This window comes from Anolis sagrei, chromosome 6 (genome assembly GCF_037176765.1).
Source record: "Anolis sagrei isolate rAnoSag1 chromosome 6, rAnoSag1.mat, whole genome shotgun sequence".
NCBI classification, from domain to species: domain Eukaryota; kingdom Metazoa; phylum Chordata; class Lepidosauria; order Squamata; family Dactyloidae; genus Anolis; species Anolis sagrei.
Window position 1 is genome coordinate 130,584,816 of NC_090026.1, and position 230,580 is coordinate 130,815,395.

The window sequence follows — 230,580 nt, forward strand, 5'->3', positions numbered from 1 at the left end:
CTTTTGTTGAGAGGTGATTAGCTGTCCCTGATTGTTTCCTATCTGTTGTTTTGCTGTTGTAATTTTGCTGTTGTAACAAAATCTGGCTCCCAGTATTAAAAAACTCTAAAATTGACAACAACAAAACAACAGAGAGGAAACAATCTGGGACATCTAATCACCTCTCAACAAAAGATTGCCCCAGGCACTGCCAGGCCATCAAATGCTAATCAAGGTGGTCAGTTGAAACACTCACACCTAGCTCCAGCAGACAAGAGTCCTTTGTCCCACTCTGGTCATTCCAGAGATGTATAAACCCAATTTTCCTAGTTCCAACAGACCTCACTACCTCTGAGGATGCTTGCCATAGATGCAGGCGAAACGTCAGGAGGGAATGCCTCTAGAACATGGCCATATAGTCCCACCCTGGTCATTCCACAGATATATCAACCCCTTTTAGTAGTTGGTGGTCAGTACAAAGGACTCTTGTCTGCTGGAGCTAGGTGTGAGTGTTTGACCACCTTGATTAGCATTTGATGGCCTGGCAGTGCCTGGGGCAATCTTTTGTTGAGAGGTGATTAGATGTACTTGATTGTTTCCTCTCTTTTGTTTTGCTTCTTGTAATTTTAGGAAACAATCAAGGAAATCTAATCACCTCTCAACAAAAGATTGCCCCAGGAACTAACTAGCCACACCAAACAACTGCCCAGCCATCAAATGCTAATCACGGTGATCCATTGAAACATTCACACCTAGCTCCAACAGACAAGAGTTCTTTGTCCCACCTTGGACATAATTCCACAGATATATAAACCCATTTTCCTAGTACTAACAGGAATCCGAGTGGATTCCTGACGGCTCTTGGGGAGTTTCCCGCCACCGCGGTAGGTGATCATGTCGAGGCCTTGGTCGCTCTCTGGAATGGGGAGATGACCAGGGCTATTGACAAGATCGCTCCGGAACGTCCCCTCTCAAGTAACCGAGCTAAACCAGCCCCTTGGTTTACTGAGGAGCTGGCAGCGATGAAGCGAAGGAAGAGGGTTCTAGAGAGCGTGTGGCGCTCGGACCCAAGCGAGCCAAACCGAACACGGTTTGTGTCCTTTTTAAGGGCATATGCCGCGGCAATAAAAGCCGCAAAGAAAACTTTCTTTGCGGCCACTATTGCGTCTGCAAAAAACCGTCCGGCGGAGCTGTTTCGGATTGTCAGAGGTCTTTTAACTCCCCCTACTCCAGGTGGGAGCCCTGACAATCTGGCAACGCGCTGTGAAGCATTTGCTCGGTTCTTTGCAGACAAAGTCGCTTTGATCCGCTCTGGGCTGGACGCCACGTTAAATGCAGTCTCTGTGGATGTGACACAAGCACCTGCTTGTCCGATTTTGTTGGATTCTTTTCAGTTTGTGAAACCCGAGGATGTGGACAAGATACTTGGAGGAATGAGACCCACCACGTCCATCCTAGACCCCTGCCCATCCTGGCTTCTGAAGGAGGCCAGAGGGGGATTGGCCGAGTGGGTAACGGTGGTGGTTAATGCCTCCCTTCGGGAAGGCAAGATTCCAGCGAGCCTAAAACAGGCTGTTATAAAGCCGCTGTTGAAGAAACCATCACTTGACCCCACTAAATTGGACAACTTTCGGCCTGTTTCCAATCTTCCCTTCTTGGGCAAAGTCATGGAAAGCGTGGTGGCCTCACAACTCCAGGTATTCTTGAGAGACACGGATTATCTGGATTTGGCACAGTCTGGTTTCAGACCGGGGCATGGTACCGAGACGGTCTTGGTCGCCTTAGTGGATGATCTGCGCCGGGAGCTAGACAGGGGGAGTGTGTCCCTGTTGGTGCTCCTGGACCTCTCAGCGGCCTTCGATACCGTCGACCACGGTATCCTTCTGGGACGTCTTGCAGAGATGGGTCTTGGGGGCACTGCTTTGCAGTGGCTCCGGTCATTTCTGGAAGGTCGTACCCAGAAGATGTTATTGGGGGACTCCTGTTCAACTCCACAGCCTTTGACCTGTGGGGTTCCTCAGGGTTCTATTCTGTCCCCCATGCTGTTTAACATCTACATGAAGCCGCTGGGTGAGATCATCCGGAGTTTCGGGGTGCGGTGTCATCTGTACGCAGATGACATCCAACTCTGTCACTCCTTCCCACCTGCTACTAAGGAGGCCGTCGAAGTCCTGAACCGGTGCCTGGCCGCTGTAACGGTCTGGATGAGGGCGAACAAACTGAAACTAAATCCAGACAAGACAGAGGTACTCCTGGTCAGTCGCAAGGCCGAGCAGGGTATAGGGTTACAGCCTGTGCTGGACGGGGTCGCACTCCCCTTGAAGGCGCAGGTTCGCAGCTTGGGTGTGACCCTGGATTCATCGCTGAGCCTGGATCCCCAGGTTTCAGCGGTGACCAGGGGAGCATTTGCACAGCTTCGGCTCGTGCGCCAGCTGCGCCCGTATCTTGGGAAGTCTGACTTGGCCACGGTGGTACACGCTTTGGTCACATCCCGCCTCGACTACTGCAACGCTCTCTACGTGGGGCTGCCCTTGAAGACGGCCCGGAAGCTTCAGCTAGTCCAACGCGCGGCAGCCATGTTGTTAACAGGAGCAGGACGCAGGGAGCATACAACGCCCTTGCTGTTCCAGCTCCATTGGCTGCCGATCTGCTACCGGGCCCAATTTAAGGTGCTGGTGTTATCCTACAAAGCCCTAAACGGTTCCGGCCCAAAATACCTTGCAGACCGCATCTCGGCCTATGAGCCCACGAGGACCTTGAGATCATCCGGGGAGGCCCTTCTCTCGGTCCCGCCTGCCTCACAGGCACGCCTGGCGGGGACGAGGGAGCGGGCCTTCTCGGTGGTGGCCCCCCGGCTGTGGAACACCCTCCCTACTGAAGTTAGACAGGCGCCCTCCTTGATGGCCTTTCGTAGGGGCCTGAAAACATGGCTCTTCGAGCAGGCCTTCAACTGAATATCTTGGAACGACACTGGAATGGACTAGGACTATGAAATCGACTATGACCCCAGGTTTTTGACGAAGCGGATTTTTAGCATAAGTATATGTTATGTTGTAGTAGTCTGGTTTGTATTGTTGTGATTTACTGTACACTGTCTTTCTATGTTGCTGTTCACCGCCACGAGTCGCCCTAGGGCTGAGAGTGGCGGTCAATAAATGCAAAAAATAAATAAAATAAATAAATAACAGACCTCACTATCTCTGAGGATGCTTGCCATAGATGCAGGCGAAACGTCAGGAGAGAATGCCTCTAGAACATGGCCATATAGTCCGAAAAAACCTACAACAACCCATATTAACTTGGCTGAAGGCTATGTGGTTTGGGGATTTGTAGATTTGTGTCAGGGCGGTTGAAGTGGTATCAAAGTGCATCAACTCTCCAGCGTAAATAAGAAAAACACCGACAAGGAAGTCCCGACACTTTTACCATTCGGAGATAACACACACAGATAAAAATATACGTATATATAAACCGTGTTTTCAGTAAACATACAGAGAAGTCACAAAAGTGGATCTCCAGCAAAGACTGGCTTGATAGAGGAGTCGTTATTCGTGGGATAATTAATCGGAATCAGCAGGATGCTGGGATGTGTAGTCCGACACCGAGAGGCTGCTGCCATTGCACTGACTTCATAGAATCCTAGAGTTGGGAGGGACCCCCAAAGGCCATCCAGTCCAGCCCCCTTCTAACTAGGCAGGAAGGCACCATCAAAACCCTCCCAACAGATGGCCAGACTGACTCTGAAACCTCCTTACATCCATAAAAGACCCGAAGATGGTTGCCTCGACAGGGAAGCTCCTTTCTTTGGATTCCCAGAGTTATCTGGATGCTGGGACATGTAGTCCCAAACCCAAATGAGATCCTTCCTTTCCTTGAATGGCCAGAATGAGATGGATGCTGGGATATGTAGTTCAAAAAACATCTAGGCATTTATGGGAAAGATACCCAAAGGGGTTGCCTTGACATGGAAACACCTTTCTAGGATTCCCACAGTTAGGTGGATGCTGGGAAGTGTGGGATGTGTAGTCCAAACAGAGCCCTGATGGGAAAGACAACAGAGTTGCCTCGATGCAGAAGCACCTCCCTTGGAGTCCCAGAACAAAATGGGATGCTGGGAAATGCAGCTCAAAACACAAAAGTCTGCCCTGATTGAGATAGGTCCTTTCTGGGATTCCCAGTTAGCTGGATGATGGGAAGTGTGGTCCAAAACACAAGGGTATGCTTTTATCGGGATGGGATATTTCTGGGATCCCCAGAGTTAATGGGATGCTGGGATGTGCAATCCAAAACACAAAGGTCTGCCTTTATTGGGATAGGTCCCTTCTTGGATTCCCAGTTAGCTGGATGATGGGTATGGCAGTCCGAAACACAAAGGTCTGCCTTTATTGGGATTTGTCCTTTCTGGGATTCTCAGTTACCTGGATGATGGGATCTGCAATCCAAAACACAAAGGTCTGCCTTTATTGGGATAGGTCTTTTCTTGGATTCCCAGTTAGCTGGATGATGGGAAGTGCAGTCCGAAACACACATTCCTGCCTTTATTGGGATTCCCAGAATGAGCTGGATGATGGGAAGTGCAGTCAAAAAACACAAAGGTCAGCCTTTATTGGGATTCTCAGAGTTAGCTGGATGATGGGAAGTGCAGTCCGAAACACAAAGGTCTGCCTTTATTGAGATAGGTCCTTTCTTGGATTCCCAGTTAGCTGGATGATGGGAACTGCAGTCCGAAACACAAAGTCCTGCCTTTATTGGGATTCCCAGTTAGCTGGATGATAGGAAGTGCAGTCCAAAACACAAGGCCTGCCTTTATTGGGATAAGTCCTTTCTTGGATTTCCAGTTAGGTGGATGATGGGAAGTGCAGTCCAAAACACAAAGTCCTGCCTTTATTGGGATCCCTAGAGTTAGCTGGATGATGGGAATTGCAGTCCAAAACACAAAGTCCTGCCTTTATTAGGATTCCCAGAGTTAGCTGGATGATGGGAAGTGCAGTCCAAAACACACATTCCTGCCTTTATTGGGATCCCCAGAGTTAGCTGAATGATGGGAACTGCTGCCCGAAACACAAAGGTCTGCCTTTATTGGGATCCACAGTTAGCGGGATGATGGGAACTGCTGTCCGAAACGCAAAGTCCTGCCTTTATTGGGATCCCCAGAGTTAGCTGGATGATAGGAAGTGCAGTCCAAAACACAAGGCCTGCCTTTATTGGGGTAAGTCCTTTCTTGGATTTCCAGATACCTGGATGATGGGAAGTGCAGTCCAAAACACAAAGTCCTGCCTTTATTAGGATTCCCAGAGTTAGCTGGATGATGGGAAGTGCAGTCCAAATCACAAAGTCCTGCCTTTATTAGGATTCCCAGAGTTAGCTGGATGATGGGAAGTGCAGTCTGAAACGCTAAGTCCTGCCTTTATTGGGATTACCAGTGGTAGCTGGATGATGGGAACTGCAGTCCAAAACACAAAGGCCTGCCTTTATTGGGATTCCCATAATTAGCTGGATGATGGGAACTGCAGTCCGAAACACAAAGGTCTGCCTTTATTGGGATCCAGAGTTAGCTGGATGATGGGAACTGCAGTCCGAAACACAAAGGTCTGCCTTTATTGGGATCCAGAGTTAGCTGGATGATGGGAACTGCAGTCCGAAACAAAAAGTCCTGCCTTTATTGGGATTTGTCCTTTCTGGGATTCCCGATTACCTGGATGATGGGAACTGCGGTCCGAAACACAAAGTCCTGACTTTCTTGGGATTCCCAGAGTTAGCTGGATGATGGAAACTGCAGTCCGAAACACAAAGGTCTGCCTTTATTGTGATAGGTCCTTTCTTGGATTCCCAGTTAGCTGGATGATGGGAAGTGCAGTCTGAAACACAAATGGTTACCTTGTCCTTGGGGTTCCTTAGCCCAAGATGCCAAACGTGTCCTCCTGTTGCCGACACTGCAACTCCCAGAATCCCCATTCCAAAGGTGAGGAAAGCCAACTTGATAGGGAAACCCCTTCCTTCGAATCGGATGGACGCTGGGTCACGTAGTCCAAAATGGTCACTGTTGTTTCATCCGCCTCCAAACCAAACGCCAGTCTGTGTCCCGGCCATGCCGTGCCGATCTGGCCGACCTCCTTTACGTGGGGTACCTCTCTGGACCGAGGGAGGTCCCCACCATGCTGCCCTGACCGTGATCCTTGACCTGGCGATGGTGGGGTTGGTGTCCCTCTCCGTGGTTGTTGTGGTCGTTGCCGACCCACGGCACAAGCCCTTCGGCCTCGTGGAGGCGCTGGTGTCCGACCAGGTGCTGCTTCCGGGTGAAGCTCTTCTGGCACAAGGAGCAGCGGTAGGGACGCTCTCCGGTGTGGAGCCGGCGGTGCGTGGCCAGGTGCTCCTTGCGGATGAAGGTCTTCCCGCACTCCCCGCAGGAGTAGGGCCGCTCTCCCGTGTGGATCATCTGGTGCCGCAGGAAGTTGGAGTGGTGGTTGAAGCCGCGGCCGCACTCCCCGCAGATGTACGACCCGGCTTTGGCGACGGACGAGGAAGCGGCGTGGCTGCGCTGGTGCAAGTGGAGGTTGATCTTCAGCCGGAAGCTTTTCTGGCACTCGCCGCAGGTGTGCGGGCGCTCCCCGGAGTGCCAGAGGCGGTGCTTGCTGAGGCTCGACGGGTGCGGGAAGCAGCGCTCGCACTCCGGGCACGGGTACACCTTCGGCGTAGGCGGCAGGATCTCCGGCGGGATGGATCTCTCTTCGGCGGGGATTCTCGGGTGAGTCTGCCGGTGGAGCGCCCGCTGCTCCTCGTAAAGGAAGCTCTTCCCGCACTCGGGGCACACGAACGGGGCCTCGCCGGGTAGGGCCCCTTCCTGGACGATGATGGTGGTGAAGTCGCCAAAGTCGGGGCCCCGTTGGGAGGAATCCTCCTCCGCCGACGGACCCGCAACCGAGTCCTCACCCTCCTCCTCCTCCTCTTCCTCCGGCAGTGCGCTATAAATCACCACGTCTCCGGTCTCCGTATCCGCTTCCGGGGGCGAGCGGGAAAAAGGGGCGTCCTCTGCAACAGGAAATAGAAAGGAGTGAGACCAAAGTGAGACCAAAGTGGGGTGATAGTAAGAATATGAACTTCCTATTCATCTACAATAACGTAGACAGGGTGCATCTAATAATTATAATATTATTATGCTCCAAATAATACTAATACTAATAATAACTCCATGTTATTATATACCCTATACGCATATTATTTTATTAGATGCACCCTAAACTTCATATTATTATGCTCCAAATAATACTAATACTAATTACCTCTCAACAAAAGATTGCTCCAGGCACTGCCAGGCCATCAAATGCTAATCAAGGTGGTCAGTTGAAACATTCACACCTAGCTCCAACAGACAAGAGTCCTTCGTCCCACCCTGGACATCATTCCACAGATATATAAACCCTTTTTCCTAGTTCCAACAGACGTCACTACCTCTGAGGATGCTTGCCATAGATGCAGGCGAAACATCAGGAGAGAATGCCTCTAGAACATGACCATATAGCCCAAAAAAACCTACAACATCCCAATACTAATACTAATAATAACTCAATATTATTATATACCCTAAATCAGTGGTTCTCAACCTGTGGGTCCCCAGGTGTTTTGGCCTACAACTCCCAGAAATCCCAGCCAGTTTACCAGCTGTTTGGATTTCTGGGAGTTGAAGGCCAAAACATCTGGGGACACACAGGTTGAGAACCACTGCCCTAAATGCATATTATTTTTATTAGATGCACCCGAATTCCATATTATTATGCTCCCAAATAATACTAATACTAATAATAATCCATGTTATTATATACCCTATATGCATATTATTTTTATTAGATGCACCCTAACTCTATATTATTGTGCTCCAAATAATAATACTAATACTAATAATAACTCCATGTTAATATAGAATCATAGAATCATAGAATCCTAGAATCAAAGAGTTGGAAGAGACCTCATGGGCCATCCAGTCCAACCCCATTCTGCCAAGAAGCAGGAATATTGCATTCAAATCACCCCTGACAGATGGCCATCCAGCCCCTGTTTAAAAGCTTCCAAAGAAGGAGCCTCCACCACACTCCGGGGCAGAGAGTTCCACTGCTGAACGGCTCTCACAGTCAGGAAGTTCTTCCTCATGTTCAGATGGAATCTCCTTTCTTGTAGTTTGAAGCCATTGTTCCGTGTCCTAGTCTCCAAGGAAGCAGAAAACAAGCTCCCTCCCTCCTCCCTGTGGCTTCCTCTCACATATTTATACATGGCTATCATGTCTCCTCTCAGCCTTCTCTTCTTCAGGCTAAACATGCCCAGTTCCCTAAGCCGCTCCTCATAGGGCTTGTTCTCCAGACCCTTGATCATTTTAGTCGCCCTCCTCTGGACACTTTCCAGCTTGTCAATATCTCTCTTGAATTGTGGTGCCCAGAATTGGACAAAATATTCCAGATGTGGTCTAACCAAAGCAGAATAGAGGGGTAGCATTACTTCCTTAGATCTAGACACTAGGCTCCTCTTGATGCAGGCCAAAATCCCATTGGCTTTTTTTGCCGCCACATCACATTGTTGGCTCATGTTTAACTTGTTGTCCACGAGGACTCCAAGATCTTTTTCACACGTACTGCTCTCGAGCCAGGCATTGTCCCCCATTCTGTATCTTTGCATCTCATTTTTTCTGCCAAAGTGGAGTATCTTGCATTTGTCACTGTTGAACTTCATTTTGTTAGTTTTGGCCCATCTCTCTAATCTGTCAAGATCGTTTTGAATTCTGCTCCTGTCCTCTGGACTATTGGCTATCCCTCCCAATTTGGTGTCGTCTGCAAACTTGATGATCATGCCTTCTAGCCCTTCATCTAAGTCATTAATAAAGATGTTGAACAGGACCGGGCCCAGGACGGAACCCTGCTTGTGGCACTCCGCTCGTAACTTCTTTCCAAGATGAAGAGGAAGCATTAGTGAGCACTCTCTGTGTTCGTCCACTTAACCAATTACAGATCCACCTCACCATAGTTTTGCCTAGCCCACATTGGACTAGTTTCCTTGCCAGAAGGTCATGGGGGACCTTGTCAAAGAAGGCCTTACTGAAATCCAGGTACGCTACATCCACGGCATTCCCTGCATCTACCCAGCTTGTAGCTCTATCGAAGAAAGAGATCAGATGAGTCTGGCATGACTTGTTTTTGATAAATCCATGTTGACTATTAGCGATGACTGCATTTGTTTCTAAGTGTTTGCAGACCACTTCCTTAACAATCTTTTCCAGAATCTTGCCCGGTATCGACGTGAGGCTGACCGGACGGTAGTTGTTTGGGTCATCCTTTTTTCCCTTCTTGAAGATTGGGACCACATTGGCCCTCCTCCAATCTGCTGGAACTTCTCCCGTTCTCCAAGAACTCTCAAAGATGGTTGCCAATGGTTCCGAAATGACTTCCGCTAGTTCCTTCAATACTCTTGGGTGTAGTTGATCTGGCCCTGGGGACTTGAACTCATTAAGAGCAGCCAGGTATTCCTGGACGACTTCTTTCCCAATTTGGGGTTGGATGTCCTCCAATCCCTCATCCACTCCATCTTGCTGAGGTTGAAGACTCTCTTTTTGTGAGAAGACCGAGGCAAAGAAGGCATTAAGTAGTTCTGCCTTTTCCCTATCCCCTGTCTGCATTGCCCCATCTTCTCCTCGAAGAGGTCCTATCGCCTCCTTGTTTTTCCTTTTTCTACTGACATAAGAATAGAAGCCCTTTTTATTGTTTTTAATGTCCCTGGCAAGTCTGAGCTCGTTTTTTGCCTTAGCTTTGCGGACCTTTTCCCTACAGGTGTTGGGTATTTGTTTGAATTCTTCTTTGGTGATTTCTCCCTTTTTCCACTTCTTGTGCATGTCTCTTTTGTGTCTTAGCACAGTTAGAAGTTCTTTGGACATATATATCCTATATGCATATTATTTTTATTAGCTGCACCCTAACTCCATATTATTATGCTCCAAATAATACTAATACTAATAATAACTCCATATTATATACCCTATATGCATATTATTTTATTAGATGCACCCTAAACTTCATATTATTATGCTCCAAATAATACTAATACTAATTACCTCTCAGCAAAAGATTGCTCCAGGCACTGCCAGGCAATCGAATGCTAATCAAGGTGTTCAGTTGAAACATTCACACCTAGCTCCCACCCTGGTCATTCCAACAGACCTCACTACCTCTGAGGATGCTTGCCATAGATGCAGGCAAAACGTCAGGAGAGAATGACTCCAGAACATGGCCATATACCCCGAAAAAACCTACAACATCCCAATACAAATACTAATAATAACTCAATGTTATTATATACCCTAAATACATATTATTTTTATTAGATGCACCCTAACTCCATATTATTATGCTCCCAAATCATACTAATACTAATAATAACTCCATGTTATTATATACCCTAAATGCATATTATTTTATTAGATGCACCCTAACTCCATATTATTATGCTCCAAATCATACTAATACTAATAATAACTCCATGTTATTATATACCCTAAATGCATATTATTTTATTAGATGCACCCTAAACTTCATATTATTATGCTCCAAATAATACTAATACTAATCACCGTACCTCTCAACAAAAGATTGCTCCAGGCACTGCCAGGCAATCAAATGCTAATCAAGGTGTTCAGTTGAAACATTCACACCTAGCTCCAGCAGGCAAGAGTCCTTTGTCCCACCCTGGTCATTCCAACAGACCTCACTACCTCTGAGGATGCTTGCCATAGATGCAGGCAAAACGTCAGGAGAGAATGCCTCTAGAACATGGCCATATAGCCCAAAAAACCCTACAATAACCCAATAATACTAATACTAATAATAATCCATGTTATTATATACCCTATATGCATATTGTTTTTATTAGAGGCACCCTAACTCCATATTATTATGCTCCAAATAATACTAATACTAATAATAACTCCATATTATTATATACCCTATATGCATATTATTTTTATTAGATGCACCCTAACTCCATATTATTATACTCCAAATAATACTAATACTAATTACCTCTCAACAAAAGATATAAGGAAACAAAAAGTCTAAAATTGCAACAGCAAAACAACAGAGAGGAAACAATCAAGGACATCTAATCACCTCTCAACAAAAGTTTGCTCCAGGCACTGCCAGGCAATCAAATGCTAATCAAGGAGGTCAGTGGAAACATTCACACCTAGCTCCAACAGGCAAGAGTCCTTTGTCCCACCCTGGTCATTCCACAGATATATAAACCCATTTTCCTAGTTCCAACAGACCTCACTACCTCTGAGGATGCTTGCCATAGATGCAGGCGAAACGTCAGGAGAGAATGCCTCCAGAACATGGCCATATAGCCTGAAAAAAGCTACAACAACCCGATACAAATACTAATAATAACTCCATGTTATTATATACCCTAAATGCATATTGTTTTTATTAGAGGCACCCTAACTCCATATTGTTATGCTCCAAATAATACTAATACTAATAATAACTCCATGTTATTATATACCCTAAATGCATATTATTTTTATTAAATGCACCCTAACTCCATATTATTATGCTCCAAATAATACTAATACTAATTACCTCTCAACAAAAGAAATAAGGAAACAAAAAGTCTAAAATTGCAACAGCAAAACAACAGAGAGGAAACAATCAAGGACATCTAATCTAGAGAGATCTAATCACCTCTCAACAAAAGTTTGCTCCAGGCACTGCCAGGCCATCAAATGCTAATCAAGGTGGTCAGTTGAAACATTCCCACCTAGCTCCAGCAGACAAGAGTCCTTTGTCTCACCCTGGTCATTCCACAGAGATATAAACCCTTTTTCCTAGTTCCAACAGACCTCCCAACCTCTGAGGATGCTTGCCATAGATGCAGGCGAAACGTCAGGAGAGAATGCCTCCAGAACATGGCCATATAGCCTGAAAAAAGCTACAACAACCCAATAATACTAATACTAATAATAATTCCATGTTATTATATATCCTATATGCATATTTTTATTAGATGCACCCTAACTCCGTATTATTATGCTCCCAAATAATAATAATACGAATAATAACTCCATGTTATTATATACCCTAAATACATATTATTTTTATTAGATGCACCCTAACTCCATATTATTGTGCTCCAAATAATACTAATACTAAGTACCTCTCAACAAAAGATTGCTCCATGCACTTCCAGGCTATTATATGCTAATCAAGGTGGTCAGTTGAAACATTCACACCTAGCTCCAGCAGACAAGAGTCCTTTGTCCCACCCTGTTCATTCCACAGATATATAAACCCCTTTTCCTAGTTCCAACAGACCTCACTACCTCTGAGGATGCTTGCCATAGATGCAGGCGAAGCGTCAGGAGAGAATGCCTCTACAACATGGCCATATAGCCCGAAAATCCTACAACAACCCAATACTAATACTAATACTAACTCAATGTTATTATATACTTTATATGCATATTATTTTTATTAGATGCACCCTGACTTCATATTATTATGCTCCCAAATAATAATAATAATAATACTAACTCAATGTTATTATATACCCTATAGGCATATTATTTTTATTAGACGCACCCTATTATTATGCTCCAAATATTATGCTCCAAACCCTATTATTATGCTCCAAACCCTATTATTATGCTCCAAATAATACTAATACTAATAATAACTCAATGCTATTATATAATAATAGTTATATAATAGCATCGAGTTATTATTAGTATGATAGAATTATATATTATAGAATTATAATAATTTCAGGTACATAATAATGCAGACTTAGGGTGCATCAAATAATAATATGGTCTTAAGCGTACATAATAACATATCTGCAACTCCGGGCGCATCAAATAACAACAGCAGCAGCAGGAATTTAGGGTGCAGCAGGACTTTTTGGGCAGAGACGGTTGAAGATCTTACAAAACTACAACTCCCAAGATCTCCTTGCAAGGAGCCATAGCAATTCAAGTGACGTCAAACTGCATTAACTCTACAGTGTGGATGCACCCAAATATTTGCAGAAAGAGAAGGGAGACCTTACCGGGGTTGTTGTTGTCTGCCATGGTTCTCCTTTCGGCCGCATCCCACTTTTCCACCATCGAAGGAACAATTTCCCTTTGGATCAATGTGACCATGTTTTCGTTCACAGTTGCTGGGAATTCTGCCAATTCGTAAGGAAGCGGAGAATGCGTGCAGGTTTATTCTTTCTCCCTTGTTTTTAGAATTAAAATACTGACATCCCATCCCAATAACACAAAATCTTTGCAAAGCGTGTGTAGTGCAATTGCTACTCTATGTTAAAGTTTTGGTGTATAGCTCTATGTTTACATATGGCAGATAGGGGAGAATAGGCACAGACAGGGTAGCAACAGCAGAGATAGGATTCATTTGCATATGTGAAGCCGATTGGTCATATGCAGATTAGTGTAGGCCCAGGATTTGAAAAGGCTGCTAGGCCAAAATGACAGTTGGGGAGAGCAGAGCTGAACATTCCAAAGAGGCGGAGCCAAGGTTCTGAAAGAGGCAGTTAGAGAGTGAGGGAGTTTGAAAATGTCAGTTAGGAATCTGTGTGTGAAGAGGAGAGTTGGTTTTTGAGTGCCTGATAGAAATCAGCAGTTATGAAGATGTGTTAAAGACTTCTGATATAGAGAAGCAGTTAGTTAAATAGAGCTCGAGTTTTAAGGAACATAAAGAAGGCTAGTGTTGCCTTAGGTCAGAATATAATTCAGCCAAGAGTGTGTAAAGCAAGTAACATGTTTGTGAATGTGAAACATTGATAGTTTATTCAGAAAAGTCAACCAAGTAAATGATACTGACTGTAAGCCTCAAGATTGCAACAAAACACAAATGTAACCACAAGCGTTCGAGCCAGAAGTTATAAATAAACTGTGTTACTTTGTTATACACAAGAGTGTTTCATTGCCTGTGATATAAAGTACAAAGGTTTAACAGCATACAGAAAGTCCCAGCCAATATAAAAGAAGAAACTGAACTAATATAAGACAGCAAAGTGGTTTTTAAAAGAGGAAATAGTCCCTCTCCCTCGCCACAGCGTGCAATGCAAACCAGCTGGAAATAAAAAGTATCTGGCAAAAAAAACCAACCAGCGTGTTGTTTAATTTTTATTTAAATGTATTTAAAACCTGACATTTAAACACCCGAAGGGCTGAGGTTTGCCCAGGCCTGGTGTTGATGCGTCCTCTGCTATGACAGGTAGATGACGGTTTTGGAGGGTGAATCTACACTGCTGAATGAAATGCAGTTTGACACCACTTTAAAAGCGATGGCTCAATGCTATGAGATGGTGGGAGTTGTAGTTCTGTGAAACCTCGAGCCCCCTCTGGCAAAGAGTGCTGGGTGCCTTGCCAAACTACAACTCCTATGGTTCCAATGCACTGATCAATAAGTGGTTCAGTGGTATTATTATTATTAATAATAATTATTATTATTAGAATATTGTTGTTATTTATTAGATGTGACCTTGAACCTCCCTGACTCAATGCTATGGAACCCTGGGAATTATAGTTCAACAAGGTCTATCTAGCCTTCTGTACCTCGCCAAACTACAACTCCCATGGCTGCAATGCACTGAGCAAGTTCAAGTGGTTCCAAGTAGCATGATGATTATGATGACGATTATTATTATTTGAAACACAACAAGATTCATACACAGTAAACAAGGTCACTCTGCTGACTGTTGTACTGGATCACACGTTGGACACTTCCCAAGTGTCTAGGACTGTGTGCTGTATCAGCGAATAATGTGTGCAGATCCCAGTAGGGTGGCCTTCTACAGCTGGCAGATGGTAATTTTGTCAGCGCCGATTGTTTTTAAGTGCAGGCCAAGGTCTTTAGGCACTGCACCCAGTGTTCCAGTCACCACTGGGACCACCTTGACTGGTTTGTGCCAGAATCTTTGCAGTTCGATCTTTAAATCCTCATATCGTTGTTGTTGTTATTTCTAAGAATATTGTTGTTGTTGTTGTTGTTAATTAGATATGACCGATGCCTCCACGGCTCAATGCTATGGAACCCTGGGAATGGTAGTTCTACAAGGTCTATGTAACCTTCTCTGCCTCGGCGAACTACAACTCCCACGACTGAGTTGCATGAAGTGGAATCAAACTGCCTTCGTTCCAAAGCACAGGGGAGGCTAGAGACCTTGGGAAACTACAACTCCCAGGGTTTATTTATTTATTTATTTATTTATTTATTGCATTTATTGACCGCCCCTCTCAGCCCGGAGGCGACTCGGGGCGGTGAACAACAACAAGAAGACAGTGTACAGTAAACATAACGATACAAACCAGACAAACACAACATCTACTTATACTAAAAATCCGCTTCGCCAAGTCCTGGGGTCATAGCTAAAAATTCATAGTCCTAGTTCGTTCCATTGTCATTCAACACTCAGCCGAAGGCCTGCTCGAAGAGCCATGTTTTCAGGCCCCTACGAAAGGCCATCAGTGAGGACGCCTGTCTAACTTCAGCAGGGAGGGCGTTCCACAGCCGGGGGGCCACCACCGAGAAGGCCCGCTCTCTCGTCCCCGCCAGACGAGCCTGTGAGGCAGGCGGGACCGAGAGGAGGGCCTCCCCGGATGATCTCAAGGCCCTCGTGGGCTCATAGGCCGAGATGCGGTCTGCAAGGTATTTTGGGCCGGAACCGTTTAGGGCTTTGTAGGATAACACCAGCACCTTAAATTGGGCCCGGTAGCAGATCGGCAGCCAGTGGAGCTGAGACAGCAGGGGCGTTGTATGCTCTCTGCGTCCAGCTCCCGTTAATAACATGGCTGCCGCGCGCTGGACTAGCTGTAGCTTCCGGACCGTCTTCAAGGGCAGCCCCACGTAGAGAGCGTTGCAGTAGTCGAGGCGGGATGTGACCAAAGCGTGTACCACCGTGGCCAAGTCAGACTTCCCAAGATACGGGCGCAGCTGGCGCACGAGCCGAAGCTGTGCAAATGCTCCCCTGGTCACCGCTGAAACCTGGGGCTCCAGGCTCAGCGATGAGTCCAGGGTCACACCCAAGCTGCGAACCTGTGCCTTCAAGGGGAGTGCGACCCCGTCTAGCACAGGCTGTAACCCTATACCCTGTTCGGCCTTGCGACTGACCAGGAGTACCTCTGTCTTGTCTGGATTTAATTTCAGTTTGTTGGCCCTCATCCAGACCATTACAGCGGCCAGGCACCGGTTCAGGACTTCGACGGCCTCCTTAGTAGCAGGTGGGAAGGAGTGACAGAGTTGGACGTCATCTGCGTACAGGTGACACCGCACCCCGAAACTCCGGATGATCTCACCCAGCGGCTTCATGTAGATGTTAAACAGCAAGGGGGACAAGATGGAACCCTGAGGAACGCCACAGGTCAATGGCTGTGGCGCTGAACAGGAGTCCCCCAGTAACACCTTCTGGGTACGACCCTCCAGGAATGACCGGAGCCACTGCAATGCAGTGCCCCCAAGGCCCATCCCTGCAAGGCGCCCCAGAAGAATACCGTGGTCGACGGTATCGAAGGCCGCTGAGAGGTCCAGGAGCACCAACAGGGACACACTCCCCCTGTCTAGCTCCCGGCGCAGATCATCCACTAAGGCGACCAAGACCGTCTCAGTACCATGTCCCGGTCTGAAACCAGACTGTGCCGGATCCAGATAATCCGTGTCTCTCAAGAATACCTGGAGTTGTGAGGCCACCACGCTTTCCATGACTTTGCCCAAAAAGGGAAGATTGGAAACAGGCCGAAAGTTGTCCAATTTAGTGGGGTCAAGTGATGGTTTCTTCAACAGCGGCTTTATAACAGCCTGTTTTAGGCTCGCTGGAATCTTGCCTTCCCGAAGGGAGGCATTAACCACCACCGTTACCCACTCGGCCAATCCCCCTCTGGCCTCCTTAAGAAGCCAGGATGGGCAGGGGTCTAGGATGGACGTGGTGGGTCTCATTCCTCCAAGTACCTTGTCCACATCCTCGGGTTTCACAAACTGAAAAGAATCCAACAAAATCTGACAAGCAGGTGCTTGTGTCACATCCACAGAGACTGCATCTAATGTGGCGTCCAGCCCAGAACGGATCAAAGCGACTTTGTCTGCAAAGAACCGAGCAAATGCTTCACAGCGCGTTGTCAAGTTGTCAGGGCTCCCACCAGTGGGGGGAGTTAAAAGACCTCTGACAACCCGAAACAACTCCGCCGGACGGTTCTTTGCAGACGCAATAGTGGCCGCAAAGAAAGTTTTCTTTGCGGCTTTTATTGCCGCGGCATATGCCCTCAGAAAGGACACAAACCGTGCTCGGTTTGACTCGCTTGGGTCCGATCGCCACACACTCTCTAGAACCCTCTTCTTTCGCTTCATCGCTGCCAGCTCCTCGGTGAACCAAGGGGCTGGTTTAGCTCGGTTACTTGAGAGGGGACGTTCCGGAGCGATCATGTCAATAGCCCTGGTCATCTCCCCATTCCAGAGAGCGACCAAGGCCTCGACATTGTCGCCTACCGCGGTGGCGGGAAACTCCCCAAGAGCCGTCAGGAATCCATTCGGATCCATTAGCCTCCTGGGGCGGACCATCTTAATGGGTCCTCCACCCTTGCAGAGGTTAGGGGGCGCAGTGAGCCTGAATCTAACCAGGAAGTGGTCGGTCCATGGCAACGGAGAGATGGACAACTCCTCCACACCGCCACCCTGCTCCCATCCCTGGCAGAAAACCAAGTCCAATGTGTGTCCAGCACAGTGGGTGGGGCCAGTTATTTGTTGGGACAGCCCCATGGTTGCCATGGCGGACATGAAGTCCTGAGCCGCACCTGTGAGGGTTGTCTCGGCGTGGATGTTGAAGTCCCCCAGCACAAGAAGCCGTTGGGACTCCACCGCCAGGCTCGAGACCACCCCCGCTAGCTCAGGTAGGGAGACTGTAGTGCAGCGGGGTGGACGGTACACTAACAGAATCCCTATTCTGTCCCGGTCACCCACCCTCAGGTGGACGCATTCGAAATTTGTGGTCTGCGGGATGGGGCTCCTAGTTAGATGAATGGTATCTCTATAGACCACTGCGACCCCGCCTCCCCGTCCTCCGGCTCTTGGTTGGTGTTGCACGGAGAAACCTGGAGGACAAAGCTGGGAGAGGTTTACGCCCCCCGCCTCGTCCAGCCAGGTCTCCGTGATGCACGCCAGGTCTGCCCGCTCCTCCAGGATTAAGTCCTGAATCCAAGTTGTTTTCCCGTTGACAGACCTGGCGTTCAGCAACACCACCTTCAAGCCAGAGGGCCCGCTCACCTGGTTACACCAAATTACCTTAGGAGACCTATTGGGAGTGATTAATTTGGAAAAGCGTTCCGAATCAGGCCGAATTCGAGGTCTCCTTCTCCCGCATCTCCTCCTTCCCACCACGACCTCTATGGGGGCCCTTAGCATTGAGCCTTGTCAGTTCAGGGTTCCTTAGCATTGAGCCTTGTCAGTTCAAGTGGGGTCAAACTGCATTCATTCTATAGTATAGCTGCATCTCTCTCTCTCTCTCTCTCCATACACACACAAACTAATCATCATCATCATCATCATCATATACATCACACAGTCCTAGATGCTTGGAAAGGGTTCAACTTGTGATTTTGTGATACGAAATCCAGCATATAGATCTCGTTTGCTGTGACATACTCTGCCTTTGTGTCAATAATAATAGTAGTAGTAGTAATAATAATAATAATAATAATAATAATATCTTATTTATATTCCGCCCTTCTCACCCCGAAGGGGACTCAGGGTGGATCAAAATACACATACACGGAAAACACTCAATGCCGCTTTGTATAGACAATACACAGACAGACAGAACAGAAAGGAGGTGTGTTGTTTTCGACTCAGTGCCCTGGAAGGTGAGCCCAGCCACAGGGGGCGCTGTCGCTCCATCCTCTACAACAGTGTTTCTCAACCTTCCTAATGCCGTGACCCCTAAATACCGTTCCTCATGTTATGGTGACCCCCAACCATAAAATTATTTTTGTTGCTATTTCATAACTGAAATTTTGCTACTGCTATGAATCGCCACGTAAATATCCGATATGCAGGATGTCATAAATTTCATTGTCATATATTGAACAAAATCAATGCATAGTGATTAATCACAAAAACAATATGTTTGGGATAGTATGGACAACAGATGATGGTATTTGCAGTACCTTCGACCAATTCAGCTCTGACTTCCACAGCCGAGACCCCCATGAATGACAGATCTGGACCAAATTTGGCCCTATGATCAACAGAAAATACTGGAGCGGGTTGGGAGGAATTGAAAGTGAGTTAGGGGAGATGTAGTTTACCTACATTTGGAGAGCACTCTGAACCCAAACAACCCTGGATCTGAACCAAATTTGGCACAAATACTCAATATACTCAAAGTTGAGCACTGGTGGAGTTGCGGGGGATTGATTTTGTCATTTGGGAGTTGTAGCTGCTTAGATTTATAGTTCACCTACAATCAAAGAAAATTTTGAACTCCACCAACAATGCATTTTTACTAAAACTCCCATGACTAACAGAAAATACTGGAGAGGTTTGGGGGAGTATGGACAACAGATGATGCTGTTGAAGGTATTACAAATCCCATCATCTGTTATACTTAACAATTGATATATAGTAGTGTTAAGCACTTACTTTAAAGTTGAAATATCTTGGATGATGCTCTGTGCTCCCCCCGGCCTGCATGCATGGTGTGGGGGAGCGGCAGAGGGCCCTTCACGCACCCCATGCGTGTTGTTATTCACGCCACTTGGGGAGACCGCAGGGATGGTCGCACCGAGGACCCCTCGCCCGCCTCGTGCCCACGTCGTATGGTGAGAGTGCGCGGCAGGCGAGGCGGGCTTTGCGCAAGGCCAGGCCTCACACCAAGGACCCCTCACCTGCCTCGTGCCCTCGCCGGATGGTGAGAGTGCGCGGCAGGTGAGGCGGGCTTTGTGCGAGGCCAGGCCTCACACGAAGGAGTCCTCGCCTGACCCATGCCCTTGGAGCGGGGCCAAAGGAGGGGCCCTCGTGACCCCTCCGAAATGGCCAGGCGACCCCCCTGGGGGCTGCGACCCCCAGGTTGAGAACCGCTGCTCTACAACGAAGAGCTGTTAGGACTTCCTCCTTCCTATTGGTCACCAAGCATTTTCTGATCTTCTTTGTTTATGGTGTTGTAAAACACCTCCCCGGCTTTTAGCGGTACCTAATTTCTCTAATTACAACTAAAGCTGTTTTTGACTGCTTAGGTAAACAGTGAGCAGGGCTGACAGTCGGCCGCTCACGCTGACCTGGACCTTCGAACTTGCAACCTTTCGGTTGACACATGTTATAGCTGCTGGTGATTTACCAGCTGTGCTAAACCTCCAGCCCCATACATATATACATACACACACGCACATATATCCCCAGTGTAGATGTGCCTCACTCAGGGTCCCATCATCCCCAAACTCACCGGTGCTGACTTCCCTGGCGCCCTCTTCTTCCTCCGTAGGACCCCGATCCTCGACACACGGCTCCTCCCCGCGTTCGATGCGTGACAACAGCTCTGGCTTGGCAATGGCGTAATCTGGGAACGAGTCAGAGAGAGACATTGCATGCATCAAACCACAAATCCCAGCATTCTCTATAGCAGGTGTGGGCAAACCTTAGCCTTCCAGGTGTTTTGGACTCCAACTCCCATCATTCCTAACAGCCTACCTCAGGCCCCTTCCTTTTGCCCCTCAGCCGCTTAAGCGGCTGAGGGACAAAAGGAAAGGGCCTGAGGTAGGCTGTTAGGAATGATGGGAGTTGGAGTCCAAAACACCTGGAAGGCCAAGGTTTGCCCACGCCTGCTCTATAGCAAAGCCAATCTGTGTTCCTTCCAAGATATTGAGACTTCCGAATGTCCTGGGCCATATAGCTTAGCAAGACTATTTCCAGGCAAACTACAAATCCCAGCATCCTGTACAGCAAAGCCGAGATATCTGGGACTTTCAGATACTGATGGAAGCTGAGATCTCAAACATTTGGATGACCAAAGTTTCAGAACCAGTGGATTTGAACCCGAATGCAAGGAAACTCTAACTCACTGGGTCGGGTTCGTCCTGCTTACCCATGGAGACCAGAGATTCGTAGTTCCCCTTCATGACGTTCTTGTAGAGCTCCCTTTGCCATTCCTCCAGTTTGTCCCATTCCGGCTTGGAGAAGTAGACCGAGACCTCGTCGAACGTCACCTGGAACCGAGGCAAAGAGACCTTGGGAACCGTAAACATATACACACATACAGGGTGGCATCTACACTCAAAGCTATAGAATCATGGGAATTGTAGTCTGGGACTGCCTTTTGTCTTCTCCGTCCGAAAGTCAGACTACAACTCCCAGCATTCCATGAGCCATGGATGCTCAAGCGTTGCCAAACTGTGTTAATTCTACAGTGTAGATGCACCCAAGGTCTTTCCTCCTTCGCTGCCCGAGAAGGCTGAGGCCTCACCAAACTACAACTCCCAGGACCTCATAGACTTGAGTTGAAGTGGTATCAAGTGGCATTCATTCTGCAGCACAGAATTCTGCAGGCCATATCCGTTCCCACAATGTCATCTAATGTGGCCCTCCTCCAGATTCTGGACTACAACTCCCATATTCCCCATAGAGATGATGGGAGTTGTGATACAGCAACCTGGAAGGCTGCAATTGCTTCTCTTTAGTGAGAATGGGGTTTGCATTGAGGTACAAAGCTTGTGGATAGGATAGGAAACCCCGGAGTTTAGGGGTGCGGTGTTATCTGTACGCAGATGACGTCCAACTCTGTCACTCCTTCCCACCTACTACTAAGGAGGCTGTCGAGGTCCTGAACCGCTGCTTGGCCGCTGTGTCGGACTGGATGAGGGCGAACAAATTGAAACTGAATCCAGATAAGACAGAGGTCCTCCTGGTCAGTCGTAAGGCCGAACAGGGTATAGGGTTACAGCCTGTGTTAGACGGGGTTACACTCCCCCTGAAGACGCAGGTTCGCAGCTTGGGTGTCATCCCGGACTCTTCGCTAAGCTTGGAACCCCAAGTTTCGGCGGTGTCCAGGGGAGCATTTGCACAACTCAAACTTGTGCGCCAGTTGCACCCGTACCTTGGGAAGTCTGACTTGGCCACGGTAATCCACGCTCTGGTTACATCCCGGATTGATTACTGCAACGCGCTCTACGTGGGGTTGCCCTTGAAGACTGCCCGGAAGCTTCAGATGGTCCAGAGCTCGGCAGCCAGGTTGCTAACGGGAGCGGCACTCAGGGAGCATACCACTCCTCTGCTGAGCCAGCTCCACTGGCTGCCAATCCGCTACAGGGCACAATTCAAGGTGCTGGCTTTAGCCTATAAAGCCCTAAACGGTTCTGGCCTCGCTTACCTCTCCGAACGCATCTCCACCTATGAACCGACTAGAACATTAAAATCGTCTGGGGAGGCCCTGCTCTCGATCCCGCCTGCGTCACAGGCGCGCTTGGCGGGGACGAGAGACAGGGCCTTCTCAGTGGTGGCCCCCTCGGCTATGGAATGCCCTACCGGCAGACATCAGACAAGCACCTTCGCTGCTGACGTTTCGGAGAATGGTTAAGACCTGGCTTTATGAATAAGCGTTTGGTTAAGCAATGCAACCAATCAAGGAAGACGGTAAATGGAACATAGGAACGGCACAAGGACTATGAGAACGGATCTGATTTCAATTGAGGCGTTATGTTATGTTTGTTTTGTTGATTTGTCTTGTTTGATTGTTAACTGTTGTGGATTGATGCTGTTGATCCTGTTTGTTGCATTGTTATGTTTTAATTGCACTGACACTGTTTGATAATTGTACCATGTAAACCGCATTGAGTCGCCTGTCAAGGGCTGAAAAATGCGGTATAGAAATAAAGCAAATAAATAAATACCTGACTGCAGAATATACTTTAACCTTTCCTCTTAACCTCAGAGCCAAAAGCGCAGTTGGGGTTGCAATTCCCATCATCCCCAGTCTACACTTTCCTGCTCCCCTTCCTCTTCTGAAGATGAGGAATCCCTAACACATCAACAAGGGACAAATGAACAATGCAACCCTTGGTCATGACTGTCACATGATCATGACTCAAACATTCTGCAGGTGTGTTATCACATGTCCATTAGAACGGTATTTCACACAATAGGCTCCTGGCCAATGCACTTCTATCCAGCCAAGAGAAAAAAGGAGCCTTTCCTGCCTTCTTTTATACCCACCCGCTGGCCTGTCATCAGCCAGGGACAAATGAACAATGCAACCCAGGTTGTGGCGCAATGACCAGGTTGTGGCGCAACTGGTTGGGAATCGGCTGCATTAAAATCACTACATGAGTTCAAAGCCAGCCCCAACCATTTGTCTAGCTTGCTGTCAACCTTTGCAGCCCAAAAGACAGTTGCATCTGTCAAGTAAGAAATTTAGGTACTGCTTATGCGGGGAGGCTAATTGAATTAATTTATGATGCCATAAAAATTTCCAGCAGCATGCAAAAGAATGAGGAAGTACTCCATCAGTGTCACAAGTGGACAGTGAAGCAACAGCTCCCCCGGTGGCAAGAATTCAAGCATATCCTTACTAAGCTGGAAAGTTCAATAGCCTCTGTGTGTCTGTCTATATATGTTGTGCATCTATGGCAATGAATGTTTGCCATGTATATGTGCATCGTGATCCGCCACGAGTCCCCTGCAGGGTGAGAAGGACGAAATACAAATACTGTAAATAATAAATAAATAGAGTAAACAATCAGGCACATCAAATCACCTCTCAAAGAAAGATTCCCCCAGGCACTTCCAAGCCATTATATGCTAATCAAGGTGGTCAGTTGAAACATTCACACCTACCTCCAGCAGACAAAAGTCCTTTGTCCCACCCTGGTCATTCCACAGATATATAATTTTATTTATTTATTTATTTATTATTTATTTATTGCATTTATTGACCGCCCCTCTCAGCCCGAAGGCGACTCGGGGCGGTGAACAACACAAAGAAGACAGTGTACAGCGGGTCTATACATACAAAACGGACAGATACAGCACAACATACACTTATACTAAAAATCCGCTTCGTCAAGTCCTGGGGTCATAGCCAAAAATCGCAGTCCTAATTCATTCCAGTGTCAATTAACTATACTTAGTTGAAGGCCTGCTCAAAGAGCCATGTTTTTAGGCCCCTACGGAAGGCCATCAAGGAGGGCGCCTGTCTAACCTCAATCGGGAGAGTGTTCCACAGCCGGGGAGCCACCACCGAGAAGGCCCGCTCCCTCGTCCCCGCCAGACGTGCCTGTGAGGCAGGCGGGACCGAGAGAAGGGCCTCCCCGGATGATCTCAAGGCCCTCGTGGGCTCGTAGGCCGAGATGCGGTCTGCAAGGTATTTTGGGCCGGAACCGTTTAGGGCTTTTCCTAGTTCCTAAACCCTTTTCCTAAACCCCTTTTCCTAGTTCCAACAGACCTCACTACCTCTGAGGATGCTTGTCATAGATGTAGGCAAAACGTCAGGAGAAAAGGCCTCTAGAACATGGCCATATAGCCCGAAAAACCTACAACAACCCAGTGATTCCAGCCATGAAAGCCTTTTACAATAAATAAATAAATAAATAAATAAACCCTTTGTCATGACTGTCACATGATCATGATTCACTTAATCATTCTGCAGGTGTGTGATCACATGTCCATTAGAACGGTATTTCACACAATACGTTCCCGGCCAATGCACTTCTATCCAACAGTGCATTTTCTCCCAAACAGTCCCAAAACTAGGAAAGTGGGGATGTCGTCGTTCTGGCTCACCTTGGGGTCAGCGGTCTTGGCGCCGGGCGGGAGGCGCAGGATCCAGAGGTCCCGGTTCTTGAGCAGGTTCTCCATGTTCTCCATGCGCCGCCGGAGCAGCACGTACTCCTGGGCCAGGGTGCGCAGAGCGGCCAGGTGGTGCCCGCACTCGGCCAGGGCCTTCTCCGAGCCCGAGAGCCTCTTCTCGGCCGAGCCGGCCCTCCGCTCCAGTCCCAGCAGCCGCCCCGCCTGCAGGTCCACCTTGCGCTCCACCGCCTGTAGCGCACCCACCACCGTCCACAGCGAGGAGGGGGGTGGCGGCCCCCCGTCCTCCTCCCCTTCCTCCCCTCCGCAGCGGGGCCGGAAGCAGGGGGCCGGCCGGAGGAGGGGACCCATGCGCCACTCCACGCCCTGCAAGCAACAAAAGGGACAGGGGTCAAAGGCAGGATGGCCCAACCAACAGCATCAGAGACAATATGCTCACACTTCACTCGCTGTAGCACAACCTGGCATTCTGCACATGCTCTATGGAAGATCACTCTGCACATGTTCTATGGAAAAGTACCCTGCTAGTGCTCTTTGGAAAACCACACTACACATGCTCTATAGGGGAGCACTTGGCAATGCTCTAAAGAAGAGCACTCTGCACATGCTCTATAGAATGGCACTCTGCACATGTTCTATAGAAGAGCGCACTGTGCATGCTCAATGGAAGGGCACTCTGCAATGTTCTATGGAACAGCACTCTGCACATGCTCTATGGAAGGGCACTCTGCAATGTTCTATGGAACAGCACTCTGCACATGCTCTATGGAAGGGCACTCTGCAATGTTCTATGGAACAGCACTCTGCACATGCTCTATGGAAGGGCACTCTGCAATGTTGTACAGAACACCACTCTGCACATATTCTATAGAAGAGCATTCTGCAATGTTATACGAAAGAGCACTCTGCACACGCTCTACAGCAGAGCACACTGCACACGCTCTACAGGATAGCACTCTGCAATGTTCTATGGAAGCACACTGCACATGTTCTATGGAAGGGCATTCTGCAATGCTCTAAAGAGCACTCTGCACATGTTCTACTGCATGGCACTCTGCACATGCTCTACGGCAGAGGATGCTCTATAGAAGAGCACTCTGCCTATGTTCTATGGAAGCACACTCTGCAATCGTCTATGGGAGCACACTGCACATGTATGGAAAAGCACTCTGCACATGCTCAATGGAAAGGCATTCTGCAATGCACTAAAGAAGAACACTCCACATATGTTCTATTGAATGGCATTCTGCACATGCTCTATGGAAGCACACTCTGCAATGTTCGATGGAAGAATGCTCTACAGAAGAGCACTCTGCACATGCTCTGAGGAAGGGCATTGTGCAATGTTCTATGGAAGGGCACTCTGCACATGTTCTATAGAAGCACACTGCAAAGGTCTATGGAAGAGCACTCTGCACATGCTCTGAGGAAGGGCATTGTGCAATGTTCTATGGAAGGGCACTCTGCACATGTTTTATAGAAGCACACTGCAAAGGTCTATGGAAGAGCACTCTGCACATGCTCTGAGGAAGGGCATTGTGCAATGTTCTATGGAAGGGCACTCTGCACATGTTTTATAGAAGCACACTGCAATGGTCTATGGAAGAGCACTCTGCACAGGCTCTATGGAAGGGCATTCTGCACATGCTCTATAGAAGTGTACTCTTGCAACTTTCTATGGAAGCGCACTCTGCAAGGTTCAATGGAAGAATACTCTACAGAAGAGCACTCTGCACATGCTCTGTAGAAGGGCACTCTGCAATGTTCTTTGGAAGCACACTGCACATGCTCTATGGAAGAGCATTCTGCAATGTTTTGTGAAAGAGCACTCTGCACATGCTTTACGGCAGAGCACACTACACATGCTCGACAGGAGAGCACTCTGCTGTGTTCTATGGAAGCACACTCTGCAATGGTCTACAGGAGGGCACTCTGCACATGCTCTGTGGAAGGGCATTCTGCAATGCTCTAAAGAAGAACACTCCACACATGCTCTACTGAATGGCACTCTGCACATGTTGTATGGGAGAATACTCTAGAGAAGTGCACTCTGCACATGCTCTGTGGAAGGTCAATCTATGTTCTATGGAAGGGCACTCTGCACATGCTCTACGACAGAGCAGAGTACGCATGCTCTATAGGGGAGCACTCTGCAATGGTCTGTGGAAGCACACTGCACATGTTCTATGGAAGAGCACTCTGCACATGTTCAATGGAAGGGCATTCTGCAATGCTCTAAAGGACACTCTGTACATGCTCTACTGAATGGCACTCTGCACATGTTCTATAGACGTGCACTCTGCAAGGTTCTATGGAAGAACACCCTAGAGAAGAGCACTCTGCACATGCTCTGAGGAAGGGCATTGTGCAATGTTTTACGGAAAGGGCACTCTGCACATGTTCTATCGAAGCGCACTCTGCAATGGTCTATGGAAGAGCACTCTGCACATGCTCTATGGAAGAGAATTCTGCACATGCTCTATAGGGGAGCACTCTGCAATTCTATGGAAGCGCACTCTACACGTGTTCTACAGAAGAGCACTCTGCACATGCTCAATGGAAGGGCATTCTGCAATGTTCGATGGAAGCACACTCTGCATATGCTTTACGGAAGGGCATTCTGCACATGCTCTAGGGGGAGCTCTCTGCACGTGTTCTACAGAAGAGCACTCTGCACATGCTCAATAGAAGGGCATTCTGCAATGTTTTATGGAAACACACTCTGCACATGTTCTATGGAAGGGCACTCTGCACATGCTCAATGGAAGGGCATTCTGCAATGCTCTAAAGAAGCGCACTCTGCACATGCTCTACCGAATGGCACTCCGCACATGCTCTATGAAAGGGCATTCTGCAATGTTCTATGGAAGCACACTCTGCACATGTTCTATGGAAGGGCACTCTGCACATGCTCAATGGAAGGGCATTCTGCAATGCTCTAAAGAAGCGCACTCTGCACATGCTCTACCGAATGGCACTCCGCACATGCTCTATGGAAGGGCATTCTGCAATGTGCTATGGAAGCACACTCTGCACATGCTCAATGGAAGGGCATTCTGCAATGCTCTAAAGAAGCGCACTCTGCACATGCTCTACCGAATGGCACTCCGCACATGCTCTATGGAAGGGCATTCTGCAATGTGCTATGGAAGCACACTCTGCACATGCTCAATGGAAGGGCATTCTGCAATGCTCTAAAGAAGCGCACTCTGCACATGCTCTACCGAATGGCACTCCGCACATGCTCTATGAAAGGGCATTCTGCAATGTTCTATGGAAGCACACTCTGCACATGCTCAGTGAAAGGGCATTTTGCATGCTCTAAAGAAGTGCACTCTGCACATGCTGTACCAAATGGCACTCTGCACATGCTCTATGGAAGAGCATTCAGCAATATTCTTTGGAAGGGCGCTCTGCACATGTTCTATATAGAAGGGCACTCTGCACATGCTCAATGGAAGGGCATTCTGCAATGCTGTAAAGAAGAACACTCCGCACATCCTCTACTGAATGGCACTCTGCACATGCTCTATGGAAGAGCATTCAGCAATATTCTACAGAAAGGTGCTCTGCACATGTTCTATATAGAAGGTCACCCTGCACACGTTCTACGAAAGAGCACTCTGCACACGCTCTACGACAGCGCACACTACACACGCTTTACAGGATAGCACTCTGCAATGCTCTATGGAAATGCAATGATGAGCAGCCTTTTTAGGAAACAATGAAAGACTACCCACAGAGGTGCATGGGCCAACTTGGCATGGGCCAACTTGGGCCCTCCCTCCAGGTGTTTTGGACTCCAACTCCCACCATTCCTAACAGCCTACCGGCTGTTAGGAATGGTGGGAGTTGGAGTCCAAAACACCTGGAGGGAGGGCCCAAGTTGGCCCATGCCTGTCACAGAAGGAGGTGGGTTTGCTGGTAGTGCAGTGCACTCTGCACATGCTCAGAGGCACACTGATCCCTCCCTAGAGAAATGGAGGCAGGCCCCTTCTTCTCCCTCTTCCTAAGCCCACTCCCCTTTTTCCTTCCTGCTTTGCTCCCCCTTACCTGGGTGGAAGAAGACCCCCAATCCGCTGCTGCTGCCATGGCCACTCCAAAGAGGAAGAGGAAGGGGAAGAGGAAGGAGGATTGGGAGCAAAGGAGGAAGAGGAGGAGGAAGAAGAGGAAGGCCAGGCTCTGCTCTTAAAGGAACAGGAGGAGGAAAGAGGGAAGGAGAAAGGGAAGGAAGGAGGGATGGAAGGAGGGAGGAGGAGCCGCGCACCCGCAGCAAAGACAGCCTCAAGCCCCGCCCCCCAGCCAGGCCCCCAATTCGCCTTGCACTACATATCCCATCATCCACCCAAAAGAACAGTTTTGCAGCCCCCTTTCAAGCTTTTTGCAGTGCTTTTCCAATCAATCCTAATGATCATGATAAGATTTCATTATCAGCCTTTCTTCTTAGCTTGGAGTGTGTTTTCACAGCTGTACAGCACTACATATCCCATCATCCCCCCAAAAGAGCAGTTTTGTAGTCCCCTTCCAAGCTTTGCAGTGCTCTTCCAATCAATCCTAATGGTCATGATAAGATTTCATTATCAGCCTTTTTCTTCTTGGCCTGGAGTGTGTTTTCCCAGCTGTACACCACTACATATCCCATCACCCCCCCCCCCCCCCCCCAATTTTGCAGTCCTTTTCCAAGCTTTGCAGTGGGATAAGTAAATTAGTCCTAATGGTCATGATAAGATTTCATTATCAGCCCTTTTCTTCTTGGCCTGAAGTGTGTTTCCCAGCTGTAAAGTACTACCTATCCCATCATTCCCCCCCCAAAAAACCAGTTTTTCAGTCCCCCTTCTAAGCTTTGCAGTGCTCTTCCAATCAATCCTAATGGTCATGATAAGATTTCATCATTAGCCTTTTCCTTCTTGGCCTGAAGTGTGTTTTCCCATAACTACCTATCCCATCATCCCCAGCCCCTCCAAGCAGGCAAAGGGTCTTTTCAGTGATCTTTAAAAGGATTAGGAAATCAATCCTAATGATCATGATAGGATTTCATTATCAGCCTTCCTTCTTAGCTTGGAGTGTGTTTTCCCAGCTGTACAGCACTACATATCCCATCAACCCCAGTCCCTCCAAGCAGGCAAAGGGGCTTCCAATGATCTTCCAGTAGGATAAGAAAATCAGTCCTAATTGTCAAGATAAGATTTCATAATCAGCCTTCCTTCTTGGCCTGAAGTGTGTTTCCCAGCTGTAAAGTACTACATATCTCATCATTCCCCCCCCCCCCCCCAAAGAGCAGTTTTGTAGTCCCCTTTCAAGCTTTTTGCAGTGCTTTTCCAATCAATCCTAATGATCATGATAAGATTTCATTATCAGCCTTCCTTCTTAGCTTGGAGTGTGTTTTCACAGCTGTACAGCACTACATATCCCATCATCCCCCAAAAGAACAGTTTTGCAGCCCCCTTTCAAGCTTTGCAGGGCTCTTCCAATCAGTCCTAATGGTCATGATAAGATTTCATTATCAGCCTTCCTTCTTAGCTTGGAGTGTGTTTCCCAGCTGTAAAGTACTACCTATCCCATCATCCCCCCCCCCCAAAGAGATTTCATCATTAGCCTTTTTCTTCTTGGCCTGGAGTGTGTTTTCCCAGCTGTACACCACTACATATCCCATCATCCCCCCCCCCCCCCAAAAGAGCAGTTTGGCAGCCCCCTTGCAAGCTTTGCAGGGCTCTTCCAATCAATCCTAATGGTCATGGTAAGATTTCATTATCAGCCTTCCTTCTTGGCCTGGAGTGTGTTTTCCCAGAACTACCTATCCCATCATCCCTAGCCCCTCCAAGCAGGCAAAGGGGCTTTTCAATGATCTTTAAAATTAGGAAATCAATCCTAATTGTCATGATAGGATTTCATTATCAGCCTTCCTTCTTATCTTGGAGTGTGTTTTCCCAGCTGTACAGCACTACATATCCCATCAACCCCAGTCCCTCCAAGCAGGCAAAGGGGCTTCCAATGATCTTCTAGTGGGATAAGGAAATCAGTCCTAATGGTCATGATAAGATATCATCAGCCTTCCTTCTTAGCTTGGAATGTATTTTCCCAGCTGTACAGCACTACCTATCCCATCATCCCCAGCCCCTCCAAGCAGACAAAGGGGCTTCCAATGATCTTCCAGTGGGATAAGGAAATCAGTCCTAATGGTCAAGATAAGATTTCATCATCAGCCTTTCTTCTTGACCTGAAGTGTGTTTCCCAGCTGTAAAGTACTACCTATCCCATCATCCCCCCCCCCCAAACAGTTTTTCAGTCCCCTTCCAAGCTTTGCAGTGCTCTTCCAATCAATCCTAATGGTCATGATAATATTTCATTATCAGCCTTCCTTCTTAGCTTGGAGTATGTTTTCCCAGCTGCACAGCACTATATATCCCATTATTTCCAGCCCTTCCAAGCAGGCAAAGGGTCTTTCAGTGATGTTTCAGTGGGATAAGGAGGCTTTGCGGTGATTTTTAAAGGGATAGGAACAATCAATCCTAAAGGTCAAGATAAGATTTCATTATCAGCCTTCCTTCTTTGCTTGGAGTGTTTTCCCAGCTGCACAGCACTACATATCCTATCATCTCAGCCCCTCCAAGCAGGCAAAGGGGCTTTGCAATGATCTTCCAGTGAGATAAAGAACTCAGTCCTAATGGTCAAGATAAGATTTCATCATCAGCCTTCCTTCTTGGTCTGGAGTGTGTTTTCCCAGCACTACCTATCCCATCATCCACTGTCCCTCCAAACAGGCAAAGGGGTTTTTCAGTGATCTTCCAATGGGATAAGGAAATTGATCCTAATTGTCATGATAGGATTTCGGTATCAGCCTTCCTTCTTGGCCTGGAGTATGTTTTCCCAGCTGTAAAGCACTACATATCCCATCACACACACCCCCAAACAATTTTATAGTCCTCTTCCAAGCTTTTCAGTGGGATAAGAAAATCAATCCTAATGGCCTTGAAAAGATTTCATTATCAGCCTTCCTTCTTAGATTGGTGTGTGTTTTCCCAGCTGCACAGCACTACATATCCCATCATCCCCAGCCCCTCCAAGCAGGCAAAGGGGCTTTGCAGTGATCTTTAAGGGGATGAGGAAATCAATCCTAATTGTAGTGATAGGATTTCATTATCAGCCTTCCTTCTTAGCTTGGAGTGTTTCCCAGCTGCATAGTACTACATATCCCATTATTTCCAGCCCTTCCAAGCAGGCAAAGGGGCTTTCAGCGATGTTTCAGTGGGACAAGGGGGCTTTGCAGTGATTTTCAAAGGGATGGGAACAATCAATCCTAAAGGTCAAGGTAAGATTTCATTATCAGCCTTCCTTCTTAGCTTGGAGTGTGTTTTCTCATCTGTACAGCACTACATATCCCATCAACCCCAGCCCCTCCAAGCAGGCAAAGTAGCTTTCAATGATCTTCTAGTGGGACAAGGAAATCAGTCCTAATGGTCAAGATAAGATTTCATCATCAGCCTTCCTTCTTGGTCTGGAGTGTGTTTTCCCAGCACTACATACCCCACCATCCCCAGCCCCTCCAAGCAGGTAGGGAGGCTTTAGAGTGGATTTCCAAGGGATGTGGAAAGAAAGCAATGCTCAAGTTGCAGCCTTCCTTTTCCTGCCTAGGGGTGCACTACACATCCCATCATCTACCAGAACCCCCAGCTTGGGGGGGAGGGAGGGATTTGCAGTGCCTCCTCCAAGGGAGAAGGAATCAAATAATGGCTCTGATAAGGTGGTATCACAAGCATGGGGAAGCTTCGGCCCTCTGGGTGTTTTGAACCGGCGTTGTCCGTAGACATCCCTAAGGTCACTTGGCCAGCATGACTGCATGGCACGCCGTTACCTTCTATCTTGAGTGGTACCTATTGATAGACTAACATTTGCATGTTTTCGAACTGATAGGTTAGCAGAAGCTGGGGCTAACAGCAGGAGCTCACCCCACTCCCCGAATTAGAATTGATAACCTTTCGGTCAGCAAGTTCAGCAGCTCAGCGGTTTAACGCACTGCGCTACCAGGGGCTCCAGAGGGAGAAAATATTTGGATTAGTAATATTTGGATGCATGGTGATGGGTGCATGTGCATGTGTGTGAATGCTGAGTAAACATGTGTTTGTTTGTTTGTTTGTTAACTTCCTACTGGCCATTGTGGCCATACTTCTCTGGTGTTTTCCATCTCCTTCTTGAAATGCTTTGTCCAGAACTGGACGCAGGGTGACCATTCCAGGTGTCCAAAGCAGCAGAAGAGACCGAGAGGGGCTATGACATCTCACGATGTAAACAATGCTCCTAATGCAGCCTTAAATCCCATTGCACAGCGGCAGATAGGAAGGCCCAGAGAGTTATGGGTTGCCCTCTTTCTCCCCTCTTAGGAAGAACTTTACAATTCCCGCTGGCTTAAGAAAGCTCAGAATAGTCTTAAGGATCCATCTCACCCTGGATAGTGTTTTGGACTTCAACTCCCATCATTCCTAACAACCTTAGGCCCCTTCCTTTTCCCCCTCAGCTGCTTCGAAAACAGAAGTACGGCCTGCCTTGGGGAGCATGCATGCTCCATCAATATTTAACATTTACACAATCAGCCACTGCCAGAAGGGAAAGAGGGTTTTATCTATGCTGACGATCATGCCATCACCACTCAAGTAGGGAGATTTGAAACAGCATTAGAGGCTGTGCAAGAGTGATTAGAATGTGGAAGGATGGGTGTTGTGTTTTGCAATTCTACATGTATAATGTGTATTGGGGGATAGCATGTGCTATTCTAATAATAAAATATAATATATATAATATATTGTATATACATATAATATTTATAATATTATAATGAGCTTAGAGAAGACAATGATGCTGGGGAAAATGGAAAGAAAAAGGAAGAGGGGCCGACCAAGGGCAAGGATGGTATCCTTGTAGTGACTGGATTGACCTTGAAGGAGCTGGGGGTGGTGACGGCCTACAGGGAGCTCTGGCGTGGACTGGTCCATGAGGTTACGAAGAGTTGGAAACGACTGAACGAATGAACAACAACAATGCAATATAATACTACTACCAATAATAATATGATATTGTAATTATATATTCATATTACATGTAATATTGCTAATAATATTACAATATAATTGGTATAGTACAATATAGCAATGTTTAATGCTGATATTGTACTAGGCTAATAATATAATATATTGTATGTATATATACCTTGTAAGCTGCTCTGAGTCCCCTTCGGGGTGAGAAGGGCGGCACATCAATGTCGTAAATAAATAAATAAATAAATAAATAAATAATCAATCAATAAAAATAGCATTGCATTTTGTTGTACAATGCACAACAAACTCATTAGTATTCTACTCTATTGCCCAAGTTTGCCCACGTCTGATCTAATGCCAGAAAGGCTCGTTTGCGTAGATGATGTTGCTTGTTGTTTATGTTTTGGTTTTATTTTTTGCTGTAATATGTTGTCCGGCCTTGGCCCCATGTAAGCCGCTCCGAATCCCCATCGGTGGCAAGGTACAAATAAGGTTTATTATTATTGTTATAGATTTCTAGACTCGGAAGAGACTTCCAAAGGTCATCCAGTCCAACCTTCTGCTAGGCAGGAAGACACAATGAAAGCCTTCCCAACAGATGACCAACTAGCCTCTAGAGAAGCCAAGTCCAGTGGACTCTCAGGAAGAAGCAAGTTCCACTGACGAACCGCTCTTGAGTGTCTGGAAGTCTTTCCTAATGTTTGTTTTGTAATGCTGCATGTATATAGGAAGGAGTCTCACTTATCTGACATAAACAGGTCGGCAGAACGTCGGATAAACGAAAATGTCGGATAATACGGAGTCTCTTGCTCTTACCTGTCCAAGGCGGTGCTAGACACCTAGAATACTAACAACAGAGACTCAAAGGGTTAATGCAACAGGAAGTGCCCAGATGTGGAAGAGGAGCATGGAAATCACAAAGGGAAGGAAGGAGGACGCTTCCACTTCCGGACCTGCCTCTTTTTCCCCTTTCCTCCCTCCTCCTTGCATTGCTTTTTTCACTTATTGGGAATGGAGAGAGAGTTGGGGAGCGCTCCTTTAACTGAAGGGGAAATGCTGGAGGAAAAGGGGGACATCGGATAAGAGTGTCGGATAAGGCGGAATGTCGGATAAGGAAAATTGGATAAGCGAGACTCTAATGTGAATTTCTTTTTGTTGTACAATCTATATAAATAAAAATGTAATGTTCGTTTGTGGGATTAACAGAACTCAAAAACCACTGGATGAATTGGCACCAAATTTGGACACAAGACACCTAACAGGCCAATGTATGTCCTTCACTCAAAAAATTGATTTTGTCATTTGGGAGTTGTAGTTGCTGGGATTTATAGTTCACTTACAATCAAAGAGCATTCTGAACCCCACCAACGATAGAATTGAACCAAACTTGGCACACAGTTCTCCCGTGACCAACAGAAAATACAGGAAGAGTTTGGTGGGCAATGTCCTTTGGTTTTGGAGTTGTAGTTCACCTACATCTAGGGAGCATTGTGGACTTAAACAATGATGGATCTGGCCCAGACTTGGCATAAATACTCAGTATGCCCAAATGTGAACAATGGTGGAGTTTGGGGAAAATAGAATCTTGACGTTTGGGAGTTGTTGTTGCTGGGATTTATAGTTCACCTAAAATCACAGAGCATTTTGAACCTCATCAATGATAGAATTGAACCAAACTTGGCACACAGTTCTCCCGTGACCAACGGAAAATACTGGAAGGGTTTGGTGGGCAGTGTCCTTTCGTTTTGGAGTTGTAGTTCACCTACATCCAGGGAGCAATGTGGACTTAAACAATGATGGATCTGGCCCAGACTTGGCACGAATACTCAGTATGCCCAAATGTGAACACTGGTGGAGTTTGGGGAAAATAGAATCTTGACATTTGGGAGTTGTAGTTGCTGGGATTTATAGTTCACCTACAATCAAAGAGCATTCTGAACCCCAACAACGACAGAATTGGACCAAACCCACACAGAACCCCCATGTGGGCCACAGCAACGCGTGGCAAGGAGCAGCTAGTGATTCTATAATTCTATGTTCTACTTGTGGTCTCCTAGATCCTTTTTTCATGGACTGTTTCCAAGCCATTCTAGATCTGTGCATTTCTCTCTGTTGCAATTTCACCTCCCACCATGGTTCAGGCCTCCCACTCCTCTCCCAGGGAGCCGTGTTTCCCACACAGACGACAAGGACTTCAGAAGAGACACACTTGTATTGACAGGTTTTGCAAAATAAAGTGCGACCGAAAGAATACGGAAACCAAAGCCGAAGGCGGCGGCAGACCGAACACCCGACGTCAACACGGAGGAGGAGGAGGAGGAGGAAAGCGGGTTCATCACAGTCACCTCAGCTGACATTTAGCTCAACGACACCAGAATTCATAAGACAGTTCAACCCATATTTACAAGGATGCCTCTTTGCAAATCATAAAAAAGAACGAACACACGTATTGCAACGACAGCAACGTTAGCAGCAGCAAACAACAACAATAACATCAACAACAAGACGACAGCAGCGAAGGGACCCAGTTCCTGGATGCTTTGGAGTGCATTGGGGTGCGCAAAGTCCGGCTGGGACATCATACGACGGAAACAACACGACAACGGGGTTCTTGGCATTGTTTTGGAAGCAGCCCACGAGGGAGTCTCACCTGGGCGTACCGAGGAGTGCAGCCAAAGGCTTATTCGAACTCAAGGAACCAAAGGTAAGAAGGAAGCCACTCACACGGACACAACGTTACTAACAACAATTAGCGGGGAAAGGATGGGTTTGATTTCCGCTCGTGGAAGAGGTGCTTCTCAGGGCGAGGGGCAGCTCAGCCCTTTCAGGAGAGGGTCAGAAGTGGAAGAGAGAGAGAGAGAGAGAAGGAAGGGGGGACTAGTGTATCTGATGCCATAACACCACCTCGTGTGCTCGCTTCCCCCATTCCTGGCCCACTGCTCTGTGCGCATGCATGCTTGTCCTTCTCGGTGTGTTTGCATCTCTGTGTGTGCACATCCACCTCGAGGAGGGCTCAAGGGACAACTGACCGAGGCAGAAGCGTGGAAGTGTGATGCTGAGGCCTACGAGTCCATGCCTAAAGTGGAAAAAGCAGTGACTTATCGCTGCCTCCCTCGAGAAAGTCCGCCAAAGAACAACACAACTCAGTTCTCTTTCCGAGTAGAACAAACTCCGGTGCGGCAGGCCCCCCGGAACACCACGAAGGCCCATCTAAGTGCAAACTGGGCATCGCTTATGTCTAGGCCCGATCCTGGCCCCTCTGTGCGGTGCGGGGGTAAACCGGTGCCGAAGCGTCGCCAAGTCGGAGCCTTCCTTCCTCGTCTTCCTGGCAGGACCAGGGAGGCAAACGGGGTCCACTTTTCCGCGCTCGGCCAACCATGGGCCCGAGGGGACGCTACGGCTGCTCCTGCTTCAAGCCCAGGAGGCCGGCGGGGCTGCCCAGGGCCAGGTGGTGGTGGTGCGTGGCCGCCATGGGGTTGCGGGTGTGGATTTTCTGGTGGCAGTTCAGGGACTCCTTGTAGCGGAAGTTCTTCCCGCAAGTGGCGCACTGGTAGGGCGTCTCCCCGGTGTGGACGCGCCAGTGCTTGAGGAGGTGGTCCCGCCGGATGAAGCTCTTCCCGCACTCGGTGCACTGGTAAGGCCGCTCGCCCGTGTGGATGCGCTGGTGCCGCACGGCCTTGGAGAGGTCCCGGAAGTCCTTGCCGCAGTAGGTGCAGGTCAGGGGACCCTCGCCTTTCCCCGTGTGCAGCTTCTGGTGCAGGAGCAGGCTCACCTCCAGCTTGAAGCTCTCCTTGCACTGGCTGCAGGTGTACGGGCGCTCCACCATGTGGTTTCCCGGGCGTTTCCCGGTCCCTGGGCGCACAGCAGGACCCCTCTGGGGATCAGGGCGCTTTGGAAGCCGGGCACGGGAGGGAGTCGGGGCCCGCGGGAGGAGCGAGGGGGCAGGCCGGGCCTTGGAGCCCCCTCCTGGGTCCAGGGCTGGGTAGCCGCCCCCTCCGCCGTGGCTCTTTTGGTGGCTGGAGAAAAGCTGCTTGTCCAGGAAGCCCTCCCCACACTCGCAGCAGATGTAGGGTCCGGTGTGGGCTTCCGCTGCTAACGTTGAGGTCTCCGCCTTCCTCCCGTCACCCACACAGCGAGCAGAACGTCGCAGGCTACTTCCTGGAGGCTTCCTTGGAGGAGACACCAAGATGGGCTGGCTCTCGCAAAGCAGCTCCTCGCCTGGGCCTTGGAAAACCTCTGTCCATTTCCTGGGGATCATGCCAGGCAGCTCTAAGCCCTCTGGTTCTTCCTCCAAGAGCTGCGGAGCGCCTGGGAAGAGGAAAGAGGGCAGGAAGGAAAAGAGAGGTCAGTGTTGTACAGCCTGTCTAGCAGTCCCCTATGCTTGACAAGCTGGAATGCGTCCATAGGGGCCTAAGTTAGAAGGGCCAGGCTATAACACAGCTGGTTAATCACCAGAAGCAATATATGACTGCCTGTTGGGACTCAGCCTGTGTTCGTGTTTCAGGATCCTGATGTGGGAAGTGATGGTGCTGAGGCTGTGGGAAATGATGAGGGATATGATGTTGCCGAGGCTGAGGTACAAGATGGAGATGGTTTGGTCAATGATTTTCATACAGACAGTGACAGAGATGCCCCAGTGCAAAGGGCAGTTTCTCATGAGAATATCCCTTGTGGGCCTAGCAATGATAGTTCACTCCCTCTCTCTGTGAGCTCTCAAGATTTGGGTTTGGAAAACAATCTGACACCTGGGAATTTTAACGAGCAGCCAGATAAGGAGCTGAAGAATAGGCAGCTGGAGATTAGCCAGGATCGGCAACAATCTCAGTATTTATGTCGTTCCCAAAGGCTGCGTCTGATAGAGGGAAAATGTGGAGGGAAACGAAACCAATTTCTGAGTTTTGGGATATAAAGTTTGCTTCAAGGGAAAACCTGTCAGATTAGGCATAGTTTGGAAACCAATTTCTTGTGCCATGGAAGTCTTGTTCAAAGGGTCTAGTTTCTGTGAACTTTTTTAGCCTTTTGGATTGTCTTTGCATCCTGCTTGATTCCTATCTGGATTAATGCTGTCTTGGATTGCTTGTATTTCTTGTGTGGACATTGCTTTGGGTTACTACTGTTCATGGATTTTTTGGACCCTTCTGATTTTCTTACAAGCATTTATTTCTTCTAGCTATTTACTAAGCTTCAGTAAAAGAAGATTTGATTATTTATTTATTTATTTATTTACAGTATTTATTTATATTCCGCCCTTCTCACCCCACAGGGGACTCAGGGCGGATTACAATGTACACATATATGCGACACTAATGAAGTACTTCCGCATTCCCCGCATGCTTTTGCTGGAGTGCTTTGCTGGAGTCTTTTTTTATGGCCTCACAAATTAGTTAATTTAGCCTCCCCACACAAGGTGGTACCTAATTTTCCTGCTTGACAGATGCAACTGTCTTTCGGGTTGCAAAGGTTGACAACAGGCTACACAACTGGTTGGAAGCCCACTCCAACCCCGGCTGGCTTCGAACTCATGACCTTTTGGTCAGAGTGATCTTAATGCAGCTGACACTCAGCCAGCTGCGCCACAATCCTGGTTCTTCACTCTTCGTGTGGTGTGTTTTAAGTCAGAGGGCTTCTTCTGGACCTGGGGTGCAACACTGCCAACTGGAAGGTGACAAGTTTGAAGTCCAAGTCAGATTGAGCACAAGAAGTGGAAAAAGGGAGAAATCACCAAAGAAGAATTCAAACAAATAGCCAACACCTGTAGGGAAAAGGTCCGCAAGGCTAAAGCAAAAAACGAGCTCAGACTTGCCAGGGACATTAAAAACAATAAAAAGGGCTTCTATTCTTATGTCAGTAGAAAAAGGAAAAACAAGGAGGCGATAGGACCTCTTCGAGGAGAAGATGGGGCAATGCTGACAGGGGATAGGGAAAAGGCAGAACTACTTAATGCCTTCTTTGCCTCGGTCTTCTCACAAAAAGAGAGTCTTCAACCTCAGCAAGATGGAGTGGATGAGGGTTTGGAGGACATCCAACCCCAAATTGGGAAAGAAGTCGTCCAGGAATACCTGGCCGCTCTTAATGAGTCCAAGTCCCTTTTCAGGGCCAGATCAACTACACCCCAGAGTATTGAAGGAACTAGCGGAAGTCATTTCGGAACCATTGGCAACCATCTTTGAGAGTTCTTGGAGAACGGGAGAAGTTCCAGCAGATTGGAGGAGGGCCAATGTGGTCCCAATCTTCAAGAAGGGAAAAAAGGATGACCCAAACAACTACCGTCCGGTCAGCCTCACGTCGATACCGGGCAAGATTCTGGAAAAGATTGTTAAGGAAGTGGTCTGCAAACACTTAGAAACAAATGCAGTCATCGCTAATAGTCAACATGGATTTATCAAAAACAAGTCATGCCAGACTAATCTGATCTCTTTCTTCGATAGAGCTACAAGCTGGGTAGATGCAGGGAATGCCGTGGATGTAGCGTACCTGGATTTCAGTAAGGCCTTCGACAAGGTCCCCCATGACCTTCTGGCAAGGAAACTAGTCCAATGTGGGCTAGGCAAAACTACGGTGAGGTGGATCTGTAATTGGTTAAGTGGACGAACACAGAGAGTGCTCACTAATGCTTCCTCTTCATCTTGGAAAGAAGTGACAAGTGGAGTGCCATCCACAGGGTTCCGTCCTGGGCCCGGTCCTGTTCAACATCTTTATTAATGACTTAGATGAAGGGCTAGAAGGCAGGATCATCAAGTTTGCAGACGACACCAAATTGGGAGGGATAGCCAATAGTCCAGAGGACAGGAGCAGAATTCAAAACGATCTTGACAGATTAGAGAGATGGGCCAAAACTAACAAAATGAAGTTCAACAGTGACAAATGCAAGATACTCCACTTTGGCAGAAAAAACGAAATGCAAAGATACAGAATGGGTGACGCCTGGCTCGAGAGCAGTACGTGTGAAAAAGATCTTGGAGTCCTCGTGGACAACAAGTTAAACATGAGCCAACAATGTGACGTGGCGGCAAAAAAAGCCAATGGGATTTTGGCCTGCATCAAGAGGAGCATAGTGTCTAGATCTAAGGAAGTAATGCTACCCCTCTATTCTGCTTTGGTTAGACCACACCTGGAATATTGTGTCCAATTCTGGGCGCCACAATTCAAGAGAGATATTGACAAGCTGGAATGTGTCCAGAGGAGGGCGACTAAAATGATCAAGGGTCTGGAGAACAAGCCCTATGAGGAGCGGCTTAGGGAACTGGGCATGTTTAGCCTGAAGAAGAGAAGGCTGAGAGGAGATATGATAGCCATGTATAAATATGTGAGAGGAAGCCACAGGGAGGAGGGAGCAAGCTTGTTTTCTGCTTCCTTGGAGACTAGGACGCGGAACAATGGCTTCAAACTACAAGAGAGGAGATTCCATCTGAACATGAGGAAGACTGTGAGAGCCGTTCAGCAGTGGAACTCTCTGCCCCGGAATGTGGTGGAGGCTCCTTCTTTGGAAGCTTTTAAACAGAGGCTGGATGGCCATTTGTCAGGGGTGATTTGAATGCAATATTCCTGCTTCTTGGCAGGGGGTTGGACTGGATGGCCCATGAGGTCTCTTCCAACTCTTTGATTCTATGATTCTATGATTCTATGACTGTTAAGCCTCGCTTATTGTCCAGTGAATCAACTTTATTAAACAACCTGATTTCGACTGCTGTTCCGGTCCTTGGGATTGAATATCAGAACAGCTGGAAATGGCTGTGATCAGTATATTACTGTTATTGATTATTGTTTATTTTTTGTTTATGTGATTTATATTAATTGTTTTGTATTGATTGTTTTTGTTATTGCCTTTGTTTACTGATGTACTGTGGGCTTGGCCTCATGTAAGCCGCAATGAGTCCCTTAGGGAGATGGTAGCGGGGTATAAATAAAATATTATTATTATTATTATTATTATTATTATTATTATATCATATGTTGGAGTCTAATTTCCAAATGACTGGAAGAATGACAACTTCTGAATGCCCCCTTTCAGTCAACAATTGTCTTTTCCCCCCACCTGCTCCCTGTTCCTTCCCCCCGCCCCACGTACCTACGGTGGAGTCACCTGGCATCTCTTTTTCCTCCAGGTCCCCCATGCCTTTGACAAGGGACATCTCCTCCTGATCCATCCAGGAACTGTCATTGAGGGCAGAGATTGGAGAGCCTGTTCCAAGGGAAAAGAAGAAAGCAGCTGTGAGTCACCACCCCCATGTTATCAGACAGGTTTTCCAATGGCCAAATACGAGGGTTGAATGAAAAGTAATGCCTCCACCTGCGTTACTTGGGTTTGGATGGGAATATTTTAATAAATCAAATGCAAAATGTGCTCTGTTTGCCTTCCTTGTTCCTTTTGGTGGTATTTCCCTTTTTATATGTAACTTTCTTCAATAAACTGTTTTACTACTACTTTTAGATTTCTGGTTGGTGCTAAGGGCAAGGTGCAACACACCCCGACATGGAGAACCACAGCTCTCCTGGCCACCTCTGTCCCATCACAAGACTGTACATATTCAGCCAGAAGGGAATATGTTTTGGGTGAAGCATTTACCAATCTGGGCGCCTCTGTTTTTACTTGAATGCCCAGATTCTACTCCCAATAAACCAACCAACCTTCTCCCCGATACACATGCACCACTCCAGCATTCCCAGCGTGGTTCCTCACCCAGAGCAGAGTCTTTGAGGGGTTCTCTCTCCTCGTGATCTCCAGCGTCGCCTTGTTCAAACCGGGAGAGCAAGTCAGGCTTGGAAATGGCAGCATCTGGGGACGGGCAAAGATCATGCTGATTGGATATCAAAAGACTGTTTTATTTGTCAAAAATATTAAAAATTAAATAGGTATTTTTAATTACAAAAATATGAGTCAAGCACTGAAAGAGTTTGTAGGCCAAAGCCTGTTAGTGGGCCATAGCTAGCATTGCCCAGAGGAGAGTGAGTAGGCTGAAGCCTGTTAGTGTTTGTACAGGAGTTGATTATAAATTGTATGATTTTAACTGTATTTGTGTTTAGATTGGCTGCAGTAATGCTGGAGCGGCCTAAGTCAGAGGAGTCCTCCATGTGTGTTGCCATGGAGACCGATGCAGGCGAGAGAGAAGTGGGAGGAGCTTAGAGGGGAGAGTTTGAAAAAAATGACAGTTAAAAATCAGTTAGGGGTTTAGGTTTAGAGGAGTGAGCAGTCTGGAGTTAGGAGTTGAGGGTGAGGAGTTGGTAGAGGAAAGGATTAGGAGGTTGTAGCTGAAAGAGAGTGAATTGGGAAGCAAAGTTTCGAGGCTTTGGAAAGCCAGATTAAGCTACTGGGAGTTTCTTAGGCTAGAGAGGCTGATAAGGGAAACATAGCCAGTATTCTTTTAGTCTAAGGAAAGGCTAAAGAATAAGCTTATTAAGTATCTGATCAAGGGAGGATCAGATAAGGGAGATATCCCTGTATTGAAACCTTGTTTTGTAATAAGTGCTTCACCTCAGGAAGATACTGTGTAACCTGAAAGAGTGTAACATTCAACTAACCAAGCATTGTTCTAAGTTCTACAACAAAAGTTACGTCTTGCAAGCACACGCTGTGTACTTAATAAAATTGTTAAATTTTATTTGAAGACTGCCTCAGCTCCGTCTATTCTGTGTCCAGAGTGCCATTTCTCACAATAAAGTATTACAACTTACCTCACGTGGTGGCAGAAACGCAGGGAAAAGTAACCAAATGAAACTACATTCTTCTTTCCAGTCACGCTACAGTATATACAGTGTAATTACTACTAAGTTATTACTTTCTTAATAAAGGAGGAGGTGCAATCGAACAGCCTCCCTTACAACTTGATGGTAAATTTGGTTCCTAATCGGCAACCTCCATTATAAATCGGCTAGTTCTTTTTAAAATTGGGAACTGGGGTAAAATCTCCTGAATACTGGATCCTTTCAAATTGGAGGCAACAATAAATCATCCCTCAGCTCCCTTGCTTCTTTTCAGTGTTAGTTTGCCTCAGTGAGGGAACGCCTCAGTGTGTGTGAGGAGGCTTCTCTGTGACGTAGGCCTCACAGTGTGAAGTAGGCCTTAGGCTGTGAGAAGGCCAAGTATGAGAGAAGCCTTGTATGAGAGAAGCTCCAGGTTGAAGGCCTCATGTGTAAAGCTGTGTGTAAAACTCCTGTGTAAGCTCGATGTGAGACGAAGCTCTATCAGAACGAAGCTGTTTATTTGCATGAGGAAGAAGCCCAGCATGGAAGCAAAGAAGGAAGTATAAAGAACTTTGTTCGTGTTATGTAAACCTTGTTCTTGTAAATAGTTTTTTTTCTTGTCATGTCAGGAGTGACTTGAGAAACTGCAAGTCGCTTTTGGTGTGAGAGAATTGGCCGTCTGCAAGGACGTTGCCCAGGAGACACCCGGATGTTTTTGATGTTTTATCATCCTTGTGGGAGGCTTCTCTCACGTCCCCGCATGAGGAGCTGGAGCTGATAGAGGGAGCTCATCCACGCTCTCTCTGGATTCGAACCTGCGACCTGTCGGTCTTCAGTCCTGCCGGCACAGGGGTTTAACCCACTGTGCCACCGAGGGCTGCTTTTGTAAATAGTGCAACCATATTATTTTGCTTTAAGGTACAATTACGAGTGTCAATCGATGTATATGGCATGTTTACTCTGTGTGCAAACACACAAGATGTGGGTGTTTGCAGACTACGGTTTAGCAGTGAAGCAGCCACCAGAAATAATAATAATAATAATCATCATCATCATCATCATCTTTATTTATACCCTGCCACCATGGGGACTCGGAGCGGCTTACATGAGGCCAAGCCCAAACAACAATTACAATAAAGAAAAAAAAAACCCAAAACACAAACCGAAAATGCGAACAATAAACAATAACATCATATTTACATAAAACATATACATACATAACAATGTAAAAATTACAATAAGCACAGGCACAATAACAATGGCCGGGCTACATGTAATGATTAAAAGACAAACGGATTAAAACTAATTAAAAACTCGGGCGAGATAAAAAAGAGAAGCAGGTAGTTTGTGGAGGAGAGCTCATTATAGGGGGGGGGGGGGGGTTGTGGAAGCAGGTTTTCCCATACTCCAATGACAGAACTTGAGCTGAGCAATAATGTGCAAATTGTATACCTACTCATCAAGAAAAGCCTCCTAAGGAAGAGATTAAAGGTAAAGGTTGTCCCCTGACATTAAGTCCAGTCATGTCTGACTCTGGGGTGTGGTGCTCATCTCCATTTCTAAGCCGAAGAGCCAGCGTTGTCCATAGACACCTCCAAGGTCATGTGGCCGGCATGACTGCATGGAGCGCCGTTACCTTCCCGCCGGAGCGGTACCTATTGATCTACTCACATTTGCATGTTTTCGAACTGCTAGGTTGGCAGAAGCTAGGGCTGACAGCGGAAGCTCACGCCGCTCCCCGGAATCGAACCTGCGACCTTTCAATCAACAAGCTCAGCAGCTCAGTGCTTTAACCCACTGCGCCACCGGGGGCTCCAAGGAAGAGATTACATTGGTGTTTTTGTTCTTTTTTATCACTTTTGGCTCCTGGTGCTGGGTCATGCTGCTGCTGCTAAGTTACTCTGCTGTGCATTTATGAGGAGGGTCTTTAGTTAATAAGCCCACTCGCCCAACATTATTCTTGGTCTTCGGTTTAATCTCAGTCTCCGCATTATTTGCTCAGCCTCCACTTCCTGTGGTGCATTTCTGAATCTCTGAGGGGCTGAAGAAGATGAAGCAGAGACTCCAACCTGAGACCCCAGAGACTAGTTGCCAATCAAAGCTGAGCAAATGTTGGGCCCAGGTCTGTGTCAATACGTGGCAGCCTTGTATTTCTGATGTGTGCTTTGGAAGTTCAAGAGCCTCAGAGACCAAACGAAGAAGCAGGTGCTAACTGTCCTGACATACACACTCTTTGAACCCGGGTCATGCAAAGCTCTGCTCTTACCCATGGAGACCACGGCCTTGTAGTTGCACTTCATGATATGCCGGTAGAGGTCCTTCTGCCCTTCGTCCAAACTCCGCCACTCTTGCTCAGAGAAGCTGCAGGAGGTGTCGTCAAACAGCAGAGGAACCTGCAATCACAACAGACAGGGAGAGAAGTCATGGCCGTGCTGCAGTCCAGGCAAAACAGATCTGGGAGTCTCAGTAGACAACAATCAACAAATTCATTAAAACAAAACATTAAATAAACAGTAGTTAAAAAACGGCAATTAAAATCTGGGTCTGGGTCAGGTCATTGTCACTTCAAAATTGCTTATGTCTCCTTCATACAAGCTGCTGTTCAATGGTCAAATGCAAGGTCCCACAGCCAAGTCTTGAGTTTCCTTCTAAAGGAGGGAGGTGGCCAGTCTGATGTCTTTGGGAATTCCACAGATGGGGAGCTACTGTTGAGAAAGCCCTGTCTCTCATCTCCACCCGTTTGTGACAGCGGTGGGATTGAGAGCATGGCCTCTCCAGATGATCTTAATCTTCGTGATAATTAGTAGTAGGAGATATGTTTGGACATGTCATCTGGGCCAGAACCGTTTACAGCTTTAAATATTGACTCAGGAAGGTGTCCAGAGGAGGGCCACTAAAAGAATCAAAGATGTGGAGACCATAAATCCCTCAGAGGAGTGGCTTAAAGAACCAGGTCTGTTTAGCTTGGAAAAAAGAAGGCTGAGAGAAGGAGAGATGTTTGAATATTTGAGAGGATAAGGAAGAGGGAGGAGGCTTCCTTTCTGCTGCTGATTGTGCTTTCCTGCCTGGCATATTGGGGCTGGACTACATGGCTCTTGCAGTCTCTTCAAACTCTATGATTCTATGATCCTCCATAAGACTTGCAACCTGAGCCTGGAGTTGCTGATGGATTGTTACTAATACTACTATAGACTACCACCACCAGTATTATTACTGCCACAGGTGCCTCTCCACAACTAGAGTATTAAAAGAAGATGGTTCTGGTACTACTCCATCTTCTCTTCACCAAGAAGAAAATGCAGCCTTCTGTGGTCAGGGATAAGGCTCTCCAAAGCATGCAAGACCACCTGCCCTGCAATGCACACTCACCTTGGGAGTTTCCCCCTTGGAGCTTGGGGGCAGCCGCAGGATCCAGAAGTTCCGGTTCTTGAGCAGGTTCTCCATGTTCTCCAGCCGGCGCTGGAGCTGCCCATACTCCTGGATGAGGGTGCCCAGGGCGGCCCACTTGCTCTCCAGTTGGTTCCCAAACTCCACGGCCGTCTTCTCGCAGCCGTCCAGCTTGGTCTCGGCCATCCCCATCCGCCCCTCCAGGCTCATGAGCTGTGCCGCATAGGAGTCCACCTTGCTCTCCACGGCCTGGATTTCGGCCACCACCGTCAAGGAAAGCTCAGCTGTTTCGGGAAGTGCATCGGTCAAAGGAGGGGCTTCCGGGATGTCCAGGGGCTGCGAGGAGGAAGAGGAGGCCGCCATGGCTTCGGGTCCCACCTCCCACTGGAGAGCCTGTCAGCGCAGACAGAACAATGGAGATGGGGTCAAAGCTCAGCACACTTGCCAATCCTGCCACCTGAGGCTTAGAGAAGGTATGCATTATACAGATTATAACTCCTAGCATTCCCAAGTCCTTCCGTAAAAACTCACCTTTTCTGCGAAGGTTATTATGGTAGCCCCCAAATCTTTCCATACCTACATCTAAGCTCATACTGTTGAAATAGAGCAGTGTTTTCTCCCTCTTTGCTCTCTTTCTTGCCTTGCACCCCTTGAATTTTAAAATCAAAATGAAGTAAATAAATATAAATAAATACTGGGTTGTTGTAGGTTTTTTTGGGCTATATGGCTATGTTCTAGAAGCATTCTCTCCTGACGTTTCACCTGTATCTATGGCAGGCATCCTCAGAGGTTGTGGGGTCTGAGGTTGTGACCTCACAACCTCTGAGGATGCCTCACAACCTCTGAGAAGACCTCACAACCTCTGAGGAAGCCTCGGAACCTCTGAGGATGCATCAGAACTTCTGAGGAGACCTCACAACCTCCGAGGAGACCTCACAACCTCCGAGGAGGCCTCACAACCTCCGAGGAGACCTCACAACCTCCGAGGATGCTCGCAACCCCTGAGGAGACCTCACAATCTCTAAGGAGGCCTCAGAACCTCTGAGGATGCCTCACAACCTCTGAGGAGCCCTCACAACCTCTGAGGATGCCTCACAACCTCTGAGGAGACCTCACAACCTCTGAGGATGCCTTACAACCTCTGAGGATGACTCACAACCTCTGAGGAGACCTCACAACCTCTGAGGAGACCTCACAACCTCTGAGAAGGCCTCACAACCTCTGAGGAGCCCTCACAACCTCTGAGGAGACCTCACAACCTCTGAGGATGCCTGCCATAGATGCAGGTGAAACGTCAGGAGAGAATGCTTCTAGAACATGGCCATATAGCCCGAAAAATCTACAACAACCCAGTGATTTCGGCCATGAAAGCCTTCGTCAATACAAATAAATACTTCTTATAGCGACACCAGAGGCACTCAAGTGGCCAGCTTCTGGTCAAAGGACATTTAGTATCATGCAAAGTTTTTACCTTCAATTCGCTTCTCATATAATAAATAAATGTTGTGATTTTTAATGATGTGGTTCAAGTTTGTTGATGTGCTGCAACTCTCAGTATTCAAGGAAGCCAAGTAGGCTAAGACTGACACGCACTAAGAATAGCTCCTTATTAGCTTTGTTTCTTGCTTCTTTCGATCTAGAAGTGGGCCACGATTTATAGTTGGCCACCATCCTGGCTAAACAGATAAAACTCATACCTGAGATAGCGAATGCTATAATAATTCTTCCCTAGGTGACTTTTCAGCTCAAGAAACAGGCCAAGAGTCCAGGAATACTAAGAAGCTGCATCAGAAAGACATGGAAGGAGATCTGGATTTAGGTCTCGCTCCGTCTCATCAGGGAAAACATTTCAGAGAAATGAATCAAATCAGAATGTATTGACCTATTAACAATCCTGAGCTTTCTGCTGTTTTAAGGTCACCTCCTTCTTCAACTTTCAAGTCCAAAGGGATTCATGGAAAGCTAAGCTGCTGAAATATAACATTGTTTGTTTATTCCAAAACATTCCTGCTCAGAAATGGAGGCTTTCAAATGCCAGCATTGGAAGCTGGTGACTTCCCTGTCGTTGGGGACAGCAAATCTGCTCTGGGTTTTATTCCCAATCCAGTTCCCAAGGAGCTGAATGTGTTTCTGTGCACAAGGCTGCCCACCCATGTTGAGGCTTGACTATGTTATTGCTGTTGGTTTTGATGCTTCTTTTTCCCCCGTATAATGTTGTTTTATGTTGTTTTAAATTGATGTGACACACTCTAATGTGCTATGTTTTAACTCTGTTATCTGGGCTTGGCCCATGTAAGCCGCTCCGAGTCCCTTCAGGGAGATGGAGGCGGGGTATAAAAATAAAGTTGTTATTATTATTATTGACACAAAAGCACAGGATGTCACAGCAAACAAGAACTATATGCTGGATTTCGTATCACAAAATCACAAGTCGAACCCTTTCCAAGCGTCTAGGACTGTGTGATGTATTTTTGAATGATGCACGCAGATCCAAGTCAAGTCACCTTTTGCAGTTGACAGATTGTGATTTTGTCCATGTTTATTATTTCCAAATGCTGGCTGAGATCTTTTGGCACGGCACCCAGTGCCCCAATGACCACTGGGACCACCTGGACTGGTTGATGCCAGAGCCTTTGCAGTTCCATTTTGAGGTCTTGATAGCGGCTGAGTTTTTCCTGTTGTTTTTCCTCAATGCGACTGTCACCCAATATGGCGACATCAATAATCCAGACTTTTTTCTTTTCCACAATCATGATGTCTGGCATATATCTGAGGAGGCCCTGCTCTCGATTCCGTCTGCTTCGCAAGAACGCTTGGCGGGGACGAGGGACAGGGCTTTCTCTGTGGTGGCCCCTCGGCTGTGGAACTCCCTGCCTAGGGATATTAGATCAGCCCCCTCCCTCCTGACTTTTCGGAAGAGAGTAAAAACCTGGCTCTTTGAGCAAGCATTCGGAACCCCGGAATAAATAGTCAAGCTTGAGATAGAGAATGACCCAGGAATGTCCAAGACGATGAAACGGATGAGGATTGGAATGAGAGGATACTGCTCTTTTTTGTCTAAAGGCACTTAATTGTTTTTGCTTTTTGAATGTATGTATTGATGGCATCGAATTGTGCCGATATGTAGACCGCCCTGAGTAGCCTGCGGGCTGATATGGGCGGGATATAAATAATGTCAATAAATAAATAATAAATTGTGTTCCAAAACTTTTGTCAGTCTGGATTTGAAAGTCCTACAGTATTTTTGCATGTTCATTTTCCACTTCCTTTGCAGGTTTATGATCCCACCAATTCTTTGCTGCTGGCAGGTGGTACTTGTGACATAAGTTCCAGTGAATCATTTGGGACGCAGAGTTGTGCCTCTGTTTGTAGTCTGTCTGTGAAATTTTCTTGCAACAGCTGAGAAGATGGTCCATGGTTTCATCCGCTTCCTTGCACAGTCTGCATTTTGGGTCATCCGCTGATTTTTCAATCCTGAATTGCATTGGTTCTGATGGCTTGCTCCTGGGCTGCAAGAATCAGGCCTTCTTCTGTCTCCTTCTTCAGGGTTCCATTCGTGAGCCATCACCAGGCCTTCTCCTTGTCAACTTTTCCTTCAATCTTCTCAAGGAACTGCCCATGTAAGGCTTTGTTGTGCCAGCTGTCAGCTCTGGTTTGGAGTGCAGTTTTCTTGCACTGACTCTTTGTCTGCTGTGCTTTGAGAAGTTTCCGATTATTGACTTCAATTAAAGCAGGATCGTGGCTTTCCTTGACATATTCTGCCATGGCATCATGCTTTTCTTCTTCAACTGCTTGTTTGACTTGTAAGAGTCCTCTGACCCAGACTTTCTAGGCAGACAGAGCCGGTCAACATCACTCCGAGGATGTAATGAATTATGAATGGTCATGAGTTTTCTAGTTTTTCTGTCCAAATTGTCCAGGTCTGCCTGTTGTTGTTGTTATTGTTATTGTAGTCCATCACCCTGGATAGTGGTTTGGACTCAAATCCAGAGAAGATTCACAGAAGTAGAAGCAACCAGTGCTGTCAGACATGGCATTGTAAGAACTTAGGAATTATCACTGTTGTCAGAAATAACTCAGTCAAGGTACTCGTCTCTACTGCTTTCTTGTTTATGAAATTTGAGGATTTGCTCCATTACAGTTCAAAATCTCCTTCTGGCAACTTTGGGGATTAAAATCCTATCTTTTTGGTTACGGATTGAGGAAAAAGGGATGCAAACAGAAGAGAACGATAGCACAAACTCCCTGGAGATAGATCCAAGACATCCAGGCTTGCTGCAAAGAGTTCCGTAATGTGGAAACAGCCCAAGATTATTCATAGTTTCATGGTGGAAAATAAGACTGCGCTTTTGGCTTTGACAGACTGGAAAATGGAAGGCTTTGGAGTAAAGTCGCCCAGAAGATTATTGGTATTATTTCCACTGCGAAGCTCATGAACCACCAACTAAAGGCAACGCAATGAAGTGACGGCTGAAAGTTAAGCCAACACTTACATAAATTCCATACATTTGACTTTCACTGGGAATAGCAGTTAACTCATTAAGCTTGTATCAAGTTACACGACTTGTCCATCTCGGTCCATTTCAAGATGGCAAAGAGTGAACCCATCTTCCTAAATAATATGAGGCATAGGCCTCACCTATTTCTATTTTAACTAGTACAATGACAGTGGAGGAAGAGGCTGCAGGACTTGGAAAGAAGAATTTAGTCAATGTCCAATGAGGATGATTTAAAATATTTCTCCCCAAAATTCCTTGATTTTTCCGATTTATATAAGGGACGGCTGAATGAGCTGTCAAAATTTAAAATACAGCTCCATACCTTTATCTTCCAGTAGGCCTACCCAGTCAGTTTTTAACTACATGTTTTAATTTGTACAGAAATATGTTTTAAATATGTGTGTTTATGGGGAACAACATCTGTTATAGAACTCCAGTATGCTGATGACAACGTCGTCTGCGCACATTCAGAAGAAGACCTACAAGCCACTCTAAACACCTTCGTAGAAGCATACAAGAAGCTCAGCCTGTTATTGAACATCGAGAAAACCAAAGTCCTCTTCCAGCAGTCACCAGTCAATCCCACTCCAATGCCAGAGATACAGCTTAAAGGTGTAACATAAGAAAATATTGATCATTTCCGCTACCTTGGCAACCACCTCTCCACCAAAGTCAACACCGAAATACAACACCGCCTGAGCTCTGCGAATGCAGCATTTTTCTGAATGAAGCAGAGTATGTTTGTGACCGGGACATTCGTAGGGATACCAAGGTGCTTGTTTATAAAGCTATTGTCCTCCCAACCCTGCTATACGCCTGTGAAACGTGGACTGTCTACAGACGTCACATGCAACTCCTGGAATGATTCCATCAGCGCTGCCTCCGGAAAATCCTGCAAATCTCTTGGGAAAACAAGCGGACAAATGTCAGCGTGCTGGAAGAAGCAAAGACCACCAGCATTGAAGCGATGGTCCTCCACCATCAACTCCCCTGGACCGGCCACTTTGTCCGGATGCCTGACCACTGTCTCCCAAAGCAGTTGCTCTACTCCGAACTTAAGAATAGAAAACGGAATGTTGGAGGGCAGGAAAAGAGATTTAAAGATGGGCTCAAAGCCAACCTTAAAAACTCTGCATAGACACTGAGAACTGGGAAGCCCTGGCCCTTGAGCGCTCCAGCTGGAGGTCAGCTGTGACCAGCAGTGCTGCAGAATTTGAAGAGGCACGGATGGAGGGCGGAAGAGAGAAACGTGCCAAGAGGAAGGCGCGTCAAGCCAACCCCAACCGGGACTGCCTTCGACTTGGAAACCAATGCCCTCAATGGGGGAGAAGATGCAGATCAAGAATAGGGCTCCATGTTCACCTACGGACCCAATCTGGAAGATTATCCTACTCGGACAACGAGGGATCGCCTAAGTAAGTAAGTAAGTTATGGGATGTATTTTAGTATTATTATTATGTTTTAATTACCTTGTGCCTTGCCTTGAGCCATAAGGAGAGGCAGGCAATACATACATAAACGTATTATTATTATTATTATTATTATTATTATTATTATTAATTTACAACACTGTTGAATATAATGAGATTTGCGTATCCACGGATTGAGGTCTCCACAGGGGTCCTAGAATTAAACCGCTATGGACGTTGAGAGCCCATTGCTACTTATGGACTGCTGAACTGGAGCGATATTTTTTTTGTAAGGGAAGAAAAATAGCAGTTATATTATTAGTATTATAAATCAGAACATCCTATCATATCTCTAACATCCAAAGCTTTGGAAGGAGAAATTGCACATTGTGGGAGGAATACCTCCCTCTACTATGACGACGACGACGACGACGACGACGACGACGACGACGACAACAACAACAACAACAACAACAACAACAACAACAACAACAACAACAACAAAGGCCTGATATGAAGAACAATTTCTCAACATCGCAACTGTTCTTAGAATGCTGAGTTTGAAAAACAGAATGAAGGTGTCACACCTGATGAATCCCAATACTAATTGGATCTGGTAACATCTAACAACCTGAAAACATCAAAACCACTTCTGTGAGTGTGGGGAAAATAATTATAATAATAATGATATAATTGCATTTGTTACCAGGCTTGGGCCTGGGTTACAAAGAAGATAAAAACGTAAACCATTAAACCACTTTTCACAGATATAAACCTAAGATCAAAAGTCGCCTCTGGGCTGAGAGGGGTGGTATATAAATATAGTAAAATAAATAAATGAATAAATAAATTAAAATCATTTGTGCCAATAATGATCATAATAATGTAATTAATTATTTTCCTCTCCTCAAGGTTCAAGGCAGAACAATGTAGAGATAAAAACATAGAAGCATGAATAATAACAATAATAAGTCATAACACATAATAATAATACAATTAAAACCCATTTTATTATCATTATTATCACTCTCATTATTATCATTATCATATTTATCACTATCCCTATCTTATTATTATCAATATGGTAATTATCATCACCATCATTATCACTATTACCACTCTCACTATTATTATGATTATCACTATCATGATCATTATTATTATTATCACTCTCATTATTATCATTGTCATATTTATCATTATCCCTATCTCATTATTATCAATATGGTAATTATCATCACTATCATAATCACTATTATCACTCTCACTATTATTATGATTATCACTCTCATTATTACTATTATTATTATCATCTGTATAAATAAAAATGTAATGTTTGTTTGTGGGATTAACTTAACTCAAAAAACACCGGACGAATTGACACCAAATTTGGACAAAATGCATCAATCAGGCCAACGAGTGACCACTCATAAAAACACTGAAAAACACAGCAGAAGAGGCTTAAAAAGCAAAAAAACAAAAACAAAAACAAAACATTGCAACGCATATGCAAAACTACATATATACACACACAAAACATATATACAAAGACTGGGACACAGCAACGCATGGCAGGGGATGGCTAGAGATGATGATGATGGGGCCAATTCAGATGTCATTCCTGGGAAGAAGAGCCCCAATGTCCCTTCTATTATCATTATTACCATTACTATGTTTACTATTATTCTCATTCTCATTATTATCATTACTACTATTATTATCAAGATGATGATGATGATGATGATGATGGAGCTGAGATGTCATTCCTGGGTGGAAGAGGCCCAACGTCCCTATTATTATTATTATTATTATTCTCATTCTCATTCTTATCATTACTACTATTATCATAATGATGATGATGATGATGATGATGATGATGATGGAGCTGAGATGTCATTCCTGGATGGAAGAGGCCCAATGTCCCCTCTATTATCATCATCATCATCATCTTTATCATCATTACAATGTTTATCATGACTGTTATTCTCATTCTCATTCTTATCATTACTACTATTATTATCATGATGATAATAATAGTGATAATCATTAATGATGATAATAATATTAATAGAAGGGACATTGGGCCTCTCCCACCCAGGAATGACAGCTCAGTTGGCCCCATCATCCTCATCTTCATCCTCATAATAATAACAGTAGTAATGATAATAATGAGAATGAGAATAATAGTAATGATAAACATAGTAATGATAAGAATGACAATAATAATAATAATAATAATAATAATAATAGAAGGGACATTGGGCCTCTTCCACCCAGGAATGACATCTCAGCTCCATCATCATCATCATCATCATCATCTTTATCATCATTACTATGTTTATCATGTTTATCATGACTGTTATTCTCATTCTCATTATTATCATTACTACTACTAGTAATGGTAGTAGTAATGATAATAATGAGAATAGTAGTAGTAATGATAATAATGAGAATGAGAATAACAGTCATGATAAACATAGTAATGATGATAAAGATGATGATGATGATGATGATGATGATGATGATGATGATGGAGCTGAGATGTCATTCCTGGGTGGAAGAGGCCCAATGTCCCTTCTATTATTATTATTATTATTATTATTATTATTATTATTATTCTCATCCTTATCATTACTACTGTTATTATCATGAAGATGAGGATGAGGATGATGGGGCCAACTGAGCTGTCATTCCTGAACAGAGGAGGCCCGATGTCCCTGTTATTATGGCTATGATGATGATGGTGGTGGTGGTGGATGGTGCTGCTGTGGGGGCCAGTGGAGCTGTCATTCTCCTGAAGGGAGGCCTACCTCCTTGGGCGAGGCCTGGGCCTCTCCTGGCATCCCTCCCTCCCCCCCCGGGCACCCCCCCCCCCCGAGAAGCCCCTCACCTGGGCGGGGCTCCACTCCATGGCCGCCGGCAACGAGGCAGGGAGGGAATGGAGGCCGAGGAAGGAGGGGAGGCCGAGGGCGAGGAAGCAGCCACGGCCACAACACCTCCAACACCAGCAGCAGCCCTGTCACCAGCTGGAGAGGCAGCAGCAGCAGGAGAAGGGAGAAGCAATGGCTCTTCCGCTCTGCAGCGCCACCGCGCGGGCGGAGGGCGCCGCTGCAGCAGAGTTCCTCTCCGAAGGGGAGGGGCCCACCAGGAGGAGGGGGGGAGCAAGTGGGAGAAGGAGGAAAAGAAGAGGAGGAAGAAGAGGTGGTGGAGGAAGAAAGAGAAGAAGAAAAAAAAGAAGAAGAAGAGGAGGAGGAAGGAGAAGAAGGAGAAGAAGAAGGAGAAGTAAGAGGAAGAAGAGGAAGAGAAGAAGAAGAGGAAGAGGAAGAAGGAGAAGAAGAGCAGAAGGAAGAAAGAGAAGAAGAAAAAAGAAAAGGAGGAGGAGTAAGGAGAAGAAGAAGAAAAAGAAGGAGAAGTAAGAGGAAGAAGAGGAAGAGAAGAAGAAGAAGAAGAGGAAGAAGGAGAAGAAGAGCAGAAGGAAGAAAGAGAAGAAGAAAAAAGAAGAGGAGGAGGAAGGAGAAGAAGAAGAAAAAGAAGAAGTAAGAGGAAGAAGAGGAAGAGAAGGAAGAAAGACAAGAAAAAGAAGAGGAAGAGGAAGAAGGAGAAGAAGAAAAGGAGGAGGAAGGAGAAGAAAAAGAAGAAAAAGAGGAAGAGGAAGAATAAGCAGGAGGACTACGAATTAGAGGTAGAGGAGGAGGAGGAAGAGAAAAAGGAGGAGGAGGAGGAGGAAGGAGAAAAAAGAGGAAAAGTAAGAGGAAGAAGAGGAAGAGGAAAAGAAGAGGAGGAAGAAAGAGAAGAAGAAGAAAAGAAGAGGAAGGAGAAGGAGAAGAAGAAGAAAAGGAGGAGGAGGAGGAGGAAGAGGAGGAGGAGGAAGGAGAAGAAGAAGAAAAAGAAGAAAAGGAAGGGGAAGAAGAGGAAGAATAAGGAGGAGAAGAAGAAGAAGAGGAGGAAGGAGAAAAAGAAGAAGAGGAGGAGGAGGAAGAGAAGAAGAAGAAAAAGAGGAAGAAGTGGAAGAAAAGGAGGGGGAGGAAGAAGAAGAAGAGGAAGAAGACAAAAAGGAGGAGGAAAGAAGAAGAAGAAGAAGAAGAGGAAAAGGAAGAGGGGAAAGAGGAAAAGGAAGAAGAAGAAGAAGAAGAAGAGGAAGAATTGGAAGAAGATAAAAGGAAGAAGAGGAGGAGGAGGAGAAGAAGAAGAGTAATTATAATAGCAATAATAGTAATGATTATACACACACACACACACACACACACATATATATAAAATATGAGACCGGCCTGTGGTGCAACTAGTTAGTAGCCAGCTGCATTAAATCACTTCGGACCGAGAGGTCATGAGTTCAAAGCCAGCCCGACTCAAAGCCAGCTCCCTACCATTAATAGTCTAGCTTGCTGTTGACCTATGCACCGCAAAAGACAGTTGCATCCGTCAAGTTGGAAGTGTAGATACCGCTTTATGCAGGGAGGGTAATTTAACTAATTCACAACACCAAAAAATCCCCTTCCAGCTGCGTGCGTAAGAATAACGAAGAACTCCATCAAGGACTCGATGTCATAAGTGGACAGTGAAGCAGCAGCTCCCCCTGTGGCTGGAATCGAGCATACCCTCTTGAAGCCGGAAAGCTGGAATGTTAAATGGCCTCTGTGTCTGCCTATATATGTTCTATGTCTAATTGGCATTGAATGTTTGCGGTGTATATGTGCATTGCAATCCGCCCTGAGTCCCCTGCGAGGTGAGAAGGGCAGAATAGATATACTGTAAATCTGAGCCACTTCCAAGTGCCAATTAAGAAGGGTAAGTGGGGTCTACATAAATGTAACAACATAAATGTAACAACAGCAATAATAGTAGTATCTTCCTACATAATAATAGTGTCTTCCTGCATGAAAAGAATGGGGATAGACTGGATGGCCTTTGGGGGGGTCCCCTTCTAGTGGAATATAGATTCCCTGGGGGTCTGCTAGGAGTTGCCTTCCTTTGAGGTTTTCAAGCATAGACTGGATGGCCATCTGTCTGGGGGTCTTAGATCGTGTCTTCCTACATAAACAGAATGGGGATGGACTGGATGGCCTTTGGGGGTCCCCTTCTAGTGGAATATAGACTGCTGGAGAGTCAAGTACAGGCTCCTTCTCTGCAGGTTTTCAAGCAGAGGTTGGATGGCCATCTGTGGGGAGGGTTTGGATAGTGTCTTCCTGCATAAACAGAATGGGGGTGGACTGGATGGCCTTTGGGGACCCCTTCTAGAGGAATATATCCTGCCTGGGAGTCTGCTAGAAGTCACCTTTCCTGAATGTCTTAAAGCAGAGGCCGAATGACCATCTGTCGGGAGGGCTTGGATTGTGTCTTCCTGCATAAACAGAATGTTGTTGGACTGGATGGCTGTTGGGGGCCCCTTATAGCAGAATATATCCTGCTGGGAGTCTGCTAGGAATCACCTTCCCTGGAGACTTTATTGCAGAGACCGGATGACCATCTGTCAGGAGGGTTTGGGTTGTGTCTTCCTGCATAAACATAAGGGGGGAGGACTGGATGGCCTTTGGGGTCCCCTTCTAGTAGAATATATCCTGTCTGGGAGTCTGCTATGAGTCTAATTCCCTGGAGGCTTTAAAGCAGAGACCAGATGGCCGTCTGTCAGGAGTGTTTCGGTTGTGTTTTCCTATATAAACAGAAGGGGGAATGGAATGGATGGCCTTTGGGGGGCCCCTTGTAGTAGAATATAGACTCCATGGGAGTCTGCTAGGAGTCTCCTTCCCTGGAGGCTTTAAAGCAGAGACCGGATGGCCATCTGTCGGGAGGGCTTGGATGGTGTCTTCCTGCATAAACAGCCTTGGGAGCCCAGGGGTGGCTCATCCCTGTCCCATTGTCTCCCTCCTTCCCTGGCAGCCCAATGGAGGCCTGCTTGGCTGTCCAATCCTGGCAGAGAAAAGACCCGAAAGCGGGTGGCAGCGCCAATCAGAGAGGCGGACATAGAGCAGCCAGAGCAGAGGACCAGGAGGAAGGAAGGAGAGGGAGGGATGCTGATGCGGGATGCAGGAGGAGAGCATCCCTCCTTCACCTGGGACTGACCCCGGCCTCTTTCCCTGAGGTTTCCCACATTGAGGTTGCCAGGACAGAGGTCAAGAAGGGACAACGCTGGGCACATCCGAACCCGCGGCTTTGCGGCCGGGCAGAGCGAAGGAGATGAGCCCCAAAGGCAAAGCCCAAGGCCAGCCGGGCTCAGGTGAGGAAGGGTCCCCCAAAAGGGGATGGGATGTTGTTTACATATGCAGAAGTCACCTCTTGCTACAGAGATACTATTCAAAATAGGCCAAAGCCAGGCACCGACCAGCTTGGGCCCTCCAGGTGTTTTGGACTCCAACTCCCACAATTTCTAACAGCCAGTAGGCAGTAGATATATATATGTGTGTGTGTGTTTGTGTTTATATATGTGTGTGTGTATGTATGTGTATACGTAGTAAAGTAAGTATATATGTGTGTGTGTTTATGTATGTATATGTAGTAAAGGTAAAGGTTTTCCCCTATGTATGTATGTGTTTGTGTATGTATGTTTGTATGTGTTTCTGTATATGTGTGTGTGTGTGTATGTATGTATAGTAAAGGTAAAGGGTTCCCCCTATGTATGTATGTGTTTGTGTATATATGTGTGTGTATGTATGTATATATAGTAAAGGTAAAGGTTTCCCCCTATGTATGTATGTATGTATGTGTTTGTGTATATATATGTATAAGTGTGTGTATATATGTGTGTGCATGTATGTATGTATATATAGTAAAGGTAAAGGATTTCCCCTATGTATGTATGTGTTTGTGTATATATGTATGTATGTGTTTGTGTATATATGTGTGTGTATGTATGTATATATAGTAAGAGTAAAGGTTTTCCCCTATGTATGTATGTGTTTGTGTATATATGCATGTATGTGTTTGTGTATATATATGTGTGTATATATGTGTATGTATGTATGTGTGTATATATGTGTATATATGTGTGTGTGTATATATGTGTGTGTATGTATGTATGTATGTATGTATGTATAGTAAAGGTAAAGGTTTTCCCTATGTATGTGTTTCTGTATATATGTATGTATGTGTTTGTGTATATAATGTGTGTGTGTGTATGTATGTATGTATGTATGTATGTATATGTAGTAAAGGTAAAGGGTTTTTCCCCTATGTATGTATGTATGTATGTGTATGTGTGTATATATATGTGTGTGTATGTATGTATATATAGTAAAGGTAAAGGGTTTCCCCTAGTTATGTATGTGTATGTGTGTATATATGTGTGTTTGTGTATATATGTGTGTGTGTGTAAAGTGTAAAGGTAATGCTTTCCCCCTATATATGTATGTGTTTGTGTATATATGTATGTATGTGTTTTTGTGTATGTGTATGTGTGTGTGTGTATATATATATATAGAGAGAGAGAGAGAGAGTAAAGGTAAAGGTTTTCGCCTATGTATGTATGTGTTTGTGTATATATTTTGTATGTGTTTGTGTATATGTGTGTGCGTATATATATGTGTGTGTGTATGTATGTAGATATGTATGTATATAGTAAAGGTAAAGGTTTTCCCCTGACATAAACTCCAGTCTTGTCCAACTTGGAGACCTCCAAGTCAGGGAGGTAGTGAATACACTCAGGATTCTAGTCTGAACTATTATTGTTATTATTATTATTATTATTATTATTATTATTATTATTACTAGCCATCCCCTGCCACGTGTTGCTGTGGCCCACTCTGGTGGTCATGGGGGTTCTGTGTGGGAGGTTTTGCCCAATTCTATAGTTGGTGGGGTTCAGAATGCTCTGTGATTGTAGGTGAACTACAGATCCCAGCAACTACAACTCCCAAATGTCAAGATTCTATTTTCCCCAAACTCCATCAGTGTCCACATTTGGGCATATGGAGTATTCGTGTGGAGTTTGGTCCAGATCCATCATTGTTTGAGTCCACAGTGATCTCTGGATGTAGGTGAACTACAACTCCAAAACCAAAGGACACTGCCCACCAAACCCTTCCAGTATTTTGTTGGTCATGGGAGAACTGTGTGCCAAGTTTGGTTCAATTCCATCGTTGGTGGGGTTCAGAATGCTCTTTGATTGTAGGTGAACTATAAATCCCAGCAACTACAACTCCCAAATGACACAATCATTTTTTTTTTAATGAAGGACATACATTGGGTTGTTAGGTGTCTTGTGTCCAAATTTGGTGTCAATTCATCCAGTAGTTTTTGCATTCTGTTAATCCCATAAACAAACATTATATATTTATTTATATAGATTAATTGTTGTTGTTGTTTATTAATGCTTTGCTTTCACTCTCTGCAAAGACATTCAAAGTGTCTATTATGTGATTCAAGGCACCAAATCTGTAATTGGGTCTTAGTGTTTGGAACCGTGACCCTTTAAAGTTCTGACTACAACCCAGAGCGCATTTCTCACTGAATGCATGAACCATTAGATGTGACTGGTATATTTCTATTAATTATACAGTGTAGAGCAGACCCGGACCAACTTGAGTTCTCCCTCCAGGTGTTTTGGACTCCAACTCCCACAATTCCTAACAGCCGGTAGGCTGTTAGGAATTGTGGGAGTTGGAGTCCAAAACACCTGGAGAGAGAGCCCAAGTTGGCCTAGCCATGCTCCAAGGGGCCAGGTAAATAACTTTTTCCACGGCTTCCTTTTCCCTTAGGAGAGGACCAGCCTCCAAAAGGGATGAAGGAGGAAGAAGAAGGAGACGGAGAGGGATGCTTGGAGCTGCGCTCCCTCCAGGTGTTTTGGACTCCAACTCCCACAATTCCTAACAGCCTACCGGCTGTTAGGAATTGTGGGAGTTGGAGTCCAAAACACCTGGAGGGAGGACCCAAGATGGCCTAGCCATGCTCCAAGGGGCCAGGTAAATAACTCTTTCCATGGCTTCCTTTTTCCTTAGGAGAGGACCAGTCTCCAAAAAGGATGAAGGAGGAAGAAGAAGGAGACGGAGACGGATGCTTGGAGCCACGTCCGAAGACAGGTAAAGGCAGAGGGAACGGCCTCCTTCGTCAGAGTCCATCAGTTGGCGACGGAGCACAAAGGACAGGCTGCAAAGTGGGTGCTGGACCCCGAGGGCCCCCTTCTTTTGGCATCTGCAGGATTCCCGCGGCGGAAGAGGTGCCGCATTGGTGCTTGGAGTGCGGCAGGAACTTTGGCCAGAGAGCGGAGATGGAGAAGCACGCCTCGCATCATCACGCCGGTCGGCATTCGTACATCTGCGGCGACTGCGGACGGAGCTTTGTGGACCGTGCCTCGCACACCGGACGGGGCCCAGGGCCCTCGGCGTTGCATCACTCCGGGTGTCGCCGGAGAGTTCTTCCTAGCGAGGGTGCCGTGCCGCGCAAGGAGCGCAAGGAGCTCTCCCTGCAGGAGAAGGTCCGAGTGCTGGAGATGCTGGAAGGCCCCAAAGTCTCCCAGAGCGAGCTGGCGAAACGCTTTGGTGTCTCCCAGCCCCAGATCTGCCGCATCATCAAGAACAAGGAGCGCATCCTGGCCGAGTGGGGCAAGAACGGTGATCCCGGGCGCAAACGGAAGATGGAGGAGAGGCTCCCACAATGCAGTGACGGTGCAGCGCAGTGGTTCGGTGCATCGATCAACGGACTGCGTCTCCAAGAGAAAGCCCGGCGTTTGTCGGACGCCGTCGGGAGGCTGCCGTTGAGTTGGGCGAACGGCTCGAAAGCCAAGCCGAAAGCCAACCGGAAACAGGACACCGAGGTGACAGAGGAGCAGCATTGGGAAAACGCCGAGAAACAGAACAGTGAGCCGGCGGAGGACCGTAATTGGAAAAACACCGTCCTCCCCGACATCCTACGAAAATACGATCCGTCCGAAATATACGCCTGTGCCGAAGTCACCCTCTTGCTTCGGGCAACGCCAAGGAAGGAAGATGCTAAGGACCGGCTCACCGTCCTGCTTTGTGCCAACATGGATTCTTCTGATAAGCGGGACCCTCTGATCGTCGGCAAGGGATGCCCCACTTTCGGGGTCCCGCAGGAGCTGCCCCCCGCCATGTACAGAGCCGAAGGTCAAGCCCGGATGACCGCCGCCCTCTTTGCTGAATGGCTCTGGGCGTTCAACGAAGAGGCCAAAGCCGGGCAGAGGCACCTGGCACTTCTTGTCACACCTTGTGCTGCACACCCTCTGGTCGACCTCTCCAACGTGAAGATGGTTTTTGTGCCGCGTCATGAGAATCACCCGCTTGAACTCGGGACGAGCCGGGCCTTTCGGTGCCACTACCGGAGGAGGATGCTCACCCGCCTGGTCGTGGCGCTGGGTGGCCGGACCTCTGGGTCAAGAGGCCACTTGGCCCTTTCAGACGCCATACACCTGTCCATACAAGCGTGGTCAGAGGTGGGTCCGGAGACCATCAGGGGTGGCTTCCTGGCAGCCGGTTTTGTCCCGAATCCCGACATCTTCCCAACTCCGTCTACGGAAGTGGTCCAAGCGCTGGGATTCAAGAGCCAAGAACAATTCAAACAATTTATCTCAGTGGACGAAGGGTTGGGGTGCTCTGGGGACGAAGGAGGGATGGAGGGTCAAGGGCTGAGAGTGGAAGAGGAGGAAGAAGAGGATGAAGAGAAGACGGACGAATCCGCCTTGCTGCCCTGCCCCTCGCAGGCGGAGGTCGTGGAGAGCTTGGCCAAGCTCCGGCGCTGCTTTGAGTGCCATTCGGCGTCACCGGAGATGTTCCAGGTCTTCTACAAACTTGAAGACGCGGTGCATGGGATGTTCCTGTCCCAGATGCACACGCACAGCGCCGAAGCCCCCAACCAGGACTGATTCACGTCTGCAACACAATGCAGAAGAGTCTTTGTGCAAAGTCCCAGGGTGCATCTACACTGGAAGGTTAATGCAATGTTGCACCACTTTGCTCACACCAGAAGCGACTTGCAATTTCTCAGGTCGCTCCTGACACGACAAAAAAAAACCCCAACCACTTTGCTATCCATGGATCAAAGCTATGAAACCCAGGGAGTTGTAGTTTTGTAGCTCATACCCTTGTGCAGAGGTGAAAGATCTTGCAAAAGCACAACTATTGAGCCAAGGCTCTCTGAAGTGGTGTTAACCCGCATCAGTTCTAAATTGTAGATGCACTCACGCTCTAGAATGGAAGCAGTTTGACATTTTGTGGATCAATGCTATGGAATCCTGGGATTTGTAGTTTGGTGAGGCTCTAGCACAGTGATGGGCAACCCTTTGAGCTTGGTGTGTCAAAATTTGCCAAAAACCTGAGCATAAGTTGGGTGGGGTGTCAACTTTGAGAAAAAAAACAACAACATAATTTTGCAATATTTATAGTTTAAATAAGAAAAATGTATATTCCATGCTGAGTTGTGGAGTGAACAATGCTCAAACGTGCAGATGTTAAATTTGTAGAGCCTTTTGCAAATTTAAGGATGGAATTAGATTGGCTCTTATAAGGTGTACTTCTCTGTATGCGGCCACATGTGGCCGCGTGTCATCAAAAATAGCCATGGGTGTCAGTGCTGACACGCGTGTCATAGGTTCACCATCACGGATCTAGCATTATCTCAAGACCAGATAAAACTACACTTCCCAGGATTTCACAACACTGAGCCATGGCAGCTCAAGTGGTGTCGAACTGCATTAACCCTACGGTGTAGATGCGCCCTTAGGTAGGAATTGAAAGAGACTTTTAAGGGTTGTTGTAGGTTTTTTCAGGCTATATGGCCATGGTCTAGAGGCATTATCTCCTGACGTTTCGCCTGCATCTATGGCAAGCATCCTCAGAGGTAGTGAGGTCTGTTGGAAACACTACCTCTGAGGATGCTTGCCACAGATGCAGGCGAAACAGCACAACAACAGAGAGGAAACAAACAAGGACATCTAATCACCTCTCAACAAAAGTTTGCTCTAGGCACTGCCAGGCCATCAAATGCTAATCAAGGTGGTCAGTTGAAACATCCACACCTAGCTCCAGCAGACAAGAGTCCTTTGTCTCACCCTGGTCATTCCACAGATATATAGACCCTTTTTCCTAATTCCAACAGACCTCACTACCTCTGAAGATGCTTGCCATAGATGCAGGCGAAACGTCAGGAGAGAATGCCTCTAGTCCATGGCCATATAGCCCGAAAAAACCTACAACAACCCAGTGATTCCGGCCATGAAAGCCTTCGACAAGACTTTTAAGGCATTGTCGGCAAAGAGGTTGTTTTAGTTTATTTCTGTTTCATTATAGAACAAAAGATGTACGTGAACCAATAAGAGGCAACGCTGGGGAGAATGGGTGTTGTAATCTCCACCTCTCCATGCCTGCTTCAGATGCTCAAATCCCAGCTGTTTACAAATCTAACGCTTCCTTCCTCCGGTGCGAGGAACCCAAAACGCCTCCGAACAGACGAGTGTGTGTGGATAAGAGCGGGGATCCCACCCTTCCTATAGATAGCTCAGTAAGAAAGAATTCCTAAAAGTCACCCTATCTCTCCATTTTCAGTCTCTCTGAACTGAATTCATCAATGATTTCACAAATATGCAAGACCACAGAGAGCCAATAAACCGCTCAAATCACCATGTCTACAGAGTCTTTTATTTCTTTCTTACCTTCTTTTCTTTCTTCCCTCCTTTCTTTTTTATTCCTTTCCTATTTTCCTCCTTTTCTTATTTCCTTTCCTTCCATTCCCTTCCTTCCCTTCTTTTCTTTCTTTCCTTCCATCCATCCATCCATCCACCCACCCATTCTTCCTTCCTTTCCATCTTCCAACCCTTCCTTCTTATTCCTTTCCTCTCCTTTTGCCTCCTTTTATTTCCTTTCCTCCAATTCTTCCTTTTCTGTTCTTTCTTTCCTTCCTTCCTTCCATCCATTCTTCCTTCCTTCCATCCATTCTTCCTTCCTTTCCATCTTCCAACCCTTCCTTCTTATTCCTTTCCTTTCCTTTTGCCTCCTTTTATTTCCTTTCCTTCCATTCCTTCTTTTCTGTTCTTTCTTTCCTTCCTTCCTTCCACCCATTCTTCCTTCCCTTCTATCCTCCATCCCTTCCTTCCTTTTTATTCCTTTATTTGGCTCTTTTTTTATTTCCTTTCCTTCCAATCCATCTTTTCTTTCTCTTTCCTTTCTTTCACCCATTTTTCCTTCTTGTCCATCCATCCTTCCTTTTTATTACTTTCTTTTCCCCCCTCCTTTATTCCTTTCCTCTTTTCCTCCTTTTATTTCCTTTCCCTCCATTCCCTCCTTTCCCTCTTTTTCTTTCCTTTTTTCCACCTATTCTTCCTTCCCTTCCAGCCTTCCTTCCCTTTTAATCCTTTCTTTTCTTTTTTTCCATTCCCTTCCTTCCTTTCACTCTTTTCTTTTCTCTCTTCCTTCCTTCCATCCATCTTTCCTTTTTATTCCTTTTGTATTTTCCTCCTTTTATTTCCTTTCTTTCCATTCCCTCTTTTATTTATTTCTTTCCTTCCTTCCACCTATTCTTCCTTCCTTTCCATCCTTCCTTCCTTTCAGTTCCATTCCTTCCATTCAGTTCCATACTTCACACTTTAACAGCACAACCGTTCAATGCAAAGGCTTCCCGCTAAAATGGAACTGTAGAAGAGAGTCTACTGAACAAGCCAGTACCTGCCACATACCAGTACTGCCATCTGTCGAGGAGTTACGAAGGTAGAGGCATTATTTTTCATTCAACCCTCGTATACTATAAGTGGGTGAAAAGCCCTGTCCTCTAATTACTTGTTTTGTCCTTGAATATATGGCTTGATTAAAAAAATGCTTCAACACTCGTTTCGGATGTAGGGGTGCTAGTGGTTCAATTCTAAAGTCAATTCCGATTTTCACAGGAATTTTTTTGAGACTTCTGAGACTTCCGAATCCTTCCTTAATGGTTTGAAAGTGTTATTTCCTGTTTCATTGGGTGGTCTTTGCTTTGAAAGTAGTTGTTTTACTCCAGAAGTGGGGGGGGGGGGGGAGAGAGAGAGAGAAGCAAAGGGAGGAAATTCATCCACTCTGGTTTGAAACGGCTTCTCTGGCTTCAGCCAGGACCAGGAACCAGAAGTGGGGAAAAGCTGAATTATTTCCGACTCATTTACTGCTTCGTACCAGAAATGGCGGTAAAAGATTCGGAAGGGTAAAGGGACTGCCGGTTTCCTTAAAAACTTCAAAAAGCAATTTTCCCCAAATTTATTCCGAATTACGAAGACTGTGACCGAACCTAACCATGCCTATATATATATATACATACACACATACACATGATTATGTTTTCTTGCCCTGGTGAAGGGAATTGGACTGGGTGGCATTAAGGCAGCATTTCTCAACCTGGGAAGTCAAGGGGGGTCACCAGGGGGGTGTCAGAAGGGTCACCAAAGACCACCAGAAAACACAGTACACTATTTTCTGTTGGTCATGGGGGTTGTGTGTGGGAAGTTTGGCCCAATTCTGTCATTGGAGGGGGTCCGAATGTCAAGGTCTATTTCTGCCAAACTCCATCTGTGTTTATATTTGGGCATATTGAGTATTCATGCCAAATTTGGTCCAGAGCCATCATTGTTTGAATCCACTGTACTCTCTAGATGTAGGTGAACTACAACTCCAAAACTCAAGGCCAAACCCTTCTAGTGTTTTCTGTTGGTCAAGGGGAGTCCTGCGTGCCAAGTTTGGTTCAATTTCATCATTGGTGGAGTTCAGAATGCTCTTTGATTATAGGTGAACTATAAATCCCAGCAACTACAACTCACACATGACAAAATCATAATTTTTTGAGTGACGGTCACTCCTTGTGTTGTGAGATGTTTTGTTGGCAAATTTGGCATGATTTCGTTCATTGGTTCTTTTGTTTTTAAGGTACTCATTACGCACAGAGCATTATATATATATATATATATATATATATATATATATATATATATATATATATGAGAGAGGCTTGAGAGAGAGTGACTGGTATGAGAATTGTGATGAGAGAGGTTTGCCTCCCAATACCATAAACTGAATCCTGTTCCAAAGGATCTTCAGCTGTCTTCACTTCAGAAACGTGACACAATTCTTTGTTGTAAGAAATTGAACAAAGAAATATTTATTTAAGGATTCTCAGGCACACAAAGCATCGTGGTTACACAATGTTATCTTCTCAGTACTCATAGATATTGTTACAGTTGACTTTTAATATCATAAACACTTGAAACAAGTTTCTCTATAACTTCCAGAATGGCTTATCTTCTTGCCAATCTGACTTAGTCTTATTCCACTTTAAAATGGTATTCTTCCTCAGTCACCTGGCACAGTTTCACCTGGCACAATAAAGGGCATGGTTTCGCCCTTTGTGTACTTCAGCTCTCCCACTGAAGACACAAAATATTACTGGGAATTCCTTTTCCCCGAGCTGACGTGTAGCGGGAAGCCAGCTTCCTCCACCAGAAACACACCTGTACTTCAGAAACACACCTGTGGCTTCTTTGACTCCGTCGACGGAAGCAGATTTCCATGGATAGGAAGTTATATGTTTGCCACACTTGGAATGGACCGGCCCTTCTCTCGATGGGGTTCCAGGTGCGTCTGCATGATGTTCTTGCCCCCAGAGGGCTTCTCGCACCTGGGCCACAGGTAAGGCTTCTCCTGCACTGCCTCAGCCCTCTTCAGAGCCAAATCTTTGGCGGTTCAAATGGTGCCAAACTGCATTCATTCTCCAGTGTAAAAAAGGTAAAGGTTTCCCTTTGACATTAAGTCTAGTCGTGTCCGACTCTGGGTAGTGGTGCCCATCTCCATTTCTAAGCCAAAGAGCCGGTGTTATCCATAGACACCTTCAAGGTCATGACTGCATGGAGTAGTGTTACCTTCCCTATTGATCTACTTACATTTGCATGTTTTTGGACTGCTAGCTTGGCAGAAGCTGGGGCTAACAGTGGGAACTCCCCCCGCTCCCCAAATTCAAACCGCTGACCTTTTGATCAGCAAGTTCAGCAACTCAGCAGTTTAACCCCCACTGCCACCAGTGTAGATGCCTCCAAAGAGGGTAGCTGTATAACATGATAGGTAGCATCCTCTATTTAAGTGGGGGTGTTGCCTTTCATTACATCCCATCTGACACAAGCGTGGTCTTCTCACATGTGGCTCCTCTAATGCAGAGTGAGATACCTTGCCTGCATGACGGTCCTTTGGTGGCTCAAGTGGTGCCAAACTGCATCCATTCTACAGTGTAGATGCCTCCAAAGAGGGTAGATGTATAACATGACAGGTATCATCTTCTACGTAAGGGGGGGCGTTGGCTTTCATCGCATCCCATCCAATGAAAGCGGGGTCTTCTCACTTGTGGCTCCTCCGATGCAGAGATACTTTGTCTGCGTGAACGTTCTTCCAGAATTGGTGCAAGTGACTGATTGTTTACCTGCTTTCGAATCCCTTTGTGTTGTGGAGTTAACACTGAAGGATTCAGCAATGGATTTTAGCATTGACAATGGATCCAATTCTTCCAGGAGAGGGTCACACTTTCTCCCAATGGGTTTTCAAGTGCGTCTGCATGATGCTCTCATCCCTGTAGGGCTTCTCCCACCTGGGCCACAGGTAGGGCTTCTCCTTCACTGCCTCAGCCCTCTTCAGAGCTGAGATTTGATGGCTCAAGTGATACCAAACTGCATTCATTCTAGTGTAGATGCCTCCAAAGAGGAGAGCTGTATACCATGACAGGTATCATCTTCTACTGAAGGGGGGTCTTGGCTTTCGACGCATCCCATCCAACGCAAGCATGGTCTTGTCACCTGTGGCTCCTCTAATGCCTCAGTTCTCTTCAGAGCCAAGGCTTTGGTGACTCAAGTGGTGCCAAACTGCAGTCATTCTACACTGTAGATGCCTCCAAAGAGGAGAGCTGTATACCATGACAGGTATCATCTTCTACTTAAGGGAGGGTGTTGACTTTCAATGCATCTCTTCCAACGCAAGCATGGTCTTCTCACCTGTGGCTCCTCTAATGCCTCAGTTCTCTTCAGAGCCAAGGCTTTGGTGACTCAAGTGGTGACAAAATACATTCATTCCACAGTATAGATACCTCCAAAGAGGAGAGCTGTGCAACACAACGGGTAGTATCACCTTCTACTTAAGGGGGAGAGTGTTGACTTTCAATGCATCCCATTTGACGCAAGCGTGACCTTCTCACCTATGGCTCCTCCGATGCAGAGTGAGATACTTTGCTTGCGTGAACGTCCTTCCACAATCGGTGCAAGTGACCGATTGTTTACCTGTTTTCAGAGCCCTCTGTTCCGCGGGGTAAACACTGAAGGGTTCAGCAGTGGATTTCGGCACCGACAATGGAGCCAATTTTGCCTGGAGAGGGTCCCGCTTAGCATTTTCTCCACCGGCAACCGACCTGGGGTCTTCTGACTTGTGGCTCCTCCGATGCAGAGTGAGATACTTTGCTTGCATGAACGTCCTTCCGCAATCAGCGCAAGTGACCGATTGTTTACCTGTTTTCGGAGGCCTCTGTTCCGCGGGGTAAACACTGAAGGATTCAGCAGTGGATTTCGGCACCGACAATGGAGCCAATTTTGCCAGGAGAGGGTCCCGCTTAGCGCTTTCTCCGCCGGCAACCGACCTGGGGTCTTCTGACTTGTGGCTCCTCTGATGCAGAGTGAGATACTTTGCTTGCGTGAACGTACTTCCGCAATCGGCGCAAGTGACCAATTGTTTACCTGTTTTCGGACCCCTTTGTGTTGCAGGCTTAACTCTGGAGGATTCAGCAGTAGATTTTGGCACCGACAATGGAGCCAATTCTGCCAGGACAGGGTCCCACTGAGTGCTTTCTCCACCGGCAACCGACTTGCACTTCACCGGCTTCTTCAACTCCTGTGCCGGTTTTCCATGGGTAGGAAGAGTTGGGTTAGTTCTGGTGCTTTCTCCGCCGGCAACCGACTTGCACTTCACCGGCTTCTTCAACTCCTTTGATGGGGCCGGTTTTCCATGGGTAGGAAGAGTTTGGTTAGTCCTGGTGCTTTCTCCGCCGGCAACCGACTTGCACTTCACCGGCTTCTTCAACTCCTCGGCCAGTTTTCCATGGGTAGGAAGAGTTGGGTTAGTCCTGGTGCTTTCTCCGCCGGCAACCGACCTGCATTTGAGTGGCTTCTTCGACTCCATTCCGTGGAGAGGAAGTGATATGTTTGCAACGCTCAGGATGGAGCCGCCCTTCTCCTTTTCCCGGTGGGTCTCCAAGTGCGCCTGCATGATGCTCTCATCCCGGAAGCGCTTCTCGCAGCGCGGGCAGGGGAAGGGCTTCTCGCGCAGCTGCCGGTCTCTCTCCAGCGACAGTGCGCGGGCATCTCCAGAGGCCAGGAGGTGCTGCTCCGCGCGGTGGATGCGCTGGTGGCTCTTGAGGTGCTGGAGCTGGCTGCAGGCCTTTCCACAGAGGAGGCAACGGTAGGGCCGCTCACCGGTGTGGACGCGCCGGTGGATAGTGAGCGTAGCCTGGTTGCGGAATGCCTTCCCGCAGGTGGCGCAGTCGAAGGGCCGCTCGCCAGTGTGGATGCGCAGGTGGCTGATGAGGGGCTGCTTCTGGGCATAGCGCTTGCCGCAGGTGGTGCAGGCGAAGGGCTTCTCGCCGGTGTGGACACGCTGGTGGCTCTCGAGGTGGTGTTTCTGGCCGAACCGCTTCCCGCAGCGCCCGCAGGTGAAAGGCCGCTCGCCCAGGTGGACCTTCAGGTGCGCCACCAGAATCTGCTTCAGCCGGAAGCGGCGCCCGCACTCGGGGCAGGCGAAAGGCCGCTCGGCCGAGTGGGTGCCGCAGTGCTTGCGCAAGTCCTGCTTCTTGTTGAAGCCCTTCCCGCAACGCTCGCAAAGGTGAGGCTTCTTGGGTCCCGGTGAGACCCCCAACTGGCGCAGAAGCTGCAACTTAGCCGTCAGGCTTTTTTTGGGGACGGAAGCGGATGATGCCAACGTCGGGGGTTCCTTCTCTCGCTGGTGCGTCTTGAAGTGCCGCTTGAGGTCCCCCGAGGAAGGGAAGCCCTTGGGGCAGAGCGGGCAGACGAAGGGGCGCTCCCCCGTGTGCGTCCGGATGTGGATGGTCAAAGCCACGTTGCTGAGGAAGCTCTTCCCACACTCGGGGCATTGTGGTGGGCTGGACTTCAGGCGCACCACAGGCACAGCATCCTTCGGTTGCAGCTTTGGGTCTGCGTCCACGGCACGAGGGATGCGCTTTCCAGTCCCAGAATGAAGAGGATTCTTCTTTTGTTTGCGCCGCACTGGAGCCCGCTGTCTCTTCACCGCCCCTTCGCCGCCTGCCTCGTCTTCCAGCCTGATCCCATCTCCTGCTGGGGAAAGAAAGGACCCAAGGGAAAGAATTCCATCATCACGGATTGCGGAAGGCAACACAAAACCCATCACCTCTGGAAAATGTACTTTTTCAGACTATAAATCCCAGCATCCTTCCCTCAGGTGACATGGCTTGATAGCAGTCTTTTCAAGGAAGCTTTTAGCTCAAGAAAACCGATGCACAGCTTGGGAAACCCAACTTTTTGGACTACAAATCCCAGCATCCTCCTCTCAGCCAGCATATACACATACGTGTGTGTGCGCATACAATGCACATTTACTATATATACATTATATATATGATTTCAAATTATTATATATAATTTATATATTATATTATGTTTATATGTGTTTGTATGTTTAATGCACATTTGTTATATATCATATATACATTATAATATAGTCTATACATAGGTATATATGTGTGTGTAATGCATACACACACAACATAAGTAAAGGTACAGGTTTTTCCCTTGGCATTAAATCCAGTCGTGTCCGACTCTGGGGGTTGGTGCTCATCTCCATTTCTGAGCCAAAGAGCTGGCATTGTTCATAGACACCTCCACGGTCATGTGGCCAGCATGACTGCATGAAGCACCATTACCTTCCCACCGGAGTGGTACCTACTGATCTACTCATATTTGCATGTTTACGAACTGCAAGGTTGGCAGAAGCTGAAGCTAACAGCGGGAGCTCACCCCACTCCCCGGATTTGAACCACCAACCTTTTGGTCAGCAAGTTCAGCAGCTCAGCGGTTTAACCCACTGTACCACCAAGGGGCCCTTTATATATAACATAATATATATAAATATAAACACACACACACATACAATATAATATATCAACTCTATATAATAATTTGAAATCATCATAATTGCGAAAAAAATCTCAGCTCCCTACCCAAATACTTATTATTATTATTATTATTATTATTATTATTGATAGATCTATACATTATAAATACATACACTATATATATTGTATACATTATCATATACATATAAACTGTATATAATAATAATTTGAAACCATCACACTAGGGAAAAACATTGCAGTTCCCTGCCCAAATATTTGTTGCCAGAAGGTCATTTACGCAACTGAACAGCGCCAGAGTCGAGGGGACCATGGGTGGGTGGGGGGGGGTCTTCCCATGTCTCAAACTACTCACCCAATGAGGGGCTGGGGGGCCCCTTCCTCCACTTGTGGGTCTGGGGGGTCTCTTGCAGGCAGGGGTCTTCCTCCTGCTCGATCTTGCGGATGAGCTCCGGTTTGGCCGAGAGGCGCCCTGCCAGAGAAGAGAGCAGAAGAGAGCTTTGCACCCGTTTGGCCCCCCAGGTTGACCCCAACCCTTCCATACAGCAGGCCTGGGCCAACTTGGGCCCTCCCTCCAGGTGTTTGGGACTCCCTGGTCTACATACACTGCAGGATGGATGCGCTTTGACCCCAAGTGAAACCCCAGTTCCCACGATTCCATAGCAATGGGGTCCAAATGCATTCCTTCTGGGGGTCCAGGTGCACCTCCAGACTTTGGGATTCCCTTTGCTTCCCCTGGCAAAAGAATACACCTGCACTCTTGTAGGAATTGGCTGTAATGGGCTACTTTGAGATAGGTAGGTAGATAGATAGATAGGCAGACTGATAGATTATAGAATATATAAATATATTATAGAACAAGAAGAAGAAGAAGAAGAAGAAGAACAGGGGGAATCAGGGCAGCTTCCAACAAAGGTTGCAAACATCCAATGACAAGAAAGTAACCCAAACAACAAATCAAATCAAAAACAGTATATAGTAAAAACAATAGACAGGATAGATAGACAAAATAGATAGATGATAGAATTGAAAGGATGGATGGATGGATGGATGGATGGATGGATAGATAGACGTGGAACTGATAGGACATATATATATATATAGAGAGAGAGAGAGAGAGAGAGAGAGAGAGACTAGATAGATAGATAGATGGAATTGATAGGATAGATAGATAAATAGCTAGATAAAGAGAGAGAGAGAGAAAGATTAGATAGATAGATGATAGAATTGATTGGATGGATGGATAGATACAGATAGATAGATAGATAGATAGATAGATAGATAGATAGATAGATGATGGAATTGATAGGATATATAGATAATAGATAAAGACACACACACACAGAGAGAAAGACTAGATAGATAGAGAGATAGATAGATAGATATATGGAATTGATAGGATAGAGAGAGAGAGATAGAAAGACTAGATAGATAGATAGATAGATAGATAGATAGATAGATAGATAGATGAAATTGATAGGATAGATAGAGATAGAGAGATAGAGAAGAAATTGATAGGATAGATAGATAGATAGATAGATAGATAGATAGATAGATAGAAAGACTAGATAGCAAGATAGATAGATGATGGAATTGATAGGAGATAGATTATTGGATGGATGGATGGATGGATGGATAGATAGATAGCCAGATAAATTGGTAGGTAGGTTGATCAAAAGGAAAAAGATAGGTAGGTAGGTTGATAGATAGACAGATAGATAGATAGATAGATAGATAGATAGATAATTTTCTGATCTAGATAGCCTTTGGGGACCCTTTCTAAATCTAGGATTTGGAGTCCAGTAGAGTGTCTTTCTTTGGACGTTTTTAAGCAGAGGCTGGATGGCCATCTGTCAGGAGGACTTGGATGTGTCTTTCTGCTTGGCAAAAGGGGATGGACTAGATGACCGTTGGGGTTCTCTTCAAATTCTAGGATTTGGTGATTCCACGGATTCTCCGATATTCCTCTGGATTTTGGGATGAGCTGCTCACCTAAGGAGGCCAGGGCTTTGTAGTTCTCCACCATCACGGCTCCGTAGAGGTCCTTCTGCCACTCGGCCAGCTCTGCCCACTCCGCCGGCAAGAAGTAGACGGCCACGTCCTCAAACGTCACCTGCAAAAGACACACCTGGGACTGTATGCTATTTGGAGATTATACTTTCTCCTCACATAGGTTGCTTTGTGTTTGTTCTGACATCCAACATGTATTCTGGGACATTGTATAGTAGTACTCCGTCTTGAGCCTCACAGAGAAATAAACATTATTATTCGCATATTATTACTATTATTATTATTATTATTATTATTCATAGAATCATAGAATCATAGTATCCAAGAGTTGGAAGAGACCTCCTGGGCCATCCAGTCCAACCCCATTCTGCCAAGAAGCAGGAATATTGCATTCAAATCACCCCTGACAGATGGCCATCCAGCCTCTGCTTAAAAGCTTCCAAAGAAGGAGCCTCCACCACACTCCGGGGCAGAGAGTTCCACTGCTGAACGGCTCTCACAGTCAGGAAGTTCTTCCTCATGTTCAGATGGAATCTCCTCTCTTGTAGTTTGAAGCCATTGTTCCATTGCGTCCTAGTCTCCAAGGAAGCAGAAAAGAAGCTTGCTCCCTCCTCCCTGTGGCTTCCTCTCACATATTTATACATGGCTATCATATCTCCTCTCTGCCTTCTCTTCTTCAGGCTAAACATGCCCAGTTCCCTAAGCCGCTCCTCATAGGGCTTGTTCTCCAGACCCTTGATCATTTGAGTCGCCCTCCTCTGGACACATTCCAGCTTAGAGTCAATATCTCTCTTCAATTGTTGTGCCCAGAATTGGACACAATATTCCAGGTGTGGTCTAACCAAAGCGGAATAGAGCATGGGGAGCATGACTTCCCTACATCAAGACACTATGCTCCTATTGATGCAGGGCAAAATCCCATTGGCTTTTTTTGCTGCCACATCACATTCCTGGCTCATGTTTAACTTGTTGTTAAAACCTAACATCAGTACATTAAATCTGACATCAATAAATTCAACTATACTTAGTAGACACAATTCTAAAATAACATAAATTTAAACAAAGTATCCACATTAGTGTACAACAACCAGCAAGGGTTCACAAAACGCCGTGGGTTGGTTATGTAGCCAGATGAGGTCATTGGGCTGGTGTGGACCAAAAGAGCCCTAATACAAATATTCTCAGCCAGAGGCCTGGCAGTGATCTCTCGACCATCTAATCCTCCTCCTCTCCATATGCTTACTTACTTACTTACTTACTTACTTAGGCGATCCCTCGTTGGACGAGTAAGATGGTCTTCCATTATGGATTTCCTTGTGGGTCCGTATGTGGCTGTGGAGCCCTATTCTTGCTCTGCATCTTCTTCCGCAGTGAGGGCATTGGTTTTCAGGTGGAAGGCATTCCCGGTCGGGGTTGGCTTGATGCGCTTTCCTCCTGGCACGTTTCTCTCTTTCACCCTCCACTCGTGCCTCCTCGAATTCTGCAGCACTGCTGGTCACAACTGTCCTCCAGCTGGAGCGCTCAAGGGCCAGGGCTTCCCAGTTCTCAGTGTCTATGCCAGAGTTTTTAAGGTTGGCTTTCAGCCCATCTTTAAATCTCTTTTCCTGTCCACCAACGTTCCGTTTTCCGTTCTTAAGTTCGGAGTAGAGCAACTGCTTTGGGAGACGGTGGTCAGGCATCCGGACAACGTGGCCGGCCCAGCGGAGTTGATGTTGGAGGACCATCGCTTCAATGCTGGTGGTCTTTGCTTCTTCCAGCACACTGACGTTTGTCCGCTTGTCTTCCCAGGAGATTTGCAGGATTTTCCGGAGGCAGCGCTGATGGAATCGTTCCAGGAGTTGCATATGACGTCTGTAGACTGTCCACGTCTCACAGGCATATAGCAGGGTTGGGAGGACAATGGCTTTATAGACAAGCACCTTGGTCTCCCTACGGATGTCCCGGTCCTCAAACACTCTCTGCTTCATTCTGGAAAATGCTGCACTTGCAGAGCTCAGGCAGTGTTGTATTTCGGCGTCGATGTTGACTTTGGTGGAGAGGTGGCTGCCAAGGTAGCGGAAATGGTCCACATTTTCTCCATATGCTAATGAGAAAAAGTCCACAAGGACTCCAAGATCTTTTATTATTATTATTATTATTATTATTATTATTATTATTATTATTTTTTACCCACTGCTTCTGTGGCCTAACAACAAAAACAACAGGCCAAGTGACTAGCAAACAACAACAGGCTAAATGTCTAACAGAAAACAACAAGAACAGGCCATGCGTCTAGCAGACAGCAGGCTAAGTGTTTAGCAGACAACAACAACAACAACGACCACAACAACACAGGCTAAGTGTCTAGCAGACAACAACAACCACAGCAGGCCAAGCATCTAGCAGACAGCAGACAGCAGAACAGTCCAAGTGACTAGCAAACAACAACAACAGGCTAAACGTCTAGCAGAAAACAACAAAAACAGGCCAAGTGTCTAGCAGACAACAACAGATTAAATGTCTAGCAGACAACAGCAGCAACAATCACCATAACAACAACAGGCTAAGTGTCTAGCAGACAACAACAACAACAACAACAACCATAACAACAACAGGCTAAGTGTCTAGCAGACGACAACAACCATAACAACAGGCTAAGTGTCTAGCAGACAACAGCAGCAACAACAACCATAGCCACAACAGGCTACGTGCCTAGCAGACAACAACAACCACAACAGGCCAAGCATCTAGCAGACAGCAGCAGCAGCAACAACAGTCCAAGCGACTAGCAAACAACAACAACAGGCTAAATGTCTAGCAGAAAACAACAATAACCATAACAACAACAACAGGCTAAATGTCTAGCAGACAACAACAACCACAACAGGCCAAGCATCTAGCAGACAGCAGCAGCAGCAACAACAACAGTCCAAGCGACTAGCAAACAACAACAGGCTAAATGTCTAGCAGAAAACAACAATAACCATAACAACAACAACAGCCTAAATGTCTAGCAGACAACAACAACCACAACAGGCCAAGCATCTAGCAGACAGCAGCAGCAGCAGCAGCAACAACAGTCCAAGCGACTAGCAAACAACAACAACAGGCTAAACGTCTAGCAGACAACAACAAAAACAGGCCAAGCGTCTAGCAGACAACAACAGGCTAAATGTCTAGCAGACAACAACAACAACAACAACAACAACAGGCAAAGTGTCTAGCAGACAACAACAACCACAACAGGCCAAGCATTTAGCAGACGGATATCCCACGTCTCTAATAAACAAGTGCTTTCCCTGCTCAAAATATGAAGATCTTTGATTGACAGATGATGCAAAAACCCCAATTCTAATCCAATTTGTCATTACAGCTGGGAGAGGAAAGGGTCTGTTTTAATCTAGATGTGTCCCAGATTTTTATAAGACGGCGAAGAACAAGGGTGTTTCTTAATTGCGCTCGGCTAGTTTTCTTTCTGTTTTAATTATCTGGAACAGATTTGTGTTTGAAAAGAGATTTCTGGCTCATTGGTTGATCGCTTAGCCTTGCCATGGCATCTGCTCAGCATCCAGTTGTGAACTATCTCACCAAATGTACAACTTCCAGCATTGCATAGCACCGGGCCATTGAAATTCAAAGTGGTGCCAAACTGGTCTAATTCTTTTTTATTCAAGTAAAATTTTATTGAGATTATACATTTACAAAGGTGTGGGGGTCTGGGGAGGGAGAGCGGGGAGGAAAGGCAAGGATAGGGGGGATAGGGGGGGGGGGGTTTATGGGGATTGGGTAGGTTGGGGACGGGGTTTTGGGGGAAGGTGCAGAGGGAGAGAGGGAGAGAGGGGGGGCGGGGAAGTCCGAAGGTGTAGGGGGGGATGCTTCCCGTCAGTCTTCCGGGACCTACGTTTCCCGTCATGTCTTCTTTCTGTAGCCGTGCTGGTCTTCTTCCTATCTTTTATTCATATCCCAGACAAATCGATATCCATCGGGAGCTTCTTAGCTGTAGTATATTCTTTAAAACCAGACCAATCTGTACGATTGGGCATTCCTTTAAGTCTTGATGAAAGGCTATCCATTTGTATGACATCCAAGATTTTTAAGACCCATTCTTCTAAGGTTGGTACATCTTTCATCTTCCAAACCTTTGCGAGGAGCATTCTTGCAGCTGTGCTAAGGAGAAAGATTATTTTTTCTTGGTTCTGATCTAGTTTAGTGTTAATAATTCCTAATAAGTGTATTTCTGGTTTTAGGGGAAAGTTTGTTTTAATTATTTTTTGCATTGCCAAATGTATTTCCTTCCAGAATTTTTTAACTATTTTACAAGACCACCATTGATGGAACAGTGTTCCCTTCTCTTCTTGACATTTCCAACATAGATTCGATCCTGCCTTATTGAATTTCGATATTTTAACTGGGGTATAATGCCACCTAAAAAATGTCTTATACCAATTTTCTCTCATATCACTGGCTTCTACGTATTTTATTTTTCTAGTCCAAATGTCTTCCCATTGTTTTGTGGAAATGCTATGACCTATATCCCTGGCCCATTTTACCTGGCAGTCTTTAATTTCTTCTTCTTCTGTGGACCACGTGAGTATCTGCTGGTAAAGAATCTTGATTAGTTTCCTCTCTTTCTTCATCACGATATCCCATGTCCCCTGGTCTTCACTAAAACCCACCTTTTCGTCTTCTTTGAAGTCCTGGAGTAATTGGTAATATTTTAGCCATGTCATTTTATTGTTTAACAATTTTATTTCGTCCAACGATTTTAATATTAGTCTCCCTTTTCCCTCTATTTCACTTCTCTTTAGTAAATCTTTATATAATGGCCAATTTTTTTCCTCTAATTCTCTTTTATGTTTAGCTTCTGAGGGGGATATCCATAGTGGGGTTTTGGTATACAATCTGGGTTTATATTTTTCCCATGTTCTTAAAAGGGCCGTTCTTATGTAATGGTCGTTGAAGGCTTTTTCTGTCTTTTTTTTGTTGTACCAAAGGTACCCATGCCATCCTGACCTGAGATCGTGGCCCTCGAGCGCCAATAATGCTCTATTCTTCAGGGAGGCCCACTCTTTCACCGCTACCAAGTTACACGCTTCGTAATATGCTTTAAAGTCTGGTAGACCTAGTCCACCCCTTTTTTTTTCATCTGTTAGGATTTTGAAGCTGACTCTAGGTCTGCCATCCTTCCATATGAATTTAGTGATTTCCTTTTTCCATTTCCTAAATAAGATATCGTTTCTTAGTATCGGCAGGGTTTGGAAGAGAAACAACAATTGAGGTAAAATATTCATTTTGACAATTGAGATACGGCCTAGTAAAGAAAAATTCATGTATTTCCATTTATTTATGTCCTTTTGGATTTTAGACCATAATACTTCATAGTTATTTTTAATCAAGTGGGTGTTATTTTTGGTGATAGTCACCCCTAGATATTTCACCTTACTTTCGACTTTTATACCAGAAGTTTTTTGTAAGGTATCTTTTGCTTTTTGGTCTAGATTTTTAACTAGTAATTTCGTCTTTTGTTTGTTCAATTTGAAACCCGCTACTTTCCCGAAATCCTCTATCTTTTTTAGCCAGTTTTTTATGTTATTTGTCGGATCCTCCACTATACACGCCACGTCATCTGCATAAACCCTTAATTTAAAACTGTAATTGTTTATCTTTAATCCCTTAAGTGTTTTATCCTCATTTATCTTTCTAATTAGTGTTTCTATTACCAAAATGAACAGTAGCGGCGATAGAGGACAGCCTTGGCGGGTGCCCTGTGTTAATTTTATTGGTTCTTTTATTTCCTCTCCGTTAATTAGCAAGGTGGCCTCTTGATTCGAATATATCGCCTCGATCGCATTTTGAAAGTGGTATCCCATATCTAACTCCTTGATTAAAAGTTTTAGATAGTCCCAATTTACTCGATCAAAGGCCTTTTCGGCATCGATAAACATTAGAGCTAATTGTTTTTCATTATGTTTTTCATAATACTCAATTGAATCAATAATTATCCTAATATTGTCCTTTATTTGTCTATTGGGTAGAAACCCCACTTGTTCCCCAGATATCCAATTTTTTAAAAGATTTTTTAACCTTTCTGCCAATATTAATGCAAATATTTTATAATCTGTGTTTAGTAAGGATATTGGCCTATAATTCTTTACGTCAGTGGCATCCGTACCTTCTTTATGGATTAATGTTATATTTGTTTTTTCCCATGTTTGAGGGATTGTTTTGTTCTCTAGGGTGTAATTGAATATATCTTTTAATAATGGGCCTAATTCTGTTTTAAATTTCTTATAAAAGATGGCTGTGAAGCCATCTGGGCCCGGTGATTTGTTAAGCTTTAGTTTGTCAATTGCGTTGTCGATTTCCCACGGGGTTATATAGCCATTCAGGGCCTCTCTTTGTGGTTCTGTCAATTTTGGGATTTTTAGATTACCTATATATTCTGAGACGTTTTCTAATGGTATGTTTACTTTTTGGTATAGCTCCTTATAGAATTGTTGGAATTGGTCCACTATCTCCTGATTTTCCGTATGTATTTTCCCTTTCGTTATAATTTTTGTTATTGTTTGTTTTTGCCTCCGCCTTTTAATTTTATTAGCAAGCCACTTTCCAACTTTGTTCGCATTCTGAAAGTAATTTACCTTGTTAAGTTTCATTTGTCGATCTATATTTTCTGTTTGCAGTAAGTCTATTTGTTTCCTCAATATTTTGACCTCGTATGTGGACCTGCCGTCCTTCGGGTTCTCTTTCAATTTTTCCTCTGTTTTATTTAGCTTGTTCCATAATTCTACTTCCTCTTTATTTTTTTGTTTTCGCTTGTGTGTCGCTTGTTGAATTAGATACCCCCTCATAACTACTTTTAAGGCCTCCCATTGAATGATTTTCGATGTTTCCTCTCCTTTGTTAAATTCCAGATATTCCTTTAATAGTTTTCTATTTCTTTCTATGTCGGTTTCTTTTTTTAAGAGGTTTTCATTTAGTCTCCATCGGTACTGTGGCCTTTCTCCTTCCAATTCTAATTCTAACGCACCATGGTCCGAGAAGGTCCTGGGCATTATATTTATTTTTTTAAATTTAATACTTAAGGAATTTGTGGCCCAGGCCATATCAATTCGCGACCACGAGTCATGCCTGCCAGAATAGTATGTAAAATCCCTCATTGTGTTGTTGTGGTGCCTCCAAACATCTAATAGGTTAAGATCTTCTAGCCGCTGGATAAAATTTTTGGGTAGTAAGTTATTTCTGTTTGTGCCCTTAGCCTTTGTTCCACTTTTTAAAGACTTATCTAAACTGCCATCCACTATTCCGTTAAAGTCACCTATAATAAGTAACTCGTCATACTCCACTTTTCTTATCTCAGTTTCCAATTTTTTAATGAACTTCATCTTTGGGCCATTCGGGCAGTATATATTACACAGTAACATTTTTTGTGCTTTTCTTTCTATGGTGATCCCTAAAAATCTTCCTTGTGTGTCCTTGAACACTTGGGTTGGATTCATCCATTCTTTTGCGTAGGTCGCGACCCCTCTTTTCTTCTCACTATATGATGCTTGAAACACCTTCCCGAGTTTATTGTGTGTTAAATGCTTGGAATGTCTGTCACATATGTGGGTCTCTTGGATCATGATTACGTCATATTTTTTTTTCTCTAGGAACTTAAAGTATTTTCTCCTTTTATTAGGCGAATTTAAGCCATTAATATTGTTGGAGTAGATCTTGATAGGCTTTCTATTCATGATTGGTTACTTTCCGGCATTTCCCACTGTTGTATTTCTGGGGGTACCATCAACTGGTAATTTTCCGGAGAAAATTCCCTCAGTCTTTTTTGTTCTCTTTCATCTTCTTCCTCTTGTGTTGATCTAGGCCATTTGTGTATACCTTTTTCAGTCTTATCTTCCTCTTCTTCATCTTCTTCTTCCGTTTCCTTCTCTGTCCTTTTTTCCTTATTAATTCCACTGGGGTGTCCTGTGTTTCCATTGTTTTGAAATTTCCTCTGTGTTTGTTCCGCTGCATTTCCTTTTATATAGTCGTTGTAGAACATTTTTGCACTTTCTTCGGAATTTAGCCAAAATCTTTTACCGTTCATCGTGACCGTAATACCATCCGTTTTTTCCCACCTAAATTTTATTTTTTTTCTTATTAATTCTTGGGTGAGAAAGGTGAACTTTCTGCGTCTTGCCAGAGTCTGTTGCGGAATTTCTTTCATTATCGTTACCTTTTTGTCTTTGAAGAAGATTGATTTTTTTGCGTTCTCCTTTAGGATCTCATCCCTGGTGCTTTTGCGGCAGAAGCCGATGACTACGTCCCGGGATGTCTTATGTTTTTTCGCATATTCCGTGGGTACTCTGTAAACCCGGTCCACGTCTTGTCCCACGATATCCGCACCAGTGTCTAGTAGCTCTGCTAAAAGTTCTATCATAATTTGTTTAACATTTTCGCCATCCGTTTCTTGAAGATTCCGAATTCTAAGTTGGTATTCCGACTCTCTATATTCCAATCTCTCGGCTTGTTGTTGTATCTTTTGGGTGAGAGTTTCCAATTTGGTCATCTTCATTTCAGCTTTATCTTGAGTTTTGATAATTTTCTGGTTCTCTTTTTTAACTTTGTCAACATCTTCTTTTAATTTCAGAAATTCTTCCTTTATTTCTTTTTTCATGCCTTGTATTTCAGCTTGGAGTTCTTTGTGTTGTTTATCATGCTTCTCCGATAATTTTTTAATTTCTGCCAGTATATTCTCTAACACTGTCCCCTCAGGCGTGGGGTCTTTCCTAGCTTGCCCCTCTATTTGTAAATCAGGTTTACTTAGGGAGTCTCTCCTTGTTTGGCCTTTTGTTGTTTGTAAGTTTTTCCCTTTGACATTCTGTGTGGCCATGGTTGCAATTTTTCTCAATTTATTTGCCTCTTTTTTTTTTTTTTAAGTTCAATTTCAATTGGCCTACTGTTTGTTGTTATTTTATTATTTTATTTTATTTTATTTTAATATTTCTCCTCCCCTAGCCCTTTACCTTTCCGTCGGTTGAGTCTTCTTTCGGTTCGTTTATTGCGTGTCTTTCCTCTTCGTTCCTTCTATCTTCTTCGTTTGCCCGCCTATTTGGATCCCCTCCTCATCTGCTCGGCTGTAGCCGGGTTTTCTTCCTTCCTCCTCTTCTCGTGCTGCTTCCTCGTTTCTTATTTTAAAGCCCCAGATTCCTTTTTTTTTTTTTTCCTTTTGCACTACTTCCGCCACACTCTCTCAATCTCGCCGTTTACTTCCCTATCTCGCACTACTTCCGCCACTCTCTCAACATCTCGCGGGATTTCGGCGCCCTTACTGTGTCTCGCGGGATCTCGCGAGATCTCGCGAGGTTTGGCTCTCTCCCCGCGTGCCTTCCTGCTTATCGCCTTCTGCGTGGGTGTGGAGGGGATTGGCTTGCCGCTGCGCCTTACCAAGGTCTTTTTCTGGGGCTTATAGGTATGTCAGCATTACGCCTTATCAGCTATCTCCCCTTCAAGGTCGAAGTTTTGCTTATGTGGTGTCAGCCGAGGAGGGGGGGGGGGTAGGGAGGGAGTAGTCCTTCCCCGTACTTTCCAGCTTCTAAGTTTCTTTCCTTAGTAATATTCCAGTATTTTCCGTACTCTACCCTATCCTTCAGCGAGGTATTAGTGTATAGTTAGTGTCTAGTTGAACCCAGTCTTAAGTATCCTTGTCTTTGTCTTCGCTCAGCCCACAGTCCGCCGTGCCAATATCAGAGCCCTTTTTCCTCCAATTCCCGTCAGTCAGCCCCTTTAATGACTGGCCTTCGGGAGCGAGGGTTATCTGGTCTCAGTGGTTTGCTGTCCCTTTCGGGAGGGAGCGTCTCGCTCTACCCGACTGTGGCTGCGAGTTAGTTATTGATTGCTGGTTGGTTGATTGTGTGTTAGCTGGTTTATTCTTTTGGCTTTAATCTTCCTTCTTCCCTCTTTTGTCTTCCTTTCTTTCCCCTCTCTCCCCCCTTTCTCCTCCTTTCTCCTCCTTCACTCCCTCTTTCTCTGTTTCACTGCCTTCCTTTGTCTCTGCTTGGGTCTTTCTCTCGCCTCCTTATATATTCTCTGCGTTCTTCTTTCCCCGCTTACCTCTACAAGCGCCCGTTCCACATCCTTCTGGTAATTTTCCTGTCTTGAGGATAGAATGAAGTTTAGCTTGGCTTTTCTCCAGCTCGTATCTTGTCCCCGGGAGGCTGATCGCTTTCAGTTCTGGTTGCTTCTTACGTCCAGTTTTCCCTGTTCGTTGTGCCGGTGGCTGATGGCGGTTTGAGACCGAAGTCCCCTACCATGAGGTTGTGTTCTCCCTGTGTGCCCCGTTGCCGGGCGTCTCCGGGCGACCCCTTGAGGGGGATACCACTCGGACGCCGTCGGCCGATGGCACTAGGGTTTAGCCTCTCAGACCTTAGACCATCTGCAGAGGAGGGGGGAGATCCCCTAACTTACAAAGCCTGGTTGCTCTGAGTCCTTCACTCCGGGACTTAGAGCACGTCCGCCATCTTCCAGCCACCAACCGGAAGTCCCCCAAACTGGTCTAATTCTGCAGTGCGGACACAGCGTTTCCTGTCCCTGCTACTGGCCGTGAGTATGTCTACACTGTAGGGTTGAATGCACACTTTAGTGGGCCTGGCTCAATGCTATGGCATTGTGGGAGTTGTAGTTCGACAAGGCCCTGAGCCTGGGGCCTCCCCAAACTACAACTCCCAGGATCCCATTGCATTGAGGTCAGTGGCTTGGAAAGTGAAACTGTTTCAGAGCCAAGCGGTGATAGCTCTCCAGAGGAGTTAACACCTGGAGAGAAAAGGACAGATTTGGAAAAACAGGAGTGAATCGCAGAGTCTGCGAAGGTCAAGCAGATTAAGGGAAAAGGAAACACAGGCTTCAGAGCCTGGAGGCGTGTCACGAAATAGTTTCTTCAGTTTTAAGTGCCTCTCGCCGGGTTGTCTCATTAGATCAGGCATCGTTTAGACTGAGGCATTACCTTGGCAGATTTCCCTGTTTCCCGTGGCCTACATCCCAAGAGGCTTCTAGTGCTCCAAGTACGGTTAGTGGTTTGCTAACAGGTTCCAGGTTCTTACAGTGTTGCTTTTGGATGTTCATGGATATTCCTGACTGCTGAATTTCACAGTGGCTTTTTGACTTTGCATTTTTCTCTATTTTGTAACCATTTTTCATCAATAAAAAGGGATTGTTTTTCCCCACAGTCAAGTGTGGTGGATTGTTATCTTATGGTCTTGTTTCCTGCTCTGGGTTGCAACACTTGCAAAACTACAACTCCCAGGATACTCCGTTGCATGGAGCCACAGTGGTCATGAGAGTGATCCCAAACTGCTTTCTTTCTATGGTGTAAATTCACCCAGAGGACTTTGCAAAACTACAACTCCCAGGACTCAATTGCATTGAGCCATGGCAATTAAAGGGATATCAAACTGCATTCGTTCTACAGTGTAGAATGATGCAGTTGGAGAAGGCTAAGGGCCTTGCAAAACTACAACTCATAGTGAAAGGGTCTTTGAGTGAAATTAGCAACAAAGGAGAAATATACCCTTTCTCTGTAGAAAAGGAGTAAGACGGAAGAAAATGTTTTAAAAAAGCAAGAGGTGACATGTAGAGGTCATAGAAAATTCAAGCTTACATAGGAAGTTGGGTTGTGGTTAAGTGCAAAGGTTGTGGTTAAGCGCAGAGTCTGCAGGTACAAGAAGGTACTTTCCATCAAAAGGTCAAGGGAAGGGGGCAGGAAAGAGAGTACTTTCCATGACCAAAAAACCCTTGTATTACTTGAGTATAAAGGTCAGCAAAAACAGAGGAGGGGGCGGCAGTCTGTGGAAGCTCATACAAAAGTGCTGTCTGTCCGCCTCATGCTGATCAGCTTGAATAAACGGTGTCTTGCCTGAACCTATTGGAATCTGGGGATTTCTTCGAAAAGGAACCCCGCACCCTAAACCTATGATCCCTTACACTAGGACTTCATTGTATGTAGCCACGGTGGGCATGAAAGTGATCCCAAACTCCTTCCTTTCTACAGTGTAAATTCACCCAGGGAAGGCTTAAGAACCTTGCAAAACTACAACTCCCAGGATCCCACTGCATGGACCCATGGCTACTCAAAAGACACCAAACTGCATTCATTCTACAGTGTAGATTGATGCAGCCAGAGAAGGCTAGGGGAGGGGCCTTGCAAAACTACAGCTCCCAGGACTCCATTGCATTGAGCCACGGTGATCCCAAACTGCTTCCTTTTTAGGGTGTAAATTCACCCAGAGAAGGCTTAAAGACCTCGCAAAACTACAGCTCCCAGAACCCCATTGCATGGAGCCATGGCAGTTAAAGGGATATCAAACTGCTCTATTTCTAGATTTTGAAGGAAACCACAAAGGCCATCCAGTTGACACCCCCCCCCCCCTTCCTGCTAGGCGGGAAGACACAGCCAAAGCCCTCCAGACAGATGTCCACCCACCCAGCATACCCCTAATATTAGGAATTCCTTTATGTTTATGTCCACCCACCCAGCATAACCTTAGTGCCAATAATTCCCTTATGTAATTCCCTTCTAAATCTTAGATTTAGAAGGGAGCCCCAAAGGCCATCCAGTCCAGCCCCCTTTTTGCTAGGCAGGAAGACACAGCCAAAGCCCTCCAGACAGATGTCCACCCACCCAGCATACTCTTAGTGTTGGGAATTTCTTTATGTTTAAAGAATCTTAGCTTTGGAAGGAACCCCCAAAGGCCATCCAGTGGAGCCCCCCTTTCTGCTAGGCAGGAAGACACAAACAAACCCCCTCCAGACAGATGTCCACCCACCCAGCATACTCTTAGTGTTGGGAATTTCTTTATGTTTATAGAATCTTAGATTTGGAAGGAACCCTCAAAGGCCATCCAATCGAGCCCCCCTTTCTGCTAGGCAGGAAGACACAACCAAACCATTCTAGACAGATGTCCACCCACCCAGCATACTCTTAGTGTTTGGAATTTCTTTATGTTTTTAGAATCTTAGATTTGGAAGGACCCTCAAAGGCCATCCAGTCCAGCTTCCCTTTCTCCTAGGCAGGAAGACACTGCCAAACCCCTCCAGACAGATGTCCACCCAGTCAGCATATCCTTAGTGTCAATAATTCCCTTATGTTTATAGAATCTGAGATTTGGAAGGAACCCCCAAAGGCCATCCAGTCCAGCCTCCTTTCTGCTAGGCAGGAAGACACAGCCAAAGCCCTCCAGGCAGATGTCTACCCACCCAGCATGCCCTTAATATTAGGAATTCCTTTATGTTTATGTCCATCCACCCAGCATTGCTTTAGTGTCAATAATTCCCTTATGTTTATAGAATCTGAGATTTGGAAGGGACCCCCAAGGGCCATCCAGTCCAGTCCCCCTTTCTACTAGGCAGGAAGACACAACCAAACCCCTCCAGACAGATGTCCACCCACCCAGCATACCCTTAGTGTCAATAATTCCTTTATGTTTCTAGAGTCTTTAGCCCAGAGAAGGCTAAAAACCTTGCAAAACTACAACTTCCAGTCTTTGGCAGTTCAAAGTGGTATCAAATCGGGTTAATTCTACAGTCTAGACCAGGCCTGGTCTAGATGTAAACAATAACTCGATTTCTGCACTCTGCACATGCTCAGAATCCCCTTACCTGTGCAGGTGAGCCCTCCTCCTCCTCCTCCTCCATGGCTGCCAATGGGGTCAGGACAAAGGGACGGACCCGAAGGAGGACTCAGCCCCACCACAAGCCCTAAACTAAACAGCCAGACAGAAGCAGCAGATGCCGGAGAGATCGATCGATAAGGGGCGGGGCACAGGAGCAAGGCATGCCGGGAATTGTAGTCCCAATGAGCAAAGGCTAGGCAATGGCTGGAACTCCTGTAGAAGGGATGCAGTTTGAACAGCCAAGGCTCCAATGCTTTAAGGAATCATAGGATTGGAAAGGGGGAACCCCAGAGGCCATCCAGTCGAGCCCCCTCCTGCTGGGAAAAGGAAGTTATCACCTGCCTTTAAGACCTTTGCATCCTATGGGGACACCTATCTGGATGGACATCTGCCTGGAGGGCTTTGGCTGTGTCTTCCTGCCTAGCAGAAAGGGGGGCTCGACTGGATGGCCTTTGGGGGTCCCTTCCAAATCTAAGATTCTATAAACATTAGGGAATTATTGACACTAAGGGTATGCTTTGTGAGTGGACATCTGTCTGGAGGGCTTTGGTTGTGTCTTCTTGCCCAGCAGAAAGGGGGGCTCGATTAGATGGCATTTGGGGTTTTCTTCCAAATCTAAGATTCTATAAACATAAAGAAATTCCTGACACTAAGACTATGTTGTTTTAAAGAGGCTGGCTGGACATCTGTTTGGACTGATTTGGTTGTGTCTTCCTGCCTAGTAGGAAGGGGGGCTGGACTAGATGGCCTTTGGGTTTCCTGGAGGGCTTTGGCTGTGTCTTCCTGCCTAGGAGAAAGGGATTTGACTGGATGGCCTTTGGGGTTCCCTTCCAAATCTAAGATTCTATAAACAGAAGGGAATTATTGACATTAAGGGTATGCTGGGTGGGTGGACATCTGTCTGGAGGGGTTTGGTTGTGTCTTCCTGCCTAGCAGAAAGGGGGGTTCGACTGGATGGCCTTTGGGGGTCCCTTCCAGATCTAAGATCCTATAAACATAAGGGAATTATTGACCCTAAGGGTATGCTGGGTGGCTGGACATCTGTCAGGAGGGGTTTGGTTGTGCATTCCTGTCTAGCAGAAAGGGGGGCTTGACTGGATGGCCTTTGGGGTTCCCTTCCAAATCTAAGATTCTATAAACATAAGGAAATTATTGACACTAAGGGTATGCTGGGTGGGTGGACATCTGTCTGGAGGGCTTAGATTGTGCATTCTTAGCAGAAAGGGGGGCTCGACTGGATGGCCTTTGTGGGTTCCTCCCAAATCTAAGATTCTATAAAGGAATTACTGACACTAAGAGTATGCTGTTTTAAAGAGGCTGGCTGGACATCTGTCTGGAGGACTTAGGTTGTGCCTCCCTAGCAGAAAGGGGGGCTTGACTGGATGGCCTTTGGGGGTGCCTTCCAAATCTAAGATACTATAAACTTAAGGAAATTATTGACACTAAGGGTATGCTGGGTGGGTGGACATCTGTCTGGAAGGCTTTGGTTGGTTGTGTCTTCCTGCCTAGCAGAAAGGGGGGCTCAACTGGATGGCCTTTGGGGTTCCCTTCAAAATCTAAGATTCTATAAACATAAGGGAATTATTGACACTAAGGGTATGCTGGGTGGGTGGACATCTGTCTGGAAGGCTTTGGTTGGTTGTGTCTTCCTGCCTAGCAGAAAGGGGGGCTCAACTGGATGGCCTTTGGGGTTCCCTTCAAAATCTAAGATTCTATAAACATAAGGGAATTATTGACACTAAGGGTATGCTGGGTGGGTGGACATCTGTCTGGAGGGGTTTGGTTGTGTCACAGAGGCTGGATGGGCATCTGTTGGGAGGACTTGATTTTGCAATAGAAAGGGGTTGGACTAGATGCCCTTTGGGGATCTCTTCCATTATGATCCTGCTCCTTGCTGTTCAACTTTCTGACCTCCCTTGGCAATAATGGAGGAGGAGAGGCAGATCACCTTGGCTTTCATTAGTATGCGCACATATTTAAATCAGTAAACTGTGTAATTTCAACCAGACCTGGGCAAACTTGGGCCCTCCCTCCAGGTGTTTTGGACTTCAACTCTCACAATTCCTAGCAGCCTCAGGCCCTTTCCTTTCCCCCCTCGTCCACTTATTGCCCATGCCTGTTATATAAGGCGGATGCCTCCAGGCAACAAAGGCCAGGCGATCTCAGATACCTTCCCTGATTGACTTTGCAGCTGCAAGGATACTCAATGCTAATCAAGCTTGCTAATTGCAATATTTACACTTCCACGGGTAGGTAGATGTGCATGTGTATAGTAAGGTATTCCTTTTACATTAAGTCCAGTTGTGTCCGACTCTGGAGGTTGGTGCTTATCTCCATTTCCAAGCTGAAGAGCCGGCGTTGTCCTAAGGCATCTCCAGGGTCATGTGGCCAGCATGGCTGCATGGAGCACCGTTACCTTCCCGCCAATGTGGTATTTATTTATTTATTGTATTTGTATACAGGCCTTCTCAGGCCATTCCCGGGGAACTCCACCTATTGATCTACTCACATTTGCATGTTTTTGAACTGCTAGGTTGACAGAAGCTGGGGCTAACAGCAGGAGCTCGCACCGCTCCCTGTATTCAAACCTGCGACCTTTCAATCAGCAAGTTCAGCAGCTCAGTGCTTTAACCCACTGCGCCATGGGTGCTCTGTGTGTGTGTTTGTGTGTATCTATCTATATAAATAAAAATATGTTCATTTGTGGGATTAACATAACTAAACAACTCAAAAACCACTGGAAAAATGGACACCAAATTTGGACACAACACACCTATCAGGCCAACGAGTGACCATTACTCATAAAAACACTGAAAAACATAGAGGGACTTAAAAAGCCAAAAAATAAAATATATACTACAATACATGCACATAACCACATTCTTCCCCTTGACATTAAGTCCAGTCGTGTCCGACTCGGGGGTGTGGGTGGGGTGTTGGTGCTCATCTCCATTTCTAAGCTCAAGAGCCGGCGTTGCCCGTAGAAACGTCCAAAGTCATGTGGCTGGCATGAATGCATGGAGCACCATTACCTTCTCACTGGAGAGGTACCTATTGATCTACTCACATTGGCATGTTTTTGAATTGCTAGGTTGGCAGAAGCTGGGGCTAACAGCGGGAGCTCATGCCAATCCCTGGATTCGAACCTGCGACCTTTCAGTTAGCAAGTTTAACAGCTCAGCTGTATAACCCACAGCGCCACTGGGGGCTTTGGCATAAGCACATGTGTATTTATGCATAAACACATATACATAAATATATATACACACATATATACACACACAAAACACATATACACACACTGGGCCACAGCAATGCGTGGCAGGGGACGGCTTTATACACACACACACTCTCTCTCTCTCGCCTCATTTCCAACAGACCCCTGAACAAATCTCTGAGGATGCCTGACACAGATGCGAAACATCGGGAGAGAATGCTACTGGAATGTGGCCATACAGCCCAAAAAACTCAAAGCAACCCAGCAACTCTCCTATCTATATAAATAAAAATGTAATGTTCGTTTGTGGGATTAACAGAACTCAAAAACCACTGGACAAATCGACACCAAATTTGGACACAAGACACCTAACAACCCAATGTATGTCCTTCACTCAAAAAAATTGATTTTGTCATTTGGGAGTTGTAGTTGCTGGGATTTATAGTTAACCTACAATCAAAGAGCATTCTGAACCCCACCAACGATGGAATCGAACTAGACTTGGCAAACAGTTTTCCCATGACTAACAGAAAATACTGGAAGGGTTTGGTGGGCAGTGTCCTTTGGTTTTGGAGTTGTAGTTCACCTACATTCAAGGAGCACTGTAGACTCAAACAATGATGGATCTGGGCCAAATGTGGCACGAATACTCAATATGCCCAAATGTGAACACTGGTAGAGTTTGGGGAAAATAGAATTTTGACATTTGGGAGTTGTAGTTGCTGGGATTTGTAGTTCACCTACAATTGGAGCATTCTGAACCCCACCAACGATACTCAATATGTCCAAATGTGAACACTGGTAGAGTTTGGGGAAAATAGAATCTTGACATTTGGGAGTTGTACTTGCTGGGATTTGTAGTTCACCTACTATCAGAGCATTCTGAACCCCACCAATGTTAGAATTGGGCCAAACCTCCCACACAGAACCCCCATGACCACCAGAGTGGGCCACAGCAACACATGGCAGGGGACGGCTAGTGTATATAAATAAAAATGTAATGTTTGTTTGTTTAACAGAACTCAAAAACCACTGAGTGAATTTCACAGGGACCACATGGAAGATGTGTGCATTTCACAGGGACCACGTTGAAGAAGACTTTAAAAACAGATGGCCCAGACATGTTTGAGTCCTAGGCATGGGCCAACTTTGGCCCTCCGGGTGCTTTGGACTTCAACTCCCACAATTCCTAACAGCCTACCGGCTGTTAGGAATTGTGGGAGTTGAAGTCCAAAGCACCCGGAAGGCTACAACTGGCACTTATCTTGTCATAGAAGGATGCTTTTCATATCGCACATGGAGCGAAAACAATCATAGTCTCCTGCCCAAACGGCACGGCAACACAACAAACCTTGTGGGGCTGCAGCGCTGGCATCCAAACCCTTGAAGGTTGCTTCGAGCAGCGCTAGCTCTCTCTCATGCACCTGAAAAAAAAATCTGGCGACACATTCAGATGCAACTAGCAAGCTTTTCTCCTCCAGCTGGGTGTCCGGAAGTCCGTCCATTCTCCACGGAGAACCCACGAGGCCCTAATCGCGGCAAGGACACCGCATCCATTGCAGTGTCCTTTGGGGTGCTTGGGACGAATTCCACTGGAGACGGCGATTTCTCCCCCGAGGCAAGCCAAACGGCCGGCCGGCGGGAGCAGCGTTCTTCTGGGATGGAGAGAGATGATGTCACAAGGGATAAATAGAACTTTATTTAAATAAACATTTGTCAACAGCGTTTTGTACAAATTACACAAGTCCCCATGTCCAGGTGCTGCTGCTCCTCCTTCTACTCCACGGTGGTGGTGGTGCAATGCCCAAGTCTAGGCTCCGAAGCTGCCGGGCGGCCCTTTGAGAAGGTCCACCAGGATGTCCAGGAGCTGGCTGTGCTGGTGGTGGAGGTCCCCGGGAATGGCCGCCATCTCGTAGCAGAGGCAGGCCTCCACCATCCGGGAGAGCGCCACGCGGAAGTCGCGCAGGAGCCGGATGGTGTAGGAGTCCCCCTCCAGCACCAGGAGGTCGCTGTCCACGAGGGAGACGGTTGCGCGCCAGCCGTCATCTGCGGGGAAAGAGGTGGGCACACTTGTAGATTTTAAATGGCACTGAAATGCTTTGAATGTAAGCTGCGTTGAGTCTCCTTGTGGAGAGGAAGCCATTGAAATCCACAAGCCTGTGGACAATTTCAACTAAAAGGAGGAAACCATGAAAATGAACAAAATCTGGCTACCAGTATTAAAAACTCTAAAATTAGAACAGCACAACAACAGAGAGGAAACAAACAAGGACATCTAATCACCTCTCAACAAAAGATTGCTCCAGGCACTGTATGGCCATTATATGCCAATCAAGGTGGTCAGCTGAAACATTCCCACCTAGCTCCAGCAGACAAGAGTCCTTTGTCCCACCCTGGTCATTCCACAGATATATAAACCCTTTTTCTTACTTCCAACAGACCTCACTACCTCTGAGGATGCTTGCCATAGATGCAGGTGAAACATCAGGAGAGAATGCCTCTAGACCAGTGATGGGCAACTTTTTGAGCTTGGTGTGTCAAAATTTTCCAAACAACCTGAGCATACTCAGTTCTTGTGGGTTTTTTCGGGCTATATGGCCATGTTCTAGAGGCATTTCTCCTGACGTTTCGCCTGCATCTATGGCAAGCTTCCTCAGAGGGTGAGGTCTGAACCTGAGCATAACTTGGGTGGGGTGTCAACTTTGAGAAAAAAAACCCAGAATTTTGCAATATTGATAGTTTAAATAAGAAAAATGTATATTCCATGCTGAGTTATGGAGTGAACAATGCTCAAACGTGCAGATGTTAAATTTGTAGAGCCTTTTACAAATTTAAGGATGGAATTAGATTGGCTCTTATAAGGTGTACTTCTCTGTATGCGACCGCATGTGGTTGCGTGTCATCCAAAATAGCTATGCGTGTCAGTGCTGACACGCGTGCCATAGGTTTACCATCATGGCTCTAGACCATGGCCATATAGCCCGAAAAAACCTACAACAACCCAGTGATTCCAGCCATGAAAGCCTTCAACAATACATAAAACATATGTATACATAACAATGTAAAAATTACAATAAGCACAGACACCATAATAATGGTCGGGCTACATGTAATGATTAAAAGACAAACTGATTAAAACTAATTAAAAACAGGGCGATTCAGCCAAACCCTGAAATCCTTTGCAACTGAATGTGTGACTGGGACTAACAAGAGGAGACAGAGACTTGAATTCTGTTAGTCCAAACTAGAGTAGGCCTATTCAACCAAAGGGGATTCAACTGCTTGTTGAATCACCATTCAACAAGGGACTCGTTGGATCTCCTGTATTTGGGACTTCTTTCCCATAAAGGCAAACACCCTCAGGATCTTCAGAAGACAACTCTCTGTGCATATTCCAGACGTAAACAGACTTGCTGAACCTGTAAACCAGGCATGAGTCAACTTGGGCCCTCCAGGTGTTTTGGATTTCAACTCCCACAATTCCTAACAGTTAGGAATTGTGGGAGTTGAAGTCCAAAACACCCGGAGGGCCCAAGTTGGCCCATGCCTGGTTTAACGTGATCAGATGCAATCATAGAACCCTTGAGTTGGAAGAGACCTCGTATTTATTTATTTATTTACTCCATTGATATACCGCTTTTCTCAGCCCTTGGGCGATTCAAAGCGGTTAACAATAACAAAATTCAATGCTCAACATCATAAAAACAGTTAAAATAATAACATAATAAAAAGTTAAACATCAATACAATATCTCATTAGCGTCTCAAGCAGAATCAAGATCCAATCTCATGGGCCGTCCAATCCAATCCCCTGCCAAGAAGCAGGAAAATTGCATTCAAAGCACCCCGACAGATGGCCATCCAGCCTCTGTTTAAAAGCTTCCAAAGAAGGAGCCTCCACCACACTTCAGGGCAGAGAGTTCCACTGCTGAACAGCTCTCACAGTCAGGAAGTTTTCCCTAATAGTAAGTTATAAAGTGATTTGGAAGTAAGAGAAGGATTCTGGAGACTAAACTACCATTTTTTGCACCACATTGGAGTGTCTTTTTCCTTTTTTTTTTGGTGGTGGTGGTGGTGGGGGGGGAGGACTTCTTATCAGCCCACCAGGACCCTAAGATCTTCTGGGGAGGCCTTGCTCTCTATCCCGCCTGCTTCACAGGTGCGGCTGGCGGGGACGAGAGACAGGGCCTTTTCTGTGGTGGCCCCTCGGCTCTGGAACGCCCTTCCCATGGAGGTAAGATCAGCCTCCTCGCTGATGGTATTCCGAAGAAGACTAAAAACTTGGATGTTCAAGCAGGCATTTGGCTAATTCGGTGCAATGAATGTGTTGATTACGGATTGGTAATATGGATGATGCAATTGGACCACGATTTTAGTTAGGAGATGTATTGGATTGTGATTTCATGTGTTGTTGTTCATTCGTTCAGTCGTCTCCGACTCTTTGTGACCTCATGGACCAGCCCACGCCAGAGCTCCCTGTCAGCCGTTACCACCCCCAGCTCCCTCAAGGTCCACCACACTTCAGGGCAGATAGTTCCACTGCTGAACAGCTCTCACAGTCAGGAAGTTTTCCCTAATATTAAGTTATAAAGTGATTTGGAAGTAAGAGAAGGATTCTGGAGACTAAACTACCATTTTTTGCACCACATTGGAGTGTCTTTTTCCTTTTTTTTTGGTGGTGGTGGTGGTGGGGGGGGGGAGGACTTCTTATCAGCCCACCAGGACCCTAAGATCTTCTGGGGAGGCCTTGCTCTCTATCCCGCCTGCTTCACAGGTGCGGCTGGCGGGGACGAGAGACAGGGCCTTTGTAATATTGTGTATTATGTTTTTTATGGTTTTAATTGTATACTGTGCACTGTATATTTTGTTGTAAACCGCGTTGAGTCGCCAATTAGGCTGAGAAACGGCAGTATACAAGGACAGTAAATAAATAAATAAATAAATTATGGAAAAAAAGTAATGTTTTAAAAGATATAGATATCCAAGATCTTATTTCTGAGGAAGGCCACTCCTCCCAGTGCAGTTGTGCAGTCTATACTATGTATCCACAGATTCTGCACAATGTAGGACTGTGAATAATAATAATAATAATAATAATAATAATAATAATAATACTTTATTTATACCCCGCTCCATCTCCCGCAGGGGGACCCGGTGTGGTTTAGATGAGGCCAAGCCCATCAGTGCAGTGCATACATTGTAATACAAAAACATAACAATACCAGAAAATAAAATGCATAAAATGCAAAGAAATGTAATAAACGACACAGACAACATAAAACATGCAATTCAAAACAGAGGATTTCACTGGGCAGGGCCACATTCAAAGCTAAAATTTTAAAAACTCTGGGAGATAGGATGATGCAAATCATCAGGATGAGGATCCGAGAATGAGGGAGGGTTCCATTGCACGAACCGTAAATAAAGTGCTTCTAAGGACGTTTAGTCCAAATTTGGTCAGGGAGTGTCTTACATTGAATCACTGAAGGCACATTGGTATAGCCAGGTTTTCAGGTTCCTCCTGAAGATTGCTAGTGTGGGGGCTTGCTTAATATCTCTAGGGAGTGAGTTCCAGAAACAGGGGGCCAACACAGAGAAGGCCCTATCTCTCGTCCCTGCAAGTCGCACTTGCGATGTGGGTGGGAGCGAGAGAAGAGCCTCTCCGGAAGATCGAAGAGATCGCGTGGGTTCGTGAATGGACTAAATCAGAGCCGGCTTGATGGCAATGCTACTGGATATTTCCTGTCTCTTCTGGGTTTTTTTTTGGGGGGGGGGGGGGGGTTACCTCTTGATAGGCCAAAAGAGTGGGTCACTCACCCCGCACGTGGATGTCTGTGTCCGTCATGAGCAGCACAGCCAGCGGGTGCACCTGGGACGAGTCGCGCACAAAGACGCCTCCGTTGGATTTGACCGCCATGAAGTAGGTCAGCCAGCGGCTGTAGAGCTTCGAGGCCTCTCTGCAGGGAAAAGCGAGGAGCCATCTCACATCCAGGGTGGCTTCCCATGGCTCCCTCTCTGCCTGGAAAAGCCAGCAAAGCCTTCCCGGCCAAGCCGAACCAGCCCTGGGCTCACCTATTGATGGTGGACTTGTGCAGAAGGACGGTCCCAGCCTTAGTCCGGTATGTGTAGCTGTTGGGCTTGAACTTGCCTTGCCTGGTCACTTTGCCTTGCCTCACCTGGAAAGATGGGGGAGGAAAGGGGAAAAATGGGATGGTTACCAAGGCATTCTTGGAAGACCTCTCCCAACACTTGGAGGACCTCTCCCAACACTTGGGCCCTCCAGGTGTTTTGGACTTCAACTCCCACAATTCCTAACAGCCTACCGGCTGTTAGGAATTGTGGGAGTTGGAGTCCAAAACACCTGGAGGGAAGGTCGAAGTTATCCAATACCGGCTCAATGACTCTGGAGAAGGGAGGCACCCTTCGAAAAGGTATTCCATCACTGTGCCTGTCTCTCAGTATTACAGTATTACATCAACCGCTGCTATATAGGCCTTCCCTCTTATTTATTATTTACTTTATTATTTATTATTTACATTTTGGACTCATCAGCCACTACTATATAGGCCCTCTTATTATTTACTTCACTTGTATACCGCTTTTCTCACTCGGGGGGAGGGGGGATGGGGACGACTCAAAATGGTTTCCAACATATTTATGGCAAAATTTAATGCCTCACATACATATAAAACCTAATATAGAGCAACCAGAATATATAACTATCAATTAGACCTTTAAAAAGTAACAAAATTTTGACAAAACGTGGAACAGAAACATCTATATAAATAAAAAAGTAATGTTCGTTTGTGGGATAAACATAACTCAAAAATCATTGGATGAAATGACATGAAATTTGGACACTACACCCCGAACAGACCAATGAGTGACCATCAATCATAACCCCCTCCCCCCCCAAAAGTGGAAAGGATTTAAAAATCCCAAAATGCTAAATGATGAAAAGCTAAATGATGATACTGGGGGGAAAAGGAAGGAAGAGGGAGGAAAGGAAAGATAGAAAGGAGAGAAAGAAGGAAGAAAAGAAAGAAGAGAAAAGGAAGCATGGAAGTAAAGAGCAAAGGAAGGAAAGGAAGGTAGCGAAGAAAGGAGAAAAAGAGGGATGAAAAGAAAAAGGAGGGAAGGAAAGAAAGAGGCAGAGAAGGAAGGAAGAGAAAGGAAGAATAAAGGAAAGGAAGGAAAGAGGTAGAGAAGAAAGGAAGGAGAGAAAAAAAGGAGGGAAGGAAACAAGGAAAGACAGAAGTATGGATAGAAATAAAAAGCGAAGGAAGGAAAGAGAGAAGGAAGAAAGGAGAAAAAGAGGGATGAAAAGAAAAAAGGGGAAGGAAAGAGGTAGAGAAGAAAGGAAGGAGAGAAAAAAGGAGGGAAGGAAAGACAGAAGTATGGATACAAGCAAAAAGCGAGGGAAGGAAAGAGGTAGAGAAGGAAGAAAGGAGAAAAAGAGGGATGAAAAGAAAAAGGGGGGAAGGAAAGAAAGAGACAGAGAAGGAAGGAAGAGAAAGTAAGGAAAAAGGTAAGGAAGGAAAGAGGTAGAGAAGAAAGAAAGGAGAGAAAAGAGGAGGGAAGGAAAGACAGAAGTATGTATACAAGCAAAAAGCGAAGGAAGGAAGGAAAGAGGTAAAGAAGAAAGGAGAAAAAGAGGGATGAAAGCAAAAAGGGGGAAGGAAAGAAAGAAGTAGAGAAGGAAGGAAGTGAAAGTAAGGAAAAAGGAAAGGAAAGAGGCTGAGAAGAAAGAAAGGAGAGAAAAAAGGAGGGAAGGAAAGAAGGAAAGACAGAAGTGTGGATAGAAGCAAAAAAACAAAGGAAGGAAAGAGGTAGAGAAGAAAGGAGAAAAAGGGATGAAAAGAAAAAGGAGGGAAGGAAAGAAAGAGGCAGAGAAGGAAGAAAGAGAAAGTAAGAAAAAAGGAAAGGAAAAAGGTAGAGAAGAAAGAAAGGAGAGAAAAAAGGAGGGAAGGAAAGACAGAAGTATGGATACAAGCAAAAAGCAAAGGAAGGAAGGAAAGAGAAGGAAGAAAGGAGAAAAAGAGGGATGAAAAGAAAAAAAGGGAAGGAAAGAGGTAGAGAAGAAAAGAAGGAGAGAAAAAAGGAGGGAAGGAAAGACAGAAGTATGGATATAAGCAAAAAGCAAAAGAAGGAAGGAAAGAGAAGGAAGAAAGGAGAAAAAGAGGGATGAAAAGAAAAAAGGGGAAGGAAAGAGGTAGAGAAGAAAGGAAGGAGAGAAAAAAAAGGAGGGAAGGAAAAAAGGAAAGAGAAGTATGGATAGAAGCAAAAAGCAAAGGAATGAAAGAAGTAGAGAAGGAAGAAAGGAGAAAAAGAGGAATGAAAAGAAAAAAGGAAGGAAAGAGGTAGAGAAGGAAGGAAGGCGAGAAGGAAAGAAAAAAGGGAAGGAAGGAAGGAAAGAGGGAGCGAAGGAAGGAGGGAAAGAAGGAAAGAAAGAGGGAGGGAAGGTTGGCCACAGCAACGCGTGGCGGGTACAGCTAGTATTAATATAAACGTTAAAATCACATAATCCAGAAATCATGGTCCAAGCCCATTCCAAACCTCAAATATCAATTGCACAAGATCCCTGATCATTCCTTGTCTTGGTTACTGCCCAAAGGCTTAGTCCCAAAGCCAAGTTTTTACTTTGTTTCTGAAGACCAGGAGGAAGGGCGCTGATCTAATTTCATTGGGGAGGGAGTTCCACAGTTGAGAAGCCACCACTGAGAAGGCCTCATCTCTCATCCCCACCAGTCACACCTGCGAGGGAGGTGGGAACGAGAGCAGGGCCTCTCTGGATGATCTTAACCTCCGGGATCGTTCACAAAGGGAGGTATGTTTGGACAGGCACAACCCCGTCTTACCTGGATGAGGTTGGGATACAGCCCAGCCATCAGGACCCCCTTCACCAGTTCCTCCTCTTCGCTGTACTGGTTGCAGACGGACGACGGCAAGAGGCAGTCAGAGGGGGTGGGCACCAGGTAGGCCTCATAGAGGTTTTCAGAGAACTGTTTCACCAGACCTGAGGGCCAGAGAGAGGCTGAAAGGAAGGCCAACACAGGGAGAGGCAACGCTCTCCAGCAGTGTTTCTCAGTTGTCCTAATGCCGTGACTCCTTAACACAGTTCTTCATGTTGTGGTGACCCTTAACCATAACATTATTTTCATTGATACTTCATAACCGTAATCTTGCTACTATTATGAATCGTAATATAAATATCTGATATAGAGGATGTATTTTTATTCACTGGACCACATTTGGCACAAATGCCCAATATGCCCAAATTTGAATATGGGTGGTGTTGAGGCTCAGCGTCTTGGCAGTGAAGCTGCTACCGGTTGTAGGAGAAGGAGGAGTGATGCTGAGTCAGAGCTGGATCAGCGTCAGCTGAAGCGTATTTGAGATATTATTTTGGCACCTAGCGACACGGAAGATTTTGCAGGGTTTGGACACGAAGATCTGGAAGAATGGGATTACCGGGGAGTAAAGCAGGTTGCCAGTGAGTCTGAAAGTGATGAAGAAGCTTTGAGTAAACGGCTTAAAGATAACAGCTGACAATTCCAGTGCAGATGAACTGGAAGCCAGTAATGAGGAAATGGAGGAGGAATTGGACTGGACTCGGGTTAGGGAAATTCAGGACATATGTACACAGCCCACGTCCAGTGACGAGTTTGAGGGATTCCAAGATACATGGCAGGAAGGTACATCTTGGCAGGATCCTGGTTTAGACCAACGCTGGCAGAAATGGCGGAGTAACGAGCCAGCAGCTGAAAGAGATGACCCAGATGCTAGTGATGAGGATCAATCTGGCGATAACGATTGCTAATAAAATGGGGGTTCTGGGATGTCTAGCTTTGCAGAGGACAAAGCGTTGATCAGGTGTCTTGCTCTGCCTAACCTCCATTTGGGTCCTGGGAATCCAGCTATCTTGTCTTCGTGTACTTTGACTTCGGATTGGACTACGTAAGTGACTTCACCTTGCCCCTGATTTTTGGAATGTCTCTGAACCATGTCATCTGTCTGCCGGACTTTGTTTGTTGCCTGTCTCCGTGCTCGACCAAAGGACTGTTTTGACTCTGCTTCTGCCACCGTTTGTTTTTGCTCCAGTTTTCCTTTTTCCTGAGACTGAGTTCTGGGATAATCCGGTTTATCTCTGTTTTGTTTACCTGCACAGGTCCTTTTGTTTTGCTAAGCAGCATTGCTGTTTAAGTGCTGCTAGCTTGTTAAAGACTCATTAAAGACTTTTGTTTTGCTAAGTAGCATTGCTGTTTAAGTGCTGCTATCTTGTTAAAGACTCATTAAAGACTTTGTTTAACCCTTTATTTGCTGTGTTAGGCAATCTTTGGGACCTGAGTCACAACAGGTGGGGTTGGGAGGGGATTGATTTTGTCATTACCCATGAGCAAGAAATAGCTTAGCATGAAACTTCAAAGCAAGGTTTCCATAAAACAACGGTGAGAACTTGGCGTGATTCTAAATGATGCTTCATCTGACTACAAACCCCAAACTTGAGACTTTCATCTCCTCATTAGCTAGGCCACTAGTGGTCAGAAATTGGTTTCTCTTTAGTTGAGGCTTTGTTATTTTTTTTGTCGAAGCCTGGCAGAGCATCCAAGCCTTTGCACAGCTCTCCCGTTTTGACTGAATTTTTCTCATCTATCTCTTGGCTCGTTATCTACTTGCTCATTAATTTCTGCCGGTGCCGAGCTATTTTCATCATCATCCCCCCACACTCCTCAGGGGTATTCTCATGAGCAACTACAGGGATCTCCTGGTCATTCTCTGTACCACTTAAACTGACCAAACCATTACCATCTTGAAACTTATCTTGAACCTCATTAACATCATTCCCCACATCCAAAGCACTCTGATCCTGAAATAATCACAGGCTGAACTCCAACAAATTCCTAGCAGCCTCGGACCTTTTCCTTTTCCCCCTCAGCCGCTTAAGCTGCTGAGGTTGCTAGGAATTGTGGGAGTTGATGTCCAAAACACCTGGAGAGAAAGCCAAAGTTGGCCCATGCCTGCTCTAGACCATAGTAAACAGTAGGCCCATTCCCTTCAAGTAAGACTCACCATTAATAAAGCGCAGGCTGGGCGCATAGAGGAGATAATCCTGCAGGTAGTTGTCTCGGGCGCGGCTATCCCTGCGGCGGAGCACGTCCTCCCACCCGGCAACGGCTCGGACGAAGGCCAGGTGGTCACTGCCGCTCTCTCGGCTCAGAATGGCCTTGGCCTAGAGGAGAAGGGGAGAGCGGTTCCAACAAGCCAACGTGATTCTAGGCTGCATCAACAGGAGCATAACGTCCAGATCGTCATGGTCATGGTCCCACTCTCTCCTGTTTTGGTCCCCCTTGGATAAAGACTGTGTCCCATTCCAGGAAACATAATTCAAGGAGGAGACGGACAAGCTGGGAATGAGCCTAGAGACCAAAATGGTCAAAGGGCTTGAAACGATGGATCCCTATGAGGAGCAGAATAGGGAGCGGAGTATGTTTAGCTTGGAGAGGAGAAGTTTGCTAGGAGACATGACAGCCATATTTGGAAGGTTGTCCCAATGAGGAGGGGGAAGCTTGTTTTCTGTTGCTTCAGAGATAAGGACACAATGGAGCCTTGGATTCATTTTGGAGGAAAAGAGATTCCACCTCAAGATTAGGAGGAATTTCCTGAGTGTAAGAACTGGGCCGGTGGTTTAGCACAGCTGGTAAGTCATCAGCAACTATAAGATCTATCAACCAAAAGGTTGCAAGTTCAAAGCCTGGGTTGGTGTGTGCGGCCGACCGTCAGCCCTGCTCACTGTTTACCTAAGCAGCTTGAAAACAGATTAGCTGTAATTAGAGAAATTAGGTACCACTAAAAGCGGGGGAGGTATTTTACAATGCCATAAAGAAAAAGAAGATCAGAAAATGCTGGAATGAGGAAGTCCTGACAGCTCTTTGTCATAGAGGATGGAGTGACAGCATCCCCTGTGAGCTCGAGCCCAACCATCCATGGCATTGAAAGAACACCTCCTTCTGTGCTGTCTGTCTGTGTACTGTCTATACAAACGACATTGAGTGTTTGCCATGTATGTGTACTTGTGATCCACTCTGAGTCCCCTTCAGGGTGAGAAGGGCAGAATATAAATACAGGGTTGTTGTTATTGTTATTACTGTTCGAGAGTGAAATATGCTGCTACCTGGGAGTCTGCTAGAGTCTATTTCTCTGGAGATCTTTCAACAGAGATTGGATGGCCATCTATCAGGAGGGATTGAATTGTGTCTTCCTGACTGACACAGAAGGAGGTTGGGGTCTCTTCCAACCCTAGGATTCCCCAATCCAAAAAGAGGCTCTCTCTGTTGGTCGAGTGGGCTTATTAACAAAAGATCCTTCTCATAACTGTTTTTAATTTGCTTTAGGTGCTGTATTGTTATGTTGTGTTTTGAGGCCTTGGCCTTTGTAAGCCACATTGAGTCCTTTGGGAGATGCTAGCGGGGTACAAATAAAGATAATAATAATAATAATAATAATAATAATAATAATAATAATAAATGCACAACAAATTTATTAGCAGCAGCGTGACACAGCACCAATAGCCCAAAGCGAGGAGAGAAAAAAACCCCAAAACACACAGACCAATGTTGTCTCTCCCAAAGGAGGCTTTTCTTTGTAGTAAAATAATATGGTTGCACTGTTTACAACGACAAGGTTTCCAAAACAAAACTAAAGTTCTTTATACTTCCTTCTTTGCTTCCATGCTGGGCTTCTTTCTCATGCAGATAAATGGCTTTGCTCTCACTGAGCTTGCTCTCACACCGAACTTACACAGGGGCTTCACACAGTAGCTTTTTACACACAGCAGCCTTCACATTGGAGCTTCACACAGACGAGGTCTTCAACCTGGGGCTTCCTTTCATACTGAGGTGTTCTCTCACACTGAGGGCTCTCTCAGACTGACATCTCTCTCACACTGAGGCCTACCTCAGACTGATGGCTACTAAGTTACAGGAACACCTGCAGCTTTTGCTGAGTCACTTAATCCATTTAATATAATAATATAATATAATATAATATCTTTATTTTTGTACCCTGCCAATCATCTTCCCTAGGGGACTTGGGGCGGCTTACAAGGGACACGCCCAAGATTACAATTAAAACACATATGTAAAACATTTTAACCAATTAAAACATCAGATAAAACAACTAACAACTAACAATTTAACCCTTTCAGTGTTTGACTCACATTTTTGTAATTAAAAATACCTAGTTATTTTTTTTGATATTTCTGACACTCTCTTGTTCACTTCCCCGCTCCACCTCGTCCACAAGCCTTACCTTGTCGACCTCTGTGCGGTTCTGGAGGCTGCTGCTGAAGGGGTCCCTGGTTAGGCAGGAGACGATGACCAGGAGCGGGTGGATGCAGCGGTAGATGGAGGCCAGCACGATGGCTTTGGCCAGCCGGGGGTCCGTGGAGATCTGGGCCAGGCGCTTCCCGAGCGTGGTCAAGCCCTCTCTGTGGTCCAGCACACCTGCAAGGGCCTCAGGGTCAGCAAAGGGAGGCTTGGGAGGGAGAGTCTACAGTCAGGTGGCAGAGGAAAGCGGGTATCACTCTCCCCATCGGCCGCATCCCTTCCGTAGCCCCACGGGCCCACAGGTCACCCAGTCTGCCACCTGAGCCTGGCCTCTTCCCTTCACTCACCAATCTCTTGCAAAAGGATCACCGCTTCGTCCACAGCTTTGATGTCCGGACTGTCCAGGGCTTTGGAGAGGAATTCCACCGCCTGCGGGCCAAAACCACACACAGCACGACTCAAGGGAAACGTCCAGAAAAGTTTGAAGGAAAATAATGCTCTGTCACCCCAGTTTTTTCAGTGGAACAAGCAAACTTGGGAGATTGAGGGGGGAAAGTGATATGAGTACCCTTTACAGATTGAAAGTCACTTTATTATTCTGTTTCCTGCACTCCTTTCCTACTGTTGAGCAGGCATAATGCCCTCGTTTCTATAAAAAGAAATTAAAAAGCTATTCAGTATTTGGAACTGCAATAATGTGGTACATGAGAGTTAATGTAGTGGAGTTGTTTGAGTGTTGTGCTAGGATTCAAACCCTACCCAGTCATGGAAACTCCCTGGGTGACCTTATTTAGTTATTTATTTATTGGCTTTAGTAGTAATGATGTTTTTGATGATGATGTTTCTGTTTAATGCTGGATATGGATTTTATATTATGTCTTGAATTTTTGAATTTGTTCTTTCTATGTTGTACACCACTGTGAGTCACCCCTGGGCTGAGAACAGTGGTTTATAAGCAAAGTAAATAAATAAATAAAAAATAAATAAAAAAATAAATAATAAATACAACATTTATATCCTGCCCTTCTCACCCCAAAAGGGACTCAGGGTGGCTTACATATTTATTATTTATTTATTTATTTATTTATTTCTTGCACTTATTGACCGCCACTCTCAGCCCTAGGGCGACTCGTGGCGGTGAACAACAACATAGAAAAGACAGTTTACAATAAATCAAGACAGTACACAACAATCTACTACTACATAACATATACTTATACTAAAAATCCGCTTCGTCATATCCTGGGGTCATAGTCGATTTCATAGTCGTAGTCCATTCCGGTCATCATTTCCAATGATATGGCACTCAGTTGAAGGCCAACTCGAAGAGCCATGTTTTCAGGCTCCTACGAAAGGCCATAAGGGAGGGCGCCTGTCTAACTTCAGCAGGGAGGGTGTTCCACAGCCGGGGGGCCACCACCGAGAAGGCCCGTTCTCTCGTCCCCGCCAGACGTGCTTGTGAGGCAGGCGGGACCGAGAGAAGGGCCTCCCCGGATGATCTCAAGGTCCTCGTGGGCTCGTAGGCCAAGATGCGGTCTGCAAGGTATTTTGGGCCGGAACCGTTTAGGGCATTATTCCATGCCCTAACAACAATTAAAAGTAATTAAACAATAATTTTAAAACAGCATTATTAAATGTTTTTTATGGTGTTGTTGGGCATTGAATTGTTGCCTCTGTAAACCGCCTTGAGTCGCCTGAGGGCTGAGAAGGGCGGTATACAAATATTTATTATTTATTTATTTTTGCAGTAGTAGTAATTTTATTGATTAGCCCTTAGGCCATATCACAATAAGAAACAGAACAACAAGGCCTGACAAGACCTGATCACACTCCACATAGTAAGTTAAAATAAGACACTTATAACAATACAGTAAATAAATAAATATGATAAGACAGGATAAAACTAATAAACTGATCAAGCTGAGTATATACATCATATTTCATTATCACCCCTACAATTTACCCCAATCAGCCCTACATATGTGGTTCTCAGACGTATTGTTTTGCTTAAGTACAGGGCTATTTTATATGTTATTTTTGGGTCTTGGCCACACATAAAATACATTGTTCTGATGTGAGATTCCCAATACATTGTCCGTTTGATATATGGACCAAGGCGGAAGTCTCTCACCTTTTGATACAATTTGCAATCAAATAATATGTGTGCTATATCCTCAATTTCAGGTTATTTATTTACTGTATTTGTATACCGCCTTTCTCAGCCCTCAGGCGACTCAAGGCGATTTCCAACAAATCAGTATACATAGAACAGAATATAGATAAAAACATTAAACAATATAAAACATCACAAAAGCAATAAAAACAACAGCATCTCATTATTCTCAAGTATCGTCCAATTCCATTGTCAGGTCATTCGATTTCCTATATTAGCTACTCTGTATTTGTAAACGCTTGCTCAAACAGCCACGTTTTAACTTGCCTCCGAAATGTCAAGAGGAAGGGAGCAGATCTGATCTCCCTAGGGAGGACGTTCCATAGCCGAGGGGCCACCACTCAGAAGACCCTGTCTCTCGTCCCCGCCTCCCCAGATGATCTTAAAGACCTCAGTGGTTCGTAAGGGGAGATACGTTCGGACACGTAAGTTGGGCCAGAACCATTTATAGGCCAAAGCCAGCACTTTGAATTGGGCCCGGTAGCAAACTGGCAGCAAGTGGAGCTGGCGCAACAAGGGGGTTGTATGGTCCTTGAGCGCCACTCCTGGCTGCCGTTTGTTGGACTAGTTGAAGCTTCCGGACCGTTTTCAAAGGCAACCCCATGTAGAGAGCGTTGCAGTAGTCTATACGGGATGTAACCAGAGCGTGGACTACCGTGGCCAAGTCACAGTAAATAAATACAGTAAATAAACAAACAAAAATAAAATATGCAAACATTAGATGACTATTGTGCATATATCCAAAGCCAGATAATCATATTCATCAATCCAATGCCAATTCCAACTGTATTCCAAATGCTTGCTCCCAAAGCCAAGTTTTCACTTGTTTGCAAAATGACAGGAGGGAAGGGGTCGATCAAATCTCACTAGGGAGGGAGGTCCACAGCTGAGGGGCCACCACTAAGAGGGCCCCGTCTCTCGTCCTCACCAGTTGCACCTGTGAAGGTGGTGGGACTGAGAGCAAGGCCTCCCCAGGTCTTAACCTTCGTGATGGTTCATAGAGGGAGATGCGTTCGGGCAGGTAAGCCAGCCAGAGAGAGAGGCAATGGCAGGGGAAAGGAAACCAGCCACCTGGGAGCAAGGCGCATGCGTGTGTGTGTGTTACACCTACCGTCTTCTCTGGCATGTGGATCTTGGCCTGGACCACCAGGTTTTCTAGGGGAGTGCGGAGGATTTCCGGAACCTGGAAGGTGGGCATCCTGTCCAGGCGGCTGCGGGGGAAAAGGTGGTAGGCAAAGCCCGACTGGCAGCGGCCAGCGCGCCCTCGCCTCTGGATAACATTCGATTTGGAGACCCACACTGTCTCCAGGCAGGAAACCTGGGGAGAAAACAGGAGTTGCTCGTCTGGCATGTGGATTGGCTCGGCTAAGCCTCACTTCCTCTCTAGGGCCAACTGGCACCAAAAATCCTTTTGCGGAGAATGTCGCCCCAAAGTGGGATCAGAGCAAGAAGTGCCGTGTCCCCAGTTGCCCCAGAAGAGACCATGTTGCATATGGAGTGGAAGTCCTGCTTGGCCTCATACATAATGAAGTGCAATCCAGAACTCAAAAGGACAGTGCTCTGAAGGGGGGGGGGGGGGCATAACAAGAAACTGGAATTGAATGTTTTCCTCCCACCTCTTTCTCTGAAAAGACATCCAAGAAATGGGGAATACCCTGACCGCAGATAATTTTCCAACATGAAAACTTGATACATTACGAAAAGTTATGAATTGCATACAGTTCCCGATCACTGAGGAAGCTTTGTTGACTCTTACTAGTTTCCACATATTGAACAGAACTTGTGAATTAAAAGAAAAGCTTTGGAAATAGTGAGCATACTACTATCACCAGCAAGGGAAGTCTGCATTGGGTTGTTGTAGGTTTTTTGGGCTATATGGCCATGTTCTAGAGGCATTCTCTCCTGACATTTCGTCTGCATCTATGGCAGGCATCCTCAGAGGTTGTGAAGTCTGCATTATCTGTAATTGTGTTAAATGACCTGTTTAGGCAATTAATCCAGCCTGCAATTTTTGTGTTTCTGTGCCTTCTGGTTGTTGGGATTCAACACTGCCCAAGTCTCAAGTCCTCAATGAGGAGAAATTAGAATTAGAATAGTCTAAAGGTTTCCTTTCCCCCATGTCTCCTGTATGACAGTTGGGAGTATATCTTTTTCTTCTCTCTCCTCCCTTTCTGCTCTCATTCTGATCGGATGTGTAGAATGGAAACTTTTCTACTGCAAGCCTTTTTAAATCTGTCTTTTGCTTCTTACATTTGAGTATGTGCTGTGTGCTTTGAAATCTCTCTCTGCGTGTGTGTCAGAGAGATGTAGGGATTGGTGTTTTTTCTATCTTTTGAAACGGTAAAAGAGAGGAGTGTTAAGAGTAGCTCAGACCCAGTTATTTACCATTGAGAAATGTAGTTATTGTTTATTATCGATATAAATAAAAATGTAATGTTCGTTTGTGGGATTAACATAATTCAAAAACCACTGGGGGACTTGCTGCCAAATTTGGCCACAAGACACCTACTAACCCAAGGAGTGACCATCACTAAAAAAAAAAATGGATTTTATCATTTGGGAGTTGTAGTTGCTGGGATTTACAGTTAACCTACAATCAAAGAGCATTCTGAACCCCACCAATGATGGAATTGAACCAAATGTGGCACACAGGACTCCCATGACCAACAGAAAACACTAAAAGGGTTTGGTGGGCATTGACCTTGAGTTTGGGAGTTGTAGTTCACCTACATCCAGAGAGCACTGTGGACTCAAACAATGATAGATCTGGACCAAACTTGGGCATATTCGATATGCCCAAATATGAACACAGATGGAGTTTGGGGAAAATAGACATTCACATTTGGGAGTAGCAGGTATTGGGATTTATAGTTCACCTACAATCAAAGAGCATTCTGAACCCCACCAATGACAGAATTGGGGCAAACTTCCCACATAGAACCCCCATGACCAACCGAAAATACTTAAGGCCATCCAGTCCAATTCCCTTCACCAGGACAAGAAAAGGTAATCAAAACCCTCCTGACAAAGAGCCATCCAGCTCTAGATAGATATATATGATTCACACACAGAGAGATATAGTATCATAGATTTGAAAGGGACCCCTAAAGAAGGACAATTCTATGTTGCATATTCCAGAGTAGACACACCAGACACTCTCCACATCAACACTGATAAAGAAACAGCAAGAAATACTGTTTACCCACAAGCATCAAGACATTACATAGATTAGAAACCAACACTTTCCCATTACTTTATTTTCCAGATAACCAGGCTGGGCCACAGCAATGCATGGCAGGGGGTGGCTAGTTGTAAATTGTGATTTTTTAAAGACAGGACTCTGCATTTTTGCCTGTCTAAGCTCCAAATTCTTTTCAGTCACATCTCACGGCACTTTGTGCTTTGCTCACTAGTGAGCTGAATACTCAACTTTTGTATCCTGCTTGTTTTTGGATGCTCTGCTATATTTTGGGTAGTTTTCCCTAACACTGATTACAACCCTCCACCCACTAGTTCACCTGGAAGGCTGAATTCTATTTCCTGTTGTTGGATTGGGCAAAAGATACTCATCATACACAGGGCACTCTGCTTATCCCTGCTAGAAAGTCCTTCTCACTCTCCAACAAAGCTTTGTTAGATACTGTTCTGAACATCAATTTCCCATACCCCTTTCTCCCAGGTCAAAATATAAATACTTCCTGACTGTGAGAGCCGTTCAGCAGTGGAACGCTCTGCCCCAGAGTGTGGTGGAGGCTCCTTCTTTGGAAGCTTTTAAACAGAGGCTGGATGGCCATCTGTCAGGGATGATTTGAATGCAATATTCCTGCTTCTTGGCAGAATGGGGTTGGACTGGATGGCCCATGAGGTCTCTTCCAACTCTTTGATTCTATGAAATATGTATCTTTGAGCAGAAGCTAGCTTCCATACACCTGAAGAAGTGGACTGCAAACTGTGAAAGCTTATGTCAAATGAAACATTAAAGATGGCTACTTTCACTGCAATAGGCTAACAGGGCTGCTGCCCATCTGCTCCTGCCTCCAGGTTTCTGTCAGGCAACTCCTGGGGGCAAGAAAAAGCCTGAGAAGCCCCTCAGTTGAGCGCCAGGAGGTGGCCGCCCACCTTGGTCTTGAGGTCATAACGCTCCTCCTTGTGGGTCCCGCTGTCCACAACGTGCACAATGTCGTTGATGGTGATGGAGGTCTCCGCAATGTTAGTGGCCAGGACGATCTTCCGCACCCCGGGCGGCGGTCGTGGGAAGATGCTCTGTTGGTCCATCATGGGGATGTTGGAATGAACTAATGGGGGGAAAGGGGGTTGAAGGCGGTCAGCATCTTTCCCCATCCCCTTCAGGGGGAGCCTCAAGCGTTATTCCTTGAGTGAGGCCCTTTTTGAGGTTGTTGGGCCTTAACACTCCATTGCCTTGGCTTTGCAAGGGCGCAGGCGTATTCCCCGCCCCACAGAAAACAGGAGCAGCCCCCTGACCTGGTAAGACAAGGTAGCGGCTGTTGTGAGACCCCAGAGACTCCAAGAGGCGCTGCTGGACCCCTTTGATCTCCTGCCAGCCAGGAAGGAAGCAAAGGATGCCGCCTGCAACAAAGAGGAAGAGGAAGGAGCAGCATTAATCTAATATTCTTATCTTCCTTCTTATAGAAAACCTAGGGTGGCATGCAAAGGGTGCCCACAGAGTGCCCCAATATTATCTATCTATTTGTTTACTATACATATTTATATTCTGCCTTTCTCCATCCCAACGGGGACTCAAGGTAGCAACAATTAAATGATTTAGCAACAATGTACAGTTTAAATAAACATTTAAATTAAATTAAGATCAAAATTGAAATGCATTAAAACATTTCAAAACATAACAGTTACTATAATCCCATGGTATCTGCAAACATAAGCCAGGTAATTCTAGTAATCACTGCAGATAACTCCAATCTGTCTATTGCACTACAGGTCTTCTCCGAAGGCTTGACTCCCAGAGTCATGTTTTCACTCTCTTTCTGAAGGTCAGGAGGGAGGGGTCTGATATAGCATCCCTGGGGAGGGAATTCCACAGCTGAGGGGCCACCACTGAAAAGGCCCTGTCTCTCATTCCCACCAATTGTGGGTCCAGCCTCCCCGGACGATCTTAATCTCAGAGATGGTTTATAGGGGAAGATACCTTTGGACAGGCGGGCTGGGCTGGAACTATTTAGGGTTTTATAGGCCAAAACCAGAACTTTGAATTGTGCTTGGTAGTAGGCTGGCAGTCAGTGGAGCTGATGCAACAGGGGGTTGTATGCTCCCTGTATGTTGCTCCAGTGAGCAATCTGGCTGCTACCCATTGGACTAATTGAAGTTTCCAAACACTCTTGTAACGCATTGCAATAATCTATTCGGGATGTAAACAGACCATGGACCGCTGTGGCCAAGTCTGACTTCCCAAGGTACGGGTGCAAGTGGCGCACAAGATTTAATTGTGCAAAAACTCCCCTGGCCACTGCCAAGAGCTGGGGTTCCAGGCTCAGCAATGAGTCCAGGAGGACTCCCAAGCTGCGAATCTGCGTCTTCAGGGGGAGTGTAACACCATCCAACACAGGCTGTAACCCTATACCCTGTTGGCCTTACGACTGACCAGGAGGACCTCTGTCCTGTCTGGATTCAATTCCAATTTATTTGTCCTCATCCAGACCAGCACAGCTGCCAAGCGCCGGTTCAGAACCTGAACAGCCTCCTTAGCAGCAGGTGGAAAGGAGTTGAACGTCATCTATGTACAAATGACATCGATATGGGTCAGAGGAAATGGCACTAAGCTTCAGAAACTTTGCAGTTGCAAGGTTTCTAAGGTCTTTATCCTCACCTTCTGATTTAGGCTCAGGTCACAAGACCCTAGGTCTTCTTCTATTCCCCCTTCTCTTCTCCTGCTCAGGTGACAAACAGCACCAGCAGAACTTCAAAATCTGGCCCATTTCCTTTATGCCCCCAGGCTAGAGAGGTTTTTATCACACTCCTCTGTCTTAAGTGATTTTTTAAAAACTGGCTAACAACAACAACTTTATTTTTCTATCTCGTTGTCATTATTGGTTTTTAAATCTTACTGTGATATTGTCTATGTGTGAGTTATATTAATTGTATTATTTATGTTGCTTATTCCCTGTTGTTTTATTGATGTCTTGTTGGGCTTGGCCTCATGCAAGCCGCTCCGAGTCCCTTGGGGAGATGGTGGCGAGGTATAAATAAAATTGTTGTTGTTGCTATTATGATTATCTCCCCGAAGCGACTCGGGGCGGCTTACAGATGGCACAAAGTGCCTAAAAACAAACATAAAAGTGAACACAATATAAAATACAATAAAATAAAACACATATAAATCATCAATTCAGACTCAATCAAGCTGCGATCCTCTAATCATGACAGTAAATTACTGGCACCATGGCTGGGCTGTAAACATTGGAATCAAATAAGTGTCAGTTGCATTAACTGAGAGAAGGCATGGGATAAGTGTAGGATGTGTGACCACTACGCAGGAGAACTAGTGGCTACATATCCTCAAAGGCTTGATTGAAGAGTCACCACCACCCATGAGACATCTGAGGACGTTAGCGCCTACTTTTGGTAACTTGGTGAAGCCGACGGACCAGCCAAGAAAGAGGATGAGCAGAACTGGAGACAACATTGCTGGCACCTACCTGGTTCTCCATGGGTATCGATCTGAAGGATAAGGTCTGTGATCAGTTCCAGGTCGAGGACACACTCCTCGTCTGATTGCTGAAAAAAGGGGGAGCAAAGACTGTTGGGTGAGTTGGCTTATTAAGAGAAAACTCTCCCCATAAACATACAGCTGAATAGCTTAGCAACAGCAGCAATGTGACCCAGCATCAGTAACCCAAAGGGATAAAAAGAACAAAAACACACAGACCAATGTTATCTCTTCCATAGGAGGCTTTGCTCTGTAGCATAATAATATGGTTGCACTATTTACAAGAATCAAGTTTCTACAACACAAATAAACAAATATACAGTAGCTTTACACTCAGCAGCCTTCACACTGGAGCTTTCTAACATGAGGCTTCTCTCACACAGATTTACCTCACACTCCTCAGAACGACACTAGCTTTGGCCCACTAACTCTAACAGGCTTCGGCCTACTCACTCTCCTCAGGACAACACTAACTTTGGCCGACGAACTCTAACAGGCTTCAGCCTACTCACTCTCCTCAGGACGACACTAACTTTGGCCAAAAGACACCAATAGGCTTTGTCCTACTCACACTCCTCAGGACAACACTAGCTTTGGCCTACTGACTCTAACAGGTTTCAGCCTACACACTCTCCTCAGGACAACATTAGCTTTGGCCCACTCACTCTAACAGGTTTCAGCCTACACACTCTCCTCAGGACAACATTAGCTTTGGCCTACTGACTCTAACAGGTTTCAGCCTACACACACTCCTCAGGACGACACTAGCTTTGGCCCACTCACTCTAACAGGCTTCAGCCTACTTCCTCTCCTCAGGATGACACTAGCTTTGGCCCACTGACTTTAACAGGCTTTGTCCTACTCACACTCTTCAGGACGACATGAGCTTTGGCCTATAGACTCTAACAGGGTTTGGACTACTCACTCTCCTCAGGACAACACTAGCTTTGCCCAACTGACTCTAACAGGCTTCAGCCTACTCACACTCCTCAGGAGGACACGAGGTTTGGGCCACTAACTCTAACAGGCTTCGCCCTACTTGCTCTCCTCAGGACGACACTAGCTTTGGCCAACTGACACCAATAGGCTTTGTCCTACTCACACTCTTCAGGATGACACTAGCTTTGGCCCACTAACTCTAACAGCTTCGGCCTATTAACTCTCCTCTGGACAACCCTGGCTTTGGCCCACTAACTCTAACAGGCTTTGACCTACTCACTCTCCTCAGGACCACACTAGCTTTGGCCAACTGACTCTAATAGGCTTGTCCTACTCACATTCCTCAGGATGACCCTGGCTTTGGCCACTAACAGGTTTCAGCCTACTCACTCTCCTCAGGACAACACTAGCTTTAGCCCACTGACTCTAATAGGCTTTTGTCCTACTCACACTCTTCAGGACGACACGAGCTTTGGACTACAGACTCTAATAGGCTTTGGACTACTCACTGTCCTCAGGATGACACTAGCTTTGCCCAACTGACTCTACCAGGCTTCGGCCTACACCCTCTCCTCAGGACAACACTAGCTTTGGCCCACTGACTCTAACATACTTCGACCAACTAAATCTTTCAGTCCTTGACTCACACTTTTGTAATCAAAAATACCCAGGCAATATTTCTGACTAAGATTTGGTCTGACAACCAGGAACGGAGGACCCAGAGAAAGACTGAGCTTTCCTGGACAACCCCAGAAGGCCTGGTCTTGCTCTGTGTGGAGGAATTCGAGAAGGCACCTTTCTCAAAACAGTACAACAGGAAAGAGAGGGGGGTGACCAAGACAGACAGGTGTCACAAGCTCACCTTGATCTCATAGTGCCGGTGCCGGTAGCGCCCCAGCATGTTCATGATCTCCTCCAGGTAGTACTCCTTGACCGGGTACATGAAGCCCGGCACCTTGACCACAGGACAGTCCCCAAAGTACTGAGAGAAGCGCTGGTTGTCCCCCGTGGCGCTCATCAGCACCAGCCGGAGGTTGGGGTTCTGCTTCTGGACGCCCTTCAGCAGGATGAGCAGGAAGTCGGTGTTGACGTCCCGCTCGTGGACCTCGTCCACAATCACGTGGCTGACCCCCTCCAGCCGAGGGTTGCCTTGCAGCTTGCGCAGGAGGATGCCCACCGTGCAGAAGAGCAGGGCCCCTCCCCGGGCGGGGGGCTTGCTCTCCAGCCGCACCTGGTAGCCCACGTTCTTCCGCATGTTGGGGCCCAGCTCCTGGGCCACTCTTTGGGCCACGGAGATGGCGCTGATCCGCCGGGGCTGTGTGATGATCATGTTGCACTGGGCCCCCCGCCCGTCCAGGATGTAGTTCTCCAGCATGAGCTGGGGGATGCGGGTGGTCTTACCGCAGCCTGTGTCCCCGGCAATCACCACCACAGGGTTCTGCTCCACGGCCGAGAGGATAGTGTCCCGGTGGGAGTCCACGGGAAGTGCGTGGCTCTCCTGCCAGGAGGAGCCCCTCCGCTTCCAGAGAGCCAGGAGGTTCTGGCTGAGGCGCACCTCTTCCGACTCGGACATGGGGAAGTAGGTCTTGCCCGTGATGGCGTCGCTCAGGGAGCCCGACTCCTTGCTCAGGTTCATCATGTCATCCGCCAGCCGCGGCCGGGATTCTCGGGCATCCACAGGGAACTGGGAATGAGTAGAGAGTCAAGTGGGAATTTATTTTTGGTGTTACGCCCCTGTGGCATACTTCCATAGACCATAGGTATTATAATGGTTCTTAACACCAGGGACTTAAATCAAGAAATAGTTTTCTAAGATCTACAGAGACACTCACTGGAACACCTCAGCAAGTGAGAGTCCAAAAGTGGCAGGTTCAAACCCAGAACCTCAACCAATGGCTGATACCCAATGAGAGACTCCCCCTGGGCACACAGAAGACTGGGCGACTTGGAAGGCACTGAACAGACTGCGCTCTGGCCCCACGACATGCAGAGCCAATCTTAAAAAATGGGGCCACAAAGTGGAATCCACGACATGCGAGTGCGGAGAAGAGCAAACTACTGACCATCTGCTGCAATACAACCTGAGCCCTGCCACATGCACAATGGAGGACCTTCTTGCGGCAACACCAGAGGCACTCCAAGTGGCCAGATACTGGCCAAAGGACATTTAATCAACTACCAAGCTTGCAAATTTTGTGTTTTGTCTGTTTGTTTTGTTCTGTTAGAAATGTAATACAATTGTCTAGTTGCCTGACACGATAAATAAATAAATAACACCAGGGAGGTAAGCAGAGGGCAAAAGGGAGCATGCTCAAATCTCTGGTGGGAAAGACAAAGGAAAAGCAATGGCCTTCTTGTTGGTGGCCCCCTCAGCTCTGGAACTCTCCTCCTAGGGAGGCTCAAACATCCCGCTCCTTACTGTCCTTCCAGAAGGAGGTAAAGACAGCCAACAGCTTTTCCTTCTCCAAGAGATTGCAAAAATGTCTCTCCCATCCAGCATTTTGATTCAAAATACCATATATAAGCTGAGACACCTAATTTTACCACAAAAAACCTGGGAAAATATATTGACTTAAAAATGGAAAATGCAGCTTATACTGGTAAATTTCAAAATAAAAATAGATACCAATAAAATGAGACATACGTAAGTTAAATGGTTTTGAACATTTACATAAAAGTGTAATTTAAGAAAGGACTCTCCAACTCTGATTAAACCATTATTCTAACCTTCTTCAATGTAAATGTGCTTTTGTATCCTTCCAATAATAATACAGAGTAAATTAATAAATTTAATAATAATAATAGAATAAAATAATGGAAATATAATAATAACAGTAATAGAGTAAAATAAATATAATAAAAACAATAGAATAAAGTAATAAAGTTAATAAGAATAATAAAGTAAAATGATAAATGTAATAGAGTAAAACAATAAATGTAATAATAGAGTAAAATAATAAATGTAATAAGAATAATAGAGTAAAACAATAAATGTAATAATAATAAAGTAAAATAATAAATGTAATAATAGAGTAAAACAATAAATGTAATAAGAGTAAAACAATAAATGTAATAATAATACAGTAAAATAATAAATGTAATAACAATTATAAAGTAAAATAATAAATGTAATAATACAGTAAAATAATAAATGTAATAATAATTATAAAGTAAAATAATAAATGAAATAATAAATAGAGTAAAACAATAAATGTAATAATAATTACAATAATAATAAATAGAAAATAATGCATGTAATAATAAAAAACAGAGTAAAATAATAAATGTAATAAAACAATAATAATAAGAGAGTAAAATAATAAATAACTTTGACTAGAGTATAAGCCGAGGGAGGCTTTTTCAGCCTAGAACAAGGGCTGAAAAACTGGGCTTATACTCAAGGAGACATTTTTCTTCACTGACCAAAGCTGTGCTATTAATCAGCATTGTCAGTGAATTTATCCTGGGAAGTTTGTGGGTGTTTGTGAACATTTCATGGCATCACATCAGATCAGCCAAGTCAGGTTGGCCAAGTTTACAACCACTTGAAAACTTTTCCTAAGATGGTGAAAACTTTTCCTGGAACTACAAGAAACTGCTTCTCCCTGTAACCTATACACATTCATCCTTTGGATCGATGCATATGTACACAACCCGCTTGACTCTCCCAAGTTGGGAAGGCCACCAACACGACTTTTGATACGAGCAAGGCTTACGTGATTCAGGTAGTTCTCAATCTTGCGCAGCGTTGCCTCAGGGACTTTGATGTGGCAGGGTTTCCTCTGGTTCTCGCCCAGTTCCCGGAGGGAAGTCATGTTGTACATGGCATGGCTGAGAGGGTTGTTGTTCTTGTCCACTAAACCAAGACTCTATAAGGGAGAGAGCGCAGAGTGAGGTTGGAAGATGGACAGAAGCTGAAGTGATGGCACAACCCACTCTCGCCTGGAGGAAAGACACTTGGCAAATAATAAGCTGGCATTGAAATGCTACGTCTTCCTATACGACTACCTGAAATCATCAGCAGAAGCCCTATTACATGTCCCACTACCCAAGGGCACACAGGTGACAAAGCTTTCTGTGCAGTCAATCCACTCTCAGTGAACGCTTTCATCCCCTGTGACTTCCCAGAAAGCAGTGAAGACTGTATTGTTTTTCATAATCTCGTCCTTAAAATGAGAAGTGGCTGTTCCAGCTGTTTTAACTCTCTGATAAAAGTAAACATGAAGAGTCTGTGCATTTCTAGCTTTCTCACCTGTCACTCTGTAGATCGGGCATGGGCAAACTTTGGCCCTCCAGGTGTTTTGGACTCCAACTCTCACAATTCCTAGCAGCTTAAGCGGCTGAGGGGGTAAAGGAAAGGGTCTGAGTCTTGGAGATCAGCCTGTGATTGTGTTTCAGGATCAGGGTGCTTTGGATGTGGGGAATGATGTGAATGAGGTTCAAGATGAATTTCAATATGGCGATGGTTTGGTCAGGGATATTGATGCAGAGAATGACCGGGAGACCCTTGTAGTCTACCATGAGAATGTCCCTGAGGGGTGTGGGGATGCACCTGCAGAAATTAATGAGCAAATAGATAACGAACCAAGAGATCAAATAGATAACGAGCCAAGAGATAAACGAGAAGAGTTCCGTCAAAACAGGAGGGCTATGCAAAGGCTTAGGCGATCTGCCAGGCTTCGGCAGAAAACAGTAACAAAGCCTCAACTAAAGAGAAACCAATTTCCGACCACTAGTGACCTAGCTAACGAGGGGATAAAAGTCTCAAGTTTGGGATATGTAGTCAGATGAAGCATCATTTAGAATCACGCCAAGTTCTCATCCTTGTTTTATGGAAACCTTGCTTTAAAGTTTAATGCTAAGATATTTTACGTTCATGGTTTTGGATTCCTATAGTTCATGATTGTTTACCCAAGCCTTGGATCAATGTATTCCTGATTTTTTGGATTGTATTGGAGATGTGTGGACTTTGCTTTTATGGACGTTGCTGAACTCTACCTTGAACTAATTTGTTCCTGCTTATCTTCTTACCTAATTGGATTTACCTATTTCTTTAGAGTGCTTTTTTACTTTGCTGCTTTTTACTTATCTTCAATAAAAGGATTGTTTTTTTCCTATTCAACGTGTGGTGTTTAAAGTCAGAGGGTTATTCCTGTTCTGGAGTGCAACACTGAGACTGTTAGGAATTGTGGGAGTTGGAGTCCAAAACACCTGGAGTGCCAAAGTTTGCTCATGCCTGTTAGAGATCTTGTCAAAGTGTAATATTAAAGTGACAAGCAGAGAGGAGCATACAAAGGTTGCCCTTCATTGCTGAGTTACAGGATGGAGGTGCTCTCCCTGTTTAGGCCAAGCCAGCTCTTCACCTTCAGCTTCTGGCAGGCCAAAGCAGCTGCTTTGTTCTCCGCCTCCACCTTGCGGCGTCCCTTGGCGGCAAAGGTCATGGGACAGGGCCAGCGCAGCGTCAGCTTGCAGATCTTCGTCTTGGTGCCCACCGTCCGGAACTGCATGTACTCCTGGAGACAAAGGGACAGGTCAGCAGGAGGCCCTTGGAAGACAGGTCTTTCTGCTCTGCTAATCACATCTCATCAAACAACTGGGAATAGTGGAACTATTTATTTATTTACTGTATTTATTTACTTTCTCAGCCCATAGGCAACTCAATGCGGTTAACAGGATAAAATTCAATGCTTACAATATCATAAATGCAATTAAAAACATAACATATAATAAAAATTAAACATATCAATAAAATATAAATTAATAGTGTCGCCTTGTTAAATACTTTGTCTGGTCTCAGTGTCATCATTCCATTTTCCTATGTCAGTTACTCCTATGTCAGTCCCTCTAGAGCAGTGGTTCCCAACCTGTGGTTTCCCAGGTGTTTTGGCCTACAACTCCCAGAAATCCCAGTCAGTTTACCAGCTGTTGAAGTTGAAGGCCAAAACATCAGCCGGCCTGAGTCCCTCCCCGGAGGTGAGAAGACCGGGGTATAAAAACTCTAAATAAATCAATAAATCTGGGGACCCACAGGTTGAGAACCATTGCTCTAAAAGATTTATTTTATTATTTATTTTATTTACTACATTTATATACCGCCCCTCTCAGCCCACAGCAACTCGGAGCGGTTTACAGTCAATATCAAAGACATAAAATAGAATTTAAAAACAATCAATTTAAATAGAAAACCAAAATCAATAAATAACATATATCAGTTTGAGTCTCCTAGTTAAAAGCATTATTCAATAACATCGCCGAGTTGTTCCGTTTGTGTGTCTTTACCAGGTTGGTTAACAAGATGATTCAATGGTGAAGCAACTCACCTTGACTGTGGATGAGGAAGTGGCAATCTGAATCACTTGAGCCAGGAGGTTTTTGGGCAGGGGAAACTGGGACAAGGCCCGCAAGGCTGTGGTGTCATCTGTCATTTCAATAGAAAACCCATCTCTGCAGGAGAAGAGGGGGGAAAGCAGGTAAGTCAGTGTCGACAGAATTACATAGAGAATTATTACTGCTTACATCCCTTAAGGATAACCAAACAACTTATTCTCATGCACAACTGCATTAAGGGACTTACACCCTTGCTTAATTACTGGCAGCTCAGTTTGAGTTGGGGCCTGTATATATTTTTATTTATTTATTTCGAACACTTGTACCCTGCCCTTCTCAACCACCTGGAAGGGGCCTGAGGCTGTTAGGAATTGTGGGAGTTGAAGTCCAAAACACCCGGAGGGCCCAAGTTTGCCCATACCTCTTCCAAGGTCATATTTTTAGTCAACAACATTATGTCACAAATTCACTTCAAACCTGACTTGTGAAACTGCAAGTTGCTTCTGGTGTGAGAGAATCAGCCGTCTGCAAGGATGTTGCGTAGGGGATGTCCAGATGTGTTACCATCCTGTGGGAGGCTTCTCTCATGTCCCTGCATGGGAAGCTGGGGCTGACAAGTGGGAGCTCACTCCGTCTCGCAGATTCGAACCGCCTACCATTCAGGTCAGCAGTTCAGGCGGCACAAGGATTTAACCCATTGTGCCACCATGGCTACTTCCTTCATTGCTACCCTTCCAGGTTCTAGTTTCCTTACAATGTCTTTCTATACAGAAGGATATATTAAATTTCCCCATTTTTCTAAGTCATTTTTTATTCCTTTCCAGGCTTTTTTCACAGTTGTTCTGAATTAAGTAATTTTTCTTTGTGATTGTGACTCACAAATATTTAATCTCCTTTATTTCTACTTGGAATTTTGGAAAAGTAGTCAAATCATTGTCCTTCTGAGGCAGGCCTGGGCAAATGTGGGCCCTTCAGTTGTTTAGGACTTCAAATCCCACAATTCCTAACAGTCTCAGGCCCTTTCCTTTCCCCGCTGAGCCGCTTAAAAATACACAATAAAATACATAATAAACAAGAAATCAATTATAAATAGTTAAAACACTAAACAATACAATTAGAAACTACTAAGAAGTACCACTTTAGTGGCCATTATTAGCCAAAAACTAATTGACTGCTCCATCAAACTTATCCATAATCCATTTCCAAGCCATTGCCAATCTTGTTATTGTCGTTGTCCACTTAATTACCCGAAGGCCAGATCCCACATCCAGGTTTTTAACTTTTTTCTAAAGGTGAGGAGGGATGTAGATGACCTAATTTCCCCGGGGAGTGAGTTCCATAGACGGGGGGCTACCACCGAGAAGGCCCTGTCCTCGTCCCCGCTAAGCATGTTTGAGACAAAGGCAGGGCCAAAAGCAGGGCCTACCCAGAAGACCTTAAACTCCGAGGTGGGTTTGTAGAAGGAGATACGTTCGGGCAGGTACGCTGGACCGGAGCCGTATAGGGTTTTATAGGTGCAGACCAGCACTTTGAATTGTGCTCAGAATTGGATCGGCAGCCAATGGAGCTGACATAGCAGGGGGGTGGTCTGCTCCCTGTATGATGCTCCAGTTAGTAATCTGGCTGCAGCCCATTTGACTAATTGAAGTTTCCAAACAGTCTTCAAAGGCAACCCCACGTAGAGTGCATTGCAGTAATCTATTCAGGATGTGACAAGAGCATGGACCATTGTGGCCAGATCAGACTTCCCAAGGTACGGGCGCAACTGGTGCACAAGTTTTAATTGTGCAAAAGCTCTCCTGGCCACTGCCGAGACCTCGGGTTCCAGGCTCAGCAATGAGTCCAGGATCACTCCCATGCTGTGAAGCTGCGTCTTCAGGGAGAGTGTCACCCCGTCAAGCACAGGCTGTAACCTTATGACCTGTTTGGCCTTGCGACTGACCAGTAGGACCTCTGTCTTGTCTGGATTCAGTTTCAATTTATTAGCTCTCACCCAGTCCGACACAGCAGCCAAGCACCGGTTCTGGGACCAGGTAACGGGTGGAAAGGAGTGACAGATTTGGATGTCATCTGCATAGAGATAACATCTCATTCCAAAACTCCGGATGATCTCCCCCAGCGGCTTGTAGAGAGAATTGAACCCTGTGGGACTCCACAAAACAATGGTTGTGGGGTTGAACAGGTGTCACCCAGTAAGTTATTTCATTTTATTTATTTATTTATTTCGCGCATTTCTACCCCGCCCTTCTCAACCCCCTAGGGCAGTGGTTCTCAACCTGGGGGTCGGGACCCCCAGAGGGGTCATGAGGGAGTGTCAGAGGGGTCACTAAGGACCATCAGAAATCACAGTATTTTCTGTTGGTCATGGGGGTTCAGTGTGGGAAGTTTGGCCCAATTCTATCATTGGTGGAGTTCACAATGCTCTTTGATTGTAGGTGAACTATAAATCCCAGCAACTACAACTCCCAAAATGTCAAGGACTATTTTCCCCAGACTCCACCAGTGGTCACATTTGGTCATATTGAGTATTCGTGCCAAGTTTAGTCCAAATCAATCATTGTTTGAGTTCACAATGGTCTCTGAAGGAAGACAAACTACAACTCCAAAACTCAAGGTCAATATCCACCAAACCCCTCCAGTATTTTCTGTTGGTCATGGGAGTTCTGTGTACCAAGTTTGGCCCAATTCTATCATTGGTGGGGTTCAGAATGCTCTTTGATTGTAGGTGAACTATAAATCCCAGCAACTACAACTCCCAAATGGCAAAATCAACCCTGCCCCCCAACCCCACCAGTATTCAAATTTGGGCATATCAGTCCAGTGAATAAAAATACATCCTGCATATCAGATATTTACATTATGATTCATAACAGTAGCAAAATGACTGTTATGAAGTAGCAACTAAAATAATTTTATGGTTGGGAGTCACCACAACATGCGGAATTGTATTAAGGGGTCACAGCATGAGGAAGGTTGAGAACCACTGCCCTAGGGGGAACTCAGGGCGGCTTCCAGCCGGCACATATTCGATGCCTACAATTCAACACAACAAAATACACAACCACAGTAATTATAAAAAGTTAAAACATTAAATTAATACAATAAAATCTCATAGAAAAAGCCGGCCTGGTGGCCATCGTTTCGCCGAGTTCTGTAATTCGTAAGTCCATTCAGCTTATCATAATCTGTTTCCAAAACTCATGCCGTCATTGTCCTTGTCAGTCTGCCAGATTACCCAAAGGCCTGGTCCCATATCCATGTTTTTAATTTCCTCCTGAAAGAGAGGAGAGGGATGACGATAATCTAATTTCCCCGGGGAGTGAATTCCACAGGTGGGGAGCCACCACCGAGAAGGCCCTGTCCCTTGTCCCCACCAGCCTCGTTTGTGACAAGGCCAGGGCTGAGAGCAGGGCCTCTCCAGAAGATCTTAAACTCTGAGGTGAGACGTAGAAGGAGATAAGTTTGGACAGGTACACTGGGCCAGAGCCGTATAGGGTTTTATTGGTCAAGACCAGCACTTTGAATTGTGCTTGGAACTGGATCGGCAGCCAGTGGAGCTGACATAGCAGGAGAGTGGTATGCTCCCTGTATGACGCTCCGGTGAGTAGTCTGGCTGCCACCCATAACATCTGGGATCATTTCTCAAGGAAGGACTGGGGCCACTGCAGAACAGTGCCCCCAAGTCCCATATCTGCGTGGCGTCTCAGGAGGATATCTTGAGGACAGGTTCAAAAAGTGGGGTATCAGATGTAGGCTGAATGTAAACAGGGGAAAGGAAACTGCATAAGACGAGGTGCCGATTTCCCGTGCCCAGGCACACTTGCTCCTACCCAGTCTGCAAGACAGAAGTAGTCTTCTTGGTTTTTGTTTTTCTCTTGGCAGCCATCGGGTCTAACCCAGTCTTCGGCTGTTGGCTAAAAAGTGAGATGCAAGCTGACATTCTTAACATAGTGCTGCGTGAGAATACATGTTGGGCAACATGGGCGCCCAATGAAGTCAGACTGAGTGGGGGGCAACTCATCAGGTCTACTGAAGGAAAGGCAGTTAAAGGCTGTTACAAGTCACAGTTTGTGTCACAGTGACTTCCAGAATTTCTGGGATATTCTAGAACACAGCCAATATTATTCAGTCCCTGTGCATTGCATCAAGGTGAAGGTTGCATTTGTAAACAGTCACAGTGCCAACTCAAATCCTAGATTTCTGTTGCCCAGTACTAGAGTGTCAGTTCTAACTGCGAGTGGTAGCTTTCCTCAATTCCAGGCAAGATTATTTCCAAGCACTGAGATCCCTGGCATTACTTGGTGGATTCCCTCTGCTAAGATTCGCCAGTCAGATGAGACTGCTTGCTCAGGGTTGAGTGACCATGGAAACAGCTTTGATCCTCTGTGCTTCCATTTAGGGCAGTACTGTATATACTCGAGTATAAGCCTAGTTTTTCAGCCATTTTTTTAGGCTGAAAAACTCCCCCTCGGCTTAAACTCGAGTCAAGGTTATTTATTGTTTTACTCTATAATTATTATTATTATTATTATTGCATTTATCATTTTACTCTATTATTATACATTATTTTACTGTATAATTGTTGTTATTGCTACATTCTTTTATTTTACTTTTTTTTATTATTGTTACTTATACATTTATTATGTTTATTTATTTATTTATTTACTTCATTTTTATACCGCATTTTTCAGCCCTTAGCAGGCGACTCAATGCGGTTTACAGTGCAATTAAAACACGACAGTACAACAACAGGATCGGCGACGTTGATCCACAACAATTAACGATCAGACAGGACAAATCAACAAACAACATATATAGCGTCTTAATTGAAATCGGATCCGTTCTCATAGTCGTCGTGCCGTTCCTATGTTCCATTTACCGACTTCCTTAATTAGTTGCATTGCTTAGCCAAACGCTTGTTCGTACAGCCAGGTCTTGACCATTCTCTGAAACGTCAGCAACGAAGGTGCCTGTCTGATGTCTGCCGGCAAGGCATTCCATAGCCGAGGGGCCACCACTGAGAAGGCCCTGTCTCTCGTCCCCGCCAAGCGCGCCTGTGACGCAGGCGGGATCGAGAGCAGGGCCTCCCCAGACGATCTTAATGTTACTCTATTATTATTGGAAGGATACGTAAGCACATTTACATTGAAGAAGGTAAATAATCATTTAATCAGAGTTGGACAGTCTTATCTTAAAATACCATTTTTGTAAATATTCAAAAATATATAACCTACCGATTCCTCGATTAATGTAATTTAATTGGTATCTATTTCTATTTTGCAATTTAGCCGTAGCGGCTGCATTTCCCACCCTCGGCTTATACTCAAGTCAATCAGTCTTCTCAGTTTTTTGTGCTAAAATGAGGTGCCTCGGCTTATATTCGGGTCGGCTTATAATCGAGTATATACAGTAGTTCCCAACCTTATTTTGACCAGGGTCCACTCTCCAATTTATTATTTATTTATTTACGACGTTTATATGCCGCCCTTCTCACCCCGAAGGGGACTCAGAGTGGCTTACAAGTAAAAAAGTAAATACAATATATTATTATTATTATCATAACACAATATTAATATTATATATTACTTTGTACTTTAAGATTATAGTGTAATATTATTAGTACTATTACATTTAATATAGAATATATAATTATGATATCATTTTATTATTACTAGTAGTATATTTTATTACATTATAATATTATCAATATTATATGTATATACAATATAATATAATATAATCTATATATATAAAAATGTAATGTTCGTTTGTGGGAATAACAGAACTCAAAAACCAGTGGACCAATTGACACCAAATTTGGACAGCATACACCTAACAACCCAACGTATGTCCTTCACTCAAAAAAAATTGATTTTGTCATTTGGGAGTTGTAGTTGCTGGAATTTATAGTTCACCTACAATCAAAGAGCATTCTGAACTCCACCAATGATGGAATTGAACCAAACATGATACACAGGACTCCCATGACCAACAGAAAACACTAGAAGGGTTTGGTGGGCATTGACCTTGAGTTTGGGAGTTGTAGTTCACCTACATCCAGAGAGCACTGTTGACTCAACAAGGATGGATCTGGACCAAACTTGGCAGTAATATTCCATATGCCCAAATATGAACTCAGATGGGGTCTGGGGGAAATGGACCCTGACATTTGGGAGTTGTAGTTACTGGGATTTATAGTTCACCTACAATCAAAGAGCATTCTGAACCCCACCAACGACAAAATTGAGCCAAACTTCCCACACAGAACCCCCATGAGCAACAGAAAATACTTAAGGCCATCCAGTCCAACTCCCTTCACCAGGGAAAGAAAACGTAATCAAAGCCCTCCTGACAAAGAGTCATCCAGCCATAGATATAGATAGATAGATAGATAGATAGATAGATATGATTCACACCCACACAGATATAGTAGCATAGATTTGAAAGGGACCCCTACAGAAGGGCAATGTTCCAGAGTATGCAAACCAGATACTCTCCACATCAACACCGACAAAGAAACAGCAAGAAGTGCTGTTTACTCACAAGCATAAAGAAATTACATATATCAGAAACCAACACTTTTTGATTACTTTATTTTCCAGATCACCAGACTGGGCCACAGCAACGCCTGGCAGGGGATGGGTAGTATAATATAATATTATAATCACAGCGCAGGAGACAAGATGGGACTGCCTTTCTGGCCCCTCTCTTCATTCTGATCTCAGAGCAGGGGGGGGGGACTCCCAACAGATGATACTAAATACACAATAAAGCTTATTTTTTATGGATCATGCTAATTTTCCCCTATATCATTCCAGTTGGTTTTTTTTTACTCTGCATGTCTGCTACCCATCCCTCTACTGAGTCCAAGTCCATCCAGGGGAGGAAATAAGCATGAAAGGGATAAGCAGTGATTTCTGATGGGTACACAGAGATGATTCTGCAGAGTACATTCTCATGGAAGTGCCACTGTAGTAGCACGTGGCAGGGATTGTCTTGATCTTGCCTCCAAAAGCTCTGAAGTGTGGCTGGGTGATTCCAGAAGGGGTTGTGGAAAGGGGTCTTCCACCACCTTGAAACTAACTGAGAGAACAAAGTTGACAGCAAAAGCATTCATAGACTAAGTCTACTTCTTCACACTTAAGTTTACAAAATCTCATGCTCCCTGAACTTCGTTCTCTCTGTTAGTATCGCAGATGCTAAAAGATCCCTTTGCATACTGATATTCCAGATTAACACTGCTACATCTTTGATTTCTGCTCAGAAGGTGTAGTTCAAGAGAGGTTGCTCATGAGAGAAAAAATGTGGGCTGTAAGACTGTGTCCACACCGCCTACCAGCAGATTCCAACCCCAACATTAGAACCAAAGGGTTATGAATCAGTTTTAGGCCAACTTTAGATTCAGTTTGGTTATTTGGGGTACTGATACAGAAAATTGCATTGGATAGACCACATCAGCTCTAGTTTCTGATACAGAACATCTACCATCTGTTAGTCGCCATCTGCTTGCCCACAGAAACCATATTTAATAAGCCTCGGCACTATAAGAGGGTTTTGTGAGACCAGTTGCGCTCGTTGCAACGTTGTAGCAACGGTGAGACTGCGGACCATATTTTCGTTATTGCAGACCACTGGTGGTCTATGGACCATAGGTTGGGAACCACTGATTTAGGAAGAGAAAACAATATAGAGAGGGCTGGGTTGCGGGCTGGGTTGCAGGCTGAGAAGAAGTGCTAGAAAGCGCATACATTAAAGTAAAGACCTCCCATGACATTAAGTCTAGTCGTGTCCGACTCAGGGGGGGGGGGGGGGGTTGAAGAGCTGGCGTTGTATGTAGACACCTCCAAGGTCATGTTGGAGTGCCGTTACATTAAAGTACAGGTGAGGAAAATCAGGTAATTATGGTAAGAGAACACATGTATACATTTGGCACATTTTTGCTGCCCTCAAACCCTTTTAATTGACCTGGTCCCTTCCTTTTGAAAAAGAGGACTCTGTTGGGTCTAAAACAGCTGAGAGATGGTGAAAAATATACTCAATTGTCCCTCAACCACCCAATGAGGAATTGGGACCCCTTTGGTTTTCAAAATCTTTTTCAAGGGTTGCAGATGACTGTGGCCCTCCAAGGTCTCCTGGGGGAGAAATGCAACCCCCTAATAGTTGACAACTGCTCACCCCAACATTAAAGGCTGATGAACTTGAGGGTCATAGAATAATAAAAAGGACTCTTAAGTAAAGATGTAGTCATTTTGTGCTAAAGGGTTTACACTTATGCAATGATTTCTCAACTTACGTCCCTCTTCAATTCTATGTCCGTAACTCACTGAAAACGAAAGCGCCATGCAACACAACAGGCCCACTGAAATCAGCCACGCCTGGAAAATTGTCCCCTGCCTGCCCGCTTTCATGCTCATGCACCTACCTGACGTCTCTGGGCGGGGTGCGGGCCCCTGGACGCGTCATGGACAGGTAGTCGGAAACGTCGATGGTGTCCTCCTCCAGCTCCCCCTCCTCCAGCTCACCTTCCTCCAGTTCCCCCTCCTCCAGCTCTTCCTTCCTGATGGGTTTCGGCAGCCGGCTGTGCTCCAGCGGCTGGATGGGTTCGTCGGGCTCCATCCGCCTCCAGCAGGTGGACAAGTCGGCCAGGGAAGGGCCGGACTTGGAGCGCCAGCGGCCCTCAGGGCACCACCTCTCTTCAGGGCAGCCCAGCTGCTCAGCAAGGATGCGGTACCTGGCGGCATCAAAGAGCTCGTTCCTGGGCCCCAACAAACCCCAGCCCTGCAGGGAAAGCGAGCGGCAAATGGTCAAGATCCCCAAAGGGACATATGGGTTTGGGTGAGGGAGAAGGAGTGCGCATTGGAAACATTTAACAGCAGCCAGGTGAAATGGAAACATTTCTGTAGGCTTCTCTAAACCTCTGTGTGTCTGTAGGAACTCTTTAATGAAGAGTCCCCTAGCTACTGCCTTCATTGTATCTGTAGGGACACTCTAGAGAGGGGCACGCAATTCACTTGCTCTCATATGACATCACTAGTCACTGGTTCTTTCTGGGCACAATTCAAAGCTGTAAAACCTATGGCGCTTAGGTCCAGACTATTTAAAAGACCTCAGACCATGGCACTAATTAGTATTATAATACAAATTAAAAAACATTGTATATTAGCCTAAAGATGGAGAGTTGATAGTATTAGAAGATAAAATCAGGAAAAATAGTAAAAGAATTAGAGGAAATTTGGGAAATAAATGGGCTTATAAACAAAAGACCCTCCCCAGAAATGTACACCAGAGTAGACCTCTTGTCGTGGTGTAACCCAGCACCAGCAGCCACAAAATGATCAATAGAACAAAAATTCACAGACCTATTTCTTACTTCCTTTGGGAGCTTTTTTCTTGTAACAAAAACAATATAGTTTCAGCACTTACAAAATAAAGTCTCTTTTAACTCAAATAAATTCATTGCTCTTCATTCCTTGCTTCTTTGCTCATTGGGTTCTGTTCCCACACTGGCTTTTCTTGCACGCAGGGATGTCGCTTCAGCTTTGCTCTTTACACAGGATGCAAACACAGGATCCTTACCCAGAGGCTTAAACACATAGCCTCTAACTCACAGGCTTCTCACACAAGGGCTGATCACAGTCACACCTGCTTATATCACCACCTTACTGGTTTTGCTTAGTCACTGCAATTTAACTCTTTCAGTGCTTGACTAATATTTTTGTAATTAAAACTACATTGTTAAATTTCAATACTTCTGAGGAACAACACAATAAGAGTAACAATAACAAAAAAACACAAAAATGCTGATTCTTGTTGTATGGCTGGTTCTTTTCACAGATATGACTGCATTTCCTCCTCATAATACCTAATTGGTCCCTGGATGTCTACACCCTTACTACTTGCTAGACCAGGCCGAGAAGCTACTAAGAAAGGGAAATCAAGGCTATGCCACAAAAGCTAGGCACAATCAACCCATCAACAGGGCTGGGAAAGGAAGGACTGCCCCTGCTCACCTTGAAGAGCTGGCAAGCGGCTGCTGCAGCCTGCCGTTCGGCATCAATCTTCTTGGTCCCATAGCCTTCCACCTCCACATTCTTTGGCCACTTGATGAGCAGCGTGACTTTCTGTTAGAAGGAAGAAAAGAGTAAGGACTTAGCCTGACTGTTTTTACACCTGGGGTCAGTTTTCCTTTTGGTGGAAGGTTCAAGGGACAACACTAAGTCAGCAAGACCAAGGAGTCCCCCTCAAAAATATAAGTCCTGTGGTTTGTTTTGAAAGTGCATATATTTGTAGAGATAACTTTCAATTGAATACTGCCTATAACATTTTTATGATGGTTTGTAATAATTCAGTCCACACTCCCCTTTTTCTCTGTAAAGAGGGACTTCCAGTTATAAATCAACCACAATTTAAAATGATGCCTGGACTTGACAACTTAGGCTGTCTTCCAGTTCATGGCACTCATAAGCACGACTCAGAAGAGATGGAGTGGTTTGTGGCTCAGCTGGTTGGCAATCAGCTGCATTAAAATCCCTACTGACCAAGAGGTTATGAGTTTGAAGCCAGCCTGGGTCGGAGTGAGCTTCCGGCCATTTGTTTAGCTTGCTGTCGACCTTTGAGTGATCTTCCAGCCATTTGTCTAGCTTGCTGTTGACCTTTGCCGCCTGAAAGACAGTTGCATCTGTCAAGTAGGAAATTTAGGTACCGCTTATGCGGGGAGGTTAATTTAACTAATTTACGACGGCATAAAACTCTCCAACAGTGTTCAAAGAATGAGGAAGTACTCCATCAGTGTCACAAGTGGATGATGAAACGACAGCTCCCCCGGTGGCCGGAATTCAAAAAGCATACCCTCATGAAGCTGGAATATTAAATAGCCTCTGTGTGCCTGTCTATATATGTAGTGTGTCTATGGTATTGAATGTTTGCCATGTATGTGTGCATTGTGATCCACCCCGAGTCCCCTGCGGGGTGAGAAGGGCGGAATATAAATACTGCAAATAAATAAATAAATAAATAAATCAAAATGGGACACAAATAAGGATCAAAAAGCTTCTAAAATCTTATACAGGTTTGGCAAGCAATGTATTGTAGGTTAGCAGTCTTTTAAATTCGGCTACCTTTTTCCGTGGCCCATTGGTATGGATGTAGACCAGCTTCTCTCTTGCATGGGAGATACCAAGGGCTCTTCCAATGACGCTGTTGAGCAAATTTTTAGGCTGGGGAAATTCCTTCAACAAATCTCTTGATTCTGAAAGAAAAAAGGACAATGAACTCCCGTCAATTGCTGAGGCAGTCCACACCAAGAAACATGCAATACACCTGGCATCCATGACAGGTCAGCATTGCACCCAGTTTAGCAGATGGAAGAACATGATAACATTTAAGCAGTTCAACCTTGAATAACACAGACCCCAATTCAAGGAGGCAGCAAACAGGTGCCCTAGCATGATTTCCACAGCCAACTATCCCCACAATGGCAGATCAAGAAAAACTCTGGTTGCAGGGATGGACAACAAACAATAAGCATGTTTCTATGAACCAGTTTGCTAATTTATGAATCCTGTTCACTCAATTCATTCTACTGCGTACACCTGTTTAAGGAGCTTGAAGGTTTGAGCTCCGGCTCAACTCAAGCATCTTAAACATTTTCACATAAGAAAGCAACACGAAATCCTTTCCAGCTAACCAAGAGCCACTTCCTGGAGACACGCACAAGCACACCATTGTGACAATGGAACTCATAAACTGAGGAGGAAAGAAAATGAAAGTAACTCACCCACTTGCATTGTCCTATCTAGGAGGAAAGCAAGAAGGAAAAGACCCAGAATAAAAACAAAGATTTCTGCAAGAACAGCTGGAGCTTAAGGAGATGGGACACTTTCCTGGGGTGCCTTCAATATCTCATTGGACACACAAAGCCAACGTGTTGTTCATAGCTGTGTGCAGCAGCATGGTAACAGTAACGCTACAACTCAATTCACCTTAGGATATTCCAAAGAGACAAAGCATGCAAATAAACACAACAAAGAGCATTCATATTGTACAATAGGCGGTCAGATGTTTAAATCAAAGTGCATGTTCACACGTGTTTTCCCCCAATATGCCTACTTCTAATATGGGTCAATGGACCATCTTATAAAACTGTTGTAGAATTGGTGCATCTGCGAATATGCAAGTGAAATAGTTCTTCCTTGACAATAGTTACCAGGTGCAGGAGTTAATGAGGGTAATGAGACCTTGAATGGGAAAAGAAGTTTCAGTAAGCAGAGATGGTCCGTGCAGCAATTAAGACGCTCAGCTAGATTTCAACAGAATATAATAATAATAATAATACTTTATTTGTACCCTGCTACCATCTCCCCAAGGGACATGGTGCGGCTTACATGAGGCCAAGCCCGCAGTACATTAATAAAACAAAGGCAATAACAAAATAATCAATACAAAACAGTAAAATAAATCTCAAAAGAAAAATAAACAATAAACAGTAAGAAGCACCAGTTAGCAACCTGGCTGCCGCCCATTGTACCAACTGAAATTTCTGGGCCATTTTCAAGAGCAGCCCCACGTAGAGTGCATTACAGTAATCCAATCTGGAGGTGACTAAGGCATGGACCACCCTGGCCAGATCTGACTTCACGAGGTACGGTCGCAGCTGGCACACGAGTCTGGCGGCACCGCCGACCCCTGAGCTTCAAGCGTAAGTGATGAATCCAGGACACCCAGACTGCAGACCTGTGACTTCAGGGGGAGTGCAAACCCGTCCAGCACAGGTTGCCACCCTATACCCCGATCCGGATTACGATCGACCAGGAGGACCTCTGTCTTGTCGGGAGTGATCCTCAGCTTGTTCCTCCTCATCCAGATAGCCACAGTGGCCAGGCACTCGTCCAGCACCCTAGGGGCTTCCTTGAAGTTAGGTGGAAAAGAGTAGTAGAGTTGCGCGTCATCTGCATAGAGATGGCACCCAAGTCCAAAACTCGGGATGACCTCTCCCAGCAGTGTAATTTCTCCAGTGGTGTAGGGCGCAGACACCCTGTGATAATGTGGCATGTCTCATTCACAGCTACATCCACTGTTTTAGTGTGGTGAGATGTGTTCCACACTGGGCATGCGTACTCAGCAGCAGAGTAGCACAGCGCAAAGGCAGATGTCTTCACTGTGTCTGGTTGTGATTCCCCGGTTGTGCCAGTCAGCTTTCGTATATTGTTTCTGCCACCCACTTTTTGGTTCAGGCAGTGCTTCTTGTAGGTTATTATTATTATTATTATTATTATTATTATTATCACATACAAATTAAACATTAAAAACAATATAAAACCACAACCGAAACAATAAAACCAACATCATTAGCGTCTCCTAGTTAAAAACATTGTCCGATTCCATTGTCAGGTGATTCCATTTCCTATGTCAGTTACTCTACATTTGTAAACGCTTGCTGAAACAACCATGTCTTAGTGGGTTGTTGTAGGTTTTTTCGGGCTGTATGGCTATATGGAAGAAACATTAACAACCTCAGATATGCAGATGACACCACTCTGATGGCCGAAAGCGAGGAGGAGCTGAGGAACCTTCTAATCAAGGTGAAAGAAGAAAGCGCAAAAGCTGGGTTGCAGCTAAACATAAAAAAAACCAAGATTATGGCAACAAGAATGATTGACAACTGGAAAATAGAGGGAGAAAATGTGGAGGCCGTGACAGACTTTGTATTTCTAGGTGCAAAAATTACTTTAGACGCAGACTGTAGCCGGGAAGACGCTTACTTCTTGGGAGGAGAGCAATGTCCAGTCTCGATAAACTAGTGAAGAGTAGAGACATCAGACTGGCAACAAAGATCCGCCTAGTCAAAATTCATGCCTTTTAGTTAAGTGAATGATTGACAACTGGGAAATAGAGGGAGAAAACGTGGAGGGCGTGACAGACTTTGTATTTCTAGGTGCAAAGATGAGTGCAGATGCAGACTGTGGCCGGGAAATCAGAAGACACTTCCTTCTTGGGAGGAGAGCAATGTCCAATCTCGATAAAACAGTCAAGAGTAGAGACATCAGACAGGCAACAAGGATCCTTTGCCTAGTCAAAGCCATGGTCTTCCCTGTAGTCACCTACGGATGTGAGAGCTGGACCTTAGGGAAGGCTGAGCGAAGGAAGAGAGATGCTTTTGAGCTGTGGTGCTGGAGGAAAGTGCTGAGAGTGCCTTGGACTGCGAGAAGATCCAACCAGTCCATCCTCCAGGAAGTAAAGCCCGGCTGCTCACTGGAGGGATGGATACTACAGACAAAGCGGAAGTCCTTAGGCCACATCATGAGGAGACAGCAAAGCCTAGAGAAGACAATGATGCTGGGGAAAGTGGAAGGCCAAAGGAAGAGGGGCCGACCAAGGGCAAGATGGATGGATGGCATCCTTGAAGTGACTGGACTGACCTTGAAGGAGCTGGGGGTGGTGACGGCCGACAGGGAGCTCTGGCGTGGGCTGGTCCATGAGGTCACGAAGAGTCGGAGACGACTGAACGAATGAACAACAATGGCTATATGGTCTATACAGCATGCCCTTGATCTCTCTCTCTCTCTCTCTACGTGAGGCTCAATTCCGGGGCTTATTTCCAAGCAAGAGACGGAGAGGCCCTCCCCCCCCCCCCATCATGCACAAGGACAACTACAGGCCTGCGGCTCACCCACGCGCCCCATCTCGCCCTCGCTCTCCCCGTCGCTCTCATCCGCCGCTGTTGCCCCGGAGGCCTGCTCGCAGAGGCCCCTCCGCCACAAAGAAGCGGCAGCGGCAGAAGCGCTTCCCCCACCGAGGCCGGGCCTGGGCCACAGCGCGCCCGCCACAAACGCCTGCAGCAGCCGGCTGGGCGCCGCCATCTTTGAGAAAGAGAGCCGGGGCGCGCACGGCGACGACGTCACGCCCGGCGCGCCTGCGCTTTTGTGGCATCTTCACCTCCGCCCCTGCCGCGCCATCTAGCGGGCGGCTGCCTGGCACTGCAGGGGAGCATCCAGACAAAAACACAGAGGGGAGGAAAAAAGGACCAGGAGGCAGTGATATAGTAATAGATCAGGCATGGGCAAACTTGGGCCCTCCCTCCAGGTGTTTTGGACTCCAACTCCCACCATTCCTAATTTATTTATTTATTTATTTATTTACTGCATTTGTAGACCGCCGTTCTCAGCCCTAGGGCGACTCACGGCGGTGTACAACATATAAAAAACAATTTACAAAAAAGCAATATCATAAACAACAATAACAACATCGGTATCAATAATACAATTACACTAAGTCATTCGCGACGTCTCATCGTAGAATCACAATCCAATCTCGTTATCCATATTCCGTTCCAATCATCATTGCTAATTTGTTGTAGCACTTAGTCAAACGCCTTCTCAAACAACCACGTCTTTAGTCTCTTGCGGAATGTCATAAGGGAGGGCGCCTGTCTGATATCTACAGGGAGGGTGTTCCACAGCCGGGGGGCCACCACCGAGAAGGCCCTCTCCCTCGTCCCCGCCAGGCGTGCCTGTGAGGCGGGCGGGATCGAGAGGAGGGCCTCCCCAGACGATCTCAAGGTCCTCGTGGGCTCGTAGGCCGAGATGCGGTCAGACAGGTATTTTGGGCCGGAACCGTTTAGGGCTTTGTAGGCCAACACCAGCACCTTGAATTGGGCCAGGGAGCAGATCGGCAGCCAGTGGAGCTGGGACAACAAGGGCGTTGTGTGCTCCCTGCGTCCCGCTCCTGTTAGTAATATGGCTGCCGCGCGCTGGACTAGCTGAAGCTTCCGGGCCGTCTTTAATTCCAAATCAATTCTGCCTGAGTGGGGATTTGGACCCTTGGCTGCATCTAGAAGCAGATGGCAAAAACAGAAGAATGGCCTGCCCCAGGGGAGTGTGCTTGCTCCATCCATGTTCAACACCTTAAGAATAGACAAGCATCCCGAGCTCTGAGGATCCCACTGGAGCATTGCAGCACACCCACATACCTGCGAACCACTATGAACCATGCTCTGACCTACAAGAAGCACTGCTTGAACATCAAGCAAAAAGTGGGCGCTAGAAACAATATCATACAAAAGCTGACTGGCACAACCTGGGGATCACAACCAGACACAGTGAAGACATCTGCCCTCGCACTATGCTACTCTGCTGCTGAGTACGCATGCCCAGTGTGGAACGCATCTCACCATGCTAAAACAGTGGATGTGGCTCTTAATGAGACATGCCGCATTATCACGGGGTGTCTACGCCCTACACCACTGGAGAAATTACACTGTTTAGCTGGTATTGCACCACCTGACATCTGCCAGGAAGTAGCAGCCAATAATGAAAGAACCAAGGCAGAGACATCTCCAGCCCATCCCTGTTTGGGTATCACCCAGCACATCAACAACTTAAATCAAGAAATAGTTTTATAAGATCGACAGAGACACTTGCTGGAACACCTCAGCAAGCGAGAGTCCAAAAGTGGCAGGGTCAAACCCAGAACCTCAGCCAATGGCTGATACCATGAATGATTTGTCATATTGTTGTTTAATTGTTGTTATGCTATTGCTTTTAAATGTTCCCATGATTTTGTAATGTGTTTATTGAAACTGTTGTTGTTAATCGCTTTGAGTCACCTAAGGGCTGAGAAAAGCAGTATATAAATGAAGTAAATAATAAATAAATAAATAAATACCAAAGGAGAGACTCCCCCCTGGGCACACAGAAGACTGGGCGACTTGGAAGGCGCTGAACAGACTGCGCTCTGGCACCACGAGATGCAGAGCCAACCTTCAGAAATGGGGCCACAAAGTGGAATCCTCGACATGCGAGTGTGGAGAAGAGCAAACCACTGACCACCTGCTGCAATGCAATCTGAGCCCTGCCACATGCACAAGGGAGGACCTTCTTGCAGCAACACCAGAAGCACTCCAAGTGGACAGCTACTGGTCAAAGGACATTTAATCAACTACCAAACTCGCAAAGTTTGTATTTTGTCTGTCTGTTCGTTTTGTTCTGTTAGAAATGTAATACAATTGACTGGTTGCCCTGACACGACAAATAAATAAGCTGCCCTCCAACATCATCCCAACTCACCAGACAATAGCACCAAACATATACATGATACACATTTAGAAATGCCATGCAAGAATGTCAAAAGGCTTCAAGGGTGATTTAGCATTTTTTACTGAGCAGATGCAACAGTTCCTTCCTCCTCCTCTCTTTCCAGCCTCTACAAAGTAACTCTTTATTCCTGCACACATTTCTTGTTCTAAGATCAATGTTTGGAACTTAGAAGGCGCATTGAATATGGAAAACTAATAATGATTTAACTGCAGAGCTAGATAAAACAACAAGGGAAAGAAAACGGCAGAAGATGCAAACTTGTAAGGATTTCAGCACCAAGGACAGTAGCCTCCAAGGTGGCACAAACCCGTGCAACGAGGGACAAAATATAAACTGTGAAAAGAATCATTCTGACTGTTTCAAATTTGAGGAAAAACTAAATAAAAACTAAATTTGCAAAACCAGTAAAAGGGCAGCTGGGGCCAGGGAAGTCTTCAGTGTATCAAGATGCAGTATACAAGTCATGGCAACAGAATGCTCCCTAGACCTTTGGAAAGATGGCTCACGTCATCAAGAGAAAAATCTATGGTGTATATCTTCAACATAATGAACATGAGGGCAGATCCATGTTCCCAGAGGGCTTGGGTGATGCCCTTTTTAACCTTGCACAACAGAAATGTGAACTGAATGAACATCTAATAATAATAATAATAATGATCAGCACACTGGGTGGAGTACCTAAAGACCTTGGCCTGCACTTAAACACAATTGGTGCTGACAAAATTACCACCTGCCAGCTGCAGAAGGCCACCTTATTGGGATCTGCACACATTATTCGCCGATACATCACATAGTCCTAGACGCTTGGGAAGTGTCTGACGTGTGATCCAATACAACGGCCAGCAGAGTGTCTGCTGTGGACTCATCTTGTTGTGTTTCAAATAATAATAATAGGAGTTACAGATTGAACTGCAATAACTCTGGCACAAGCCAGTAATGGTGGTCCCAGTGGTGATCGGCACACTGGGTGCAGTGTCTAAAGACTCTGGCCTGCACTTAAAAACAATCGGAGCTGACAAAATTGCCACTTGTCACCTACTTGGACCTGCACGCATAATTCGCCAATATATCACACAGTTCTAGGACACTTTGGAAGTGTCCGACGTGTGATCAAATACATAAGCCAGCGTGATCTTGATTGCTGCATACTAATCTTATGTATCTAATGATAGTAATAATAAGTATGGATCATCGATGTCACAATCCCAGGTGACAGCAGGATTGCAGAGAAACAACTGGAAAATCTGACACAATATGAGGATTTAAAGATCGAACTGCAAAGACTCTGGCACATGCCAGTCAAGGGGGTCCCAGTGGTGATCGGCACACTGGGTGCAGTGCCTAAAGACCTTGGCCTGCACTTAAACACAATTGGTGCTGACAAGAGTACCATCTGCCAACTGCAAAAGGCCACCTTACTGGGATCAGCACACATTATTCGTCGATACATCACACAGTCCTAGACACTTGGGAAGTGTCCGACGTGTGATCCAACACAACAGCCAGCAGAGTGTCTGCTGTGGACTCACCTTATTGTGTTTCAAATAATAATAATAATAATAATAATAATAATTATAATTATTATTATTCAGGGTGGCTTCAAAAAAAAAAGCAAAAAAAATCAATGCCACGTGCAACAACAAATTAACCCAATTAAAATAAACAATAAACAGTTAAAAATAGAACAATTGAACAACCTAAGGTGTACAACCTAGCCAGTAGTAAAAACACTACTGGCCCATGTCTTCAGGCCACCTTCTTAAAAGGAGTGCTTTGTGGAGCACAACTGCTGACGGTGAACACATGAGCTGAAATATCAGGGTGGGAAAGGTTGTTAAATAATTTTCAGTTCAACAGGTGACACACTTTCCTTCCTTAACATATCTGCCACCTTCTCTATTTTTGCTCCCCCCCCCCCCCCCCGTCCCAAGGAAGCATATTTGCAGACCTAACAGGTCAGGTTTTCAAGCTCAAGTTGAGGCACTAAAATCAATGTTGGAAGAGCTTGCCTTGATGTTCATTCACTGTCAGAGTAAGAAAACTAAGGATGCAGCTGCCCTGTAAAATGAATGCAATTTGATATCACTTTAACTGCCATGGCTCTGTGCTATGGAACCTTGGGAATTATAGTTTTACAAGGCCTTTAATCTTCTCTGCTGGCATCCCACCAAATCAGAAATCCCACGAGTCCATAGTGCTGAGCCATGTCAGGTAAAGTGCTGTCAAATGGCTTTCATTTTACAATGTATAGATCAGGCAAGGGCAAACTTGAGCCTTCCAGGTGTTTTGGACTTCAACTCCCACAATTCCTAACAGCCTACTGGCTGTTAGGAATTGTGGGAGTTGGAGTCCAAAACACCTGGAGGGTCCAAGTTGGCTCAGGCCCGGTATAGATCCATTCAAAGTCTTATGAAAGGTTAGGCTTAGTGGCGAGACCTGCAAGATCTTGAGTTTGAGAATATGGCTTTTGGAGAGAAAAACAGAGCCAGCCCTTCATCCATCATGGGCCCTCGATCACTGCCCACTCCTAGAGCTCCTTCGTTTTGTTACACAACTCTCATCTTGGTCAAGAAATGAGAAATCCCCCTTCCAGTTGCTTGCTTCTTACCTCTTCTACATGAATTCAGGGAGAACATCTCTGGCAGAGGAAAAGAGTACAGTTCCTGGGGAAAAAAACAAAAGGTAAGGAGTGATAAAAATGAAAATAAATCAAAGGAGACATCACTCATTGTTGTTAATTCTGTTAATTTATCATCAAGTCAACGTCATGTAATGTGATGTGGCAGCTTAAGGAGCTGGGCATGTTTAGCCTGAAGAAGAGAAGGCTGAGAGGAGATATGATAGCCATGTATAAATATGTGAGAGGAAGCCACAGGGAGGAGGGAGCAAGCTTGTTTTCTGCTTCCCTGGAGACTTGGACACGTGACAATAGCTTCAAACTACAAGAGAGGAGATTCCATCTGAACATGAGGAAGAACTTCCTGACTGTGAGAGCCGTTCAGCAGTGGAACTCTCTGCCCTGGAGCGTGGTGGAGGCTCCTTCTTTGGAAGCTTTTAAACAGAGGGTGGATGGCCATCTGTCAGGGGTGATTTGAGTGCAATACACCTGCTTCTTGGCAGAATGGGGTTGGAATGGATGGCCCATGAGGTCTCTTCCAACTCTTTGATTCTATGATTCATCATATGGTGACCCTACGAATGAGAACCTCTCCAACTTGTTGAGGACAGAATCTAGGGCAGTGTTTCTCTACCTGGGGGTTGGGACCTCCTCACGACCCCACCCAGGGGAGGTTCCCTGAACTGGTGGTTGCCTGTACATAAGACCCCAGCATCACAGGTGTCTTGTACACCCAAACATGGCACTTCTTGGGTGGAGAGGACTAGTCCACCACAGATCTCTTTCCTACAAAGACACAGAATAGTGTTTCTCAACGCGGGGGTCGGGACCCCTGGGGGGGGGGCTCATGAGGGGGTGCCAAAGACCATCAGAAAATAGTATTTTCTGTTGGGCATGGGGTTCTGTGTGGGAAGTTTGGCCCAATTCTATCATTGGTGGGGTTCAAAATGCTCTTTGATTGTACAACTCACAAATGTCAAGGTCTATTTTCCCCAAACTCCACCAGTGTTCATATTTGGACATATTGAGTATTTGAGTTTGGCCCGGATCCATCATTGTTTGAGTCCATAGTGCTCGCTAGATGTAGGTGAACTACAACTCCGAAACTCAAGGTCAAGGCCCACCAAACATTTCCAGTATTTTTTGTTGGTCATGGGAGTTCTGTGTGCCACATTTGGTTCAATTCCATCATTGGTGGAATTCAGGATGCTCTTTTATTGTAGGTGAACTATAAATCCCAGCAACTACAACTCCCCCAAAACAAAATCAATCCCCCCAACCACAGCAGTGTTTGAATTTGGGCATATCGGGTATTTGTGCCCAGTGAATGAAAATATTCCTGCATATCAGAGATTTACATGACGATTCATAACAGTAGCAAAATTACATTTATGAAGTAGCAGCGAAAATGATGTTATGGTTGGGGGTCACCTTACTTAGGCGATCCCTCATTGGACGAGTAGGATAGTCTTCCAGGATCAGTATTCTTTTGGATCCATAGGTCGCTGTGGAGCCCTCTTCTTGACCTGTATCTTCTCCCACAGTGAGGGCATTGGTTTCCAGGTGGAAGGCGCTCTTGGTCAGGGTTGGCTTGACGCGCCGTCCTCCTGGCACGTTTCTCTCTTTCACCCTCCATTCGTGCCTCTTCAAATTCTGCAGCACTGCTGGTCACAGCTGACTTCCAGCTGGAGCGCTCAAGGGCCAGGGCTTCCCAGTTCTCAGTGTCTATGCCAGAGATTTTAAGGTTGGCTTTGAGCCTATCTTTAAATCTCTTTTCCTGCCCACCAGCATTCCGTTTTCTTGAGTTCGGAGTAGAGCAACTGCTTTGGGAGATGATGGTCGGGCATCCGGATAACGTGGCCGGTCCAGTGGAGTTGATGGCGGAGGACCATTGCTTTAGTGCTGGTGGTCTTTGCTTCTTCCAGCACGCTGATGTTTGTCCACTTGTCTTCCCAAGAGATTTGTAGGATTTTCCGGAGGCAGCGCTGATGGAATCGTTTCAGGAGTTGCATGCGACATCTGTAGACAGTCCACGTTTCGCAGGGGGGTCACCACAACATGAGGAACTGCATGAAGGGGTCACAGCATTAGGAAGGTTGAGAAACACTGATCTAGGGCTTCCTATGTGCAAAACGCCATGTTGATGAGCTCAATTTCAGTCTTAAGTCATAGTGATACATATTGGAAATGCATGGCCGGCTTGTTTTCTATATGTGAAACTGAAATCGATTCCCTAGATGTGAAACTGAAATTTGTTCTCAATCCTTTCTTTTCCAAACAGCAGTTTTGAGGGCAGGGAGATGAGGACATAGCAGGGAAAGAGTTAAGATGTGTTGTTGGGCTTGGCCTATGTCTGTTCTTGTTTTTATTGTATTGTAAAATTAATTGTATTGTTTTAATCTACTGCTGTAAACCGCTCCGAGCCAAATTGGGAGTAGCGGTATACAAGTCAAATAAATAAATAAATAAAAAAAAAAAATATAAACCGCTCCGAGTCCCTTGGGAAATGGTGGTGGGATATAAATAAAGATTATTTTTATTATCTATCTATATATAAATGCTCTGTGCATAATGAGTACCTTAAAAACAAAAGAACCAATGAACGAAATCACACCAAATTTGGCAACAAAATGTCTCACAACACAAGGAATGACCATCGCTCAAAAAATTATGATTTTGTCATTTGGGAGTTGTAGCTGCTGGGATTTATAGTTCACCTACAATCAAGAGCATTCTGAACCCCACCAACGATGGAATTGAACCAAACTTGGCACACAGAACTCCCATGACCAACAGAAAATCTTGGAAGGGTTTGATGGGCATTAACCTTGAGTTTGGGAGTTGTAGTTCACCTACATCCAGAGAGCACGGTGGACTCAAACAATGATGGATCTGCACCAAACTTGGCAAAAGTACTCAATACGCCCAAATATGAACACAGATGGAGTTTGGGGAAAATAGACCCTGACATTTGGGAGTTGTAGTTACTGGGATTTATAGTTCACCTACAATCAAAGAGCATTCTGAACCCCACCAACTATAGAATTGAACTAAACTTTCCACATAGAACCCCATGAGGAACAGAAAATATTCAAGGCCATCCAGTCCAACTCCCTTCACTGGGGCAAGAAAATGTAATCAAAGTCCTCCTGACAAAGAGCCATCCAGCCATAGATATAGATAGATATATATGATTCACACAGAGAGAGATATAGTATCATAGATTTGGAAGGGACCCTTAAAAATGGACAATGATATGTTGCATGTTCCAGGGTGGGCAAACCAGACAATCTCCACATCAACACTGACAAAGAAACAGCAAGAAATACTGTTTACCCACAAGCAGAAAGAAATTACATATATTAGAAACCAACAATTCCTCATTACTTTATTTTTCCAGATCACCAAACTGGGCCACAGCAATGCGTGGCAGGGGATAGCTCGTAAATAAATAAAAATATGTGCAGGCCCCAACTCAAACTGAGCTGCCAGTAATAAAACAAGGGTGTAAGTGCCTTAATGCGGTCGTGCATGAGAATAAGCTGTTTGCAGCAACGCGTGGCAGGGGACAGCTAGTTATTATTATTATTATTATTATTATTATTATTGTTAAGCCCACCCACCTTTTCTTTTTATGATCCTGACCCTGGTTTCTCCAAAAGTTCTAATTTAAAGTTTTAAAAAGCAAGAGCACATTGCCAAAACATGCATTTAACACGGCATACAGTTTGGCTCCAACCAGCAGTACACCAATTATTAGGATGAGAGAAAATCCAACACAGACAAAGAGGCGGAAATTCTCATGACGTCACCAAGAGCCATTTTTAGCCATTTAAACCATCTATACTCCGCAGGGATCCCAACTGATAAGTCACGAAAAGGCCACGGCGAGCTTCTCCTCTCCTTTCCGCTGCATCTTGAATGGTAGCAAACCAGCAGGAGAACCATTGCAGAAGAGGGGGAAGAAAGAGACCCCCGCCCACGTCTGCACACTCCTCTGCAGGCAGAAGAGTAGGAGCCGATACACCCTTGCGGGGTGAGAAGGGCAGAATATAAATGCTGTCAATAAATGAATAAATAAATTTATAGAGCCCAAGCCTATACTTCTATTATTTAGATTTAGAAGCATGCCTGAATATCAAGCAAAAAGTGGGCGCTAGAAACAATATCATACGAAAGCTGACTGGAAGAACTTGGGAATCACAACCAGACACAGTGAAGACATCAGTCTTTACACTTTGCTACTCTGCCGCTGAGTATGCATGCCCGTGTGGAACACATCTCATCACGCTAAAACAATGAATGTGGCTTTTAATGAGACATGCCACATTATGACAGGTTGTTTGCACCCTATACCACTGGAAAAATTATACTGTTTAGCCCGCATTGCACCACCTGAAATCTGCAGGAACACCTCAGCAAGCGAGAGTCCAAAAGTGGCAGTGTTGTGGGTCAGTCTGAGCCTGAGCTTTCTGAGCCTGAGTTTCCTCAGGACGAGGAGGATGACGGGTTACAGATTTCTGAACAGATCCCTGTGGTTGAGATAGACAGTGTTGACTCTAGAGATAAGGCGACGTTTCAGTTTCCCAGGGAATGGAATGTTGTTTTAGATGATGGTCATGATTTGAATGAAACTTCACAGCTCCAGGTGGAGGAGTTGACCGCTCCATCTGTGAGCTCAGTGCCTGTCGATTCCCAGGCTGGCTAGTCCCAGGATAATGAGTTATTCGACCTTGAAGATGATGGGGATTTAGTTAGGGAGGACCGTTTGCAATTAAGGGTACACTGAAGTGTTCGGCTTGCTAACAAACAGGAGGTTTGAGGTCAACGTAATGCTTTCATGTTAAGAAAGCATATTTAACAATCTGTTTGAAGTCAACTCTTTGTCAGTGCAACTTTGCTTACACCGTGTTAACTTCTCTGGAGTGGACAGCTACTGGTCAAAGCACATTTAATAATGCCAAGTTTCTAAACTTTGTGTTTTCTCAATCACAACTGTACCCTATAATTGAATTTATACCTGAGTTTTCTTCCAAAATGGGTTCAAGGCATCTTACAATAATGTTAATCAGAGCCAGCTATTCCAAATCTTTTCTTCATTTTCAAACACTTGCAGCCTCTCTTCACAAATCCCGCAACCATTTAGTGCTCCAGATATGAAATTCCAAATGACATCTCTTAATTCAGTTCAATGAAATGATGCCTTAGCATCGCAATTGTTCACTCAAAGATCCTGAGCTCCTTAGTTCATATTCAAAACCAAAGCCTGGAAAAAACTACTCTAGAGTTACAAGCTGGATGCAAGGAGTCCAGGTATTGTAATCTGAAAAGTAACTTTTCTAAGCTCTGCCCAAAATTACATATAGCGCAGACATGATACCTCAGAAGTGTAATTAACTTCAATTCCAAGGAAGTCTCAAAGTATATACTGCTCAAATATATTCAAATGCAGACACATGCCTATATGCAGCAAAAGCGCATGGCATTTCAGCCATCTTTCCAGTGGCCAGGCCAATATTCCTCCTTCATCTTGAAGTCTGTACTGTATACCATGGTGGTGAAATAGGACTTTTATACTGTCCTATTTCAACCAGTAACATAGACTTACACCTTGATTCTATGTTCCTTTTCTCCTTGACCACCTTCCACTTTACCAATCAGCATTACGTTTTCTAATTCGAGGAGGATATCCTACATCCCCCTCCCAATTGCATCACAATGTGCTACTCCATGTTACCTTTCTATCTGCTCCTGCCACATGATGATTATTATTTTTACATATAACAAAGCACAGCATCCAACTGCACCCAGGTACTTCCCGTTGGACAATAACTTTCTCCAGGTGACAAGATTGAGTCTAACCCAAATGAGTACATTTTCAACATTTTTATAATGCCTACTGTATATTATATTTTCAAACTGAAATTAAATCCAGACAAGACAGAGGTACTCCTGGTCAGTCGCAAGGCCAGGCAGGGTATAGGGTTACAGCCTGTGCTGGATGGGGTCGCACTCCCCTTGAAGGCGCAGGTTCACAGCTTGGGTGTGATCCTGGACTCATCGTTGAGCCTGGAGCCCCAGGTCTCAGCGGTGACCAGGAGAGCATTTGCACAGCTTAGGCTCGTGCGCCAGCTACGCCCGTACCTTGGGAAGTCTGACTTGGCCACGGTAGTACACGCTCTGGTCACATCCCGCCTTGACTACTGCAACGCTCTCTACGTGGGGCTGCCCTTGAAGACGGCCCGGAAGCTTCAGCTAGTCCAGCGCGCGGCAGCCATGTTACTAACAGGAGCGGGACGCAGGGAGCACACAACGCCCTTGTTGTTCCAGCTCCACTGGCTGCCGATCTGCTACCGGGCCCAATTCAAGGTGCTGGTGTTGGCCTACAAAGCCCTAAACGGTTCCGGCCCAAAATACCTTTCTGACCGCATCTCGGCCTATGGGCCCACGAGGACCTTGAGATCGTCTGGGGAGGCCCTTCTCTCAATCCCGCCTGCCTCACAGGCACGCCTGGTGGGAACGAGGGATAGGGCCTTCTCGGTGGTAGCCCCCCGGCTGTGGAACACCCTCCCTGTAGACATCAGACAGGCGCCCTCCCTTATGACATTCCGCAAGAGACTAAAGACATGGTTATTTGAGAAGGCGTTTGACTAAGTGCTACAACAATTGGCAATGACGATTGGAACGGAATATGGATAACGAGATTGGTTATGATTCTATGATAAGACGAAGCGGATTATTTTAGTGTAATTAGATGATAGTGTATTAGTGATATGTTGTTTTTTGTCGTTGTAGTTATTGTAAAATATGTTTTTTATATGTTGTACACCGCCGCGAGTCGCCCTAGGGCTGAGAGCGGCGGTTAACAAATGCAGCAAATAAATAAATAAATAAATAAATAAATTATATTAATACAATATAATACTAATAGTACAAGAATTATATATTTTATATTACATGTAATATTACTAATAATATCACAGTATATTATATATAAATATGAATATATTTATATTAATACAATACTAACACTAATACAATATAAGAATTATATGTTTTATATTACATGTAATATTACTAATAATATTACAGTATAGTGATATAGTATAATATACTGATACTGTGTTGTGCTAATAATATATAATATATTGGATACACATATAATATTGATAACAGTATTATAATACAATATAATATTAATAATAATACAATATAATATTGTACTATTATTAATACATGTAATATTACTAATAATATTACAGTAGAGTGGTATAATACAGTATGGGAATGTATGGTACTAATATTGTGCTATGCGAGTGAGAAGGGTGGCATATCAATGTTGCAAATAAATAAATACAGCTCTGGCCCCTACCAAACCAATCTTGGTGGACACATTAGACTCATATGATTTCATCCCATCTTCTATTTTTTGTAGAAAACGTAGGGTGCACCTACACTGTAGGATAAGTGCAGTTTGACACCACTTGAACTGCCCTGGCTCAACCACTATTACTAATAACAATACCCCCTGCACCTGCTTTCTCTCTACATCACACAACAAAGACCACGAATTCCTCAAACAGGCCCATTCATACAAGACCCCTTTATAATTAATAATAGTATCACTATTAATATTATTATTCTTAATAATAATAATAATAATATCTCCTCATTTGCTTCCTTTCTACATCACACAAAGAATACCAGGAATAGCCCAAACAGGCTTCTTTTCCCACTCTTCATCCTTTCATACAAGACCACATCCCTTTTCCTCCTCTTTAATATTAATATTAATAATATCAACACAATTAATAGTAATAGTAAAAATAATAATTTGTTTTATCCCGCTTTTGTCACATGGGTGGGACTCAATGCGGATCAAAACAAAGTTACATAAAATACATATTCAGCAAGACAGAATAAAATAACACAAATACTGAGTTACCTAAATCATAAACAATAAATCAATAACGTACAACATATACCATTAAAAATATCTCCTCCCTTGCTACCTTTCTACATCACACAAAGACCCCTCCCCTGAATTCCCCAAACAGGCCTCTTCTCCATTCAAGCCTCCTCCCATTCATACAAGATTTCCTTTATTATTAATATTAATAACTATTACTAATAATAATACTACCTGATTTCTCTCTACATTACACAAAGACCCCCATGAATAGCCCAAACAGGCCCTTCCCCCCCCCACCCGCTACATCCTTTCAAGCTCCTTCTCATTCATACAAGACCTTTTTCTCCTTCGTGTTATTATTAATATTAATAATCACTATTATTAATAATAATATCTCATCACTTGCTTTCTCTCTACATCACACAACACTGAGGATTGGAGAAGAGGCTTGTTTAGGGTATTCTCCCACTCCCCATCCTTTACAAGCCTCCCCTCATTCATACAAGACCCCACTTTATTATTAATACTAATAGTATTATTACTATCACTATTATTATTGGTATCTCCTCACCTGCTTCCTCTCTACATCACACAAAGACCCCCATGAATACCCTGAACAAGCCTCTTCTCCAATCCTCATCCTTTCATATAAGACCCCCATTCCTTTTCTACCCTTTTATTGTTAACATTATCAATGATATTATCAATAATATTATTGATATTAATAACAATATCTCCTTACCTGATTCCTCTCTACATCACACACAAAGACCCCTTTCCCTCAATACCCCAAACAGACCTCTTCCCCCACTCCCCATCCTTTCAAGCCTCTCCTCATTCATACAAGACACTCTTTATTAATAATACTAATAATACTAATGGTACTATCCCTATTAGTATTATTGATATTTCCTCACCTGCTTCCTCTCTACATCACACAAAGACACCCCCCCCCCATGAATACCCCATACAGGCCTCTTTTCCCACTCTTCATCCTTCCATACAAGATCCCCATACTCTTTTGCTCCCCTTTATTATTACTATCAATAATGTAATCACTATTCACAACAACAATAATAATCACCTGCTTCCTCTCTACATCACACAAAAAGACCCTGAATACCCCAAAGAGGCGTCTTCTCCCATTCCTCATCCTTTCAAGCTGCCTTCGCATTCCTTTATTAGTCATACTAATAGTCATACTAATAGACTTATCACCATTATTATTATTATTATTATTATTATTATTATTATTATTATTATGTGAAACACAACAAGATGAGTCCACAACAGACAATATGATGATGATGATGATTATTATTATTGAAATCTCCTCACCTGCTTCCTACCTACACCACACAAAGACTCCCATGAATACCCCAAACAGGCCTTTTCTCCCACTCCCCATCCTTTACAAGCCTCCTCTCATTTACACGAGACCCCACTTTATTATTAATACTAATAGTGTTATTACTATCACTATTATTATTATTGATATCTCCTCACCTGCTTCCTCTCTACATCATACAAAGATCCCCCCATAGTTACCCCGAACAGGCTTTTCGCCCAACTCTTCATTCTTTCATACAAGACCCCCATTCCTTTTCTACCCTTTTATTTTAACAATATTATCAATGATATTATAAATGATATTAACAACAATATCTCCTCACCTGTTGCTTCTCTACATCACACAAAGACTCCCATAGATACTCCAAACAGGTCTCTTCCCCAATCCTAACCCTTTCATACAAGACCCCCCATCCCTTTTCTATGTTTTATTATTAACAATATTATCAATAATATTATTGATATTAATAATGATATCTCCTCACCTGCTTCTACAACACACAAAGACCCCTTTCCCTCAATACAAGAAACAGACCTCTTCCCCCACTCCCTATCCCTTCAAGCCTCATACAAGACCCTCATTATTATTAAGACTAATAATACTAATAGTATTATCACTATCACTGTTATTATTATGGATATCTCCTCACCTGTTTCCTCTCTAAGTCACACAAAGACCCCCATAGATACCCCAAACAGGCCTCTTTTCCCACTTTTCATGCTTTCATTCAAGACCCCCATTCCTTTTCTAGCCTTTTATTATTAACAATATTATCAATGATATTAATAACAATATCTCCTCACCTGCTTCCTCTCTACATAGCACAAAGACCCCTCATAGATACCCCAAACAGGCCTCTTTTCCCACTCTTCATCCTTCCATACAAGACCCCCATCCCCTTTTTCCTCCCCTTTATTGTTAATAACAATACCCATCACCTGCTTCCTCCCTACATCACACAAAGAAAACTCCGAATACGCCAAACAGGCCTCTTTCCACAATCCCCATCCTTTCAGACTGCCTTCCCATTCATACAAGACCCCCTTTATTAATAATATTAATAGTATTATCACCATCCCTATTATTAATTATTATTATTGATATCTCCTCACCTGCTTCCTACCAACCACAAAGACCCCCATGAATACCCCAAACAGGCCTCTTCTCCCACTCCCCAATCCTTTCAAGCCTGCCATCATTCACACAAGACCCTCATTATTATTAATACTAATAACACTAATAGTATTATCACTATCACTATTATTATTTTTATTGCTATCTCCTCACCTGCTTCCTACTTACACCATACAAAGACCCCCATGAATACCCCCAAACAGGTCTCTTTTCCCACTCCCCATCCTTTACAAGCCTCCCCTCATTCATACGAGACTCCCTTTATTATTAATACTAATAGTATTATCACTACTATTATCTCCTCACCTGCTTTCTCTCTACATCACACAAAGACCCCCATTCCTTTTCTACCCTTTTATTATTAACAATATTATCAATGATATTATGAATATTAATAACAATATCTCCTCACCTGCTTCCTCATACAAAGACCCCCTCCCCCACATAGATACCCCAAACAGGCCTCTTCTCCCATTCCTCATTCTTTCAAGCCTCCTCTCATTTATATGAGACCCCACTTTATTATCAATACTAATAGTATTATTACTATCACTATAATATTTATTATTATTATTATTATTATTATTATTATCTCCTCACCTGCTTCCTCTCTACATCATACAAAGCCCCCCATGAATACCCCAAAAAGTCCTGTTTCCCACTCCTCATCCTTCCGTACAAGACCCCCAACCCCTTTCCACCCTTTTATTATTAACAATATTATCAATGATATTAGTAACAATATCTCCTCACCTGCTTCCTCTCTACATCACACAAAGACCCCCCCCCCCATAGATACCCCAAACAGGCCTCTCCCCCCTCTCCCCATCCTTCCAGGCTGCTTTCCCATTCATACAAGACCCTCATTATTATTAATACTAATAATACTAATAGTATTATCACTATCACTATTATTATTGATATCTTATAACCTACGTCCTACCTGACCACAATTACCCCCATGAATACCCCCAAACAGGCCTCTTTTCCCACTCTTCCTCCTTCCATTCAAGACCCCCACCCCCTTTATTATTGATATTAATATTATCACTATTAATAATAACAATACCCCTCAGCTGTTTCCTCCCTCCATCACACAAAGAAGACCCTGAATACCCCAAGCAGGCCTCTCCCCCCTCTCCCCATCCTTTCAGGCTGCCTTCCCATTCAAACCAGACCCCCTTTATTATTAATACTAATAGTACTATCCCCATTATTATTATTAATATTGATATCTCCTCACCTGCTTCCTACCTACACCACAAAGACCCCCATAGATACCCCAAACAGGCCTCTTTTCCCACTCTTCATCCTTCCCCCATCCCTTTTCTACCCTTTTATTAGTAACAATATTATCAATGATATTAGTAACAATATCTCCTCACCTGCTTCCTCTCTACATCACACAAAGACCCCCATGAATACCCCCAAACAGGTCTCTTTTCCCACTCCTCATCCTTTCAAGCCTCCCCTCATTCATAAAGACCCCCTTTATTATTAATACTAATAATATTAATATGACTATCACCATTATTATTAATAATATTTCCTCACTGCTTCCTACCTACACCACAAAGACCCCCATGAATACCCCAAGCAGGCCTCTTCCCCTCTCCCCATCCTTTTAGGCTGCCTTCCCATTCAAACAAGACCCCCCCTTTATTATTAATACTAATAGTACTATCCCCATTATTATTATTAATAATAATATTAATATTGATATCTCCTCACCTGCTTCCTCTCTACATCACACAAAGACCCTCCACTCCATAGATACCCCAAGCAGGCCTCTTTTCCCACTCTTTATCCTTCCATTCAAGACCCCCACCCCCTTTATTATTGATATTAATATTATCTCTATTAATAATAACAATCCCCCTCAGCTGTTTCCTCCCTCCATCACACAAAGAAGACCCTGAATACCCCAAGCAGGCCTCTCCCCCTCCTCCCCATCCTTTCAGGCTGCCTTCCCATTCAAACCAGACCCCTCTAATGCCAGTACCAGTATTGATAATGGGAACCCCCTCCCCCCTTCCCTTGCTTCCCCGCCCACCACACAAAGGAGGCCCAGGATGTCCCCACAGGCCTTCTCTATCCATCCCTCCCTCTCTCCCTCCAGAGGAGGATGCTGAGGATCCCTCTTCCTCCTCCTCCTTCTTCTTCCTACCATGAGGCCTCTCCCTGGGGCTCCTGGTCGGCGAGGTGAGGCTGCCTCCCTGCCTGTGCGCGGCCTCCGCCTTCCTGCCTTCCTTCCTTCCCTCTCTCTCTCTCTCTGTCTCGCCGGCCCGCTGATTCCTTTTCTCTCCCCCTCACAGCAACCCCGAACTACACTTCCCGGCAGCCTCTGCTCCCATTTCCGGTTTTTCCCTCCTGACGTCAACGGAAGTGCCCGCTGAAGGGAGCCAAGAAAGCCGGAGTTTTGAAAAAAAGAAAAAGAAAAAGAGGGGCGTGGCTCTTTGGGTACCCTACCCTCTCGTCGCCAAGGCAACGGGGCGGACCAATGGGAGACGGCGGTGGGCGGGGCCAAAGGGGAAGCAGGAAGAGGCAAGCAGGCAGGGAAGGCAAATGAGGGGCAGCAAGGCAGGTCAGCCCATTCATGATATTATTGTGATATTAATAATGCTGTAATATAATTATTGCATTATTTATTATATTAATAGTATAACTAGGATATTGTAATTATTATACAATAATAATATATTATAATAATTATTGTTGTAATATAATTATTATAATATATAAATATAATTATTGTAATATAATTATTTATTAGAGTAATAGTATAAATAGTATATTATAAATATTATACAGTAATATATAATAATAGTGTTGTAATATAATTATTGCGTTGTTTATTACATTAATAGCATAATTATTATATTTTAGTATAATTGTTATATTATAATTATTATACAGTAATATATAATAATAGTGTTGTAATATAATTATTGGGTTATTTATTAGATTAATAGTATAATTATTATATTTTTATACAATAATAATATATAATAATGTTGTAATATAGTTATTGTGTTATATATGATATTAATTGTATAATTATTATAATTATTATACAAAAATATATAATAATAGTGTTGTGATATAATTATTGAATTATTTATGATATTAATAGTATAATTATTATATTATAATAATTATACAGTAATATATAATAATAGTGTTGTAATATAATTATTGCATTATTTATAATTTTGATAGTATAACTAGGATATTATAATTATTATACAATAATAATATAAAACAATAATAATGTTGTAATATAATTATTGCTTTATTTATTAGAGTCATAGTAGAATTATTATAGAATAATATTATATAATAATAATGTTTGTAATATAATCATTTCTGTATTTCTATTAATATTATCATTATTATACAGTAATATAATAATATAATATAATGCTGAAGTTAGACAGGCGCCCTCCCTTATGGCCTTTCGTAAGGGCCTGAAAACATGGCTTTTCGAGATGGCCTTCAACTGAGTGCTATGTTATTGGAAATGACGACCGGAATGGACTACGACTACGAGACTGATTATGACCCATGATATGACGAAGCGGATTTTTAGTATAAGTAGATGTTTGTAGTAGTAGAATGTTAGTTACTGTCTTGATTTATTGTAAACTGTCTTTTCTATGTTGTTGTACACCACCACGAGTCGCCCTAGGGCTGAGAGCGGCGGTTAATAAGTGCAAGTAATAAATAAATAAATAAATAAAATAAATATATGATAATAGTGCTGTAATATAATTATTGCACTTTTTATGATATTAATGGTATAATTATTATATTATTATGCAATAATAAAAATAATAGTTGTAATATAATTATTGTGTTATTTATTATATTAATAGTATAATTATTATATTATAATTATTATACAATAATAACATTGTAATATACTTTTTGCATTATATATGGTATTAATACTATAATTATTATATTATTATACAATAATAACGTATAATAATGTTGTAATATAATTATTGCATTATATATTTATTTATTTATTTATTTACTGTACTTGTATACCGCTGTTTCTCAGCCTAGCTGGCGACTCAACGCGATTTACAACAAATATATGATATTAATAGTATAATTATTATATTATTATACAATAATAACATATAATAATAATAGTGTTGTACCATAATTATTGTGTTATTTATTATATTAATAGTATAAATATTATATTTTAGCCTAATTATTATATTATAATTATTATACAGTAATATATAATAATAATGTTGTAACATAATTATTGCATTATTTATTACATTAATAGCATAAATATTAGATTTTAGTATAATTATTACATTATAGTTAATATACAGTAATATGTAATGATAACGTTGTAATATAATTATTGCATTGTTTATTACATTAATAGCATAAATATTAGATTTTAGTATAATTATTATATTATAGTTAATATACAGTAATATGTAATGATAACGTTGTAATATAATTAGTGCATTGTTTATTACATTAGTAGCATAATTATTATATTTTAGTATAATTGTTATATTATAATTATTATATAGTAATATATAATAATAGTGTTGTAATATAGTTATTGGGTTATTTATTATATTAATTGTATAATTATTATATTTTTATACAATAATAACATATAATAATGTTGTAATATAATTATTGTGTTATATATGATACTAATTGTATAATCAAATCAAAAGTCGAGATTTGATTTGATTTGATTTCTCGAACCACATCTTGAGAGCGGCGCTTCTAAAGGTGTGGGAAAAATACAAACCCTTTCTATATCAGAAAACACCTATGTGGCTATCCCCCACCGAAGCCTACCACAAAAGGGAACTCCCTACTGACACTTGGCATACCTATAAAACATTAATTTCGAAGACAGGCAATCAATGGGAATTAAGATCATTCGAATCCTTAAGAAAAATAGATGAGAACTTATCCTGGTTTCACTATTATCAAATTATGGAGGCATTCAAGGAAGACAGGAAAAAAGAGTTTGCTTCACCCGACAACATTTGGGATGTAATAATGGTAAAAGAAAAGAAACTGATCAAAACACTCTACAACAAGCTGCTCGAGTGGGACACAGAGAAGGAACTAGTCAAAGAAAATATGATAGCTTGGGCTACGGATCTAGGACACACCATCTTACTCCAGGAATGGGAACATATCTGGAAGACAAAAATCAGGTTCGCCAAATCAGCCACAATAACAGAGAACTGGCGAAAGATGTTCTATCGGTGGCATCTGACGCCCCAAAAAATGGCAAAATTTTATAAAGGGGCAAGTAATAAGTGCTGGAAATGCGGCAAGCAACTAGGATCTTTCATCCACTCCTGGTGGAAATGCAAAGAAGTCAAAAGATTTTGGACGGAAGTTCACAGACTGAGCCAGCAAATAATCCAAACAAAATTTGAATTAAAACCTGATTATTACCTTCTTCACCTCTTGGACTTTGAGATTGAACCCAACAAAGAAAAGATATTATTTCATATCACAGCGGCGGCAAGAACCGTTCTAGCATGCAAGTGGAAAAGTGCAAACCTCCCAACCGCAGAAGAATGGCTTCTAAAGATCAACGATCTAATCGAGATGGACGCATTAGCAGACCTGATATATGATACAAGCCCAAGAAGGAAAATAGACTGGAAAACAGTAAAGACCTATTTAAAGAAAAAAAGTACATCACATTAGCGTGTCATTGAACAAAGCAGTGGTTGCTAACAGGAAGAGAAAGGACTAGAAACAGAAAATTTATAAGATTCTGCAGACTATTTAGGAAGTTATAATTTTGTAATGCCTGTCTTTTTTTAACTGTATCCCCCCTTTCCCGATATCTCACTCCCATAGTCCCCTACCCTCCCCTTCCTCTCCCCTCTTTCCTTGGAAGATGTTGTCTGTATTTAATGGCGTGAAATGAAATGTGATGATTGTGCAATGTGTAATGTTATATTTCGGAAAATGTGAATAAAGACTATCAACGAATATATATATATATATATATATATATATATATATATATATAATAATAGTGTTGTGATATAATTATTGAATTATTTATGATATTAATAATATAATTATTATATTATAATTATTATACAGTAATATATAATAATGTAATATAATTATTGCATTATTTATTATATTAATAGTATAAATATTATAATTATTATACAGTATTATATAATAATATTGTAATATAATTATTGCGTTATTTATTATATTAATAGCATAATTATTATATTTTAGTATAATTATTATATTATAGTTATTATACAGTAATATATAATAATAATGTTGTAATATAATTATTATGTTATTTATGATATTAATTGTATAATTATTATATTATAGTTATTATACAATAACATAATAATGTTGTAATATAATTATTGCATTATTTATTATATTAATTGTATAATTATAATTATTGTACATAATAACATATAATAATAATGTTGTAATATAATTATTGCGTTATTTATTAGTATGCCTCTTGTGCATATGATTTGAGATTCACCTTCATGTCTGTTGAAATTTTTTTTTCCTCAGATGTAAAGTGGATGAACCTCTGAACCTGATGCTCACCTGCTGGCTTATGCGCCAATACTACGTGCATTTCAAGCCTTTGGCAATGCCTGGATCACAAAGAGGAATCACGTGAAGGTAAGAATTCAAACCCAAACATTTGCCCTTTAAAAAGTCTTCACATTTTGCCCATTCCAAATCAATGCTTGTCCAGGGTGAGAGAAAGATCTCTTGTCTGTTTGAGGCAGGTGTGAATGTTCCAGTTGGCCATCTGATTAGCATTGAATGGCCTTGCGGCTTCAAAGCCTGGCTGCTTCCCTTCTGGGGAAATCTTTTGTTGGAAGGTGTTAGCTGGCCCTGATTGATCCTTGTCTGGAATTCCCTTGTTTACTGTCCTGATTTTAGAGTTTGTTTTTTTTTTAAAAAAAAATACTGGGAGCCAGGTTGTGTTAGGTTTCCTCTTTTTTATTTAAATTGTCCACATGTTTGGAAAAGTGTTCTTACCATACATCAAGGGAACCACTGACCGCATAGGGAAGCTGATAAAGAAACACAATTTAATTTTATTTATTTATTTACTGTATTTATACCCCACTCTTCTCAACTCTGTAGGGACTCAAGGTGGCTCACATATATAGATAACATTTAGATGCCAAAAACACAGGCAATAATAAAAACATAAGCATTAAAACAATCATTAAAACAAAATAAAAATACATTTAAAGCCAGATATTTAAACTCACGCAATGCAAAATCGTATTCCATGGCCATTCCAATTTGTTGTTATACTTTTTCGTCTTTCTTATTACACCGATAGATAACTCATTAAATGTTTGGTCGAACATCCAAGATTTCAGGCTTTTCCCTGCTGTACGCCTTTCCCAATCTTGTTCCATGGTCAGTTCTTACTGTTGCTACTTGATTGTTATACAGATTCCTCAGGAGACAGGCAAGGTAATTTGGTCTCCCCATACTACCAAGACCTTCTGCTTCAGTGGTGTTTCTTGCATTTGTCCCTGTTGAATGTCATTCTGTTCATTTTGGCCCATCACGTCTGTCATCTATGAAGATCATTTTGAATTGTTGTTGTCTTATTGATAATGCTGTATATTTTATGGTCTATGTTTTAATTGCTTGTATTGTAGTTATGATTGCTTGTATTGTTGTGTTTTGGGCTTGGCCTCATTGTACGGCTCGAGAGCAGTACGTGTGAAAAAGATCTTGGAGTCCTCGTGGACAACAAGTTAAACATGAGCCAACAATGTGATGTGGCAGCAAAAAAAGCCAATGGGATTTTGGCCTGCATCAATAGGAGCCTAGTGTCTAGATCTAGGGAAGTAATGCTACCCCTCTATTCTGCTTTGGTTAGACCACACCTGGAATACTGTGTCCAATTCTGGGCACCACAATTCAAGAGAGATATTGACAAGCTGGAATGTGTCCAGAGGAGGGCGACTAAAATGATCAAGGGTCTGGAGAACAAGCCCTATGAGGAGTGGCTTAAGGAGCTGGGCATGTTTAGCCTGAAGAAGAGAAGGCTGAGAGGAGATATGATAGCCATGTATAAATATGTGAGAGGAAGCCACAGGGAGGAGGGAGCAAGCTTGTTTTCTGCTTCCTTGGAGACTAGGACGCGGAACAATGGCTTCAAACTCCAAGAGAGGAGATTCCATCTGAACATTAGGAAGAACTTCCTGACTGTGAGAGCCATTCAGCAGTGGAACTCTCTGCCCCGGAGGGCGTGTGGTGGAGGCTCCTTCTTTGGAAGCTTTTAAGCAGAGGCTGGATGGCCATTTGTCAGGGGTGATTTGAATGCAATATTCCTGCTTCTTGGCAGGGGGTTGGACTGGATGGCCCAGGAGGTCTCTTCCAACTCTTTGATTCTATGATTCATGTAAGCCGCACCGAGTCTCTTGGGGAGATGGTAGCAGGGTATCAATAAATGTGTTGTTGTTGTTGTTGTTATTATTATTATTATTCTCCTGTCTTCTGGAGTCTTGGCTCCCCCTCCCAATCTGGTCCCATCTGCAAACTTGCAAACACAAATCCACAGAGGGACCACCAAACGTAGTTGATAAGAATCAAGGGACAGGAAAGGCACTACAAACGGATTCAGCCAGAGAAGTCAGCCATAGCAGAACACTGGATAAACCAGCCTTTGAGTCTTGCTTTGATGTCATGCCGCTTCGAGTGTCTTTCGGGGGAAAGAAAGCTAGTTTAAATAAATAAATATAACAACAACAAAAATAATAATTTGAATCTCGTCTGGTGGGGACGAGAGACAGGGCCTTCTCGGTGGTGGCCCCTCGGTTGTGGAACTCTCTCCCGATGGAGATTAGATCTGCCCCTTCCCTCCTGACCTTCAGAAAGCTTGTGAAATCCTGGCTCTGGGACAGAGCATTCTCAGAATGATTGGGAAGCTCAGCAATTAGCTAATAACTACTGACCACACTGGTGGATTGAGATGAATGTGATTGTATCTTGGCGACTTGGTTTGTGTATTTATTCTGTTGTATTTAATTTTTTGATGTGATTATGTTTTTAATTGTATTTGTGTACTAATTTATGCTGTAAGCCGGCATGAGTCCCTCTATAGAGGTTGAGAAGACCGGGGTATAAAAGTTTTAAATAAATAAAAAAATAAAAATAAATATAACAATAATAATAATTTGAGTCACCTTCAGGGAGATAAAGTGGGGTATAAATAAATAAATGTAACAACAACAATAATAATTTGAGTCTCTTTCAGGGAGATAACGAGGGGTATAAATAAATAAATAAGTAAAGAATAGTGTCTTCTTTTGGGGAGATAAAGTGGGGTATAAATAAATAAATATAATAATAATAATAATAATAATAATAATAATAATTTGAATCTACTTCAGGGAGATAACGAGGGGTATAAACATATAAATAAGTAAATAATAGTTTGAGTCTTCTTTTGGGGAGATAAAGTGGGGTATAAATAAATAAATATAATAATAATAATAATAATAATAATAATAATAATAATTTGAGTCTCTTTCAGGGAGATAACGAGGGGTATAAACATATAAATAAGTAAATAATAGTTTGAGTCTTCTTTTGGGGAGATAAAGTGGGGTATAAATAAATAAATATAATAATAATAATAATAATAATAATAATAATAATAATTTGAATCTACTTCAGGGAGATAACGAGGGGTATAAACATATAAATAAGTAAATAATAGTTTGAGTCTTCTTTTGGGGAGATAAAGTGGGGTATAAATAAATAAATATAATAATAATAATAATAATAATAATAATAATAATAATAATTTGAGTCTCTTTCAGGGAGATAACGAGGGGTATAAACATATAAATAAGTAAATAATAGTTTGAGTCTTCTTTTGGGGAGATAAAGTGGGGTATAAATAAATAAATATAATAATAATAATAATAATAATAATAATTTGAGTCTCTTTCAGGGAGATAACGAGGGGTATAAACATATAAATAAGTAAATAATAGTTTGAGTCTTCTTTTGGGGAGATAAAGTGGGGTATAAATAAATAAATAAATAAAATAATTTGAGTCTTCTTTTGGGAGATAAAGTGGGGTATAAATAAATAAATATAATAATAATAATAATAATAATAATTTGAATCTACTTCAGGGAGATAAAGTGGGGTATAAATAAATAAATATAACAATAATAATAATTTGAGTCTCCTTTGGGGAGATAAAGCGGGGTATAAATAAATGAATATAATAATAATAATAATAATAATAATAATTTGAGTCTCCTTCAGGGAGATAAAGCGGGGTATAAATAAATAAATATAACAATAATAATTTTAGTCTCCTTTGGAGAGATAAAGAGGGGTATACATAAATATAATAATCATAATAATCTTTTTATATATAATAATAATAGTTTGTTATTAAAAGTTAAAAATCTTCCGTTAAAATACATTTGATTTGAGAAATAATTGGGTTAAAAACTGTTCCAAACTCTTCCTCTTGCCTAACCTGCCTCAAAGGCTTTCGGACTCCAGCTCCCAGAATGCCTCACCGTTGGCCCAAACAGCCGAGGCTTCTGGGAGTTGAAGTCCTTGAGGGAGTGGGCTGCACGCATGCGCGTTCTTCATGGTGCCAAGGCGTCCTGTAGGAAAGAGGGATGCTTTGTGTGGGCGGTAATCCTGGAGATTGCGGATTCCTTGGAGTGTTACACGCATGCGCGTAATTCATGGCATCAAGACGTCCTGTAGGAGTCGCTGTTTAGTGCGGATGGTTGTGCGCATGCTCAATAGTGGCGCATAACCTCTGGAGAGTTGCACGCATGCGTGGAATTCACTGGAATTCGTGGTTTTTTATATGTGCCGTTTGTGCGCATGCTCAATCTTGGCGCAGATTCCCTTGAGAGTTATATGCATGCGTAGAATTCACTGGAGTTGGTCGTGCTTTGTGTGTGCGGTTGTGCGCATGCTCAATCCCTGGAGAGTTGCACGCATGCGTGTAATTCATTGTAGGAATCGATTCTTGTCTGTGGGCGATTGTGCGCATGCTCAATAGTGGCGCATAATCTCTGGAGAGATGTGCGCATGCGTGGAATTCATGGAGTTTCTTTGTATGTGCGGTTGTACGCATGCTCAAACCTGGCGCAGATTCCCTTGAATCTGGAGTTGGTCGTGCTTTGTATGTGCGGTTGTGCGCATGCTCAATCCCTGGAGAGTTGCACGCATGCGCTTAATTCATTGTTATTGATTCTTGTTTGTGGGCGATTGTACGTAAACTCAATAGTGGCGCATAATCTCTGGAGAGTTGTGCGCATGCGTGGAATTCATGATGTTTCTTTGTATGTGCGGTTGTGCGCATGCTCAATCTTGGGTGCATAATCCCTGGAGAGTTGTACGCATGCGTGGAATTCACTGGAGTTGGTTTTTGGTATGTTCTGTTTGTGCGCATGTTCAATCCTGAAGCAGATTCCCTTGAGAGTTATACGCATGCGTGGAATTCATTGGAGTTGGTGGTTCTTTGTATGTGCGGTTGTGCGCATACTCAATCCCTGGAGAGTTGCACGCATGCGCTTAATTCATTGTAGGAGTTGGTGCTTTCTTTGTGGGGTTGTGCGCATGCTCAATCCTGGCGTATAAATCCCTGGAGTTGTGCGCATGCGTGCAATTCATGGCGTTTCTTTGTATGTGCGGCTGTGCGCATGCTCAATCCTTGCGCAATATTCCCTTGAGAGTTGTACGCATGCGTGGAATTTATTGGAGTTGGTTGTTCTTTGTATGTGCGGTTGTGCGAACGCTCTATCCTGGCGCAATATTCCCTGGAGAGTTGTACGCATGCGTGGAATTCATCGGAGTTGGTTCCTCTTGCCTAATCGGCTTTCAAAGCCTTTCGGACTCCAGCTCCCAGAATGCCTCACCTTTGACTGAAACAGTCGAGGCTTCTGGGATTTGAAGTCCTTGAGGGAAGTGGGCTGCACGCATGCGCGTTATTCATGGTGCCAAGACGTCCTGTAGGAGAGAGGGGTGCTTTGTGTGGGCGGTTGTGCGCATGCTCAATCCTGGCGCGGGGTTCCTGGAGAGGTGCACGCATGCGCGTAATTCATTATAAGAGTCGGGGATTGTTTGTGTGTACGGTTGTGCGCGTGCGTATAATTCATGGCGGCAAGGCGTCCTGCAGGAGTTGGTGGTGCTTTGCGTTGGCGGTTGTGCGCATGCTCAGTCTTGGCGCAGCATCGCATTATAGGAGTTGGTGGTAGTTCTTTGCGTGGGCGATTTGTGCGCATGCTCAGTCCCCGATGTCCTAGGGGGGCGCGGGCTTCCGGGGATTTCTTTCCTGCGCGTGCGCCAGAATGGCGCAGGCGCAGGAAAGAAATCCCCGGAAGCCCTGGCCCCCCTCCCCCCCGCGCCAGCCAAGGCCATTTCTGTCGGAGTGATGAAGCCAGCCTCCATTGCTCCCGCCTGGCCTGCCTTCCGCGCATGCGCGCGCCTCGCCTGAGGGGAAAATGGCGCGGGCGGGCGGGCCTTGAGGCGGACATGGAGAGCCCCGGCCCGCCCTGAGGGGATCCACAGCGGCCAAGGACGGCGAGGGTGGCTCCGGCCCGCTCCCTTCCCTCATGGCCTCGTCTCCGCCGCCCCCGCCTGAGGAGGAGGAGAAGGCCGAGGCCCGGCAGGCCGCCTTGTGGGGCCGAGCGCGGAGCCTGTGCCGCCGCTTAAGGGCGCTGCAGGCCCGGCAAGTGGAGCGCCACGTCCGGCACCAGCTGGCCGGCCTGGCCGCCGCCGCGCCCCCCGTCTCCCCCGCCACTCTGGGGCCCGAGCTCCGCCGCCTGGCCGCCTCCGCCACCGCCCGCCTCCGCGCAGCCCAGCTCGGGTGCGACTCCGACGCCACCGCCTCCTCCTCTTCGGTGTCTTCCTCCTCCTCGTCCTCCTCCTCGTCGTCCTGCTGCTCCTCCTCCTCCTCCTCGGATAGTGAGGACCCCGAGGCGCCCCCTCCGCCGCCGCCCCCAGACCCCCGGTAAGCCCCGAGAGGCCGCCCTTCCCTTCCCGGGCTCTTCCTCCCCTCCTTTTCCTCACTATTCTCTTTCTCCTTCTTCCCCTCTGTTTACCCTTTTCCTCCACTTCTTGTTCTTCTATTCTTCCTTTTCATTTTCTTCTTCCTTCTATTTTATCTTCTTCTCTCTTTCCCTTTCTTTCTCCTCCTTGTGTTCTTCCTCTCTCTCTCTCTCTCTCTCTTTATTTCTTCCCCATTCTCCTCCTTTTTCTCTCTTCTTCCACTCCCTTTCTTTCTCCTCCTTCCTTTCCTCTTTCTCTCTCCTCATTTCTTCCCCCATTCTCCTCCTCCTTGTGTTCTTCCTCTCCTTTTTCTCTTTATTTCTTCCCCCTATTCTCCTCCTTTTTCTCCTCTTCTTCTTCTCCCTTTCTTTCTCCTCGTGTTCTTCCTCTCTTCTTATTTCTTCCCCCCTGTTCTCCTCCTTTTTCTCCTCTTCCTTTCTTCCTTCTTGTGTTCTTCCTCTCCTCTTTCTCTCTCATTTCTTTCCCCCATTTTCCTCCTTTTTCTCCTCTTCTTCTTCTCCCTTTCTTTCTCCTCGTGTTCTTCCTCTCTTCTTATTTCTTCCCCCCTGTTCTCCTCCTTTTTCTCCTCTTCCTTTCTTCCTTCTTGTGTTCTTCCTCTCCTCTTTCTCTCTCATTTCTTTCCCCCATTCTCCTCCTTTTTCTCTCTTCTTCTTCTCCCTTTCTCCTCGTGTTCTTCCTCTCTTCTTATTTCTTCCCCCCTGTTCTCCTCCTTTTTCTCCTCTTCCTTTCTTCCTTCTTGTGTTCTTCCTCTCCTCTCTCTCTCTTTATTTCTTCCCCATTCTCCTTTTTCTCTCTTTTTCCTCTCCCTTTCTTTCTCCTCCTTCCTTTCCTCTTTCTCTCTCCTCATTTCTTCCCCCATTCTCCTCCTCCTCCTTGTGTTCTTCCTCTCCTCTCTCTCTTTATTTCTTCCCCCTATTCTCCTCCTTTTTCTCCTCTTCTTCTCCCTTTCTTTCTCCTCGTGTTCTTCCTCTCTTCTTTCTCTTTATTTCTTCCCCCCATTCTCCCCCTTTTCTCCTCTTCCTTTCTTCCTTCTTGTGTTCTTCCTCTCCTCTCTCTCTCTTTATTTCTTCCCCATTCTCCTCCTTTTTCTCTCTTCTTCCTCTCTCTTTCTTTCTCCTCCTTCCTTTCCTCTTTCTCTCTCCTCATTTCTCCCCCCCCCCCATTTTCCTCCTTTTTCTCGTCTTCTTCCCCCTTTCTGCCTCCTCCTTGTGTTCTTCTTCCTCTCTCTCTTTTTCTTCCCCCATTCTCCTCCTTGTGTTCTTCCTTTCTTCCTCTCCCTTCCTCTCCCTTTCTTTCTCCTCCTTGTGTTCTTCCCTTCCTCTCTCTCCTTATTTCTCCCCCCCTTCTCCTCCTTCTTTTTCTCCTCTTCCTCCTCCTTGTGTTCTTTCTCCTCTCTCTCTTTATTTCTTCCCCCTATTCTCTTCCTTTTTCTCCTCCTCCTCTTGTCCCTTTCTTTCTCCTCCTTGTATTCTTCCTTTCTTCTCTTTATTTCTTCCCCCATTCTCCTCCTTTTATTTCATTCTCCTCCATTCCCTTCCTGTGCTCTTCCTCTCCTCCTTTTCCTCGCTATTCTCTTTCTCCTTCTTCCCGTCTGTTTTCCCCCTTTTCCTCCACTTCTTGTTTTTCTACTCCTCCTTCTCATTTTCTCTTTCCTTCCTCCTATTTTCTCTTCTTCCTCTCCCTTTCACTTCTCCTTGTGTTCTTCCTCTCCTCTTTCTCGTTATTTCTTCCCCCATTCTCCTCCTCACTCTTTATTTCTTCCTCCCTTTCTCCTCTTCTTCCTCTCCCTTTCTTCCTCCTGCTTGTGTTCTTCCTTTCCTCTTTCTCTCTTTATTTCTCCCCCCTGTTCTCCTCCTTTTCCTCCTCTTCTTCCTCTCCCTTTCTTTCTCCTTGTGTTCTTCCTTTCCTCTCTCTCTCTCTTTTTCTTCCCCCATTCTCTTCCTTGTGTTCTTCCTTTCTTCCTCTCCCTTCCTCTCCTTTTTCCCCTCTTCTTCCTTCTCCTTGTGTTCTTCCTCTCCTCCCTTTCCTTATTTCTTTCCCTCTTTGTTGTTCTTCTCTTCCTCATGTTCTTCTATTCCTATTTTTCCTCCTCTCCTTCTCTCTTTCTCCTTTTCCTCTTCTTCCTCCTCCTCATGTTCTTCCTCGCCTTTACCTCACCTCCCTCTCCAATCTTTCTCCTTCTTCTTTCCCCTTCTGTTGGTTTTCTTCTTTTCCTCCACTTCTTGTGCTTCTATTCCTCATTTTCTTCTTTCTCTCCTCCTTTCTTTCAGCCTCTTCTTCATTTCCCTTGTCCTTTCTTCCTCCTCTGTGTGTTCTTCCGCTCCTCCCTCTCCTTATTTCTTTCCCTCTTCCTCTCATCCTCCTTTTCTCTTCTTCCTCGTGTTCCTGTTTTTCGTCCTCTTCCCCCTCCTTCTCTCCTCTTCTTCCTCTCCTCCTTTACCTCACCTCTCTCCATTCTCTTTCACCTTCTTTCTCTTCCCCTCTGTTCTTTTCCTCCTTTTCCTCCACTTCTTATTCTTCTTCCTTTTCATTTTCTCCTTCCCTTTCTCCTTTTTTCTCCTCTTCGTCACTCTTTCTCTTTCTTGCTCGTTCTTGTATTTTTCTCCTATTTTCTTCATCTTCTCCCCCTCCTTTTCTCTTCATCCTTTTCTCTCCTCTCCTTTCTTCATCCTCTTTTTCCTCTTCCTTCTCATCTTTTTTTCCTTCTTCTCTTCTCTTTTTTCTCTCCCCCTGTTGTTATCTTTCTTCTCCTTCATTGCCTTTTCCTCTTTGTCTTCATCTCCTCCTCTTTTTCTTCTTCTTTCCCTCTCTTCCTTTCTTCACATTCCTTTTCATTTTCTCCTTCTCTTCTTTCTTCTTCCATATGTTCTCCCCCTTTCTTCTTTGACCTTTTCAGGTTCTTTTTTATCTCCTGCTTTTCCCCTCTCCTCTTTGTTCTCTGCATTTCTTTCCTTCTTTTGTTTTATTTACTTCATTTCTTTTCTATCCCGTTCTTGTCCCCTATAGAGGCTCAAGGCAACTAACAAAAACATCTAAAAACAAAGCAAATGCATAAAGGCAAAGGTTTCCCCTTGACATTAAGTGGCAGTCTTCTCCATTTCTAAGCCAAAGAGCGGATGTTGTCTGTAGACACCTCCAAGGTCATGTGACTGGCATGACTGCATGGAATGTGTTACCTATTGATCTACTCACATTTGCATGTTTTCGAACTGTGAGATTGGCAGGGTCTGGGCCAACAGCGGACGTCACCCCGCTCCCCGGATTCAAACATCCAACCTTTTGGTCAGCGGGTTCATCAGTAGGGACAGCTAACAAAAACATTGCACAATACAATTTAAAAACAAGGTGAATGCATATGACTATAGAAAATTTTCAAACCCCAAATAAATACTTGTGTCTTGGATACAAAAGGTAAAATAAGAATTACATTTAAAAGTTAATGTCCTGCCCATAAAACCCACCCACAACCACCCCAGCAACGTGCCCCTCTTCCTCCCCCAAATACCAGATGTCAAAGAAGCGTTTTCACCTGCTTGCAAAGGGGAGTTCCAAAGTTTTAGATCAGCCACCAAAAACACCTTCTTTCCCACAAAATTTGCCTGAGAAGGTGGTGGGACAGAGAGAAGGCCCTCCTCAGAGGATCATAGATTTTAAGAGGCTCTTCTAGGCATCATCTTCCTCTCATCTTCCCTCTCCTTTTCTTTTTCTCTTTTTCCTTTTCTTTATTCCCCCCTCCCCTCCCCTCCTCTTTTTCCTTCCAATTTTAAACATACCCTATATATTCAAGTATAAGCCTAGTTTTTCAACCCTGAAAAAGCTCCCTCGGCTTTTGCTCGAGTCAAAATCATGTATTATTTTACTCTGTTATTACTTTTATTATTTTATTATTACTTTTATTTTCCTCTTATGTTATTACATGTATTATTTTACTCTATGATTATTGTATTTATTATTTTACTCTATTTATTATTATTACATTTATTATTTTACTCTATTGTTTTTGGAAGGATACTTAAACACATTTACATTGAAGGCGGTTAGAATAATGGTTTTATCAGAGTTGGACAGTCTTACCTTAAATTACAGTTTTATGTAAATATTAAAAAACATTCAACCTACTGATGCCTCAATTAATGTAACTTTATTGGTACCTATTTTTATTTTGAAAATTAGCAGTAGCTGCTGTACCCACCCTCGGCTTATATTCGAGTCAATACGTTTTCCCAGTTTTTTGTAGTAAAATTAGGCGCCTCGGTTTATATTCAGGTCGGCTTATACTCAAGTATATACGGTATGTCCATATATGCATAGGCAATGGACTCTTGGTATATACTGGAGTTTTGCTGGATACCAAAATTTGCAGATGCTTAGAATCGTAGAGTTCGAAGAGAACACAAAGGCCAACCAGTCCAGCCGTACAATGCTGTAGTAAAATGTTATCTCTTATATGTATCAATAAAATCCAGGTTTGCATTTGGGATGACTTTTTGAATATTTTCTAACCCTTTGAATCCAGGGGTACATAATCCTCAGATACAGAAAATGGACTGTATACCCATAAATGCACATTATAGTGTCTCCAGGTCATTTCTTGCTTCTGGTGAACTTAAGACTTTATTGTGGGGTTGTATTGGCAGAATTTGTTCATAGTGGGTTTCCCCTTGCCTTTTTCTAAGGCCGAGAGAGTGGAACCCACTATGTTTTCACATGCTTTATGTAATTATGTTGTTCAATGTATTGTCGAAGGCTTTCATGGCCGGAAGCACTGGGTTGTTGTAGGTTTTTTGGGGGGATATATGGCCATGGTCTAGAGCAGTGGCTCTCAGCCTGGGGTCCCCAGAAGTTTTTGGCCTACAACACCCAGAAATCCCAGCCTGTTTACCAGCTGTTAGGATTTCTGGGAGTTGAAGGCCAAAAACATCTGGGGACCCCAGGTTGAGAACCACTGGTCTAGAGGCCATGACCATATAGCCTGAAAAAACCTACAAGTCATTATTATTATTATTATTATTATTATTATTAATGGTCTTCCAATGCACCAAGTTGGCTTTTGTAAAGAACACTGATCTTGACTATAGCCCACCCTCTAGCCAAAAAGACCCCCAGAATATTATTTGCTCATTCTCCATTCTTAGGTTTATAATCTATATACATTTCTTCCCTTTGCTTTAAAATGCCGCCATCCTAGCAGAAAGAGGGTGTGCAGCAAATCCCCATGTGGTGCCTTCATGGGGGCCAGAATGTTGTAGCCTAACGTCCACAAGGAAAGGCAGATCTAGCCACGTCTCTGTCACATTTCATATTCTCTGAATGCCTTGGTCAGTTCTGGAGGTATGTCAAAGCTTGGCGCCTTATTCCCAGAGGTTGTGGGCACACGCCTGTAGCTGCCATGTGCTCAGTTGACACTATACATAGTAGTCAGTCCTACAAATCCACGTGGGAGGCATCGGAGGTGAACTTTGCATTCTGCAATCTAGCATTTGGATAAATGCAAGGCAGAGGAATTGGTTTTGTTTACATATGTCTTCCAAGTCATCTAGGGTTCATAGGATTTTCTTAGGCAAGGGATATTTGTCATTTTTTCTCCACTGAAACACAGCCTATATTCCTTGTTAGTCTCCTGTCCAAGTTCTAAATGGCATGACCATGCTTAGCTTCCAAGATCCAGACCATAACCTGGTACCTTGAAAGTATTTAGTCCTTTAAATGTCAGTATGCTCAGGAGAGGCTTTTTGGAATTCCTATTAATCTATAAAGTTAAATGGGATTGAGGGTAGCGGGTTGCACCCCCTTAGTTTAACCTTTCTCACAAAGTTATTAGGAGAATTAAATGAAGCAAGAAAGACACATTTGCCCTGACCAGGTCAAAATAAATGAAGTTGCTTTAACTTCCTTGCAGGTAACATTATTTCCTCATCTCAGGGTTCATTCTTAATTATTGCCACTTTGCTTCCTGAATTCCAGATTGATTCAGTAATGTTTTGGGTGGAAAAAGCTTTGTTGGAAAGAAAACAAACAATCCACTATTGCACTTTTCAAGGAGAACATATTGAGCGCCAGGGAGGTGTAGTGGTTTATGTATTGCATTCTACATTAGAGCCCCCAGTTTGAAACCCCTTCAGCTGTGCGGATCCACTAGGTCAGGAGTCCCCAAACTAAGGCCCGCGGGCTAACAGCAGCAAGATGAAATGATAAAATCATAGTGTCCATTGGACATTACTCACTACCCCTGAGGATGCTTGCCATAGATGCAGGCGAAACATCAGGAGAGAATGCTTCTAGAACATAGAAGCCATATAGCCCGAAAAAAACCTACAACAACCCAGTGATTCCAGCCATGAAAGCCTTCCACAGGAGCTCCCGGTGGCACAGTGGGTTAAACCGCTGTGCCGGCAAGACTGAAGACCGACAGGTCGCAGGTTCAAAACCGGGGAGGGGCAGATGAGCTCCCTCTATCAGCTCCAGCTCCTCATGTGGAGACATGAGAGAAGCCTCCCACAAGGACGGCCAATTCTCGCACACCAGAAGCGACTTGCAGTTTCTCAGGTCGCTCCTGACACGACAAAAAAAAAGCCTTCCACAACACATTGGACATTATTGTTTACCATTTTATGTCAACATTATTGGTTTTGAAAGGCGAAGCCAGCATTAATTAGCACAGCATTAGCTTCAAGTTATACTGACTGTGTCCATGAATTGTTTTAACAATGATGTGTTGAATGATCCAGAATCGGACTTGCAATGTCAGCTTGCCTAAGTAAGGATTTTTCATTTTTAAATATTTCCTTGTAAGTTTACAATAATAATAATAATAATACTTTATTTATACCCCGCTACCATCTCCCCAAGGGACTCGGTGCGGCTTTCATGAGGCCGAGCCTACAATACATCAATAATAAAAACAATAACAAAAAGTAATACAAAACAATAAAATAAAACTCATAACAGAAAATAAACAATAAACATTAACAGTAACACAATGACGTTTATAAACCTATGGCTGGACCAAATGTAATAATTAAAATTTTAAAATAATGCTGAGCATGAACAGGTGAAATATGACTAGGATAGAGTTTTCAGAGAGGGATGGGTGTGCAGATTGAAGAGGGCATAAGTGATCTGGTGGGCATAAGTGATCTGAGAATCAGTGCTTTGTGTGGACAATTGTTGTGGAGTATCTTTGATGGTGGGTTATTTATGGGGTCCTGTGTCTTGAGACAGTGGTGTGATGCGTTGGGCCTCCCTTCATGTGTTAAGGAGTGTTGGAGCTTTAAGGGACACATATTTTGCAGCATATATTTTTCTGCTATGTGTGTTTTTGGGTCCAGGCTATTTGTCGAATCGCATCTCCCTATATAGGTCATCTTGTGCACTGCGGTCAACGGAGGAGGCCCTGCTCTCAGTCCCACCCCTGTCACAAGCATGGTTGGTGGGAACGAGAGAGGGGGCCTTCTCCGTGATTGCTCCCTATCCCAGGAGCCCCCTCCCTAAAGAAATAAAAGCTGCCCCCACCCTCCTCTCCTTAAAAAAACTCTTGAAAATGCACCTATGCACTTTAGGGTATGGAGAGGAGGAGGACTAAGATACTTTTAATTCCATTAGAATGCTGGCTAACTTATTTATATTCCACTGCTGTTATGGTACATGTTAAAGATCAACCATGATAGCCATTTTAATGTATTTTAATTGTTCTCTTAGGGTTTATGACTTAATTGTTAATTATGTGATTAGTTTAATTATGTTTATTCGTCAAAGGCTTTCATGGCAGGAATCACTGGGTTGTTGTAGGTTTTTTCGGGCTATATGGCCATGTTCTAGAGGCATTCTCTCCTGATGTTTCGCCTGCATCTATGACAAGCATCCTCAGTGGTTGTGAGGTCTGTTTATTTGATTACACATATTCTGTTTTTCATTTTGATGTTAGTTTTCTTTTGTTATGAGATTACGGTTATTATTTTGCATTATTTTGAGGTGTTTGTATTCACTTATGGGAATTGAATGTTTGCCTTTTTGCATTTAAACCACCCCGACTCCTTGGGGAGATTGGGCGGTTTAGAAATAAAGTTGCATTATTATTATTATTATTATTATTATTATTATTATATTCCTGAGGATTACCAGCTTTCCTTCTGTGCAAAATGTATGTATGCATTGGTGTTGTGTTTGCATTTATAAGCCACAGATCTATGTTAAGGACCTCTGCTCTAAAGAATCCTTTGTGAGGGAATTCCTTTATATGAGTGGTTCTCAACCTGGGGTCCCCAGATGTTTTTGGCCTTCAACTCCCAGAAATCCTAACAGCTGGCAAACTGACTGGGATTTCTGGGAGTTGTAGGCCAAAAACATCTGGGGACCCCAGGTTGAGAACCACTGCTTTATATTGACCAAACAGCTGAACAAGCCTTGGGATAGACCAGTATTGGGCAACTGGAATCAAGGAGTTAGAAGATGGCTAGTATAAAAAAATGATGCATATTGGAGAAGGCTGCCTTTTTGGTGTGAGGAGGGCAACACGCCTAGGACTTCAGATTAAAAGCAGCAGCATGGGTTAAGTCAATGTAAAGCAAGAGAGATCAATGTGTCTATATTTTAATGCACAAGCTGGTAGTGTCATTTTGTACCAGTGGAACTTTCAAAACATATTTTTATGGACGGCACGATGTAAGAGAGTGTTCTAATAATCAAGTGGGCGGTAACCAGAACATCCAGAAAAAGACATAGCTAGTTAAGCAGCTATGTGCAAAGTTGGGTTGAAAGCGGGGTGAGCCAAGAGCCTTTAACTTAGAATGAGCTCTTTGTTGTCATTACAGCCTTTGATTCACTCCCTGATTGTATAAATATATAAAGATCTGAAATGAGTGTAAAGGTTATTAAGGTAAATAAACTTTAAAGTAAAAGCCCCACAAAATTAATATTTGTGTAGCAGCAGGTGCAAGGGAGGAATGCATCCAGAGTAATTTCCTAATCTGAAGATGAGCCTCTCCATTCTGCACTCTGCCATTATTTCCATTCAAACCCAAAGAACATCTAATTATGGATATGGTACTAGCCCCATAGTGATGGGACCACAATCTGCAATGTCATTTATCCATTCTGACAAAATACGTCCTCTCTAGCCGTTTTATAATAATAATAATAATAATAATAATAATAATACTTTATTTATACCCCACCACCATCTCCCCAAGGGACTCGGAGCAGCTTACATGAAGCCAAGCCCAACAACACATCAGTAAAACAAACAAGCAATAAACAAAAACAATATAAATCACATATAAACAAGAGTAAACAATAACACACAAGGATTTAAAAATCTATGGCCAGACCAAATGTAATAATTTAAAATTAAAAAAATAAACACTGGGCATGAACAAGGTAGGATACTTTTGGTAGTAGGGTTTTAAAAGAAACGAGGGAGCGCAGTCCAACCTAATCCAATAGTAAACTGCATTCTGAGGACATATTGCTGGGAATTTTTCCTTATTCTAGGAAGGCACACTGGAACAGCCACATTTTGAGGTTCCTCCTAAAGACTGCCAATTTGGGCCATGCCTAATGTCCTTGGGAAGTGAGTTACAGAGTCGGGGGGCCATCACCAAGAAGGCCCTCTCCCTCTTCCCCACCAATCGCGCCTGCGAAGGAGGCGGGAGCGCGAGCAAGGCCTCTCCAGATGATCCAAGAGATCGTGTGGGTTCGTACACAGACTTGCGGTCATGCATTTTCTAAGACCTCTGATAAGACTATGGTATTCATGGGTTGGAAGCCCCTCATTTCAGTGGGGTTTGATGTTGCCCATAATTTATTTATTTATTATTTACTTCATTTGTATACCGCTATTCTCAGCCCTTAGGCGACTCATAGCGCTTAACAACAATCAAGCAAAGCAAAACAAGGCAAAACAATCAAAGCAAGAATTCAATGCGGCATCAAAAGGTACTTAAAAACAGTTAACACAGAAGCAGACTAACAATTAAACAGTAGTAAACATTCAAGTGACGTCTCATAACTAGAATTATGATCCAAACTCGTCAACTGTTATTCCATTTCCTGAATTCATTGCACTGCCTATTCAAACGCCTGTTCAAATAACCAGGTTTTCACTTTCCTCCAGAATACCATCAATGAGGGAGCCAATCTAATGTCCGTGGGAAGGGCGTTCCACAGCCGAGGGGCCACCACCGAGAAGGGGTGGGGCCACCACCATATATGGGGCCACCACCATATATCATTTCGAATATTCACACAAATTCTGGGAATGTATCTCATGTTGACATAGGAGGTTGTATTGTCCAGGCAGTCCTTGAGTTACACACAGGAGTGAGAGAAACTTCCCCCTCGGAAGGGAAATTCACTCCTGAAAGAGTTACCATGTGGGGAAAGGTCTCCACTGAAGTTTTATCACCAGTCCTTGTTTCCACAACAAGCCACATTTTTCAAAATCCAGTCATCACAGGGATAGAAAGTGAGGTGAAATCTCCTGAAGAGGGGCCCAGACAGTGAAACAAACACCACAGGAATGTTAACCCTTCCCTATGCTATCCAAAGGTTATCTATCTATCTGTCTAGATCCGTGTTCCTCAACCTTCCTAATGCCACGACCCCTTAATATAGTTCCTCATGTTGTGGTGACCCCCAACCATAACATTATTTTCATTGCTACTTCATCACTGTCCTTTTGCTAGTGTTATGAATCTTAATATAACTATCTGATATGCAGGATGTATTTTCTTTCACTGGACCAAATTTGGCACAAATATCCAAATCACCAACATTTTAATACTGGTGGAGTTGAGAGGGGATTGATTTTGTCATTTGGGAGTTGTAGTTGCTGGGATTTATAGTTCACCTACAGTCAAAGAGCATTCTGAACTCCACCAACAATGGAACACAGAACTCCCATGAGCAAAAGAAAATACTGGATCTGATGGGCATTAACCTTGGGTTATGGAGTTGTAGTTCACCAACATCCAGAGAGCACTCTGGACTCAACAATAATGGATCTGGACCAAACTTGACATGAATACTCAATATGCCCAAATCTGAACACTGGTGGAGTCTGGGGAAAATAGACTTGACATTTGGGAGTTGAAGTTTCTGGGATTTATAGTTCACTTACAATCAAATAGCATTCTGAGCCCTGCCAATGAGAGAATTGGGCCAAACTTACCACACAGAACCCACTATGTTTACTGATGGTTTTTGGCGACCCCTCTGACACCCCCCTCACGACCCGACCCCCAGGTTGAGAAACACTGATCTAGATGAAGCCCCCAGTGGCGCAGTGGGTTAAGCCCTTGTGCTGGCAGGACTGCTGACCAAGAGGTCAACAGTTTGACTGGTTGAGCTCTCTCTGCCAGCTCAAGCTCCCCATGTGGGGACATGAGGGAAGCCTCCCACAAAGATAGTAAAACATCAATTCATCTGGCCGTCCCCTGGGCAACGTCCTTGCAGACCGCCAATTCTCTCACACCAGAAATGGCTTGCAGTTTCTCAAGTTAACCTTGAGGTCCTGTCTTTGTGCACAGCAGGATAGTTTCCTAAAATGTAAACACTGTCAAAGGGACTGAGTGAAAGACATAACATCCAAGGCATGCAACCTGTGAAGGACATACAGTCTTCCTATTATTAAAAAAGAACCTCCCTCTATCTTGTAGGACCAACTCCATGTAAGGCCAGAAGTAAACTGAATGTCCTCTTCCAAACCCAGATCTGAAATCATAAAAACTCCTGATTTTCCTGGGTCCATACCTTCACTCCATGCTGACAATGGAAGAGGAGAAAAGTCCTAAGTATAGAAACTAAGCCTGTCATTTTTTTTTACTAGTTTGCTTTTGGCTTGCAAGAAGACTTGCTCCTCTGTAAGTCCCTTTACTCTCAAAAAGGAAACTTGTAAGAAGATAACTGAAAGCCAATACTCTTTGTGGATTTTATTTATACTGGCCTAAATCCAACAGTTAAAGTATTACGTAGACCAACTGAACTGACAAGAAAATCAACAATTATGTAAACTGTACTCATTCACTCTGGTTTTACTTTAGTTGTAAACTCACCATGGTATGCACATTACAAAAAAATCTTCCTTTTTTTTTCGTGACTTCTCATTAACCATTTCAAGCTGCAGTTAAGAATATTGACAGACATCCAACATAAGCATCACTCCCCTAAACAAAGAAAACATTTCCGCTGATACAGATTTTAACGGTTACTTCTGCAAACCTTTGATTTTGCTCAGTTTGTAGAATGACACATTTCTACCAGGCAAAAAAAAATCAGGATTCTCATTCAGTGTAATGTCATCTCATCTTGGAATAAAAGTTTAGATTTAGACAAAAGGCAGAACAGGATGCACTGTCTAATATTTTCAAAAGAGAAAATGAGAAGTGAAAAGACTTTTGGTTTTGCTAGGCGTGGACAGAATGGAAAAACTGAGAACTTGGAAAGCATTATAAGGTGTCAAAGATTGACTTGTAAAAATCATCAAGCATGAGGGGAAATTCTTATTTTTATTTACAATATGATTTGTATCTATGGAACTAATATATGTGGTTTCACTTATCCACCATTTCACTTCTTTACTCAAGGCCTCCTGTACATGCTACATTCTCCTCTCAGTATCACTGTCCCATCAAAAGAAACCCTGTTCATGAATACCTGTGGTTTCCACATATCCATACAAAGTCCAGGATCATGATGATAATGATTTTTTTTTTGTCGTGTCAGAAGTCGCTTCTGGTGTGAGAGAACTCGCCGTCTGCAAGGACGTTGCCCAGGGGACGCCTGGATGATTTTGATGTTTTTTATCATCCTTGTGGGAGGCTTCTCTCATGTCCCCGCATGAGGAGCTGGAGCTGATAGAGGGAGCTCATCCGCCTCTCCCCAGATTTGAACCTGCGACCTGTCGGTCTTCAGTCCTGCCCGCACAAGCGTTTAACCCACTGCACCACCGGGGGCTTGATAATGATAATGATGATGATAAGTCTTTATATATATCCCCCTTTCTCCCTCATGGGACCCAAAGTGGCTTACAACATATTAAAATCATGTAAACAACATGATTTTTGGAGGGAAGGATATTAGAGGCAAAGATGAAGTACTTTGGCCACATCATGAGAAGACAGGAAAGCTTAGAGAAGACAATGATGCTTGGGAAAATGGAAGGAAAAAGGAAGAGGGGATGACCAAGGGCAAGATGAATGGATGGTATCTTTGAAGTGACTTGCTTGACCTTGAAGGAGACGGGGGTGGTGAAGGCTGACAGGGAGCTCTGGCGTGGTCTGGTCCATGAGGTCACGAAGAGTCGGAAGCAACTGAACGAATAAGCAACAACAAACAGCAATCCAAATACATTGATAATAAGTATAAAACATCATAAAATAGTTTAAAACAACAATAATATACATATAATATTATGCATTATTGTTTCCATGCTATTCACATGTGAGAGATAATAATCCAGACCAAGCTTTGCCAGGCACTCAGGTGGTCTTGCCAAGAAAACCCTGTATGTGTTTGTCTTAGGAGTACCCCAAATTGAAAAGACCTTGAAGGCACAGAACACAACAGCATCATCTTCAAAGAGATCTCATCCTGGTCCTTATTGCCTGATTAACAAGATCTCAAAATATTTACTTCTACCTTCAGTTTGGCAGTTATCTCATTTTTATCCTGCAACATTGCCCCCCAGAACTGTCCCAAGTGACACTATGCACTTTAGGCACAGGATATCTTCTTGCGAGCCCTTGTATAAAACAAGATTTTCTTGACATGGATATAGAGTCACATACTGCTATGTCAGCTGCTGTAAAAATGAGGAACGAGAGAGATCAAAATGACAATGTTTGCTACACTGCATTGCCAGGATGAACAAAGCACACACAGCCTTGATCTCTCTTGATTCTGAATTTTTTTTATTGTGAAAGGATAAATGGGCATTCCTGAGAACATCTAGAAGTTGACACCCGCCTTTTGAAGAGTCGACAGGAGCCCACCTTTGACTTCTGGACATCACACCAGTTTTTGAAACCAGAAGTAAACCACCTACCAATCCTGCCTTTGTTTGCCATCCTTGTTCTAATGCAGTGAAGCTAATGGTTGCATGCTCTGTTTGATGGAGATTGGAAACTGAAGATTGCTGTTCCAGCCTGAAAGAAATTGAGCTTCACCACTTAGTTGCAAAGACATGTGCACACAAGAGTCTGAAGGGATTTTTAGCAGTATCAGCAGCACTGCAGGGGCTATCAGGGAGCAAACAAGTGGTTTCACTCTGAAAAGATTAGTCTGCATTGTCAGAGCAAGACTGCAACACTAGAAGCAACTTTTCAGATTTGACCACAATTTGTTTGTGACCATTCTGATATTTCCACAGTTATCACTTGTCTTACCAGGTGAATACACTGCAGATGAACATGCCAGGCTTGTAGATGTGGGGGGAGGTGGTTTTACAATCTAATCTCAGTTTTTAAACATAACAGGACACCAGAAATGCAAATTACTGACTCATGCACATTTTAATAGCACTGCAGCATTTCCAATTCACTGAGTAAATGGATAGTGCAATCAGATTGTTTTAATCTTTCCAGAGAGGCTTAATTTGCTCAGCTGATTTTGAGTCTCGCACAAACTCCAGCCCTGATAGAAATGAAGGTCCTTTCACAAGATGAAAAAGCCATAGATGTCGTTTGTTTGTCCTCAATGCACACTTGGGAGACAGCATATCTCAAGGCAGCAACGTAAATGAAGTTTCTTAATCTGCCTCAAAATTAAATGCTGCTTTCTAAAGCTGAGGAACTAAAAAACATAATTTTGGCTATTTGCAAAAAGCTTTAAAGGATTATTGTTCACTCTGCATGAAACATAGCATTCCGACTGCATAGCTGTATTCCTCTTGTGGACTCCTCAGATTTTTAGCATTGTGGGGCTCTAGAGATCGCTTGTATGCAGAACACATCATGCAATGTGTGGGCTTGATGAATGCAAGGCTGGAGTGAAAATTGCTGGAAGAAACATTAACAGTAGATATGCAGATGACACCACTTTGATGGCTGAAAGCGAGGAGGAGCTGAGGAGCCTTCTAATCAAGGTGAAAGAAGAAAGCGCAAAAGCTGGGTTGCAATTCAACATCAAAAAAACCAAGATTATGGCAACAAGAATGATTGACAACTGGGAAATAGAGGGAGAAAACGTGGAGGCCGTGACAGACTTTGTATTTCTAGGTGCAAAGATGACTGCAAACGCAGACTGTGGCCAGGACATCAGAAGGTGTTTACTTCTTGGGAGGAGAGCAAGGACCAATCTCCATAAAATAGTGAAGAGTAGAGACATCACACTGGCAACAAAGATACGCATAGTTAAAGCCATGGTCTTCCCTGTAGTATGTGAGAGCTGGACCTTAGGGAAGGCTGAGCGAAGGAAGAGAGATGCTTTTGAACTGTGGTGTTGGAGGAAAGTTCTGAGAGTACCTTAGACTGCAAGAAGATCCAACCAGTCCATACTTCAGGACATAAAGCCCGACTGTTCATTGGAGGGAAGGATAGTAGAGGCCAAGATGAAGTGTTCTTGCCATACATCAAGGGAACTACTGCCCGCATAGGGAAGCTGAGGAGGATACACAATATACAAACCATCTGCAGACCCACCAAGAAAATCCAACAAATGCTCCGTTCAGCAAAGGACAAGAGGGATCCTCTCACCTCTGCAGGAGTCTACCGTGTACCATGCAGCTGTGGACAAGTCTACATAGGGACCACCAAACACAGCAGCATTGCCCAAACATGAATCAAGGAACATGAAAGGCACTGCAGACTACTTCTGCAGACTTCAACCAGAGAAGTTAGCCATAGCAGAGCACCTGAGGAACCAACCTGGACACAGCATATTATTTGAGAACACAGAAATGCTGGACCACTCTCACAACCACCATGTCAGACTACACAGAGAAGCCATTGAAATCCACAAGAAGCATGTGGACAATTTCAACAGAAAGGAGGAAACCATGAAAATGAACAAAATCTGGCTACCAATATTAAAAAAACTCTAAAATAACAACAGCACAACAACAGAGAGGAAACAATCAGGCACATCTAATCACCTCTCAACAAAAGATCCCCCAGGCACTGCCAAAGCATCAAATGCTAATTAAGGTGGTCAGTTGAAACATTCACACCTAACTCTAGCAGACAAGAGTCCTTTGTCCCACCCTGGTCATTCTACAGATATATAAACCCATTTTCCTACTTCCAACAGACCTCACTACCTCTGAGGATGCTTGCCATAGATGCAGATGAAACATCAGGAGAAAATGCCTCTAGAACATGGCCATATAACCCGGAAAAACCTACAACAACAACTCAGTGATTCTGGCCATGAAAGCCTTTGACAATACAAAGATGACGTACTTTGGCCACATCATGAGAAGACAGGAAAGCTTAGAGAAGACAACGATGCTGGGGAAAGTGGAACGAAAAAGGAAGAGGGGCCGGCCAAGTACAAGGTGGATGTATGGCATCCTTGAAGTGACTGTCTTGATCTTGAACGAGCTGGGGGTGGTGATGGCCGACAGAGAGCTCTGGCGTGGGCTGGTCCATAATGTCACAAAGAGTCGGAAGCGACTGAACGAATAAACAATAAAATTACAGTATAATGCTACAGTACGATATAATAATATATAATACATTGTGCTATGCTAATAATACATATTGTATTTACATATTACTTGGGTGAGAAGGGCAGTGTATAAATGTTGTAAATAAAAAAAAATAAAAAATGGGAATATAGCCTACATTTGTTTCAGTGGCAGTGAACCTACAATTCAGAACGTTCTGTTCCAAATGGGTATGCTACTATCAGTCCCCTAGGTTTTATGGTAGGGGACAGGCCAGTTATCATCCATACGTTTTCCTGTTTTTTAGCAGAACAACAGAAAAAGAGCTCAGAGGTTTCTGCATGAACTGAGAACGTGATGGGGATTTGTTGCTTTGCGGAAGTGTTTTGAGGCAGAGTGCGTAAGGGTCAAGCTGGCCAAAGGGCAGTTGTGGTCAAAAGAAAGAGCAAGGGACTTTGTCATGGCTGAGAGTAGTGCATCGGGAGGACTTTTTTATCCAGGCAGGGATCAAACAGGATATGAGAACAGGGCCAGCCAAGCCATGGAGGGCTCTGAGGGAACCAGATTTAGGTCTAAGAAGAGAAATAAAGCCCATGGGAATCTCAGCAGGAAGTGGAGTGATCCAAGCAATAGGCACAGATGCCTTTGGCGTAGGAGTTCTGATTCTGAGATAAGTGGACATGACCGCGGTCACAGAAGTCTCCAATCCTCCCTTTCCCTGTGAGCCACAAAGACCACTCTTGGGAATCCACGAATAAGGACGGAGTCCTAAAATTACAGAGTGGAGAAGGGATAGGAAACTTTTAATGAATTTTCCTATGGTGATTTCACTTACTTATTTATTTATTGTGTCAGGAGCAGAGCAAATAGTTGTATTACATTTTTTAACAAACAAACAAAATACAAAATTTGCCAACTTGGTATTCTATTAAATGTCCTTTGACTAGTAGCTGGCCACTTGGAGTGCCTCTGGAGTCACTGCGAGAAGATCCTCCATTGTGTATGTGGCAGGGCTCAGGGTGCATTGCAGCAGGTGGTCAGTGTTTGCTCTTCACCACACTCACATGTCGTGGATTCCACTTTGTGGCCCCATTTCTTAAGGTTGGCTCTTCATCTCCTGGTGCCAGAGCGCAGTCTGTTCAGCGCCTTCCAAGTCACCCTGTCTTCTGTGTGCCCAGGGGGGAGTCTCTCATCTGGTATCAGCCATGAATTGAAGTTCCGGGTTTGAGCCTGCCACTTTTGGACTCTTGCTTGCTGCGATGTTCCAGCGAGTGTCTCTGTAGATCTTAGAAAACTATTTCTTGATTTAAGTCGTTGGCGTGCTGGCTGATACCCAAATGGGGTGGGGCGGAGATGTCACTGCCTTGGTCTTTTTACTATTGGTTGCTACTTCCTGGCGGATGTCAGGTGGTGCAATACCGGCTAAACAGTGTAATTTCTCCAGTGGTGTAGGGCGCAGGAATCCTGTGATAATGCGGCATATCTCATGAAGAGCCACATGCACTGTTTTAGCGTGGTGAGATGTGTTCCACACTGGGCATGCGTACTCAGCAGCAGAGTAGCATAGCACAAGGGCAGATGTCTTCACTGTGTCTGGTTGTGACCCCCAGGTTGTGCCAGTCAGCTTTCATATGATATTGTTTCTAGCTCCCACTTTTTGCTTGATGTTCAGGCAGTGCTTCTTGTAGGTCAGAGCACGGTCCAGAGTGACTCCCAGGTATTTGGGTGTGCTGCAATGCTCCAGTGGGATTCCTTCCCACAAATGATTTCACTTGTGCAAAGGGGATACATTATACATTAAATTAATAAGAAGGGACTATCCCGCTTATTGCCTCATTTCCTGTGGTGAACCCACAAACAGAGCAGAAAAGCAGTATACAGTCTTCTATTGTATATGTCAGTTTTTATTCCTTGGAGACTTATTGCCTTTGATATCTTTGGAAGTAGTAAATAGCCTTTGGCAGAATCCTAAATTATGGCTGATTTGCTTTTTAAAGCCTTACAAATGAATGGCCATGGCTGTAGTATTTTGCTGTGAAGTCCTGGGTTTGTGTTGTCTCGTGACCTACAGGGTGTTGTCCATGATACTTAGATGTTTGTTTTACTTTTCTTCAAAAAGGAAATGACATTTTGATTCTTAAAATTTGATTCTGGGTCGTGGTGGCACAATGGGTTAAACCCTTGTGCTGCTGAACTGTTGACCTAAAGGTTGGCTGTTCGAATCTGCGAGATGGGGTGTGCTCCCATCTGTCAGCTCCAGCTCCTGCCAATCTACCAGTTCGAAAAACATGCAAATGTGAGTAGATAAATAAGTACTGCTTCAGTGGCAAAAGGCAAAGAGATGCTCCAAGCAATCTTGCCAGCCACACAACCAGAAGTTGACAATGCAGCCTCCTCGGCTAGAAAATGGAGAAAAGCACCTCCCCAGAGCCAGAGATGAGCACTGCCTCCAGAAGCTGGAAATGAAAGGAGAAGCCTTTACCTTTGTTCATTGTATATGAGTGTAAAGGCCTTGAATGTGTGCGTATGTATGTAAATTCTGTAATCCACTCTGAGTCCCCTAAGGGAGAAGTGCATAATATAAATAAAGTATTATTATTATTATTAAAATATTGAATTTTAAAAGGCATGATCTTTGTTGCCAGAAACACATGATTTGGGAGATGGTATGAGGAAATGCAATTTATTGCTTTTAGTAGGCATTAGCTTTTGCTATATACTTGTCACTTATGTATTTCTTGTAATTAAATTGCGTGTTATTGTCTATATGTCGAGTTATATTAATTGTATTGTTTTATTTGCTTATTGCTTGTTGTTTTTATTGATGTGTTGTTGGGCTTGGCCTCATGTAAGCCGCTCCGAGTCCCCTTGGGGAGATGGTGCTGGGGTATAAATAAAGTTTTATTATTTATTATTATTATTATTAGAACTGTACAAAGAGATTGAAGTGTGAGAAAGTGCTGTCAACAACATGCAAATGCTTCCTTTTCAGGCGACGGCTAGCTGAGCGCCAGTGGGCCGTGGAGCGAGCGGCCATCATCTGTCGATGGACCTGGCTGCAGGCTCAGGTGACGGACCTGGAGTATCGCATAAGGCAGCAGACCGATGTTTACAAGCAACTTCGTGCCAACAAGGTCAGACTTTTCAGAAGATTTATTTTCACTTCCTCTGCAAGCGTCTTAGATCACTGTTTATATAATACATGAAGTGTCATCCAAAAGGGTTACAGCTGCGTACTATAGGTCTGGATTATTGTGGAAATTTAGGACTAGATTATCAATAGAATGGAGATGTATGCTAATGAATAAGCTGAGGCCGACAACTTGTGGTTTGACTTTGCAGTCAGTTGTTGCTATTTTTAGCAATATGGAAATGTCCCCCTTTGAGCTAGGTGGGCATTTCGGAGTGGGATTTCAGAGTGTTCAATTTGTTAATGACCACCTTTTTAAAAAAAAAAAAATCAGATTCATATGGCCTGGATTCTAACACTAAGTTTGTAATGGTGGTTGACTTTTATTTATTTATTTATTTATTTATTTACTATTACTATATTTGTATACCACTTTTCTCAGCCCCTGGGCAACTCAAAGCGGTTAACAATAGCAAAATGCAATGCTCAAAATATCATAAAAACTGTTAAAAACAATCAAAACAAGAGCATAATAAACAATTAAACAGCAATATAACATCTCATTAGCTTCTCATAGGTAGAATCAAGATTCAATCTCATTATCCATTGTCCTATATTCATTACATTGCCTATTCAAATGCCTGCTCGAACAACCAGGTCTTAACTTTCCTCCAAAATGCTAACAGGGAAGGGGCCAATCTAATTTCTGTAAGAAGGGCGTTCCACAGCCAAGGGGCCACCACTGAGAAGGGCCTGTCTCTTGTCACAGCCAAATGAACTTATGATGCAGGTGGGACCGAGAGAAGGGCCTCCCCAGATGATCTTAACGTCGTAGCTGGTTCATAGGAGGAGATGCGTTTTTAGAGTGTACAGTGTTCCCCCGCCACATTGCGGTTCACCGCCTGCTGCAAGTGCTCGAGGGCTCTCTCCTTCTCCTCATCCAGCCTGGGCTTCCCTACATCGTGGATTTTCTCTTATCACGGGTGGTTCTGGAACCTAACACCCGCAATAAGTGAGAGAACACTGTAGCTTGACCTACAATTCTGTTACATTTTCCCCAGTTCCTGAGTTGTTCCACATTGTTTTTCTCTCTTTCATGTCCAAAATATACTCTGCTTTTTTGTTTTGCTTTGTTTTTTGGTCTCCACTCCTTTAACAGAAGATTTAAGATTTGACTTTTTCTTTAGACACCCTTTAATGGTGATTGTTGCTGCTGAGTTGTCCTTGTGGTTGAAACACTACAGAGTTATTTCTTAGCTTCAGGGGAACGAGTTCATCTTAAATGCTGATAAGATTATCAGGCCTGTGAACCACATGTAAATTTAATCCAGTGAATTGGTTGTGTGGGAAGGTGCAATCAAGCTGCATTATTTCCTTTGGCACTTGCATGACACATCCTGAATGTAACGTGTTCTGACATTCTGGTGGTTGATAGAAACAGTTGTTTGTATGACATCCACCTGGTGTCCTCCGGGTTGATGTTGATGATTTAATGTAAGCTTTGACTGAAAAAATATTGTTTAACGTTTATTTATTTATTTATTTACAGATTTTATATTCTGCCCTTCTCACCCCACAGGGGACTCAGGGCGGATTACAGTGTACACATATATGGCAAACATTCAATGCCAATTTTGACATACAACATATACAGACATAGACAGAGGCTATTTAACTTTTCCTGGCCACCAGGGGAGCTGTCGTTTTCATCGTCCATCTGTGACACTGATGAAGTATTTCCGCATTCCACGCATGTTTTTTTTTTGCTGGAGTGCTTGCTGGAGTCTTTTTTTAATGGCCTCATAAATTAGTTAATTTAGCCTCCCCACACCTTAAGGTGGTACCTAATTTTCCTACTTGACAGATGCAACTGTCTTTCAGGTTGCAAAGGTCGACAACAGGCTACACAATTGGTTGGAAACCCACTCCAACCTGGGCTGGCTTCGAACTCATGACCTTTTGGTCAGAGTGATCTTAATGCAGCTGACACTCAGCCAGCTGCGCCACAATCGCCACAATTTCCATACAAAATAGAACAAAAGCAGTGATTTTCTAAAAAAATACAAACGTTTGCTCTTCACTTATTAACTGGTACAAAAATGTTTGGAATTTGAGGGCTCTTCCATACAGCCCTATATCCCAGAATATTAAGGCACAAAATCCCACAATATCTACTTTGAACTGCAATATATGGCAATGTGGCCCTATATCCCAGAATATTAAAGCGCAAAATCCCACAATATCTGCTTTGAACTGGAATAGATGGCAACGTGGACTCAGATAACTCAGGGCCCTTCCACACAACCCACAGATATTGTGGGATTTTCTGCCTTGATATTCTGGAATATAGGGTTGTGTGGAAGGGCCCAAAGTTGGATCAAAATGGGTTCACAAAAATGCAGTCTGGAGCAAAATACACAGAAACCTGAATTATATGTTTGAAAGATGTTCAGAGTAGTTGATAACTCCGACCCAGAGCCTTATTACGTTCTTAGCTTTGCTTAGTTAGATAACACAGCAAGTTTAATGACTTTCATGATAAAGTATGTGGATTTGGTTAGCTTGAGAAGCAGGTTGTGTAGATAAGGTTTCACAAAAGAGTCCCAAAATCTTCCTCTTATATCATTCTCTGCTACAGCGGATTTAGGGCCCTTCCACACAGCCATATAACTCAGAATATCAAGGCAGATAAAATACATAATATCTGCTTTGAACTGGATTATCTGAGTCCACACTGCCACATAATCCACTTCAGCGTGGATTTTATACAGCTGTGTGTAAGAGGCCTTAGTTTGCAGATTGAGGAGTTAATTCCAAATGTAAACTGTTTGTGTTTGTGTGTGTGTGTGTGTGTATGTTCCAGCTTCTAAGAAACAGGTTGGAGAGGCAAGGCTTTTGCACAGAGGCCTTGGTTCTAAAAGCATGTCTGTGTTTCAGCTTTCATTATCCAAATTGCCCTTCTCGAAATGCCTAGCAGCTTGCATTGTTGAGCATTACTCAATTAACCTCCTATTTCTTTGGTGATCTTTCATTCTTTGGAATGCTTACTACGTGTGTGGCGTGCACACTGTGACTCTGCCCTGTTGGTTCTCCTGGACCTCTCAGCGGCCTTCAATACCGTAGACCAGGGTATCCTTCTGGGGCGCCTCGCGGGGATGGGTCTTGGAGGTCCTGTTCTGCAGTGGCTCCAGTCCTTCCTGGAGGGTCGTACCCAGGAAGGTGTTGCTGGGGGACTTCTGCTCGGGCCCACAGCCATTGTCTTGTGGGGTCCCGCAGGACTCAGTATTCTCCCCCATGTTGTTTAACATCTACATGAAGCCGCTGGGGGAGATCATCTGGAGTTTTGGAGTTCGATGCCATCTGTACGCAGATGTCGTCCAACTCTATCTCTCATTTCCACCAGATGCTAAGGAGGCTGTCCAAGTCCTGAACCGGTGCCTGGCTGCTGGATGAGGGCGAGCAAATTGAAGTTGAATCCAGACAAGACAGAGGTCCTCCTGGTCAGTCGTAAGGCCAAACAGCGTATAGAGTCGCAACCTGTACTGGATGGGGTCACACTCCCCTTGAAGGCACAGATTTGCAGCTTGGGGGTCCTCCTGGACTCATAGCTGAGCCTGGAATCCCAGGTTGCAGCGGTGGCCAGGGGAGCGTTTGCACAATTAAAACTTGTGCGCCAGCTGCGCCCGTATCTTGAGAAGTCAGACTTGGCTACGGTGGTCTACGCTCTCGTTACATCTAGGATAGACTACTGTAATGCACTCTACATGGGATTACCTTTGAAGACTGCTCGGAAGCTTCAAATAGTCCAACGAGAGGCAGCCAGGTTAAGAACTGGGGCAGCATACAGGGAGCATACAACTCCCATGTTACGCCATCTCCACTGGCTGCCAGTTTTCTACCAGGCACAATTGAAAGTGCTGGCTTTGGCCTATGAAGCCCTAAACAGCCCTGGCCCGATTTACCTGTCTGAACGCATCTCCCCTATGAACCACCATGGAGATTAAGATCCTCCGGGGAGGCTCTGCTTTCCGTCCCGCCATTGTCACTGGCGTGATTGGTGGGGATGAGAGACAGGGCCTTCTCAGTGATTGCTCCACAGCTATGGAACTCCCTTACTGGTGAGATCAGGTCGGCCCCCTCTCTCCTGTCCTTTAGAAGGATGGTCAAAACATGGCTGTGGGACCAAGCTTTCAGGACAGGGGAATAAAGCAGCAATAGGAAATATTGTTGTTGTTCATTCGTTCAGTCGTCTCCGACTCTTCGTGACCTCATGGACCATCCCACGCCAGGACCGTCACCACCCCCAGCTCCTTCAAGGTCAGTCCAGTCACTTCAAGGATGCCAGGCCATTTAGATTTGACGTGGATGACTAGGACGGTTTTAAATGGTGTATTTTAATATTGAGATAAATGTTTTTAATGTTTATGTATACGTTTATGAATTTGTGTCCCGATATTGAATGTTTGCCGTATATATGCTGTGCTCTGCCCCGAGTCCCCTGAGTTGGGGTGAGGAGGGCGGAATAGAAATGTTTTAAGTAAATAAATAAATAGTATTGGAAATGGCATTCTGAGGTGGTGTTTGGTTTAGTGTTGTAAATCTCCTTGGGTTAGTGTACAGTTCTTTGCCAGTCCAAATTCTTAGATCCAATTTTGATTTTTGCCAGTATTTCTCAGTGTCCAGTTCGCTGTGCAAATGAATCACTGTCTCCTTGTTTCTCAGGGCCCTGTTGTCTTGGGAGATCTCCAGCCCGGAGGTGTGATGAAACAGCCAGGTCCCTTAGGCTCTGCCAGGAAGAATAAAGTCCTCTCCTCCTCCTCCTCTTCGCCCTCCTCCTCTTCCTGCCTCCCAAAGGTGCCTCCTGGAGACCGCCCGTCTCCTTGCATCCCTTCCTACCTCCTGCAGAATGCAGAGAAACAGGTCAGTATCTGGAAGAAGCAGGCTCTTCGACACAAATGATCTTCTCTAGTACTGATCCAGAAAAAAACTGTTGCCTCTTGTTCTTAAACACTGCATTGCCTTGGACTCGGAAAACATGTGCACTTCATTATTGGGTGATTTGAAATGTATATATTTTATAATTGATAATGGAAATTTCTAGAACTTAGTGCTTAGAATGCTACTGGTTTCTACAGATCCTGGGATCCAAATTCCCTCCCTCCCACACACACACACACACACACACACACCTGCCTTAGATAAATGCATGAGTTCCTAAAAAGTCTTGTTACATGCTGTGTCAATAAATAGCTGACTTTCATTCTACTTGGCCTGCCTGCTGTTATTTCTCTGGCTAAATACAAATAAAATATTTGATTTTGTTTTATGTTAGATAACTTATTTCTAATATAATCTAGTTGGATGGTTTCTGTGATACAGCATGTGGAGTGTGAGATTCATGACTGATTCTGTGCTTGGGCTTTTCTGATATATGTAATTTGTGTTATTGCCAGAAGCATTATTTGGATCTCTTAGAGAAGCAATCGGCGGAATCCAGGTTTGCAGGGCCTGTCTTGTAGACCAGGTGCATTCTGGTAGCACAAATAATCATAATCATAATCATCTTTATTTATACCCCACCACCATCTCCCTGCTGGGGATTCGGGGCGGCTTACATGAGACCAAGCCCAGAGAACAAATTACTGCAGAATAAAACTGAAAACGCAAACAATAAACAACAACATCATAATTACATAACACACATGAATACGTAACAAAATAAAATTACAATAAACACAATCACAATGACAGTGGGTGGGCTACAGGTAATGATTAAAAGAAAACTAATTAAAAACTGATCAAAATCTGGAGTGAGATAGGAGAAGCAGGTTATTGGAACATGTTGTGTTCAAGGATTATGGCCCTAGGTGTGTGTTCTGAATGCCAGGCCTTGACAGAGCCCACACTTGTTATTGAGTTCAGCCTGGGCTTCCTTCATTCCAGCAGCATAGTTTAGAGATTTGCTTCTCTCTTGTCAGTCTGTCATAAAAGAACTGGAGAGCTCCCAATAGATTCTGAATTATCTTCTCTCTCTGATTACTAGTTGTCTTATCAGTTCTGTCATAAATGAGTTCTGGACAAACAGTAACTTATTTCCCCTTTTGTTAATTCTACCATTCAAAGCTACTTTCTCTGTCCTTTTTGGGATAATCTCGTCATTCTTAACATTGTGTCATTGGGTGAACTGAGGCTGAAACTTTAGCCGCCCTGAGTTCTTTCGCGGTCGAGATAGGACAGGGTACAAATGACCGAAATGAATAATAAATAAACCTGGTAAGCTGTCTGAAGTTGCCTCAATTTTGGGCTGAACCGGGATTTTAAATCAAAGTGAAAATCTACCTTCAAACTTCCACTGCCCTTCCATACTTGCTTTTTGGAGAGAGGTGATTCTCTCTGCTGCTTGACATGGATTCTTAATTCTTTACTTCAGTAGTTCCCAACTTTTTTGTGACCAGAGACCACTTCGACCAGAGACCACTCTACAACATTAGCACCAAAAGGGTAACAAATCAGTTTTTGGTCAACTTTGGTTATTTGCGGTGCTGATTCAAAAAATTGCATTGGATAGATCACATCAACTCTGGTTTCTGTGCCATCCAGTAGCCATCTGCTCGCCCAAAGAAAACCATATTTAATAAGCCTCGACACTATAAGAGGGTTTTGTGAGACTAGTTGCTCTTGTTGCAACGGTGTAGTAACAGTGAGGCTGCGGGCCATATTTTAGTTCTTGCAGACAGACCACAGGTGGTCCACGGACCACAGGTTGGGAAGCTCTGCTTTACTTCACTTCTTCTGAGCTGCCTTTTGTTCATCCCTAATTTTCTGCACGCACTCTCTTTACTTCTCTTGTATTTCCAGAGATTGTGCCTGATGGCTGCCCAGGTCATGGTGACGTGTGAACTAGCAGCTGGGAATGTTGTCTCAATGCTTATTCCCCCCCCCCCCCCTCTCCCATCCACTATCAAGTCCACAGTTCTTTCAGAAAACCTCTCTCTCATCCATCCTGCCACAACTTGCAATGAGAAATCCTCACTTTTTATGCTTGAGGGCGTTTCTTTTTTTATTTTTAAATAATGAATGAATGTGGTTGTTATATTGGAAGCCTCCCTTAGCTTGAGGAAAGTGGCTTTTATTTGTTGTTTGAGGTGATAGGTCTGAGAGGGCAAGTGCTAATTCCTTTTTGTAGGTCATGGCTAAACTTATTAGTCCTGGCATTTGAACAGCTGGGAATGAGGCGCTTGCTCTTGATTTGAGCGAGGAACTGCAGGAGGCTAGCGGGGCGGCATGAGCCCCAGGGGAGGCCTTGGAGGGCTGCAGCCCCACACCATCCTAGGCAGAAGAAATCCATCTTTACCCCAAGATGCTCTCCAGATAATCTTTTTGTTCCAGAAGAGGTCTTTTTTTTTTTACAACAGGGCTGTATTGGTTATTATCTCCACACATGTACACATATATACACACACAAAACACATATGCAAGGACTGGGCCACAGCAACACATGGCAGGGAATAGCTAGTATCTATATAAATAAAAATGTAATGTTCATTTGTGCGATTAACATAACTCGGACACAAGACACCTATCAGGCCAACGAGTGACCATCACTCATAAAAATGGAAAAACGCAACAGAAGAGACTTAAAAGCAAAAAACCCCACCAAAAAACATTACAACGCATGTGCAAAACCACATATATGCACGCAAACGCACACATATATACACAAATATATACACACACATCTACACATATATACACACACAAAACACATATACAGAGACTGGGCCACAGCAACGCATGGCAGGGGACGGCTAGTGTATAATAAATAATAATAATAAAATGTCTACATGGTTATAACCCAGTCCTGTGCATATCTGTTTTGAAGAAAGCCCCCTTGGCTCATTCGAGTTAACTTCTGTTTCCATCTCTCAAAAAGCAGCTTTTGATCTGTCTCTGGTTGCTTTATTCAGGGCTGGGCTATGCATGAGTGCATCCAAAGCCTGAAGGCAGAGAAACATGTGGTGCTGAATTTACAGCTTTTCTGTATAATGCATACTGTGGTCTGTGCGTTTTCTCTCCTTGCATTTGTGAATGTTCACGCACCTTCCCTACAACGAGACCTACTTTCTTCAAAGTCACCAAAAGCACAGCTTCCTCTGCTGTCTTCAGATGTGAAGATAACAAATCTCATCTTAAGGGACTGATGGAAATGGCGTTGTTTTAAATACGAATTGCCTGGCAGCCTTTGTTCTAATTTTTATAGTTCAGTGTGGTAGAAACAGTTGGTTTGTGTGGGTTGCTGTAGGTTTTTTCGGGCTATATGGCCATGCTCTAGGGGCATTCTCTCCTGACGTTTTGCCTGTATCTATGGCAGGTATCCTCAGAGGTAGTGAGGTCTGTTGGAACTAGGAAAAAGGGTTTATATATCTGTGGAATGACCAGGGTGGGACAAAGAACTCTTGTCTGTTGGAGCTAGGTGTGAATGTTTCAACTGACCACCTTGATCAGCATTTGATGGCCTGGCAGTGCCTGGGGGAATCTTTTGTTGAGATTTGGCCGGGGTGGTCCATGCCTTGGTCACCTCTAGATTGGATTACTGTAACGCGCTCTACGTGGGGCTGCCCTTGAAAATGGCTCGGAAATTCCAACTGGTTCAACGGCCGGCGGCCAGGATGTTAACTGGCGCTCCTTACAGAGAGAGGTCAACCCTCCTGTTTAAGGAGCTCCATTGGCTGCCGTTTATCTACCGAGCCCAATTCAAGGTGCAGGTGCTTACCTACAAAGCCCTAAACGGTTTGGGATCTGCCTACCTGCGTGACCGCATCTCCGTTTATGAACCCATGCACTCCCTTCGTTCATCCAGAGAGGCCCTGCTCGCAATCCCACCTGTGTCGCAGACGTGTTTGGTGGGGACGAGGGACGGGGCCTTCTCTGTGGTTGCCCCCCGACTTTGGAACACCCTCCCCAAAGACATTAGACTAGCACCCACGTTGGCAGTCTTTGGGAAGAACTTGAAGACTTGGTTACTTTATTTTTAACCTGTACCCATCATTGGCCTGGCCCTGGTTTTATTGCGTAGTAGTGTAACGTTTTGTTATTGCTTATGTTTTTAATTTGCTTTGTATCGTATTGTTATTGTCTTGTTGTTGTGTTGAGGCCTTGGCCTTTGTAAGCCGCATCGAGTCCTTCGGGAGATGCTAGTGGGGTACAAATAAAGTTTAATAATAATAATAATAATAATAATAATAATAATAATAATAATAGAGAGGTGATTAGATTTCCCTGATTGTTTCCTCTCTGTTGTTTTGCTGTTGTAATTTTAGAGTTTTTTAAAATACTGGTAGCCAGATTTTGTTCATTTTCATGGTTTCCTCCTTTCTGTTGAAATCGTCCACATGCTTGTGGATGTCAATGGCTTCTCTGTGTACTCTTGACATGGTGGTTGTGAGAGTGGTCCAGCATTTCTGTGTTCTCAAATAAAATGCTGTGTCCAGGTTGGTTCATCAGGTTCTCTGCTATGTCTGACTTCTTTGGTTGAAGTCGTCTGCAGTGCCTTTCATGTTCCCTGATTCGTGTTTGGGCAATGCTGCTGCGTGTGGTGGTCCCTATGGAGACTTGTCCACAGCTGCATGGTCCCCAGTAACTCCTGCAGAAGTGAGAGGATCCCTCTTGTCCTTTGCTGAACAGATCATTTGTTGGGCTTTCTTCGTGGGTCTGTAGATAGTTTGTATGTTGTGTTTCCTCATCAGCTTCCCTCTGCGGTCAGTGGTTCCCTTGATGTCTGGCAAGAAGCCTTTTCCTCTGGGTGGATCTTGGTCTTGACTCTCATGGCTTGTTCTTGGTCTTGCAGCTCTACTGATGTCTGAGGTGGCGTCTCCATTGGCCTGGAGAGCCCAGTTAGAGACCCCTTTTCCTAGTTCCAACAAACCTCACTACCTCTGAGGATGCTTGCCATAGATACAGGCAAAACGTCAGGAGATAATGCCTCTAGAACATGCCCAGCTGCGCCCGTACCTTGGGAAGTCGGACTTGGCCATGGTAATCCACACTAGTTACTTCCCGTATAGACTACTGCAACGCTCTCTACGTGGGGTTGCCTTTGAAGACTGTCCAGAAGCTTCAAATGGTCCAACGCTCGGCAGCCAGGTTGTTAACAGGAGCAGCACTCAGGGAGCATACAACTCCTCTGTTGCGCCAGCTCCACTGGCTGCCAGTTTACTACCGGGCACAATTTAAAGTGCTGGCTTTAGCCTTTAAAGCCCTAAACGGTTCTGGCCCAACTTACCTGTCCGAACGCATCTCCTCCTATGAACCAGCTAGGACGTTAAGATCGTCTGGGGAGGCCCTGCTTTCGGTCCCGCCTGCATCACAGGCGCGCCTGGCGGGGACGAAAGACAGGTCCTTCTCAGTGGTGGCCCCTCGGTTGTGGAACGCCCTCCCTACAGAAATTAGATCATCCCCCTCCCTGCTAGCATTTCAGAGGAAATTGAAGACCTGGTTGTTTGAGCAGGCATTTGAATAGACAGTGTAACTAATATAGATATATGGAACAATTGGATGACGAGACTGGATCTTGATTTTAACTATGAGACAATATGAGATGTTGATGCTTATTGATTGTTATAAGTGTTTATCCTTTTAAATGCTTCTTAACTGTTTTTATCATGTTTTATGTATTGTATTGTGGCTGTGAGTGTGGCTCTGAGTCACCCTGAGGGCTGAGAAGAGCGGTATAAAATGTAGTAAGTAAATAAATAAAATATAGCCCGAAAAAACCTACAACAACCCAGTGATTCCGGCCATGAAAGCCTTCGACAATACAGTTGGTTTGTGTGTTTTGAGAATTGCCTTGTCACATCTTGTGGGGCTGTTAAACTGCTGTATAATTTGTGTTACTGTTGTCATGCAATAGAATTCCAGAATGGTATTGTTAAGGTCACTTTCTTAATCCAGAGGCATTGTGGTCATTATGGAGAGGAAGGGATTGCTGAGGACACTATTTGATTTCATAGACACACCCAATTGTATCTTAATTTGGGTTTCTTTGCTGTGATCACAGATCTTTTGAGTGCCGATGAATGGAGAAGGCCAGGAGATGGCTCTGGATTATCCCTGCTGAGATGGCAAGCTCCTTGGTCCTTTGTTAATTTGCCTCTTTGTGTGTTCTTTCCCTCTTCCTGTCTGCTTCCAGTCTGCCAAACAAGCCTTTTGATTCCTTCTGTCACAGGACTTGCTTGAGTCTGAGATGGTGTTTTTCTCTTTCAGAATTCTCGCCTTGCGCAGTCTTTCAGGAACCTTGTGTGTCAAAACCCCACCTGTGCCCCCATCAATGGGTCTCCAGAGCCCCCCAAAGCCTGCACGTCACCCCATCAAGTCAACGGAATCAGTAACTGGTTAGTCCTCCTTTTCTTACAGGTTGATCAGTGTGATGTTTGGGAATTTGTCTTGCTGGGTCAATGTTAATGTCATATATTGGATTTGATGGAAAGAGACAACAATGTAAAGGGGGTTCTTTGGGGGGAAGATCTCCCCCATTTGTGTTACTGTAATTTTACATATTTTCAGGCTGAAGTTATGATCCATAGGTTTGTGAAGCTTCTTGTGAGAAATGGGATACATTTAGATTGCCAGTAGAGCAGTTGTCACCTAGGCTTGGTCACAATTCATATTTGTTTGCATGGAAAGCAAGTGCTTTCAATGTTTCTTAGGTACAATTCTGGAGTTAAGATGTGAGATGACCTCAATTTGAAGGTCAATCACATTTCTGGAGGAACAATGATAGGAATACAAATGTTAACTGAAAACATGTATTTAGAGGCTGGTGCTGGTCATTGATCACTATATGTGTGTGTGTGTGTGTGTGTGTGCACATGCGCGTTTGTGTGTGTGTGTGTGTGTATGTGTATATATATATATATATATATATACACACACACACACACACACACACACACACTAGCCGTCCCCTGCCATGTGTTGCTGTGGCCCACATGGGGGTTCTGTGTGGGAGGTTTGGCCCAATTCTATCGTTGGTGGTGTTCAGAATGCTCTGTGATTGTAGGTGAACTATAAATCCCAGCAACTTCAACTCCCAAATGTCAAGATTCTACTTTCCCCAAACTCCACCAGTGTTCACATCTGGGCATATTGAGTATTTGTGTAGAGTTTGGTCCAGATCCATCATTGTTTGAGTCCACAGTGATCTCTGGATGTAGGTGAACTACAACTCCAAAACCAAAGGACACTGCCCACCAAACCCTTCCAGTATTTTCTGTTGGTCATGGGAGTTATGTGTGCCAAGTTTGGTTCAATTCCATCATTGGTGGGGTTCAGAATGCTCTTTGATTGTTAGTGAACTATAAATCCCAGCAACTACAACTCCCAAATGACAAAATCAATTTTTTTTAGTGAAGGACATACATTGAGTTGTTAGGTGTCTTGTGTCCAAATTTGGTGTCAATTTGTCCAGTGGTTTTTGAGTTCTGTTAATCCCACAAACGAACATTACATTTTTATTTATATAGATGTGGAAATATTGACTGAGTTTAGCATTTATGTCCAACACAATGGAATACGTTTACAATTCTGCTCTTTTGTCTGACTCTAAATCTAGCCTGGTGGAATTGGCAAGAGCTAGCACAGCTTTATCATGTTTAGGGTTTCTCAGTTTTACTGCTTTGTTGCAGATGTAGAAGAGACTCTTTTCCTCTTGGGCTCTGAGGAAGGCACTTGACTGTAAGAAGTGTCCATTATTAGGTGCAGACTGAACCGCATGAAAACTTGGCTTCAGTCGGAATTCCTTTTCTTTGTCTGAATTATCTCCTGGTCACCATCTTCGCTTCTGCAAAAATAGCAGCAAGAAATAGGGATGGTCTCAAGAAATCCTCAGAGAGCCATTTCAATGCAAGGTCCAGCGTTTACATGCAAAGGATAGCTTGTTTTGGCTCTTTGTGAAAGGGAAGCCTTGCTGTTCTTAATAATAATAACTTTTCCCCCAGTGGATGGTCTGTTTTTTGTGCTGGACATAGTTCAAAATCCAGACTTCTTCCCTGTTGTGATATAACGAACGCATTACATTTCAATTAAAAAAGATCTGGAAAACTGGAAGAATTTGAAATTATCTCTACTTGGAAGAATAGCGATGATAGAGATGACAATTCTCCCGAAACTGATACTTTAATTCCAAAACATACCAATAATAAGGAATCAAAAAATACTAAACAAGTAGAAAAGAGACATAATGAGATTTATTTGGCAGAAAAAGAAACCCTGAATAAATTACAGAAACATGACTGTTTTTACTGTTTTGTTAGACATTTCTTTTTTACTTTCTTCAAGTAAAATGCTTTATATCCTTTATATAAATGTCTGCTCCTTGGTTCTTATTTTTCTGCTCAACAATTTCTGAAGATTGGAGGGTTGTAAAGGAGCATCCTTGTGCAGATACATTTAATGTAGCTGCTGTGAGTTTTCCGGGCTGTATTTTATTTATTTATTTATTTATTTACTATATTTATATACTGCCCCTCTCAGCCCGAACGCGACTCGGAGCGGTTTAGAAATGGCAACAATTCGATGCCTCAACAGTCATAACCATTAAAAAGCATAACAATCATAAAATACTATTTAAAACATTAACATACAATATAAAAATATAAATCCGTACAAGCCTTAAAATATTGTCGTGAGCGTCTCTTGTCATTGTTCAATTGCGTCATCAGGTAATTCCATTATTTCGTACAGCTATAACGTCTTCCGGAAGGCCTGCTTGAAAAGCCAAGGTTTTCACCTTTCTTTGAAAAGTCAAGAGGGAGGGGGTCGATCTTATATCTTTAGGCAGAGCGTTCCACAGTCGAGGGGCCACCGCTGAGAAGGCCCTGTCTCTCGCCCCTGCCAAACACATCTGCGAGGAAGGCGGGAACGAGAGCAGGGCCTCCCCAGAAGATCCTAACATCCTAGATCAGTAGTTCTCAACCTGTGGGTCCCCAGATGTTTTGGCCTTCAACTCCCAGAAATCCTAACAGCTGGTAAATTGGCTGGGATTCCTGGAAGTTGTAGGCCAAAACACCTGGAGACCCACAGGTTGAGAACCACTGGATTAGATGGTTCATAAGGAGAGATAAGTTCCTTTCGTTCAGCAGTCCTACAGGCACAAGTATTTAACACATTGCGCCACTGGGGGCTAATTTTTAATGAATACAATTGATTGATGTTTAATTATATTTTAATGGAGCCCCCGGTGGCACAGTGGGTTAAACCCCTGTGCCGGCAGGACTGAAGACCAACAGGTCGCAGGTTCGAATCCGGGGAGAGGCGGATGAGCTCCCTCTATCAGTTCCAGCTCCTCATGCGGGGACATGAGAGAAGCCTCCCACAAGGATGTTAAAACATCAAAATCATCTGGTCGTCCCCTGGGCAACGTCCTTGCAGACGGCCAATTCTCTCACAACAGGATGCTCCTGACACGACCTATATGGGTTTTAAATTAGATTGAAATCCTTTTATTTATCCTCAGAGGTAGTGAGGTAAGTGAGGATGCTTGCCATAGATGCAGGTGAAACGTCAGGAGAAATGCCTCTAGAACATGGCCCTATAGCCCGAAAAAAATCTACAAGAGCCTAGTGATTCCAGCCATGAAAGCCTTCGACAAACCTAATGATATTTATTAGGCCTGGGTAACAACGGAAAAATTTGTTTCTAAAATCGATTCGATTTTTGGGGTTTTTTGCGTTTCGTTATTTAAAATAATTACAAAATTTTCCTTTAAAAAAGTTCGATATTTACGAAATTTCGTAAATGTGAAAAAAATTACAAAACATTAACGAATCGATTTCCGAAACAATAACGAATCGATTCGTTAATGGCGGACGCGACCGCAAAATACGCTAAAAAACCTCCAAAAACTTCTGAAGCTTCCCTCTCCCTCTGTTGTTGACTGTTGGTGTGATATTATAATTTTTTTTCACTAATTAAACAAAAAACAACCATAAAACTTGCCCTAGACATGCGGAAATAATAACGAAACGACCTCAAAACAATAACGAAACGAATACAATAACGAAATACGAAGCATTTACAAAACTATTTAAAAATTCGTTTTTTAAAAAAATTGCTCCAGAATGGTTCGTTATCGTTTTGTAATTGGAAAAATTAACGAATTATTAACAAATTACGAATTAACGAAACGAAACCGCCCAGCCCTAATATTTATAATCGCTGAGGTTGAATGGGCCTTAAGAAGCATTGCTAACAACAAGGCAGCAGGAGACGACGGGATCCCAGCTGAACTGTTTAAAATCTTAAAAGATGATGCTGTCAAGGTGATGCATGCCATTTGCCAGCAAATATGGAAAACACAAGAATGGCCATCAGACTGGAAAAAATCAACTTATATCCCCATACCAAAAAAGGGAAATGCGAAAGACTGCTCCAACTTCCGTACAGTGGCCCTTACTTCTCATGCCAGTAAGGTAATGCTCAAGATCCTGCAAGGAAGACTCCAGCAATACATGAAGCGAGAGTTGCCAGATGTTCAAGCTGGGTTTAGAAAAGGCAGAGGAACCAGAGACCAGATTGCCAATATCCGGATGCTGGAGAATGGAGAAAGGCAGGGAGTTTCAGAAAAACATCTACTTCTGCTTCATTAACTATTCTAAAGCCTTTGACTGTGTGGATCATAATAAATTGTGGCAAGTTCTTGGTGGGATGGGCATCCCAAGCCCCCTTCCCTCTCTCCTGAGGAATCTGTACAAGGACCAAGTAGCAACAGTCAGAACTGACCACGGAACAACAGACTGGTTCAAGATTGGGAAAGGCGTCCGGCAAGGCTGCATCCTCTCACCCAACCTTTTTAACTTGTATGCAGAACACATCATGCGAGGATGTGCGGGGCTGGATGAATGCAAGGATGGGGTGAAAATTGCTGGAAGAAACATTAACAACCTCAGATATGCAGATGACACCACTCTGATGGCCGAAAGCGAGGAGGAGCTGAGGAGCCTTCTAATCAAGGTGAAAGAAGAAAGCGCAAAAGCCGGGTTGCAGCTAAACGTCAAAAAAACCAAGATTATGGCAACAAGAATGATTGACAACTGGAAAATAGAGGGAGAAACCGTGGAGGCCGTGACAGACTTTGTATTTCTAGGTGCAAAGATTACTGCAGATGCAGACTGTGGCCAGGAAATCAGAAGACGCTTACTTCTTGGGAGGAGAGCAATGTCCAGTCTCGATAAAATAGTCAAGAGTAGAGACATCAGACTGGCAACAAAGATCCATTGCCTAGTCCAAGCCATGGTCTTCCCTGTAGTCACCTACGGATGTGAGAGCTGGACCTTAGGGAAGGCTGAGCGAAGGAAGATCGATGCTTTTGAGCTGTGGTGTTGGAGGAAAGTTCTGAGAGTGCCTTGGACTGCGAGAAGATCCAACCAGTCCTTCCTCCAGGAAAGAAAGCTCGGCTGCTCACTGGAGGGAAAGATACTAGAGACAAAGTTGAACTCCTTTGGCCACATCATGAGGAGACAGGAGAGCCTAGAGAAGACAATGATGCTGGGGAAAGTGGAAGGCAAAAGGAAGAGGGGCCGACCAAGGGCAAGATGGATGGATGGCATCCTTGAAGTGACTGGACTGACCGTGAGGGAGCTGGGGGTGGTAACGGCCGACAGGGAGCTCTGGCGTGGGCTGGTCCATGAGGTCACGAAGAGTCGGAGACGACTGAACGAATGAACAACAACAATCAATGTCTCTACCCCGGTGACTGAATGGGAGGATGTGTGGCACTGCAGAGGCTGCATTTCTGTGCCTCCGTTGGCTTTTCCTTTCTGGGGGGCTGTTTTATCCAGGCAGGAAATGGGCTGTGTTGCTTTGTGTGCGACCCTGCCTTGTGGTAGGGAGTAGCCTCTTGGAATGTGCGCTGCTGCGTCAGCCTCTTCCTCCTCCTGCGTCCATCCTGGTGGGATGCGCTGTGGCCGACTGTGGGTCTCCTGGCAACAGGAGCAGGGTGCCTCCATCTCGGGGCCACAAATGATGCTTCACAATACATGAAGCACGCTCCTCCCTGCTGCCAGTCCTTGCAGGACCGTGGTCTGGGAAGCAAAATAAACACCTGCAGTGTTTGGCCTGTCATCTCAAACATTGGGATTTGAAAAGGTTCAGTGTTGATGAAAGAAATTCTGATCCCTGCTCGGGTTGCGATCTTTGCCAAACAGCTCAAGGTTGTGCACCAACAGAACAGTGCCTTTAGCCCTTAAAATGTTTGGCTCTGTTTCAGTTTTAAATCAAACAAAAGCAAATCCAAGTTGGCCAAAGCTGAATTGTTAGGCTTGGCATAATTCAGGCGACGTTGAGCTTCCTTAAAATGACATTGGGCCAGTTCTGCCTTTCCTTGCTTGCACTGACCTATCTGCAGCGTATTGTGTTGCTACTACTTTTCCTAAGTTGTGGAAAGGATCGGGGCTGTTTCTGTTACAGCTGACACGGTTAATTAATGGGATAATTGAGTGTATTATCTCATGTATGGGGGCATAGTGGCACAGTGGGTTAAAGCACTGAGCTGTTGAGCTTGTTGACCAAAAGGTCGCAGGTTCGATTCCAGGGAGCGGCATGAGCTTCCGCTGTCAGCCCTAGCTTCTGCCAACCTAGCATTTCGAAAACATGCAAATGTGAGTAGATCAGTAGGTACTGCTCTGGCGGGAAGGTAGCAGCGCTCCATGCGGTCATGCTGGCCACATGACCTTGGAGGTGTCTATGGACAACGCTGGCTCTTCGGCTTAGAAATGGAGATGAGCACCACACCCCAGAGTCAGACATGACTGGACTTAATGTCAGGGGACAACCTTTACCTTTTTTATCTCATGTATATAGTACGCTACTGTGTGTTTGTACTTTGAGTTTTGCATTCTCCGTGTTGGAGTTTTGCATTCTCCGTGTTGGAGTATTGTGTCCCCTGTGTTAGAGCATTGCTTTTGTATGCTTTGCTTGGGGCTCGGTTTGAGCTGAAAAGCCTTTGTTTGTTTGATGCTGGGAGAAGTTACTGCAAGTGTCCAGAGCTGAAGATTAGGCAGCAAGTCAAGGTCACTCTACAGACAACGGAGTAAGAGGGATTGTATATTGCTTTTGTTACGAGTCTGCATATCAACGTACCGAAGATACTGTTTTATGTTATGTTTTTCAGGAGAGCAATTCTTCTGTTTTGTTTTGTATGCTGTGAATACAACTTTATTTCTTTTCTACTTAAAACTGAAGACGCATGTGTTTTTCTTTTATGAGTTACTTTATCACACATAGTGTGTCTTCAGAGGCAACGTGGGGTTGCCTCTGAAGACTGCCCGGAAGCTGCAGCAAGTACAATGTGCGGCAGCCAGATTACTAACGGGTGCTGGGTACAGGGAGCACACCACTCCGCTGTTACACCAGCTCCACTGGCTGCCAATTAGCTTCCGAGCACAATTCAAAGTGCTGGTGTTAACCTATAAAGCCCTAAACGACTCCGGCCTGGTTTACCTCTCTGAACGTATTCTCCCCTACGAACCATCAAGATTACTAAGATCGTCTGAAGGGGCCCTGCTCTCGGTCCCGCCGGCCTCACAAGCGCTTCTGGTGGGGACGAGGGACAGGGCCTTCTCGGTAGTGGCCCCGCGACTCTGGACCTCTCTCCCGCCAGAGGTTACAACCGCCCCAACAATCCTGACATTCAGGAAACAGGTGAAGTCGTGGTTATGGAGGCAGGCTTTCAAAGAATGAGACAATGATCTGGATGGAAGACAGTGTATATTCGATTTTAGTATGACGACTGACCACTGTAGTTTTAAATATATGTGCTTTTTAAATGTTTTATTGTAATGTGTATTTTGATATTTTACCGATTGTATGTGTTTTTATGGTTGGAAACTGGGCTGAGTCCCTCTTATGAGGTGAGAAGCTCGGTATATAAAACTTTTTTGAAATAAATAAAATAAATAAATAAATTATAAGGGCTAGAGTTAGTCTGCGGGCTGACATATTGTAAAGTTAGGAAGAGCGCAGTGCGACTTCCTGGAGAAAGCACATAAACAGCAACAAAAGTCAGCCATAGCAGAGCACCTGATGAACCAGCCTGGACACAGCATATTATTTGAGAATACAGAAATGCTGGACCACTCTCACAACCACCATGTCAGACTACACAGAGAAGCCATTGAAATCCACAAGAAGCATGTGGACAATTTCAGTAGAAAGGAGGAAGCCATGAAAATGAACAAAATCTGGCTACCAGTATTAAAAAAAACTCTAAAATTACAACAGCAGAACAACAGAGAGGAAACAATCTGGGACATCTAATCACCTCTCAACAAAAGATTGCCCCAGGCACTGCCAGACCATCAAATGCTAATCAAGGTGGTCAGTTGAAACATTCACACCTAGCTCCAGCAGACAAGAGTCCTTTGCCCCACGCTGGTCATTCCACAGACATATAAACCCTTTTTCCTAGTTCCAACAGACCTCACTACCTCTGAGGATGCTTGCCATAGATGCAGGCAAAATGTCCGGAGAGAATGCCTTTAGAACATGGCCATATAGCCCGAAAAAACCTACAACAACCCAGCAACAAACATGTTGGATCCAGGTGTAACAAACACATGCATCTCAACATAATCATGATTCATCAGTGGGATGTCAGTAATCCTGTTTGACACCCCACTGATTTCAGTGGATCTGCTCCAAATGCGACTGAGCCTGACTCACCCTGTTAACCTTTCTCTCCGCTCTCCTCTCTGTTCCCATTGCTAACATGCATCAAGGTGGGTGGCCCATTCTGGCAGTGGTTGAGGGTTCTTGCAGATGTCCCTGCAGCGGAGCAGCTGAACCATGGTGAACAGGGTTGGGAGGGTGCGCTCCCCACAGCATCGTAGACATAGCTGTGCTTTTGATACCATGACTGGGAATGTTGGTAATCCATGGCCAGGGTGGGAAAAGGCCTTCTCCTTTTTCCCATCTGCTCCCCAGTGACGCTTGAGGAAGCCCAGAGGGTGAACTTCTATGTCAGTGTTTCTCAAGCTTCCTAATGCTGGGCCCCTGAATAGAGTTCCTCATGTTGTGGTGACCCCCAACATAACATTATTTTTGTTGCTACTGCATAAATATCATTTTGCTACTGTTATGGGTCATAATGTAAATATCTGATATGCAGGATGTATTTTCATTCACTGGACCAAATTGGACACAAATACCCAATACGCCCAAATTTGAATACTGGTGAGGTTGGGGGGATTGAGTTTGTCAGTTGGGAGTTGTAGTTGCTGGGATTTATAGTTTGTCTACAATCAAAGAGCATTCTGAACTCCACCAATGATGAAATTCACCTAAACCTGACACACAGAACTCCCATGAGCAACAGAAAATACTGGAAGGGTTTGGTGAGGCATTGACCTTGAGTTTTGGAATTGTAGTTCACTTACATCCAGAGAGCACTGTGGACTCAGACAATGATGGATCTGGACCAAACTTGGCATGAATACTGGTGTAGTTTGGGGAAAATAGACCTTGACATTTGGGAGTTGTAGTTGCTGGGATTTGTAGTTCACCTACCATCAAAGAGCATTCTGAGCCCCGCCAATGATAGAATTGGGCCAAAGTTCCCACACAGAACCACATGACCAACAGAAAATGCTGTATTTTCTGATGGTCTTTGGTGACCCCTCTGACATCATGGCACTTTTCAACCTTTCTTCTCTAAAGTGCATTAGGTTGAACTGCAGAGTTTTCTCTTGCTAATGAAAAGCCTCCTTAGCCCAGTCAAGGTGTTTCCAACTTTTTTGGTGAATTCTGAACGAGAAGAGTAAGCCCAGTTCAAAAATCCTTTATAGTATACTCTTGTAGATAATACTTTGCAAGCCTTTTAAAAATGACCTACTAGAATGGGCGCCTTATTTACTAATTTTTTATCCTAAACAAGTCCTGAAGCATTGCAGGGTGAAAAGTCTTGTAGCTCTTGTATACATATTTTTAGAAACAGCAGTAGCCAGTTTTTTCCTTCCTTGCTCAATTCTGTGGACACAAGATGTGGGTCTGAGTGTGAATAGGGCATGCCAAGGAGGTTGCTCTTCTGCTGAATGCTTTCCTAGCCTTTTGTGTCTGCAAAAGGTCCCTTCAAGGGGTCAAGCAGCCTTCTTTTAAGAGAGTGAGGGGCTTGCATGCCAGGCCTTTGCCTTGTCCACTGAAACTGCCCCTGATGTACTATATATTTACTTATTTACTATATTTGTATACCGCTCTTCTCAGCCCTCGGGCAACTCAGAGCGGTTAACAATAACAAAATTCAATGCTCAAAAACATCATAAAACAGTTAAAAGTAATTAAAACAGTAGCATAATTTGTTGTTCATTCGTTCAGTCGTCTCCGACTCTTCGTGACCTCATGGGCCAGCCCACGCCAGAGCTCCCTGTCGGCCGTTACCACCCCCAGCTCCCTCAAGGTCAGTCCAGTCACTTCAAGGATGCCATCCATCCATCTTGCCCTTGGTCGGCCCCTCTTCCTTTTGCCTTCCACTTTCCCCAGCATCATTCCCTTCTCTAGGCTTTGCTGTCTCCTCATGATGTGGCATTCAAAGGACTTCCACTTTCCCTCTAGTCTCCTTCCCTCCAATGAGCAGCTGGGCTTTCTTTCCTGGAGGATGGACTGGTTGGATCTTCTCGCAGTCCAAGGCACTCTCAGAACTTTCCTCCAACACCACAGCTCAAAAGCATCGATCTTCCTTCGCTCCGCCTTCCCGAAGGTCCAGCTCTCACATCCGTAGGTGACTACAGGGAATACCATGGCTTTGACTAGGCAATGGATCTTGGTTGCCAGTCTGATGTCTCTACTCTTTACTATTTTATCGAGATTGGACATTGCTCTCCTCCCAAGAAGGAAGCGTCTTCTGATTTCCTGGCCACAGTCTACATCTGCACTCATTTTCCCACCTAGAAATACAAAGTCTGTCACGGCCTCCACATTTTCTCCCTCTATTTCCCAGTTGTCAATCATTCTTGTTGCCATAATCTTGGTTTTTTTGACGTTTAGCTGCAACCCGGCTTTTGCGCTTTCTTCTTTCACCTTGGTTAGAAGGCTCCTCAGCTCCTCCTCGCTTTTGGCCATCAGAGTGGTGTCATCTGCATATCTGAGGTTGTTAATGTTTCTTCCAGCCATTTTCACCCCAGCTTTGCATTCCTCCAGCCCCGCACATCCTCGCATGATGTGTTCTGCATAAAAGTCAAAAAGGTTGGGTGAGAGGATGCAGCCTTGCTGTACGCCTTTCCCAATCTGGAACCAGTCTGTTGTTCCGTGGTCAGTTCTGATTGTGGCTCCGTGGTCCTTGTACAGATTCCTCAGGAGAGAGACAAGGTGGCTTGGGATGCCCATCCCAAGAACTTGCCACAATTTATTATGATCCACACAGTCAAAGGCTTTAGAATAGTCAATGAAGCAGAAGTAGATGTTTTTCTGAAACTCCCTGCCTTTCTCCATTATCCAGCGGATATTGGCAATTTGGTCTCTCGTTCCTCTGCCTTTTCTAAACCCAGCTTGAACATCTGGCAACTCTCGCTCCATGTCTTGCTGGAGTCTTCTTTGCATAATAAACAGTCAATATAAACCAATAAAGCATCTCATTAGCGTCTCATAGTTAAAATCAAGATCCAGTCTCACCATCCAATTATTCCATATTCCTATGTTCTGCCTATTCAAATGCCTGCTCGAACAACCAGGTCTTCACTTTCCTCCAAAATGTCAACAGGGCGGGGGCCGATCTAATATGTAATACAATATAATACTAGTAATAATAATGCAGTATTGTAATTATATGTTTACATTACATGTAATATTACTAATAAAATTACAATATAATGGTATAGTGCAATATAGTAATATATAATACTGATATTGTAATATGCTAATAATATAATATATTGTATGAAAATATATATTGTAAGCCGCTCTGTGAGTCCCCTTCGAGGTGAGAAGGGTGGCATATAAATACCGTAAATAAATAAATAAAATAAATATCTGTAGAAGGGCGTTCCACAGCCAAGGGGACACCACTGAGAAGGCCCTGTCTCTCGTCCACGCCAAGCGTACTTGTGACGGAGGCGGGACTGAGAGCAGGGCCTCCCAAGACGATCTTAACACCCTAGCTGGTACTATGAGTTTGTTTTCTGACAGTAAACACCTGCGAGGGGCATCCACCATCATTTCTGCAAATCAATTTATTGTAAATTAACTTAATGCTTACCTTACCGATCACCTCAATTTTTCCTCTCTAGACAATTCTTCATGTGTCTATATCTCATTGCATTATTTTGTTTTGTTTTGCTTTGCTTTGTTTTATTGTATTACTAAGTTGTTTTGATTTTATTATGTATTTTGCTATAATGTATTTCCGGGCTCGGTCTCATGTAAGCTGCCCCAAGTCCCCTTTGGGGAGATGGTGGTGGGGTATAAATAAAGATTATTATTATTTGAAACACAACAAGATGAGTCCACAGCAGATACTCTGCTGGCTGTTGAATTGGATCACACGTCAGATATTTCCCAAGTGTCTAGCACTGTGTGATGTATCGGCGAATAATGTGTGCAGATCCCAGTAAGGTGGCCTTCTGCAGCTGGCAGATGGTAATTTTGTCAGCGCCAATTGTGTTTAAGTGCGGGCCAAGGTCTTTAGGTACTGCACCCAGTGTGCCGATCACCACTGGGACCCCCTTGACTGGCTTGTGCCAAAGTCTTTGCAGTTCAATCTTCATATCATGTCAGCTTTTCCAGTTGTTTATCTGCAATTATTATTATTATTATTATTACATGTGTAATCCAAACACTGCGCTTTGCAGAGAGGACATGCTGTAAACCTCCCCGAGCCCTGTTTGGAGAGGGGGCAGGATATAAATAATAATAATAATAATAATAATAAGTATTATTATTATTATTATTATTATTATGAAACAAAGGTTAATATAAACAAAAAACTGAAAATACTCTTGAGCATTGTATACACTGGTGCCATTTCCTAAATGTTTACAGCCAGTTGGATCCAATCTTGATCACACTTAAGATATGTATGCCTTACTGTGTGGACCCAATAACATTCATTACAGTAAAAATAATAGTTCACATATTCTGTGTTTGAATGTTTTTTTTTCCAAAATGAAATCCCTGTTTAAATGCTTCTGTTAGATGGGGGAATCCTTTGAGATTTCTACAGAATGTTGAAGTGTTACGGTTTATTTTATTGGCTTCAGTCTAAATCTGTTGCTAGTTTAAGCTAAAGTGGGCCATTGATTAATATGCTGAATTGTATAGTAAATGTTAGGTCAAGCCCATTATTTCAAAGATTTTGGACTTTTGCGTACGGAATACATGTCCTCTCAACCATGTGAAATCGCACTGCTGGAAATGTAGGGCACTGGGACACTGGGTGACACCAATACCTAGAGTCATACTATTTCTCTGAAGGCTTTCTTTTCCCTTTGAACTGCAATAGCAAAGTCAATGTGATGAAATGGTAGTTATAACAGTCCTAATCAAAATATTTTTTTTCCTGGCTTTTATTTGGGATAGTATAGTAAATATTAGGATTTTATATGAATTGGGGATTAGAGTGGTGTGGCTTGAGGTTTCCAGTGCATTCTTTGGGGCTGCTACTGGTTCTTTAAAGCTACAAGCATCTAAAAAATCCCTCTAAATATGTTGGGTTGCTGTGAGTTTTCCGGGGGGTATGGCCATGTTCCAGAAGCATTCTGAGACAGCCCAGAAAACTCACAGCAACCCAGTGATTCTATCCATGGAAGATATCAACAACCTAAATATTTCCCTGGGAAAAAAATAGTTTCAACTGAAAGATATTAGATAATTCATGCCATCTCGGGGACCACTCTCACCAACATTTCTTCCCATCACCCAAAGGGGCACTGAGATGACAATATTCCTGCCACTCAAATGTATTTATTTATTTATTGTCGAAGGCTTTCATGCCGGAATCACTGGGTTGTTGTAGGTTTTTTCGGGCTATATGGCCATGTTCTAGAGGCATTTTCTCCTGATGTTTCGCCTGCATCTATGGCAAACATCCTCAGAGGTAGTGAGGTCTGTTGGAACTAGGAAAGAGGGTTTATATATCTGTGGAAGGACCAGGGTGGGACAAAGGACTCTTGTCTGTTGGAGCTAGGTGTGAATGTTTCAACTGACCACCTTGATTAGCATTTGATGGCCTGGCAGTGCCTGGAGCAATGTTTTGTTGAGAGGTGATTAGATGTCCTTGATTGTTACCTCTCTGTTGTTTTGCTGTTGTAATTTTAGAATTTTATTTATTTATTTATTTACGATATTTCTATCCCGCCTTTCTGGAACCCGAAGGTGACTCAAGGCGGCTTACAGCCAGGCAGCAATTCAAACAATATACAATTAACAGAATTAAAAATATATTCAACAAAACATGTAAAACCAGTGTCTTCAGTGTTAGTCTCATTGTCCATAAATCACCATCTGAGCTGTTCCAATGTTCACTTTCGTCTAATATCGTGTTTGACTGTTGCATTCGATTCCGAAGGCTTGTTCAAAAAGTTACGTTTTCACTTTTCTGTGGAAGGTCAGGAGGGAAGGGGCTGATCTAATACTCCTAGGGAGGGTGTTCCACAACCAAGGGGCTATCACTGAGAAGGCCCTGTCACAAGCTGGAATGTGTCCAGAGGAGGGTGAATAAAATGATCAAGGGTCTGGAGAACAAGCCCTATGAGGAACGGCTTAAGAAGCTGGGCATGTTTACCCTGAAGAAGAGAAGGCTGAGAGGAGATAGGATAGTCATGTATAAATATGTGAGAGGAAGCCACAGGGAGGAGGGAGCAAGCTTGTTTACTGCTTCCCTGGAGACTAGGATGCGGTGGAACAATGGCTTCAAACTACAAGAGAGGAGATTCCATCTGAACATGAGGAAGAACTTCCTGACTGAGAGAGCCGTTCAGCAGTGGAACTCTCTGCCTCGGAGTGTGGTGGAGGCTCCTTCTTTGGAGGTTTTTAAACAGAGGCTGGATGGCCATCTGTCAGGGGTGCTTTGAATGCAATATTCCTGCTTCTTGGCAGAATGGGGTTGGACTGGATGGCCCAGGAGGTCTCTTCCAACTCTATGATTCTATGATTCTCATGCCCCCCCCCCCCCAGTCACACCTGCGAAGAAGGTGGGACCGAGAGTGAGCCTCCCCGGGCAATTTTAACTCTTAGATGGTTCATAGGGAGAGATACGTTCGGACAGGTAAGCTGGGCCTGGCTTTGCCCTTTCGACTGCCTTTCTCTGCCCTGGTGAAACTGTTAAAGGACTAGGTAGTTGTATTGTCGAAGGCTTTCATGGCTGAAATCACTAGGTTCTTTTTTGGGCTATATGGCCATGTTCTAGAGGCATTTTCTCCTGACGTTTCACTGCATCTATGGCAAGCATCCTCAGAGGTAGTGAGGTCTGTTGGAATTAGGAAAATGGGTTTATTTATCTGTGGAAGGACTGGGGTGGGGCAAAGAGCTCTTGTCTGCTGGAGCTAGGTGTGAATGTTTCAACTGACTAGGTAGTCGGTTGTGACAAATTGAGAACCCAACTGTCCCAGAAATATGTGCTCTGATATAATCTGTCACAATGCAATTTTGAATTCCCTTTCCAGGAGTGTGTTTAATGTATGGACGTCTCTCTTTTTGGCTTCAGTTTCAACACAGGTTCCTCCCTCAATCCCCAGGACGGCGTGAGCCCTGGCCGCGTTCTCAAGAAACCGAAGCCACCAAGCAACTGCCTTCCCGCCCCTCCCGCAACCCTCGACCCCAGCTGTGTGGCCGCCAGGATCCGTCCCATTTGCAGATACAGGAAGCGCAGGCTGGTGAGAGTCAGCGCCGTCTCCCACCTGAGCAGGAAGGTAGGCCTGAAGTCTGTCTTCTGCAGCTGTCGCTAGAAAAAGCATTTCATAATGTTTCTCTTAACATCACACCCTCAGAGAAGATGGGTGCCGTCAACAACACTGGTTTCCTTTAGGGTAGGTTGTTAGGAACGATGGGAGTTGAAGTCCAAGACACTTGGAGGGTCCGAGTTGGTCCATACCTGCCTTAATCCATTTCTGGATTGCAAATTCTGACTAGAAACGCCTTCCGAGGGCTTTTTCACACATATAACTCAGAGTACCAAGGCAGAAAATCCCACAATATCTGCTTTGAACTGAGTTATTGGAGTCCACACTGCCATATATTCCAATTTATAGCAGAAAATGGAGGATTTTATTCAGAAGGGGCCCTACTTGCCTCTGGAAGTCCTTAGTCTTACATGGTGATCTTCCATCCAAGTGCTGATTCCACCTGGCACAGATGAGCTTCTGAATTCAGAAGAGATTGTCTGTGTTCGGATTATTTCGGTGATGTGGACCCTCCAGGATTTTAAGATCGTCTCGGGAGGCCTGATCTCGGTCCCGCCTTCGTCACAAGTATGACTGGCAGGGACGAGAGTCAGGGCCTTCTCTGTGGTGGCCCCTCAGCTGTGGAACACCTTCCCTAAGGATGTTAGATCAGCCCCCTCCCTTCTAACATTTTGAAAGAGAGTCAAGACTTGGCTCTTTGAGCAGACCCTTCCAAATACAACGTAACAGACATAGGAAACGGAATGGTTGGATTATGTGATTGGGCAATATTTTTAATCAAAGACTCTAAATGTTCATATTTTTACTGATTTTGTTATGGTTTTTATTGTTCGATGGTTTTATTGTATTGATATTGTATTTTATGGTCTTGGTTCCAACTGTAAACCGTCTTGAGTTGCCTGCGGGCTGAGAGAGATGGAATATAAATATAGTAAGTAAATACTTACTTATTTGCTGGCTGGGAGGGCCTTCGCACAATTAAAGCTCGTGCACCAGCTGCGACCGTACCTCGTGAAGTTGGATTTGGCCATGGTGGTCCACACCTTAGTTACCTCTAGATTGGACTATTGCAATGCGCTCTACGTAGGGCTGCCCTTGAAGATGGCCCGGAAATTCCAATTGGTCCAACAGGCGGCAGCCAGATTATTAACTGGAGCGAATTACAGAGAGCGGTCAACCATTTCACAATAGGTGATCCATATTAATCTAGACATTATCATTCTCTGACTGTGAGAGCGGTTCAACAGTGGAACTCTCTGCCCGGGAGTGTGGTGGAGGCTCCTTCATTTGGAAGCTTTTGAACAGAGGCTGGATGGCCATCTGAACAGAGGCTGGATGGCCATCAGGGGTGCTTTGAATGCAATATTCCTGCTTCTTGGTAGAATGGGGTTGGACTGGATGGCCCAGGAGGTCTCTTCCAACTCTAGGATTCTATGATTCTATTTCATTTTCACCCATCCTACTTCCTTCTCTGCCATTCCATTCTGTTTCTTTTTTTCCTGGCAGCGTGCCCCTGGCTTCTTAGAGGGTTGTTTCAGAGAAATTATATGGGGACGGGAGAACATTCTAAAGATGGTGGCCTCATTTGCAACCTGGTTGTGCAGGTGCTTTTCTCTTTCATATGGTGGCTACTGATTTGGATATACTTCCAGACAGACATATTGGGAATTGTAAATCATGTGTCGAGCTGCTGCAGTTGACGTTTGACTATAAGAACTCCTTCAGAAGAGTTGATGCCCCCTATCATAGGAAGAAGTCGAGTTTTTTTCACCCCTCCTATTGGTGCATTTCCCTCTGGTTTGCAGCCATCTCTCCCTCTTGACTGAAGGTTTTGGCCTCTCTCTTGTTCCAGCCTCAGAAACCTCTCAGCCTAAAATGCGGCTGCGAAGGGCCCAAGTCCTGCATCTTGTGTGGCTGCAAAGCCTCGATCCAGACCGTGGACCCAGAGACAATGTCCTTAGAAGAGCGGGTCGCCCTCCTGGATTCTGGATTCCACCCCATCCTCTCATTTTCTCATGGTAAGCAAGAGAAGAAGAGCAGCGAGCAAGGAAAACGATGTAGCCCAAGCATAGGCAAGTTTTGGCCCTTCCTCCAGGCATTTTGGACTTCAACTCCCACAAAACATCTGGAGGGAGGGCCAAATGTTGCCCATGCTTGACGTAGCCTTTCATTCATTCTACTGTTAGTAGCCAATATTCTTCTCATGGTAGGCTTTTCCTCCCTGTTAAACTGATTTTGTGATTTCAGTATAATCTTTTTCTTGAATTGTAGTTTAACTTTTGTATTAATATGGTCTTTTTAAAGCTGCACTTTGTCTGAATGACTTGTAGGAAGGAGGGATATGAATTAAATAAGTATGTAAATTTAATTTATTTATCATGTCAGGAGCAAACCAAACAGTTGTATTGCATTTTTTAACAAACAAAGAAAGCACAAAGTTTGCAAGCTTGGTCGTTGATTAAATGTCCTTTGACCAGTATCTGGCCACTTGGAGTGCTTCTGGTGTTGCTGCAAGAAGGTCCTCCCTTGTGCATGTGGCAGGGCTCAGGTTGCATTGCAGCAGGTGGTCTGTAGTTTGCTCTTCTCCACACTCGCATGTTGTGGATTCCACTTTGTAGCCTCATTTCCTAAGGTTGGCTCTGCATCTCGTGGTGCCAGAACACAGTCGGTTCAGCGCCTTCCAAGTCACCCAGTCCTCTGTGTGCCCAGGGGGAGTCTCTCATTTACTATCAGCCATTGGTTGAGGTTCTGGGTTTGAGCCTGCCACTTTTGGACTCTCGCTTGCTGAGGTGTTCCAGCGAGTGTTTCTGTAGATGTTAGAAAACTATTTCTTGATTTAAGTTGTTGACGTGTTGACTGATACCCAAACAGGGGATGAGCTGGAGATGTCACTGCCTTGGTCCTTTATGTAAATAAAGGACTGCTTTTCTGTGCCATCTTTGTGGAGGGTTGCCTTTCTGTCACATAGGCGATAGTTGTTTAATTTCCCTTTGCTGTTCCTTCATGGTATCTCCCCTTTGCCTGCCTCCCCTTTGAGAGCAGACAAGACCTCTGTTTGCTGGGTCAGTGAGCACTGGTTTTATCAAGGAGCACTGATGCCAAGAAAAATAGCAACTGAGTGGGAAATGTGGCATCTAAATGTGACTAATGTAAATAAACAACTTTGCAGTGGGCCTTAAAGCCATTTCTTTTCCTTTTTTTGCCAGGCAACCCTCTTCACTTACACTTTGAAGCCTTGCTGAGAGAGGGCCACCAGCTAAGCCATAAAATCAAGACTCTAAAGGCTCCCAATTGTGGGTTGAAGGACCTCACCAACAACATTTGTTCATCGTCTCTCTCCCCATCTGGTAAGCTTTGTGCATATGAGAAATACCTTTGGACCAACTTTGGCTTTGCGTCCAGGTGTTTTGGACCTATTGGCTGTTTGGAATTGTGGGAGTTGAAGTCCAAAACACCTGAAAGCAAGGCCAAAGTTCGCCCATGCCTGCTTTTGCCACTGGACAAAGCACACATGACAAGTGGGCACCAATTGAGTTTCTCATGTCTCGCTTTGTTGCCAGGTTCTCTGCTGAAGGGACCTGGCAGTCGCAGCTGGTTTGCCACTGGCTTGCCTCAGGCCCACAGGTCTTCTTCCCTCCATCATGCGTCGCCTCTGTCCCTGGAAGGTGTTCCCAGCCCAGCCTCCAACCAAGTGGCCGGCAATTCTGTGGCTGCTGGCAGCTCAGCCTTGGTGAGTTGGAACACATCCTCATCCTGGTCACACGTCTGCAAAGAGGAGGAAGTAACAACTGAGCATTGCCCAAGAGACCTTCCTTAGACTCTAGTCTATCCCATTTTTGCTTTGTGCCTAATCAGATCTGCAAAACGTGCTATTCTTTTCACCTTGTGTTGTCTCCCAACTAAGATACCTTTCTCTTTCAAGCTTATTCCCCTGTGGAACCTCAGTTTTGGCCTTGAAGTATGCTTTTAACAGTCTGATTATTGCAATAATATAACTGCACGAAGGATTTCCGTATATCTTTTCCCTTCTAATTAAAAACATAAAGGGAGACCCAAAGGTTGACTAGGAATGTGCCACATATACAGAAGAAGGAAAACTTCTCTGTTATCTGTTTCATCTCTCTTTCATGTGGAATATTCTTCTTTCTCGGTTTCTTCTCTTGGGTCTTCTCCCTTTTAAATTCTCCCACACACACTCCTCTTTGTCCTCTTGTGTTCTTGAGAAAGTCAGCTAGATCAGAGATAGACGGTACTATTCAGTCACTAATAAAAAAGCCTGCATCGTAGGCTTAGAGTTGGGCATGTCCTGCTGAAATGTCCTTGGTCATCAGTCTCGGGTGCATTACTTTCTAATTACATGATCCCAGAAAAGGCTTTTAAGGGTTCTAATTTTGTCCCCAATCCCATGTTCTCATGGCCCTTTCTCTGCTGCCATTCTGTAGCAACACATCGTTTGTCAGGGCCTCGTATTCTTCCTTGCCTCTGGTACACTTAGGGAAAGTGCAGAAAGCAAGAACAAGAAATCAGTTCAACTGTGTAATGAATCATAGGGCCCTTCCACACAGCCATATAACACAGAACTGGGTTATCTGAGTCCACATTGCCAGATATTCCAGTTCAAAGCAGAAAATGTGTGATTTTATTCAGCTGTGTGAAAGAGGCCTGAGAGTATTGTCCTGTAAGACCAATTCTGTGCAGAAAAAAAAAATCTGCCAATGAGTTTCTGGTCCCAATTCAAGGTGCAGGTGATTACCTACAAAGCCCTAAACAGTTCAGGACCTGCCTCTTTCTCTATGAACCAATACGAGCCCTAAGATCATCCAGGGAGACCCTTCTCTCACTTCCACCTCCGTCTCAAGCGCGGTTGGTGGGGATGAGGGAGAGAGCCTTTTCGGTAGTGGCTCCCCGGCTCTGGAACTCTCTTCCTAGGGAGATTAGACTGGCACCTACCCTGTCCACCTTCCGATAGAACCTAAAAACATGGATGTTCCGCTGTGCCTTTGACTAGACCAGTGGTTCTCAACCTGGGGTCCCCAGATGTTTTTGGCCTTCAACTCCCAGAAATCCTAACAGCTAGTAAACTGGCTGGGATTTCTGGGAGTTGTAGGCCAAAAACATCTGGGGACCCACAAGTTGAGAACCACTGGACTAGGCAGTTCCAAAGAATTGGCCCAATGTTACCTAAGTTCCGGCACATTATCGTGGTCCTCCGCTCTACAATCGTGATATTTTGAACATTATCCTCCCACCCCTGCCTTCTGAATTTTGCACTTTCCCTTAGCACTATCTAGGAATTTGCACAAACCCAGAGCCATCTGTACTCAGCACTGTTATCCTTCTGTATGGTACTGTTTTTATGATGTTATGCTTTATTGTAATATATTTTAATTGGTTTTGTTTTGATGCTATTTTATTGTGTTTATGTTTTTAACTTTGTGCTCCCTGGGCTAATCCCTTGGTAAGCCACCCCAAATCCCTTAAGGGAGATGGAGGCAGGGTATAAAAATTATTATTATTATTATTATTATTATTATTTATAGTTGAGGATACCTTCACAGTCATATCACCCCTGCCCTGCAATACTATTATTGCCCCCATGTGGAAATGTGCTGATGTGGGGGATTATTGGCTCAAATTGTTGAGAATGTATTTCCCGGTACAGTGACAGTCGGATTGAGCGATATCAGGGTGACAGTTTTGAGCTGTTGATAACATGTTATATATTATTATTTATTTACTGTATTTGTATACCTCCTTCCTCAGCCAATCGGCGACTCAAGGCGGTTTCCAACAAATCAGTACACATAAAACATAATATAAATAAAAACATTAAACAGTATAAAACACCACAAGAGCAATAAACACAACATCATTAGTGTCTCCTTAATTATCAAGCTTAGGAAGAGTTGTGATGTTACAGTGCTGTCTTTCTGATGACCTCTGTGTGGTTTCAGCAGCCTGCAAAAAAGAAAAAAGTGGAATGTTCTTACGACATCAACAATATCGTGATCCCCATGTCAATGGCTGCGGCGACACGGGTGGAGAAGCTGCAGTATAAGGAGATTTTGACGCCACGGTGGGTTCCCTTGGAAGCTGCTGACTCTGTGGGTTGACCGGGCAGCTCTATTTTGCCTCTCAGCACTGGAGTCCAAAACACATGGAGAGAGGGCTGAAGTTTGCCCAGGCCTAGTATAAAGGCTTTTTTGGTCCCGAAAGCATTAGTTACCAAATTGAGCTTTTACATAGTGCTGGGATGACAGAAATGATGGTGCCAATTGGGGGAGGATCAACTGGAACTGGGATGCAACAGCAGAGAAGGCACTAAAAATGCCATTTTGAGAGCTGCTTTGGCATTTTTGAATTGAGCCTTTGTCTGCAGAATACGGCATTATGCCTTTAGGGCTCATGAGGAGGAAGGAAGTGAGAAAGGGGCTTGCTTTGCAGAAGTATTTGCAGGAATGTTTCTAACCTGAGTTGGGTTTTTTTTTTTACATCAGGTGGAGAATGGTGAATTTGGAAGAGCTGAAGTCCTCAGAGGAAGTAGATTCAGAGGTAAGAAAACTAAACCTTTGGGCCTCTATCAGTTGCCCTGTTTTGTTTTTGTTGACAAGGATTGCTGGGGATCAGATTGAGGAAGGCTTTGACGGACATGCATGCAGCATCCATCTTTGGCTTCAGAAGAAAACTATAAAAGTCATTCTGTTCTCATAACCGCAGCTTACATTTACCAGCAAGGACTTGAGTCATACCAGGGTGTGGAAGGGAGTCAAAACATCCTTGTTTTCTCAAAAATGTTCTCATCCTTCTGTTACTGAAGGACTTTTATGTGCATGTGTTATGTGGTTATAGCTGTGCTCTGAAGAATTGGTTTCCTATTCATTACTAAGCTGTTCATAGAATCAAAGAGTTGGAAGAGACCTCTTGGGCCATCCAGTCCAACCCCATTCTGCCAAGAATCAGGAATATTGCATTCAAATCACCCCTGACAGATGGCCACCCAGCCTCTGTTTAAAAGCCTCTAAAGAAGGAGTCTCCACCACACTCCGGGGCAGAGAGTTCCACTGCTGAACGGCTCTCACAGTCAGGAAGTTCTTCCTCATGTTCAGATGGATTCTCCTTTCTTGTAGTTTGAAGCCATTGTTCCCTTGCGTCCTAGTCTCCAGGGAAGCAGAAAACAAGCTTGCTCCCTCCTCCCTGACTTCCTCTCACATATTTATACATGGCTATTATATCTCCTCTCAGCCTTCTCTTCTTCAGGCTAAGAACAAGCCCTATGAGGAGCACCTTAAGGAGCTGGGCATATTTAGCCTGAAGAAGAGAAGGCTGAGAGGAGATATGATAGCCATGTATAAATATGTGAGAGGAAGCCACAGGGAGGAGGGAGCAAGCTTGTTTTCTACAGCCCTGGAGACTAGGATGCGGAACAATGGCTTCAAAGTACAAGAAAGGAGATTCCATCTGAACATGAGGAAGAACTTCCTGACTGTGAGAGCTGTTCAGCAGTGGAACTCTCTGCCCCGGAGTGTGGTGGAGGCTCCTTATTTGCAAGCTTTCAAACAAAGGCTGGATGGCCATCTGTCAGGGGTGATTTGAATGCAATATTCCTGCTTCTTGGCAGAATGGGGTTGGACTGGATGGCCCAGGAGGTCTCTTCCAACTCTTTGATTCTATGATTCTATGAAACATGCCCAGCTCTTTAAGCCACTCCTCATAGGGCTTGTTCTCTAGACCCTTGATCATTTTAGTCGCCCTCCTCTGGACACATTCCAGCTTGTCAATATCTCTCTTGAATTGTGGTGCCCAGAATTGGACACAGTATTCCAGGTGTGGTCTAACCAAGGCAGAATAGAGCATGGGGAGCATGACTTCCCTAGATCTAGACACTAGGCTCCTCTTGATGCAGGCCAAAATCCCACTGCGTTTTTTTGCCACCGCATCACATTGTTGGCTCATGTTTAACTTGCTGTCCACGAGGACTCCAAGATCTTTTTCATACGTACTGCTCTCAAGAACACGTACTGTTCTTCCCGTGTGTTTGCTATTTTATTTTTATTTTATGGATCTGGCAAATGAAGTCCTGCAAACAAGGAACATTGTCTTTTAATATTCCTCAATTTTTTCCACAAGTGAACTTGTAATACAAAATAATAATAATAATAATAATAATAATAATAATAATGCTTAAGTTATTCATCCACATTTTAACATCAAAGTTAAAAACTTGGCATGATGCTAAATGTCCTTTGACCAGTAGCTGGCCACTTGGAGTGCCTCTGGTGTGGCTGTAAGAAGGTCCTCTATTGTGTGTGCGGCAGGGCTCAGGTTGCATTGCAATAGGTGGCATGTTGTGGACTCCACTTTGTAGCCCCATTTCTGAAGATTGGCTCTGCGCCTCATGGTGCCAGAGTTCAGTCTGTTCAGCACCTTCCAAGTCACCCAGTCTTTTGTGTGCCCAGGAGGGAGTCTCTTATCCAGTATCTGCCAGTGATTGAGGTTCCGGGCTTGAGCCTGCCACTTTTGGACTCTCGCTTGCTGAAGTGGTCCTGCGAGTATCTCTGCCAATCTTATGAAGCTCTTTTCTTGATTTAAGGCATTGGTTTGCTGGCTGTTATCCAAACAGAGGATGGGCCAAAGATGTTACTGCCTTGGTCCTTTCATTACAGGCTGCTACTTCCTGACAGATGTGAGGTGGTGCAATACCAGCTCAACAGTATAATTTCTGCAATGGTGTAGAGCTTAGACATCCTGTGATGTCATAACATGTCTCATTAAGAGCCAAATCCACTGTTTTAGCGTGGTGAGATATGTTCTACACTGGGCACGCATTCTCACTCAGCAGCAGAGTAGCAAAGCACAAGGGAAGATGTCTTCACTGTGTCTGGTTGTGATCCCCAGGTTGTGCCAGTCTGCTTTTGTATAGTATTATTTCTAGCACCCATTTTTTGCTTGATATTCAAGTAGTGCTTCTTGTAAGTCAGAGTATGGGCCAGAGTGACTCCCAGGTATTTGGGTGGGGTGCGCTGCAATGCTCCACTGGGATTCCTTCCCAGGTCATCCTCAGAGCTCGAGATGCTTCTCTGTTCTTGAGATGAAAGGCACATGTCTTCATATCTTGCTGGGAATTGTGTTGGCTTTCTTGAGCACACAAGTATATCTCTTGTTTTTCCTTAGGTGGAAGATACTTCCGATGAGGCATATCTGAACCGCCACCAAAAATTTGAAGAATTGGAGCGGGTCCGTTGGGATTCCTGGGCAGGAAGCCTTTCCCACAGGCGGGCGAACAGGTATCTCTTAAGGGATGGATCTGGATTGTGGGAATAATATTCTTATCAGCTTCCATTGTATCTGTTTATTTTGTCTACAGTGTTATTTCGGAGGAAAATATCAGCAAAGATAACTCACGGCTTTCACTGAGCCTCAGTGGAGTCTGAGTTTACTTGAGCTCTGCAGGCCAAGATCTGAACTAGACACAGGGTTATTCCCAATGAGGTCTGACCAAAGCAAAGCAGAGTAGGATTTCGACTCCTAATGTTAATATTAGGGGGGAAAGGGGTCTCCACTGAAGCTTTATCACCAATCCTTCTTTACTCAACAAGTTGAATTTTTCAAAATTTATTTCTCACAGGGACAGATAGTGAAACAAAACAACACAACAAAGGTGTTCACCCTTCCCAGTGCAATAACAACACTTTATTTATATTCTCCCTGAGGGAACTCAGAGCAGATTACAACATTCACAGATAGGCAAACATTCAGTCCCTTTAGTACAGTAGAATAGCAATGATACACAAATACAGAGAACAAAGGTAAAGGCTTCCCCTTTCATCTCCAGCTTTCTGGAGGCAGTGTTCAACTCTGGCCATGGGGAGGTGCTCTTGTTTCATTACCAAGCCAAGAAGCCTGTTGTCCATAGACACCTCATGGGCTTATTTGCCAGCATGGCTGCATGGGCGTCTTTATTACCTTCCCACTGAAGTGGTACCTATTGATCCACTCACATTTGCATGTTTTTATAGTGCTAGGTTGGCAGGAGCTAAGGCTAACAGTGGGAGCTCACCCCGACCCACAGCTTCGAACTATTCAAAGCTAAATATATATCTATATGGGTTACAATATATATATATATATATCTGTTCTGACTTACTGTTGTGCTCCAGAGCAGAAGCACCTCTGACTTGAAACACCACAACAGCTTGGTAAAATAGCAAGCAGTTTATTGTAGAAAATATGTAGGTAAAGAAGTAAAAAAACAGTAAAACTATAAAAGTCCAAAATCAAAGATAATCCATAAACTTTAAAAGGACACCAGGTCCATTCGTACATAGAACTCCATGAAGCCAGGCACTTGAAACTATGAAGAAAAACAGCAGGAACTCTCAGACAAAAACTTAAACTTGACAACAACTTGATACATAAAATATAGAGCTCTTCAAAACGAAACCAGCATGAATTAACAGCGTTGACTCGACTGAGGCAGTGGTCTCCCATGAATAATCTATAAACCTTTTTCAAAGGCCAAAACTGGCAGGAAAGCATTCTTTCTCACTTTAATAATAATAATAATAATAATAATAATAATAATAATAATCTTTATTTATACCCCGCTTTCCCACTAGATAACAGTTTGTTGTCTTTCTTTTGTTGTAAATGAGCAGAGCCCCTCAGCCTTTGAAAGTACTGCCTCTGTTTACTAAAACTTTGCTTTCTGTCCAAGGTTTCACTCTCCTCTCCCTCTGCAACTGGCAAATCAACTTCAGCATCATTTCCAGGTTGTTCCTCTGAGAAAAGCAGTGAAAGGTCTTTCCCAGGAATGTGGCCTTGCTCAGACCTCTCTTCTGAACTTAACTCCAGCCCAATCAAACCCAGGCCCAACATCAGAAACATCATCCCCATTCCCATTATGCGCATCAACATGAACATAATTCCTAACATGAACATTATCACGAGTATCATTCCCATCGTGAGCACCAGACACAATCACAGGCTGACATAAAACACTCACATACAAATTCAACTTACAAACAAACCTACAGAACCTATTTTGTTTGTAACTTAGGGACTATCTGTACATATGATCATTCTACTCTTGTTTACATAATTCCTAACATAATTACTTCTGGCCTTGGATTTAATTTCAGTGTTGTATTGTTGTATTTGGTGTGGTCTGCGCTTGTGACCTTTTCTCTTCTCTGTGTCACGTTCGTATTTCAGGAGCACCAGCCGAGCAGACGGGCGGTGGATTCCTCAGCCGGGCTCCCCGGATGCCTCAGCCTATAACCTAAACCACGTCCCGTGCGCCAGCTCTCCCTCTGGCACCCTCAGCCCTGAGCTTTGCGGAGCTTTGAGTCCCCTCCTGCTCAAGGGCCGGAGCCGAGGGAGCCTTTCTGTCAGCGAAGATGCTGCTCTCTCTGTCTTTGATGTGGATGACAATATCCAGGTGAGGATATTACACAAAGAGGTCTGTAACAGGCATGGACCATCTTGGGTCTTTCCAGTGTTTTGGACTTCAACTTCCATCATTCCTAACAGCCTCGGGCCCCTTCCTTCTCCTCCTCAGCCGCTTAAAAGAAAGAGCCTGAGACTGTGTCCTGAATTGCCCTTCAAAAACAGCCTTTAGACAATGTTGAAAATAAAAGAAAAATGCTTTATTTCAGCAAACACAAAGGATAAGCAAATGCAGCTGAACAGTGCAAAAGAAAACAAGGAAGTCTTAATCCAGACACAAATTAAAGTCTCTTATGAAGTCCCAAAAGAAATACCAGTCTTCCATTAGACAGGAGACAATGAACTAAGTTCTTAGCAGCAGACACAAAGCAGATTCCATTGGAGTGAAAACAGCAGTATCAGTGTCGTTGCCACCAGCGAAAGGTGACTACTCCTGCCTCTGATTTATAGCCCTGAATTCTCCACGCAGGAGGTGGTAGGGCGTCTCCCAATTAGCTCCACGTTTTTAGCGGCTATTCTGGCTGAACGCCGTTTGTGCTGTCTCTTTTCATCTCTCTCTTTCAAACCCTCATTGTCTGAGTCTTCTTCTCCCTCCAATTCCTGAGTACTTCCCTGCTCCCCTTCCTCTTCCGAAGATGAAGAATCCCCAACAGGCTGTTAGGAATGGTGGGAGTTGGAGTCCAAAACCCTTGGAGGGGAGGCCCCAAGTTGGCCCAGTCCTGAGTGGGACAAAGGGAGCCTCCCTTTGGAAGGCAGTTCCTTGGAGAGAAGCTTGCGGCAGGCTTGCCCTTGGCAAGGCCTCACCTTCTTGCAATTTGATGTTATATTTGATATATTATATTTATTTGTTGTATGATGCGGCATTGAATGTTGCCATAATCTGTAAGCCGCTCTGAGTCGCCTTCGGGGTTCAGAAGAACGGGGTATAAATACAGTAAATAATAATAATAATAATAATAATAATAATAATAATAATTAAACTTTATTTGTACCCCGCTAGCATCTCCCGAAGGATTCGATGCGGCTTACACAGGCCGAGGCCTCAACACACAACACAACAGTACAATCTAAGCAAATCAAACAATTAAAAACAGAATAAAGCAAAATAAACAACAGGCACAATACACTAAAACACAATAAAACTGGGCCGGGCCAGAGCGTGGGTACAAAGATTAAAAGTGCTGATGTGACAGGAGGTGTATATGGGGCTTCCAGGGCAAGTGCGATGTGCAGCAATCATTGGTTCTGATAAAGTGCTTATGGGACTTGGTAGTGGAGATTTCCTAATCTGGGAAGGCGCATCGGAAAAGCCAGGTCTTCAAGTTCTTTCTGAAGACAGCCAATGTAGGGGCCTGTCTAAGGTGTTTGGGGAGGGTGTTCCAGAGTCAGGGGGCCACCACGGAAAAGGCCCTGTCCCGCGTCCCTGCCAAGCGCGCTTGCGGCGCCGGTGGGATCACGAGCAGGGCCTCTCCAGATGACCGAAGTGAACGTGTGGGTTTGTAGATGGATAACTGAATGCCAGAGGCGTGCGGCATCGAGCTGGGCAGCGGTGTCAGGGCTCTCCCAGAACTTAAGTTGAAATCCCAAACATCTGAAGAGAGGGCCCAAGGTGGTCCATGCCTGATGTAAAGCCTTGTGTGCTCCTGACATGACCCTTCTTCCTCTTTCCTTGTTCCAGTTCGAACAGCCATGGGAGATGCGGACATTCCCGCTTTCGAACACAGAACACCAAGCCCTTCTGCGCCCTTCCGAATGCCTGAGCAAGCAGACCGGTCCCGTTCAGCAGAGGGACCCCAGTGGCAGTCAGGGCCACGTGAGGACTAACAGTATAACCCCCAGCCCTTCTCATCCCAAGGAGCCTTTCGTGTCTGGCTGGCAGGAGGCGTTTGCCGGCCACCGCGGCACACCACCCACGCTCCTCAACAACAGATGAACGCTCTGGCCTCCGGTGACGTCAGGTAGAGTTGCGTCCATCCTCTCTAGCGTTGGGTGGCGGCGGCCATGGAAAAGCACCCTTGTGCCCGGCAAAGCAGAGGCCCAGCTGTGAACTTGGAGCTCAGCGAAGGGCCGGAGAGGCGTCCAAAGCCAAGGCCCGGGGCTGTATGGCGTGGGAAGGAGGCCTCATCCAGGAAAGCTCAGTCGCAAGTTGATTCTGGACGAGACGAACGTCAATTGGCCAGAAGGTTCGGCGCTGGTGTCGCAAGTGCAGCAACCCCAGGGAACCTCAGAAGGATCAGCAAGGAGGTTGCGAGACACATCCGAAAGAGAGGGAAGCGGCGCTCTTTCCCCCCCAGTGACTCCAGCAGCGCTTCTTGGAACAGGTGCCCGTCAGTTGAGCATGTCGTCTTCAGAGGATTTCAATGCCAGTTGGGGAGGAGCTGGGTATCGATGGTGGAAACTCATGCACGCAGTTCACAGGTTTCGTCCCCCGGCCCAAGGCGGCAAGGAGGAATTTATCTACAGGATAGTTGAGATGCGCAGGCCCTGCGTCCATGCCTGCAAGGGAAGAGGAATGTTTCCCTACTAATTTTTGTATGGTTTTTAATTTTTAAATGTACTTCAGAAATCACCAGTTTTCTTAAAAATATAAAATGAAAAAAAAATCATGTCCTCTTGGCCTTGCAGAAATGCTGTTGTTGCTGATAATAAATTTCAAATCATGATCAAAGCATGTGTGTACATTTCCTTTGGAGAGGCTGCAAACCCTCTGCCTTGAATCCATATTCATGTTGCACTCCAGGCCAAGAAAAGCCCTCTGATTTTAAACACCACACAGATGAGTAGAAATGCAAGCAGTTTACTGAAGATATTTTAAAAGCAGTAGCAGTAAAAAGCACGCCATAAAATAGGTAAATCCAATTAGGTAGAAAGATAAGCAGGAGCAAATAGTCCAAGAAATTAGTCCATCAAAGTTCATGAAAAACAAAGGCAAAAACTTCTAAGGGTAACATTCCAAAGCCTGAATCATACATCAGAGGCACTTAACACATGAATCTATCCAAAGGAAGGCTTCCAAGGTCCAGGAAAGATGTCTTGACTCAATTCCAACATTGCTTGGTCTGACTATAGATTCTGTACTTGGCACTTTTATCCCCTAATCTACTCTATGTCCCAAGCGGCCAGGAACGGATTTTGTTTCAGCCTTGACTCTGTTATCAATCTCTCTCAGTCTGGCAGAATGCCTGAGATTGGTTTGTTTGCCTGTGTTGACTGAAAATATGCCTTTTATTTACTGGCTGGAGCCCCCAGTGGCGCAGTGGGTTAAACCCCTGTGCTGGCAGGACTGAAGACCAACAGGTCGCAGGTTCAAATCCGGGGAGAAGCGGATGAGCTCCCTCTATCAGCTCCAGCTCCTCATGCGGGGACATGAGAGAAGCCTCCCACAAGGATGATAAAAACATCAAATCATCCAGGCGTCCCCTGGGCAACGTCCTTGCAGACGGCCAATTCTCTCACACCAGGAGCGACTTGCAGTTTCTCAAGTCGCTCCTGACATGACAAAAAAAATAATAATCTACTGGCTCATTCATTTCTGCAGCTGGCTCAGGTGCCGAGCTTTCCTCAGGCTCAAAGTCATGGGTAACAATTCAGGCCCTCTTCCAGGGACCATACCATCATCCCCAAACCCTTCAGGAATATTCCAAACAATGCTTTGTCTGACTACAGATTCTGTACTTGGCACTTTCCCCCCTAATTACTCTTATGTCCTAAGCGGTCAGAAACGTGTTTCATTTCAGCCTTGACTTTCTTATTCTCTCTCTTAGCCTGGCAGAACGCCCTGCGAGATTGGTTTGTTTTTCTATTCTGACTAATAGCATCCTGTCTATCTACTGGCTCATTAATTTCTGCAGCTGGCCCAGGTGCTGAGCTATTCTCAGGCTCCAAATCATGGGAATTCTCTGGTAGCAATTCAGGGACCAGACCATCATCCCCAAACCCTTCAGGAACATTCTCATCAGAAAAGACACTTTGAACAGGAATCTCTTTGTCATTCTCTGCATCTAGAGCAACCTCATCATTAGAAACATCATTAGATACATGAACTTCATTGACATTCCCAACATCCAGAGTACCCTGATCATTAGACACAATCACAGGCTGAACTCCAAGAATTCACATTTCTCTGCCTCGTTTATTTATCGTGTCAGAAACAAGTTGAGAGTACAGTTAAAATGCATTAAGTTTGGCTCTGCATCTTGTGGTGCCAGAGCGCAGTCTGTTCAGCACCTTCCAAGTCACCCAGTTTTCTGTGTGCCCAGGAGGAAGTCACTCATCTGGTCAGCCACTGATTGAGGTTCTGGGTTTTAGCCTGCCACTTTTGGACTCTCGCTTGCAGAGGTGTTCCAGCGAATATCTCTGTAGATCTTAGGAAGCTGTTTCTTGATTTAAGGCATGGGCATGCTGGCTGATATCCAAACGGAATAGGCTGAAGATGTCACTGCCTAGGTCATTTCATTGTTGGCTGCTACCTCCCGGCGGATGTTAGGTGGTGCAATACCGGCTAAACTAATTTCTCCAGTGGTGTGGGGCGCAGACACCCCGTGATAATGCGGCATGTCTCATTAAGAGCCACATCCACTGTTTTAGCATGGTGAGATGTGTTCCACACTGGGCATGCAGACTCAGCAGCAGAGTAGCATAGCCCAAGGGCAGATGTCTTCACTGGGTCTAGTTATGATCCCCAGGTTGTGCCAGTCAGCTTTCGTATGATATTATTTCTAGCGCCCACTTTTTGCTTGATAGTCAAGCAGTGCTTCTAAGTCAGAGCACATTCCAGGTGAGACCAGGAGACTCCCAGGTGTTTGGGTGTGCTGCAATGCTCCAGTGGGATTCCTTCCTCTGCCCAGTTGAATTAGGCTGATGGGAAGGGTGGGAAAGAATGAGAGCCCAGTGTACTCCCAGGCAATCTGTATTTCACTAGCATTGGAAGGGATCCCCAGAAGACATCTGGACCAACCACCTTCAGCCAGGTAGGAATGCACAGTGAAAGCTCTCCCAGAAGATAGCCATCTAGCCTGAGTTCAAAAACATCCAGAAAGGTTTAATCCCTACAGAACTGTTCAAGTGTAGGTCCTGTTATAAATTTTATAATTTGAACAATTTGTGGATTGAGCTGCAGTAATTATCATTAAAGTGGATATGTTTCTAATTAAGAAAAGGAAATCTGTTGATGTTTGCGATAAACCCCATGGAACAGCTATGGAGTTCCAGGAATCACCGGTAATACAGAAGTGTAAAGGAGAAATGTCCAAAATTTGGATGATATGAAACATACATTATATATACAATTTATATTTTATAGCATATGCACATATATATTATAATACATGTGTATTGCAAGAAACTCTTATAAGAGTTTGGTTTAACCCCCAGTTTGCTAGTAAAACCGACGGTGTCGCAAAAGGATGCATCTCAGAATGTGGAAAGTTTTGATTCACACTTATGGCATCACTCTCCTAGTTTTTCTGGCAAGATTTACCCCAAGGAGGTTTGTCATTTCCTTCCTCACCTTAAGTCTGAGAGAGTGGGATTTACCCAAAGGCAACCAGTAGATTCCCAAGGCTGAGCAGGAACCGGAATCCAGTGCTCAGAACCATTGCGCTAGGCTGGCTTTCTCATGCTGCGTCATGCCAGATATTATTTTATTTGTCACTCACCACTCCTCACTACTTGAGGAAGGCCACAGCAGTTAAAACATCTCACACAGAGAGACAGATACACACACACACATATGAAAGAAAATGATATAAAGACATCCAATAATGATTGGATGTCAATATAAAATTATTGGTTTAATATTGGGTAGGCGTTTTATGAGCATTTAGGGGTGTCCCTTATTTCACAAATAACCTTTCAGAAGGATGCAATTGGGCATTTCTTTCTTATCGTGTCAGGAGCGAACCCAACAGTTGTACTGCATTAAAAACAAAACACAAAATTTGTAAACTTGGTATTCTATTAAATGTCCTTTGACCATAATCTGGCCACTTGGAGTGCCTCTGGTGTTGCTGTGAGAAGGTCCTCCATTGTGCCTGTGGCAGGGCTCAGGTTGCATTGCAGCAGGTGGTCAGTGGTTTGCTCTTCTCCACACTCGCATGTCGTGGATTCCACTTTGTGGCCCCATTTCCGAAGGCTGGCTCTGCATCTCGTGAAACAATATCATACGAAAGCTGACTGGCACAACCTGGTGATCACAACCAGACACAGTGAAGACATCTGCCCTTGCGCTGTGCTACTCTGCTGCTGAGTACGCATGCCCAGTGTGGAACACATCTCACCACGCTAGAACAGTGGGTGTGGCTCTTAATGAGACATGCCGCATTATCATGTGGTGTCTGCGCCCCACACGACTGGAGAAATTATACTGTTTAGGTGGTTTTGCAACACCTGACATCTGCCGGGAAGTAGCAGCCAATAGTGAAAGGACCAAGGCAGCTCATTCCTTGTTTGGGTATCAGCCAGCATGTCGACGACTTAAATCTAGACATAGTTTTCTTAGATCTACAGAGACACTCGCTGGAACACCCCAGCAAGCAAAAGTCATAGAATCATAGAATCAAAGAGTTGGAAGAGACCTCATGGGCCATCCAGTCCAACCCCATTATGCCAAGAAGCAGGAATATTGCATTCAAATCACACCTGACAGATGGCCATCCAGCCTCTGCTTAAAAGCTTCCAAAGAAGGAGCCTCCACCACACTCCGGGGCAGAGAGTTCCACTGCTGAACGGCTCTCACAGTCAGGAAGTTCTTCCTCATGTTCAGATGGAATCTCCTCTCTTGTAGTTTGAAGCCCTTGCTCCATTGTGTCCTAGTCTCCATGGAAGCAGAAAACAAGCTTGCTCCCTCCTCCCTGTGGCTTCCTCTCACATATTTATACATGGCTATCATATCTCCTCTCAGCCTTCTCTTCTTCAGGCTAAACATGCCCAGCTCCTTAAGCCGCTCCTCATAGGGCTTGTTCTCCAGACCCTTGATCATTTTAGTCGCCCTCCTCTGGACACATTCCAGCTTGTCAATATCTCTCTTGAATTGTGGTGCCCAGAATTGGACACAATATTCCAGGTGTGGTCTAACCAAAGCAGAATAGAGCATGGGGAGCATTACTTCCCTAGATCTAGACACTATGCTCCTCTTGATGCAGGCCAAAATCCCATTGCCTTTTTTTGCCGCCACATCACACTGTTGGCTCATGTTTAACTTGTTGTCCACGAGGATTCCAAGATCTTTTTCACACGTACTGCTCTCGAGCCAGGCATCACCCATTCTGTATCTTTGCATTTCATTTTTTCTGCCAAAGTGGAGTATCTTGCATTTGTCACTGTTGAACTTCATTTTGTTAGTTTTGTCCCATCTCTCTAATCTGTCAAGATCGTTTTGAATTCTGCTCCTGTCCTCTGGACTATTGGCTATCCCTCCCAAGTCCAAAAGTGGCAGGCCCAAACCCAGCACCTCAACCAATGGCTGATCCCAAATGAGAGACTCCCCCTTCCTGGGCACACTGAGGACTGGGCGACCTGGAAGGCACTGAACAGACTGCGCTCTGGCACCACAAGATGCAGAGCCAACCTTCAGAAATGGGGCCACAAAGTGGAATCCTCGATATGCGAGTGTGGAGAGGAGCAAACCACTGACCACCTGCTGCAATGCACCCTGAGCCCTGCCACATGCACAATGGAGGACCTTCTTGAGGCAACACCAGAGGCACTCCAAGGGGCCAGAGACTGGTCAAAAGACATTAAATCAACTACCAAACTCGCAAATTTTGTATTTTGTCTGTTTGCTTTGTTCTGTTAGAAATGTAATATAATGGACTGGCTGCCCTGACACGAAATAAATAAATCACTACTATTTGCGTTATTGTTCACTATTATATCACTATTATATGCACTATTGTTCACTATTATATCACTATTGTTCTTTGACTAGGTTGTCTCTTATTTTGTATGTATATATATGTATGTATGTATCTCAATCTCCCTATAGAGACACCTGTGAGAGTCTTCTCCTCCTTCTGCCTTTTTGGTCCTCCTCCTCCTCCTCCTTCAGGCCTGCCTTTTTCCCGCCAAATGTGTCCTGGACAGGTCAAGCGGAAATGTCCACTCTGGGTCACTTCCTGTGCGGCCACTCCTTCCGCC

At 44.5% G+C, this 230,580-nt stretch overlaps 5 protein-coding genes and 1 long non-coding RNA gene across 12 annotated transcripts; 3 read left to right on the forward strand and 3 right to left on the reverse strand.

The window, feature by feature from the left end:
* Positions 1-3,386: 3,386 nt before the first annotated feature.
* Positions 3,387-55,849, reverse strand: LOC132779710 (zinc finger protein 84-like). The gene is made up of 13 exons (XM_067470579.1): positions 55,687-55,849; positions 46,871-47,281; positions 45,768-45,894; positions 42,501-42,596; positions 41,889-42,002; positions 37,216-38,128; positions 36,725-36,844; positions 28,845-28,980; positions 24,768-25,157; positions 21,079-21,199; positions 20,440-20,553; positions 13,057-13,176; positions 3,387-7,008 (listed from the first exon to the last, which is right to left on the reverse strand). The coding sequence occupies exons 1-13, from the start codon at positions 55,705-55,707 to the stop codon at positions 6,095-6,097; spliced, it is 3,597 nt and encodes a 1,198-aa protein (XP_067326680.1). The 5' UTR covers positions 55,708-55,849; the 3' UTR covers positions 3,387-6,094.
* Positions 55,850-58,637: 2,788 nt separating this feature from the next.
* LOC132779058 (tigger transposable element-derived protein 3-like) lies at positions 58,638-65,358 on the forward strand. Of its 2 annotated transcripts, none has more exons than XR_010910208.1 (2): positions 58,638-59,010; positions 61,487-61,556. XR_010910208.1 is itself a non-coding variant. In XM_067470421.1 (2 exons), the coding sequence occupies exons 1-2, from the start codon at positions 58,971-58,973 to the stop codon at positions 63,604-63,606; spliced, it is 1,920 nt and encodes a 639-aa protein (XP_067326522.1). In that variant the 5' UTR covers positions 58,638-58,970; the 3' UTR covers positions 63,607-65,358. The 2 variants fall into 2 exon arrangements, 1 of the variants encoding a protein (XP_067326522.1); XM_067470421.1 differs by lacking the exon at positions 61,487-61,556 and adding an exon at positions 61,727-65,358.
* A 2,382-nt stretch (positions 65,359-67,740) lies between these two features.
* LOC132779059 (zinc finger protein 250-like) lies at positions 67,741-88,645 on the reverse strand. 2 transcript variants are annotated; one of them, XM_067470423.1, is made up of 5 exons: positions 88,506-88,645; positions 74,877-74,997; positions 73,240-73,356; positions 69,860-72,066; positions 67,741-69,661 (listed from the first exon to the last, which is right to left on the reverse strand). In XM_067470423.1, the coding sequence occupies exons 1-4, from the start codon at positions 88,539-88,541 to the stop codon at positions 69,923-69,925; spliced, it is 2,418 nt and encodes an 805-aa protein (XP_067326524.1). In that variant the 5' UTR covers positions 88,542-88,645; the 3' UTR covers positions 67,741-69,661; positions 69,860-69,922. The 2 variants fall into 2 exon arrangements, with proteins under 2 accessions (XP_067326524.1, XP_067326523.1); XM_067470422.1 differs by having other exon boundaries at positions 69,860-72,069.
* Positions 88,646-93,412: 4,767 nt separating this feature from the next.
* Positions 93,413-153,668, reverse strand: DHX30 (DExH-box helicase 30). Of its 4 annotated transcripts, XM_060782731.2 has the most exons (21): positions 153,456-153,658; positions 140,883-140,937; positions 132,958-132,975; positions 132,299-132,429; positions 131,192-131,302; positions 129,604-129,959; positions 121,175-121,298; positions 120,218-120,367; positions 118,571-118,723; positions 115,717-116,538; positions 113,905-113,983; positions 111,716-111,820; positions 111,353-111,528; positions 108,345-108,551; positions 105,408-105,489; positions 105,044-105,237; positions 102,806-102,965; positions 100,594-100,751; positions 97,808-97,911; positions 97,553-97,692; positions 93,413-93,782 (listed from the first exon to the last, which is right to left on the reverse strand). In XM_060782731.2, the coding sequence occupies exons 1-21, from the start codon at positions 153,456-153,458 to the stop codon at positions 93,547-93,549; spliced, it is 3,564 nt and encodes a 1,187-aa protein (XP_060638714.1). In that variant the 5' UTR covers positions 153,459-153,658; the 3' UTR covers positions 93,413-93,546. The 4 variants fall into 4 exon arrangements, with proteins under 4 accessions (XP_060638714.1, XP_060638715.1, XP_060638712.2 ...); XM_060782732.2 differs by lacking the exon at positions 132,958-132,975 and having other exon boundaries at positions 153,456-153,668; XM_060782729.2 differs by lacking the exons at positions 140,883-140,937; positions 153,456-153,658 and adding an exon at positions 135,850-136,056.
* Positions 153,669-153,816: 148 nt separating this feature from the next.
* Positions 153,817-159,020, forward strand: LOC137097403 (uncharacterized). The gene is made up of 3 exons (XR_010910209.1): positions 153,817-153,872; positions 157,865-157,978; positions 158,774-159,020. It is a non-coding gene; the product is annotated as an uncharacterized lncRNA (long non-coding RNA).
* Positions 159,021-163,662: 4,642 nt separating this feature from the next.
* LOC132779061 (KAT8 regulatory NSL complex subunit 1-like) lies at positions 163,663-225,112 on the forward strand. 2 transcript variants are annotated; one of them, XM_060782734.2, is made up of 13 exons: positions 163,663-164,331; positions 183,983-184,124; positions 188,843-189,040; positions 195,383-195,510; positions 210,804-211,008; positions 212,852-213,017; positions 214,206-214,346; positions 214,560-214,729; positions 216,954-217,075; positions 217,497-217,551; positions 220,171-220,283; positions 222,211-222,436; positions 224,123-225,112. In XM_060782734.2, the coding sequence occupies exons 1-13, from the start codon at positions 163,934-163,936 to the stop codon at positions 224,375-224,377; spliced, it is 2,319 nt and encodes a 772-aa protein (XP_060638717.2). In that variant the 5' UTR covers positions 163,663-163,933; the 3' UTR covers positions 224,378-225,112. The 2 variants fall into 2 exon arrangements, with proteins under 2 accessions (XP_060638717.2, XP_060638718.2); XM_060782735.2 differs by having other exon boundaries at positions 163,664-164,331; positions 216,957-217,075.
* Positions 225,113-230,580: the final 5,468 nt, after the last annotated feature.

What these genes read in the sequence shown, in the direction of transcription:
- LOC132779710 (XM_067470579.1), bottom strand. Translation starts at nt 55,707, where the DNA reads ATGGAGTGGAGCCCCGCCCAG. An exon ending in TGGAGTGGAGCCCCGCCCAG is followed by an intron (nt 47,282 to 55,686) that starts GTGAGGGGCTTC and finishes CTGCGCTGACAG; the next exon opens with GCTCTCCAGTGGGAGGTGGG. An exon ending in GGGGGAAGCGAGCACACGAG is followed by an intron (nt 28,981 to 36,724) that starts GTGGTGTTATGG and finishes CCTGTTCCTTTA; the next exon opens with AGAGCAGAGCCTGGCCTTCC.
- LOC132779058 (XM_067470421.1), top strand. Translation starts at nt 58,971, where the DNA reads ATGAGCCCCAAAGGCAAAGCCCAAGGCCAGCCGGGCTCAG. An exon ending in CCAAGGCCAGCCGGGCTCAG is followed by an intron (nt 59,011 to 61,726) that starts GTGAGGAAGGGT and finishes CTTTTTCCTTAG; the next exon opens with GAGAGGACCAGTCTCCAAAA.
- LOC132779059 (XM_067470422.1), bottom strand. Translation starts at nt 88,541, where the DNA reads ATGGAGGAGGAGGAGGAGGAGGGCTCACCTGCACAG. An exon ending in CAAAGCCCTGGCCTCCTTAG is followed by an intron (nt 73,357 to 74,876) that starts GTGAGCAGCTCA and finishes CTTCTCTGGCAG; the next exon opens with GGCGCCTCTCGGCCAAACCG. An exon ending in GCCCCCCAGCCCCTCATTGG is followed by an intron (nt 72,070 to 73,239) that starts GTGAGTAGTTTG and finishes TTCTTTCCCCAG; the next exon opens with CAGGAGATGGGATCAGGCTG.
- DHX30 (XM_060782729.2), bottom strand. Translation starts at nt 136,039, where the DNA reads ATGGCGGCGCCCAGCCGGCTGCTGCAGGCGTTTGTGGCGGGCGCGCTG. An exon ending in CCAATGGGCCACGGAAAAAG is followed by an intron (nt 131,303 to 132,298) that starts GTAGCCGAATTT and finishes TCCTTCTAACAG; the next exon opens with AAAGTCACGCTGCTCATCAA. An exon ending in TGTATCCCAACCTCATCCAG is followed by an intron (nt 97,912 to 100,593) that starts GTAAGACGGGGT and finishes CCATCTTTCCAG; the next exon opens with GTGAGGCAAGGCAAAGTGAC.
- LOC132779061 (XM_060782734.2), top strand. Translation starts at nt 163,934, where the DNA reads ATGGCCTCGTCTCCGCCGCCCCCGCCTGAGGAGGAGGAGAAGGCCGAG. An exon ending in ATCGTCTCTCTCCCCATCTG is followed by an intron (nt 214,347 to 214,559) that starts GTAAGCTTTGTG and finishes CTTTGTTGCCAG; the next exon opens with GTTCTCTGCTGAAGGGACCT. An exon ending in CAGAGGAAGTAGATTCAGAG is followed by an intron (nt 217,552 to 220,170) that starts GTAAGAAAACTA and finishes GTTTTTCCTTAG; the next exon opens with GTGGAAGATACTTCCGATGA.